This window comes from Hemicordylus capensis, chromosome 6, assembly GCF_027244095.1.
Source record: "Hemicordylus capensis ecotype Gifberg chromosome 6, rHemCap1.1.pri, whole genome shotgun sequence".
Classification (NCBI taxonomy): Eukaryota; Metazoa; Chordata; class Lepidosauria; order Squamata; family Cordylidae; genus Hemicordylus; species Hemicordylus capensis.
This window is the reverse complement of record NC_069662.1, coordinates 4,754,720-5,022,539: the sequence shown is the minus strand read 5'-3', so window position 1 is coordinate 5,022,539 and position 267,820 is coordinate 4,754,720. Positions and strand designations below refer to the sequence as shown.

At 50.3% G+C, this 267,820-nt stretch overlaps 8 protein-coding genes, 1 long non-coding RNA gene and 2 other non-coding genes across 34 annotated transcripts; 5 read left to right on the top strand and 6 right to left on the bottom strand.

The window, feature by feature from the left end:
- Positions 1 to 2,943: 2,943 nt before the first annotated feature.
- On the top strand, positions 2,944 to 3,013 carry TRNAT-UGU (transfer RNA threonine (anticodon UGU)). Its single transcript has one exon. It is a non-coding gene; the product is annotated as a tRNA-Thr (tRNA).
- A 1,042-nt stretch (positions 3,014 to 4,055) lies between these two features.
- NGDN (neuroguidin) lies at positions 4,056 to 69,326 on the top strand. Of its 7 annotated transcripts, none has more exons than XR_008310149.1 (14): positions 4,056 to 4,302; positions 6,689 to 6,748; positions 7,147 to 7,218; positions 8,566 to 8,703; positions 9,243 to 9,327; positions 9,426 to 9,478; positions 11,171 to 11,291; positions 11,464 to 11,632; positions 13,640 to 13,796; positions 17,655 to 17,715; positions 37,607 to 37,675; positions 61,777 to 61,927; positions 67,053 to 67,120; positions 69,060 to 69,326. XR_008310149.1 is itself a non-coding variant. In XM_053263651.1 (11 exons), the coding sequence occupies exons 1-11, from the start codon at positions 4,255 to 4,257 to the stop codon at positions 18,270 to 18,272; spliced, it is 984 nt and encodes a 327-aa protein (XP_053119626.1). In that variant the 5' UTR covers positions 4,060 to 4,254; the 3' UTR covers positions 18,273 to 18,404. The 7 variants fall into 7 exon arrangements, 1 of the variants encoding a protein (XP_053119626.1); XR_008310148.1 differs by having other exon boundaries at positions 67,566 to 69,326; XR_008310152.1 differs by lacking the exon at positions 61,777 to 61,927.
- Positions 43,864 to 75,593, bottom strand: ZFHX2 (zinc finger homeobox 2). Of its 5 annotated transcripts, none has more exons than XM_053263634.1 (10): positions 75,215 to 75,593; positions 58,955 to 61,398; positions 57,441 to 57,910; positions 56,919 to 57,141; positions 55,328 to 55,393; positions 54,019 to 54,065; positions 53,083 to 53,283; positions 52,385 to 52,517; positions 47,980 to 51,423; positions 43,864 to 47,336 (listed from the first exon to the last, which is right to left on the bottom strand). In XM_053263634.1, exons 2-10 carry the CDS (start codon positions 61,341 to 61,343, stop codon positions 46,501 to 46,503), a joined length of 7,809 nt encoding a protein of 2,602 aa, XP_053119609.1. In that variant the 5' UTR covers positions 61,344 to 61,398; positions 75,215 to 75,593; the 3' UTR covers positions 43,864 to 46,500. The 5 variants fall into 5 exon arrangements, with proteins under 5 accessions (XP_053119609.1, XP_053119610.1, XP_053119614.1 ...); XM_053263635.1 differs by lacking the exon at positions 75,215 to 75,593 and adding an exon at positions 74,165 to 74,453; XM_053263639.1 differs by lacking the exon at positions 75,215 to 75,593 and adding an exon at positions 72,666 to 72,884.
- TRNAV-UAC (transfer RNA valine (anticodon UAC)) lies at positions 62,664 to 62,741 on the bottom strand. The gene has a single exon. It is a non-coding gene; the product is annotated as a tRNA-Val (tRNA).
- A 5,540-nt stretch (positions 75,594 to 81,133) lies between the features above and the next one.
- On the top strand, positions 81,134 to 84,916 carry THTPA (thiamine triphosphatase). 2 transcript variants are annotated; one of them, XM_053263649.1, is made up of 3 exons: positions 81,134 to 81,610; positions 83,358 to 84,035; positions 84,516 to 84,916. In XM_053263649.1, the coding sequence occupies exons 1-3, from the start codon at positions 81,538 to 81,540 to the stop codon at positions 84,758 to 84,760; spliced, it is 996 nt and encodes a 331-aa protein (XP_053119624.1). In that variant the 5' UTR covers positions 81,134 to 81,537; the 3' UTR covers positions 84,761 to 84,916. The 2 variants fall into 2 exon arrangements, with proteins under 2 accessions (XP_053119624.1, XP_053119625.1); XM_053263650.1 differs by having other exon boundaries at positions 81,136 to 81,610; positions 84,519 to 84,916.
- A 232-nt stretch (positions 84,917 to 85,148) lies between these two features.
- Positions 85,149 to 109,382, bottom strand: AP1G2 (adaptor related protein complex 1 subunit gamma 2). Of its 4 annotated transcripts, XM_053263644.1 has the most exons (24): positions 108,032 to 109,382; positions 106,140 to 106,194; positions 105,263 to 105,467; positions 104,569 to 104,693; positions 103,735 to 103,876; positions 103,130 to 103,226; positions 100,588 to 100,664; positions 100,014 to 100,109; positions 99,030 to 99,110; positions 98,058 to 98,132; positions 96,014 to 96,112; positions 95,592 to 95,647; positions 94,874 to 94,987; positions 94,641 to 94,781; positions 94,274 to 94,328; positions 93,656 to 93,778; positions 91,670 to 91,759; positions 91,415 to 91,545; positions 90,662 to 90,766; positions 90,082 to 90,232; positions 89,295 to 89,412; positions 87,686 to 87,855; positions 87,424 to 87,522; positions 85,149 to 86,349 (listed from the first exon to the last, which is right to left on the bottom strand). In XM_053263644.1, exons 3-24 carry the CDS (start codon positions 105,464 to 105,466, stop codon positions 86,245 to 86,247), a joined length of 2,454 nt encoding a protein of 817 aa, XP_053119619.1. In that variant the 5' UTR covers position 105,467; positions 106,140 to 106,194; positions 108,032 to 109,382; the 3' UTR covers positions 85,149 to 86,244. The 4 variants fall into 4 exon arrangements, with proteins under 4 accessions (XP_053119619.1, XP_053119621.1, XP_053119620.1 ...); XM_053263646.1 differs by lacking the exon at positions 98,058 to 98,132; XM_053263645.1 differs by lacking the exon at positions 106,140 to 106,194.
- A 578-nt stretch (positions 109,383 to 109,960) lies between these two features.
- Positions 109,961 to 132,538, bottom strand: JPH4 (junctophilin 4). 2 transcript variants are annotated; one of them, XM_053261824.1, is made up of 6 exons: positions 131,684 to 132,533; positions 128,939 to 130,741; positions 127,328 to 128,117; positions 122,226 to 122,344; positions 118,603 to 119,219; positions 109,961 to 114,266 (listed from the first exon to the last, which is right to left on the bottom strand). In XM_053261824.1, exons 2-6 carry the CDS (start codon positions 129,315 to 129,317, stop codon positions 114,186 to 114,188), a joined length of 1,986 nt encoding a protein of 661 aa, XP_053117799.1. In that variant the 5' UTR covers positions 129,318 to 130,741; positions 131,684 to 132,533; the 3' UTR covers positions 109,961 to 114,185. The 2 variants fall into 2 exon arrangements, 1 of the variants encoding a protein (XP_053117799.1); XR_008309847.1 differs by lacking the exon at positions 109,961 to 114,266 and having other exon boundaries at positions 119,080 to 119,219; positions 127,459 to 128,117; positions 131,684 to 132,538.
- A 326-nt stretch (positions 132,539 to 132,864) lies between these two features.
- LOC128329911 (dehydrogenase/reductase SDR family member 4-like) lies at positions 132,865 to 145,895 on the bottom strand. Its single transcript, XM_053261825.1, has 9 exons — positions 145,760 to 145,895; positions 145,304 to 145,493; positions 143,549 to 143,726; positions 141,068 to 141,169; positions 140,096 to 140,166; positions 136,844 to 136,895; positions 135,610 to 135,744; positions 135,466 to 135,521; positions 132,865 to 133,788 (listed from the first exon to the last, which is right to left on the bottom strand). Exons 2-9 carry the CDS (start codon positions 145,435 to 145,437, stop codon positions 133,674 to 133,676), a joined length of 843 nt encoding a protein of 280 aa, XP_053117800.1. The 5' UTR covers positions 145,438 to 145,493; positions 145,760 to 145,895; the 3' UTR covers positions 132,865 to 133,673.
- A 13,204-nt stretch (positions 145,896 to 159,099) lies between these two features.
- Positions 159,100 to 229,867, top strand: CARMIL3 (capping protein regulator and myosin 1 linker 3). 8 transcript variants are annotated; one of them, XM_053265200.1, is made up of 42 exons: positions 159,134 to 159,252; positions 166,706 to 166,890; positions 175,504 to 175,598; positions 178,564 to 178,614; positions 178,715 to 178,774; positions 180,324 to 180,445; positions 181,915 to 182,012; positions 188,614 to 188,684; positions 191,171 to 191,244; positions 191,760 to 191,835; positions 193,360 to 193,448; positions 193,793 to 193,887; positions 194,659 to 194,745; positions 195,859 to 195,968; positions 196,604 to 196,681; positions 196,856 to 196,932; positions 197,070 to 197,174; positions 198,095 to 198,164; positions 200,115 to 200,196; positions 200,279 to 200,375; positions 201,305 to 201,359; positions 204,025 to 204,197; positions 204,577 to 204,645; positions 205,443 to 205,536; positions 205,902 to 206,000; positions 206,272 to 206,400; positions 213,837 to 213,950; positions 214,662 to 214,837; positions 214,995 to 215,082; positions 215,262 to 215,390; positions 215,492 to 215,555; positions 218,547 to 218,761; positions 221,994 to 222,106; positions 222,785 to 223,115; positions 223,213 to 223,350; positions 223,443 to 223,509; positions 224,526 to 224,615; positions 226,248 to 226,390; positions 227,751 to 227,946; positions 228,217 to 228,327; positions 229,060 to 229,176; positions 229,284 to 229,867. In XM_053265200.1, the coding sequence occupies exons 2-42, from the start codon at positions 166,752 to 166,754 to the stop codon at positions 229,307 to 229,309; spliced, it is 4,413 nt and encodes a 1,470-aa protein (XP_053121175.1). In that variant the 5' UTR covers positions 159,134 to 159,252; positions 166,706 to 166,751; the 3' UTR covers positions 229,310 to 229,867. The 8 variants fall into 8 exon arrangements, with proteins under 8 accessions (XP_053121177.1, XP_053121179.1, XP_053121180.1 ...); XM_053265199.1 differs by having other exon boundaries at positions 227,748 to 227,946; XM_053265202.1 differs by lacking the exon at positions 166,706 to 166,890 and having other exon boundaries at positions 159,100 to 159,252; positions 227,748 to 227,946.
- On the bottom strand, positions 192,153 to 206,079 carry LOC128331605 (uncharacterized). The gene is made up of 5 exons (XR_008310366.1): positions 205,887 to 206,079; positions 205,558 to 205,607; positions 196,901 to 197,063; positions 193,290 to 193,425; positions 192,153 to 192,351 (listed from the first exon to the last, which is right to left on the bottom strand). It is a non-coding gene; the product is annotated as an uncharacterized LOC128331605 (long non-coding RNA).
- A 9,548-nt stretch (positions 229,868 to 239,415) lies between the features above and the next one.
- On the top strand, positions 239,416 to 267,218 carry CPNE6 (copine 6). Of its 2 annotated transcripts, none has more exons than XM_053264103.1 (17): positions 239,416 to 239,668; positions 251,634 to 251,794; positions 252,397 to 252,585; positions 253,820 to 253,894; positions 255,491 to 255,565; positions 256,142 to 256,225; positions 257,671 to 257,760; positions 258,545 to 258,643; positions 260,050 to 260,136; positions 260,426 to 260,485; positions 260,726 to 260,859; positions 260,955 to 261,009; positions 261,125 to 261,176; positions 262,788 to 262,921; positions 263,063 to 263,296; positions 265,321 to 265,502; positions 266,940 to 267,218. In XM_053264103.1, the coding sequence occupies exons 2-16, from the start codon at positions 251,642 to 251,644 to the stop codon at positions 265,450 to 265,452; spliced, it is 1,653 nt and encodes a 550-aa protein (XP_053120078.1). In that variant the 5' UTR covers positions 239,416 to 239,668; positions 251,634 to 251,641; the 3' UTR covers positions 265,453 to 265,502; positions 266,940 to 267,218. The 2 variants fall into 2 exon arrangements, with proteins under 2 accessions (XP_053120078.1, XP_053120077.1); XM_053264102.1 differs by having other exon boundaries at positions 251,561 to 251,794.
- Positions 267,219 to 267,820: the final 602 nt, after the last annotated feature.

Below are 267,820 nucleotides of genomic sequence, written 5' to 3'. Positions count from 1 at the left end.
CCTAGAACCCGCAAGGCCTGGTTCCCGGCATCCACCCCACCCCACTCCAACCACTAGGCATCACCCCCCAAAAAAATCTGAACCGTGACCCCCCCACCCCCACGCCACTATATAATGCAAGCCAATCCTCTGGCTCCCCCAAAACCAGCCATTCCCCTCCCTGCCTGGTGGGCACTGATGAGTTTTCAGTGCCAGATTTCCAGCTGTGAGGTTGATAAGAAAGGAGTTTGGGAAGTCCAGCTGGGAATGTAATTGGCACCACTGAATCCATAAAAAAAGAGAGGCAGCTTAAGGGAGTCCCTGGCTGAAGGGAGGGGAAGCAGCCCTGGCTGCAAAACAATAGGCAGGTGAAAACAAGGCTCCCAGAACGGAAGCTGGGCACGAGACAATGGGATTCCAGGCGGTCCCTGGCTGGCCCATCAGAATGTGCCGGGCTATTGTTCCAGACGCAGGGCAGGTGGCTGAGCAGAGCAGGGTGGAGGGAGCTGCAGGATGGGAGAGCTGCAGAAGCACAGGGTCTTTGCAGACACTGATAGGGAGCATGTCAGAAGAGCCCTGCGGGGGGGGGGGGGGTGGCGGCCAGAACAAAGGCCCATCTCGTCCAGGGCTTGACAAATTCCAGGTGCCAGGGAGCCTAGACATTTAACGTTGGCACCTGAATAAGGATCATAAGAGCTGGGGTGGTTTAATACGATCTTTATTTGTCCCAGCCAGCCCTGTTTCTGTTCTAACTCCGTGACTTGTAAAGGGGGGGGGGGCATAGACACATAGGCAGCTGCCATATACCGAGTCAGACCCTTAGTCCATCTAGCTCAATATTGTCTACACAGACTGGCAGTGGCTTCTCCAAGGTTGCAGGCAGGAGTCTCTGATCAGGGTGGGTGCATTCTCCCCGTGGCCCCAACTTTATAGTGTGTAGTGGCCAGTGTTCATCGGAACTACTGGGAAACAGCCAATGCCAGGGCAAAAGGGCTAGATCCCTCTGAAACCAGCCCAGTCTTAATTGTGGAAATGGGGTCGGGGAGAGAACAGAGATTTGGCTAGAGAGTCTGGGGCGGGGGGGTCACTGACACAAGGGGGACACACCACTGGGCAGTTAAGAGGGCAGCAAAGCTAGTCTTTGGGACAACAGCTATCCAACTTCCAGGGAGGAAGGAGGTGAGGGGAAGGGATGCCAGAAATAACATTCTCTCTCTCTCTGCCCGTTTTTCTTCTTTCCATTCTTGGCTGGAGGCAGGAGGGGGTGACATCACTTGCTCCAAATGAGCAGTGCCAGAGGCTAGGCCAGAGGCACACCCTGCCAGGCCCATTTTCAGCTGGGCTTCCTAGACCTGCCTGCTCTTCACTGGTGGGCTGGCCCTGAGAAATGGCAGCAATGCCACCCGGGGCCCAGAGTATCTGTCATGCTGACTACACAGCAGATAAAACTCCACTAAGCAGTGCAGCAGGGAAATGCTTGACTAACAAGCAGAAGGTTGCCGGTTCGAATCCCCACTGGTACTATATCGGGCAGCAGTGATGTAGGAAGATGCTGAAAGGCATCATCTCATACTGTGTGGGAGGAGCCAGCGTGGCGTAGTGGTTAGAGTGCTGGACTAGGACAGGAGAAACCCGAGTTCAAATCCCCATTCAGCCATGAAACTAGCTGGGTGACTCTGGGCCAGTCACTTCTCTCTCAGCCTAACCTACTTCATAGGGTTGTTGTGAGGAGAAACCTAAGCATGTAGTACACCACCCTGGGCTCCTTGGACGAAGAGCGGGATATAAAATGTAAAAAAATAAATAAAATAAATATAAACTAGCTGACCCTGCACAGAGCATCTGTGCGGTCATGCACTGAGCCTGTGGCATCCCACCCCCACAACACTCTCGCTGCCACACAACTCTCTTGCTCGCTCTCACCACCCCCACAATGTTCTCGCTCACTCTCGCCGCCCCCCACAACGCTCTCGCTCGCTCTTGCTGCCCCCCACAACACTCTTGCTCGTTCTCGCCGCCCCCCACAACACTTTCACTTGCTCTCGCCACCCTGTCCTCTGTCTTTCTATCTCTGTCTCGCAGTCCTTGCTTCCCCCTGCCACTGCCAGGGACTGTCGCCCACTCGCCTGACAGCCTCCGAGCTCCCTGCTGCTTCACGGCGCAGCTCAGCCAACCGCTTGCCGCCCGCAGCCCCCAGAGCCAACTGTCCAGCTCCCAAAGGCGCCCCCAGCCTCTGAGCTCCCTACTGCTTCACGGCGCCCCCCCCCCAAGCCAACTGTCAAACTGCTTTCCAGCGGCCCCGCAGAACTCCCTGCTGCTCCGGGACTCTCTCCCCCTCTGTCAGCCAATTGCCTCCTTTCTACCACATCCCCACGCATGGCCCGTCTTGGAGAATTAATAATATAGATGGTCCTGTATTCTACCAAAGACAACCTCAGGGCCGCCAGGAGTCGAAATCGACTTGACGGCACGCTTTACCTTTCAACTGTAGTTAGAACAGATGGAAGTTTCTCTGTGCAAAAGGTGTGCCCGTGCCCCACTTATCATCAAGGTCATGTTACAGGAATGATGGAAGAAAAGGAAAGGGCCTTAATGAAAGCCACACCTTAATGGAAGCTACAAGCCCTACTCCTTGCCTTAGTTTTAGTCATGGTCCCCTATAGCCATAGCCTTTAAAAAGTAGTGGCTAAGGAGGCTGGAGCCCCTCTGGCCACCCTGTAATTTGAGCCTTGCTTTTGAAAATCCTAGGTGGTTATAACACGGTAATCTTCACTGACCAAAAGGGCCAGTTTCAAAGATCCAAGCGGGGCAAGGGAGAGTGGTGAGACCCAGTTTCAAATCTCCCACAAATGTTGCTTAGGCCAATCACCAGCTCCCAGGCTAACTATCTCACCTGGTTGTTGTGAGGATAAACCGCAGGTGGCAGGCCATGGACACAGTCTTCCACTGTCTTTTTCAGGAGAGGCCAGTAGCTCAGTGGCAGAGTGTCTGCTTTGTGTGCAGAGGGTCCCAGGTTCAATCCCTGGCAGCAACTCCAGGCAGGGGAGGGCTGGGAAAGACCCACTTGAAACCTTGGTGAGCTGCTGCCAGTCAGTGGAGAAAATATTTGTTCATTCATTTACTATATTTATTTATTTAAAATATTTATAAAGTCATTAAAAAACCACAGTTATTAGGTTCAAATTAAAACTGAAAATTATAAAAAGCTAAAGACACTAAAGAACCTACCAGATATAACAAAACAATAATGGAGCATTAAAAAGCCTCCTTAAAAAGGTGCGTTTTGAGATGTTTTAATATTGAGCTAGACTAGATGGACCAAAGGTCTGACTCAGCATAAGGCAGTTACTTAGGTAAGCTACCTATGTAGCTCTTTGAAGGAAGGCTGGAATAAATGTGTGAGGCAGCTAGTGGGAGGGATGGTATCAGCCCCCAAGGTCACCCAGGGGGCCTCATAGCCGAGAGAGGATTTGAACCCAAGTCTACATCACATTGGCTCACACACACTTTGTAAATGGATTCTGAAGAACCCAGTACATGAAGAGGAAGACAACAACAATCCAGACTCAAAAACCCAGCTTCCCTTCGTCAGCTTAAACCGGAGGGTCCACGACTGTTCTCCGGCTCCAGTTTTGACGGATCTCCAGAGGTCCTTAATTGTGCAACTTGTGGACTAGATGGCTTCCGGCCAGGCATGCATCTTCCTCCAGTCCTGGCAGGAATCCCTTTGAACCTCTGTGACTGCCCAAAAACTTTTATCAGTGGAAGCTGCCAACATCTGGAAAGAGGCAAAGACGCTACTCGGATTGGGCCAAACTTTTCCCGCGGGGATAATTTCAAACTCTGATTGGCCATGAGGCTGAGAGAGAGGCGGGGATTCCCAAGGTCGGCTTGTAGCGCCTTTATGAACCTGTAGCAACTTCCCTCTATCTCATTGGCCAATGTGCCTCGAGAGAGAGCCAACTCCATGCCTCATTGGTCAAACATTCTCCGCAGGAGGGGGATTTTTAAAATCGATTGGTTGTTACCCTAGCAACGGACCCGCCTCCTTTAAAGAGGCGGAAGTCGACGAAGACCTTTCTCCCGGGCATGCCTTAGAATCCGAGCCATGGCTCTGCATGATTGTCTGAAGCGGCTTCAGCGAGGCGGAAGTCTATCAACTATTGGTTAAAGCGAGGCGGAAGCTTGCTTTTGATTGGCCAAACTTCTCGAAGGAGGCGGGATGTTTACCCAGGATCGTTGACGCGGTTTCCTTTCCACGTGGGAGTTCCAGCGATGGCGGAGAGCAAGGAGCCGGTGCCACCTGGCCCCCGGGCTCTCGAGGTGAGAAAGATGCACCAGAGCGAGAACTGCATGGTTAGGGGCGAGAGGACTCCTGAGCACGTGCAGAGTGCAGTTCCTTTGCCCGCTGGTCCAAAAGTAGGGCAGTCCCTTTCTTATAACCCGTTGAGATCACCACAAAGTGGCCAGTGAGGTCCAAGCGAAGCTTTTGTGTTCTCCAGAGTTCGCTCTCCCTTTTGGGACTGGATGCAAAGTAGAGCAACCCGGAGGGAGGAGCAGACAAAGGAGGAAGCGAGGGAGGAGGAAAGCCTTCCAGAGTCGTCCGGCTGTACAAGTCCTCGCTTGGTGGGTGGGTGTTGTAAGAGGCTGGATGGAGGCGAAATCCGATCCGCCTCCGCCCGCTGCAACGGATTTCGCTTTGCGCCAAGGGCCACTGGGACAAAGAGTCGGGAATGGCTCTGTTTTAGAATCCGATCAGATCTAGCAGCAGTTACTCGGATTTTTTGGATCGGCCTGATCTGACTCACGGGTCTCTGACGAGGCAGAGACCAGAAGTAAATATCTTAGTATTAGCAAAGTCGGAGATCCATTTTCGGTGGTGCATTAGACAAAGAGTCAGCAGAAGCCAGACCGGCTGGTCTGTAGCCAGGCCAGGCCCACAAATCGTGGGTAGGGGCCCTTCGGTCAAAAAGTCTAGCGGGGCTGCCCTATTGAATTTGCTTTTTTGGTGTGTCTTTCTCTTTCTTCATCCCCCCCCCATTTTTTTTCTCATTTGGGTTTCTTTCCCCTTTGATTATCTCTTTGTTCATGCGTACACGGATCGATACATAGTGTCTGGATGTGTAAAAAGCTAATTGTCTTTAAAAACGAATCCATCTTTTTACTATGAATTTCTGCGAAGGATCAGAAATGGCAGGGATTGTATCGAAGGGAAGGAAGAGGTGGAGGGATTAATTAAACAGGGGTGGTGGGGGAGATAAATGGCTTAAAAGAAGTATTTATTGGTTGAGAAGTACAAGCTGGTACCTCTCACTTTAGAAACTGAACAGAACAGACTGAACAGAAGAACAATGGAGGCAGAGGATGTGGGTTGGAGGGATATGTGGGGAGAGGAAAGTGGGTACTTATGGGGAAGAAAGATCTGAAGGGGAGGGGAAGAAGGTCATGGGAAAACCTGGGGAAAGGACAGGTTGTGGATGAGAAGGAAAGGGAGGAGATTGGGGTTTTTCTTTTACTTTATTAAATTTCTATACTGCCTTTCATTAAAACAGCCTCAAGGCAGTTCACCCATCTTGAGCAAAAAGATGTTCACACATGATTGGATTGGGAGGTCTGGTAGAAGTGAAAGAGTTGTGGGTAAAATAGGAAGGGGAGATGCACCTTTGAAAAGGGGAGAATTGGGGTGGGGGCTCCCTGGGAGTAGCAGCAGCTTAGGGAAGATGTAGTGAGGAGAAAGAGAAGCTCTACTAACTGGACCAAGAGGCACCTTTTAAAAGCAATAGCTTTCTCTTTATATTTGGTAGCGGGGAGATCAGCCAGCTCGCGCTCTCTCGCTCTCTCTGCATTTCAACACAACATCCCTCCCAGTGGCCATTGCTGGCATCTCCCTTGAGTTTCTTTTTTGATTGTGATCCCCTTTGGAAAAGGAAGCAATCTCCTCATTCCTTTGCTGTGTAAATTGCTTTGAAACCCTCTTTTTTAAACCTCTGAGGATAGATGAGACAAGGAAAGGGGGAATTAGGGGTGAGGTGCCAGCAAAGAGGTGTTTGGCGAGAGCAAAACCTTGGCTGGTGAGCTTTGGAGTTGTGGGGTGGGGGCTGTTGTGCACATGAGTCAGTGGAAGAGGAGAACAGTGTGCAGGAGCAGCTGCTGGGTGGTGTTAAGAACATAAGGACAGCCCGGCTAGATCCAGTTCAAAGCCCATCTAGTCTGGCATCCTGTTTCACACAGTGGCCCACCAGAAGCCCACAGGCAGGGGAGGAGGACTTGTGCCCTCTCTCCTGCCCTTCCTCCCCTGCAACTAGTATTTAGTGGCATCTTTTCTCTGAGGCTGGAGCCAGGTGGCTTATAGGCACCAGATTAGTACCATAGCCATTGATAGACCTGCCCTCCACAACTTTGTCTAAGCCCCTTTTAAAGCCACCCAAGTTGGTGGCCATCGCCCCATCCAGTGGCAGAGAATTCCACATGTTAACTATGTGTTACATGAAGAAGTACTTCCTTTTGTCAGTCCTAAATTTCCCCACCTTCCGTTTCATGGGATGACCCCTGGGGCTGCTGAGCTTGATAAATCAAAAGGCAGAGGCAGAATACACTGGAACTTTGGTTGTAAAAAGCCATATTTTCCCAGGAATTGGGGGGGGGAGAGGTCTGAAGACTAAATCTTAAGAATCTAAATCTTTCTCTCCCCCCTGCCCCCCCCCACCAGGAGAGAGTTGAAGCAGATCTGCCTGCTGCACTGGGCTTGCTGGAATCCCTCCAAGAGCAGGTGAGAGAGTACTCATTACCCCCACTACCCCCCACGCTTCTCCCCTCAGCCCTAATTGGGGTCATTTTGTAGCTGGCATCCATTTCCCCAGAGGTCCTCAAGCTTGGGTCGTGTTCCCTGTAGCAAGGATCCCCAGATGTTGACTACAACTCCCATAATCCCCATGCCAAAGGCCCTTGCAGCAGGGGATGCTGGGAGTTGTAGTTGACAACCTCTGGGAATCCCTGTTACAGGGTACACAGCTTGGGTCTCCAGATGTTTTTAGACTCTGACTCCCATCATCTCTGTGCCTGGGGAGATTAGGCATGTGGGTCCCACAACGCTGGCAATCCTAGTTTGCAAAGCCCAGCCTCATCCATTCTCCGTTTTCATTTAACTTTCTCCTTTTTGCTGGGCAGGTGGTTGCAGTGACCCAGCATGTACGGTGCCTGGCGCAGAAGGTGCAGGCGGGGGCCTACCCCACAGAAAAGGTGCGTGGCTTAGGAGGGAATGGGGGAGTGAGAAATATGGGGCTGAATGTGAACCCGGTCCCAATTCTCTGTGTGAAAGCGTGAAATGAAAAGATAAAAAGTGTGAAATGAAAAGAAGGGACTTCTGAGCATGTGCAGAGTTGCATCGCACGAGCAGACCCTCGATGCTTCTGTTGCGTAGGTGGATCCGGCTTTGGCCCTGGGAAGGTTCTGAAACAGACATGGCGAAAGCATTGCTCTTGGGTTGGATTGTAGAGCTCTCTGCCTTTGTGTTTGTTTCTCCATCCCCCGTCTCTTTCTGTCCGTTCCCAGCAGAGCTGGAGGCATTCTCTTGCCGTGCTGCATGTGCAAGTGGGCTACCAGCCCTTCTGGGTCCGTGCCGCCGGTTTCCGGGGCCTCTGAAGGGGGCTGACAAACGCCAGCATTGCCACCACCCTCCTCTTCTCCGGGGCTGCCCCTCGGAACAGCTCAGGAGATCCTCCCTCTTGTCTTGAAGCCAGCTCCCCAAGCCACACCCATTATCTGCTCTCCTCTGCCTACTCCTGAGTCGGCCTCCCTGCCGTTCCGCCCGAGGCAGGCTATATTTGTGGCTCCTGGCTGAGGGCACGTTTGGGGCCCTGGTGCCAGTAGCTCTGTGGGTCATCTGTCAGGAAAACAGGGCTGCCACGGAGGCAGCTTCCTACTTCGGCAGCTGGCCGCTACTCCCTCCAGAGTTGACCTGGGTCAGTCCCTCCCACCTCCCTCACCATCTTCCTTTGGCATGGACACTGTGGCCTTGGTGCGGTCAGGCTGACCCCGAGTTCCTGCACTCTGCAAGCCCAGAATCGGTGGCAGAACCTGGCCCCCTCAGGCCAGTCTCCCCCACCTCCCAAGCCCCCTTGCTTCCTCCCCCCCCCGCCCTCAGTGAGTTCCCCCCATGTCTCTATTTCTCCACTTTGCTTTCTTCTCTCTCACATTTCACTGCGGAGGTCCCCCCCCCCCACTTCCCTCAGGCTTCTAAGCTGAGTCTTGTGAGGAGAGCTGGTCTTGTGGTAGCAAGCTTGACTTGTCCCCATAGCTAAGCAGGGTCTGCCCTGGTTTTCATTTGGATGGGAGACTTGATGTGTGAGCACTGCAAGATATTCCCCTCAGGGGCTGGAGCTGCTCTGGGAAGAGCAGAAGGTTTCAAGCTCCCTCCCTGGCTTCTTCAAGATAGGGCTGGGAGAGACTCCTGCCTGCCACCTTGGAGAAGCTGCTGCCAGTCTGTGAGGACAATACTGAGCTAGATAGACCAAGGGTCTGACTCAGTATATGGCAGCTTTCCTGTGTTCCTAGGCTCCTTCACCTCTCTCTCTCTCCCATCCTTAGGGCCTCAGTTTCCTGGAAGTGAAGGACCAGCTCCTTCTCCAGTACCTTCAAGATCTCTCCCACCTGATCCTAGAGAAAACCTCAGGACGCTCGCTAGCCGACCACCCTGCCTTGCTGCGCTTGGTGGAGACCCGAACGGTATGGAACTTACGCAGCCTGGGGTGAGAGCTTTGTGCTGTGCAGGGGCCCCCGGATGAATCTGCTTGCTTTCCTCACGAGTATGGTCGGAAGACTAGAGCTCGTAGCTCAGTGAGTGCCTTTTTTGGTCGGAGGTCCAAGGTTCAGGCCCTGGCAGTTCCCTTTAAAGGATCTCGGGTGCCAGGGCTGCAGAGGTCCTGTTCATGAGACCATAGAGAGCATCTGCCCTTGAGGCCTAGATGGAACATCCATCTGACTGAGCAAAGAGGCACCTTTTAAAAGTGTTGATTCTCTTTCTTGAACAGGGGGAGAGCAACTGGCCCTATCCAGCCCCAGCACACTATCCATCCAGTGGCTGTTGCTGGTGTCTGTCTTAGGTTTCCTTTTTAGATTGTGAGCCCTTTGGGGACGGGGCCATTTTTATTTATATCTATATAAACTGCTTCGGGAACTTCGGTTGAAAAGGTGTATAAATATCCGTCGTATCAATCGGACTTGCTCTTGTGACTTGGTCCCCTCCCCCACTTGCCTCTTAATAGGTTTTGGAGAAGATGCGCCCCATTGATCAGAAACTGAAGTACCAGGTGGACAAGCTGGTGAAGACAGCCATGACGGGGGCTCTTGGTGAGACGTGGGTGTTCAGATCTCCTTCACAGGAGGATTTGGGGGCACCTATGAACGTGTGACTTATCTGCCTTTCTTGGTTGGCGTTCTCATTCCAGGTGAAAACGATCCGCTGAGATTCAAGCCAAACCCCCACAACCTGATGAGCAAGGTATGATAGATATATGGGTCGCGGACCGGCTTCGGCTCACTGAAATCCAGACACATGATGCTGTGTTAGGGCAGGGATTCCCAACTTTGGGTCCCCAAATGTTGTTGGACTAAAACTCCCATCATTCCCAGCCACAACAGGCACTGTGGCTGGGGATTGTGGGGATTGTAGCCCAACATCACCCGAGGACAGAAGATTGGGAACCCTCGGTCTGGTAGGAAGTGAGCCTCCATTTGAGGGGAATGCCAGGAATTGCAAGAGCAGACAGAAACTCCATCCTGGATCTCCCAGAGAGGTGCGCACTCCTGCCCGGTGGACCAGAGTCCATGACCATCGGTCAGAATGGTTTGTGAGTTCTCTCCTTTCCCCGATGCAAAGGGTGCTTTCTGGTCTCCTCAAGGTCTTGCTCTGCAGGGCGATACCCACTCTGAGAGCCCTCTAGATGGGGTGGGACACATCCCACGGGAAGCAGAGGTGTATTTTGGACTCTTTCCCACACAGCTCTCAACAGTGCAAAGCTGGGGAAACCTGGACTCTTGTGCAACGTCTTTTAAACACCCCCTTTCCCTGGATGAATAGGCGAAAAAGACATTTCGAGCAATAACTCCTTGGGGGAGGGGGGCTTGTAAACAGGACTTGCAGTGCAAACCGTATTCCTGGTCTGACTAGCCTAGGCACTGGGCTAATTTGCTCCCTGAATGAGGGGGAGAAGGGGGCAGAGTCAGCATCTGGGAAGCTCCTCTCCCCCCCCTTTCCCTCCCTCCCTCCTTCCCTCTCACTGTTCCATAGAGGCAAATGTTTACATGCCTAAAAGGACCCTGTTCGAAATTGCCCCTTGCAGTTCTTCTTTCAATTCAGGGGGTCTGCACAGTTAGGCTGCCCTTGGCAGCTGACTCAGAACTTGTGGTTGCCAGAACCCCTCTCTGTTCCCCCACCTCCATCCACCCCCAGCTCCAAGCATGGAAGGAAGCCTGAGGCATGCTGTGCTTGCTAGAGGGAGGGTCTGTGTCTCACCATCACAGCAACATAGGAAGCTGCCAGGTACTGAGTCAGACCATTGGTCCATCTCGCTGAATATTGTCTACCTAAACTGGCAGCAGCTTCTCCAAGGTTGCAGGCAGGAATCTCTCTCAGTCCTGTCTTGGAGATGCTGCCAGGGAGGGAACTTTGGACCTTCTGCATGAAAGCGTGCAGGTGCTCTTCCCAGAGTAACCCTATCCTCTAAGGCAGGGCTGCTCAACTTTGGCCCTCCTGCAGATGTTGGCCTACAACTCCAATAATCCTTGGCTATTGGCCACTGTGGCTGGGGCTTATGGGACCTGTAGTCCAAAAACAGCTGGGGGGGGCAAAGTTGAGCAGGCCTGCTCTAAGGGGAATATCTTACTGTGCTCATGCATGTAGTCTCCCTTTCAAATGCAAACCAGGGTGGACCCTGCTTAGCAAAGGGGACTCTCCATGTCCACTGCCACAAGACCAGCTCTCCTTGGGGAGTGATATTGCAGACCCCACTTTAAATAGAATTGCTGGTGGAGGTTGAACAGGGAATGGTGAGTGGAGCAAAATGTCTGTCTTGTTTTTGTATTCAGTTTGTGCTTCTCGGTGTGAAAGATTTGAGGTCCCTTGAGTCTGAGGTGGAGGGAATGTTTAATGGCTCCCACGACCGACTGATCGATCTGTCTCTCTCTCTCTCAGCTGAGCGACTCGGAGGAAGAAGAAGATAGCGAAGCTGCTGATGCAAAGAATTCTGGGAAGGAGACCTCGAAAGGAGGCAGCAGGAAATACGTCCCGCCCCGCTTGGTGCCCGTCCATTATGGTATGCAGCTACTTGGCTGAGGACTGGAAGGCCTGTTGTGCTGAAGGGAGCCAGAGCGTCCCGCTGCCGAGAAAGCACCGCTCTGTTGGAGATGGGTGGCCGGGCCTTGGTGTCAGTAGAAGCTCCCCTTGACTGCGTCAACAGCCACCGTTTTGTTGCTTCTCTGCCCCAGATGAGACGGAGGCCGAGCGCGAGAAGAAGATGCTGGAGCAGGCCAAGAGACGGGCTCTCAGCAGCTCGATCATCCGGGAGCTGAAAGAACAGTACTCAGAGGCGCCGGAGGAGGTCCGGGAGGGGCGCTACCCCCACGCCACCAGGCAGAACCGGGAGGACGAACACCGGTCAGTGGGCGGGGGGGGGAGGAGCCCTGCGGGTGGGGAACGGGAGCGCCCATCTTGCAAATTAGAGGATGCTGGGTAGGGCTGTGCTTTGGAACGCCTGGAGCCAAAATGATGCGCACCTTCCCTCCAGAGCGTTGCTGAGGGGGCCGCTCCCAACACAGCTCTCTCTGCTCAGTACTGCTGCCTTCCTGATGGGAAGCAGAGCTCCCTGTTGTCCCCACAGTAGCTGGGAGGATGCCCAGGGAGTGAGAGGAAGGCCCCCGCACACCTTCCCAGCCACCGTAGGGGAGGTACAGGACTCTGCTCCCCATAAAAGAGGCCCGCCCCCCCCTGCACTGGAAGCGCCAGTACTGCGCAGAGACAGCTGTGCTGGAAGAGGTTGCCTCTGCCTGGTTTCATAGGAACATAGGAAGCTGCCATATACTGAGTCAGACCATTGGTCCATCTCGCTCATTACTGTCTACACAGACTGGCAGCGGCTTCTCCGAGGTTGCAGGCAGGGATCTGTCTCAGCCCTATCTTGGAGAGGCTGCCAAGGAGGGAACTTGGAACCTTCTGCATGCAGATACTCTTCCCAGAGAGGTTCCATTCTAATGCAAGCCAGGGCAGACCTTTTTAGCAAAGGGGCACAAGACCAGATCTCCTCCCAGTTTTCATAGAGGTGATGTGCATTATTTAGTCTGGACATTCCAAAGTAGTGCCCTGATGCTGGGAGTCATCGGAAAGGCGTCAGATGCAAGGCTTAGGAACATAGGAAGCTGCCCTATACTGAGTCAGACCATTGGTCTATCTAGCTCAGTATTGTCTTCACAGACTGGCAGCAGCTTCTCCAAGGTTTCTGGCAGGAGTCTCTCAGCGCCCTATCTTGGAGATGCTGCCAGGGAGGGAACCTGGAACCTTCTGCTCTTCCCAGAGCAGCTCCATCCCCTGAGGGGAAGATCTTACAGTGCTGCTCACACTTCTAGTCTCCCCTTCATATGCAACCAGGGCAGACCCTGCTTAGCTAAGGGGACAAGTCACGCTTGCTACCACAAGGCCAGCTGGGAACCCTGGGCTGTCAGTTTCCAGTCTCTGATCTGGGAAGGTGGTGTTGCTTAGTGGGGGCATGTTTGCTTCTGGGCTTGTCCCCAGAACTGGGTGCAAACAGGAAATCTGGAGGCCCTTAGGCAGAGAGTTCGTGTAGTGATGTGTGTGTTCTCGAGGAAGAGTCGGCCAGTATGGTCCTTGATAGGTCTTTCAGTGGCGTCTGGTTATGATGGCTCTATGGAGCCTCCTTATTCAGAGGCAGGGTGCCTCCTGAATGCCAGCTGCCGAGGTCCAACATGCAAAGGACGGCCTCTGCCTTCCATGTCTTGCTTGTGGGCTTCTTGGGGGCACCTGATTAGCTGCCGCTGCTGGAGAAGAGTCGTCCAACAGCACTCTTCTTTGCAAACAGGGGTTCTCATTCATTTATTCATTCATTCATTCATTGGATTTCTAAACTGCCCTTCCAAAAATGGCTCAGGGCGGTTTACACAGAGTAATATAATTAAATTAATTTAAATAAGATGGATTCTTGTCCCCAAAGGGCTCACAATCTAAAAAGAAACAGAAGATAGACACCAGCAACAGTCACTGGAGGTCCTGTGCTGGGGGTGGAGAGGGCCAGTTACTCTCTCCCTGCTCAATAAAGAGAATCACCACATTAAAAAGGTGCCTCTTTGCCAAACTTGGGTCCCCAGATAATATAGTACTGCCACTCCCAACGTTCGGGCATTGTGGCTGAGGATGTTGGGAGTTGTAGTCCACCAACATCCTGGGATCCGAGGTTGAGAAACCCTGTAGGAGAAAATTATTGTGGGAGCGGGGAGTCAGGACCACTGGGCCTGACCTGGGGCAGTTTTCCGTCAAACTCACAAACATGATGCCTACTGAAAGTGCAAAATGAACTTTATGCCTGCTTAACTCGAGGCACATCTCTTGTGCTTAGCAGTAAACAGTTGTTCCCTCCATGGCTTCCCTCTGCAGGACCAACTACGAGGAAAGCATGATGGTCCGCCTCAACGTGACCCGGAAGGAGAAGGCCCGCCGGAGGCGAGAGGGCGCCCTCACCTCTCAGCTCAGCTCCCTCACCCACTTTGGGGACATCAGTGCGTTGACCGGGGCAGCACCCACAGTGGGAGAGGCAAGTCTTGCGTCTGTGAAGTATTTGGCTGGCAGCGAGGGCTGCTTGAAGTTGGGCGGGGCGGGCAGGGCAGCTCTACGCACCCGGACAGATTTTCACTGGCTCTCTGTAAGCCCCAAAATGTAGTCCCGACTGCCCTCTGCTCCATGGGGGAGCAGACCTGTCACTTTGCTTGCCTCTCCCTGGTTTGCACGTGGTTTCTCCTGATTGCTTCCCTCCATCACCTGGCTAGGTGCCACACTTAAATTCCTAGGCACCGCGATCAGCTGGCGCCTGGGAATTGTCGAGCCCTGCCCTAACCACCCCCAGATGTTAGTCACTCTGGCTGCAACAGGAAGCAGAAGGTGGGACTCGAAACACTTGCAGAGTGGTGGAAGGAAGAGGTGGGGTCACCCAGAGATCTGTATTTTGCTTAGCATATTTGTATACCACCCCAAACACAACAAAACAATAAAAACATTACAACAATTTTAAAATTTAAAACGTTAAAACTATTAGAAATCATCAAACTATTAAAACAGTATCTAGGAACATAGGAAGCTGCCATATACTGAGTCAGACCATTGGTCCATCTAGCTCAGGATTGTCTACACAGACTGGCAGCGGCTTCTCCACAGTTGCACGCAGGAGTCTCTCTCAGCCCTCACCTGGAGATGGTGCCAGGGATTGAACCCAGGACCTTCTGCATGCAAAGCAGATGATCTGTCACTGAGTTATGGCCCCATCCCCTAAAGGGAATATCTTTCAGCGCTCGCATGTAGTCACCCATACAAATGCAAACCAAGGAAGATCCTGCTTAGCAAAGTGGGCTATTTCTAAAATTTTGTGATATGTGAGTTTTACTTGTATGTAAGTGTAAAAATAGTGCATATTCTAACTTAATATAGATACTGATGGGATTGGAATCACTGTTCCCTCCAAGGCGTGCGCGCGCTCACACATTTTCTGATGTCCGCTCAGTTAATTTTAGATCTTGCTCAGATTGAATTAGGAAGGCCCCACTCTGAATGTATGTGCGCACACAATGCCTTGATACTGCCACACAGAGGTGAAAAAAATTAGAGGGACCACTGATTGGAATTTGTGATTATTAACCAGGAAGTATATTTGTTTTTAAACTTTATTTAGTGTACAGTGGTCCCTCTACTTACGAAATTAATCCGTTCCGAATGCACATTTGTAAGTCGAAAAGTTCGTAAGTCGAAAAGCGGTTTCCCATAGGAATGCATTGGGAACGGATTAATGCGTTCCGGAGCCTAGAAAAAAGACCCAGACCCCCAGTAAGGCTTGCAAACTGCACAGGAACATTTCTTTTCAAGAATAAACAGGCAGTAAACAGGCAGGCAAGTCAAGGAAACCGCATGTAAAATTCGTAAGTCGAGGAAACCCCATCTAAAAATTTGTAAGTCGAAAAAACCGCATCTAAAACCGGATCTAAAACTGCCGTTTGTAACTCGAAAAATACTTATGTCGAGTAGTTCGTAAGTCGAGGGACCACTGTATTTCCATACTGGCCCCAAATTGCATCTTTGGGTGGTTTACAATAATAAATACAGCATAATAAAGCAATTAAACCTTAAAACAATTTTAAAATCACATTAAAATCTACTGGTAATTAAAAGCTTGAGTGAATAGATGTATGTTAAGCAACTTCTTGAAAAGTGCCAGAGATGGCGAAGCTCTTCCTTCAACAGGGAGTGCATTCCAAAGCCTCGGAGTGGCAACTGAGAAGACCCGTCCCTGACCAGACGGGCTGGTGGCAACTGCACTTGAACTTCCTTGGGTGATCTCAATGGGCAGTGGGGGCTCAGAACAGAGAAGGCATTCTCTTAAGTACCCTGGGTTTAAGCTATTTAGGGCTTTATAGGTTATAATGGAGAGGAGAGCTAGTCTTGTGGTAGCAAGCATGACTTGTCCCCTTAGCTAAGCAGGGTCTGCCCTGGTTGCATCTGAATGGGAGACTTGATGTGTGAGCACTGGAAGAGATTCCCCTCAGGGGATGGAGCCGCTCTGGGAAGAACATCAGAAGGTCCCAGGTTCCCTCCCTGGCAGCATCTCCAAGAGAAGGCTGAGAGTGATTCCCGCCTGCAGCCTTGGAGAAGCCGCTGCCAGTCTCTGAAGACAATATTGAGCTAGATGGACCAATGGTCTGACTCAGTATATGGCAGTTTCCTATGTTCCTGTGTTTCCTATGTTTCCTAACCAGCCCTTTGTATTTTGCCTGGAAACATATTGGTAGCCAGTGTAGTCCTTTTTAATACAGGTGTCATATGGTCCCTTGAAGATGACTTAGAGGAAGAGCGGTATATAAATAAACCTAGCTGCCACATTTTGCACCAACTGCAGTTTCTGGACCATGTACAAAGGCAGCCCCCCATAGAGCACATTGCAATAGGTGAGTGTAGAGGTCACCAGCATATCTACTACTGTGTTGAGGTTTTTTTTATCTCAAGAAATGGAGAACAGGTCTATCAACAGCTACTAATTGGTGGCTATAGGCCACCTCCAGCCTAGATGCCTCTAACTACCCGTTGCAGGGGAGCAATAGCATGAGAGAGGGCATGCCCTCACCTCTTGCCTGTGAGCTTCTTAGAGGCATCTGGTGGGCCATTGTGTGAAACAGGATGCTGGACTAGATAAGCCTAGGACCTGAACCAGCAGGGCTGCTCTTATGTTCTTAAATGGACACAGCTGGCGTATCAGCCACAGCTGATAGAAAACTCTTCTGACCACTGCCCCAGCTTGAGACACCAGAGAGAAGTTCACATCTAGAAGTGCTCCCAGACTGCACACCGCTTCCTTCTGGGGGAATGAACTTGTCCAGAACAGGCAGATCAAAATTGTCTCTTTTGCTCCCGCACTATAAGTACCTCAGTCTTATTTGGATTCAGTTTGTTATCCCTTCCCTCATCCAGCCCATTTGCTGCCTCCAGGCAAGCTGGTCTTGTGGTAGCAAGCTTGGCTTGTCCCTTTAGCTAAGCAGGGTCTACCCTGGTTGCATATGAATGGGAGGCTTGATGTGTGAGCACTGCAAGATATTCCCCTTGGGATGGAGCCGCTCTGGGAAGAGCAGAAGGTTCCAAGTTCCCTCCCTGGCAGCATCTCCAAGATAAGGCTGAGAGAGACTCCTGTCTGCAACCTTGGAGAAGCCGCTGCCGGTCTGTAGACAATACTGAGCTAGATGGACTTATGGTCTGATTTAGTATATGGAAACTTCCTATGTTCCATTTAGGGAGGTTATGCTTTTTCCTGATGAAGCTGACATGGAGAAGTAGATTTGGGTTTCATCGGCATACTGAAAGCATCCTGCACCAGATCTACTGATGATCTCTCCCAGTGGTTTCATGTAGATATTAAAAAGCATTTGAGACAGTACGGAGCCATGGGGGATTTCATACAAAAGCTCCCGTTTTTGAAGAGCAACAGTCCAGAATCCACCCCAGAGGTAGGAGCGGAACCACTGCAAAGCAGTGCCTCCCATTCCCAACTCCATCAGATGATACAGAAAGATACCATGTTTGATGGTATCGAAAGCCACCAAGAGAGCCAAAGGGACAAACAGTCACACTCTCAATGCCTGTATCTTGGACTTTGTGGTGCGAGAGCTCAGTAAAAAATGTCTACTACATGTGGCAGCTTTTAAAAAAGCAGAGGGTGGAGAGGCAAATTCCATGCGAGGATTTGCAGGAAGGAGATTGAAAACATGACTGCCAGTATCATGATTGTGTTCTGTATATCTGCTCTATCCTTCTCAAGGAACATTCAGAGTTCAGTGTCTTTTTCATTCCCACCCACCCACCATCGTGCTTTCTCCAAGGTGTCTCTTTCTCATCTCTTTCCCCTCTTACTGCCTTTCAGGATTCAAGTCCCCAAAAGAAGAAACGGAAGATCACCACAAAACGAGGGAAGAAGAAAAAGGGTAAGTGCTGATTAAATACGCTCTTCCCCACAACTTTGACAGACCCAGCATTGAGACCTTTGCTTGCCCCACTCCACGCAGACGGCAGGCCGGGCTTGTGAAACTTGTTCCTGGACCTGAACACTTCATGCTGTGGGTAACGGGAATCTCTTGGCTGAATTCTTCCCTGTTGAGAAAGGGCTAGCCTTGAACCTTCTCCCAGGTCTCGTATGTGCAGGGAGCGCTTTCCACGAAGCTTCATTTGTTCAAACCCCCTCCCAGCCCCCTGATAAATAGTAAAGTACAGGAGTAGTGCTTACTTATCTCCATCTGCTTTTTGTCCACCCTGACTGGAAAATCTTGCAGAAAGCAGATCTGTATAGCATCTGACAGGCTCTGCCATCTTTGCTGATGACGGTTCCTCAGAGATGTCTAGCTGCATGAGATGACCTGCACAAACACGAACACCCTCTCCCTCTCCTCTGTTTCCTCTCCTACATTAGTTTATTCTCTCTCTCTCTCTCTCTCTTTCTCTTTTTGTTCCCTCCATTTTTCCAGGTTTCCACAGGAGACGGTAACCCCCCCTACTCTGGACCAATCACTGTCAATCCCCAATACTTTGGATTTACACACCTGTTAACCATAGCTGGGGCACGAGGGAGAAAGATTTTGTTAACAATAAAACTTGAGTGGTCTTTTCCTGCCTAAAATCTTTGTTGAGTGCCTCCCTCCTTGCCATTTGTGGATGTGAAGACTGATCAGGTTGAGGGTGCCCGCTTTATGCTTTCCAGTACCCTCCCTGACTGCTTTGAGTCTCTCTCCCTACTTCTAGTGGGGTGGGGTGTGGTGAAGGGCATGATTGCAGGGCTTTGCAACCTTAGGCTCCCCAGATAATGATGGACTACAACTCCCATCCTCCCTTGCCACAATGACCAGACTGCTCTGGTGTGGGATGGTGGGAATTGTAGTCCAACAGCATCCGGGGACCCAAGATTGAGAACTTCTCTCTTAATAGAGGTCAGCCTAAACCCTGTTCATGAAATTGTATTGGTGGATATGAAACGAGTTGGGAGTCGGGGTTTGCTGGGGGAGGATTGCACCTGCTGGTCCCACAGCCCCCCTCCATCAGAAGCTCCTCTGATATCTCCTCTCTCAGAAGCTGTAATAACACACACACTCTTGTGAAGGTGCTGTGCAATCCCGTGTACTCCGTGTTTTGCAGGATTCCTTACCATGGCCCTATTCCAAATGATTGTTATTAATCATTAATCATTCCCCGAGGCCAGGGAGTTCCCAAGTACCCACTCCACCCCTTGCATTTGTATCCACACATAAAGTCACATGAACAAGACTGTATATAGTTTTTTAAAAAAATTCCCTGGGGCCAGGAGCCACTGGAAACTCTCCATAGCATTTGGTTGTGAGGAGTCTTCTCCCCCTCAGATTGGGGCTGTTCCCCCTTTAGGAGCCCTCCTGGAAGAGGGCTGTGTGAGCTTGTGTTCACTTCTGTTCGTTTTTCTGAGCAAGGAAACCTCTCTCAATATGGGAATCCCCCTGTCTTTTTCTCTCCCCCCCCCGCCCCATCTGGTTTAGAGCTACTGGCAGAATCAATGCCATCGACCCGGTTTTGGGGGGGCCTAGGCAGGGGAGGGAATCCTCGGCTGCTTTAAACCCTGATCGGGCTAAGTGGAATCCGATAAACATGAGGAGGAAATCAATTGCCCGACACGCTCAAGGAATCGGGGGCGGGGGGGGGAGCAGCTTGGAGGGCAGGCTTGCCAGTGAGCGGATCAGAGGATGCCGGAGCTTTGCGGGGAGCGGGGAGGGAACTGCTGTGCCGTCGCGATTTTTCTCATTATTCTTCCCTCCCCGCCTCCCGAACTTGGGCAAAAGCTTAACCTGCTTTGGCGGCGGCCCCCCGACCCCCGTCACGGCTCCCTGAGTCAGCAGTAGCTGCCACGACCTTTAAAGGCGCGCAAAGGAGAAATAGATTAATTCATTAGCAGGTTCAGCGCGAGGGGATGGCCGTGGCCGGTTGGGGGGGGGAAATGGGCTTGGGGGGAGGGGCGCGGAAGAGCGAGGGGGTCACAGGTGCTGCAGACGTCGAGGGCCTCGCTCGGTCCGGAAGGGATGGACCTCGAGGTTTCGCTCTAGGGGTGTGCAGGGGATGAGGCCGGGAGCGGGCGAGGAGAAGCCCAGCAGCGAAGGCTGTTCAGGGCCATCTTTTCAGACGACAGTAGAGCAGGCCAGGGCGAGGAGGGGAGAGAGCTTTTGTGTGAGCAGCGTGTCGGTTGTGGGGGGGCATTGCTGGATCTCAAGGAATGGGTGGGGGGTGGAGATGCGAGCTGGGAGATGCAGCTTCTTTGATGATCCGAGAAAGGGGCTTGCTGCGGACAGGACCAGTGCCAGCCTCCGTGCAAGGCAAGTGGGCACACACCCGCTACCCCACGCTGCTGCTGCTGCTGTTTCTGGGAGCTCCCTTTCTGCTTCCCCCTGCTTTCGTTCGGCACTGCCACACTTCCTTGGCCTGGCCTCCAGGTGGCGCTGCTGGAGGGGCCCCCATCCCAGCTCCTCTCCTCCTGCCCGCCCACCCCCCGCATCCACCTCATTCTCATTCCGTCCACGCAGCCTCCTGCTCCCGTCCTGAAATTAATTTGGTGCTGTGTATTGCTGCAGTGTCTTTCTCGCTGGATCCCCTCCCCATCCCTATCTCTCCGTCTTGCTGCCTGCCTCATTCTGTCTGTCCGTCCTCTCCCTCGCTGCCTGATATTTGCTCCCTCCTCCTCCTCCTCCGCATATCCGTGTCTCTGTTGCAGTTTCTCTTTCCTTGCTGTTCTGTACGTTGAAGCCCCCAACTCCAGGAAGCGTTGGCAAATGGGGGTGCGGGGCGGGGGTGGGGTGGGGTGGGGAGAAGATCTGTGAAGGGGGCGGGGGGAGGCAGCGTGACCGAGTCATTCTATAATTTATCAACAGGGCCAGTGTGACACCAGCCAGGCTACTATGAACTGCAGAAGGATTTGCCAATCTGGTTTAAAAATGCCGCTAGCGATGTGTCCCCCCAGAACCCCCATTTCATCTCCACCTGTGATCCCAGCAACCATTTGCCTCTTGCTCAGCGGTAGAGCCTCTGCTTTGCCTGCAGAAGGCCCCAGGTTCAGACTCCGGAGAAGGCTGGGAAATCTCCCCGTCCAGAACACTGGAGAGCATACAGTACTGAGCTGGCTGAACCAAGGGCCTGTCTCGGTGTTGTCTGTGGGTCTCTATCCACCCACCAGAACTACTGCTTCTTCTTGGGGTCAGCATTCAGCACAATGGAAGGGGTCAGGCGAGCTGTCAGATGGAACGGGTCTAAATTTCTTGGCTATCAGTTTCATGGGGTGACCCCTTGTTCTAGGGAGATAAATCTCTCTCTCCCTCCCCACACCATGCATACTTTTGTAGACCTCTTATCGTGTTGCACCCTCAGGGGTCTGTTTTCTAAACTAAAAAGCCCCAGGTGTTGTAGCCTTACCTTGCTACAACAGGTGCTCTAGGCTTTTGATCATTTTGGTTGCCCTCTTCTGCCCCTTCTCTAGTTCTATAATATCCTTTTTGAGGTATGGTGACCAGAACTGTACACAGTACTCCAAATGTGGCCACACCATAGATTTGTATAAGAGCATTATGATATTAGCAGTTTTGTTTTCAATCCTAATGATTCCTTCCTAATGATGCCAAGCGTGGGACTAGACATTTTCACAGCTGCTGCACATTGAGTCGACACTTTCAAACAAGCTGTCCGCCATGATCCAAAGATCTCTCTCCTGGTCAGTCACCATCAGCTGAGATCCCATCAGCATATATGTGGGGGCAGGGGGGTTGCCCCAGTATGCATCACTTCACACTTGCTAACATTGAACCTCATTTGCCATTTTGCTGCCCTCTTCCCCTGTTTGGAGAGATCCCTTTGGAGCTCCTCACAATCTGTTTTGGATTTCACTACCCTAAATAGTTTGGTGTCATCTGCAAGTGTGGCCACCTCGCTGCTTACCCTTACTTCTAGATCATTTATGAACAAGTTGAAGAGCACTGGTCCCAGTAAAGATACCTGTGGGACCCCACTTCTTACTTCACTCCATTCAGAAAACTGTCCATTTATTCCTACCCTCTGTTTCCTGTCCTTCAACCGGGGAACTTTATCAAAAGCTTTTGGGAAGTCCAAGTATACTATGTTAACCGGATCACCTTTATCCACATGCCTGTTGACACTCTCAAAAGAACTCCAAAAGGTTAGTGAGGCAAGACTGGCCCTTGCAGAAGCAATGCTGCTTCTCCTTCAGCAAAGCCTTTTCTTCCATATGTTTAACAATTTTGTACTTAAGTATGCTTTCCGTCAATTTACCCAACGCTGGAGTTAAGCTAACCGGCCATATTTCCCGGATCCTCTTTTGAAAATTGTTGCAACCTGATTGTAGGGATAAGTTATATTTATTTATTTATATATGCATGCATGCATGCAAGGAGGTCAGCAATTTCACATTTGAGTGCTATAAGGATTCTTGGGTGAATGCCATCTGCCCTGGCAATTTGTTAATTTTAATTTTTTTCATACAGTTTAGAACATCATCTCTCATCAGCTCTATCTCACTCACTTCTTTAGCTTCTGTCCCTAAGAAGTTCGATTCAGGTACAGGTATATGTGCCGTATCCTCTGCCGTGAAGACAGATGCAAAGAACCTGTTTAGCTTCTCTGCAATCTCCATATCTTCCTTAATAATCCCATTCACTCCCTTAAAGCACCTCACTGGCAGGTTTGCTGCTTCTGATGTATTTAAAGACATGTTTTGTTATTCCCCTTGATGCTTTTAACTAAACATTCCTTCAACACTCTTTTCACCTCTCTTATTGTCTCCTTGCATTTCTCTTGCCAGAGTGTGTGTTGCCTTCAGCTCCTTATAGAGATATGACACTGCCTTCTACTGAGTCAGGCCACCTGCTCTGACTGGCAGCAGCTCTCTGGCAGGGCACCTTCTCCATCCCTAGCTGCCAGATTCAAGAGGAGAGGCCGGGCATTGAACCTAGGACCTTCTGCATGCAGAGCATGTAGCGTGCTGCTGAGCGCTAACCCTTCTTGGCAGCCTATTGATCTGTCTAGCTTCGTATTTGTCTACACCAGGGCTGCACAACTCAAATGCCCTAGTGGGTCGAAACCATCCACAACTTAGTGTGCAGGGGCCGAGGTCAATTTTTAACACCTTACATTAAAAAATTAATTTAATAATTAATATCAATTATTATTAATATATTAATAATGAATTTTATTAGTTACTTGTGGATCTATTCCCCCTGTCAATGGACCTATAGTTTCAACCAAGGATAGAGGCCAGAAAATAGGTCCTGTCCCCGCTTAATCAGTGGGGCCCCTGGAGTGCATGCCAGCCCCCCCAAAATGCCAAGTCCTCTCCCCTCCCTAAACTGTTGTTGCTTTCGGGCTGCAATCCTAAGCCTCGCTGGGAACACCATGCAACATATTTCTGAGAAAACACGCATAGGAAGGCGCTATAAGGCAGTCTCCAGCTCCTGTCTTGCTGCCGGATACCTGGGAGCCAGTAAAATAGTCCCTGCAGGCTGAATCCGGGCCTCGGGCCTCATGTTGTTCAGGCCTGGTGTACACTGACTGGCAGCAGCTTTGCAGAGTCTAAGACGTTCCTGGCCCTCCCGCTCAAGATGCTTTTTAACTAAAGGATTTTTAGGATTGCACCCAGGGCTAGTAGAGGCTGTGCCTCTGAGCTGTAGCCTTTTGTAGAGGGAGTCTCTCTTTGCATGTTTTCATCTTGCAGGACCCCTTCACACAGACAGCCTTGCCTGTCATTGCAGAGTGACTGTGGAAACGGGTGCGCTGCAGCTGAACCCTCCAATGTTTGTGTTGTTGTTGTTGTTGTTAAAGTCCGTTCAAATCTATTTTAAGCTATGCAGACATCAAGGAAAGTTATTACAACTTCTGCCAGGCTTCCTACGCACACACATTTATATTTATATCTTTATTTAAAATCATTTCGATGCCGGTTGAGAATGAGGGCAACACCATCACAGGGGTGCAGGAGAGATGGCCAGACCCTGGGTGGTAAGATCATGGCACCATACACCACAGCACCGTTAGCTTGCCTTCCATGCCATGGACGAGAGCTGGTCTTGCAGTAGCGGCCATGCGTGAGCAGGGAACACCCTGGTTTGTATTTGGATGGGTGAATACCCGTGAGTGCTGTCTGCTGGGAGATATTCCCCTTAGGGGATGAGGCCGTAGCTCAGGGGTAGAGTATCTGCTTGCCCGCAGAAGGTCTCGGGTTCAATCCCTGGCAGCATTTCCAGGTAGGGCTACGGAAGACTCCTGCCTGAAACCTTGGAGAACCACTGTCGGTCAGTGTAGTAAATCAAAATGGTGTGACCTATGCAAATGGAGCAACTGGGTGCCACTTTTTTTTTGGCTTAGATTTTTGTTGTTGTTCTGAGACATTTTCTTATCATTTTGCTCCCGCTTAATGAAAGGGAGAGTGGAAGAGCCATCACTGATGCTAAAGCCTGACCTCCTGAGAAACTGGTTTAGCAGCAAATCCTCTGGCCTGGGCTGGCCGTGGGGTTTTGAGGGGGTCTTTGCACACTGCACCTACAGTGGGCCCAGTCAAGCTGGGAGAGTCAGAGCATACAAAGAATCAATTCTGTCTTATGCTGCTGCTTCTCCTTCAGTTCTCCAGGTACAATTTAGAATAGCAGCAATCGGGGGGGGGGGCATGGGATGCTGAAAAATGCGAGCCCTCCCTGTGCCCTGGGACCTGCATTGGGTACTGGCTACATAATAATGTACATATCTCTGTTCCCACAGGGACTAGAACCTTGGTTTGTATGCGTGCCTGTTCTTGTTTTTAGAGCAGGTAGCTAAGCCCTCATAGGACAGCTCAGTTATGACTTACAATGCAGCTTTCCTGAATTAGACCAAAAGCTTCATCCAGCCCAGTATCCTGTTATCCCTGAGAGCCAACCAGTCCACAGGCAGGGCATGAAGGCAATAGCCTTTCCCACCCATTTCACCCCAGCAACTGCTCTCAAGTGCATACTGCTCCTGTACAAGGAGGCTCCATTTAGCTACCACATCTAGGACTGCCACCTACAGAGGCTGATAATAGTGAAGATAAAAATGTGTGTCTGATAACAAATTCAGCTGCTATTATTAGATCAAATAAATATCACTGTGGGTGTGGTCGCTTTTATGTTTACATACATACATATTCTCTCTCTCTCTCTGCAAACAAGTACGTTCTGAATCTCAGAAGGATACTCTCAAACACAAAACTGTAGTATAAATAAGAGAATGACAGTTCAGAAATCACATGGAAACTTCTTTAGTCAGACACCTCAACTTCCAGAATGCAGCTATACAGTGCTTCTGGGATAGGTGGTCTGTGGTTGTTAGGTTTATGGAATTTAGGTAACATATAAAATCTTCTGGGAGTTGGATTTGGGTTGTTCAGATTAGCTAATTTGTTGCTTATCAACCCAAATTCAGGGCAATTTCAACAAAGAACCTCCAAACAACATGTTGAAAAATATTTTACTTCTGAGGGCCACAACTGACCTTGAAGATAATACTTATGCTGTGTGTGTGTTTGTTTATGCAATTCTCCTGAGAATTCCCCTACCATCTCAGCGTTCTTAAACCAGGCTTGCACAACTTCAGCCCTTCTGCTAGTGCTGGACTACAGCTCCCATCATCCCTAGCCACATTGGCCACTAGTCAAGGATGATGGGGATTGTAGTCCAGCATCTGCAGGTGGGCCAGAGTTTTGCCACCCTGCTTTACCCTGTCACCTGGGATCACAGAGTTCATTGAAATCCCAACTGTGTGTTCCTGATGGAGGGAGAAGCTGAAACGCCAACTAAAATGGTTTTCAAATGATCTGTTTTGTCATATGTACAGAGAGAGATGGAGAGGGGATTGTTAAAGCTACAAACAGCACTCAGTACAAATATTATCTGGCTCCTAGAAGGTTGCAGTGGGGTTTCAACACCCATGAGTGTTCATGGGTGATTTCAATACCCATAAGTGACATAAGGCTGGCCAAAATAAATATAAATTTATTGTTAATTAACTGATCATTTGTGGTGTTAATCAACAATACATACATATATAAATACACACACATGCATGTGCACAAACAAAATTTAAATGCATACATATATATTTATTTATTATGCACAGATCATCAAGTTAAAACATGCATACTCAAGCCTCCACTTGGTGTGACATTTATTTATGTTATTATTAAAAATATTTATATGCCAAGAGTACTCAGTACAAAGCAAAACAAAGAGAAAATGGAGAAAAAGTAAAAATGGAAGAGGAGAAGCTATCATATAGTGAAATGTTCCAAAAAGCCCAGAAAAATTTCAGATTTTCTCTTAATTGTGGCATCTTGCCTTGGTTAATTAATGAAAACAGATTTCTCTTGGGCTGCCAAGATATAGATGGATTCCTTTTGGGGTAACTCTGGAAATGGACCTAGCCTACTTGCACTGTGGACAAATACCAGATTTATGAGTGTGGAATTCTGGGGCTATACAAAAAAGTCCCTGGGTGGTTCACAATATAAAACCATTAAAACATCAACACAATTAAAACAATTTAAAATACAATAAAAACTCTAAAACCAAAGCTTTAAAACTATAAACTAAAAGCCTGACTAAACAGGTATGTTTTTAGATCCTTTGTAAAAACATGCAGAGGAGAGGAAACACCCCCAAGCCTATTTTTAGTCCTGGGACTCCAATAAACTGACGAGAAAAGGCAGTGCTCTGGCTGAATATTAGTTGCTTCCAGGGGCGACCCCAGATCAACTAGTTTGGGGGAGCAAAGAACATTATTAGGGGAGTGAGCATTTTACAATACATTAAATAATTATGGAGGAAAGGTAATTAGTATTTGTAGTTTGTCAGCCTTATTGATGAAGCTGGCTTGACATTATTTATCTTAACATTCAGAATATGGGCCTGAGTTAGAAAATACTGTCTTTGGGGATCAGGCCCAACCTCCCAGCCTGCTTTCCACGCTCATGGTCTTTTCCTGTCCAAGACCATGTGGCAGAGAGGACTGGGGTGGGGAGAGAGGTCAGGGCCAGGCCAGCTGAAACCTGCAGGGGAGATGATCCTACATCCACCCCGCACACAGGGTCTCACCCAGAAGCCCAGTTCCTGGCTCGGAAGGAAGTGAAGGGGTTGGCCCGGCTCCTGGGAGGCTGGAAGAGTCTTATCCCACCTGGTCGAACTGGCTTCTGTGGCTTGTTCTAGGGTAGAGGCAGGCGTGTAGCTAGGGGAGAGTGGGCTTCGCCCCTCCCTAAGTGTGATGTCATACGCAAGGAGTGTGGCCAGCACCCGGAAGGACCCGTGTGGCCAGCCTGGAGTTCATTTCCCAGCTGGCTTTATTGCCAGTTGGGTGTTTTCTTCGTCCTCTCCCTCAGCGAGGGAAAGAATGAAGAAAACACCCAGCCAGCAACGAGGCCGGGCAAGCCTTGAGTTCTTTGCCCCCGTCTGTCCAATAATAGCTCCCCCGCTAGGTAGAGGAGTGAGTGCGGCTTCTTGAAATGACAGAGGCTTTTTAGAACAATTAATTCAGGCGAGAACATTACAGCAAAGTGTCAGACAATAGAGTCATAAGCACGTCATCGTCCTATGACTCTGTTGTCTGACACTTTGCTGTAATGTTCTAGTCTGTGGATGTGGGAGTGGGACATGTTTTTGATGGGGAGTCCACCACCCCTTGCCAACCCCCTGGTGCCATCCCTGGTTGACCCGAACTGCAGGGCGGCAGGGATGCTGTGCAAAAACAAGAATGTGAAGTTGAGGGTGACCAAATTCTGCATTACCTACAGACAGAGGTTAAGCAGAGGTCGCTTTCTTGGCTTATGCCAAGGAATTAGTGAGGTTATGCAGGATTAGTGGGGTTGGGAAACTGGGTGGCCAGAGTGGAAGGGTACTTCCTCCAGAAATCTTGCCCTCGGATATGGCTTTTGTCACGATGTGCAAGAATGTCCTGAAAGTCAAAGACTCCCAACCTCTGCAATGAGAAGGATTCTCCATGCTTCACTCCTAACAGGCTCAGAAGGTCTGTGCTGTACAGCAGGCATTCTCAAAGGCCATTGGGACTAGGGATGATGGGAGTTGTAGTCCAATGACATCTGGGGACCCAAGTTTTTGAGAACCCATCCCTGTATAGCAAGCCTCTCTTTCGTCTCTGGGGCACTTTAAAAGCAGCTGATGTGGCTGTGTATCTATGTGCACAAATGCTCTGTTGAAAGAAGGAAAGTGGGGGGGGATCCCACTCGACATTTGCAGAGGGGTGAATCTTTTTGCCTTGGGGCACACCTGAAATAGTTCTCCTAAGACCCCACCCTTTTACCTTTCATCTGCATCTTATAGGCCCTGGTCTTTGGAACTTCATCAAACTCTGCTCAGCATCTGCACATGGTTAAGCTCATATCTGCACTCATAAGAACTAGGACCCTACTTTGAAAACAAGAAAGGAGGGAGGGAGGGATTTTTTAAAAAAAATTTAATCATGAAACAGTGGGGAATAAATACTGATGATAATAAGTAAAAAGGTTTATAGTCAAGGAAGACTGAACTTCGCACCACACTCAAAGCAATGAATATCTAAATATCTCCTGGCATCACAGTGTGTCTTATTAAGGGCACGATTCAGCTGCAGTGGAGCATGTTAAGTCCTATTGGGATTCATGAGGACAGAATTCAATATGCCAGGGTTTCTTAACCTTGGGCCCCCAGATGTTGTTGGACAACAACTCCCATCATCCCAAGATATGGCCTTTGTGGTTGAGGATGATGGGAATTCTAGTCCCAAAACATCTGGGGACCCAAGGTTAAGAAACCCTGCAATATCTCTTTACCTCTCCAGTTGAAATCTGTGGCGCTTGTAAGTACTCAACATTGCAATCTTGGGCACACTTACTTGAGAGTAAGCCCCATTTAACTCAATGGAATATACTTCTAAGTAAACATGTAGGATTGTGCTACAGGTCATGCCCATAGACCATTTGAGTTTAGATCAGCAGATTAAACTAAGCATGCAAAATCCCTTTGCTTTCTTCCTGTAATGTAACTTTGGGGTGTGGTTTTTTTTTAATGATTCAGTTGCTACTTTGGGAGAAGGAATTGCATTTGGCTCTATGCTGGAAAGTGTATGTGTGTGAGAGAGATTGAGATTGAGATTTAATTATTTACTGTTTTCAATTTTGCTTAACATTTTGCCAGTTCACCAAAACATTGCCCTCATTTCCCCCTTCCCCAAAAGGAATATCTGCTTCTAAAAGTGAAGCCATGGCTAAGTTTCAAAACCATTTTTTCTTTTTTTTGCAAGATAATTTATAATTGATTTCAGTTACCTCTTTATTATAATTGCACTGCCTCCCCGAATTCTTCCTAAATTCTGCTCTTGCTGTCTCTTAACCACATAGACTCTACTTCTCTCCTAAAGCTGGAGATGCAACTCTCTGCCCCCACACTTGCCAAGAAGAACCCAGGAGTCCTGGGCGCTCGCCTTTGCCTTTTGCTTCTCATCCACTTCCTCCTGCTTCGGTGCCCAGTTGAGATTCCCTCCGACTAGCCCCTCTCCTCCCCCCCACCAGCATTGCACCGTCGGAATGTTAATTAGCATCCAGGATTTAATTAATTCAGCTGCCAATTAGTGCCGTTGTGGGGGAGGGGTGCTGCAGACGGGGGCACAGATGGTTCTCTATGGGTTGGCACAGTGCCACTTTCTACGGCGGTTGGGGTGGGCGAGACAGGAGTCGGCATGTGTGGGTGGGTGGGTGGGGAGGGTGCCTCTTCTCCGGAAGGGACGCCAGGCTTGGCTGTGCACACACACACACACACACACACACACACACACACCCTGCCTCCCCCCCCAGCCCCCACCCCCGGCCACGGTTGGCATAAAGAACAGGGCACCTGCACCAGAGGAGGTAGACGAAATGGGTGCTGGAGCGAGGTTGGCGCTGGCGGAGGGAGAGAGGAAAGGGATAGGAGGCTAGAAAGAGAGGGGAAAGGACCGGAGTGGAGAAATCATGTACAGCAAAAGGGAAACCATGAGTATAGAAGGGGCAGAGAGAGAGAGGAGATGGACAGAGCGAGAGAGCAATGCTCAGGGAGGGCTAGAAGCCCGGCAGGGGGAGGCAGGGGGAGGAAGGAGAGGAGGTGGCATATGCCAGTCCGATACCCGGAGCGATTCGGCATGGGGGAGGGGCGATGACAGCTGGCACCGAGCAGCCGCCCACCCTCCCTTCCCTCTGCGGCATTTGCTGTGCTTGCCAGCTCCAATGCCAACCAGGAGGGGTGGGGGGGCTGGAGAGGCAGAGTGTGAGATGCCAGGTTGGTGCATGATTACAGAGAGGCGATGGGGGGGGGGCAAGGAAGGGAAAGAAGCAGCAGCTGGCAGGGCTGTGCCCGCGGGGAGCTGAAGGCAGAGAGGGCCAGTGCAACTGATTGGCACCAGGGTGGAGGCTGGTGCGGCGGGTCTGTGTCTGTGCCTGCGCATCTTTCCGACGGCTGGCACAGCGCTCCTGGCCCCGGTCCCGTTGTCTGGCACCAGCCAGCGGGTGGGGAGGCACTGGGAGGCATGGAAGGGCGTGGGGAAGCCGAAAGATAAGAGGACACGGTGGACTTTGATGGCGGTGGGCATCCGAGACTGCACCCGGGCAGATCGGCGGGCACTTGGGACGAGAGACCGGGAGTGAAATCTGAATGGGGCTAGAGAGAGGGAGGAGAGGGGGGCGCAGATAAATCACCTTTGGAAAGGAGGGTTGTGGGGAGATAGGCAAACAGGGTGGCTTAATGCATGGGGGTGGGCATGGCGGAGCATCTGGGGTGTGCCTTGGGGGGCAGCAGCCTGAGGGAGTTGTGGAGAGGCGGGCATAGGCACCCCGGTCCAGCCGTCATTAAATGTCTCCTCTCCTTCCCTCCTTCCCCCCCCCCCATTCACACTTGCACACCTGTGCCCGTCTGAACTTGGCACGGAGTCAAAACTGGTTGGGGCTGGCATCGCCCGCATTGGCGCGTGAATAGAGTCCCTGATTTCGGCGCTGCGGCAAACAGTGGGAAGAAGAGGAGGACGAGAGCCGTTGCCATCTCTACTGCCCAGGCACAGCCTTCGAATGGCGGAGCCGCCAGCAGGCACAGAAAAGTATGGGCATGGAAAATTGGGTAGTCTACATGGCAGTTAGCAGGGCAGCCCTCTCTCTCTCTCTCTCTCTCTCTCTCTCTCTCTCTCTCTCTTTCCTATCTCTCTGTCCATCTTCCCCTCCCCTAGCCGTTCTTTCCTAGCAATGTCTACTTGCACATTTTCAAGATTGGAATGTGAATGTCGACGAGTCAAGATGGAAAGCTGGAAGGATCTGGAATCTTCCATCACTCTCCTTCATGGACGTTTGAGGTTAGACTCAAGTTTCTTCTAGGCCTTCAGGGCTAGATTGTGGGGGCTCAGATAGCGGTTTGGGGGAGCTAACGTGGGGAGCGTATATGAGTACTCGGGGGGGGGGGATTTAATGGGATGGGTGTGGTAGATGCCCAACCATCCTTCCTGAGAGGCAAAGGGAAGGAATTGACCTGTCGCCAAGGAAATGCTTTGTTCTGATTGGTGGAGCTGGGAGGCTGACGGGAGGCATCTCTCTTGTACTACTCAAGGTGGGTTTGAGACAATTGTGGTAGAAAGAATGGGGGACCAGGTGGGTGTGCAGGCAAAAAAGGCCCACTTAATCATCTAAAAACAATGAATAGATAGCCGGAAGTCTGAAAAAAATAAAAGACCAGCATAAATTTACATTTTTGAAGTGTTTTGTTGAGTTTGTCAGGTTTATTTTTTATATTTACAATTCCTGAATGTTTCTACAATTTCATGTCCTCACCACCCCTCCATTTGCCCATGAAAGGGGAAATCAGCTTTTCTGTTGCTTTCTTTATTGGCTCTGAAAATAGCTGAGATTAAAATTAATATGAAGAAATATTTAAACCTTCATGACTCTGTTGGTTTGAATATTTTATTTCTGTAAATGTTCCTATTCATTTTAAATGGTTTCTAATTAAATTTGCACATTAATTGTATTCTTTTTACAAATTTGAGCTGATGACCTATAACTTTCTGGGTACATTATTGTCTTAAGGGGGAAAAACATCTTGAAAAAGCAATTAAAAAGTTTTTGATGAAGATAATGGTTTATGCCATATGTGCAAATCATTAAGGGCATGATTCAAAATTTAGTTAACCGAGTCCCATTAAAATCAACGAGAAGCTCTCAGTCAAAGAACTGGCTCGTTAGTTCAAATCAATATGTGAAATTCAACCCCTCCTTGTCTATCTTCCTTGCTTTTTCTGCCTTTTTCCTCGGTTCTCCTTCCCTTGCCTTCCACAGGGTTACTGCTCCTAAATCTCCATCTTGCTTTTGAGCTCTCTGGCCCTTAGATTCCTTTATCTCCCAAGATCTCTTCCAAGTCTTCAGCCTGTCCAGAAAAATTAGTATTGCTAGGATTTGGGTGAGCTTTAAATCCTAGCCAAATTGACAACTTACCTTTTCCTTGCAGAAATTGGACTGCAACCATTCTGACAGCTTTGGTCCCTGAGCATTTGGAATGTTCATGAACATTCCATGCCATCATTGCTTCTCAGCCAATCAGTGCTATAACAACCACAACAAATACCATATAGATAGGATTTAAGCAGGCTTAGGTTTGGGTCTTTATTGGTTAGGAAGTTATCTAAAATGTACCGCCTGAGTTGAGATACAGACATAGATTACTTAGAACAAAGATGCCTGTGCGGACAGCTCTGATTAAAATCTGATTAAAACCCCACATTTTAATCTGTGATTAATAATTTACTTGATTAATCATGTCTGTTGAGTCTTCAGCTCTAATAAACTCTAAGAGACAATTTTCATCAAGGAGAATTATTTTCAATTTCCAAAAGTTTCAAAGCAAAACCCGTTATAATTGGCAGGCACAGATCCAGAACTCACACATGGACTTCCTCCATGTGGTGGGATCCATCTCTGTCCACGCCCCTGCTCTTTCAGAATGCCACATTGCCCTCCTCCTTGTGCTCATTGGTCAGTCTGCAGGATCTGTGTAAGGTAAAGTGTGCCGTCAAGTCAGTTTCAACTCCTGGCACCCACAGAGCCCTGTGGTTGTCTTTGGTAGAATACAGGAGAGGTTTATCACTGCCTCCTCCCGCGCAGTATGAGATGATGCCTTTCAGCATCTTCCTATATCACTGCTGCCCAATATAGATGTTTCCCATAGTCTGGGAAACTTACCAGCGGGGATTCGAACCAGCAACCTTCTGCTTGTTAGTCAAGCATTTCCCCGCTGCGCCACCTAAGGTGATCAGGATCTGTGTACAAGGAGGATAATAGCCCCCCACCCCCGCCAATGTATTTGTAAAGAGAAAATATCCTAACATGTTTTGCAAAAAGAACTTGCAAACCCCATTACTAGAATGTGTTTGTCTGTGTCAAATATGTGCTGTACAGATTTACATAAATGTTCATCTGAACATTGTAAGATTATGTTTAAAGTATTCAGATGCCTGTTTTATGGTTCAGATGCTTGTTTTATGAAACATGAGGTGTCTGAATTATTTGATATGTGATGAGCTGCAAGAGAGCACATTACATCTGTTCTCCAGGGAGGAGAACTGGTCTTGTGGTAGCAAGTGTGAATGGTCCCCTTGGCAAAGTAGGGTCCACCCTGGTTTGCATTTGAATGGGAGACTCCATGTGTGAGCACTGTAAGTTATTCCCCTTAGGGGATGGAGCCACTCTGGGAAGTGCACTTGCATGCAGAAGGTTCCAAGTTCCCTCCCTGGCAACTCCAGATAGGGCTGATAGAGACTCCTGCCGCCTGCAGCCTTGGAGAAGCCGCTACCAGTCTGTGTAGACAATACTGAGCTAGATGGACCAATGGTCTGACTCATAGCTTCCTAGGTTCCTATGGTGTCTTTCCATCAGTTCCTTAGCTACAGGGATTCCCAACCTTGGATCCCAAGATGTTGTTGGACTACAACTCCCATAATCCCGAAGGCCATTGTGGCCGGGGATAATGGGAGCTGTAGTCCAACAACATATGAGGACCCCAGGCTGAGAAGCCCTTAGTGAGTCCAGACACAATTCAAGTGCTGGGCCTATAATTCTTTAAGAGCTTGGATGCTACATACCCCAGAGAGGCCTTCTCTCCCATATCCCATCGCACCCTTTAAGAGCATCACACCAGTTCAAACAGGGATATAAAGATGCATATCTGGTGGCTCCCTTGCAAGAGTAGTTTCTTTCCCTTACAGTGTAATCCTAAGCATGTTTGTTCAGAAGTAAGTCCCACTGAGCTCAATGGGGCTTACTCCCTGGTGTGTGCGCACAGGAGGTCCATTAAAATCTGAGTCCGGGTGCATTCCAGGAGTACTGTAAGATTTTGGCCCTATGCAGCTGTAATGCCTAACCAGGGTTTGTGTCTCTGAACAGTGGTGGAATGGCCTCAAATCCAGGTGGTAAAATAAAGGTTTCAAGTGCATTTTCAAACTTTGGTGTGTATTAACCATGGTTACACATTACAGGTGAAACTCGGAAAATTAGAATATCATGCAAAAGTCCATTAATTTCAGTAATGCAAATTAAAAGGTGAAACTGATATATGAGACAGACGCATTACATGCAAAGCGAGATAAGTCAAGCCTTAATTTGTTATAATTGTGATGATCATGGCGTACAGCTCGTGAAAACCCCAAATCCACAATCTCAGAAAATTAGAATATTACATGGAACCAAGAAGACAAGGATTGAAGAATAGAACAATATCGGACCTCTGAAAAGTATACAGTATACTGTGCTTGATTGGCCAGAAAACTCGCCTGGCTTGACCCCATAGAGAATCTATGGGGCATTGCCAAGAGAAGGATGAGAGACATGAGACCAAACAATGCAGAATTGCTGGAGGCCCCTAATGAAGCATCCTGGTCTTCCATAACACCTCATCAGTGCCACAGGCTGATAGCATCCATGCCACGCCGCATTGAGGCAGTAATTGCTGCAAAAGGGGCCCAAACCAAGTACTGCATATGCATACTTATACTTTTCAGAGGTCCGATATTGTTCTATTCTTCAATCCTTGTCTTCTTGGTTCCATGTAATATTCTAATTTTCTGAGATTGTGGATTTGGGGTTTTCATGAGCTGTACGCCATGATCATCACAATTATAACAAATTAAGGCTTGACATATCTCGCTTTGCATGTAATGCGTCTGTCTCATATATCAGTTTCACCTTTTAATTTGCATTACTGAAATTAATGGACTTTTGCACAATATTCTAATTTTCCGAGTTTCACCTGTACATCTGCACCAAACAAACCATGGTTCAAGCAGGTGCAACTTGACAAGCAGGTCCCTATGCACATCTTCCAGGGCTAGGACTTGGTTCAACAACCTTAAACCATTATTTCACTATATTTCTTTTTTATTTATTTTTAAATTTTGTAGCCCACCTTCCTTATAAAATTCAAGGCAACTTACAAAACAAAATTGAAATTAGACTATCCAACACCAAAAAAAGGAAAGAAAAACAAAATATTTGATAGGCAAGCAGGGATTATGGCAATTGAGCATGGTTAATTCTAACCATGGTTAAGCTTTATGTCTACCCTGAACCTTTGCTGCTTGGACTGGCATTTGGTAACCCAGGTTAAGCAGCTATGGACTGATTGTAATTTTTGTTTGATTGATATGTGACTGGTTAGTTCACGCTTACCTCACTTGATTCCTCAGTGATCAATGACCAAATGTGTGAAATGACTCTGTTGCATCTGTGGATTTAAATCCGTAATGAACATGCATGTGAAACTCCGACTATTCCTTTCACAGCATTTCTGTTGCCTGTAACTGTAGTTCCCTTCCCTGAGTTTCTTGGAAATGGCAGGGCAGAAAAGGAACTGCCCAACCAACCAAAAACATAAACCGATAGCTACAGCCAAATGTAACACTTGAATAGATCCTCTTATGATGTGGACCTAAATATCTGGGATTGACGCTTTTCTTCATATGAATATATAAAGCTGCCTTCTATAGAACATTGGTCCATCTAGCTCAGTATTGTCCCCACTGACTGGCCATGGCTCTCCAGAGCTTCAGAAAGAGAGGGGTTTTCCCCAGCCCTACCTGGGGACGCTGGGAGTTGAGCCTGGGGCAAAGCAGGCAAACCAGAACCTCTTCATTTAGTCCCCAATTCTCCTCTGCCTCCTTTCTTTCCTTTCTAAGGAGCTACACAGTAGGTTTTCAACAGGACAAGTAAATTGTTTCAGAATCCTAGCAACAGGTGGTGCTTGTAGCTTAAAACAAATTTCAGCTTCGAGGGCCCTTGTGGGATCGTCACAGGCCTGATTATGGTGCAGCGTCTGCTCCCCCAGAGAGTAATTGTGGGGCAGGGGCCCACCTCACCTCACTTCCAAATAGAGCCCAGCATGCAGACAGATCAACATTCATCACCTTTACTGGCATAAATGACATACCAGCTGCTAAGCCTGTTTCAGGCCACAAACAATGGCGTTCTAGCAGCACTGCCTGTAGGTTACTCAGTACAAATGTTTCAAGAGCCCGGTGCTGGGGAATGTCTACACTACACTAAAGATTAGACCGGTTTGAAACTACGGTACTTAACTTGCAGGACTCCCAACCAAAAGATCCCAGGAATGGCCTAGGACTGGGGCTCTCAAACTTGGGTCCCCAGTTATTGTTGGACCACAACTTCCATCGTTCTCAGTCTTTGGCCATTATAGTGGAGGATGATGGGAGTTGTCCTGCAACATCTGGGGACCCAAGGTTGGGCATCCCTCGATTACAGTTCCCAGGGTTCTTTGGGGGAAGCTGCAAGACATGAGTACAGGTGAAACTCGGAAAATTAGAATATTGTGCAAAAGTCCATTAATTTCAGTAATGCAAATTAAAAGGTGAAACTGATATATGAGACAGACGCATTACATGCAAAGCGAGATATGTCAAGCCTTAATTTGTTATAATTGTGATGATCATGGCGTACAGCTCATGAAAACCCCAAATCCACAATCTCAGAAAATTAGAATATTACATGGAACCAAGAAGACAAGGATTGAAGAATAGAACAATATCGGACCTCTGAAAAGTATAAGCATGCATATGTATTCAGTACTTGGTTTGGGCCCCTTTTGCAGCAATTACTGCCTCAATGCGGTGTGGCATGGATTCTATCAGCCTGTGGCACTGATGAGGTATTATGGAAGACCAGGATGCTTCATTAGTGGCCTTCAGCAATTCTGCATTGTTTGGTCTCATGTCTCTCATCCTTCTCTTGGCAATGCCCCATAGATTCTCTATGGGGTCAAGTCAGGCGAGTTTGCTGGCCAATCAAGCACAGTACACTGTATACTTTTCAGAGGTCCGATATTGTTCTATTCTTCAATCCTTGTCTTCTTGGTTCCATGTAATATTCTAATTTTCTGAGATTGTGGATTTGGGGTTTTCATGAGCTGTACGCCATGATCATCACAATTATAACAAATTAAGGCTTGACTTATCTCGCTTTGCATGTAATGCGTCTGTCTCATATCGGTTTCACCTTTTAATTTGCATTACTGAAATTAATGGACTTTTGCACGATATTCTAATTTTCCGAGTTTCACCTGTAGGTTTTGGAATGGTTCCAATCTAGTACAGATGTGCCTTTTAGGTGACCTTTGCAATATTCTGTTGAGCATCTTAATTACATATTAATCGTGACTTGGGATAGAAATCTGATAAAAGTAACAAGCATCCTCATTTATAGGTGTGTTGAGTATGTATGATTTTTTTTTTTAACAGCTAAAGAACACTGATGAACCTTGCTTGATTTGCCAGTCACTGAATTGGGGAGGTTTTAATCAGTCCAAGGTAAGTGGCAAATATTTTACTAATCAACACTGATAACGATCTTGCAATTTCCTTGTAATCTAAGATGCTTCCAAGGAGAGAGGTCTTGGTGCAGGAGCATAAGTGAAAGAGATCCTTTTTCTTGGTAGTGACATAGATGGAAGGGTCTTAAGAACATCAGGACACCCTGCTAGATCAGGCACAAGCCCCATCTAGTCCAGCATGCTGTTTCACACTTTGGGAAGCCCATGAGCAAGAGAAGAAGGCATATCTTCTCTCTGCTGTTGCTCCCCTGCAACTGACATTCTAGCTCTGAGCCTGGAAGTAGTCTATAGCCATCAAGATGAGGAGCTGTTGATGGACCTGTCCTCTATGAAATTGTCTAAGCCCATTTTAAAGCCATCCAAGCAGGTAGCCATCACCACATCCCATGGTAGAGAGTTCCACAGTTTAATTATATGCTGTGTGAAAAAGTACTTCCTTTTGTCAATCCTAAATTTCCTGGCAATCAGTTTAATGGGATGACTCCTGGTTCTAGTGCTGTGAGAGAGGGAGAAGAATCTCCTTCTGTCCACTCTCTCCGCACCATGCATAATTTTATAGACCTATATCATGTCTCCCCTTAGTCATCTTTTTTCTAAACTAAAGAGCCCCAGATGTTGTAGCCTTGCCTCGTAAAGGTGCTCTAGGCCCCTGGTCATCTTGGTTGCCCTCTTCTGCACCTTTTCCAGTTCTAGAATATCCTTTTTGAGATATGGTGAACAGAACTGTACAAAGTACTCCAAATGTGCCCACAACATATATCTGAATAAGGTCATTATAACATTAGCAGTTTTATTTTCAATCCCCTTCCTAATGATCCCTAGCACAGAATTTGCCTTTTTCACAGCCGTCGTGCACTGAGTCAACACTTTCAACGAGGTGTCCACCACGACCCCAAGATCCCTCTCCTGGTCAGTCACTGACAGCTCAGACCCCATCAGTGTATATGTGAAGTTGGGTTTTTCCGCTTATATTGAACACATTTGCCATTTTGTCGCCCACTCAAGCAGTTTGGAGAGATCACAGTCTGTTTTGGATTTCACTACCTTAAATAGTGAAATAGCCTGGTGTCATCTGCAGATCTGGCCACCTCACTGCTTACCCCAACTTCTAGATCATTTATGAATCAATTAAAATGCACCGGTCCCAGTACAGATCCCTGGGGGACCCTGCTTCCTACTTCCCTCCAGTAGTGGCTGGTGCTGGTTCAACTTCCACCAGTGGGGTGGCAAGAGGCGCCTTTAAGCATGAATCAGAAGGTGCTGGCCTCCGTTCCGGCAGCATCTGCAAGCTGCTCGGAGCTGCAGTGCACCGCCCAGCACTCCCTGCGGCAGGGATCGGCTCCACCCCTCACCTGGCTTCCGCGGAGCTGATCCCCCGCCGGTGGCCAGGTGAGTACAGAGCCCATCCCCTGCCGCGAGGAGTGCAGGGTGGCATGCTGCAGCTTGGAGTAGCACCAGCCACTACTGCTACCAACCATTGAAACCTGCCCCTTTATTCCTACCCTCTGTTTCCTGTCCTTCAACCAGTTACCAATCCACACATGAACCTGCCCCCTTATCCCACAACTGCTAAAGTTTACCCAAGAGCCTTTGGTGAGGAACTTTGTCACTTACCTTTGCAGAAGCCATGTTGCTTCTCCTTCAGCAAGGCCTGTTCTCCTATATGTTTAAAAAGTTTATCCTTAAGTATGCTTTCCATCAGTATACCCAGAACAGACGTTAAGCTGACCAGCCTGTAATTTTCCAGATCCCCACCCCCACCCCGGATCCCTTTTTGAAAACCAGTGTTATATCCTCTGGTACAGACAGAGCCTGATTGTAGGGACAAGTTGCATTTTTTTTGCTAGGACATTAGCAGTTTCACATTTGAGTTCTTTAAGAACCCTTGGGTGGATGCCGACTTGCCATGTCAATTTGTTAATGTTTAATTTTTCCAGACAAGGGAGAACATCATCTCTTGTCACCTCTGTTTGACTCAGTTCTTCTTATAGGGCAGCTGTAAAGTAGATAAACCGTTTTTTCGTAGGTTGGTGTTGAAGGACCAAAGCAAGAGACCGCTTCTGAGAGCTGGAGTGCACCAGCTCTTAAGCCCAGGACCTGTTTTCAGGGTCCACCGGCCAGCCCTGGAAGCAAGATAAAGCAAACAGTCGTGCAAATGATACACGGCTGATGCAGAAGGGCAGAAATGGCGTGTGGTGAAATCCAGCCTGGATTCTACCTCTTCAGCCTGCTGAGGAAGCTTCACATCTTTGAATGCTTCTCCAAGTTAATAACAACTCTAAACTAGCGAGTCAAAGAGAAGAACCCGACACACCAGCTTTCTGTGAGCAAAGAGGGGTTTCCCATAAACGCAGCCCATGTCTCCTCAGCAGCAGTCTGAAATCCTGCCATTCAGGAAGAACTGGGCCACATGTAATTGTGGACTGTTTGATTCAGCCTAGAGTTTTGCAAGAAGGCAGGGGAATCAACAAGGGGAAACCTCATTCTGCCCTAAAGTCCTCATCAGGCTGTGGTTGGTTGCTATGGGAAACATTCTGGACTTGATAGACCTATTCAGATTAGCATGATGCTAGGGGTGTGCATGGAACCAGCAACTGCCAGTTCAAAGGTGGCAGGGGATAACTTTAAAGACTGGGGAGGGTGCCCTTAACCCCCCCCCGCTGCGGGCCCCCCCCCGTTTTAAAAAACGGTCTCGCCTGGGCCGCTGTCACATGAGTTTGCGCAGCAGCCACTTCTGGGCCGTGACGTGCCCAGGCGGCAAGGAGGTATGCTACCGTTTTTAAGAACAGCACCGGCAGGGGAAACGGGGGGGGGGGGGTTAAGAGCACCCTCCCCAGTCTTTAAAGTTATCCCCCCCGCACCTTCAAACCAGCCGAACCGCCAGTCTTTCGAACCAGTTTGGAGGTGCATAAAGGGCCTTCGAACCGGTTCCATGCACATCCCTGCATGGTATCACAGGGCAATTCAGGGTAGAGATCACCTCTTCTGGGACAGCAGAAAAATAGGATATTGTGTTTTCATTTTATTTTGGCAGATTGGTATCCCACCCTTCCCACAAGGAGCTCAAGAGGGAGTACATGAGGTGGTGTCCCCCCGCCCCAATTGTCTCCTCACAACAAAACTGTGAGGTAGATTAGGCTAAGAGAAAGAAACCTGTAGGGTAGATCAGGCTAAAGTCACCCAGTTGGGGTGTTCAACCTGGGTCTCCCTAGTCTAAGTCAGCCTTGTATCTCTACCACTCCACAGTAGCTTTTTGTGGCTTAGGTGTTGGCCTGTCTGGTCTAAAGGGCTTAGGATGGGGAGCTGGATCCCATGACAGGCACTCCAGGGTTGTCTGGACTTTCCCAGTGCTCAAAGTGTGCTCCCGTTTTTTTCCTGCATACATTGCAAAAGGCTTCTGGGAAATTTCCCACTGCTCGAAAATGGCACCTGTTTCCATAGCAACAGGAAGGGGAATCGGGCCCAAGTCCGCCCAGCTTGAGAAAACACAGCCACTATTGCAAGGCCAAATATTCCCTGGTACTTCCGCGCAATATTAAGAGTGGCAAAGGATAGGATGGATTGGAGGCAGAAATGGAAGCATGCATGTGATTAGGGATTATGGAAGACAGGTGAGGTGGTTATCAAACCCAGGCTCAGGAGGTGGCTCAATATAGAGATCTGGCAAAGAGGCCTCTGTGCATTCCAGTCTGGCTCTGAGAGCAAAGTGGAAACTGTGGTTGCGTCTTACAGGCCAACCCTAAACCTGGTTCAGTGGAAGAGAACTTCATTGAGGCCTTCAGCCATTGTAGCTGGGGATTATGGGAGGTGTAGTTCCAACAACATCTGGGGAGCCGAGCTTGAGAATTCCTGCATGGAGGGCTGACTGGTCCAAGTTACATAACAGTACAAATACCCTGCATGTGGTGGGTTCAGGAGCCTCACTGCCAGGGGTCACAGATTTGCTTGTGATGACAATGTGCCACTAGCCTCTGATAAGCTCCAGCCAGACTCTTGACCTTGGGGTTGCCAAGGGGAAATACGGATCGTCCCCACAGTTGTGGGGTGGCCCCTGCCTTCTCTGCAGCTAGAAGCCCAGAGCAGCTCAGGGCCAAACTGATGAGCCCTCACCATCCTTTTCAGCTCCAAGCCTGGTGTAGGAGGGGATTGTTCCCATGGAGTAACTGCAAGGTTGGGAACCGGGGGAGGGTTCTGGCAAACACCATGACTGGTTTTGCTACCAAGGCCAGCCAAAAATTGTGAGCCCGTTGCTCACGGCACAAAGTCTATTGCACATCAACCTGCTGCTGCTGTTTGGACATCAGTCTGATGTGCCGATGTTAGTGAATTCCCCATAGAATTCAGCTTCAGACATTTTTCCTGCATCCCCAGCTGCTGTGAAAAGCACAGGAGTGGTCTCTGTTTCTGGGGGCAGGTTGGCAACCCTGCCTCAATCGCTGCCAACTTGCATACATTTGTATGCAAGCGGGTCTGTCCTCATGATCTCTCTGTTTTGTTTTCTTAGGCAGAGGAGTGATCCGAGTGTCTGCTTGGTTAGGCAGACAGATCATAATGGGAGGCTGTACTTGTGCATGGGTTTATCTCAAATGTTCTAGGTGTCGTGAGGAAGGAAGAGGCATAGGGGCCTGCAGCTTGCCGTTGTGCACCATTTTGTATAAAGCATGGACACTGGGGCCCTGGGCTCAGTGGGATTTGCTTCCCAGGCTGTAGCCTTGATGTGTATGGAAGCAGCAGAGGCAATGCTTCCTTTCCGAGCCACAGAGGGGGCCTGTGGAGGCTGGGTTCCCTCGATAGTATTCCAGGCCTCCTCCTTGGAAGAAGAAGAAATCTGGTCCTTTTCAGCTTTGGTGATATAAAGAAAAGCGCAGTTCTACCCAGCTGCTCACAAAGATATAATTCAGTTAAATCACTTTAAATCTTAGACTTTATGTTCTGGCTGTTTGCACTGATTCCCTGCCTCCCTAGAAATGCCAGGGTGAAGAAGTTGGACTACGGGCCCTATCATTTCCTTTGCAGGGGCAAACCTCTCACAAATGGGGGACAAAACCAAACCAGGGATGAACGAATGGGTAAATGCAAATAGATGATGTGCATGTAAACTATGGGAGAGTGTAACTGACACATTGGGTGCCTATGTGCCCCCAATAGGATACACCAGTGGTGTATCCCAGCTAGTAAAGCTGGGCAGCTTTTGCCTTCATCACTATTTTTTCTCCAAAGAGCGATAACTATTCCCTTATATGGGCTAAAAAAAAGGTTGCCCCCGCAAAGGGAGATACCACTAGTATAGGACTAAACCTGTTTCTGCCTTTGTGGCACAGATCTGTTCCCATCTGCTTAGCTCCATTTCTTCATTCAGCTAGGCTCATCCTGGTTTCCCTTTCTTGGTCATGCTAGAGTGTGACAGAATATTGGGCACTGGCCAACAGGTTAGCTAGAAGAGCAAGGCCAGAAAGTGGTCTTGCTTGGTGCAAGGGACCAGAAGTTGGGAACACCTAGTTGAAGCTGATGGCCATCTTGGGTACCCCCCTCCCCACATCCATCTTGTTCGTTTGAGATAATCTGGATGGTCCTCCTTGAAACTGATGCAGGTTGAAAAATATTCCTTTCACTGCCTGAGTGGGATGGGGCTGTAACTCAATAGTAAAGTATTTGCTTTGCTTGGAGAAGCTCCCAGGCTCAATTACTGGCAGCCTCTCCAGGTAGAACTGAGAAAGACTCTGACCTGAAACCTTGGACAGCCACCGCCAGTCAGTGTAGACAATACTGAGCTGGACTGACCAGTGGTGTGACTTGGTATAGGCTTCCTATATACTTGTTTCTATGCATTCTAAGCAAAAGTATTGTAGGGAGCCTTTGGTTTTTACATCTCAGAATCTGAGAGAGCAGAGGAGAAGCTATTTGTTTTTGTCTTAATGAACAGTTAATAATTTAGGACTCCGCTCCAAACTTTGTCTTGGGTTTGTACTCATGGGGCTCACAAGTCTTTTAAGCTGGCTTGCAGATTCCATAGATTGTTGGCTGAACTGGAGTGAAACAGAAGCCGCCAAGAGCCCCTTGTTGTTTAGGGGCTCTGTTCCTCCCTGCTGACTCAGTTTCTTTTGCCTTCTGTAAACTAATCTAAGATCAAATCACATATACAGTAATGGAGGGACAATACAACTGTTGAGTACACATGAGCGTTTAGGATATACAGAACATGGGACTGAGAGTGAAGAAAGAAAGAAAAAGGTACAGTTGGTATTGAGGAGGTGGAGCCAAAGGAAGAATTGACTGCTGAAATGTGTGCATTTCAAAAAAAGAATCCAGATTCCTTTACACAAGTGACTCCTACCACCTGGAAAAGAACAATATTATTCTTGCTTCTTCCAACACAAATCCCATTTTTTGCTGTTTGACCACCATCTTCTGCCAAAAGCACATCTTGCATTTTTTTCACATCATCTCTTTAATATAATTTTTATTTCTTTTTATTTTTTTAATCGTTCCCCATCCCCCCCTTTAAATACACAACAGAAAGACATCCCCCCCCCGATTCTGGGGTGTAGAGTTGTGGGGTGAAGGGGGTCTGAGAAAAGCAGGGTGGTCCAGAGAGTGGACCACTGAAGAAACCCATCTCTCCTTCACACCGCATATGTAGTTTGGTTATTTGTGTGGGTTTCTAGAATATTTTTTTTTAAATCCCCTTCTTTTACCCCACAGGTTCCCACTTTCATCAACTTCTTAAAATTCACGTCCATCTTTGTTTGGGTGGGAGGGCGTCAAAAACACTTGGCAGGGAGGCAGGAATGAAAAGAACAGTAAAACAAACCCCAAAAGAATTGACACAAAGGAGGAAAAATGTGAGGGGTTAATTTTCTTCTTCATCTTATGTCTTTTTTAAATATTTTCCAGTTTGCTTTTTATTATTCCTTTTTGTTGGTGGGTGTTCTCTCTCTCACTGTTGGGTTTTCTTTTTGGTTATTGTATAGAAGTTTTTTTTTTTTTTAAGAGCTTTGGATTCATAAAGAGGGTTTGTGTTCTTTTTTTTCTTTTTTTTCTCTTTTTTTGTGAGAACGTCAGCACACAGTGCATGTGACGGGAGGTTCCTTCTTGGTTTTTTCTTTCCCCTTTTTTTTTTAAAGCCATTGGAGTAGATTTTGTGTCGTTTCCCCGCGCAGAGACGGAAGTCACGTCTATCAGGAGGAAAAAGACAGCGAGGTTGTCGGTTTTATTTGGTTCCCCGGTGGAGGTAAAGGCCCAACTGGGGACGAGGAGGAGGAGGAGAGAGAGAGAAGGGGGAAATGGGGGGAGAGAAGAGAGGCACGCCTCTTTCTTCCCCTGTTTGGTTGCTGTTCAAGTCGTTCAAATCCATCAACAGTTCGGGAGTCTGTCCGTCCTTCCTTGACGGTAATTATTATACACAATGGGGCAGCGCATGCTGTGGGAAGGTTGGAGGGCGGGGGAGACTCAGTTTCTCATCTTTGCCCCCCTCCCCCCTTAAGTTTTTGTCTCCTTGGGTTAATAATTTTCTTTCTTTCTGTCCATTCTTTTTGTTTGCTTTGCTTTTTTTTTTTTTGGCCTTTCTCAGTCGGTAACACAGTAGAAGTGTGGGAGGTGAGTGAGAGAGGGAGCTCTAACAGGTGTGCGTGTGTGCGAGAGTGAGCGAGAGCGAGAGAGGGAGGAAGAGGTGTGGGTGCTTGAGGGGCAAGATGGGTGTCGAAATTGTGCCAGCAGCTGTCAAAGGGGGTGAACAGAGAGGGGTGGCTCTAGCACGTGTGTGTGTGGTCAGGGGAGAGCTTTGGGCCACATGTGGCAATGTGCAGGGGAGACGTGTGAGGCAAGAGGAAGGAGTTTGGGGAGGCTTGCTCTGATGGGAAGAGAGAGACGGCGCAACTCTCACCTACGAAAGCTTGGGAGGGGGAAAAGAGCTCACCGGTGAAGGTGAGAAGCCCCATGTTTGAGGAACATCTGAAGATGTCAACATGGCCGGGATCATCTTGAGATGTTCCTGACAGGAAATGTGAAAAATGTCTAGCAATGGTGGGAGGGAGGACACCGAGAGTCCAGAATGTAGACATGTGGGGGAAATGACAGTCTCTCATGTCTCGCTCACAGGTGAGGTACATGTGTATGCCACAGGAGATGGAAGACTCTGGAATACACAGGTAGATAGGAGGGAATCACGAAGGATAAGCAAGGGGGAGGGTTTGGGCTGGCAGCCATGGTGGATTTGGGCAGGCGTGGATGTCCTGTTTTCCTTTGGAGAAGGGAGGAAAGGCATGGAGTCTGTATCGGCTGATATGCAGGGTAGGGGCATGTGGAAGGGATGGTTTAGCTTGCAGAGCAGCCAAGTTGGCAAGAGTCTTGGGGGGGGGCAGCAGGTCAAAAGGATTGGGTTGGGCAAAGGAAAGGGACATGCTCTAAAGAGGACAAGGCAGTTCTGAACTGAGCATTGTTCGGGAATGGGGCTCCTTGATGAGTGGTCTGCATTTGTAATTCAACTCCAGGCCAGACACTCTTCTCTTGGGAGGGGCAGTGCTGGGGCGGGGCAGTTGTATTTCGCTTGCCCACATGGCTGCCAGTAGGCTAGGATAGGGTCTTGCTTCAGGTCAGTGGGTGTTTTGGGCAGCTGGCCATCTCTCAAACGTACTGACCCTTCTTCCTTGCTGTCAGTAAGAAAGGGTAGAGGTTGGGTTGGGTTGGGTGTTGACTGATGGTTGTTGGATATGGGTAGAGGGGGCATCCAAGTAGGTGCCCATCCCTCCACTGGCTGGTTGGTTAGTCATTCTCTCTCGATTGGTGGCAGTGTGGCATCCGTCTCTATAAAGCTAGTAGTGTCGTAGAGGTAGCGTTACTTTTTGGGTTGGAGTCCGAGTGAGGTAATTTGGATTCCTCTTTGGCAAACACCGATGCGGTTGCTGCGTTGGAGCCGGCCTTGCGCCGGTGAGCGCTGGAACGTAGGTGGGCCCCCAGGGCCTCTCGCCCACTCACAAGCACCTCGCAGGCCAGGCAGTGGTAGGTGCACACAGGCACACGCAGAGGGGGTGGAGCTGCTGGCGGCTGGCGCCCAAAGTAACAGAAAGCGGCCTGGTGGGCTGCAGCCGCCCCCTCGCTCTCGAAGGCTGCCTTGCACTGGCGGCAAAGGTACTGGTGAGTCACGTCAACGGTAGAGATGCCGGGGGCCTCGGACACCTCGACGGGCGGCTCGGGCGTGGGTGTCGGGAGCAGTGGGCTGGGCAGCAGCCCCATGAGTGTCTGAGGTATGACAGGGTTCATGGGGAAGAGCCCCTTCTTCATGCCATAAAGCTGCTGGAAGTAGGCCCCGGGCAGCTGGGCTCCAAAAAGTGAGGGGGCTGCTGCTGTGGCTGCTGGCAGGGGGAAGGGCAGGAACTGGCCACCCAGGAGGGCCGGCACTGCGGCCTTCAGTGTCTTGAGGTTCTTCAGCGTGGCAGTGGAGGATAAGGAGGGTTCTTGGGTCACACTCGAAGCGGGGTCCGTCTGACCATCGCTTGGGGAGGTCTCTGGAGCAGGTGCAGGTTCTGCTGAGGAGCCATGTTGAGCCGGTTCTGGCGTGAAGCGTTGAGGTAAGGGGAGGCCCGGCTGTGTGGAGGCCAAAGGGGAGCTCAGAACCCCAGAGGAGGAGGAGGAGGAAGGGCCTGTTGGGTGGGAAAGGAAACAAGTGTCAGTTGTCCCCTCCTGCCTCCATCTCTCTTTACTCTCTTCCTCCATCTCCTCCCTCCCACACTGCTTCCATCAATTCTGTCTATTAATAATATCAGGCCAGCTTTGTTATAGTGTGGCAGGTGAACCCCTCCTCTTCCCCACTCACTGAGACAGATCTCCTCTCTTTCTCGCAACAACTTCAGGTGGCAGGCCCTTTTTGAGGGGGCTGGTGCAGATGTGGGCACAGAGAGGAGACTGCTGTTTCCCTTCAAACTCACCTCAGCGCTCTTTCTCGTGTACATAGAAGAAATCTTGGGGATGGCAAAGGAAGGGATAAGCCAAACAAGGGAAAGCCAAAACGGGATGGGAGAGAGGTTGGGCAAAAGCCAATAAGCTCAATGCAGGCAAGTGGCTGAGGAAGCCATTGGTGAAGCTTCAGCTCAAAATGCTGGAGAAGGCAAAATCGTTAGGACCAGCATGGTCAAGACAATTTGTGTAGAGTTGGTGATGCATCAGGAGAAAAGCTGAGGAGGTGGGGTTGGGAAGTTCAGCTGGTGGAAAGGACATTGTGGTGTAAGCGGGAAGCTAAAGTGTGGTTTGGATATAACATACTTTACCTTTTTACCAATCACTCACCTGGCACAAAGGGGGCCATACTCCCAAGGGAGGATGGCACAGTGGTGGGAGGCATAGAGGCACCCAGACTGGTTGGGGATGGTGTCCCTTTGTCAGGCACAAGCTCATAGCACTTGCTCTCGCTCTTGAGCTGGGCCTTGATGGCCTCCTTGAGTCGGGCGAGGTGGCCGCGGGAGAAGAGATGTCCACGGCAGGATACATAGAAATCATACTTGACCTCACAGTAGAGGCACTCAGACTGAGTCTGAGTGCTGGGAGGCCCCTCGTCACCACCACCACCGATAGCAGCCTTGGCCTTTTTCTCTTTGGCCCTAGCGTTCTGAAACCACACCTGAATCACCCGCTTGGGCAGCCCTATCTCCTCGCCCAGCACCTCACACTCCTGCATGGTGGGAGTTCGGTAGGCCTCATAACAAGCCTTCATGATCTTAAGCTGAAGGCTGGACATCTGTGTGCGATAGCGACGTTGGCCCAGAGAATCATGTAGTCCTCCAATCCCACCATCTCCAGTTGCTCGACTTCGGCGGCTGCCAGAGAAATCCAGATCGGCCAACGAAGAAGAAGAAGAAGATGACGAATCGCTCAGTTCTCCTCCTGACAGGCTCCGTTCTTCATTCTCCTTGGGCACCTCTTCTTCAGCTGGTTCTTCCTGCATTTGAGAATCGGCAGGGACTTCTGGCTTGGCTGCTGGTGGCTGCAGGCTAGTGACAGGGAGGCTGGGCGTGAAGGCAGCTCCATAATGGATGGATGGCTCTCGCGGTGGAGGGCTGAACTTTGGGAAGGTGGTGGGAAGCGCTGGTGAGGGCTTACTGGTCGAGTTGACAGTGCTGGCACTACACCGAAACTGGCCCTTTCTCTCGCGGGCTCTTGTGTTCTGGAACCAGACTTGGACGACCCTCTTTTTGAGCCCAACTTCTTCTGAGATACAGTCGAGCATCTTCCGGGTAGGGTTGGAGTCCTGCATATACCAGCGATAGAGGATCTCCAGCTGTTCTGGCAAAATGGTGGTGCGTAGGCGCTTGTCCCGCGGCGGCTCGCCATCCCCTCCTGCCACGCTGGCGCACTCGCTCCCAGTGGGCGACAAGCTCCCATCCTCGTGCTTCCGCTTCTGTGCACGAGAAGAATCGGGATGGACAACGCGTTCCCCAAAGACTAATGAAGGCAAGTCCAGGGGTGGTTGTGGCCCAGCGGAGGCCGGTGGAGGACCAGCTGCCGGCATGTGACTGACACAATGGATGCTGATGAGGTCAGTGCTTGAGAACTTGGCTGTGGACTGGTCGCAGGGATGGGCGCTTGATGTGTTTGGAGGTGCTGCTGGTGCTGTTGGCTCTTCCTCCGGGGATTTCTCTCCAGCACCATCCATCTTAACTTCTTCATCTGTCGCTGGAAGCTTCTGCTGCTCTTCCTCCTCCTCCTGCTCCTGGTCCTGCTCCTCCTCCTCTTCTTCAGGGGCCTCATTCTCTTCCTCGGCGCAATCTCCTTCCCCCTCTTCTGGCTGGTCATTGTAACACTTCTTGAGGTGGCATACAAGCTCAAAAATACAGCGGAAGGACGTCCGGCATTTCTTGCAGGAGTGCTGGGTTGCCGTGCTCCCGCTGACCACTCCGGCTTCACTTCCTCCACACTTCCGGGCCTTCTGGCGTGCATTTTGGAACCAAACCACAATGACTCGGTTTGGTAAGCTCAAGAGCACCGACAGCCGCTCGACTTCGCCATCTTTGGGGTATGCGCTGGACTCAAAGAAGGACTGTAGAGCCTGAGACTGGAACTCTGTGAATTTGGTGCGAGAGAAGCGCCGAGTGGTGGGGAAGCCCCCTCGGGCAGGGTCAAGAACCACAGATGCGCCACCTCCTTCCTCATCCTCGCCTCGAAACCACAGAGATTTCAAGCGTTCAGGAGACACCCGAGAAGTCTCGCCTTCTGGGGGTGGCACTACCACGGGCATGGGTTGCATTAAAAAAGGAGGGCAGAGGGAGGGGATCTCCAGGGGCACGGAGGCTGGTGTAACAGTGACTGTGGGGGTCTCAGTGGCGGTGGCGGCGGCTGCAGTGGCGGCGGCGGCAGTAGTAGTCGTCGTCTCAGTAGGGAGCACTGGTGGTGGGGGTGGTGGATACATGCTATCATAGCTCTTCCGGAACTGCACAGCGTAGCGATTGAGCGCCTCAAAAGGCAGGAAGCGCCGGTGCACGTGCTCCTCGTGTGTCTTCAGGATCAGCATGTTGGAGAACTGTTTGCCACACGCCCCACACTGCAGCTTGCCCGCAGGGGGGCGAGGGGGGACAGCTGGGGCTGCTGCTGCCGGCTGCTTCCCCTCGTTGTACTGGATCACGAGCTCAAAGCCAAAGTTCTCCAGAAGGGCCTTGGCCGCTGTGCGGGAGGCCTCGTTCCCTGGCTGACCCCCCTCGGTCTCCTCTGCTTCGGTCTCTTCGGCTGGCTCCGGTTTGGAGCTGCTGGCTGCAGGTGCCTGCTCTTCCTTGGCCAGTGGAGGTGGCAACAGTACGGGTGGAGTGGTCGGGAGGGTCAGTGCTGGGGCCGCTAAAGCCAGCTTGGGGGCCACCTTGAGGTCGTGGAGATAGAAGGGGAGCAGGAGCTGCTGCTGCTGCTGCTGCTGCAGTTTCAGGAGGGATTCTGGCACCAGGGGAAAGGGCGGCAGCAGCGGTGGCGTAAACAGGGGTGTGGGGAAACGCTGCAGTTCTGCTGTGGATGGGGCCAGAAACGGGAGAGCCGGCACCTGCACGCAGCCAGCCTCTAGGAGTTTAGGGGCCTCGGGTTCCAACAGCATCTCGCTCGGGGGTTCCGATTCGGCCGACGGCATCTCTGTTTTCCCGGCAGCTTCCATCTTGGCTACCCGTGAGCGGGTCTGGTGCAGGACCGACCGCATGTGGATCTCCAAGGTGGAGCTCTGGTTGTACGAGACCCGGCAGGTGGTGCACTTGTAGGGCTTGTCCGAGGACGGCTGGAGAGCCCCAGGGGTGCCTGGCTCGCCCCGGGATGGCGCTGAAGGGTCAGCCGAAGCCTTCTTCATCTTGTGTAGATGGGAGACAGAGTTGTAGTGCACCAGGAGGATGTTCTTCTGGGTGAAGGATTCCTTGCAGACCGTGCATTTGTACGGGCGAGCAGGGTCCAGGAACTTATCTAAGGCGAAATTGGTTGCCTTACGATAGGACAGGGGGTGGCGGGGGTCTTGGCTGGGCAGGGCGAGTGGCGAGACCTCCGGGAGCTCAGTCGGGGTGTGCGACGGGAGCGGCTGCTCTTCGGGAGGGGCGTTTGGACGAGGTGGCTCTTCCTCTTCGGATTCCAGAGGAGCAGCTGCAGGAGGAGTGGGAGAGGCAGGCGGTGGCTTCTCAGGAGGGTCAGCAGAGGGTGCTGGGGAGGCAGCAGAGGCGGGTGGCGTTTCGGGGCGAAGCACAGGCGCGGGAGAGGGCTTTTCCCCCATGGTTGGTGCTGAGAAAGGGAGAAGGCAAGGAGAGAGAGAGAGAGAGAGAGAGGGGGAAAGGGGTGGTTACATAACATACAAATGCTTCTCCCAAATTCTGTGTGTGTGTGTGTGTGTGTGTGTGTGTGTGTGTGTGTGTGTGTGTGTGTGTGTATGTATACGTACACATGCATGCACACACAAGCCCTGCTTAAACAAGAACCTGAAGGTGTGGTCCTTTTGGAGGGATAGGTCCGTGGAGGGCTGAGAATAGCCTCACTAGCCATGGGAGTCATCCTGTGAGTGGGCCAATTTGCTGTGAAAATGCAGCATCTGCTGTCTGGTGGAGAATTCAGAGAGTCTGTTCTTGAGTTCCCCTGGGTCACCCTCTACCTTGCAACACAGTTCCAGGCTATTGGAAAACCCCTGGCGGAGAGACATTCTGCAGACTAAAAGTACTTATGCAGATGTACATAGCATCATTTAGCTGGTTGTGGAAGAAGCACAGTCTTACTTTTACTCCTCTTCACAATTCATGACAGGTACAGGGGGCTAAAGATTTGAGGTGCTAGTGTTCCTGCTGTGTCCTACAAAGGGGAGCTTGTACTGCTATGCTACACCTTTGACATCTGCCACTGGCTTATAGTTGTATAGCATCTCTCTACTACAGGTCATTCATGGAGTGCTAGGAATGGCTGAGTCCCTTAAAGATAGTAAGCAAGTTGCTAACCCTCATGGCTCAAAAATGAAATGCTTGGGAATTAGTGGGCAGTGTCCTGGCGCTGGCAAGAAACTCCAAACAAGCTGTTGGCCAGCTGACCAGCCGCCTCCACTTCCGGCTTCCTTTTGCAAGGGCTGCTGGGCCCAAGCAAACAAACTGGTTGCCCTGAACTGAACGCCAGCAAGGCTGAACAGTGGATTAATTGCTGGTTCCTTCATGCCATTCTTAATAAAGCTGAAGCCCCTCCTACACAATTCTGTGCTGCTTACCAACAAGGGGGCTTTCGGATTCATTTCCACCCCCTTGCTCTGAGCTGGGTGTCCCTCCTGGCTTTGGTGGCTCAGGGGGCAGGCTGAGGCCAGGTACAACTTTGGTGGCAAAGGTCATTTCCACAGTGGTGGCCTAGTGAAGGACGAAAAGGAAAAGATAGAGCAGGATGACAGGAAAGGCACATGGGTTAGGGTCATTTCAAGAACACGAAGCCTTACAAAAAATGTTGCTGATCCCAGTTCATCGATGGAGGAAACTGAGGCTGGACGCACAAGCCCACCAGGCAATGGAATCACCGGGCCACCACCCCCAGGTAGCTCCAGGGGTGTGGCACTGACCTCCCCACCGGGGGTTCCTCTCTCCCCCCAGTTGCCATCTCCGTCTGGCAGGACACCCCTCCCTTTAAACAGCTGTGCAACAGGCACAGACTCAGCCAACCAAGCCCCACCCCTGCACCAGTGAATGATTCACCAGCTGAACGGCTGTTTTGCCACGCAAACCGTTAATGGCACCGGAGCAACTGCCAGAGACGGCGGCTACCTGCCCACCCTGCCTGTGCTCTCCCCAGAAGCAGCCGACCTTCCAGCCGGACCCAGCAGGGCTGCTCTCGGCCAAAGCACCCCACTCATCCTTTCCCTGCTCCAGCAGAGAGGAGGAGGTCCCCACACACAACCCCGCCGCCCTTGGCGACACTCACCACCAGCAGTAGCTTCTCCACACACTCGGGGACCACATTGTGGATGTGGCTGAGGTGGAAGTGGAGGTTGGTCCGGCCCACCAACTGCTCCTGGCACAGCGGGCAGCGGAACTTGGGCTGCACAGCATGCTGGGAGACGGTGTGAGCCCGCACGGCTTCTGCCGACTGGTCGACGAAGTTGCAGTATGGACAGCAGAAGACCTGCAGGGCGAGAGGAGGAAGAGGAGGCGTGAGAGGAGGAAGGAAGGAAGGAAGGAAGGAGGTCCAGGAAGGAGGCATGGATGAGCTGCCACCCTGCTTCTTGGCTTGAGGAGGAGATTGATATCTCAGCTGCGTGGTGGTGGGGAGAAAGAACAAAAGCTAAAGTGGGCGGATCGCAAAAGGCTGAAGAAGGCAGAGCTGACTTGCAGCAGTCCCTTGCCTCACTTTCAGCCATACTCTGCCCAAAAAGACCCACCAAGCTTCCTATTCCCTTCTGACCCACAGAATCACATTCCCTCACCTTCTCCTTCCTCTTCCTTATAAACAAACAGCCTAGCGCCCCAAGTGGCCAAAAGGGGAACCAGGGCCTGGCCAGAGACAGAGGCAGCCTTGTCAAAGTTTAGTCTCCAGGCTGACTGCTTTCCCCTGCCCTCTGTTCTGCTTGCCACCAGTTGGGAAGTCCAGAAAGTCCAGAGGCAAGCCTAGCAACGGAGCAGTTCTGGCCTTGGCAGCAACTGCCAGCTAGCATCAAACCCGGACACTCACGAGATGCAGCTGCATCATCATAACACCAGTCTACTTTGCAGAGCTGGCCATGAGGACCACACAGGTGACATGCACAGCCTAGCATGTTTTTTTTTTAAAAATTTAAAAAAGGAACAATGTACTTCCACCACCACCGTCAGCCACCCCACCCCGAGATAAACTGGATAAGTTGGCTCCAGCCCCACTCACGGTGGTGTCGCCCACACTTCCAGCTTTCGTTTCCGTCTCATCAGAGCCTGCAAGGGAAAGAGAGAGGAAAGGCGCTTGCTGCATCTCCTGTGGACGCTTTCGCAATCAATAGGGGAGAGTCTAACATTCCAAGTGGCCCCAAGGGCTGCTGAATGAATGGAAGGGTGGTGGAAAAACAGGCCTCTGGCTGTTACAGAAGAGGGGCTTTCTGGCTGATGCAGGGCAGAGAGGGCCCCTGACATGGCAGGGATGTGGAGGGAGAGGCACTGAAGCAGGCATCAGCCCTGCACCCACCCACTGAAAGGAGAGGCATGCCACTGCCAGGTCCAACCAACCAACTGCCTTCCCAGCTGAAATGAAGGGAAGCACCACCCCCCTGGCCCATATATGCCCTGATGCCTCTTTTGCAAAACTCAGAAGCATGCTAGCAGAGCGAGTGGGATTGGGATCTACATCCATATGAGACTGGCCAGTTCCAAAAAATGAGCCGGGGGGGGTTTCAACTGCTCCAGGGTCTCCCAAATCTCTGAGAAGCCCGTGCCCCGCCCCCAGTGGGAATGGGCTTCCTCGCTCAGGCTTATAGGTTCTTGCAATGCTTAAGTCAGGGCTGCACAACCTTGGCCCTCCAGCTTTTGGACTACAACACTCATCATCCCCTGCCACAGTGGCCAATAGGGATAATGGGCACTGCAATCTGACCACAGCTGGAGAGCCAAAAATAAGTGCCCCAGGTTAGGTCTTCGGATGGGTTTGTTGCTTGGCTTGGATGGGGTTTATGAGGGGGTGGGGTGTGGATGAGGAAAAAAGATGAAGACATTTGAGATGACTCTTGAGTGGCAGGAGTCATCCAAGGGAGAACATAAAAACAGCCCAGCTGGATCAGGCCCAAGGCCCATCTAGTCCAGCATCCTGTTTCGCACAGTGGCCCACCAGATGTCGCTGGAAGCCACAGGCAGGAGTTGAGGGCATGCCCTCCCTCCTGCTGTGACTCCCCTGCAACTGGTACTCAGAGGCATCCTCCCTCTGAGGCTGGAGGTGGCCTATAGCCCTCCTACTAGTTGCTGTTGATAGACCTCTCCTCCATGAAGTTGGCCAAACCCCTCTTAATAAGAACATAGGAGGAGTCAGGGGGTGTGGCTTACAATGGAACTATAGCATGGGACGGCAGTCTAGAGTAGGGGTTCCCAGCCTTAGGGGATGATGGGAGTTGTAGTCCAGCAACCGCTGGAGACCCAAGGTTAGGAACGCTGGCTCCAGAGAATGGGCATGTCCTAGGGGTGTGGCTTGTGTGGAGGGAGGAGTCACTCACCAGGCATCTGGGCTTTATTCTGCATTTCCTTTTCAGGGGATGAGGTTTCTGGCATGATTTCCTTCCCTGAAGATGGGGAGGGAACCAAACAGAGAGAGAAAATGGGAAGGCATGAAAGGGGCTGGGGTTGCGGGGTGCTTGATAGCCCCACATGGCTGGCATGTTCTCCCTTCCTTTACCACCTCCACTTTCTAGAGGCTACAGTTGTTTTTCCTTATGGCTAATACTCCTCTCGCCCCCCGCCTCGTTTAGGAGTTCAGAAAGCGGGAATCCGAAAAGTACACAGAATGCGCGTGCAAGAGAGAAACCGAAGGGGGGCGGGGGGGAGAAACAGGGAATTCCGCCATCGACGTTGTGGGGAGTCGGCATGACGCACGATCCAGGACTTTTATCCCTCGTCAGATACTAATTAAACTCTCAACCCAAGTGGGATCGTTAATATCGAGCGGGCTCGCCTCCCCGCCCGGCAGTAGCAACCTCACTGCCATTGGCAACTCAATTAACACCATTCAATACACCCGCCAAGATGTTAAGACCTCCATTTCTCACCACACAGGGTGCCCCCCCATACACACACACACACACACCACCTTTGCTACTGTGGCGCCAACCACCCCATGCCCTTCCTGCACCCCTCAGGCCTTGCCCCCAGCAACACACATGTACCTGCAGGGGTGCCTCCACATCCTTCTCTTTTCCCTGCCTCCGCCTCAACCCTTCCCTAGAGGCCCAGGGTCCCCCTTCCCCACCTCTGCCTCTTGACTGCCCTCAGTCATTGCAGTGCTCAGGGCTGTGTGTGTGTGTCTCCGTCCCCCTGCCCCGCCCGCCCCAAACACACACTTTTTAGCCTAGAAGACTGATCCTTGTTGACTTTTGTACACAGGGAGGAACCTTCCCAGGGTCAATGGTGTTTCCTTTGACACTGGGAATGAAGCCAACTGGCACCACTTGGAAAGGGTCCTCCGGGGCACAGGAGAGGAGGGGGGCAGCTCCTGAAGAGAGAGGAGAGAGAAATCTCTCTCTTTCCTCCCGACTTCCTTCTCTCCTCCCTCTTCTCTCCCCCGCCCCCTCCTCTCCCCCCCCTCAATCCGGCTGTGGTCCCCACATCTCTCTTTCTCATTTCTCCTCTCCTTCATTCTTCCTGCGGGTTGCTAGGCAACAGCCCCAGTATCTGTCATAATCCATTATGAAGCTGGGGGGGGGAGGTTGGCGGCGGCTGTGGAGGAGGGAGGGAGGGCGGAGGGGGGGACTTTCTGGCGCTTCGCGCTTCAGTATCCACGGACACAAGTGTGCATTAAACACCGAGTCAGGGGGGGGGCACAATGGAGAAATGGTGGCGTCTCCCCTCTCCTATCCCCTGCATCCAGCAACTTCACACAATTCTGCCTTCATCTTGTTCCACAGACATCCTGTGATTGCTGTCTCTTTTTCCCTGCCCGCTCCTCTGATCCAGCTGCTCCTGTCTGCCTCCCCCACAAGGACATTGCCCACCATCCATGCAAGCCTGCAAGCCACCCTCCTCCATGTCACTGCACCCCTGCCGTCCCCAAACACACACGGCCCACCATGGCCAGCCCCACAGGACAGCTACCGGAGGGGGTTGCAGGGGCGAAGCAGATGTATCTCTCGAGGCCGGGAGTGCCTTCCCCGTTCTGGAGCAGCTGGAGGCGCCACTGGCCGTGGGTGTCACGGTGCTGAGGAGAGTGGAGGTGCTGGATCATCACCAGGCGGTTGGGAGTGTCGGTGTTGCACAGGAGGCAGCGGAACTGGGCAGGGTCAGGGCCCGGTGAGGTGGCCTCCATTTCCAGGAGGAACTGGGGGGAGAGACATAAACAGCTGCAGCCAGCAAGAAGAGGGTGGGGATCTGCTGCACTTCCACCCATTCATTCTAGGGATGGCCCCACTTGGAAATTGAGCCTTCCCTACATTCTTTCCTCATCTTTTCCAACACACATTTTTTTCCTTGATTGTCCTTCCCATTCCTAAGCTCTGCCCCCTTTTCCACTTGGCTCCACCCCATGCTTTGACCCTCTTGAGGCTCCACCCATTTTTGCCCTTCACAGCCATAGGCCCCGCCCATTTACTGGACTGTAGCCCCGCCCCCGCTTGGTACCTTGTAACCTTGCAGCGCCTCCTGGTGGCCAGTGCCTGCCACATGTAACCGCATCTTCTCCTTGCTGTTGGTCTCGTATTCGCAGAGGTTGCAGTGCAGGTGAAGGGGCGGGCCAAGGGGGAGCTCCGCCCCCAGGTGGGCCCCAGCACCACCCCCTTCGCGCAGGTGGGCGGCCAGCTGGTACTTCAAGGCGTGCTTGTCGGTCTTGAGGTGCAGCTGGAAGTTGGCCTTCAGCTGGGTGCCGTAAGCACAGAGCCTGCAGCGATGCAAGTCGCCCGACACCTCCTTCCACTCGGCCTCGGGCAGCGAGCGCGGTGCCGACGCGTGCCTCACGAGCGCCTCCAGGCTGTCGGTGCTGAACACTTGGCAGACTAAGCAGCCAAACAGCCGCTGGGGGGCTCCCAGGTCTGATCTGGAGTGGGGTGGCAACGGGGAAGACGGGGCCGGCTCCGGAGAGAGGGACACGGGGGCTGCAAGAAGGGGGAGGAGAAAGTGAGTGGGTGGGTGCAAGTGGTCCATTGCACGTGGAGGAGTGAGGGGTGCCCATCACAAGTGGGAGCGTGTGAGAGCAGCAAGGCAGGGGCAGGGTTGTGCCCGCCAGGGGCGCCATCAAAGGGTGGCCCATGGGACAAGGGGCACCCCTACTGCATTGCTCAGGGCCCTGGTTCTTATCAGCCGCCTCCCTCCTCCATGGCCTCTCCCAGAAAGGACATGCAGCAATGGAGGCACCTGCACAGATCACAGGAGAAAGCTCCTGGCTTCCTCTAACTCCCTGCTGCTTCCACTTTCATAGGTGCTGCATTAGAATATCAGAGGTCTTTAAAAAAAAAAAAGAACGACGTAATTATTCTTGGGGGAGGGTATGATTATGTATCAAAGGGGGGCTGTGGGCCATCTTTTAATGCCCCTTTCAGAGCCCCTGGTGCAAGCTCAAGAACTGGGGGTGGCAGAGAGAGGGGGTGTGAAGCTGGCTTTTAAAAAACTAGAATAGTGTGGACAAGAACCAGGAGGGAAGAAAAAGTGGATGAAAGGAGAAAAACTGATATAAAAGCACATGAAGAAAGCAGAGGCTGCACACAAGAGAGGAAGAAAAGCCCGATCCACATGTTATGTTCTACACTCGTATGCATGGACACAGGTCTCGACACAGGTACAACTATCCACACATGGTGTTGAATTCAGGCACAGTGATACACTTCCTATCTGTAGCCTGCATCTGCGGGACCGTTACCAGGTTCACTTTTAGAAGGAATGCAGGTACAGTCATTCACACAAAAACATACCCATGTGAAGACATCTGTAGAGGCATACAACATAATGTCTGAATAGGGCTGACATTATGGCAGCCGAGAGAGAGCCTCTGAAGAAAGGAGAGAGAGGGAGCCTCAAGAAGCGCATTATCTGTCAGTGGAAGGTCAAGCGAGGCAGATGTTCTGCCCCACACGGCCTGGCTTGGATTAATGGTGGGGACTGGCGGGAGGGAGATAGCGGGGAGTGGAGAAAGTCTTCCTTACCTGACCCCAAAGTGGCCACCTTCCTGCTGGCGGCGCTGTGGTGTGAGAAGGCCCCATTGAGTAAGAGCTGGCTTGGCTCGATTGACTTCTCCCCTCGCAGGGCTGGGTTCCCCCCCGGATGAGCATGGTGGGAATGTGGGTGATGAGAGTGGCCAAGGGCCTGCGCCCCGTAGAACTGGAAGAGCTCTGGCTGTGGCTTGCCTCCCGCCGGGGGCTGAGGCTGCCCCAGAAGCCCAGGCAGGGCCAAGGGCAGCCCTTGGTGGAGCAGGAGCATGTTCTGCATGTGCTTCTCGGAGGTCATGTGGATCCTCAGGTTGCGCGAGATGTTGGTCTCGTAGCTGCAGACTTTGCACTGCCAAGACGACTTGCCTTTCGCCTCCTTCTCCTCGGGGGAGGAGGGGGTGGGGGCCGCCGGAGGGGGCGCCGAGGGAGCCCCGCTGCCGCCTGTGGCCTGGTAGCCCTGCAGGTTGGCCAAGTGCTTGTCGGACTGCATGTGGATGCTGAGGTTGCCCTTGGTGGTGGTGGAATAGTTGCAGGCCTCGCAGCGGTAGGGCTTGTAGCCGCAGTTGTAGCTCTCGCCTCGGGCCAGGCGGGGGTGCGGCCCGCCCGTGCTGCAGTACGCACAGTGGCTGTTGTTTTCGGGGTGTTTCTCCTTCATGTGCACGTCCAGGGTCTGCTGGTACTTATAATGCCAGTTGCACTTGGGGCATTTGAGCGTCTTGCAGGAGTTGCGCGAGTGGAGCAGGGACATGTGGCCGGAGAGCGTCAACCCAGAGTAGGCCATGGCGGTAAAATCTTCCCCGAAGGAAAGGGGAGGCGCTCCATTGTGGCTGTTGTTGCCGACTCCGTTGTTGACCTCAAACCCGATGCCGGCGATGTCACTGCCGATCCCGACGTTGCTGATGCTGTGGGCCAGCTCGGGGGCACTGGCCTCGGGGGCCAGCCCAGCACTATTGGCCGGGCCATCAGTAGTGACTTTGGTGGCCGATCCGGCATTGTCGACATCCCCAGCTGACTCTGCACGGGCGACTTCACGGGCCAATCCTACATTCGCCGCTTCATTGGCCAGCTCCGCGACTTGGTTGGCCAACTCCATGCTGATATCTTCCTTGGCCGACCCGGCGTTAACTGTGATATCACAAGCGTTTGCCTTCATCTGTGGCGTCTCTGAGAGGGAGGGGTTTGTACCTGTGGGTGGGCTTTGGCCACGTGAGCTTTGGTCTGGGAGAAACCTCCCTTCCGCTTTCTTTTTGTCTGCCTCCTCCTCCTCTCTTTCTGGTTTGTCCTTGATGCCCCCTTTCACCCAGTGCGCACCGCCGACCCTTGAATCTTTGGCATCGGGTGGCTCACGTTGTCCTTCTGGGCTCTCTTCCTCCTCCTCCTCCTCCTCCTCCTCTTTCTTCTCTTCCTTTACATTCACCCATCTGCTACACATTCTGGCATTGAGGTCTGCCTTGGTGGTGGGGTTATTTGGTTCTAGGAAGCCAACTGTGGTGCCCTGGAACGCAGCAGAAGCCCCTCTGGACAGGGCCTGGCATTGGCTGGTGCTCAGCTGCACTCCGTGGGCCACGCAGATGTGAGTCGCCAGGGAGCGGCCCCGATGGAAAGAGAGGCGGCATCTTAGGCAAAGCCAGATGGGTGGCCGTGTTCGCTCCTCCTCTTGGCCAAGGTTGGCTTCCCCTTGGGGGTCTTCCTCGTCCTCCGCATGGGCGGTGGGGGCATCTTTGGGTTTGGTGGGAGCGTTTTTGGCAGATGTGGTTCGAGCGGGGGCCCCGGCCAGTCGGTAACTGTAGAAGGCGCCGTGAGGGGACCACTCGTCTGGCGCTGAGGTATTCTGGGACATTTGGTCAGTAGACATAAAGCCTTGGTTAGGGCCTCCACCGCACTGGACGTGGAGGATGGACACCGGGGGAGTTGTGGTGCTAGGGGAGCCCTTTGGTAAGAGAACATGGCCGCCGCTGAGGAGATAGGCTGAGCCGTCCACAGAGAAGAAGAGCTGGGCCTCGTTCCCGCCATCCTCTTCCTCCTCTCCGTCTCCATCTGCTTCTTCCTTCTTCCCATCTTCCCCAGGGGGTGTTTCTTGGGGGAACAGTGACGGGTTTGGTGTCCCGAGGCCGAAGCCCGCTTGGAGTTGTGGCGTGGACAAGATGGTTGCCGGGAGCTTCGCGGAGCTGAATGCTGCCTGGGAACCAGTGCCGGGCCTCATGGTTTCGTCAGGAGAGGGGGAAGCGGGGGAGGAGGCAGGGTCCGAGAGGGGGGGTTCTTTGGTGGCTGGAGAGGCAGGAGAGTCCTGAGCGGGCCGGACCACGGCCCTGTCATCCTGCCCATCGGCCGGTGGGACAGCAGCGGAGGAGCAGAAGGAGGAGGCAGAGTTAGAGGGGGCGTCCATGGCGGTGCGGGCGCGAGGGGCACGGAGGGGTCATCTCAGCACGAGAGCCGAGACCCTACAGGGAAACAAAAAGAATACAGGCGTGCCTGGGTCATTTGGGGGGTGGCTTGTTTCCTAGGCAAGCAGCAGAGAAATACTCCTCTATGAAGCTCTCTAAGCAATATGTCCCGAATCTGTTTATTTGTTAGATTTTTATCCTCCCTTTCCTCCAAGGAGAACAGGGTAGTGACCGTAGTTGTTCCCACCCATCCACCCTTTTATCCTCACAACAACCCTGCAAGGGAGGTGGGCTGATAGATGGTGACTGGCCCAAGGTGACCGAGTGAGCTTCAGGGCTGCGTGGGGACTTCCAGCCCGACACCCCCAGGACTCTCTCAGATTGCAGAGGGATTTGTCAACATCTAAGAGAGCGAAAGTCTCTTGTTCTTCCCAGGAGCGCTCAGATGGCAACATCAAGGGACGAGTTCGAGGTGTGCGGGGCAGCCACTGCAGATCAAAGGTTCCACCCTGAGCGAGTCAGCGCCTTCCACACATTCCGCTGCGCTTCACCAAGTGAGGCACGTGCCCGTGTGGATCTGCTCCAGGTATGGGGAAAGTGGGGGAGCAAGAAGAAAGGGCTTGGGAAGGCCGCTTGGACGATGCCAGCTCCCTCTTGTGCTGGGCGACTGGAGATGGCCAAACAACTTGATCGGGGCTGAGGATCCATTTGCAAGGCAAATTAAGAGCTCAGCATGTTAGCAGCTGATAAAGCCGTGGGAGGGAGAGAGGTGGGATGGCGGGGAGAGGGGCTAGATCCATCCCTTCTGCATCCGGCACAGCACCTTGCACGACCCCCTCCGTCCCCACATGTTCTGCTTATCATGTACATGTATATCTGCACACATGCTTAGAACACACCCAGCCTCCTCCCACACCCATCCCAGCTTCTGGCTCTCTCTGCTCTGTTCCTTTCTCCATTCATGTCCACTTCACTTCAGCCTCCCTGTAGAGCTCAGTTGCAGCCGGGACTCAGAACATTTTTTCCAGGTTTGCCCCAGAATATATACCAAGTATTCCTGAGGTGCCTCTGAGGATGTGCAGAGTGTGTTTTCCTTGCAGCTGCTGAGAAGCTAGAACTAGCATCAGAGGAGCCCCGCCAGATCAGTCTGCCTAATCCAGCACCCTGCTTCCCACAGAAGCCAACCAGATTCCTCTGGGATGCCTACAATTAGGTACTTCCTACTGAGTCGGACCTTTGGTCCATCTAGCTCAGGGGCACCTGCTCTGACTGGCAGCAGCTTCCCAGGGTTTCAGACAGGGGTTTCTCCCAGCCCTACCTGGAGATGCTGCCAGGAATTGAACCTGGGGCCTTCTGCATGTAAAACAGATGCTCAACCACTGAGCTATGGGCCCAGCCCCAAGCATCAGGACTCAAAAGCAACATCCCTCCCCTGCTCTTGTGCCTCAGCAACTTATAGTCAGTGCCCTATATATCTAGGGCTTGTGGGGAGGACTTTTAAGTCTCTGAACTGGCCAATCCACCCCCTTCCAAAAGCTTGTACTGGTCCACATACAAAGGAGTACAGCTGGACCCACTGTATGTACTGGGCCCAGAGCCTGGGAGCACAGAATGGTAGCGCTACTGACTTGATACCCCATATGAACAGAGACTCCAAATTCCACCCATGAGTCTAGTCACTGGACGAGAGAGGAGAGCTGGTCTTGTGGTAACAAGCATGACTTATCCTCTTAGCTAAGCAGGGTCTGCCCTGGTTGCATATGGATGGGAGATTTGATGTGTGAGCACTGGAAGATCTTCCCCTCATCAGGGGATGGAGCCACTCTGGGAAGAGCAGAAGGTTCCAAGTTCCCTCCCTGGCAGCATCTCCAAGATACGGCTGCTGAGAGAGACTCCTGCCTGCAACCTTGGAGAAGCCGCTGCCAGTCTGTGAAGACAATACTGAGCTAGATAGACCAAAGGTCTGACTCCGTATACAGCAGCTTCCTCTGTTCACTTATGCTCATGCAATTCCACACATTCCTGGGACCATCCTCCTTCACACACCTGTCTCTTCACATCCCTGCTTTTCCCTTTTCTCCATTCCCCACACACTAGGATTGCCGTGCTGGGTTGGTCCAAAGAGACCCCTATCACAACATTCTGTCTTCCAACAACAGCAAGCTAGGGGCCTGGCAATGAAGATTCCTCACCCGACTGTTCTTGGCGGTTGGCAACAGAACTGTCTTCTGTGTTGCCATCATCCCTTGGGGAGGAAAATCTGCTAGTAGCCATTGCAACATCCCGTGACAATGAGTTCCATCAGTTAATGGTAGATTTATTACTAGAAATGCTACCTTTTGTTTGTCTTAAACCTCTTGCCTAGCAATTCCAATGCATAACTCTCAGATCAACTCCCTCAGTCCTTCCTGTCCACCCAATACCTGCCCCTTCCCATCCCCAAGAACACACAATCTGCAAAGATCCTTGTAGCTTTCTGTTATCTCCATCAACCTAACCATCACAACGTAAAGATGGATGCCCAGAGCTGGTTTTCCCTACACTGAAGCAGAGATCTCGGTAAACCTAGGTCAGGGGTCAGCCACAGTGTGGCTGGGGATGATGGGGGTTGTAGTCCAACAACTCCCAAGTTTGGGGACTCCTGACTTAGAACATAGGAACTGGGAGGGACCCTAACTCAGGAGAAGAGCACAGGTTTTGCATACAGGAAGTCCAAGGTGCTTAGGGACACCAGTTTACAGGATAAGGGAGCAGGCAATGGGAAAGAGCCTTAAAGCTGCTGCCGATCAATACTGAACTAGGTGGATCGGGCAGCCTCACGTTTTTCACTCTCAGTCTCTGCCTCGCCTTTGCCCCACCCGCCCCACACCCTAGTTCTGAGCGCCCTCTAAATTGCACATTGGAACCAGGCCCTCCCAAGCGCCCACCACTGTGGCCTCCCACAAAGGATCCTGGGAAAGGAAGATGAGAATTGGGGGGGGGGCAGGCGGGGGAGAGGCCTTACAGAGTTCCCAGCCCCAGCAGTTAGAAGAGGCTTCAAACCAGTTTCAGTGGGAAGTGAAGCCCAAGGACGGCAGTCCCTGTGGAAGTGGGGTCAACACAATCCCCTTGCTGTGCCGGTCTCCAGCGCATGGATGTCTCTCCCCAGAATCTCCCCATGCACCCAACCTCTCCTCTCCCCCAACCCCTGGCCTTTAACATTATCTTTCTGTCCCAGGAGTAAAGACACCCTGTTAACATTTAATATTTTCTGCTCATTCCTCCACTCGGTAGAGGGAAAAGAATTGGGGGGGGGTGATGTGTTCCCTTCCGCCCTTCCTCCCCCCCCTTCCCCTCTCTCTCCCTTTCTTCCCCTCCTCCCCCCTTCAGAGGGTGGTTAGTCAATGCAAATTGTCTCATTAAGGAGAAAAGGAGGCGGGAGACATAATTAGGCGGCTGCTGCATATTTATTATGAGGGAACTGGAGACACAAAGGCATTGCGGGGGGGGGGCGATGGAGGAGAGTGTAAAGGGAGGAATGAGAAAGAGAATGGATGGATGGAAGGAAGGAAAGAGGGAGAGAGGCGAGGAAGGACAAGAAATGAGACATGAAATCAAACACGGCGGGCGATGATGCAGGGAATGAAAAAGGAATTAAAAAGAGGGAGGGAGGGAGGGAGATCATGAAAGAGAAAATGGAGCAGACAACTGGAAGGATAAAAGAGAGAATCTGCCCCAATCCTACATGCAGTTATTGGGACGGGAGGGAGCCCAGTGGCAGCAGTGGGGCTTACTCTCCAGTAAATGAGGGCCTCATTCAGGCCATTGCCAAAGGAGGAGGGGAAGAGGGTGGAAAAACTGGAGGGAGGGGGGAAGGGGGTGGGGGGCAAACCCGGCATGACGGAGGAGAGGCAATGCGAAAGGACAAAGCGTGACAGATGAGGGAGAGGAGGCGAGAGAGGAGGAGAAAAGGCAGCAGCAGCAGCAGAAATGGAGGAGGAGATGAAAAGGGCCGACTGGGACAGAGAGAGAGAGAGAGAGAGAGAGAGAAGGGGGTGGGAGGGAAGAGAGGAAGGAGAGAAGGCAGGAAAGAGAGGCGGAGGGGGCATGATGGAGGGAAGGGAGCAGTCAGAAAGGAAGCACGGCTGGGAAAGGGGGAATGGGGAAGGCCCAGAGAGAGAGAGGGGCAACGGGGGATAGTGGTGAAAACAAAAGAGCAGAAAGAGAAAGGGAAAGAAACGGAGGAGGAGGAGGAGGGCGGAGTTGGACGAGAAAGGAAAGGGAGTCTTCTTCCCAAGATAGATGATGGAGTCTTAAGGAAGAGAGAATGAATGAAAGCAAAGAGAGGCCAGACAGAAAGAAAAGGAAAGAAAGGAAGGAAGGAAGGAAGGAAGGAAGGAGAAGAAAGAAAGAAAGAAAGAAAGAAAGAAAGAAAGAAAGAAAGAAAGAAAGAAAGAAAGAAAGAAAGAAGCCTCCGAGGGGGAGGCAGCCAAGGGGCTGCAGGCGCAGGGGGAGGGGAGTGGCTCCGTGCAGGGCGATTAACGGGGAGATTAATGTCGAGGGGTGACAGGGGAGGCAGCGAGAGTCAATAAAACGAGAAGCACAGTGACAGGCAGCGCTTTAAATTACCCTGCGCAGCGGGGAGGGGGAGGAGAGGAAAAGGCGCTCTCTGATCTCCCCCCACACACACGCACACCCCTCCACACAGTTTGGTTAATGCCCTTCCATCCCCAATCTATAGCAGTGCCCCCCCCACAACACACATACCTATATTCCTATATTCCAGCCCCTTCCCCCTCAGATCTGGCCTCCACATGCCCCCCCCCCCGCACCATCATCAAATATTTGCCAAACTGGCTGATCACAGAAATGTTAACAACTGGGGGGAAGAAGGCAGAGAGGGCAGGGGTGTTTTTGACAACAGATTCCCAACATGGTTGGGGGGGTGGGGGGGCGGCTTTTGTGTACGAGATCCGGCATGTGCAGGCTGCTTAGCGAAGGCCTGATCCCCAGATATTGTCTTCCCTCTGAGGGGCAATTGAGGGGTGGTGGGCGTGCAAGATTGGGCTGTGCAAAGATATGGATAATGTGTCTGCCACAGTCACCTCCCCGCCCCCCCCCCCCAGCTTTTGTTTAATCCCGCAATGCATTTAGGATTTCGTTTGTATGTGATTTGCATACAATATTTAGCAGAGCTTCTTAGTTACTGCACCCTCCAGTCTGCTTCCTGGTGGGGGCAATGAGGGGGGCAGAGAGAGAGCTGGGGGGGGCTTAAAGACCTCCCCCAAATAGCACAAATCCTTTTCACCATCAGCAACACCATTGACTGGGGTATAGGCGTGAAAGTTAGTTGGAGAGTCGGAATACAGGTCTGCGTTGGTATTGTCAAAATGGACCCTCTGGTACACAATCCAAAAACCCGGACTCCCCAAAGCACAGTAGAGCTTAAGCCTGTTTGGCGGGGGAGGGGGGACGGGACTAAGTCTCAGGCAAAATGTGCCTTTTAATCCTGGAAGTTGCAATTAATATTCTTCTGAATGGGACTCTTTTTTTAAAAAAAAATTTCCTGTGGGCATTTTACCAATTATGGATACAGCTGGGTTTAAGGAGGGCAGAAGTCAAGGTGTAGAATTACTGAATTTCCCAAGCTGAGGTTTATTGTGATGGCCTTAATCATTCATCAGGATGAAGCAACATTTGTTGTTGGCATCCTTTATTTTATTTTTTTTTAGGTATTCCTCAAAGTTGAACTTCAAAACTGAAATGGGAAAATGTTCGAAGCCGGTGGTGAATTTGAATGGTAAGATCTGACATATGGATCTGCGTGAAATTAATCGCGTGTGTGTGTGTGTGTGTGTGTGTAAGAAAGAGAGAGAGTATGTGTGTGAATGAATGAATGAATGAATGGATATGTGCTTGTGTTAAGCTAGTGTGCATTTGTGCACTGCTGTAATAATATGAAGCCACGTCCTCTCCAAGGGCATCTATGTCTTAAACACAAATTGTAGGGCACTGTAAGTAAACAGGGGTGGGATACCAGCACCCATTGTGAGCAGTAGAGAAGTGTGAGAGGGAGAAACATGGAGAGGCTGATTTCTCCCTCCCCACCACCACTACTACCACCACCTATTCAAGAACTGGGGTCTGGAATGGAGCACTTTCAGATGGGCAGCGGTTTCAATTGCAAGCTCTTTGGGACAGGGACCTCTCCATTTTCCCCGTCTTATCCCCCTTGTCTTATTCAGGTCCATTGCTGCCAGGTACATTGATGTACCTTGTCTGCCAGGTACAGTGACAGCGCAGGGGAAAGAACTAACTGCAACAACAAAGGAGTCGTGTAAATAGCAATAAATGAAGGCTTTTACATGTAGACCCTTGGAGGGCCAGGCTATCCCAGCATGCCCCTGGGGGAACAGCCAAAGGTCTGGGTGTGATCCAACCAGGTCACCCTCCATGCCTGTCCCTGTGTGAACACTCCCTTAAAATAGCACCCTGCTAAATGGCTTTACATTGTTTTAAACCAGTATCGTTTTAAAGAGCTTTTCACAGACACTGAAAAGACAGTGGAGGCCCTCAAGTTCCATGCTGGTGCATGCTGCTTGTCCCAGGCTGGCAGGCACAGGCAGGAAAAGTCTGACCACAGAAGCGGACTAGGCAGTTGCCTAGAACGGTACAATTCCAGGGGCATTCCCAGTGCCAGGACCCAGTGCACAGTTGTCCAGACTTCCCTACTGCTTCGAACTTGGTCAGCTCCCTGCAGAAATTGGGGACATGACCCAGAATCCTTTGCAACGCCCCAGAAAATTCTGGGGCACACTCTCTCTTCATGCAGAGACACCATCCCCTACATACAGATTTGCCTTCTCTCCTGTAGTCAACTACTAGGGAAATTGACAGAAATATGTGGTCTTTTTCATCACTAGAAGGGCATAAATAGGAACAGGTTATGCTTCTAATGTGCCTTAAAACAAGAGATCTAAATTTTGTACCAAGAGCAGCTGGATTCTGTGCTCTAACCATATAAATCACACATATTTGCATAGAATTGCATATATTTGCATAACAAACAGAGAGGGCCAAGGAGCTATGCTCCACACATGAAAACTTGACACTAGAAATCTACCTCAGCTTCTCCATCGAGCTTCTGCTCCATCTCATCAGAAAGCACCCACACACTTTCAAATCTAACTTCACATCCATTAAGACTGGAAATATGTTTTTAATTTGTTTAAAGATGCTGCATTATGTTGTAATCACTATACATGTTGAACCCAGGGGCGTAGTAAGGTTGGGGGTGGGCCCAGAGACAAGATTTTAAAATGGAACCCCCCTCACTGAAGCTCAGCTCATGAAGTAAAGAAAACTTAAATGAGGCTGAATAGTGGTAACAATTTTGTTAATTGTGGACGATGCCAGTCATTTAATGGTACTAGAGAAAGACATGCTGTTCCGGTAGCTCCAGGTCTTCACATCAATTTGGAGGGTGAATACAACTGAAGGAAGCCCGGGTGGGGAGTCAGTCATGTGACTTGCCTCTGGGGGGGCCCCAAGGCAGTGGGCCCCCAGACAACTGTCTCCCCTTGCCCTATTATAGTTAGGCCCCTGGTTGAACCATTCCCAAGACGGCTTTGACACAAGAAATCCAACTTGATTTTTCTTCAGCACAAGTGGGGGGAAGGTCATGTGAATTGTTTATTTTATTTTTTATTTTACATTTTATATCCTGCTCTTCCTCCAAGGAGCCCAGAGCGGTGTCCTACATACTTGAGTTTCTCCTCACAACAACCCTGTGAAGTAGGTTAGGCCGAGAGAGAAGTGACTGGCCCAGAGTCACCCAGCGAGTTTCATGGGGATTTGAACTCGGGTCTCCCCGGTCCTAGTCCGGCACTCTAACCACTACACCAAAACTTGTAGTTAGATTTGTATTTTTGTATTTCAATTTATTAATTAAACAAATCGTATTAATAAATATGTATTAAACAGTAATAAACTGTTTATTAAACAGTTATTGTGTCACTGTTTTATATTGTTTAAACATTTTGTAAACTGCCCTGAGATTGTTTTGATGGAAGACGGTATAAAAATCTAGCAATAAATAAATAAATAAATAAATAAAATTTGCAGTTGAAGACAGATGTGCATTATCAGAATGCATGTGTGAGAGAAGCAATCCTGTGTGTGAGAGAGAGAGAGTTGAAAGCAGCAAGTCTGTGGCAGACAGAGCTTGCCTCCTGGACCACACTGTCTCTCCCACCCTCAGTCTGTGTTGGCAGCCTTCTTATGACACCGTAAATGTGGGTTCAGTTGCAGGTTAAGCTCGTGAAGAACCAATCCCACAACACCTGGGTCACCAGATGAACTCTGGGCCTCTCCACCGAGCACCAGCTGGGTTGTGTGAACTGGTCTGGCAGACAGAATGGTGTTTTGAAGTGTTGAGTCACAGGAAGGGAACGGAGGAGTTTGGTTGTAGGGCCAAACATCAGGAATCGGCAGCATTGGTGAGCTGCTGAGGGCCCCAGTCCCACAGAACAGCTGCCTGGAGACCCCGGAGACCACCTCTGTGCCAACATGCTCAGTAGTGGTTAGTGACTCTCTCAGGGCCCACCAGGAAGGAGAGGGTCCCTGGAGGGAGGGCAGACTAGAGCCAGTCCTGGTTGATTGTGTAGTGCTGTCAGACATGTATTGGCTGAAGGGGGCATTACAAGGGGCAGGTAGGTTGTGGTGGCAAAGAGCCAGAGGTGCGGGGATACAGTTGCGTGTGTGCGGAGTAGGTGTGTGCATTCGTGTTGTATTTATCCTGTGCCTGGGTCTGATAATTACACCCAAGGCATCCCTTCTGTCCCAACATGCACGCAGAAGCCTTGTGAGGCTGAGTGTTTTGGACTACAACTCCCATCATCCCCAGTCACAATGGCCAAAGGCCATCGTCCATCAACATCTGGGGACACAAGGTTGGAAACCTGAATTTGGTGGAACTCAGCCCTGCAGAATATCATCCCTAGAAGCTTGGAACGAAAATCCATCAAGGCCAGGATTGTTTGCCACAATGGCCAGTCAGGTGCCTCTGGGCACTCACAGGAACATAGGAAGCCACCTTATACCAAGTCATTGGCTTATCTAGCGCAGTGTGTCTACACTGGCTGCTTACAGGAGGTTTACAGGGAGGAGTGTCTCCTACCTGGAGATGCCTAGGAAAGAACCTGGGACCTCAGATGCGCTTCCACAGAGCTATGGCCATGTAGTCTCCCATCCAAATGCAAACCAAGGTGGACCCTGCTTAACAAAGGGGACGATTCATGCTTGCTACCTCAAGGCTAGCTCTCCTCCATGGGGCCGCTCTGGGAAGAGCACCTGCATGCCAGCAGGCAGAAGGTTCCAAGTTCCCTCCTGGCAGCATCTCCAAGATAGGGCTGAGAGAGACTCCTGCCTGCAAGCTTGGAGAAGCCACTGCCAGTCCGTGTAGACAATACTGAGCTAGATGGACCAATGGTCTGACTCAGTATATGGCAACTCCCTATGTTCCTAAAAGCAAGGTATGCAGGCAACAGCTTCCTCCTCTGGATTTGTCCTCAGCAAATGATAATCGGAGGTAGACGAAAGTCTCTCCACCTTTTGCCAGTCAGCTCTTGTGACCAATCGCTTTCGAAAGACCTCTCCTCCTGCTCCTGCTCCTGCTCCTCTTGGATGTCTAATCCCCTTTTCAGCCATCACATCTTGTGCTACTGAATTCCATAATTGCACACTGTGTGAAGGAGCTGGCCAGGTTCTGCGATAATTGTTTACGCAGCCTCTGCATGGGGCCCTGTCTCTTTGAATGATTGACTGGGGTGGGATTCTACTGTTCCTGGGGCTTCATTTGAGTCAGTCTCAGAACCAACCTTCAATGCCAGGCAATGCCCTAGAACATGCCGCAGTGGAAAGAATGCCTCTGACCATCTACAGAGTGCCTTCTCTCCTCTAGGCAGCCATAGCCACACACCTTTTGGATGGGAGGCGGGGCTTCAAAAGGGAGGAGGCAGGGCATTGAGGGTGAGCACCTTCACAAGGACCAGTCTGAACGGCATCCTCATTCAAGCCTCAGCTTTCTGTTCCCCAAATGGGGGGTGGGCTGCCCCCTTGCTGTACAAAAGACTAGAAGGCATGCTGCAAAGTGGGGGGGGGCGTGTCATAGATTAGAAATAGCAGCCGGCCTGAACTCAGTGAGACCCGATTCTGCCCTGGGCTGTGTGCTGAAGCCTTGAGCAGTGCTGGTCAGGGCACTTCTGTCTGGTGTGCAGCTCGTGTGCTGTGCCACTTGCAGCAGCTCCTCGACCTTTGTGTGCACACCTCTTCCCACTCCTCACAGCTGTATTTCGGAAGGTACACAAAGGAAACTCCTAGAAACAGACAGCCAAGCAGGCCTCTGTTGCCCCACCTCTCTGGCCGAGAGCAGGAGCAGCTCCACAGTTCAAAGGCAACATCAGATTCAAAAGCAAGAGCCCTCTGCAGGGCAAGAGGCCACCGAGACCTGGGCAGTGCGAGGGAAGCCGCTTTGAACGCCAACCCGGCCCCCCAGCCCACCGCGTCCTTTCCAAAGCACGATCTCATGGCGCCCTGCCTATCTGTCACACTCTCACGCCTCTCTCTTCTGCTGGCCCGCCACAGCTGGAGCCCCTGACCCAACTTCAGGGACACAGAGCTTCACAACACACACACCCCCCGAGAGGAAAGAGTCTCAGCCACAGAATCCAACAAAATCTCACACCGTTTCCGAATTCAGTCTTTTGGCATGTCAAATATCCTCAAATGTCACTGAAATGCAACCATGAAAATAACTTACTGATTTAACTCTGTGTTCTGTATCACCCTGACAAATTTTTACACTTCCTCCCCCCGCCCAGCTTACAGTCAGCAGAGGATCTTAGCAAGCAAGTTGGCGGGGGGGGGGGGAGGAGAGAACTAGAATCGAAAACCTCGCTAGCCATTTCAGTTCAGGAGACTGCTTGAGAGCATGACCCGCTCCTGAATTCACTGCGGTTGAACTTGGGGTCTCAGAGACCCGGGTTTGAGCCCCAGTTCTGGGCAAGTCATTCACTCTGTGTGCTCAGGTGCATGATGGAAATAAAAGTGACCCATTGTCGCACAGAGATGTCGGGAGGGCAAACGCTGTTAAGGATCATAAAATGCTATTGACAGTTGGAAAGCACTAGATAAAAACAGCAATGAAAACCTATGTACAGCTACACACAGACAATCAGGACTTGATCAATGCCAGAACCATAATATATGAAAATTATTATTATTATTATTATTATTATTAAAAGATCAGAATGCTTCTGAGCATGTGCAAAGTGTATTTTGCTCACCACTGAGTACCATGGAGCAGACCCCTCTCTTTTGGGGGTGGGGGGAGGAGAAGGCAGGTAGACCAAAGGGGCGGGTCTCAGGCACAGCATTAAGCCCAATAACAACCCAAATGCACCTAAGTCGAATCAGGGGGAGGCCTGCACACACACAAGTCAGAGAGGGGGTGGGAGGGGCCTTGGTCCCCTCCTCCTGCTTGAACCCATCAGAGGTAGAGACCCGGCAACCTCCCCTCCCGGCTCTTCCCAATCCCCCCTCTGTTTCTGGGGGACCCAGGTGTCCTGGCCCAATGCCACCCGTCTGGATCTCTTTCCTGCTACCTTTCCATTCCATTCGCCGCCCCCCGCCCCCGCCAAACCAAGACACATTCAGGGACGGGGAGAAAAGAAGGTAAAGGCAGGTAGGTGAGCGAGCGAGCAGGCAAGAGGCGAGCGAGGGAGGGCGGGCGGGCGAGCGGGCAGGAAGAAAGATTGTAAAATCAATTAAATGAGTTGCTAACGGAGCGGCGTGTCGACAATCTGTCGCGGAGTGGAAAATATGAGCTGCCCAAATACACTCCTGGCTCCTCCACCTCTGCCAGGCGGCCTTCCCGGGTCCTTCCATCATGCCGTCTGCCGTCTGTCAGAGGTCTGGCGAGGGGAGGGGAGACCCGGGCGAGGGTCAGAAGGCCGGAGAAGGAAGCAGGCGAGGAGGAGAGAGCCGGGGGGCTGCTTTATGGGGCGGAACTGGCCGCGCGGGGGGGGGGGACGGGGGGACAGAGGCACTCGCCGCCGGCAAGAAAGATGGCCAGGGAGGGATGGCATCATCCATCGAGGCATGGCGAAAGGCGAGGGCGGCAGAGAGACGGATGGCTGCGAGGAAGCGAGAGCAGGAGCCGGAGATCGCCGAGCGCCATCGCGGGATAAACGGACAGGCTGCCAGCCCAAGAAGATTGGGGCGGGGAGATGGGAAGCAGAGAGGTGCCATTGCCTCCTTGGAGGAGGGAGGGGGGGTGGAGAGAGAAAGAGAGGATGGCAAGTGAGAGCCGGCTGTGCATGAAGGGAGTGGGGGGGAGATGGGGGCGTGTTGAGCAGGTGAGTGGGCTGGTCTGGGTGGGGGGAGACTTCTGGATGGGGCTGGTGCCCCCACAAGAGACGGTGGGCTGGGGGTTAGGCGAGGGTGGTGAGGGCCAGTGAGGGCCAATGGGGGGATGGAGGGCCAGGCAGGTGCGCGGCCGCGGTGGGGGCTGGGGGGGAGGGTTGTACAAGGGAAGCGACAAATCTGAAGCACGGGGGGGGGGCTAGAAATGAAGCCCGGGGGTCTCCCCTCCCCACGCTACCCCCTTGCCTTTCTTTGAGCCCCACAGCCCAGATGCCACACTTCTGGGATGTCCACAATTCCACAGTGCCCCGACCTCCCCCCCCCACGCGCCCCGCATCTCCTCGTTGGCTCCCTCCCGCCCTCAGTCTCCCCTCCCTTCTTGATGATGCCCGAGGAGGGGCAGGCAGGATTAAAGACTTGCCTGAGAGCAAGATGGGGAAGGGGGGCGGGAATGCGGGAGCGCGGCGAGGCGCCTCACCTCTCCCCAACCTCGCGACCCTCCCCTCCGCTGTCACATCCACCAGCCCCTGCCGACGTCGCAAGGAGCCCGCTCGCCTAGCCCTCCCTCTGTCCCGCTCGCCTTCACCCGGGCACGGCTCTCTCGGGCCGCTCTCGCCTCTCCGCCCTCACTTGCCCCTTCCAGCCCTCACTTGCCTGCCTCTCAGCCCGCTTCCTTCTCCCTTTCCGCCATCGATCCGCGCCTCCCCCCGCGCCCCCCAGACACCGTCTCTGAGCCCAGCGCGCTCCCCCGCCCGCCCCGCGCAGAGCCTCTCTCGCCCTCCGCCGGCTCCCTTTCTTCCTTCTCTCCATCTCCGGCACACTGAGCCGCCCCGCAACCTCCCCGGCTCGCTCGCTCGCTCGCTCCTGCGCCTGCCTTGCGCCCTAGTCTCCAGCCTTCCGACAGCCACCTCTCCCTCGGCTTCTCTCTCCTCCCGCATTCATTCATCCCGGGGTCAGCCCGCCTGTCTTCGCCTCTCTCCATCCGCGCCCCAACTCTCCGCTCCACGCGCCCTCCTCCGCTGCCCTGGGCTGCCTGCCTGCCTGCCTCTCCTTCGCCATCCTCCCCCCCTCCCTCCCTCCGGCCGGGCCAGCGCGATCCCTCCTGCCCGCCCTTCCTCCTTCTGCTCCTCTCCGTCCATCCTCCTTCCCTGCCGGCTGGCTCTGCCCTTCCGCGTTCCGAGCGCATCCTCCGGCTGGCCAAGCGCGCCTCGCCTCGCCTCGCCCGCCGCTGCCTTCCTTCCCTTCCGCCCAGCCTCCTCCATCCCCGCCTCCGGCTGCTGCTTCCCCCTCTGGCGCTGCGCTGCGCTCCGCCGGCCGCCGCCGCTCTCCATGCTCGTCCTCGCCGCCGCCGCCGCCTCCTTCGCCCCGCCTGCCTGCCTGCCTGCCTGCCTTCTCTCCCTCCTCGCTCGCACTCTCCGCTTTTACGCGCTCGCTGGCTCGAAGCGAGGGATAGGAAATCGATGCCACTTACACCTCCGCGGGAAGAGCGAGGGGGACCAGCAGGCGCTGACGCTCCTGGCCGCCGGGGTGGGTGGTGGTGGTGGGTGGATGGGTGAGAGGGTGGGGGCGGCGGGCGGGCGGGCAGGCAGGCAGGCAGGCTCAGTGCTCAGCGCTCCTCCGTCTGGCGGCTGCTGCTGCTGCTGCTCCGCGCCGCGCCTCGCTCAGCTCAGGCAGGCAAAAATCGATGGGGTTCGCCGCGCCGGGGCTTCCCCATTGATTTACACTCGTCCGCCTCCCAGCCTGCCTCGTTCCCTCGCTCTCCGGACCTGGCGGCTGCCTTCCAACACAATGGAATAATCAATTCAGCCCTCCTCGCCGCCCCCTCCCTTCCCCTTCCCTTCCTTCCTCCTCTCGAGCCACACACGCATTCATACACACACACACACGAGGAGGGAGGCAGGCAGAGCAAAGGGGGAGGAGCGCCTCGGCAGGTGCAGCCGAGCACCATGGGAAATGTAGTTCCCGGCCTCAGGGAGGGGCTGCGGGGCTCCCCAGCGGAGAGAGCGGGCTGGTCCCTTGGTGCCGCCGCGACGGCGCTTTGGAGCCTTCCCTACGCTGCTGCCCGCGCGCCCCCGGGTTGCTTGCCATTCCGAACGACGGCCCGGCGAGATAGGCCAACCGGCCGCTGGTGCACGTGGGATCACTCCCACGTTACAACAGGCAGGGCCCAAACCTCGAACTTGCTCAGCATCACTCAGACCTGGATTTGAGGCGCGGGGAGTATGGGGTGGCCTGCAAGGTCCCTACGTGCAGACAAAGTTGCCTGCTTCGAAGTCAGACCCCTGGTCCGGGTAGCCCAGGCTCGTCTGCTCTGACCGGCAGCAGCCCTCCAAGGTCTCCGGTAGAGAGGGGACTGGATCAGGGGCCTTCTGCAGGCAAAGGAGCAGGCGCTGCGCCACGGAGGTCCTGCTCCCGCCTCCCCCCAGGGAACTTGTACTGCTTTTGAGCATTTGAATCAATGCCTTCTTCTGAATCAGACCTTTAGAACGGCCCTGTAGCCCAGCATTGCCTGCTCTGACTGGCAGCGGCAAAAGTCAATATTTCCCAGCCATGCCACCTCTGAAGATGACCAGAGGGCCTTCTGTGCCCTGCCACTGGCCCATGGCTCCTCTCCAAGGAATGAGCTTTCGAATTCATGATCCATCTAGTGAGTTGATATCACAGGCAACATTCGAACCTGGGACTTCCCATTTCATGACCTCAATCCTTTACCACTGAGCTCCCAAACTTTGACTCAACATGGCAGGACCTAATTTTCAGTGCCAGGGCCCAGCCCTAAGGACTAAAGAACAGCCGCCCTGCTGGATCAGGCCCAAGGCAGCCCATCTAGTCCAGCAACCTGTTTCCCACAGTGCCTCACCAGATGTCTCTGGGAATCCTACAGGCAAAAGCTGAGGTCATGCCCTCTCTCCTGCCCTTGCTCCCCTGCAACTGGTATTTAGCAGCATCTTGCCTCTGAGGCTAGAGGTGGCCTATAGCCACCAGACTATTAGCCATTGTGAATTGTGTCTAAGCCCCTTTTAAAGCCATCCAAGCTAGTGGACATCACCACATCCCATGGCAGAGAATTCCATAGATTAATTATCTGCTGTGTCAAAAAGTAATTCCTTTTGTTGTCAGCCCTAAATTTCCTGGCCTTAAGTTTCATGGGATGACCCTTGGTTCTAGTGCTGTGAGAGAGGGAGAAAATTTTCTCTCTGTCCACTCTCTACTCCATGCATCATTTTATAAACCTCCCAACCCTGGGACATGTCAAATAAGACTAGATGAAAGGATGGATCCAGGGCAGATCAAAGCCAGGGCGGAGAACCTTCATGCAGTGCACACTAAATTAATGGAAAACTCTGCCACAAGTTGTCATGAGCACTAGCTTAGATGGCTTTAAAGGGGAATTTGGGCAAATTGGTGGAAGAGAAAAGGTCTATCAGCAGTAGCTAGCCCTTGCAATCCAATAGAAACGCCACGTGCAAAGATACTGTACCTCTATATACCAGTTGCTTGGGGGTGTGTGGCAACAGCAGGGGAGGGTTGCTACTGCCTATATATATATATATCAGACCCTGCTTACCTGTGATCTGATCCAGAAGGGCTCTTATGATCATAAGTGCTCCTGAGCACATGCGGAGTATACATTATCCTCACCACTGAGTAAACAGAGAGTGCCTCCACACACGCCAGTGAGGGAGGGGCCAAGGATGTGGTTCCCAGACAGATTCAAGCTTTGCCATTTTTTGGTGTGTGGGAGGGGATTGAGTTCTAGAACTGGGGTTCTCAGCCAACATCTGGAGACCCAAAGCTTAGAACCCCTGCTCCTAGAGGATTACAAAATATACTTAAATTAAAAATAAGGGGCTTCCTTGTACCATAACCAGCTCCGCCTGTCCATCCACTGAAACAAATCTATTTAAAACTAGAGAGCCCACTTCATCTTTAACACCACTCTTTAAAAACCCCGCCCAGAAATTAAAAGTAGAAATAATTAAAATATGAGAATCACCACTAGTGACAACAGGCTGAGCCAGAGAAGCCAGCTGCTCTCCGAATTCTCAGAAAGGGGTCTTTCCTAGCTGGGTTACCTTTTCACTCATAGACGCTTAACATCTATGGTCCCAACAATAGGATGATTAACGTCCTATTGTTGGACGATAATTCCCATCATCTGCTCTCTGCCATTGTGGCAGGGGGTTATGGGAGCTGTAGTCCATCAACATCTGGGGACTCAAGGTTAAGAACTCCTGATTTAACTGGAAGTGCCTGCGAGGGAGTAAGTCTATACCCACCTCCTTCGTTGTACCTTACCTCATATTAATCCTCAAGGGAGCTCATTTCATAAGAAAAACCATGACAAAAATGTTTGACACGTTTAAATAAAAACACCCAGAAATAAAAAAATAATGTAAGTACCACCAAGAGAATAAAAGAACAGCAAGACACACACTCATCTACATTTGACATCTAACTCAGGCGCTGCTCTCCAAGGCCCAGGGCAGGAATCTTCCCTAGCATTACCACCTGAGTGGAGACGCGATGATTTGAACCCAGGACTGTCCGCATTCCAGTCATGTGCTCTCTCTCAGATTCTTTAAGAGAACATCTCTGTTGAGACTCTCTCAAAGGGGGGAGGGTTACAAAAAGGTTTGCCCCATCCCTGCCACAATTTCAATACTTCCTCCCCCACTCCACACACAAAAAATGTTGAGGACTAACACCTTGACTCTCTTAAGTAGTTGATTTCAAGAGAACTTTCACACAAGTGTGTTCCTTTTCCGTTTGGTCATTGACCGTAAATAAAAATAACTAACTGTGTTCCTTTTCCTTGTTCCTCCATGTGTATGATGGTTACTCTGTGATGAAGAAAAGGCATTCTGCACATGCTCAGAGTTCTTTTGGTACATCACACTCTGAGCTTAGCCCCAGCATCGCAGAAGATTTGGAGGATAAACTGTGGTGGCCTCGAACTGAAAATTCCACCTCTCAGCTTCCTCCTCACAGGCAGCCCCGGGTAAGGTGGATAACAGGGTACCATTAACTACAGAAGATGGATCTGATCTATGGCACGCAATCCATGGGGTGGTTCTGCCTGAGCCCCACTGAAACGAACGAGAGCTGTGGCTCAGGTTGGTGGGGGCACACAATGCCTTTTCAACAGAAGTTATTTATATAGGTATGTATGAATGAATAAATAAAATGTCTCCCTGTCCCCAAGGGGCTCACAATCTAATAAGAAACATAAGATAGACACTAGCAGCAGACACTGGAGGGATGCTGTGCTGGGGATGGATAGGGCCCCAGCTTCCTATATTCCTAAAACCAGAGGGTTTATTCACTCAGCCCAATGGCCTGCTATTCATGGCTTTGATTGATTGATAGATTGATTAAGTGCCCTCAAGTTGGTGTTGATCTTAGCAAACGCATAGATAGATTCTCTCCAGGATGATCAGTCTTCCACTTGGCCTTGAAGGTCTCTCAGTGGTGCATTCATTGCTGTCGTAATTGAGTCTGTCCACTTTGCTGCTGGTTGTCCTCTTCTTCTCTTGCCTTCAACTTTCCCCAGCATTATAGACTTCTCAAGGGAGCTGGGTCTTTGCATAATGTGTTCAAAGTATGATAGTTTGAGCCTGGTCATTTGTGCCTCGAGTGAAAATTCTGGACTGATTTGTTCTATGATCCATGTGTTTGTTTCCCTGGCTGTCCGTGGTATCCTCAAAAGTTGTCTCCAGCACCAAAGTTCAAAAGCGTCAATGCTTTTTCTATCTTGCTTCTTCCAAGTCCAGCTTTCACATCCATAGAATGTCATGGGGAAAACCATTGTCTGAATGATTCTAATCTTTGTAGGTGTAGACACATCACGGCATCTAAATATCCTTTCCAAGGCCTTCATTGCAACCCTACCAAGTGCTAGTCTGTGGTGTATTTCTTGACTGTTGGATCCGTTACTGTTGACGGCCGATCCTAAAAGGCAGAAGCTATCCACCACTTCAGTGTCTTCATTGTCAGTTCTGAGGCTGGTTTCTGTAAAGGTAAAGTGTGCTGTCAAGTCGATTTTGACTCTTGGCGCCCACAGAGCCCTGTGGTTTTCTTTGGTAGAATACAGGAGGGGTTTACCATTGCCTTCTCCCACGCAGTATGAGATGATGTCTTTCAGCATCTTCCTAGATTGCTGCTGCCCGATAGAGGTGTTTCCTATAGTCTGGGAAACATACCAGCAGGGATGCGAACCGGCAACCTCTGGCTTGATCAATCAAGCCATTTCCCCTCTGCGCCATTAGGTGGTTGCTGTACCCATTGTCATTAGTTTAGTCCTCTTTAGTCATAGTCCCATTTTTTCACTGTGCTCCTTGACTCATGGCTTAGACGAGGGTTACAACTTCTGTAGGCCTGGAGGGACCATGCCAGAAAAGGTTTGCTGGCAAGCTCACATGCAGGGCCGGTGCCAGACTGTTTTGCGCCCCAGGCAAACACATTGACACTCTGCACCCCTCTGAGCTCTGCGCCCTAAGCAGCTGCCTAGTTGGCTTTATGGTAGCACCGGCCCTGTCCACCGCGGAGGGGGAATGTAGTCCCGCAGCATCTTGGGACCCAAGATGGAGAGGCTTATCTCTGAAAGGCCCAGGACAGTGTAGGGTCAGGAAGAAAGGCTGCCCACCCTCCTCCCACTAGCACCACTCTGTCTACCAGGCCGGACTTCTACCAGCATGGTGTAGTGGTTAGAGTGCTGGACTAGGACCAGGGAGACCCGAGTTCAAATCCCCATTCAGCCATAAGGCTTGCTGGGTGTCTCTGGGCCAGTCACTTCTCTCTCAGCCTAGCCTACTTCACAGGGTTGTTGTGAGGAGAAACTTAAGTATGTAGTACACCGCTCTGGGCTCCTTGGAGGAAGAGCGGGATATAAAATGTGATGATGATGATGATGATGATGCTAGGGGAGCAGACTGACTCTTTCTGCCTCAGCCCATATTACCCCTGCAGTTCCTGCCCTGCCCCTAAAGTGATCGATCTCGACTCCAGAAGAGACTTTGGCAATTGGTGTTGGACATTCTCCTGCTGTGTTTTGTCCTTGCAGTTTCCTTATTACTATTGCAATTCAATTATTAATGACTGTATAAATAGATAGATGAGGATGAGGATTTCTGAGTTATTCAGATCAGCTGAGCCCAAACTTGGACCGCACCACCACCGTATTTAAAAAAAAAAACAGGCACCAGGAAACTCTGCTAGCGTTTGAAGAGTCCCTGCTGGAAGCATTCTCTTATTATTCCAGCCGCCGCTGCCTGGAACCCGGCACAGTCCTGGATCCTGGCTAGGAAGGGGTTAAGGGCCCCCCCCCCGCCTTTGCAGCGCGCGCTCCCTCCCTCCTTCCCCCCTCCCTCCCCCTGCTGCTCTTAATTGCAGCTTCCCGGTTGCCCTGGCAACGGTGATCGAGGGAGCGAGACAGTCGCAGGGGGAGAGGAATAAAAAATAGAACAGGGAGAAGAGGGAATAAAAGGCGAAGAAGTCGGGAAGGGAGCGGATGACAAACGGCGGAGGCGCGCGCGCTGGCGGGGGGGGGACCACAACTCCCAGGTGCCTTTGCGGCTCCCCCCCCCCCGTGCGTTCATTTCTTCACGGAAACGCCCTCCTCATGCTGTCGGTGATGCAAAGCGGGGCACACGCAGAAAGGGATGACAACAGCAGCCTGTTTAATATAAAATAAAAATACATGGTGGGACGTAGAGCCTCTCTTCCCTCTCGGTCCTGGCCAAAGTTGCAAAGGCCTCTGGGAGGTGTAGTTCTCGAGGCCCGGCGGGAGACAACATGGCGGCTTCTTCTTGCAGCAGCGGCGGGCCCGCAGCAGCTTCTCCGGGTTCCCTCCAGCAGCTGGGGACAGGTCAGTGCGCAGGCTGGGCAAAAGGCCCCTCTTGGCCCCGCGCAGTGCCGGGGGGGGGGCGCGGTTGCAGGCCCCGGGGTGCTGCTCACATGCCAGCCAAAGGGAGCCAAGAGTGAATTGGGGGGTCGTCAGTGGGGCCCTGCTGCTGAGACCCCCGCAGGCTGCGAGGAGGCCCACATGCTCGGGGCTGAGTGGCCTTTCCCGGGCCCACATGCTCGGGGCTGAGTGGCCTTTCCCGTCGCGAACCGCTGCAAGGAGCGGCACTTTTGCTGCAGCAGCAGCTCAGCAGCCCGGAGGGAGTTCCTCTCCTCAGCTCCACCTTCCTGGGGGCGGGGGTTTGTGGAAGGCACAGGCCGGGTTCCCCAACCTTGTCCCCCACCCCCACCGCCGAGATGTGGTTGGACTTGGACTACAACTCCCATCACCCCAACGGCAACCATGGGGATGATGGGAATTGTAGTCCAACCCCCATGGGTGGGGGACCCAAGCCCAGTTTTATCACAGAGGCGGAGTCACTCACTCCTGAGCAACAGAAGCAGCGGGACAGGGGTCATAAGCGGAGGAATCAGGGAGCAATTACCTAACAGAGTAAAGGCTGTACACATCTGGGGTTAGGAATGATATTTACAGTTAGAGGCATCAGGGTTGTCCCCCCCCACACACACACAAGCTTTATTCTGGAATTTCTCTCTCTCTCTCTCCCTCTCTAACCATGTTTAACAGCAGCATGGGGTCAATGCAACAGAGCCGCGGAGAATCCCTGCAGCAACGTCAGGATGAGGGGAATTAGCTCTGGCCAAAAGCGATCATTTTTTCCTTGCCTGGAAGTCTAAGGCGCTGCATTCAGGTCGCAGTCTCCCCTGGAGGCATGGGTTCAAATCCCACTTTTGACAGCATCCTTTTTTAGGGAGAGGAGAGCTGATCTTGTGGTAGTAAGCATGATTTATCCCCATAGATAAGCAGGGTCCGCCCTGGTTGCATATGTTCATTGCAACAGTAAAGGTGTGTAACATCTCCTTGGGCTGCTGCTGGGGCTTTTGCTGCTGCTATATAGGGAAGGCCCGGGGTATTTGAGGGACCGCCTGCTCCCAAGGGTTGCTGCCCGCTTGACGAGGACATCTGAGGGGGCCCTGCTCTGGGTGCCGACAATGAGGGAGGCCCGGCTGTTGTGCACTCGGGACAGGGCCTTCTCTGTTGCTGCTCCTAGACTCTGGAATGCTCTCCCAGTGGCCATTCGTTCTTCGGACTCCATCACGGCTTTTAGAAAGCTTGTAAAGACTTGGCTTTTTACCCAGGCTTTTACATAATCGTTTTTACTGCTGCTTTGGTGTGTTTTTATCTGTTGTATTGTTTTTATGCCTGTTTTTATATGTTTTTAGCTTGATGTTTTTACTGTTTTAATTGTATGTTTTAATTTTTGTAAACCGCCTTGGGGTTGTTTTTAACGAAAGGCGGTATAGAAATGTAAAAATAAATAAATAAATAAATAAAAATGAAGGGGAGACTAGAAGGGTGAGCAGCACTGCAAGATTTTCCCCTCAGGGGATGGAGCCTCTCTGGGAAGAGCAGGTCCCAAGTTCCCTCCCTGGCAGCATCTCCAAGATTGGGCTGAGAGAGACTCCTGCCTGCAACCTTGGAGAAGCCGCTGCCAGTCTGTGAAGACAGTACTGAGCTAGATAGACCAATGGTCAGACTCGGTAGATGGCAGTTTCCTATGTTCCTATGTTTTCCTCCATAAATGCTGCAGGCCCAGCCTCGGGCTCCATTGAAGTGGAGCAGAAGTTCCTTTACGGACCAGACACCGAGGAGAAGTTGGTGGCACTGGGGGCCTCCCTGGGAGGCCGCGTCTCCTTCAGAGACCGCTACTACGACGTCCCGGACTGGCGCCTCACCCTAGCCGACCACTGGCTCCGGGAGCGGGAGGGGGCTGGCTGGGAGCTGAAGTGTCCCCCCCAGCCACTAGAGGGCACCAGGGTTTCAGGCAACCCCGCTAGCCCAGCCACAGAGAGCCAGCCGCCCCAGCACCCACCGCAGGCACCAACTGGAGCCCGGGGCCTCTTGCCCAGGGGCCTCCAGCCGCAGCCCTCGCCACAGCCACTGGAGGGAGCCGGCAAGCCAGGCGCCGCCACGCAATACCAAGAACTGACATGCCCGCAGGAGATTGTGGCCCGCGTCTCCGGGCTTCTGGGCACAGAGCCGTTGGCAGGTTGGCACAACGACGTGTCCAGAGCCGTGGAGGGACTTGGCCTGGAGGAGTTTGCCAGCTTTGTGACCTGTCGGCGCAAGTATCGCCTGGGCAACCTGAGTGTGGATCTTGACGAGGCGGATTTTGGCTACGCCGTGGGAGAAGTCGAGGTTGTGGTCGGGCAGCTGGCGGACGTGCCGGAGGCCCTGGAGAGGATACAGAAGCTGGGATGTCAGCTGGGTGAGGCCCTCAGCAGCCACCTTTTTCTCAGGCAGTGGCAGGCTTTTAGTAGTAGCCAGAGTGGCGTGGACTAGAATGGGGGAGACGTGGGTTCCAGTCCCGCCACAGCCATGAAATGCACTGGTTGACCTTGAGCCAGTCAGTCTCTCTCAGCCTACCTCACAGAGTGGTTGTGAGGATAAAGCAGGCCGGGGAAGAGCCACCTATCCTGCTGAGGAAGAGCAGGCTAAAAATTATAACAGACCAATTAAGTTGCGCCCAGGTCTCAAAATGAGGCACAGGCATCATTAAAAATCGGTTTTAAAAGCCAGTCAGCAAGATGTTTAAAGAAGCGCCTTTCAACTTATATATTTTTTTAGAATTGAAATGTTTGAAATTCAGAATTTCGGGTGTGCGCGTCTGAGAATGTTGGATTTGTGCAACATGCCATTCTGGTTCAAGTGGTAGGATTAAAGTGCTCCTTCCTTTCTATCTCCCCAGCAGGTTTTGATGTGGAAACCCGAATTCTCGGAAAGATGTCTGTTTACCTGCACAAGTTCAGACCTGCACACTACCAGGCCCTGGTGCAAGCTGGACGACTGCAGAAAGTCGGGGGCGTGACAGATGCACAAGGCGGGGAAGGCCTGACGAGGGCTTGGGGCTGTGCTGGGGTGGGAGACCCCCTGCCTCCAGGTCACTTGCACCTCGCCCCCACATCATCTGCAGAGGAAGAGAGGCCTAGTTAATCTGAATTAAACCTTTTTCACTGTAGATTTGGCCAAAGAAAAGGGAGAACTGAAACTGCCAGAGGTGATGATGGACTGTTCTGTTGTTTTTGCATCAAAATCAGAAGTGCGCCTGCACTGTTTTTGTCTTCCAGCAACATAGAATATTATCAGGAACCAGTGTGTGGCCTTCTCTCTCTCTCCCCCCCCCCCGCCCCCACCATCCTGATTTTCCAAATCCACTAAAGAATCCACGTTCATTTTCAGCACTCAGTGGCTGACCCTCCGCCTGTGTGATGTCACAGCAGCTCAGCCAATAGCTGGAAGTGAGGAGAGGGTGGTGCTCACTGATGGGCAACAGCCAATTCTTGGTCTTTTAAGTGAAAGGAAAGAATGTGTAGGGAAAACGTACAGGAAGATATATTTAATTCACATTCCAAAATTAAGGCCATTGGACAAGTGACAGGGAGCAAATCTAAGAGAGAGTTGGGGGGGGGGAACCCAAAGGAAGTGCAACTTACTGATCTAAGGCAGTGTGAACCTGTGGAACTTATTGCCACATGATGTTTTAAACAATGGCTGTTAACCCAAATGGCCTTTACATGGGATTAGAGGAATGCATGGAGGCTAGTGCTGATCTGTTGGCAGGTCATAAGCCTCAATTGCTGCCTCAGTTATTGTGGCTAACAGAACTCTGACAACCAGAACGTATCATAGGGGATGGATATTACCATAACTTAGGATTTCACCTTCCTCAGTAGCCCTCGTTGGGTCCTGGGTCCCCAGATGCCGTTGGATTACAACTCCCATCATCCCCTGCCACAATGGGCTCTATTGTGGCAGTGGATGACAGAAATTGTAGTCCAACAGCATCTGGGGACCCAGGCTTGGGGACCACTGAGACAGGCCAGGCGGGTGCAAAGGGTGGCATCACAGCCACTGGCTCCTGCCTCGTGTCAGGGCAGGAAAAACTGAACCAGGCAATGAAGAAGGACAGCTGAAGGGGAAACAGCCTTGTTTGTTTTTATTTGAGGGTTCTTTCCTCCCCCTGACTCTTTATCTCCATTGATTTCCATTTAGTCTCGCTCGCTCGGTTGTTGTGGAATTTCCCTGCCTAACTGATCAATTGAATTGATTTCCCAGCAGCTGGGAGTGAGAACAAGGGCAGGTGAGCAGAGAAAGGGGATTCCCCCTCTCTCCCTGCCCCCCTCTTGCCTTGCCCTTTTTTCTTGGGATCTTTCCTAAAAAGTTCTTTGCACCACTACCTGCCCCACACTGCCTCCTGTCCAGTGATCAGTGGACACCCCTGCCCCCTCCAATAACACACCCAGACTTCCAGAATTTGTGTGTGTTGATTATCAGGGACCTCCAAATGGGACCAAGGTGCCACCTGGTGGTTAGCTGCTGTAATTGCACCTTTTTGCAAGAGTTTCCTTAAAAGGTTTCCTTAATATAATGCTTCAGGGGAAATGGACCAGAGGTGTGCTTAGCGGCAAACTTGCAGTTCACTTCCAGGCAGCCTCTGGGAAGGAGCTGATTTCCTCAATCCGTTGTACCAGAGACCCAGAGGGGAGAGAGTAGGCAAGCCGTAGCCGCATCCGGAGCGGGACCTGGGATCAGAAAGGAAGGCGTAAAATACATGTAATGCCGAGAAGACTTTGCACTGACAAGAAAGAAGGGTTGCCCCCTTTTATTTGCAGAGTTTAACCACTGAGAATTCCAGGTAAGAAGAGCTAAGTCCCTAGTCCTTAAGGTTGCTAGGAGCAGGCAGCTTGTTAATTTATGTCATCAAGGAAGTAAAAGGTGATGGATTGGGGCAGCCAGTAGCAAGATCTTTGCTGCTACTACTACTACTGCAACTAATATTTATATATCGCTTTTCAGTAAAGAGTTTCCAAAGCAGTAGAAAAATAAATAAAGATAAATAAGGAACAGCGACTTGAACTTATGTTTATCTCATTGCTAACTGCCCTAGGGTCTTAGGACAAAAATTGCAGTATAAAAATATAAACAAACGAACAAACTAGGGATGGCAGCTGCAGCACTGCAGATATGGGAAGTAGCATCACTCTAATGCTGGTTATGCTGCCAGGAAGGATGAAGTCATCCTGGGGGGCCAAAAGGGAAGTGTCATCACTGGAGGAGAGCTGGTCTGGTGGCAGCAAGCATGAATGGTCCCCTTTGCTAAGCAGGGTCCAGCCTGGTTTGAAGTTGGATGGGAGACTACATGTGTGAGCACTGTAAGGTATTCCCCCTTAGGGATGGGGCTGTTGTGGGAAGAGCACCTGCATGGTTGCATGCAGAAGGCTCCAAGTTCCTTCCCTGGCAGCATCTCCAGATGGGGCAGAGAGAAACTCCTGCCTGAAACCTCAGAGAAGCCGCTGCCTGTCTGTGTAGACAATACTGAGCTAGATGGAGCAATGCTCCGACTCTGTAGAAGGCAGCTCCCTATGTCCCTATGCTAGCTATGTGATGTGTAGTACGACTTCTGAAGTGAGGGGTGCCTTTGGCGCCATCCCTGTGATGCCGGCTGTAAGGTAGCCCACAGGAAGTCTTCTCCCTTCACTTTCCAGAGGGGGTACTGAGGAAGCAACGTCACATGCTTTGGAATGAAGGCCCAGGGCTCCACTGATGTCAGGAGCGAATACAGTTTCCTGGCCTTGTATCCCTCCCGCCCCTCTTACCTTCTTTGGGTTCAAAACACGAATGAGTTGGGTGATGGGGGACCCACCCTGGCCTGAGACCGTAGAACCACTGGGGGCCAAAAGCTCCACCTGGAAGGACTGTTGGAAAGAGAAAAAACAAGGACATTCAAACAAGGGATGCGTGTGTGTGTCTCCATCTCCTTTTCTACCACAGGCCCCCTTTTCCCCAGCCTTGGTAATACAATGGCAGTGTATTGCAGGACCCTCCTTCGGGGCAGGACCAGCCGCGACCCAGCCTCACCTTGGGGACAGCCACTTGCAGAGAAAAGCCAGTGATGTCGTCAGGGGTTGTGTTGGATACCGTGGCTGTGATGAGCAGCAGGGTGGGTTCCAGCGGGGGCCGCTCCATGGAGAATTCAACCAGCAGCCCATCTTGCTCATAAATGGTCAGGCGGGGAAGTGCGGCGGTGGCTGGAAGGTGGACAAGGACAAGGTGGTCATCTGAATCCAGTCCCAGTTCATTGCAAGGCCCGGGAGACAGTGCTGACCCCCATCCACCCCAAGCGTGGCTGAACCACTTATGAGCATGAAGCTTCGGCCGGAGCGGAATATTCCGCACAGCTCTCCTGGCACCACAGTGAGCCAGCTGTTCCCCCTGTACGTTGCTGCCCTTTGCCCAGTGCCAGCAAGTTTCTCCTTTCGAGGAAACAGAGCCTTTTCAAGTCCCAGCGCCATCTTGGAAGGTGTGCCCCAGGTGCTGGGAAATGTAGTTCTTCCCAGCACTTTCCTCACAGATCTCTATGGGGCAAGTGTTGGGAAGGACTCCAGTTCCAGTGCTCCGGACACGCCTTCCAAGATGGCGCTGGGACTTGACCGGCTCTCCCAGGCCCTCAATGCTGGGGAAAGTGTAGCACTGCCCAGAATTCAGTGCGGTGGGAAGTGACTCTCACATTGAAGGCTTGTTGCCGAAGTGGGCCTCACTTGAAAAATAGTGGACGATTGCTGATCTAGGGTGTCTCTCCCAGGCGGGGTCATTTCAGTTCAGCCCAGGGTTGCGGGCTCTGTCCGGAAAGAAGCAGCAACACAGTGCATCTGAGTGCCTATGGAAGGTCTTGTGCCCAGTACTGAGTAATCAAAGCCAGCCCCCACATACCTGGGACTGGGGCCAAGACCTTCCAGATCAGAGGGTTGGGCTTCTGGGGAAACATTTGAGCTTGGGCTATTCCCCTTTTTAGGAGCAGCCAATCTCTTCGGTGCATGCAGGCCACCAGGATATTTTAGCTTACATCCCAAACTTGGGTCCCTAGATGATTATGGACTACAACTCCCATCAGTGACCAACAGGCCATTGTGGGTGGGGGTGATGGGAGCTGTAGTCCAACATCAGGGGGGCTATGTGATCTATATGGTCCATCGGGCTGACAGGGCCAATGCAGGCTCTAATGCAGGTGAGGAAAGGATACTTTTGCATAACTTCAAAATGCCATAAACATTATTAATCATAGAAGTAGTTTTGTCAGCAAAGTCCACTCTTGCTTTTTCTTAATTTTTTTTTAAAGAACAGCTTTCTAGTCCTCATGGTTATGCAGAAACGGCCATCTGTGCTGCTGCATCCAGCTGGGAAACAGTTGTCCAGACATGCCCCTAGAGGGTCAAAAGAGCCCCCTTGCTGTGGCTGGGAAAGCGTCTTCAAGACTCACTGGAGGGCAGGGCTAGGATGCATGGGGGCAGGACCTCGAGACAGACTTTTGGAGGAGGACGGGATGCAAAGAGAGGAGGGTCGTTTGCCATGGGCTTGAAAGGGCCTTGGGAGGAACCTGGAGGCGCTGGGACATTTGGAAGCTGTGGAGAGAAGCGAGTTGCCTTTTCTTGGTCAGTCGGCCCCACCCACATCTCTTCCATCCACATACCTGGAGAACTTAGCTCCCCAAGCAAATCGAGGAAGGAGCTCGCGACAGGCGTGTCTGTGCTAGGCTGAGGTGGAGAGGAATCTATGGGTCCCCCAAGAAGATCCAAGAGATCGGAGACCTAGAGGGAAGCAGAGGAGATGGAGCAGGGGGACCCGCCCGGTATGGAGAGGCCAAATTAGGGAGACAAAAGGGATAGCAAGTGGCAAAGGACAAAAAGGTCCCCACCAGCCCCCTGCAGACGAGGGCATTCTGGGGCAAGCCAGGTTTGGCAACGTTTGGTCCAGTTCTAGAGTCCTTTATAGTACTCTAGAGTGTTTATAGTACAGTAAGCAGCTAAACATTCCCTGGACTGATGCATGTCGGGAAAGAGAACCCATTAAGATAATACTGACTTGCAAAAACAGTTGAACCAATTTCTCTATGCTGGCAATTTACTAATCTAGATTTAAAAACAAAAAACCAGCTCAGCTGTTGTTCTTAATGTATTTGGGCTGTTTCGATGGCGGTGCAGGCAATCTAGTGGCAACGTAGGTTGAGACCAATGGCCCTTCCGCTTTTAACTGAGCCCTTATTTGGAACTGGTAACTTGAATTACGGCTTTCCCAGTTCCAGTTCAGCAAAGAGTTTCACATCAGTCTGGCTCCAATTTTCTTTGGTTCAGATTTGGCTCAACTCCCTGATACCTCCTAATTTAGGGGTGGCTGATCTGAGGCTTTCCAGATGTTGTTGGACTACAACTCCCATCATCCCCAGCCCTAGTGCCTCCATTTGGGAGACACAATCCCACCTGGTTCGACTCCTGTTCTTTGGAATTGCTGGACAGCGCCACCTCCAGGACACAAGGGGTAAGGTCCTCTCTTTCATTCTGCTCTTTTCTGTTTCCTTCCTCGCCGTAACTAGTTTTGTCCAGTAGGGGCATCTTCTCCAAAAGCGATCCCCTGCAGGAAAAGGATAAAATGAGGGCTGTGGGCCTTGTGGGGGAGCTTCCTTGGAGTAGAATGGAGGAGGGAGAGATCCAAAGCCGATTCAGCACATAAAATGTGACATCCTGGTGCAAAATTGATGGCATGGCTGCGTTTAGAATTCTAAGTGCAACTTTGGTCTCCCCATCCCAAAGAGTAGATACTAACTCTGAGACAAAGTGCAGAAATGGGCAACCAAAAATGATCAGGGGGCTAAAACACCTTCGTGAGGAAATTATGCAACATGTTATGCAGCCCTGAATAGAGAACCCAGGAGTCCTGGTGGCTCACCCCCCCCGCCCAACAATGGTCCTCCTGTAATAAAGAAGGCATTCCCATCTCTCCCCAATCTGAATTCAAACCCGCTGCCCCCCATGGAACCCAGGTAACCGAGCGCATGAGTACCTGAGGTGGTCGTATTTCCGGAAGAGGGCATTGTACTCCACAGCTCGCTGCTGCAGTTCGATGTCATGGCAGCTACAATAAATGGAAACCAAACTCCGGATCCAGCTTTGCAGGGGGCAGCGGTTGGAGAGAAAAACAGTTGAGAGGGAAAGGTTGTGGGTGCCTCATTTTCAAGCAGAGCAGTGGGGAAAGAATCAGGAACTACAGGGTGAAAGGAGTGAGGTCTCGTTGGAGGGTGCGTTGACACAAGACTTTAAAGCCCATTTCAAACCCATTTTAACTGGCATCACTCCTGAAACAAGGACCTCTGGGACAGCAGTACTATGAAAAAGAGCTTGGGAAGTCTCTGGGAAGAATTCCCAGCGCCCTTGAGACTGAAGTTCTCGGGATCCTTTGCAGTGGGAAGCTGTGATAGTTCCAATTGGTTTTAATGGGTAGTCTAGACAGGCCTGAAGAAACTGCCTCCCGGTCTGAATGGGGGTCTCCACCCTCCCTGAAACTTCATCACCACCTCCTCCTCCTCCAAGTATCTTATATGCCCCCCGGGGAGCCCTTTGAGAACCACCGAGACAGAGGGGAAATGGTTGTCCTTAAATGTTCTGGCCTTTTCAATGTGTGCTTCAGTAGGGCTAAATGACAGAGCTGGACCCTGGTGAGTAGCGCTTGGAAGTGCATAGCCAGGGTGGGGTAATTCTTTGCTCTGCCATTATCAACCCGGCCCCGATTCTGAGGAGGCGGCCCGCATGAGCTCACTTGATGGGGCTGCCCTGGAGACGGGTCCCGAGCTTCATGAGGGCGGTGAGCGCGTAGCCCCTGGTAGCCGGCAGGGAGAGATGCGACTGGAGCACCCTCTCCAGAAGGGAGAGAATCTCCTCCGGGTCCACCTGCAAGGGCCAAGGAGGAAAGAAGGATCTAGGCAGGGTTTTTTTTTCTTTCTTTCTTAGAGTGGGCGAGCAAATCCCCCCTACTCTGTCGCAGTCTGCACACCTCAGATCTCCCACTGCTCACCTGCTTAGGCACCACTTCATCACACTTTTCATCCAACAGGAAGCTGCCGTATTCGCCAATACACCAAGTGGCCACTTGAACCAAGGATTGCTGGGAAAGCAAGATGGAAGGGGAAACCCCCAGGATTAAGGCCTACATTAAGGCCACATTAAGGCCACATTAAGGCCTACATTAAGGCCTACATTAAGGCCACATTAAGGCCACATTAAGGCCACATTAAGGCCTACATTTCACTCCAAAGCCCTTGGTACATTAGAAGTACTTTCCTTCTTACCCACTTTGCTGCCGCAAGATCGCTGTAATCTACTCAGACTATCTTCCCCAAATCCCCAAATAGTACCTTCCAGATTGCATGGCATTCACAAACAGCAAGCAATTTCTAGACATCTCTCTGCAGCCTTGAAAAAGAACATGAGCTTTGCAAGAGCTAGTTTGCTAGATCCACGCAACCTTGCAAGTCCAAGTTCTACTGGGAAGGAATTGATTTCGCCTTTGCCGGATCTGAGCTGCTAACCAAAGTCTAATCCTTTGCAATTCTTGTTTTTTATTTCATTTTTACCCTAATGGTGTACATGAGATAAACCATTTGACCTTCACAACAGCCCTGTTAAGCAGGTTAGGTTGAGAGATGGTGACTGGCCCAAGATGTCATCTAGAGGGCTTTGTGGCTGAGTGGAGACCTTAGCTTATTGGTTCACACATGCTAAAGAAGGCATGGATTTGCAAGAGGTCAGCTGCATCCCAGTTAAGTATAAGAATTTGCAGGCAGAATTGAACAACAGAGATTCAGACAAAACATTGCCATGTTAGTGCTTTTAAGATTAGTATGAATTAGCAATGAAGCTGGATTAAAGATTTATAGGTTAGTGGGGATTTCTAGGTCAACGGGAAAGTTCTTGGGGCCTCTGGCAAGTTTGATGACCTAGGTACCTTATTCTCTGTGCCAGTGTGGCAGCTTGCCAGAAGAGGGAGCTGCTGAGCTACTCTCTGCTGTGCTTGAGCACCACCAGCTGGCTACAGGGCAGTACTGCAGCTTCTAATTCCACAGTCCTCAGGTGATATGCGAAGACTAATCCAGGTTCTATGACAGCTCAGTCTCCGGCATGGCTTCCCAGTTTGAACAGCCCCTTGTTGATGAAAAGCTGCTCTATGGATTGCCTAGCCCAGGGGTCCCCAAGCTTGGGTCTCTAGATTGCTGGACTACAACTTCCATCATTACCACTGTGAACAGCCAAAGGCACTGTGAGCGTGGATGATAGGAGTTTTAGTTCAACAACAACATCTGGGGACCCAAATCTGAGAACCCCTCAAGGTGGTCCAGGCCCTGCCTGCAGATTATCCTAAGCTTCATCCCCTATTCAGACATTATGTTGTACATGCATAATGGTGTCTCCACGCATGCACATGTGCATCATTTAAAAAATGAACCTGGCTATAGGTCCCCTTGAATGCAGGGAACAGACAGGAAGTGTACAGCTGTGCATACATTGAACAGAACATGCAAATAATCACATGTGCTTGCAGATCTGTCTGTACACAGGAACACAGGAAGCTGCCTTATTCCGAGTCAGACCCTTGGTCCATCTAGCTCACTATTGTCTACACTGACTGGCAGTGGCTTCGCCAAAGTCTTATGTTTCTTTTAGATTGTGAGCCCTTTGGGGACAGGGATCCATCTTATTTATTATTTCTCTGTGTAAACTGCCCTGAGCCATTTTTGGAAGGGCGGTCTAGAAATCGAATCAAACAAACAAACAAAGTTTCAGGCAGGAGCCTTTCCCAGCCCTACCTGGAGATGCTGCCAGGGAATGAACCTGGGACCTCCTGCATGCAAAGCAGATGCTCTACCACTATGTCCTGTACACAGATTGTACACGTGTTGAACATAACGTGTGAACAGGGCTGCTCTCCGCTTTCTGGTTCTCCAGAATGTGACAGATAAGCACCCCCAGAGGCCAGAGATCCACCCCCACCCCGCCGCTGCACCTGAGAGATATCGTGGGCCAGTGCATCGTACAGCTGCTGCACAGCATAAGAGTGGAGTTCATTTGCACCTCCAATGAGGTGGATGAGGTTGGGCACTGCATCGTCACGGACGTAGGAGCCAGCCTGCAAAGGAGAGAAGGAGCAAAGAAAATGACATTTCTGTTTCTGTGCTTGGTCCTTCCTTCTCCTGCAAGTGTTAAAAGAGATTTCTCTTCCCCCCACCCCCTCCACTCCCAAAGTAAAAAGGAATTAACTCTTTCATTCTAAGGACAGTCAAGGCACCGGATTGCTATTTGGGGGGATCTGCAAGAAAGATGCCGTTCAGCCGCCCCGAGCAGTATTGCACTGGAGGGGCGGAGTATCAATATTTTAAAATAAATGAATAATGTAATAAATAAACCAGGCCTTGACACTCACTTTTTTCACACATCTAGAATGGGATTTTCAGTATCTTGCCTTTCAATTTTTTTTTTAAAAGGTTTCTAGTCCACAAGATCTTGCCGAAATGTCTTTAAAACATGTGAGGTGAGCAGAAAACATGAAGAGGAAAATTCTTTCAAGAGCAACACAGCTCTTTGTGGTTTGCCACAGCCCCTTGCCACTTCTCCTCCATCTTACCATGGTGAGAACTTGGAGAATGGTGTCTATGTGCCAACGTTTGCTGGGTGCGAACCTGAGAGGAGGAAAATGAGAAGAGGCAGGAACGTCTCAGACCTATCCCCTCACAAGGACATGTTCCTTATCTTTCTCACCCAGCAACCCATAATGCACCCCTGCGGGCAAACATAAGAACAGCCCTGCTGGATCAGGCCCATGGAAGCCCATCTCGTCCAGCATCCTGTTTCGCACAGTGGCCCACCAGATGCCCCTGGAAGCCTACAGGCAGGAGTTGAAAGGGACATGCCCTCCCTCCTGCTGTGACTCCCCTGCCACTGGTACTCAGAGGCATCCTGCCTTGGAAGCAGGATCAAGTGAGCCGACTCACTTCTCGGCAGCCAGGAATATTCCGGAAGCACAGTCTGACTTCAGGTCCGGGGCACAGGTCTCAAGGAAATTCAGGAGCTCTTTCATGGTCGCTCTTATGTTGCTGCTGTTCACCAGGGCGAGGCTCAGCTGTAAGGCTCGCCTGAGGAGAGGAGAGAGATGGGTTATCCTTGCGCCTGAGAAACTGCCTCCGCTTCTCCTTGCCGGGGTCTCTCCCCTCCTTCCCCATCTCACCTCTTCACAGTTGAGTCAGGGTCAGTCAGGCACTCCAGAACGGTGGCTCGGTGCCTCTGGACAGCGCTGTTCTCTGCTTGCAACAATTTCTGAAGCGCGATTAGAGCCACGTACCTTTAAAAAAGAGAGAGAGAGGAGATTAAAAAACCCCAAATATAATATTTGGTGGGCGAAGAGTTGTGAACTGGGCCTCGGAAATGAGACTGCCCTCAACAAGAGTTTCCCAACCTTGGGTCCCAGATGTTGTTGGACTACAACTCCCATCATCCCACGCTACAATGGCCTTGCGGCTGGGGATTATGGGAGTTGTAGTCCAACAACTGGTTGACCCAACAACTGGGAAACCCTGGTTGACCCAAGGTTGGGAAACCCTGGTGTACACCGGCTGGCAGTGGCTCTATGAGGTTTCAGATTAAGTCGTTCCCAGCACTACCTGTCAGAGATTGAACCCAGGACTCTCTGCATGCAGAGCAGAGGCTCAACCTCTGAGCCATGGCCCCACTGTTTGTGAAACCTTGTTCCCATGCCTGCTGGACAGCTCACTAGTAAGACGTAAATCTGAGCCAGACAACAGCAGAAACTAAGTCCAACATTTTAAGAAACTAGTCCTCAAGGCTCAAAAATTGAATTCAAAATTCCCAGGATCCACAAGCAAATTTCAAGTGATCAGTGGCCAGACCACCTCCTCCAAGCCTAGGAGGGCCATCCTTTTCTTTACCTGATATTCCGATCCTTGTTAAGAAGAAATCGCCCGAGGATATTTATAGCAAGAACCTGTGCACAGAAAACAGTTTTTACTTCTCAAAATGTACCACATGCAAAAACAGGGACCAAAGGATGAATGGAGAAAGAACAAATGGATGCAGACTACCAATGGCATTAGTTGGTGGAACTACTCAAGTAGTTTCCAGATTGATTCCAGATTGACATAATGGTGTATGAGTAACTGAAAAAGTCTCTGACAGCAGGTGGAATTTGGAGGTCCATCTGTCAATTACACCAAGCAAAAGCCAAAAGCATTGCCTTACACCTACAGGAACGAGTTGTCCCCAAACAGTGCTAGGAGCAGCAGAGTCAAGTTAGGCGCTGGATTATCCCAGACAAACACAGCTCTGTTTGTGATGTGAAATGTCGCCCTACCCGGAGCCCGCTAGCCGAGTGCACTCCCATGATGGTCAGAACCGTCTCGTACAAGATGGCATTGCCCACGTTCCGGGTTGTCTCTGTGTTGGTGGCCACCTGGGAAGAAGCAACGAAACAGCAGGTGTCACTGCCAAGGCTGTAGGAGATGTAAGAACCTCAGAACAGCCCTGCTGGATCAGGCCCAAGGAGGCCCATCCAATCCCGCATCTTGTTTCACACAGTGGCCCACCAGATGCCTCTGGGAAGCCCACAGGCAAGAGGTGAGGGAATGCCCTCTCTTCTGCTATTTAGAGCCATCCTGCCTATGAGGTTGGAGGTGGCCTTTAGCCCTCAGACCAGTATCCATTCACAGACTTGTCCTCCACGAATTTATCTAAGCCCTTCTTAAAGCCATCCAGGAACCACAACTTGTAGCACAGAATTCCATAGTTACATAAGAACAGCCCTGCTGGATCAGGCCCAAGGAAGCCCATCTAGTCCAGCAGCCTGTTTCACACACTGGCCCACCAGATGCCGCTGGGAAGCCCACAGGCAGGAGCTGAGGGCATGTCGTCTCTCCTGCTGTGACTCCTCTGCAACTGGTACTCAGAGGCATCCTGCCTACAGGAGGTGGCCTGTAGCCTTCCGACTAGTAGTCACTGATAGAGCTCTCCTCCATGAAGTCATCCAAACCCCTCTTGAAGCCATCCAGGTTGTTGGCTGTCACCACACCTTGTGGCAGAGAATTCCACAAGTTGATTATGCGTTGTGTGAAAAAGTACTTCCATTTGTTGGTCCTAGACCTCCTGGCTATCAATTTCATGGGATGACCCCTGGTTCTAGTGTTGTGAGAAGGAGAAGAATTTCTCTCTATCCACTTTCTCCACACCATGCATGATTTTATAGACCTCTATCATGTCAGCCCACAGTCGTCTTTTTTCTAAACTAAAAAGCCTCAAGTGTTGTAGCCTTGCCTCGTAAGAAAGGTGCTGTAGGCCCCTGATCATCTTGGTTGTCCTCTTCTGCACTTTCTCCAGTTCTATAATGTCCTTTTTGAGATATGCTGACCAGAACTGTACACAGTACTCCAAATGTGGCCACAGCACAAATTTCTATAAGGGCATTATAATATTAGCAGTTTTATTTTCAATCCTCTTCCTAATTATTCCCAGCATGGAATTGGCCTTTTTCATAGCTGCTGCATGTCTACCACCACAACCCCAAGATCTCTCTCCTGGACAGTCACAGACAGCTCAGACTCCGTCAGCATAGATGTGAAGTTGGGTTTTTTTGCTCCAATATGCATCACTAAACTTGCTAACACTGAACTGCATTTTCCATTTTGTCTCACTACCCTAAACAGAGGGTAGGAGTAAATGGTCTGCAAATCGGTCTGCAAATCGGGCCACCTCACTGCTTACATTGGACCCAATTCAGATCCTTGGGGGACCCCACTTCTTACTTCCCTCCATTATGAAAACTGTCCATTTATTCCCACCCTGTTTCCTGTCCTTCAACCAGTTACAAATCCACAAGAAAATCTGTCCCCTTATCCCATGACTACTAATTTTTCTCAAGAGTCTTTGATGAGGAACTTTGTCAAAGGCTTTTTGAAAGTCCATGTATACTATGTTGACAGGACCACGCTTGTGCACACGGCTGTTGGCACGCTCAAAGAATCCAAAAGGTTAGTGAGGCAAGATTGACCTTTGCAGAAGCCATGCTGGTTCTCCTTCAGCAGGGCCTGTTCTATTATACATGCTTAACAATTTTATCCTTGAGAATGCTTTCCATCAATTTGCCTAGAACAGACATTCAGCTAACCGGTCTGCAATTTCTTGGATCCTCCCTAGATCCCTTTCTGGAAATCGGAGTTACACTGGCTATTTTCCAGTCCGCTGGTACAGAGCCTGATTGTAGGGATAAGTTACATATTTTTTGCAAGGAGGTTGGCAATTTCACGTTTAAGTTCTTTAAGGACTCTTGGACGGATGCCATTTGGTCCTGGCGAGATGCTAATTTTTAATTTTTCCAGACAGTTTAGAGCATCCTCTCTCGTCACCTCTATCTGACTCAGTTCTTTAGCCTGTCCCCGAGAAGCTCGATTCTGGCACAGGTATATGTGCTGTATCCTCTGCTGTGAAGACAGATGCAAAGAACTTATTTAGCTTCTCTGCAATCTCCATATCCCGCTTAATAACCCCTTCACTCCCTCATCATCTAACAGACCAACCGCTTCCCTGTCAAGTTTCCTGCTTCTGATGTATTTAAAGAACTTTTTGTTATTCCCCTTGATGATTTTAGCTAAATGTTCCTCAAACTCTCTTTTTTGCCTCCCTTATTGTCACCTTACATTTCTCCTCTCAGAGTTTGTATTCCTTTCTGTTCTCTTCATTTGAGCAGGCCTTCCAATTTCTGAAAGAAGTCTTCTTCCCCTTTACAACTTCCTTGACGTTACTTGTTAGCCATACTGGCATCCTCCTGGATTTGGTGGTACCTTTCCTCCCTAATGGCGCAGCAGGGAAATGACTTGATTACAAGTCGGAAGTTGCCAGTTTGAATCCCCAGTGGTATGTCTCCCAGACTATGGGAAACACCTACTATATATTGGGCAGCAGCGATATAGGAAGATGCTGAAAGGCATCATCTCATACTGCACGGGAGGAGGCAATGGTAAACCCCTCCTGTATTCTACTAAAGAAAAACCACAGGGCTCTGTGGGCACCAGGAGTCGATACCGACTCGACGGCACACTTTACACTTTCCTCCTTTTTGGTATGCATTCTAACTAGGCTTCTAGTATTGTGGTTTTAAATACACTCCATGGATTCTGGAGTGAAGTGACTCTCCTTATTTCCCTTTTCAGTTAATGGTCCTAAATTTCCTGGCCACATCAGTTTCGGATGTCAAGGAAGAATGACAAATGCAGATGGAAGGGCTCGAGTGGAAGCCACCCAAGTCGAAAAGTGCTCTCTCCCCACCCCCAGCCACCCCATGCCAGGAATACCCTGTCCCTGCCCCCTCTGGCTTTCACCTGGGCCAATGTGTCATTCATGGCATCACTGGTCTCCTCATCGTCTTGTCCCAGAATCCTCAGGAGCCGTAGGATCTGCACCTGTGAGGGGGGCGGCAAGGGAAGGCGGTGGGGTTGGCTTACAGGGGCAAGGTGACAGCGGCCTTCTCCGCTGCTGCCCCGAAGCTTTGGAATGCACTCCCTGCTGAAATAAGAGCCTCCCCATCTCTGACAACCTCTAAAAAGTCTTTTAAGACACATCTCTTCACCCAGGCTTTTAATTAAATAGCGTTTTAATAGTTTTAACATTGTTTTAAAATAATGTGTCAATCTTTTCTGCTATCACTTATTTTGTTTTAATTCATATTTTAACTTTTCAGTCATTTATTCTCTTTTAATTAATGTTGTAAACTGCCCAGAGACGTGAGTTTGGGCAGTATAGAAATATGTTAAATAAATAATAAATAAATAAGATTAGGTCAGGAGAGAGGAGGAGGAAAGGAGGACATGACTTGAAGAGGTGACGAGAGGAAAAAATCAAGTGACTGTTGCTCAGCTCAGCTGTGGAGTGGGCCACCTTACCCCTAGATTCTGTCCCAGGGACGATGACATGTGCTTACAGTAGCTGCCTGTATCCTAATCCTGACCTGGCCACTGTCATATACAGCCTTATATAGAGCCAGGCTGTTTCTCCATCATCTAGCACAGGTCTCTGACTGGCAGTGTGCCTCCAAGCTCTTAGAACTCTGACTGGCAGCATCTCTCCAAGCTAGAGGCCTTCTCCAGTCATGATACAGGAGGTCTTTTGAAGTGAGGATTGAACTAGTGGAACACATCCCTCCCACTATGGTTCCTTGGGGTTCTTCATGTGCTCATGTCTGCTTCAGGAAGAAAGAGGAACTTCTGCCTTGGGGATAGGGGACCAACGTTCTCTTGCTTCAAAGTGTGGCAGGAGAGAGAAGACCGAAGTGAGAATAGGGGCGACCAGGGAAGACGATCCGCTACCTGCAGAAAAGGGTCACTGATTCCCGAAATACTGTTATCTGGAGAGTACCCAGCCACCACCAGGTTACGCAGCAGCCCGGCTAACTGTGGAACACACTGGGAGGAAAGAGAAAGAGAAAAATAGCTGGTCATTAGAGCAGAAGAACCCCCAGGAGCCACCCACAAAGCTAGGCCTCCTGCCATGGGTTTGTCTCCCCTTCAGTTACCCACAATTCCCTCCGCACAAACCTCAGGGCAACTCCTTGGCCTCCAGATTTCCGAGTTATGTACTTACTGCTTTGATCAAGAGAGCTTTTTCTGCGCTGGAGAGGGAGGCAAAGAGGGATGGAGACCGGGATGCCCGCAGGCCTGCCTCAGCCCCCCTGGCGCCCAAGGCGGTGTGGCAAGCCACCGGCCCCACGGCGCACAGAGTGCGCCAGTCAACTCCATCTCCCCTTTCCGCTTATCCCATTCCCTGCCTTTTGAAAAAGCAGGGGGCGGGGAACAGAGACGGGCGGCGCACGGAGGCCCCACGCCACGCCACTTCCCCGGGGGGGGGGGTTTGACAGCAGAGGTCCGAGTCGCAGCTCCCCACCTTGCGGAAGTGGACCAGGGACAAGGGGTTCCGTTCGCACATCTCTGCAGTCAGCATGACAGCACCGTGCAGGATGCCTGGTGAGAGATGGACAGGTGTCGGTCCCCGTTTCCCTGGGCCACCTTGACACGATTCCTACCCGAGCCAGAGGAGCGGGTGGGGGCAGTTCACGGAATCCTTGGCTTAAGGGGTTCAAAGTAGGCTGCCGCCATCCACTTTATTTTGATGTGGGGAAACCCACTCCATATAAGGGGGAGGGGAGTGGTAAATCCCTCCCCAAAGGGGCTGAGCAGTCCTAGGCCTTCAGAGGTGTGTGACTAAGGCAGACTCAAATGAAAAACAGCACACTTAAACAACAAGGTTTTTTTAAAAAAATAAGATTTAAAGAAAAGGTATGCCATGTGAGCAATTACTGCATAAGAGAGAGAGCTAGCGTGGTGTCGTGGTTAGAATGCTGGACTGGGACCGGGGAGACCCGAGTTCAAATCCCTATTCAGCCATGAGACTTGTTGGGTGACTCTGGGCTGGTCACTTCTCTCTCCGCCTAACCTACTTCACAGGGTTGTTGTGAAAGAGAAACTCAAGTATGTAGTACACCGCTCTGGGCTCCTTGGAGGAAGAGCGGGATATAAATGTAATAATAATAATAATAATAATAATAGAGAGTTTTTATTAACTGAGGCAACACAGATCCCAAGTAATACAGAAGAGAAAAATAACTCTTACTCTCCTAACGCACCTAGCAATACTGGTCCTTACTACTCACAGGAGGCAGCCTTCCCAACCGCCAGGAGCTCAGCCTGCTGCTTCCTCAGGGCCCTCCGGGGACAGACTGACTACAGAACAAAAGCATCTTCCCCTCCGGTAGGTGGCTGTGTGTCTAGTTCCCACCCAGCCCTCTGGATTGGTCCTTCTGTAGGCCTGATCCTCCCTCAAAGCCTTCCCATCACTACACACCTCGACATGTCGGGAGACGGAGGGTTCAGATCCTCTCTGGAGGCTCTCCTTGAGTCTCCACTTCTTAGCAGAGCCGATCCGGGATGACTCCTTACCACCTCTGTGGCTCCCTGACTTTCCCCTAATCTGCCCCCCCTCCGCATTTCTCATTCACCAACCCCCACCTGTGACACCTTTGCTGGTCCGGCTCCTCTGAGCCAGTGCGGGCAATGTCTGACGTAGGCTGCCAGCCACTTGTCCTACTGGATACCTGCCACTCCAGGTGGGAAAGAGAGATGGAGGAAAGGCTGCATGTTTCTCCCCTTCGGCACTGATAACTCTGGGGTAGGAAAATGCCAGGGCCAACCTCAGGCAAAGGATGGAGGATCTGGAGCATCAAATTGAGCAGGGCTCTGTTCCTGTTGGTGTCCATTTGGGCAACCAGGCTCTGAGCTTTAACCCTGCTAGGTATCAAAACTTGATAACTACCAAAATATCTCATAGCATTGACACCGGCACGATGCAATGCCTTGCAAACAGTAATCTTGGAAGGGAGATACCAAAAAATCCCCTACAAAGAACGTACTTGTCCCTGCAACTCGAGAGATTGAAACAATGGCACACGTGCTTTTTTACTGCCAATTTTACCAAGATATACGGCATAAATATATAACTCCTTTTATTAGCTGTCATCCAGGTTGTACAGATTCTTTTTATCTTGATTATCTTTTAACTGACCAGAATGGCCTGGCCTTCCAGGGTTTTTAAATGACTGACAAACTGTTTTAAATTGTTTTAAATTGCTGCCCTGATTTCCAGGGTGTTTTTTTTAGCTGTTTGAATGGTTTAATCGGTTTTATTCTGTTTGTATAGTTTGGTTTTAACTGTTAACTTGTTTTAATTGTTTTTATCATGCTGTAAACCACCCTGAGCCATTTTGGAAGGGTGGTATATAAATCTAACTAACAAACAAACAAACAAACAAACAATGATTCGAAATCTTTAATGTGGCTAAATCTTGTTTAATGGCCAGTAAAATTCACCAGGTGCTCATTAAGAATCATATCTAGTCGAATCATAACCTTGTCGGTTTATTTTGTTGGGCTTCTGTTTGTAAACTGTACTAGTCTGTGACTGAAATGAAGGATTGATTGATTGATTGATTGATTGGCTGGCTTAGGCTGTGAAAACACCAGTTCAAATCCCCCCTCGACCCTGAAGTTCACGAGGCAACCTTGGCCAGTCAATGCCCCTCGTGCTGCACTACCTTATAGGGATGTTGTTAAGATAAAATAGGAGAAAAACTCTATGTGCAGCCCTGAGCTCCTTAGAGAAAGGATGGGATGTACACATCATCACAATACCACAGATTGCAAGTGTTAAGGAGTTCTCTGGTGTTCACACATGCGCATTCGCTACTAGATAATTGTAACCTAGAATGTGAAAGGGCTACAGAGGGTTTCCTATAATTCTCAAACCTGCCTTTCAGTGGAATCAGTTCACACACTGAGTTGTGAGTCAAGAGTCTGGGTGATCAAGTGATATACATGCATGGATTGACCAGCCCCCATTACTGATGGCTTTTGGATACGCAGAAGGTACTTACTGTGACTTCGTTCGGTCAACAGGTGCTCACCAAGTGGAGTGAATGCATCTGTGAGATCCGGCACCTTCCGGATAATGTGTACCGCACAGACCACAGCCTACAATGATTGTTAGAGAGCAAGTGTGTAAAGAGGAGAAGGTTACAGGACAGGGCTGTGTGTATTTTGCATTTTTCTGAGGTTGCCAGCACACATGGAATTTGGTGGGATCTTTAGCATCTCAGCTTTGGATGAAGCATATTAGTGTTTCTGAACATGAGCAGAGGGCTCTCCGTTGCCGAATGACTCCACATAGTTCTACACCCCTCTGGAATGAACAGAGAAAGTTTCCAGGCCAGAGGGTATAGCTTCTGGACAGGCCAAAGCCTGAGGCTAAATTTGTAGCCAGCCTTCCAATATGTGACGTAATGAGTGCTTCTGAGCATGTAAATAAATGTAAAATAATGCACGTTGGGGCAAAAAGCTTCCATTGGTGCCAACAGAACAGGACTGAGGGCTTCACAGAAGCAGTGGAGAATTGTAGTATTCAAAGTGGGGACTTTACAAGAGGACTCCAAAGCAAGAGGGGGTGCTTTGAGGATTTCAGGGCGCTCTTGTAGCGTCTCACCTTCCTCCGCACCGAGGGCTGCCCTGCCCTGCCCAGCTTCTCCACCTCCCTGGCCAAGTCCCGCAACATGGCCGCTGATCCCAGAGAGCCCAAGGTGCTCAGGGCCAGGCCTTGCACCCAGGCACTGGGGTGGAGGAGGTCGCTGGCGAGAGAGAGAGAGGGAAGGCCGTGAGAATGGAGGAAGAGACCCTCCCCCTCCCCACTCCCTCCCAGAAGGGCTGCCTCACTCTGTATTCCTCTGCCCTCAACCCCCAGGCCATCTGGATGCCACCACCTAGAATGTCACAAAAGGCCGCCATCTTTATCCACACTGAAGGTTGGAACTTTCCCACTGCCCGAGAGCTGAAAGGCATTAAGACAGATTCCCAACCTTGGGTCCCCAGATGTTGCTGGATTATGACTCCCATCATCCCCTGCAACAAATGGCCATGGTCCACTGGGGGTTGTAGTCCAACAACATCAAGGGACCCAAGGTTGAGGACCCCTGCCAAGGTTGAGGACCCCAGCCCTGTTCTAGGGAATTGCTAGCTGAAATTTGAAAACTTTGGCCAACTGTATCCCCAAGTCCCACCCGCTACAACCTGACTCACGTGACTTTAAATTCCAGCCTCCAGCCCACATCACAGCACCCCTCCCTTTAGAATCCTCAGATCTCCCAGCATCCTCTCTGGAAGTACTCCTCGGTCCTCCCTTCCAAAGTTTATCTACATTTCTTGCAGCCAACCACCACCCAAAGGGAAAGATTCTGTTTCCTAGACCTGGACTTGCCCTCTTGGGGGTGTGGCCTCTCCCCCACCCCGCCCCCGCCAGCCCCTTTGAATGCTCCTCCCTTACTTCTTGATGCTATTGGTCAGCAGAAGGTGGGTGTCCTGCTTCTCATCCAATAGGAGGGCAGCGCCAAGGTAGCCAATCCGTTTTTCATGGAATTGGTGGGAAGCGATTAACTTCAGGCACTCCATCTGGATTGGGGCAGGAAGGCAGAACAAAATGGGGAAACTCCAATACAACATGAATTCTATGAAAACATAACACTCCGTCCCCACCCCATAAGTAGGCTCCAACCCACAAAAGTGGGAGAGGCGAGTGAGTATGAGAGGAGGCCAAAAGGTCCACAGGATTGAATTGGCCTCCTCTCATACTTGCATTTTGTAGGGTCTTGCATTTGGGGGTATTAGCTCAGAGGTCCCTAAACCTGGATCCCCAGACGTTGTTGGACTACAAGTCCCATCATTCCCAGCCCCAATGGCCACATGCCATAGTGTCTGGGGGCTATGGGACGTAGTCCAACAACATTTGAGGTCCCAAGCAGTGTTCCCTCTAACAGGGATTCCCAGATGTTGTCGACTACAACTCCCATAATGCCCAAACAAAAGCCATTGCAGCTGGGGATTCTGGGAGTTGTAGTCAGCAATGTCTGGGAATCCCTGTTAGAGGGAACACTGGTCCTCAATCCGGGAGACTCAGTATCAGCAGAAACATCTGTGTCTGTGACTCAGCTCCAATTAGAGGGACTAATTCAGCTGTGTACCTGTCCAAAGTGGGCAGGATATCCCAGCATGTGGATGTAGAGCAGCTTGGCAAAATTGGAGGCCCGAGTGTCCGGTTCATCATCCCGGAAGGCCCCCCGGATCTTGGCGCTCTCTCGCTGGACCAGCTCGCGCTCCTCAGCCTGGGTCCGCGCACTCCGTATAGACCGGATGAGGGTCGGTAACGTGAGCGGTGCTTCTGGCATCCTAGAGAGGGAAAGTAGGACGAAGCAGTGGAGGAAAATTTTGCAAAGAGCACCCGTGGAGACAGACCCCAAACCCTAATCTGCGCGTTTTGGGAAGAGGGTCTGATTTGAATCTGAAGTCACAGGCGGTCAGCTCCCAAACCCAGGGATCAAGCATAGAACCCAGAAAAGACTAGAAGGCTGCTCACATAGGAACGTAGGGCACTGCCTTATACCGAGTCGGACCATTGGCCCATTTAGCTCAGTGATGTCTATATAGACTGGCTTCTGGGCAGGTGCAGAGTGCCTGTTGTCTCCCCATCCGCATACATCTGGAATCAGGGTTCACGGTTGCCTTGCCAGGGTGCGTGGTGTGGCGCCTCCAGTTAGGGTTGGACCCCAGCCTGTCTCTAGTTAAGGCGCAAATTCCAGAATGCAGCCTTGGATCTCCAAATGACGTTGGATGACAGCTTCCATCAACCTCAATGGCTGGGGATGATGGGGCTTGTAGTCCTCTGGGGACCCAAGGTTGAGAACCTCTGATCTAACGCCTTCACATACTTCCTTCCCAATTCTTCCCTCCCCTCCCCATTCAAACATTCCCTTAAAGCCAGGTCTTCAAACTGCTGACCTGAAACTGAGAAGCCATTTGGGCTTCTGAGTCAAACTGACCAGGTTTTTTTCTGCCACCCACCTGTTTTTCTGTTTGTTTGTTCCAACTTGATGGACAGCTCTCTCTCTTTCTCTCTCTGTTGCAAGTAACCATTTACGAAAAATTTAGTAAATAAAAATAAGTAAATTCCAAAATGAAAAACCTGCCACAATCCAGAATGAAACTTAAATACATTGAGTATTTACTATAATTTACCTCTATAAAATTAAAAACCTTCTTGACGGTTACAGCAAACAGAGCCACTTGGTGACACAAGGATCTGAATCCGAAAGTAAACTACAGTTTACTGTGCATGTTTTGAATGAATCAGCATAAGCAAATAAGAGAGGGAGGGAGAGAGGGAGCGAGAGTGGTGGTTCTCCTACCACCACCACTGTACACATGTTCCTAATCTCCTTTCCCATGCAAGCACCCCTTCTTTTGGGCTTACTGCCCTCTCGTCTTAACTCTCAGCAACACTCAATTCATTCTCCCTTCAATCTCCTCTGCCCCACCCCCACTCCTCCTCCTTCTCTTCACCTGTTCAGAGGTCCAGTTTTCACTCTCTCACAAGCAAGATCAGTTTCTGGGGCACAAGGCGGGGGCGGGGGGCAACTGGCACCTCTTCTCTGCCCTCCCCTTCTGCTTGGTTAACTTTATGTGCTTCCGGACAACAGTCGGTCTACCGGCCAGGTAAGCTCACCTGAGCTTCGGCAGGTAGCTTGACCCAGGGAGGCCCTCTGCTGGCCAGATCTGGGAAAGGGATATTTTTCTTTTGAAGGAGGAGTAATCAAAGGAAAGGTGGGGGCAACTGGGGGTTATTATAGCTAGGTTAGTTCTGCTGTGGGAGCATCACTTTCCCTTTGGAACTCAAAGCGACTGAGGGAGGGAAAGGATCTGCTTGACAAATGGCTGGATATTATTTTCTTTATGTTACATACAATTAAGCAGGTACAAATATATTAGATAATATGATGCATTGCCAGTTTATCATGCATAGACAGACAGACAGAGCAACAGATCCATCATTAGGCACAATTTTGGAGCATACTGGAGTGGAAAGGGTTAATTTGTCCGGTAAAGCTGCATGAGCTGATCAGGAGGGGACAAACCTGTTTGGGAACTACTTGTAACAGAGCCCTTGGGAAATGTATCAGCTCTTTTAATAAATGCAGCTATAGCGATTCTCAGCTTTTAGGCATAACTAAATAGAACTTCCTTGTCCAAAGACAGTATACCTCCGAATATTGGATGCTGGGGATGGTGGTGGGGTACTAAGGGAGGCAACCATTACTTTTATGCCCTGTCTGTGGGTTTTACAGAGGCATGTGGCTTGCAGTGTGAGAAAATGAATGGACATTTGTTCTGATCTAGCAAGGCCATCTTTACATTTTCCCCCAAAGGGCTTGAAGGTTCAAGTCTGAAAGCTCAGCCTATTTCTGATCTGCTGCCCCCATTTTCCTAGAAGAAGCACTGTCCCTTTAGCTACTCAGTCGGCAGAAATACAGGTAGCTCAGCTCTCCCCACTGCTGTATCAAGGAGATATTTCCTCCTGTTGAACTTCTGCCTGTCATGCAGTTAAAGGCCACAAGAGTCTTGCTAGGAAAATGGTGTGACTCTTTGAAGTGTAAATTGGCACTTCTTTGTTGTGGTTCTTTATGCTGGATTCTGGCAAACACAAACCGTGCTGCTGCTTCTAAACTTCCTGTACATAACACTCTTGCACCTTCCAAGTTAGCAGGCAATTCTTTTGATTTGGATGGTAAATACTGGGATACACTCGACATGGACCTGCCCTTAAAGGCTTTTCAAAAAGTGCAACCAAAGCCAGATTAATTTCCAGTGTAAGCTGCGGACAGCATATCACACCTCTTTTATATGAACTCTAGTAGTTGCCAGTTTGTTTCTGGATCAAATTAGGTCCTGGTTTTTACCTTTCAAATCCTTTATAATCTGGTCCCAGGATACTTGAGGAAGCACCTTCTTCTGTATTTCCTTTGGTCCTCTTTAAGACGTGCTGATGAGAGAAGCTTTTGCTGGCCCCCCTGCTAAAAGGACTCGGTTGGTTGTGGGCCCTCAGCTCGAGAACCAGCCCCCGACTAGAGTATGACACACCCCTTTAGGCAGGCATTTAGGACGGTTCTTCCTGGGCAAGCGTTTCATGCTGAGTTATTGCCTGTTTTATATTAGTTCGCTCCTATGGCATTTCAGCTGTTCCTCTGTTCTGTTGCTTGTTATGATTTCGTAATGCATTTTTAAATATTGCACTCTGCTTTGAGAATCGTAATGGGTCAGCAAATTATAAATTGTCTAAATAAATAAAAGCTTAGCAGTGTCTGTGTTAAAAAGCAATTCAGGTGCACAGGCAACTCTGCATTTTATTTTACTATGTATGCATGTCTGCATTTTAGTCTGAATGCATGTGTGTGCACATAGATACTTGATGTCTCTGTGGGGCAACCAAGTAGCTAGGTTTGTGCAGAGTCAGAAATAAACCACAACAAGTGTGCTAGACAGAGACCTGTGGCATTCTCTAACCACTAACTACCATTCTCCAAAATGTTTGCAAAAGGAAGCAACCTGCCAGATGAAGGGAAGCCTGCTTGTAGGGTTGCTGACCCTATGCTGGAACAGGAATAAGACCTCACCCTGTGTGCCTAGGGGAGAAGCTACTGGGCATCTCCGTGCAGTGAAGCTGCACCTGATTAATTTCTGCTTCTCGAGCAGCTGTTACAAGAGCACACATGCCTCCTCCAGGGTGGGGGAGAATGGGTGGCGATTTCTCCTGCAGGGAAAGCACACGACTAACTGCCAACTGGACTGTGGTCTCTATTTAGGGTTGCCAACTGTCTCTCATTACGCAGGATGTCCCTCATTCCAGGGATGAAATGTTGGTCCCTAGAGGGACAGCATTTGTCCCTCAATAGCACATGATTCGATTCCATAGATGTAAAGGATACTCAGGCCCTTGATTACCGCTGCATACACCTCCTGCCCCACCCCCGGCCGGCCAGCCCCCGCAAACTCGTGTCCCTCATTCTGGCAATGAACTGTTGGCAACCCTCTCTCTATTCTATGACTCTGGGAAGGATGTTCCATGCACTTAGAGGAGCTGCGACTCAGGACTCCTGAGTTCCTTTTTTGCACCCGCTTAAGGAAAGCACAGCTGGTTAAAGCTGAGAAGGACCCCCGACTGTTGTCTGTGCTGAGTTCTATCCTCCACGGTGGCCCATAGAGAGAGAAACCAGAAGGACCCAAAGATGCGAAGAGTACAGGAAGCGCTGGAGCCACGTGAGCCCGAAAGAGGCGGCTAGAGCGCCACGACCTGAAGGTGTACGCTCTATTACGAGACCGCGCCCCTTCTTCCGTTATGGAGGCTACAGGACAGTTTCTCACTCTATGGTTTGTCACTAGACCAACCAGTGAGATGAAGCTGCCCAGACCGTCTCTTCCACTTCCTAATCAGAGATAAAAAAGGTTAGAATGCCCATTCTCTCGCCTCTGTAGCCAAGAGGAGGTAGGGCTAGACGGGGAACTTGCGGGGTTTAGGCAACCCTTCCAGATCTGGGAACGCAGAGTAGAAAATATTTTATGCAAAATGCGTGCGCCCTGCACACTGGTGTAATTTAGGAAGGCATTTTGTGCAAATTGTATGTGTGTGTATATGTGTGTGTGTGTGTACACACACGCGCGCACACATATAAACTAATTACAGTTTTAAAATACATGAGCTTGAATGTGAAAACTTTTAACAACCCGTGTCCTGAAAGCAATACTGGGGGAGTCTATTAGTTCCACTTCATAGCTGAATGAATATCTTGAGTATCTTACATGTGGAGAGCGAGCTACTTGAGGCATTCTTGTAATGAGGATATTTTTATTTATTTTATTTATTGTTAAATTTATATACCGCCTTTCATTCAAACAATCCCAAGGCGGTTTACAGCAAAATTTAAAAACAAGATTGTAAAAAAGACACAAAGTATTAAGCTAAAAATATAAAACAAATCTGATTAAAAAATTTAAAACAAAAGCATAAAAGCAATACAGAGTACAAAGAGCAGCAGCAGAGACAATCAAATAAAAGCCTGGGCAAAAAGCCAAGATTTTACACTCTTTCTAAAAGCTGTGATGGAGACAGAGGAGCGAATAGCCACCGGGAGAGCATTCCAGAGTCTGGGGGCAGCAACAGAGAAGGCCCTGTCCCGCATGCACGACAACCAAGCCTCACTCATTGTCGGCACCCAGAGCAGAGCCCCCTCAGATGACCTCGTCAAGCGGGCAGCAACCCTTGGGAGCAGGCGGTCCCCCAGGTATCCCGGGCCCAAACCGTTAAGTTTGTAATTAGTTTCATTACTGTATATGAATAAATCACAAGTACATGTGCTCTGTCTTACTCTGGTTGTAAGCCACCATGAATTCATTTATGAAGAAGGGTGGCATGTAAGTCTTTTGAATGAGTGGATGAAAGAATACTGTGTTTACCTGAATCCAGGACTGGATTTTCCCATTATGTTTGTTTGTTTTTAATGTTAGTAGCTAAGTTGGATAGCTTTAAAATGGGCTTAGACAAATTCATGGACACAGGTTTATCAAAGGCTACTAGTCTGGTGGCTATAGGCCACCTCCAGCTTCAGGGGCAAGATGCCTCCAAATGCTAGTTGCAGGGGAGCAACAGCAGGAGAGACTTCTAAGCAGCATCTGGTGGGCTACTGTGTGGAACAGGACAGAGGCTGGACTAGAGGGGCCTTGGGCCTGATCCAACAGGGCTTTTCTTATGTTCTTATTAGAAATCAGGAGGTTGTTCCTTTCCAGGAAATGCAAGTATAACCTGTATTTAACCTCTACTTTTTAAGGAGGCCGTCTTAAATTCAGAGTCATCTTTGATTCAGGTAAATACGATATGACTCACTGCACCAGAGGCCACACACTGACTCCATGAGAGAGGCAGGAATTGAACTCATGTCTCCCAGAAACCCAAGACTTTGGGTTGTTTTAGCTCACTTGCAAGATACATCAATAGGAGGTGAAGCATCAAGGGCACTGAGCCTACTACTTATGAATTCCCCAGATGTCATGAGGGGGAGAATGCAGGAGTCCTGCATGTTGAGAATCCCACTCCATCCAAGAAGGACATGACCTGCATGGTGGTGGCACCCAGGGTGTAGAACTCCATGAGATCAAGCTAAACCCATTTCTGGATGTATTCATGTGGCAAGGGCAGACAGCTCACTCTAGACACACTTTCCTCCCCAGGGCTCTCTGATATACTCAGAATTAGGTTTGGCTGCCACTTGGGACTTGGTTGTTGCTTCTACTGTGTCTTTAGCTGTTTTTCCTGTTTTGTGATGTTGATGGTTGGGAGCAATTCTGAGAATCTGATTGGGCTCAGCAAGGCAAGATATTAACATTTAAATACTTAATACATTTTAATCTGAAGTTAAATAGTTGGTTAATCACACAAATGGATTGATTAGCAGCACAATTTCTGATACATGTTTGTTTAGAAGTATGCCGTGCTGGGACTTAAGCCCGTGGGACTTACTTCCAAGGAAACATGCATAGGACTGAAAAACAAAATGCAAAAACCACTGTTTCACTTGTCTTCCATATGCAGAAACAAATACATACATGTCTAAATGTACATACAATATACCTCTGCACACAGACTAATTTCCAGATGTGCATGATACTCTGCACATGCTCAGGCAGTCTTCTTATTAGTACTTCAAACATTACGAGCCCTCCGACCTCGTGGATACCATCAGCTGAAGGAATTAGTGGGGTTGGTTCCCAGGCTCCAAAAGTAAAACATTCTCAAACAGTTTTTATTAATATATTTTTATTAAATTATTTTTCCTGCAAGACTTAATGTTTTTTTTTTCTTCAATTCCAAAGACACAAAATAAGAAATATCCAGTCAAAAAGGCAAACCAGGAATAAGAGGGGGATACGGTAGGAGGGGAAATCTTCGGATCAAGGCCAGAATAAAGCATCAAAGGAGACGGGGGCAGGCGGTAGAAAACTGTAGGGAAGGGTGGGGTTTTTTTCTGTTTTTGTCGGCTATACAGACATTCTCAGTATACACAGCACGCAGCAAAGGATCAGTCATTTCCTCATGCAGAATCCAGGGAGGGGCTGAGCGGGAGATTCCTCGTGGAGACACCCCATAATATACTAGGGGACTCCACCATCATCCTCTGTCTATCAATTCGCCACTCTGGTTCCCAGTCACTCACAACATGAAAGGATATATAAGGGGCCGCAAAGCCCCCTCCCTTTTAAAGCCCTCTTTTAGCTTCTTTTGCCCTTAAAATGCCTCTCCTTGCCATCTGGAAGGCAGGACTTTCTGTATTGCACTCTGAGCACCCTGAAAAAGGCGGGACTTCCTCTTTTGCCCCTCTCATGCAGGGTCTCTCCTATTGCACTTTTCCTTTCCAAAGGCACAACTACTTTTTTCCCCCATAGGGGTCAACTCTTTTACCCTCTAGAAGGCAAAGTTATCTCCTTTTCCATTGTCGGGTCTTTTCTTCTTCAAAGCTTCTCTGAGGCGGGATTTCCTTCTTTTGTCCTTTTGGCTTTCCCCATATATATATATATATATATATTTTTTTTCCCCCCATTTTTGGCATCCCAAGGAGGAACTTTCTCCAGCCACATACAATACATAGGAGGCCATCCTACCTTTTGCCCGTAAGGAATTCTACTGCCAGAAGAGGCATTTTCTAGTTTGGCCCAGCAACGCCCCACTTTCCCCCCCATTATACTTCCTGTTTGTGGGAACTGCAAAGTCCCCTGTGTGAAATCACTTTCTCTTAAGCAACAGGAATCTCCCTTTCACCCTCTCGTTAGTTTATAATGTATTTTCTTTTATTATTCAAACGCTGCGAGAAAAATGTTTATAAAAGCGTAAATAAAAAGTTAACTTTTTGTTTGTTTCTTCATTTGTTTTTTGTTTGAAAAGAAGGTTCCGGTTCCCTCAGGGAAAAGGAGGTGGCAGAGAGAGAGAGAGAGAGAGAGAGAGAGAGAGAAGGATTGTGGGGAAAAGAGAGCAAGATAGAGCCTTTCCCTCCAATGCTCTTGAAATTTCACTGACTAACTGAGGTTTCCTTTTGGGGGGTTGGTGGTGCCCTGCTTCTCTCCTGTCCCCGTGCTGCATAGCACCATCTTCTAGCAGAAAAGGGGAGAGAGAATATTTGGGAACTTGATACCTTTTCCCTAAAGGAAATAAGTTAGCCCAGGATGGGCAATCAGAGGCACTGCAGCTGCTGCCCGACTACAACTCCCATCATCCCCACACACAACTGCAGCTAAGGATGATGGGATATGTAGTCTAGCAGTTGGAGAGCCTCGAGTTGTCCCTGCCTCGGTTAGCCCCTTCTCTCTGTTTCAAAATTCCAGAGGAGCACCTGTTGGGGGTGATACAGAATTAATGCTCATGGGCTGGGTTAGAGAGGAAGGCTTCGTGGAGACGTCTCTCGTCCCCTCCTGAAAAAAAATGTAATCTTCTAAGGTTGGAAGGGAGAGAGGTTTGAATTGACCCCGTAGGGATGATGTGGAGTGAGGCAACTTCATGGCAGGCTTACAGATTGGGAGTCCCTACAGTCAGTGGCCCTAACAAAATTTAAAAACCCCACAAGGCTAAAGCTATCCCTAGATCTCGGTCCAGTTGTATGACCTCCCCCTCCGAAACAAAAAAACCAAACCCAAATGCCCCCAAGATTCATGGTGTGAATAAGAAAGATGGATGTCGCTGGGCAAAAAGACCAGGAAACGTGAGGCGGGAAGGGAGGGAAGTGGTTGCAGTTTCGGAGAGACAGCAAGAAAAACAGAGAAATCTCTGGTAGAAAGAGAGCCCTTCGTATGTAAACAATCTAGAAAGGTCAAGGGTCGGAGGCAGCAAGTGGGGAGAGGGTGGGGTGGGGGATAAAGACGTGGAAAAAGAGAAAGGGGGCAGGGAGAAAGGCATAGGATGGAGAGAAGTCTGTTACCAAACCGTTGTTGTGGGGTGGGCAGGTGGGCGGGGTGGGGAGGAGGGGGAGGAGGAGGAAACAGGGTCAAAAGTAGCCCCCCCTGCCCCCACCCAGCTCAAGTGAGGAGCAGCGAGAACAGGTAGGCCAGACTCACGTCAACCAACAGGATGGCGGCCACGACCATTGGGTGGGCTCCCTGCAAGGGAAAAGGACGAGAGTCAGGCAAACTCTGAGTGGAAACAAAGAAACTTGTTTCACAAACATTTCACACAAATTCTAAATATTCAACAAAATTGTAGGATTCGACCACTGAAGCTTTTTATACATGTTCAGATTCCCTCTTTCAAGGTACAAACTTTGTCTTAATGAGGAATTCAAAGCCTTGTTCAGTCCTTATGTTGTGTCTATACACTGTAAACCATATGGTTTCTTCCAGTTTTGGCACATCAGTAGATGCCAGCATTTTCTAGGTGGGTTACATCTTTGGTCTGTACACTCGTACCTGTTTTTGTGTGAATGACTGTGCCTGCCTTCATGTTACACATGAACTTGGATACAGCCCCCCCCCCCCTGAAATGCAGGATAAAGATAGGAAGTGTACTGCTGTCCTTGCATGCAATGTAACAGGTGGATAACTGTCCCTGCATAGAGATCTGTACCTATATGCACTGTACATGGATTGTACATGTGTTGAACATAACATGGGAATAGGGCTTGATTGAGCTAAGAATCAACTACTAGCCAAATTCTGTATGCTTTTTTGCCATTTCTGGAAACAAAAGCCGAAATCTAAGAAGATCTATAACCAGGGATGTTGCAAATAAATCTGAGGAGAACAGAAGTTAAGGGTAGCAAACACGGTTCTCCCTTCCCATTTTGTCCTCACAACAACCCTGTGAGGTAGGTTAGGCAGAGAGAAAGTAACTCACCCAAAGTCATCCAGTGAGCTTCATGAGTCAAAATCTGAGCCTGTGTCTCTGTGTTCCTAGTCTGACTCTGACACTCTAACCGCTACACCCAACTCCTTCTCTGTACTGTTGTCTGTGTAGGCTGAATAGTGTAGGTAGATCTATGGAACGGCTGGCAGATGGCTTCATTTGCCTTTTTGCAGGGTGTTGGGGGTGGTGGGAAGAACTGGGCCACAGGTGGCTCCATTAATCCTCCTTCCATCATGTCAGTGGTTCTCAAATGTGGATCCCTCATCATCCCTAGCCACAAGGGTTGCAAGATGGCTGAAACACAGAATCTGTGGCTAGCTGCAGGAAGGTTGCCAGTCCCCGATGTAGGATCCATACCTCAACAGTGCTTTTAAAGCGGGGTGGGTTACACAAATCCATGGAGGACAGGCCCTATCAGTGGCACCTAGTTAGTTAAATGGAAATTCCATGTTCAGATGCAGTATATCTGAGCACAAGTTCCAGGGGCAAACAGCAAAGGTGGGTCATCATGTTCGGTTGTGAGTTTCTAAGAATATTCTCTCTGGAATCAGAATGCTGGACCAGAAATGGAATTGACAATCCAGCAAGATAATTCTTATGTTCTAAAGCCCAACTACTCTAGTGTTAAGATAACTTTCTTCCCACTGTCCTCCTTGCTGGAGTGAGGTGGGTCAGGGGTGCTGGTGTGCGCACACACGCACACACACACACACACCCCAGAGCTCCTTTCTGGGTGAAGGAGGGACAAGCTATCCCTCAGGAATATGGGGGTAAGAATCCTCTGGCAGGAATGTTTTTCTCCTGTTCGTTCACACCATTAAAAAGAAGCAGGAGAATTACTCAAGAGTAAGCACTCCAGATGGCCGCGTGAAACCATGCCGACTCCAGCATGCTGAAAAAATTCTCAGGGGTGGCAATTCCTCAGGAGTAACATCCATTACTCTGGGGTGAAAAAACAAGGATCTCTGGGGTGGCAATTCACACACACAAGTGGCTAAGAAATGCCTGCATGACTTGGCAGTGACAGTGCTGGGATAACAGGTCAATCCAGGCACGCACAGCCCACCAGTTATCCTTCACCCCACCCTATTCCCCTCTTTCCTCTTAGCTATCAGAAAAGGGATACGACCCGGGAGACGTGGTTCGCAGACTGGCGTCTCGCTGTTCCGACCAGGACCTCTGGATTATTTATGACCTGCAGTCCTGCCTTCCAGCTACTCCCAGCATCCCCCACTGCGGCTCTCTGGATGGGCGGGATCGCGATGCTGCAGTGGGGAAGGAGGGACCGAGAAGGATGCTGCTGAGCCAGGGATGCTGGTTGCTATGAGACGGAAGGAAGAATGCCAGCCAATCCCCTTTGGAGCTGGCTGGTTATGCTCCACCCTGGCTCCTCCCACATCTTTTTTCCAGCATCACTTCTTGGAAGGAGGGGTGGGACCCACCAACAAAATGTGCAGCTCAGTTAATGGAGAAGGGAGGGCAGTACTGGAAGCCCACAGCACAGTTCTGTGGGGCAGTGGGGTCCAGGAAGCATTTCAAGAAGGGGACTGGGATCTTGTGGGATGGAGATGGGAATCAGGATTCCTCTACTGGAAAGGAAGTATGGTCTTGGTCAAAGTGCGGGGGTCCCATCCCTAGTTTTTGGCAGGAACGGAGGGTGGAGGGACTCTAGTGGGTTTAAATAGGGGATGTTGGAAACCCTGATTTTTGGATTCTTCCATCCTCTGCTAAATAAAGGGGATCTTAACTCAGAACTGGGGCTACCTCCAGGAATATTATTTTCCTTTGTCGTTCACAGCCTGGTGGTGTCATTCACTATTGTGCATGACATTGAAAACCATGGCACATCCCTCTGCTCTGCAGGGCTGCGTGTGCCCTCTTGGGATTCCTCCCTTGGAGATGCTCAGACGCAGGAGCGAGTTCTACTGCCCCAATTTCTCTCTTCAGTTATGTTGGTTTTCAGCTGGTGGGGCGGGGGGGCCCTCCAGCAACAACGTGCGAGAGACCCAGAGTCCTAGAGCGCCTGCAGGTCGCCCAGGCCACAGACAGCAGATGGAGCAGAGTGGGAAGGGGGCTCTGAAGATGGTGGCCATGGCAGCTGGGCAAAGAGCTGAGGGCCCTTTAACATACACTATAAACATTTTTAAAAGCTGAAGAAATTGGTCTGTCACCTTTTGAGGGAGGTTCTGTGCTTTGAAGCACCATGTGCCAGGCAGAAATCCAACCGGTTCCATTTTCCCCACAACATGGAGCTGCAGTGCTGGGGAAAGCTTGACCTGTTGATTTCTGCCTGTGGTGCCGAGCTTCTGTCCATAAATATCAAAGAGGAAAACCGTAATGACAACATAGAGGTAATGTTTGTGTGTATATAGTGCAACAGAGCAGGAATGATGTCTTCTCTGGGACTCAAACATCCCTTCTCAAGAGGTTCACTAGCCCCACTCCCTTGAGGACAGAACTCAAGAGGTGTAGCTTCTGTTTGCTTCCAACATGCAAGATCCTTCTTGGTCTCATCCCTCCTCTTAGAAGGAGAGTTGAGCCCAGTGCCTTTTAAATTGTTTTAAGGTGTTAATTTCTGTTTTAATTTGCTGTAAACCGCCCAGAGTCAGAAGTTTGGGGCGGCGTACAAATACAACCAACCCATCACTAAGTATAAACAAAAACTCAAAACATGGGTCCCCAAATGTCGGAGAACTACGACTCCCATCATCCCCTGCCACAATGACTGAAGTGATGATGGGAGCTGTCGTCCAACAAGATCTCAGGACACCTTCAAAAACCCCTGGCCAAATGGGCTTGGAGTGGGGGGGGGTCTCAAACGGCAGCCCTCCTGCAGATGTTGACCTACAACTCCCATCATCCCTGGCTATGGCTATTGTGACTGGGAATGATGGGAGTTGTAGTCCAACAACATTTAAGAACCCCTGGTTTCGAGGGGAAAGGAAGCTATAGGACAGGTCTCCTGGCACCTCACTCAAATTCTACCCAGCCTAGGGGCAAATCTGCCTTGCACGCAAAAGGTCCGAGGTCAATCCCTGGCAGCATCTCCAGGTACTCCTGAGCCTGAAACCTTGGAGAGCCTCGGGCAGTCAGTGTAGACCCATGTTCTTCGTCATAAAGCCCGGGATGGGGGGGGGCAGTGCCAGCCCCCATCAACCCTAGGTGAGGCCCCCTGACTAATTGTTTATTGGGCATGTGTGAAGTTTCAGCTAAAGCTGAATATGGAGTCTATCAAGATACACACACACACACCTCCGGCACTTTATGGGGGTGGGGGGCTGCTTTAAGGGAAACGAAGCCCTCTTGATTCTCCAGCCCCACCCTGAAAGGCCTTCAGGGAGGGCTTTCCCCACGGAGCTCTTGCAAAGGGCCCTCCGAGCTCAGAGGAAAGCACAGGACTGTGTGGAGGCCAGCCCAATGGCGCTCACATAGAAGGCTGTTCTGGCCCAAGCTGGCCCAGCTTCAGCAGCAGTGAAGATCACACTGGTAGAGACAATCCTCGGCACTCGATGGACCAAGGGTCCGACTGGGCACAAGGCAGCTTCCCAGCGTCTTAGGACCCCCTCCCCTTTCCATGCCAGGCTGCAGCCTTACCTGTCTCTCCCTTCTCCGCACAGCTCCTGGGGCCTCCTCTCTGTCTGCCGCGGAGGCTGCTGCACCCCCAAGGATCTCCTCGTTCTCCAGTCCGGGGGGGTCCCTGTGGGCTGCCACAGCTGCTGTTTCTACCTGGGTCTCCCCAGCATAAGGCCTGGACGTTGCCTCTTCCTCCTCCTCCTCCTCCTCCTCTTCCTCCCGGAGGCTGCCCGAGCTGCCGCTGGCCGGGCTGGCCAGCTGGGGGTGACGGGGGACCCCCTCGTAATCTTCCTCCTCCGCCTCGTAGCTGCTGAGCGGCTCCTGCTCCTCGTCCCCCTCCCACCGCCCCTTGGGGGCAAACCCAGGTGTCCGGGAAGGGAAGCTGCTCCGGCAGCCCCACTCATCCTCGGGGTCAGAGGCCTCCGGGAGGTGCTGGCGAGGGCCCCCGTTCTCCAAGGGGGGCCAAGTCCGCCGAGGGTCCCCACGCCAGGGCTGCAGGGGCGTAGGAGGGTAGCTGGGCGGGAGGCTGGGGTCTGGGGTGACGTCCGAAGGGGTGATCCCGTTTTCGTAGACCCGGGGGCTGTCGTACTCCTGGAAGTCTGTGTCGGTGCCTTCCGAATCCAACCGGCCACGCGGCTCTGGGAATGGAGGATTGTTGAGGACAGGAGTTGTTCAAGGAGGGCTGTTTCTCTCTTTTACAAACACTAGAAGCAGGGGTCATCCCATGAAACTGGTGGCCGGGAGATTTAGGGACAACAAAAGGAAGTCCTTTTCCACACAGCCCATAATTGATCTATGGAATTCTCTGCCACTGGATGTGGCTATGGCCACCAGCTTGGATGGCTTTAAAAGGGGCTTGGACAAATTCATGGAGGACAGGTCTATCCGTGGCTACTAGTCTGAGGGCTATGGGCCCCCTCCAGCCTTAGAGGCAAGATGCCTCTAAATACTAGTTGCAGGGGAGCAACAGCAAGAGAGAGCTGCCTCTGGGCTTCTCAGGGGTGTCTGGTGTGAAACAAGATGCTGGACTAGATGGGCTTCCTTGGGCCTGACCCAACAGGGCTGTCCTTCTGTTAGAGCAGGTGTTATCAAGCCTGGGAACCCAGGTGATGGACTATGACATCTGTCTGCCTAGGACATGACTGCCCAACTTCTGTCCTCCCGCAGTTGTTGGCCTACAACTCCCACAATCCTTCACTATTGGCCACTGTGGCTGGGGATTATGGGGATTAAGAACATAAGCACAGCCCTGCTGGATCAGGCCCAAGGAAGCCCATCTAGTCCAGCATCCTGTTTCACACAGTGGCCCACCAGATGCCACTGGAAGCCTACAGGCAGGAGCTGAGGGCATGCCCTCTCTCCTGCTGTTGCTCCCCTGCAACTAGTACTCCAAAAACAGTGAGAGAGCTGAAGTTGTACAACCCTAGCCTACGAACATAGGAAGCTGCCTTAGACCAAGTCAGGGCATCGGTCCAACTAGCTCAGGATTGTGTACACTGACTGGCAGCAGCTTCTCCAAGGTTTCAGGCAGGAGTCTCTACCAGCCCTACCTGGAGATGCTGCCAGGGAGGGAACCTGGAACCTTCTGCATGCCAAGCAGAAGCTCTGCGACTGAGCTATGGCCCTGTCTCCTAAGGGGAATATCTTACAGCAGACAGTCACCTATCCAAATGCAAACCAATGCAAACCTTGCTTAGCAAAGGCGACAATACATGCTCACATTCTGGCTGAGGATGATGGGAGTTGTAGTCCAACAACCTCTGGGGACAGAAGGTTGAGAAGCCCTGGTTTAGAGGCTGGCAATGTCATCTTGCTTAATTAGTCACACAGCACCATCAGTGTCCAGGGTACTTACAGAGCCCTCAAGCAAAAGAAATAGCTAAAATCGCAAGAACTCTGTTGGACCAGGGAGAAGTCTCATCCAGTCCAGCACCCAACCAGATGCCTCGGGGAAGTCGACAAGCAGGACATAAAGGCGATAGCTCTCTCACTCTCCCCCCCCCATTACTCCCCAGCAAGTTGGCATTGACCGATACACTGTTGCTGAACCTGGAGGTTCTATTTAGCCACCATGCATAATAGCTTTTGATAGAATGCTGTCCTGTGAGTTTGTCTAATCCTTTGCTAATGCCATCCAAGCGAGTGGCCATCAGCACATCTTGTGGCAGCAAATTCCAGCTGCCCCTAGAAGCTTACACAGGGGGAGCCCAAGCAGTGATGGCACCGAGGTGAGGCCTCTCTCTACGCCCCTGGTGGGGGCCAGCCTCCTTTCAAAACGGACCCTTGCATGGTTCGAAAGTGGCATGGGGGGCGGGGAGGAGGGGAGGTCGCCAGAAGCGTCCTCTTCTGCTTCTTGCAAGCTTTGCAAGGAGAGGAAAGCAGCCTTGCAACATTCAGAAAGGTGGGTCCGACTTGTCCCAGGCAGGCAGCAGCTGCTCCAATGGTGGTGGGCAAAACAGGCAGGTGGGACAGCGGGAGGTTTCTTGCCTCTCTGCGGCTGCCCCCAAATCCCCTACTGGAGGCAACCATCTCACTTTGCTTCAGGACAGGATGGCCCCTGAGCTTAACAATAGCATGAAGGATGGAAATCAGGACCCCGGAGGTCCTTTTCAGAGGGGAGAAGGTTGGTATGTATTTGGGCGAGGGAGGGAGGGGGATTCGTTATAGCAGGGGGTCTCACGCTCCGGTCTCCGGGTGTTGTGGGATTACAACTCCCATCATCCCATCTTTGGCCATTGTGGCAAGGGATAATGGAAGCTGTAGTCCAACAAAACCTGGGGAGTCAAAGGCTTGAGAATCTCTGTGTTATGGGTGGCAGATATAAGGTGAGGTGGGGGGTGAAATGTGGATTGGAGGGCATTTTAGTTATGAAACATTGATCTTCACCATGGCTACTAACTCCACCAAGATGCTAGAGCCTAGATGGATCATACCAAAGGCCCACAGTGGCCAACCAGACACTTCTCGGAAGTCCATAACAGGCAATAGCCTGGCCCTGCTGTTTTTCTTCCTAAGCACCTGATATTCAGAAGCCTCATGGCAAGCAGTGGTTGATTGACCTTTCCTCCTGCACACATTTGTTTAAGTCCCGTTACAGCCTTCTAAGCCAGCGGTAATCACCACATCTTGTGGCAGTGAATTCCACAGGCTAATAATGCATTGTGTGAAGAAGCTAGCTGATGAGTGACTAGAGGGACAGTTACAAATTGGATGTGATGCATAGAAAGATGTTTGGGAGGCACAGTTGGACCAAATAATGCAGGGATCCCACAAACACTTCAGTTCACCCTAAGATGCAGAATACAAAAGGACTCCATACCAACAAACATTCTCCATGAAACAAACAGTTGCTTTGAGGGGCGATGGTGGGGATAAATAAAAAATGTAAACTGATTCGAGAAGGATGCACAACACCGGCCCTGCAGCGGCTGCTGTTGGAATACAACTCCCATAATCCCCAGCAACAGCAGCCAATAGGCAAGCATGATGGGAGTTGTAGTCCAACAACAGTTGGAGGACCTGGATTAGAGCCACTATATCAGCTTCTGCACAACTTAGTTCTGTTCCCAATAGTGGAAACTCCACCCACTTTTCCCAGGAGGGCATTTATTTCTGAGGTACCCTAGCTATGCGAAGCATCTCACCAGGTTCGGCTAGGATGGGCTGCAGTTCCTGGGCCAGAATTTTGGCCAGGCGGGCGGCTTCAAGGGCCTTCTCAGCAGCACCGAGGGCAGTGGCAGCCTTCAGACGAGCATCCGCGGCCCTGTGAGGGAGAGAAGGATTTACTGCCTGGCAGATTCATTGAGGAGAGTTGGCCATCTTCCTTGGACAACCTCAGCCATCTTGCCTTCTTGGCCACCGTTTCCAGTCCTAAATATTTCAATTTCTGTATCTGCTCTGTATCATGACTACAGTTACTTCCCTTGTCTGCTCATCTGCCTTTGGAGAGAGAGGAACATAGGAGGAAGCTGCCATATGCTGAGTCAGACTCTTGGTCCATCTAGCTCAGTATTGTCTACACAGACTGGCAGCGGCTTCTCCAAGGTTGCAGGCAGGAGTCTCTCTCCTAGCCCTACCTGGAGACGCCAGGCAGGGGATTTGGAACCTTCTGCTTGCAAGCATCTCTGCATGCAAGATCTCTGCAGATCAAACTGTGCTAAACACACAGGCGTGTGTGGCTAACATTCTTTATATTTCCAGAATAAACTAGTATTGTATGAAAGGGGAAGGGAGAACTGTTGCTGAAAATCTGAATGCCTGTGTCTAAGAACCCCCAAACCTCAGTCACTGTGTCTGTTTCAGGAGACAGGAAGCCCCAACTGAGAAGCAGGTTCCCACCCTATATACACACACAACAAGACCGATGTTTGTGTTAATTGCATGCATATACAAATGTGGTATGCACACAGAAACGACACTTGCGGGGGTAGACCAAGGGACTGTGACGCTTGAGGTGAAGTGCCTTGGCCCCTGATCCTGGGGTGGGGGTCACCCCCTTTCAAAGCTGACCCTTGCAAACTTTGAAAATGGCGCAGGGGTCAAGAAGGAGGGAAGTTTGCCAGCAGCTTCCTCTCCTCTCCTCTTGCAAGCTTTGCAAAGAGTGGGAGGAGAGGCACTCCTGGGTCAGATCAGACCCAAAGAGCTGCTCTGATGGCAGCAGTGAGAGGCATCTTGCAGTCGTGCTCCCATAATCTGCTGCCTGTGGCAACCACCTCACCTTCCTCATGAAAGGGCCGCCCTGGACTTTTGTATAGGGCGCCACGTGTGAAGCAGCCCACAATTCCCAGTTCTTCCAGAAACAAGCTCCCATTGCATAGACTGGAACACAGGAAACTACCTTATACTGAGCCAGGCCATTGGCCCAACTAGCTCAGTATGTCCTACGTACCTGCCAACATGTCCCATTTTCCCATTCAGGTGGATAGGAAACAGGGACCTGTTGGCAGCAGAGGTGTGCCTAGGTAATTTTGGAGCCTGGACCTAAAGGCCTTTGGGTGCCAACCCCTCTGCAAAATAAGCAACATCATGCTTGGCTGGGTGATCACACTACCTAGGACAGACTAAAGAGGCTTTGGCGGGGGGGCAGGAGCTGTGGAGGCCCTGGACTTTGGCCCGGAAGTCCAGGGGTAAGAGGACCTCCGGTTGGCAGGTACAGATCTACACTGACTGGCAGCGGTTTCTCTAACCTTTCTGGCAAGAGTCTTTCCCAGAACTCTGTACCTAGCAATGTTTCATCTAGAAAACTGCAATGCATTGCTAGTGGGGCAACCTTTAAAGACTTTTTGGAAATTTCAGTTAGTACCAGGTGAAGTCACTAGTTTACTGACTAGAACCAGCTATAAAGAACCCACCCATCCTACCAGTCCAGAGACAACCACACTTATTATTGATAGCGAGGAACCGAAAGATCGCTGCCTACTGCATGAGCTTGTCTGAACCCTTCTTCCTTCATCAAATGCCCCCTTCTGGGTCTCCCCATCATTGGCCAAGAGGCTATAACTTGGGGGAGGGCCTTTTTGATCACAGCACCTCAAATATGGACTGTCCTTTACAGAGAAGAGTACCTGGCACTGACTTTGCTCTCTTTCCAGTGCCAGGCAAATACATTTTTATTTGCCTAGGCCTTCCACCATATTGTATAACGGGTTTAAATATAGTATTACAGCTTGTGTTGGATTTTAATGTTTCTGACTGCTGCTTCTGTGGTGTTGATGGTTCTGGGGCTTTATTATCTTTGGCTTTATTGCTTTTATTATTGCATTTAATTTTGAATAGCACGCTGCCCCGGGAGCGTGTGCTGAAGGGCAACTTGCAGATCACTTAAATAAATAAGGCCTACAATTATCTCAAAAGTTTCTTCACCACAAGAGCCAACATGGTGTGTTAGAGTGCTGGATTAGGACTGCGGAGACCCGAGTTCAAATCCCCATTCAGCCATGGGTGACTGTGGGCCAGTCACTTCTCTCTTGGCCTAACCTACTTCATAGGGTTGTTGTGAGGAGGAACAAGTAGGTAGCACACTGCTCTGGGCTCCGTGGAGGAAGAGCGGGATATAAAAATGTAAATAAATAAATTTTGTTTATTATTTAAAGTTTGACATCCCGTGTTGTATTTATCTTCAAAGGAGGGGGAAACATTTTGCAGTGGGTGTTTTTGCCCGCATTTTAAATTCACAGGGTTCAGAAAGAGGACAAATATCAGAACATTCTAGAAGGGGACAGGCACATCTGAACCCACCCTCACCCTACCTCAGCACGCAGGCCTGAAAACAAATTCACCAGCCAGTGTGGCTTACTTCCTTGTAAATGTGTTTAGGGCTGGCATTTCAGCTTGGTGTTTTAATATTCACACGAGTCCCCGGTGTATTCCTAAACCTTTGTTCAAAGCTAAACATGCGGATATTGGTGTCATATTTTGTTAACATTGCTTCGTTTGGCTGCAAGCACCTCCCACCCCCCTGGGTGCTTTTGCTCCTTCCATCCACCCACTCTGCACTCTCGTCTCTGTTCCCACCCGCACAACACCTTGTTTCTGATCACCCATGCAGCAACCTGCAAACCACCTACTCATCAGCCTGTTTATGTGCAGCATAACAATCAGCAGCCCCCACTTCTCCTCCTAGCCCATCTCTTCCCATCATCAGGCCTCCAGGTCGACCTACCCGCACCCCTCCCCCCCATCCCACTTCCATAACTGCCCCATTGCTCTGGCAGCAGACTTTATGTCCTTCCCCCATATAGGTAAAAACGCAGATGCCTGCCCAGCTCTCTCTGCCACCGCCCCCCCCCCATCCCATCCCTTGGTCCATGCCCAGCGGATGCTGCTGCTCAGCTGTTTCCATAGCAGCCACTAGCCAATCACCTTGCCATTGCCCAGTTGCCTAGGAGACTAGGCAGCCTACACCAGGCGGTGGCTAGGCCTTGGTGGAACCTACTTCCCTCTTCTCTTCCCTGCCAAAACACACACACACACACACACCTGATGGGGGTGAAAAACAGAAAGACAAGCTAAGGGAGAGTAGATATGAAAGTTAGGGGAGAGGGAAAGGGAAAGTACGGCAGAGAAAGGAAGGCGGAGAAAAGGGGCAGTGAAAAATCAGAATGGAAAAGTGGAAAAGGGGTTTGAATGAGGAAACAGTAGAAAGACGGGAGGGAGGGAGGGAGGAACAAGTGGAAGCAAAAGGAATAAAGTATGAGTGGGAAATTTTTTTAAAAAGAAGAAAACCAAATAAGCATCAGACAAAAAGAGACGTCATGTCCTCGTCTTGGTGGCTGGAGCCAGTGTCTGATTTTCGATCCATATGGGCATCTGTCCAAGGCCTGGCGCTCCAAACACCTTCCAGTCTGAACTGGAAAAAGCCTACACATATAGGCTTTTGGGTCCCTTCCCACCCCGATTAATTACTTTAATAATAAGTTTTCCCTTTAAGGGCTGCACTGAGATGGGTTTAAATGTCGCCATCCAGCTGGGGCAGGGATGCTGAAAGGGCTGGACGCTCAGTCAGTTGTAAAATGGCTGCCTCAATTTTGTGAGGGGGACGAATGATCTTGAGCAAACGCGATTCAGACACAGCTAGTGGTACCCCAGTTTCAACTAAGCTATCTAGTATTGCTCTCATTTCCCCCCATAGGTTGAAAACATGCAGGCTGTGCAGGCAGGCAGAGGGATGAACAAGAGACACGGAGGAAATTAATACTATCCAGGACTAGGAAGGAGGAGGCCTATATTCTGAAGAGAACCCAGCTATCATCTAGACACATCTGCCAGGAAAACAGGCAACATCTAGACCCTGATGTTCCTAAGGCCTGAACGTTAAGATCCAACAGGGACTGAGAAAAGAGGATTTCTTTGGTCTCTAAAGCCCAAGCAAATATGAAGAGTGGTGGGCCTCAGGCCTAGCTCAGCCCCCTCGGGCTGGAACTTGTGAAAGCACCTGGAAGCATGAACATAAACAATCCTCCTCCTATCCCAATATCCTCTTACATAGGAACATAGGAAGCTGCCTCCAACTGAGTCAGACCCTTGGTCCATCTAGCTCAGTATTGTCTACACAGACTGGCAGCGGCTTCTCCAAGGTTCCAGGCAGGAGCCTCTCTCAGCCCTATCTTGGAGATGCTGCTAGGGAGGGAACTTGGAACCTTCTGCTCTTCCCAGAATGGCTCCATCCCCGGAGGGGAATATCTTCCAGTGCTCACACTTAAATCTAGTCTCCCATTCATATGCAACCAGGGCAGACCCTGCTTAGCTAAGGGGACAAGCCATGCTTGCTACCACAAGGCCAACTCTCCAACTCTTCCCCTAAGCGCACTATTGGCATAAGTTCATTTTCAACACTGGCCATTTCAAATATGCATATTATATTTGCATACATTAATAGGCGGCACCAACTTCCTTCCATTTCCACAAGTTCTTCCGTCTTCTTAGATCCTCCCACCCCACTCCATCCCAAGTAATCTTTGTCCCATTGTGATGACAAACTGCCTCAGCAAAGAGGTCTGTCTGGAGTGATCTGTCTGTTGCCTGCGTCCCCATGACATTAAACTTACCCATTGCAACTTTTGCCATAGCCTCCCCATGCTTTATACCAAGGGTTCCCAACCTTGGGTCCCCAGATGTTGTTGGACTACAAGTCCCATCACCTCCTGCCAAATGCCATTGTGGCAGGGGGTGATGGGAATTGCGGTTCAGCAGCGTCTGGGAACCCAACACTTCTCTTCTTACGCCCAAACTGCCTCTTGCCTCTCACCTGGCAATGGCCACCTCCTGCTTCTGCCGTGCCATACTGACTGCCCTTCTGGCCACTTCCACGGCCCGGTCAACTTTCTCCTTGACCTTGCTCCGACGGAGGGGTATCAAGTTCTTCACTTTGCCACTCACCAGACGGTTGAGCTTGTATTTGCCCTCTTCCTTGGAGCCATCAGGGTAGGTGGTGCGCCCGTAGCCGTGACGCCGATTGCCCAGCCACTCGCCCTCATACCGGAGCCCATTGGAACGCCGACTCACCCCATAGCCACTTCGTCGGTCTGCCCTCCACTCTCCCGCATAGACCTCAGTGGAAGAGCCCTCAATGGTCAGAGTTGAAGGCAGCTCGGGGGGTTCTGTTTCAGCATAGCTGAGTGTGGTGGCCTCACTCCCAGCTGAACTGACCCCTGCCTCGCTCTTGAGGGACCCCCGCTTGCTCCCCAGGGAGGCCTTAGACTCAGCCCTCCGTACCCGCAGCCCACTCAGGAGCAGGGAACGCCGGAAAAAGCCCCCTGTTTTCTTCTTGGCTCCCTTGGGGAAATCTGGGTCGCCAGGGAAGGCCAAAACAAAACCACCCCTGGATCCTGAGGCCGGGCTGTCCCCTGGGAGTGGTGGAGGCGGGAGAGGAGGAGGAGGGAGAGGTGGCGCAGGGGCATTCGGATCAGTCTCGCTGTGGAGCGACTCCAAAGAGGTACGGCGTGGAGAGCGCACCAGCGCTGCTTGACGGTAGGGGACACTCTGGCGCACGCCGTATCCGTGACGCTTGCCCGATTGCCACTGGCCCTGGTAGGTACCTGCAAGGGAGGGGAAAGAGAAGGGATTAACCAGAAGAACTGAGGAGGAGCAGGGAAGACACCCACAGAATTCACAGGTGTGAAACAGGGATGGCAACAAAGATGGGGAGAGTAGGCCCAGAAAAACCATTTCAGAGGCCTCCCGGCAACAAGCAGCTTCTGGGATCCAGCGTCTTTTGGGTGCATGGAAAATGGGTTGGAGAACTACGATGAGCGAGAAGCAGCCAGGAGCCAAAGGGAAGGCCTTATCTAGGACCTCAGCCTTTCTTCAGCTGAAAGATAACGGAGTGATGATAGGTGGGGACTGAGAAAAGAAAGGAGTTGGATGAGCAGGTATATAAGGGGCTGGATATTCCTTGCCATTATGCCCTATCTTTCCTTCCTTGCAAGAGCTCGTGGGCGTGTACAGAGGATTACCCTAATTTATTCTCACACGTGAAATAGTAGGTAAGGTTGAGACACAGCCTGGTTCAAGGGAGGCCTCTCCAAGAGTTCCATGAGCAGGGCTTTGAACTCAGCCCTCCCTGGTTGACATCCAACCCACTTGCCCACTACTCTGCCCCTATGCTCAGGACTGGATGGACAGAGCAGCAGAGAGACAACCAGATGGAGGAGTGTCGCAAAGTGCATGGAAAGAGTGATGGAGAAGCAGAGGAACCAGGAGAAATGGCTGGAAGGCCATGCAACGAACCCCACGAACAAGCAGGGGAGTGGAGAGAAGTCACAGCAATGGAAGGGATGGAAGTGGAGAGCAGGGTTGTGCCGATGACCAGGCGGAGCCGTGCACCCCTGTCCCTGCTTGCCGTGCCCTGCCCGCTTACCTCCATCAGCATAGGTCTCCATGCCGTAGCCATCCTGCAGGCCCTCGCGCCACATGCCTTCATAGATGACTCCCGAGTGGCTCTCCCAGACGCCCGAGCGCCCCTTCAGCCCGTGGCTCCATTCCCCCTTGTAGCTCCACTTGCTCTTCCGCTCCACTCCCAGGCCGCTGCGCTTCCCTTGGCTCCAGTGCCCTTGGTAGGTGTTGCCGCTGGGCCAGGTGTAGACGCCCAAGGCCTCAAAGCCTCGGCTCCAGCGCCCGCTGTACTCCCCCTGGGCTCCCGGGCCGGTGCAGACGCCGTAGCCATGTGCCCGGCCCTCCTCCCAGTCACCCACATAGCAGCCGCCATCGTCAAACTCGAACCTGCCTCCGTTGGACATTCATGTAACGTTGCTCCCCGGCCAATCGGGCTCCAGTTACCCACGAGTCACTGCACACATCTCCTCTCCCCCCCTCTAGGGGCGCCTCTACATGGCGCTGCCCCACACTGAGAAACTGTTGCCCTTCACACCTCCTTCCCCACAGCCAGGCATCCGGCAGTCTTCCCACTTCTCCTGGGCCTAGGGGTCTCCCGCTGCACTGCTACGGGTACCGTTTTGCCACTGCTGGTTTTTTGTGTGTGACAGGCATGTACAGAACTACAGGCAGACCAAGGCCTTGATTACAGGTTCACCGAGCTTTCTTGGTTACTGGAACAGAGTAAGACTATGAGTGGAGCAAGGCCAACGTTGTTGTTACAGGCATGCAGTAGAGTTACACCTAGAGCAAAGTTTACACTTCTCGTACTACAGGCATACAAGTGTTCAGAAATCTCCCTGATACTCTGTGAACAGCCTTGTGGGTTATCTGTAGCAACAGGAGATATTGACGTTCCTGCCTACAGCTGCACCGTGGCTTGGGGTTTGCTGGCTACAGGCATATCCATGCTCCAGGGCGGTCTCTGGCTGTAGATATACACAGGAATGACCAATGATCCAAGACCCAAGTTATCTGGCTAGCAGCCCACAGTGCTTTGGGAGTTGTCTGGCTAAAGGTATACAGAACAGCCTGACTGTGTGTGGGGGGGTGTAGCTACAGGCGCTTCAAGATGCGGGCAGGACCTGTCTGTTGACTGCAGTCATATGACAGCACTAGAGAAAAAGGGAAAGTTGAATTTCTTTGGCTAGCACCAAACATTCTAGAGTTCTTAGAGGTCCCTCGTTATCGGAGTACAGCTTTCCTAGAGTTCTCCAGCAACAGGTATCGTTCTCCAGTGACAAGCATTCAGTCGTCTGTATTTAGGTTTGTATGGTATTCAACAGCTGGAATTGCTGGTTACAGAGAGGGCTGAAAACACCTTCTTGTTGTTAAGAGGCATGGGAGGGCCAGACGGCCTTTGGTTTATAGGCATACGGTGGTCTCAAATCAGAGAGTTACCAGAGTGTAACTCCTTGGTGTCTTATAGACAGAAGACAGCCTGGGTGCTCACAGGCAGCTGCGTGGTGGTCTCCAGTTAGTACTGAACAAGCCAGGGCAGTGGTGCTGGCATTGGTTGGTCGGTATCCTCAGCTCCTCAGCATCACTTCTCTGGCTGGTCTCGGGGTTGTCAGGCCACAAGTGAATGAAGGATCGGAAATTCCCTGGCTACAGGCATCCACAACATCGTAGGCCTTGTCTTCTCCCTAGCAGTGCCCAGCTGGGCTCATCAGGTGCAGTTCAGAGGAACTGTAGGTGTTCACAAGAACTGGGCAACTTCCTCAGACGGCAGAGGAGAGGCAGCCAGGCTGCCAAAGGAGACCACATGGTACAGGGGGTAGAAAACGACCTGCACCAAGGAGACACATAGTTTAGAAAAAAACCCTAAACTTTTCAGGCGGGGGGCAGATAGACAGACAAGCAATGTTAGGAATACACCATCTAGGACTTCAGAGACTCATATGCCGAAAGGCTCCAATTCTCAGCATCTGGACCCAATTCAGAAGTTACACACACGTACAAGCATGTCTTCTCCCACAGGGAGTATCTTAGTCGCACAAGCTGAGGTGCACGCATGTACACACAAGCAGCAAACCATCCACACATGTATGCACATTTTTGGTAAACATGGCTCTGAAAACTGTTCATAACAGAAGCCAGCTTGACACTGCTCTAGAAAAACAACACACACACACACACAGGTGCTAAAATAAATTGGTGGGTGGGGGAAAGCAGGACAAATCATATCTACAAGCGTGCAAGACACAGAAGGAAGCACCAATGCATGCTAAGTCAGCACTCCACATACACACACCCCTCAGATATACAGAAAGGTGTAACACAAAACATGGTTACAGCAGAGATGTAGAAGGGGACCAGAGTACACGCATCCTTACACTTATGATGAGCCGACCTTTCACACACACAACCTGCAGATACACACAACCTGCAGATACACAAAAATGTATCTGCTTGTACATACAAACAGCATAACGCCCCCCCACCCGAAGGATTTTAAAAATAGTGCACCCCATATCTGCACACATGCATGAATGACCAATCTGTACAGCTATAAAACGTCAAAGACATATAGAAAATAGCCAGGCATGCAAATTAACCACTTGAAGAGAAGCTGTCTTTGGGGATAGATGTAGCAGCACTCTGAACATTATATGGAAGGGAAAACAAATCTGTTTTCATGACAGCTGCATGCAGAGGGATATTAAAAGAGATAGCTTAGAGATATACCGGCAAGACACAGAGAACATAGAAGAAATAGATCCAGACTTACCATGTGTTTGTTCTTGAAGCAGCAGCAGAAAATAAAAAGGCACACGCTTCTAGAAAAGCGAGATAAGAAGATAACAGACACACCCAAGCCTGGAGTGAGCGCATAGACGGGGAGAAATCTCAGCTGGGAATAGCACTGGTCGTGTTCTGGATGAAACACAATCCAATGGAGCAAGCTGAAAATGGTTTGTGTAGAAAAATAGCCACTGGAAACATGAGTCGGAGGATGAAGGAAAAGTCAAAATATGTCAGCATCAAAGGCGGTGGGGGGGGGAGGGGGGTTGTAGGGGGGAAAGAAAAAAACCGGCCAGAGGCAAATGAATAGAGGTAGATTCCAAATGGAGGGATCAGGTGGGAATAGTATGAAACATAGCTGGGGGTGGGGGGGATGTGGGGGGGGGAAGAGTCGAGAGCAAGTGGAAATCCAGGAACAGAAGAGCTGCAGATGTCAGCTGGAAGATGAAATGGAAGAGGAGCTGAAGGTAGAAAAAAAAGGAGCGAGAATAATGGGGAAAGCAGACAACCGAGGACCTCAGGTGGCAGCAGAGTGGAGCGTGGAGCAGCAGGGAAATATCAGAGAAGGAACAAATCCAAGACAAGATGTATATGTATGAGTGTGGGTGGACTGGGGGAAAACCCTCAGCCAAACACAAGGGGCAAAATGGAGAGGATAGATGGTGGAGATCTTCCCCCAGATATGGAGGAACAGATTAGGATATTTATAAAAAACAGAACACTTGCTAGAAGGGAGGGGGCGGACTGGAAGGCCGAGCTAACAGTGGGGCGGGAAACACCATTTCTTTTCCCAGCGGAGAGCTGAATTGTCAGTTGGGAAGAGAACAGATCAGCCACGCTCGGGAGGAAAGCAAGGAAGCAACACAAGATCCAGATGGAGGGATGGGAATCTTACAAGGAAATGCAGGCAGATGCCCCTGAAGGTTCCTCCGTGGATGATGGGGGCCGTGAAGCGTGCGGGCGGAAGCGTGGGAGGGGGCGCCGTGTTATTAGAGGGGGAGTCCCTGCGCCCAGAGGCTGTCCTCCACCCTGGCGACGTGAGGGGTGGCGTCGCAGCATTGGCACGGGGTGTGGGAGGCGAGACCATGCTCAAGACAGGCTGTGCCCCTTTATAATAAGACGGGCATTCCTTCCCTCCCCCCCGCAAAAGGAAAGAGACACAGAGGATTCAGTGATACATACTTGTTTTATTGGTGACATGTTAAAAATTTAAGGCACTGAGCAATGGGGACGCCACACAGACATGTTGGAGCCACGGGATCTGCCCCACCACCGTAAACATTTTCTGTACTCTCTTCTGTGCAAAAGCACCCCACAAAGTCACACCCTTCCCATTCCTGTCCCGTTAACTGTCTAATGGATGCTCTTCCAGAACAGGCCCCAAACCATCCCCACAGGGTCCCCCAAACAGTGTAGCTGCCAACTGCAGCTCTAGCCATGTGGAGGATTCAGGTCATCCCTCATTCCAGGGGGAGCACCACTAGCTGGGTAGCTTCATTTTGCCACCCACATGACACTCAGTTCCTTCCAGTGTGCCTAGACGCCGTGAAGAGACTCTCTCCCGCCCCAAGTGTACGTGTAATGGGTTCCTAACACCAGCTCAGCGCACAGTTTTCGACATCTTTCTATATTTTTATCCCCTCCCATATACGCATGGCGATATTCCAGTCCAAAATGAGACTGAGATCTGTGCTTCCTCCCCACCTGCCACCATCTTGTATTTATTTTTTTTTTGGAAGAGTTGCCTCTCCTCTACCAATCTGTCTGACCTCCATCACCTCTTGCCCCTCCTCTTAGGGGGAGACAGCTCTCATGAGCCCTCCCTCCCTCCACACTACATACATGTCTGTTGGTCACCATGTCACCTGTCCCACCAATGTCCCCACCTATTTTTTTCCTGGGGTGAGGGAAGGGCATGATGGAGCCATCCTTTGGTTCATCCATGTACTTGGGAAGGAAGGAAGGCCAAACCCCCTTCAGAGACGGGACGGGGCACCCCCAGCCACCACCACAGTCTCCCCTGTGATATAGTCAGCATCCGGGGAACAGAGGAAGGAAACGATGCCAGAACAGTCAGATGGCTCTCCAATCCTAGGGGAGGAAAAGAGGAATTGTCTGGTTAACGAGCAGAGTGATGGGAACGGCTTCACTGGGACTTTTAAGGGCAGCCCTTCAATGAGGCAAGGTGAGGTGGTCACCTCAGGCGGTAAATTATTGGAACCCCAAGCAAGATGGCAAAATGCCCTTTTGCTCCCCACTCTAAAAAAAGAGAGAGAGAGAGAGAGAGAGAGAGAGAGAGAGAGAGAGAGGGCAGAGGATTTAGGCAAGTGGGCCAACATTTGGTGCTACAGGGGTCTTGAGCCACCACTGGTGAGAGCAGATTAGAGGAAGGAAGAGGGCAGAAGGATGGGAGGGGCCAAGCCAGAATGGGGAAGTGGGTGGGGCTAAGGAAAAGGAGGGCGGAGTCAGAAGCAGAAGAGGACTTTGGGGCTTCAGCAAAGCTGTCTGAGTTTTGGATGGCCCCGTCCAGACCTAGAGAGTGCTAGTCAGCCCAGGGTGACTGAAGGGCCACAACATCTGGGGGCCCAAGTTTGAGAACCCCTGGTTGAAGTCATTCTGTGTCAAGCTACTATCCTGGTTATGCTTCAGATGACCTGCCAGGAGTCAACTTGCACCCTGTGATGTCAGCAGTGTGATGTTTAGACAGCTGCAGAATGAAAGACAGGGGTCATGGTGCTCTACGGACTCCCAGTTCTAGTCCCAGCAGCTCTATAGCCCCATTCAGACGTAACGAAGTGCAGCAGCGCTCGCAGTTACAGCAGCTCTGGAAGTGGAGAGGAAGTCCCGCCCTGGCGCGGTCCCTCACCCTCTCCAGCTGAACACACACGGTTACAGAGCTGTTTGTGTGAAGCGCTGTAACCATGACGACTGACGCTTCCTCCTCCTCACATACAGCACCATTTAACTGTGAGTGGCCAGCCGGAGGTGGTGAGTGACAGCTCTGGGGCGGGACTTCCTCCCCACTTCTGGAGCTGTAACTATGAGTGCCACTGTGCTCTACTAATGTCTGAATGGGGCTTACGAGAGAAGCAGAATTTGAACTCGTGTCTCCCAGAAAACCAAGGCACTGTGAATTAATGTCGCCCAGAAAACCAAGGCACTCACTTGCAAGAGACAGCGATAGGGCAGGGGTTCTCAAATGTCGGTCCCCAGATGTGGTTGGACTACAACTCCCCTCATCCCTAGTCACAATAGTTGAAAGAGCATGATGGGAGTTGCAGTCCGTCAACATCTAGGGACCCAAGTTTGAAAACTCTGGACTTAACCTATGAGGCTGCCTTATTCTCCAAGTCAAGCATTGGTCCATCTACCTTATACTGTCTATTCTGACTGGCAGCCGCACTCTGAGCCCCAAGCACAGGTCTGTATCCTTTAAATGGAGCTGCCAGGGAGTGAACCAGGAACCTTCTGCCTGCAAAGCAAGTGCTCGCCTCGCCTTGTGCTGCTAGAACAACTCAGGGGAAAGCTTGCCCAGTTAATGGCTGGGGCGGTAGGTATTGTGAGTTGTGTCCAAGGCCATTGCTTTTGCAATGAAGGGTGGATGAGGAGTTTGTGTCACATCATGCTCAAGGCCTGAAAGTCAATTTCCAATGTGGTACAGTCTTCTCAGGCTTTGTGTGTATGTGGGGGGGGGGGAGGCGCTACAGTAAGCCCCCAGACCACCCACTGCTGGCTCCCTTTTCACGCTTGGATGTGTGAAAACGTTACCTTCGTATCCGCATGGCCTCCATCAGCTTGTCCCCTGTGGCTGGATCCTGCCAGAGCTGGAGGGGAGGGGGAAAAAAAACACCCATCAGGTCACCTGCTCCATCACCCCCATCCCCACACCCCTTCCCAATCTCCAGGACTCACAGCTGAGCTGAACTTGGTGCGGATCAGGCCCGGAGCCAGGCTGTTGATTCGGACGTTCCTGGAAGCCAGTTCGGGAGCCAGGTTGTGGGTGAGGCCCAGAAGAGCTGTCTTGCTGACGTTGTAGGGACCCAGGCCCTAGAGGAGAGAGCAGGGAGAGAGCAGAAAGAGAGCTTAGGTTAAGGGTTCTTGATGTCGGGTTGTTAGACTACAATTCCCATCAACCACTGCAACCATGGCTGAACAATAGTTCTCAGTAGTAGGTCTCCAGATGTCACTGGGCTACAACTCCCATCATTCCCCGCAACAATGGCCTTTGCTGATGGGAGTTGTAGTCCAATGAGATCTGGGGACCCACCATCGAGAACCCGTAGCTTAAGTAAAGAGTAGTCCATCTAGGGAGCACCAAAGTTCAGCGTAGAACTGCATTATCCCAGCAAACATGGGCTTCCAAACCCATGTCATAAGAAGCGCCCTACTGGATCAGATGAAGAGGGTCATGCATTCTGCTCCTAATAGTGGCTGGACAGATGCTTTCAGGAAATCCATAAACAGGGCATGGAAGCAACAGCCGTCCTCACTGTTGCTCCCCCAGCAACTGGCATTCAGAGGTATACTGCCTCTGAACATGGAGGCTCTTCTTAGCCAATACGACCAATGGTCACGGAGGGCCAGTTCTCCCAGTCACAGCGATCCTTAGTGAAATGTTAAATCCCAGATCGCTGACCCATGTGCATTCCTGGGATCGGGAGTTTTTTTGCTTTACACACAACATACTCCATGGGACTGCGTGGAGCTCGGCGATCTGAGAATTAACATTTTACTGGGGATCACTGTAATACTGAGGATCAGCCTGGACAAACCTGTCCTCCTTCATGCATTTCTCTAATTCCATTCCAAAGCCATCAAAGCCAATGGCCATCACCGCATCTTGTGGCAGTGAGTTCCACCTATTAATTCTGCATTGTGTGAAGGACTCTCTTTTGCCTGTCCTGATTCTATTGCCTGTCAACTTTGCTGGGACGACCCCAACTTCTGGCACGATGGCAGAAGAAACACTCTCTGTACCAGCTTTCTCCACACAACACATCATTTTATAAGCCTTTTATTACGCGTCTGTCCCCCGCCCACAGCCATCCCTTGGTGCTCTCTTCAGGCACTACAGGAGAGTCTGAGGAAGCCTCAGTCCCAAAAGGAGGGACACAGGATTGGTGAGGAAAGGAGACCGCCGACTCACTGGAAACGGCGAATATGCAGCGATGGATGAGACAATAACGATGGAGCCGCCCCTAAGAGATCAGGGAGGGAAAAGAGAAAGTAATTCTTCCTTGGTTCTCTTTCCTCTCATCCCTCTATTTCTTCGCCTCTTTCCACATCAATGACATTAATTTAGTACCAATGTGCCAGATACCCACGTGACAAGGTCTCTGCCCCACAGGACTTACATTAAACAAAAGAGGTTAGAGACTGACAAAGAGCAATAAGGATGGATTATTTTGGGATGGCACAGTCATGTGGCTGTTTGCGGAGCATGTGGATGTGGAGCAAGCTCAGGTGGATCAGAACACATTTTGCTGAAGAGGTTAGTCTCAAGTGCATCAACTGAGTCTGATCTGGGGGGGTGTATGAGTCCACCTCAGAAAGAATGTGTGGCATAGAAGTTAAGGTGTTGGACTTGTAGCAGGGAGACCTGAATTCAAATCCCTGCTCACTGTGCTAAAGCTCCTTTGGGACAATCACTATCTCAGCCTAACTTACCTCACAGGCTTGTTATGAGCATAAAATAGGAATACACCCACATTTGGAAGCTACCTTCTATGGAGTCGGAGCCTTGGTCCATCTAGCTCAGGATTGTCTACACAGACTGGCAGTGGCTTCTCCAAGGCTGCAGGCAGGAGTCTCTCTCAGCCCTATCTTGGAGATGCTGCCAGGGAGGGAACTTGGAACCTAGATGCTCTTCCCAGAGCGGCTCCATCCCCTGAGGGGAATATCTGACAGTGCTCACATGTAGTCTCCCATTCAAATGCAACCAGGGTGGACCCTGCTTAGCAAAGGGGACAATTCATGCTTGCTACCACAAGACCAGCTCTCCTCCTTCACGCTGTCACTGATCCCCTTGCAGGGGGATGGGGGTGGGGGGAGATAGTGCATAGAAGTTGGACTCTAGGGGCGGATGTTCCTAGAGCTCAGATGGGGCCAGTTCAGCGGATACTTTTAAATGTGCAAGTATTTATTTATTTGTCTGCTTGTTTGTTTAGGATATTTGATTTTAACTGGATTTTAAAATGGATTTTAATTCCCTTCTAACTGGGCAAAGAGGAACCTTTTACCGTGGTGATTCTCTTTATTGAGCAGGGGGAGAGTAACTGGCGCTATCCTCCCCCAGCACAGGACTTCCACTGTTGCTGGTGTCTATCTTATGTCTCGTTTTAGGATGTGAGCCCTTTGGGGACAGGGAGCCATCTTATTTATTTATTGTTTCTCTTTGTAAACCGCCTTGAGCTATTTTTGGAAGGGCGGTGTAGAAATCAAAATAATAATAATAATAATAATAATAATAATAATAATAACAACAACAACAACAACAACAACAGCAGCAGCTTTTATTTTGATGTAAACCGCCCTGAGCCATTTTTGGAAGGGTGGTATATAAATCAAATGAATAAATGCATGAACGAACGAACTGAAATGTGACTCTGGAAAATAAAAGGTAGTGACTGTCGCTCAAGCACACAAGAGGCCAAGAAGTTGTCAGTTCCCAATATGCGTTCTCAACTAGGAACTAGGCCCTAGTTTTGCACCAGACGAGCTGTCCCCTAGTTCCCCAGTATGTCACCGTCAACACTCAGATCAGAAGTGGCTTAGGTTCTTTCTCAAATTTAAACCCTCCAGTGGGCACCTGAAGTCACTGGCCCACACCAGCTTCTAGGCTTCTTTTTGAAGCACTTATGTTTGCCACTCTGAAGTCATTCACAGAATCAAAAACTGTGAGCTGTGTGTGCTCCTCATTTTCAGTTGTGTGGAAGCAAGGTGGGAGGAAAACCTGGGTAGAAGTGATTGTGTGGAAGTAAGGTAGGAGGAAACACTACCCAGGTTTTCCACCTACCTTTAGTAGTGTGCATGGTTTTGGTTCGGGGCCATTGGGGTGACCTCCGGACTGGCTCGGAAGTCTTGCGGTCCGGAGGGGCGGGGGACTGTAACTTTAAGCGGGGGTGGTGGTTGTACTTACCCCCCCCCGCCGCTCTTCCCCCTCTGGCACTGGTCCGTTAAAATATCTTCTGGGGGCGGCAGAGTTCCTCCCTGCCCCCGTCGTTGTTAGTTTAGGTGCCAAAGACTCTTGAACGGTGCAGAAAACTGTAAAAGAGACGAGCGCTGAAGAGACTTTTAAAAAGAGACTTAAGGTGGAAAAAACTTTGGAAAAGAGATGAGCGGCTTGTTGAGCGCTAGCGGAGCGCATGCGCCCTGCGCGGCGCGCTCGTCTCTGATGCTGCCGCGCCGCATACATATGCGTGATGTATGTGGCACACGCGCAGCAGCGTCAGAGACGAGCGCGCGCACCGCGCAGGGCGCATGCACGCCGCTAGCACTCAACGAGCCGCTCGTCTCTTTTCCAAAGTTTATTCCACCTTAAGTCTCTTTTTAAAAGTCTCTTCAGCGCTCGTCTCTTTTCCAGTCTTCTGCACCGTTCAAGAGTCTTTGGCACCTAAACTAACAATGACGGGGGCAGGGACGGCAGGGAGGAATTCTGCCGCCCCCAGAAGATATTTAAACGGACCAGCGCCGGAGGGGGAAGAGCGGCGCGCAGGGGGGGGGTAAGTACAACCACCACCCCGCTTAAAGTTACAGTCCCCCCCGTGCCGGTCCGGGGGGACTCCGGACCATGCACACCCCTACCTACCTTGCTTCCACACAACCGAAAATTGAGAGCACACACAGCTCCCAAAGCTGGTTAGAACACAGTTTTTGATTCGGTGAATGACCTCTCTATTTCCTAGAACTGCTCACCCAGAAAAGCTCACTGGATTGGACTTCAGACCAGCACTTCTGTGGCATTCAGACCATGACAGAGAGCAGGTTCTGGCCTGAGCCCTGGTGGATTGGTATAGCAAGAGCTGAACGACAAAGGGAAAGGAATCAGGGGGAGCACAGAGGGGGCTGATGATGCGAACTTGTAGGGATTAGATTGGGCAACGAGGCCATGAGGGGAGATAGATGGAAAACCTCTAAAGCTGGTGATGGGAGGGAATCTCAGGAATGAGGACTAGAAACTTTAAATGGCTGGGCATAGAGGGCTCAGGTGAGGAGCAACAGATCATAGCAATGGGAGAGAGAAAGGCTGTGGCTGTCTGGATTGGGTAGATATGCCAGAAAAGACCTGCAAAGGTGGCATCATGGCTGTTCAGGTGAGAGGTGACCAGAGGGTGGTTTTTACACAGCCAACCCCACCGCCTGCAGCTGTCTCTTCTGGGACACGTGCTGTGCAACTCACCCTCTCTTCTCCATGTGAGGTACGACCAGCTTGACCAGCAGGGCAGTGGCTTTTACATTGATATCCAGGATCTAAAACGGAGGGAGAGAAAAGCTCTCTCGAGTGAGAAGCAGACAGTGGTCTCTCACCCCTCCTTGAACTTAGGTCCTTGTTCCCCACGAAGTCCCCCTTCTCTCTGAAATGCGGGCAGCAGAGGGAATGAGCGAGAGGCCTCCTTCTTCATTGGCAAGGACTTTTAGTTCTTTCCGATGAAGTAGACTGGGCATACACCCTGCAACCACCCAGCAAATGTGGGGTAACATGAGAGGTCTGGAGAAGGGCAGTGGGGCTGGGAGAGAGACTGACCCTCAAGGTTCCCTTCCCAGAATCCAGTTTCTGTGTCACGGGTTGTCATGAGTCCTGCCCTTCCCCCTGGCCTCTCCTAAAATTAGATTTGCGATTTTAAAAGTTGCCAACTGTTTTTAATCAGCCTCTGCTCCCATGCCTTTAACAGCAGCTGGATCTGCAGGCACTGGCCAGCTTCTCTCCATGCTGTGCATTCACCTGGAGCACCCCCAGATTGGGTATTTAGCTCACATCGGAATGGAGGGTGTGCGTTCACATATCAGCCAGATTTACCCCAAAGTCCGTGAAACATAACAGAGGGCACTCCATACATGATTTGGGTTTTCCACTGTGTACTGGAGCCCAGCCCAATTTACGTCCGTGTTTTAAAAATCCACTTTTTGCGTCTGAGTATCCAATATGCCCCGAACTCTTTCAGTAAAGCCTCACAGTAATCCTATGGTAAAACCTGCTGTCTGGGAAAGCTCCTTCTGACTGTAGGACACCAACCTGTTCTTAAAGGCACAAGAGTCAGTTGGCAGCCCCAGCCTTTCCCCAAGTCGTCCTATCTCAACCACAAACCCAGGCCCACTTGCATAACTGCATTCCTCTTTGCTCTTCACCACAACCCTCCAATAAGATCCTCACCTTGTCCCAGACTTCCTCGGTGGCATCCAAGGTGCTCCCGAAAAAGGGGTTCACAGCTGCATTGGACACCAAGATGTCAATCCCTCCATGGTGCTTGAGGGCCTAGAGCAAGAGGCTAGGATTAAAACATTTAAGGAACAACAAAAAAAAAAACCCCACACTTCCCTTCAAAAGCCAGCCCAATGCAGAATGCACACGTCCCCCATTAAGAGTGCCATGATTCCACGGGATGCACATCTCCTCTCAGGGCTGCGACGCAGCTGCCCCGTCCCTGATGTAACAATTAATGTTGACTCCATGAACTCAACTGCAGGCACGAAAAACAGGTCTAGTGAACGGGCGTCAGGTGGAGACCAACAGCTCCACTTGTTCACACACGCAATTTCCCTCCCAGTTTTGAAACCAAAGCCTCTCTATTGGCACGGGATGGCACATTAAGATTGTTTTAATTGTTTTAATGTCGTTTTAGAATATTGTTTTAAATTTTTTAAAATTGTTGTGTTTTAAGTTTCTTGTTTGTGTTTTTAACTAATGTTTTACTTTCTGTTTTTATTTTGTTGTAAGCCGCCCAGAGATGTGAGTTTTGGGCAGTATAAAAATATGTTGATTGTTAATTAATTAATTAATTAATTAATTAATTCCAGGTATGGACAAGTCCTAAAGGTGAGAACGAACGGCCCTCACACAGGTTTCCATACCCTAAGCTTCCATAGCAGACTCTCCGATTCCCTCCCTCCCTCCCCAAGCGGAGAATCTAACCCAGGAATCCTGGGTTCCAGCTTGCCACCAACACTCCTCTTGATCACACAAGCCATGGGCGTGTCAGTCATAACTAAGTCACTGGCTCATTGATTTCAGTGGGGCTTAGTCATGAACAACTGGTCTGGATGTTGTTGCCCAGTGAAGCTTCCCCTTTTTAACCTTGCGTCCCCTTTCACGGAAAGAGGAGAGAGCAGACGATTTCCTCTTCCAGAGAAACACATAGCCCAGAGGTTCTCAAACTGGCCCCAAAGGCCTTTGTGGCTGGAGGTTATGGGAGCTGAGGTCCAACAACATCTGGGGACCCAAGTTGAGAACCCCTGGCGTAGCCCGACTCCTGAACTGTGAGTGTTAGCAAAACAAAAAAAAGCTGTATCCCTAGAGTGTCTCCATCCACCATAGAGGAAGGTGCCATTTTCTCTCCTGTAATTAGGGCAGGGAAGAATTCTGGGATAGCATGACATGATTCTGTTAAACATGATTCTCTTTGTGAGGGGTGGGGGGAAGGAAGGGATTTATTGGGTCAACCCAATAAATCTTAGCACCCAAAACAAACAAAAAATCCCACGCAGTGCACGCCGCCCACATGGTAGTGCAATCTTCCAGAATGTTCTCCCGTGCAAGACCCACTGAAATGAATTCGGTTCTCGTTACATTCACTCCTTCACTTCAGTGAGAAGTACATCCCTGCGGAGACTGCCACATGGGAGAGATCCGCCTGTCTCTCACTGTGCCTCTTTTAACGGCAAAAGGCAGCGCTCTCTCTTTGCCTCACCACAGGCCCTGTGAACGAGGAGGCCCTGCCAGCCCTGTTCCCTCTAACAGGGATTCCCAGGTGTCATTGACTACAACTCCCAGAATCCCCAGCCAGAGGCCACTGCCGCTGGGAGTTGTAGTCAACAACATCTGGGAATCCCTGTTAGAGGGAACTGTGCCTGCCAGTCACACAACTTTTGTGTGTTGCAAAGGATTTGGAGGAGTTCGACAGGAAGCACGCTCTGTTTATGCGCAGTTCTGGCCGCTCCTGTCAGATTTCGCCATCGCTCTGTGCAAACGGAGTACACCTCAGGATGCACACGCAACTCTCTTGTAGCTGCATATTGTAGGAAAAGAAGAATGGCAGGCAAGTTATCCTTCAGGAAAGATGATCTGTAATTCCTGATCTTTTTGCGAGGACCTCCTGACAAGCTTCAAAAGCATCACAGGGGACACAGCATGAAACCCCCAAAGCTAGGCTCTCCCTCACATTCGCCTCAGCATGCCCCCTGTATTTGTCTTGCTTTTGTAGATACTTCCTATCTGTATCATGCATTTGAATGGCCTGTATCGGGGTTCACTTTTAAGATGAACAAAGGTATTTTATTTATTTATTATTTTTATTTTCCACATTTTTATATCCCACTCTTCCTTGAGAGGAGCCCAGAGCGGTGTACTACATACTTAAGTTTTCTCCTCACAACAACCCTGTGAAGTAGGTTAGGCTGAGAGAGAAGTGACTGGCCCAGAGTCACCCAGCCAGTCTCATTGCTGAATGGGGATTTGAACTCTGCTCTCCCCGGTCCTAGTCCAGCACTCTAACCACTACACCACGCTGGCTCTAAGTCATTCACACAAGGTACAGTCATTCACACAAACACGTGTATGAGTTTACAGACATCTGTATGCCCGTACAGTGTAATGTCTGAATCAGGCTCGTGTGAACGCAAATAACCCTGTTCTCACCACATCAATGAGACGCTGCCTGTCCTCGGCCTTCCCCACATGACACACCACTCCTGACACACTCAGGTTCTCCGTCTGTAACTCAGCTACAGCCCGGTCAACATTGGCTTGCTTTCGGCTGCTCAGGACCACATGGGCTCCATCTTGGGCCAGGCGACGGGCAATCGCAAAGCCAATTCTGGCAAGAAAAAGTGAGGGGGTTTAAGGAAGATTATGGCAAAGGAAGTAAAAAAGCTGCACTCTCCCTGGAACAAGCAATGGGAACCTCACTCATGCCAAGGCAGAGCTGGACAGGTTTATCAAGGGTAGGATATGATTTTTTAAATTCTAATCCCCCTTATTACATTTTAATTTTTGCGATCGGGTGTCATGTCATGGCTAAGGGAACAAGTCAGAACATCTTTGGTTCAAGGCTAGCCTCAGCTGTGAACTCCCACGAGGTGGTCCCAAGCAAGTCATTACACATATTTTCCTGAATACAAGACAACTCAATTCAGTCTATACCTATATTTATCTCAAGGGGAAAGGACTCTGAATTTAAGGACTCTGACCCTCTGATTTCTAACATCAAAGAACCTGGAAGAAACATACTCTTGGATTCAGGCAAATACAGTATTCTCTCAGTTCCAGCTGCCACAACTGGGATTATAAAATTAGTCTGCTTTATAAGACTGTTGTAAAGATTGCAAAGATTCAGTGTGTGAAACACTCTGAATACTGAAATGCACTATAAACATTCCCAGTATTGTTATTTATATAAGCACAAGGAAAGCTGGATAAAGTTTACAATGCTGATGTTAAAATTTTTAATCGGGTGTCTTGGAGAGTTTCTTAATCTGTTGTCTCAGCTAAAGCTCAGGAGCTCCCATTCAGGAACACAAAACCTCTTTCTCAAGCCAGGCTGCAAGAATAGGCTTTTGTCTCCTCTGAAAACTTATCCCAAAGGCTTAACGTGAGCCAAAGATTACTCTGAAACCAGGGTGTTTGTTTTTTTAGGAACATAGGAAGCTGTGTTCTCCCGAGTCAGACCATCGGTCCATCTAGCTCAGTATTGTCTACACAGACTGGCAGCAGCTTCTCCAAGGTTGCAGGCAGGAGTCTCTCTCAGCCCTATCTGGAGATGCTGCCAGGGAGGGAACTTACTTACTTACTCATTAATTACATTTTATATCCTGCTCTTCCTCCAAAGAGCCCAGAGTGGTGTACTACATACTTAAGTTCCTCCTCACAACAACCCTGTGAAGTAGGTTAGTCCGAGAGAGAAGTGACTGGCCCAGAGTCACCCAGCAAGTTTCATGGCTGAATAGGGATTTGAACTCGGGTCTCCCCGGTCCTAGTCCAGCACTCTAACCACTACACCATGCTGGCTCGTGGAAACTTGGAACCTTCTGCATGCATGCGTGCAGATGCTCTTCCCAGAGCAGCCCCATCCCCTCAGGGGAATATCTTACAGTGTTCACATGTAGTCTCACATTCAAATGCAAACCAGGGCAGACCCTGCTTAGCAAAGGGGACAATCCATGCCTGCCGCTGCCGCTGCCACCAGACCAGCCCTTCCTCTGTGACCATGCTTCTCTATCCTGTTGACTGGACGGTCAAGCTAAGAGTGCCCCTGAGAGAGTGCAGAGGGCTCCTCCATCACTGGCAGGCGGCCCCCAAACACCAGGGACTGCAAACGGCGACATCGCCACCTCTGCACAGCTCTCCGAGCCCGGGCACCTCTTCTTGGAGGCAGGGAGCAGGGCTGCTGCTTACCCCTCAGTGGAAGCGGTCACCAGGGCCACCTTGTCGGCGAGTCTCCCGCGTGTCGCGCTGCCTGTGCTGGCCATCCTCAGGAAGCGCCTCAGAGCCTGCCTGGGCTGGGTGGAGGCAGCCAGGGCTGGGAACATCGCGGTCCACTCACGCCTCCTTTGGACTCTGCCCCAGTCCAGGAGTCCAGGAGCGTCTGCAATTCACAGGTCACTTGTGACAGCAGCGGGCCAGGCCAAAGGCAGCCTCCCCGCCCCCCTGGCCTGCCCACTTCCCCGCCCCACGACAGTTATGTCTCCCCCTAACTTTGCTTGGCATTGCAATGGATTGCACTGGGCATAACACCCCCCTCCCTGCTTATTTGCAGGGGCTTCCTCCAAACCTGGGTTCCCCTCCGCCCCCACTTCTTCCTTGCTGTGCAGGGGGGGGCAATGGGGGACCCCCACCCCTCCAATGCCTGACCTTAGAGCTGATTCTGCTGCTGCACCCCGTGGAGTGAAACAGGAAGCAAAGGAGAAAGGGGAGTGTTTGAGTTGGGAAGAACCGTGACTGGCTGGCTGGCTGCAGGAGAGAGGAGTTTTCAAAAAAGCGGGGGGGGGGGGACGCGACCGCCCTCTGGTGGGCACGATGCGCGTGACGCGGGAGGGCCGCGCCTGGCCCCAGTGAAATCAGTGAATGAATGAAACCCTCCGATCATGTAGCTGGCAATCTGACAGCCCACAGAGGAGGCTGCTCGTCGCGTCTCTGCATGAGTCACCTCCACGCTGGGCTTGTCGTCAGCCAATCCGCCTTCGCTTGGGGGGACGGGGGTGGTGCCGTTTTCTGCTGCATCACATGGATTGGAGGAGCGTTCTTCCACTCCTGGTGCCGCGGAGACCCAGCAGAGTGTCTTGTCCTCGGAAGAGGCTGCCGTCATGTCTCTGCACGAGTCACTGCTCTGGCCTTCCTGATTTCTGGTCAAGTGGTGGCACAACTAGATCAAAGGCACATTCAGGAAAAACAGGAGGTGTGAGTTGCTCTGGGAGGAGTCGTGTGTTATGCTGTAGTTCATAAGTAGTTCTTATGCTGGCCCTACGGATCTTGTTCCGCATTCTGATTCCTGCCTTCCGTACCAGGAGCCCCCAGGAAGCGCACAAGTAGGACATTATCTATCTATCTATCTATTTAACACATTTCTATACCGCCCCAAACTCACGTCTCTGGGCAGACAAACAAACAAACAAAACAAACAAAATGTTAAACATGCAAATGTTAAACATGCAAACAAACAAAATGTTAAAACATTAGTTAAAATAAATGACAACACAAAACTTAAAACAGTAGTCAAAGCAAAATAAAAGATATCGTCAAAGTTAAAACATTACAACAATTTAAATTTCAAAACAACATCTTAAAATGATGTTAAAACTGTTAAAACAGTATTTAATGAAAAGCCTGGGTGAATAGGTGCGTTTTTAAAGGCTGTTTAAAAGTGGTCAGAGATGGGGAGGCTCTTATTTCAGCAGGGAGCGTGTTCCAAAGCTCTGGGGCAGCAGTGGAGAAGGTCTGTCCCCGAGTAGCCACCAGAGGAGCTGGGGGCAACTGCAGACGGATCTCTCCTGATGATCTCAAAGGGCGATGGGATTCATAACGAAGAAGACATTCTCTTAAATACCCAGGGCCCAAGCCATTCAGGACTTTATAGGTTAGAACCAGCACCATGTATTTTGCCTGGAAACTTATCGGCCGCCAGTGTAGATCAGTGTAGAGAGCCAGCGTGGTGAAGTGGTTAGAGTGCTGGACTAGGACCGGGAGACCCGAGTTCAAATCCCCATTCAGCCATGAAACTAGCTGGGTGACTCTGGGCCAGTCACTTCTCTCTCAGCCTAACCTACTTCACAGGGTTGTTGCGAAAGAGAAACTAAAGTACGTAGTCCACCGCTCCGGGCTCCTTGGAGGAACAGCGAGATATAAATGTAAAAATAATAATAAATAATAATAATATTTCAATACAGGAGTAATATGGTCTCTTGAAAGCAATAGTCCTGCACTGTTGCTCTGCAGCAACTGGTACTGACAGGTATACTGCCTCTGGATGGGGAGGGTCCAGTTAGCCATTATGACTCATAGCTGGTCTCATTCTCTCCTCATCCATGAATGTCTCTAACCCCCTTTACAGCCATCTACGCCCGTGGGACCATCAGCACATCTTCTGGGAGTGCGTTCGGTAAGTTAATTTTATCCACTTCAAAATGGGATCAGGTTTGACTGATACACCAGCTGCGACCTTACCTGGGTGGAATTAGCTTGGCCACAGTTACCCATGCTCTGGTCATCTCCTGTGTCGTGCATTGTACGTGGGGCTGCTTTTGGAAACGGCAGCTGATCAAAAATAAGGTCGCAAGAATATTAACTAGGGACGATAATGTTTTGATCATACGCCAGTGCTGGTTTTACGAATACAGATACAATGAATATTTATATACCACTTTTCAACTAACAGTTCCCAAAGCAGTTTATATAGATATAAATGAATGAATGAATAACATGGATCCCTGTCCCCAAAGGGCTGACAATCTAAAAAGAAACATAAGGCAGACACCAGCCACTGGAGGGATGCTGTGCTGGGGATGGATAGGGCCAGTTGCTCTCCCCCTGCTAAATTCAAGAGAATCACCTCTTTAAAAATGTGCATCTTTGCTCAGTTAGGTTATGTTTTAACCTTTAAAGCCCTGAGCAGCTTGGGAGTAGGTTACCTGAGAGAGGGCCTTGCCCCATATGTCCTGACTGGAGAGAAGAGCTGGTCTTATGGTTGCAAGCATGACTTGTCCCCTTAGCTAAGCAGGGTCTGCCCTCCCTAATTGCATATGAAAGGGAGACTAGAAATGTGAGCACCGGAAGATCTTCCCCTCAGGGGATGGAGCCTCTCTGGGAAGAGCAGAAGGTTCCAAGTTCCCTCCCTGGCAGCATCTCCAAGATCGGGCTGAGAGAGATTCCTGCCTGGAACTTTGGAGAAGCCGCTGCCAGTCTGTGAAGACAATACTGAGCTAGATAGACCAATGGTCTGACTCAGTATATGGCGGCTTCCTATATTCCTATGACTTGGATCTTAAGATCTTAGTCGGAGGCCCTGCTCCAAGGGGCCCCACCAAATGAGGTGAGGTGGGTGGCTACTAGGGGGAGGGCCTTTTTGGTGGTAAGACCCCGTCTACGGAATAGCTTCCACAGTTAAACATGCCTGGCCCATCACTTTGTTCTTGTAGATACCAGATGAAGACCTTTCTGTTCACTCAAGCTTTTTAAAATAAGTTTTTAAGTGTCTTAAATATTTGTGTATTGTATTTTATAATTTATTGTTATTTCTTATTTGTGTTAATTGTATATTTTAGTCTATTGTTTTATTGTGAGCTGCTCAGAGAACAATTGGGCAGCTAACAAGTAAAGTTAATAACAATAACAACAATTATTATTATTATTTTAAAATAACCTCTTCTAGTTGGACTAGATTTGTAATAGCAAATCATTATTTTCTTGTTGGCGTTTTTCGTATATTTTTTCCAGTTAAGTGGTTACTGGTTCTTCCAGTAACCTTGCTGTCTCCAGCCCTGGTTGCTCAACTGAAGATCCTGAGTCCTGTAGCCCACTTGCCACCAGATGTCCAGGGACTCCAGCACCTGATGCGGTCCTTGTTGATCCAGGTGACGACCGATCCAGTATAGATTTATTAAAGTTACGTCTCACCATATTGTTAATGGGAGTGGCACTCTTCATCTGGCTCCTCTGATGAGACCTGTCCAGTATGGTTGGACCTCTGGCATAGCTCTCACCTTCTTCAGAGCACGCAAGCCCCACAACATTGGACATTGGACATTGCAATGGAGTTTGGACTAGACAAGTGTGCTGCATTAAAAATGAACAGAGGGAAAATAACAAAAACATAACAAAAACAGAAACAGAAACAAAAACAAACAAAACATAACAATAACAAAAACATAACAAAAACAAAAACAGAAGGAAAAGAACTGCCCAGTGGAAGCCTCATCAAGAACCTGGAAGAGAAAGAACATTACAAATACTTGGGCATTCTCCAGGCTGATAACATCGCACACACTGAAGTAAAATGTAGACTGTTCTCAGTAAAGCTGGTTTTTGTAGTTGGCTGGTGGTGATTTCTGTGGCCCCTGTGGTGTTGAGGTGCTCTTCAAGGTGTTTTGGAATTGCACCTAGGGCGCAATTTTGCGATGATACCTATAACAAGATTTCGCAATGATACGTATAACAACAATATTGATAACAAAATCCTGGCATCCCAGGTCCTTGGGAAGGACTCGATGTCTGGATAAAACAAACCAGTCAATAACACCTGTTTGACTGTGCAAACAAGAAATAATAATAATAATAATTTTTGTTTACACAGTCAGACAGGAGTTATTGATTGGTTTGTTTTATCCAGACAGTGGGGCTATTCTTACGATCACAAATATCGGGCTAGGAAAATCCTAGCCCGATTTTTGTGATCGTCAGAACCACCGGGCTCGCAGCTGAGCTCGGTGGTTCTGGAGTGGCTAACCCGCTCCTGTAGCCCGCCCCTTAGCCCGGGTTTGCGGAGCGAGCGCTCCGCAAACCCGGGCTATCTGCTCGTGAGTAGCTGCAGTGTGGCTCCGCGCCGCGGCTACATGTGAGTAGACCCCCGGCCAGGAGGCTTAAAAGCAGCCTCCCGGCATGGGGGTCTCCCCAGTATGCCTTGCGCGCTTGCACAGGGCATACTGGGGCTTCCAGAGGCCGCACGATCTCCCAGCTTCGCAGCCCCCGCCGGCTCCGTCTCAGAGCCAGCCATCGTGTGGGCGGCCGATCCAGCCGCCCAGGGCTCCCTGCCTGCTCGTGAGCGGGGAGAGCGGGCTTAGCCCGCTCTTCCCACTCACCGCTAGGAACTGGGTCTCACTGATCGTGAGACCCGGTCCAATGAGTCCTTCCCAAGGACCTGGGGTGGCTGAATGTTATTATCAGTGTTGTTGCTGTTATTATTATAGATGTCGTCGCAGAATATAGGCTGTTCCCAGTAAAGTTGCTTTTTGTAATTGGCTGATGGTAATTTCTGTGGCCCCGATGGTGTTGAGGTGCTGTTCAAGTTGTTTGGGAACTGCACCCAGGGCGCCAATGACCAGTGGGATTGTTTTGGTCTTTTTCTGCCACAGCCTTTCAATTTCAATTTGTAGATCTTTGTATTTGGTGATTTTTTCTATTTCTTTTTCTTCTATTCTGCTATCCCCTGGTATTGCTATGTCGATTATTTTAACTTGTTTTTTCTTCTTCTTGACTACAGTTATATCTGGTGTGTTGTGTGGCAGATGTTTGTCTGTTTGTAGTCGGAAGTCCCATAATATTTTTGCATCTTCATTTTCTACAACTTTTTCAGTTTTATGGTCCCACCAGTTTTTGGCTACAGGTAGCTTGTATTTTTTGCAGATGTTCCAGTGTCTCATCCCTGCTACCTTGTCATGCCTTTGTTTGTAGTCAGTCTGTGTGATCTTCTTACAACAGCTGATTAGGCGGTCCACTGTTTCATCTGCTTCTTTACAAAGGCAGCACTTGCTGTTTGTTGTTGATTTTTTTACTTTTGCTCTTATTGCATTTGTTCTTAGTGCTTGTTCTTGTGCAGCCAGTTTTAAACCCTCTGTTTCTTTCTTCAGGTTGCCTGTCTTGAGCCACTGCCAGGTCTTGGTGATGTCTGATTTTCCAGTTATATTGTGCAAATATTGACCATGCAGGGGCTTATTTTTCCATTTTTCTGCTCGGGTCTTGACTTGTTCTTTCTTGTAGGCCTGCTTTGTTTCATTGGTGTTTAATAATAGTTTCGTGTTATTGACCATCTGAAGTGCATCTTCTTCACTGTCCTTGATATATTCTTCAAGGCCTCTTTTCTCCTCCTCTACTGTTTGATGGACTTGCAGCATTCCTCTTCCACCTGAGCTGCGAGGGAGGTAGAGCCTATCTACATCACTGCGGGGGTGCAGAGCATGATTGATGGTCATTATTTTCCTGGTCTTATGATCTAGCGTCTCTAGATCTGCCTGGGTCCAGTCTATTATTCCTGCAGTGTATCTAATTATAGGTAGGTATAGTCCAGGTGTTTATGGCTTGTATGGTGTTCCCACCATTGAGTTTGGACCTTAGGATTTTTCTAACTCTCCTGGTGTATTCACTTCCAATTTTTCTTTTAACTTCAGTGTGTTTGATGCTATCAGCCTCAAGAATGCCCAAGTATTTGTAATGTTGTTTCTCTTCCAAGTTCTTGATGTTGTTTCCATTGGGCAGTTCTATTCCTTCTGTTTTTGTTATTTTTCCTCTGTTCATTACTAATACGGCACACTTATCTAGTCCAAACTCCATTGCTAAATCGCTACTGAATATGCGAACAATGTTTAGCAGTGATTCGATTTCTGACTGGGACTTTCCATACAACTTCAGATCGTCCATGTAGAGCAGATGGTTTACTCTACTTGATGTTTTAGACGTTTGGTATCCGAGGCCTGTTTTGTTTAGTATTTGTGAAAGTGGAGTCATGGTGATTACAAACAACAGAGGGGATAGTGAGTATTATTATTGTTGTTGTTGTTGTACCTTGTGTGAAGAAGCCCTTTCTCTCTCTGTCCTGAATCGCCTGTCAATTTCATAGGAAGATCACCATCAGTTCTTGAATTATGAGAGGGTGAAAAAGTTATCTGTGTCTACTTTCTCCACCCCATGCACAAAAGTCTTCTATCTTGTCCCTCAGTGGTGGCTCAAGACCTCCGTGCTCCTGAGGCAAGGTGCTAAATGACAGCCCCTTGCATGCTCCCTCCTCCCTCTCTTTCCCCCTTTTTAAAGCCAGGGTAGGGTGTGGGGACAGGAGAGCATCTTCCAGCCTTGCTGGAACCCCGCTAGTCTGCTTCTGGAGGCAAACACCTCACTTCACCTCATGGAAGGGCTGTCCATGATGTCTGTCCTCACTTCAGCCCGATGCAGACATTACTCTGTACATGTGTTTGTGTGAATGACTGTACCTGTGTTCATTTTAAAAGTGAACCTGAATACAGGCCCTTCAAATGCATGGTACAGATAAGTCGTGTACTTCTGTGCCTGAATTCAACATGACATATGAATGACTGTACCCACCTAGGGATCTGCACCTGTGTACACTGTACACTCGTTGTACAAGTGTTGAACATAACGTGTGAATGGACCTTTAGTAATCTCTTTTTCTAAACTAAAGGGCCCCAAACACTGTAGCCTTTCCTCATAGGGAAGATACTCAACCTTCTAATAATAATTTTAGTTGTCTCCTTTCTTGTGTCTTTCAAGGTGGAACAATGAAGAGTGCCAGCAATTTTAATAACAAGTGTTCCCCAGTTCAGCCCCACCCACCCTGAAAATTTGGAAACATGGGGCAAGAAGGTTCATTCCAAGATGAAAGCTTGGGGCAGTGTACAAATTTTTACAGTGGTGATGGTGACGGGGCCATTGCTAGGTGAGAGAGCACCCACCGCATACAGAAGGCCCCAGGTTAATTTCCAAGTTAGGCTGGGAAAGACTCCTGCCTGAAATCACAGGAACATAGGAAGCTGCCATATACTGAGTCAGACCATTGGCCTATCTAGCTCAGTATTGTCTACACAGACTGGCAGCAGCTTCTCCAAGAGTACAAGCAGGAATCTCTCTCAGCCCTATCTTGGAGAAGCTAGGGAAGGAACTTGGAACCTTCTGCTCTTCCCAGAGCGGCTCCATCCCCTGAGGGGAATATCTTCCAGTGCTCACACTTCTTGTCTCCCATTCATATGCAACCAGGGCAGACCCTGCTTAGCTAAGGGGACAAGTCATGCTTGCTACTGCAAGACCAGCTCTTCTCTCTGAGTGCTGCTGCCAGTCTGTGCAGGCAATAATGAGCGAGATTGGCCAATTCTTGACTCAGTACAAGCCAGCTACCTATTTATTTTATTATTTTATTTAAAATATTTCTATACCACCGAAAACTTGCATCTCTGGGCAGTTAGCTATGTAAATGGCTCTTTGATTACTCATTTCCTCTTTGCTGACAGAGCAATCCCACCATTTGGTCTTTAAAAAAAAATAAAAATCTGTGCAGTTGAGCATTAGTCAGCATGTATGCTTGTGCTTTGGTGCCCAAATAAAACGAGGTGATTCATTTTAAAAGAGAAAGGCCAGACTCTAGTGGTTGGGGGGGGGCAGCACAGAGAGCCCGGATCACAGGGCATGGTAACGCCCGGGCAAGCAGGAAATGCAGGCAGAGGCGCCCTTACCCCTGGACTTTGGGGCCGAAATCCAGGGCCTCCACACCCCCTGGGGCCCCCCAAATCCTCTTTAGTCTGTCCCGGGTGGTGTGGTTTGTGCCCTCAAGAACCTATGTGTTAAAAAATGACGCTTAACTTGCAGCGGGGGTGGGTGGGAGGGTGGGCTCCAAAGGACTTTAGGTCCAGGCTCCAAAATTACCTAGGTGCATCTCTGAAAATCGGCGACATCAGCCAGGTTACCAAGCGACTGGTCTAAGGACTACGCCTCTTGCCAGGGGCCTCCATGACGCTTTATTGGTCTGTACTGAACAAGCAGGTGCTGCAATAGCATTCAAAGCTGGAGAAATCAAACAAGAGGGCCGTTCACACGATCATCAGGGTAGGAGAAGCCTCCTCCCCTGATTCGGGAGATGGGCGAACTCCCGGTGCTCGATTGTGTGTTAGATAAAAGCAAGGTCAAGGCGGGGAGCTTGATGGTCAGCCAAACCCCTGTGGGGTAGGACAAGCCCCAGGGACGTAACTGTAATAGGGCAAGGGGAGACAGTTGTCTGGGAGTCCACTGCCTTGGGGGCCCCCCCGCAGAGGCAAGTCACATGACTGACTCCCCCAGCCGCGCACCCGCCCGGGCTTCCTTCAGTTGTATGCATCCTCCGAAATGGATGTGAGTGTTAAGACCTGGAGCTACCAGAACAACATGTCTTTCTCTAGTACCATGAAATGACTGGCATCGTCCACAATTTACAAAACTTAAAAAAAAAATTAGGATGATGTTCTGTTGTGGCACAGAGGAGATATAGATAGATAGATAGATAGATAGATAGATAGATAGATAGATAGATAGATAGACAGACAAATTTTACTCTGCTTTTTGTTACCACTATTCAGCCTCATTTAAGATTTCTTTACTTCATGAGCTGAGCTTCGGTGTGGGGGGGGGGGCATTTAAAAATCTTGTTTCTGGGACCACTCCAACTTTTCTACGCTCCTGACCAGATTCTGTCCCCACACTCGAAAATCAGGCATGCGCTCAGCTTCTGAATTAGGATAGGAGGTTTCTCCTGCCTAAAGGATAATCGTATGAACGGCCTCAAGGTTTGTTAAAGGTCTGTTAAAGAGACAGGAATGTGAAGGTTCAGCAGTGCTACACTAGCTTGATTCTGTGTAACAGCTAAGTTATGTTCTTTGCTGGTTTTTTTCTGTGTAAACCACTTTGATGACTTTTGCTGAAAAGTAGTACCATAATGAAACCCATCTGAAGATGACTCTGAATTTGAGACGACCCCTTAAAAAGTAGGGGTTAAATACAGGTGATATTTGCATTTGATTGAAAGGAACAGGATTCTAAATTTAAGACGGCCCCCTCATTTTGAATATTAAAAAACTGGCGGGGGGGGGACTAGGATTCAGATAAATACAGTATATAAGTAAAAATGAGATGATGAGATGATGGTGTCCATTTTAGAGAAGATGGCTTAGTGCTGAAGCAGTAGGAGATTGCAAGGATTTTTAACAAATAAGCATTTATAATGTCTGCATACTATAATCCTCACAATTGAGAGGTGGTCTAGGAGGAGAGTTGGTCTTGTGGTAGCAAGCAGGACTTGTCCCCTTAGCTAAGCAGGGTCCACCCTGGCTGCATATGAAGGGGAGACTTGATGCATGAGCACTGTAAGAGATTCCCCTTAAGGGATGGAGCCGCTCTGGGAAGAGCAGAAGGTTCCAAGTTCCCTCCCTGGCAGCATCTCCAAGAAAGGGCTGAGAGAGAGATTCCTGCCTGCAACCTTAGAGAAGCCGCTGCCAGTCTGTGTAGACAATACTGAGCTAGATAGACCAATGGTCTGACTCAGTATATGGCAGCTTCCTATTTTCCTATGGGTTGGCTTTATCTGTTGCTGCCCAGGCCTTCTCCTGTGCCCCCTGCTTCAACTGTTAAAGTGCCCAGTTACATAGGAAGCTGCTTCTTCCTACTGAGTCAGACCCTTGGTCCACCCAACTCTGTATTGTTTGCACTGACTGGCAGCAGCCCTCCAGAGTTTCAGACAGGTATTTCCCAGCCTAGAGATGTCAAGAATTGAACCTGGAACCTTGTACATGCCAAGTAGATGTTCTACCCCCAGGCTACGGCCTCAACTCTGTTCAGCTACCTTCTCCTCGATGCCATCCATTGCAAATAATAATAATAATAATAATTATTATTATTATTAACATTTATATCCCACATTTACATTTACATTTATACATTTACATATATAGGAAGATACATTTATATCTTCCTCCAAGGAGCCCAGAGCGGTATACTACATACTTGAGTTTCTCTTTCACAACAACCCTGTGAAGTAGGTTAGGCTGAGAGAGAAATGACTGGCCCAGAGTCACCCAGCTAGTATCATGGCTGAATGGGGATTTGAACTCGGGTCTCCCTGGTCCTAGTCCAGCACTCTAACCACTACCACGCTGGCTCTCAAATGCGGCTGTAGGGAATCACTAGCCCCTTAAAAACATATATTTTCACATTTGCATGTAGCCCTTCACCCAAGGAGCTCTTTTGATGGGTTTAATGTTCACAACAACCTTGTGAGGTAGGTTGGGTTGCGAGTGAGAACCAAGACCTCGGTCGCGCTGTGGGCTCCAGGGATTTGAACTCGGTTTGCCCTGATGACATTCCGAGAGTGGAGCCACTGAGCCAAAATGGCTTTCATGAGCAATGGGCAGATGCTGAAGGGACAATGAGACATTCCAGCGGCAATATAAGGACGGGGCATAACAGAAGCCTTGCCCTGCCCTCAAATCGCTCCATTCCATTGCAGGCTTGAGACCAGGATTTTTAAAGAAGTGTCCACTAGGGGTCATCCCAATACACGCCGTCTCTCTCTTTCTCTCCCCACTTGAAATGTTCATTACAAATTGGTATGGCTGTGTCTGGTGGTGAAATATTTACTTGAATTACTCACTGCCCCCCCCCCCCCGGTTTCTTTTAGCAGAGTCCAGAACTAGAAAGTGAATGTTCTGATTTAGGTGGCAGAGGTGCACCTAGGTAAGTTTGGAGCCCACCCACCACCCCCTGCTGCATTCAGCCTCATTTTTTTTAACACACAGGCTCTTGAGGGCACAAACCATACCACCCAAGACAGACTAAAGACTATTGGGGGGCCCCAGGTGGAGTGGAAGCCCTGGATTTCGCCCCCCCAAATCCAGGGGTAAGAGCGCCTCTGTTAGGTGGATTAGGGTTTTTTTTAAAATCCAGAATGCAAGCTTCCAAGTCACACAGAACTCCTCCTCAGGTTTAATTTTCCAGCTATAGTCCAGCTAAATGTACAGTCTCATTGTGCTCTATATTATTTCCTCTTCCTCTTCTTGAACTCATCTCTCTCTTGCTCTCTCAAACTTACGAAAAGCGCACCCATATCCTGGAGGTACTGCTGCTGGGGTTGGTGACTTCTCTGCTGGCCCACTGAAGCTTGCTGGGTTTCCTTTCATGGGCACGATTATGGTACAGGAAGTGGCTTTGGTTGCAGAGAAAGAGAGGCAGGGTGGGGAGAGACAGAGGAGGAAGAAGGCCGGTGGGTAGCTTGAACTAGCTTGCAGGTGGCCATAGCCCCGCCCCTTCCCCTTTGGCCACACCCACTTGCCTCCCCACCCCTTCCCACGTTGGAGTCCGGCCTTCCTTGGAGGGATGTCCATGGTGGTGCCATTCCTACTGAAAGGTTGCAGCCTGCCCCTGGATTAAAGTAGGGGTTCTCCAGCTTGGGCCCCTAGATGTTGTTGGACTACAACTCCCATCACCCCAGCTATGTCTGGGGATGATGGGAGCTGTAGTCCACCCGCACCTTGGAGGGCCCCCCCCATTTGAGAACCTTTAGATTAAGGAGCAAGGTTTCCTTCGTCGCCTGAACGCTGGAGACAAACCACACAATGCCCGTCTCTTCTTCTTAGGATGTTGTGAGGACACGCGGAGAGCGGAGAGCAGGCCTTCGGCCCCACGGAGGCCTAACGTTTATTTTAATTTTTAATTTATTTTACATTTTATATCCTGCTCTTCCTCCAAGGAGCCCAGAGCAGTGTACTACATACTTAAGTTTCTCCTCACAACAACAACCCTGTGAAGTAGGTAGGCTGAGAGAGAAGTGACTGGCCCAGAGTCACCCAGCAAATATCATGGCTGAATGGGGATTTGAACTCGGGTCTCCCCAGTCCTAGTCCAGCACTCTAACAATTACACCACACTGGCTCACATAACATGCCAGTGTTATGTGCTCTGGACCCCTATGTGCCTTTAGCTCAGGGTTGGAGAGCAATTAGGAACATCATCCATACCAGCAGGATAGCAAAGGAGGCTGTAGATGGGGTCTGAGGGGTGTCCACAGAAGTTGAAGCCTGGGACACAGTGCGAATTTGTTGCTCCGCATAACTCACTTAAACCCAGTTTGGGCCTCTTGGTTCCACCGGATGTCAAGTGTCATCTCACTTAGGAACTCCTATTGGCTGCAGCTCCCAACCGTGGGTCCCCAGCTGTTGTTGGGCTACAACTCCCATCACCCCCCCCCGGTGGCAGGGGATGATGGAGACTGTAGTACAACACCACCAGGGGACCTGAGATTGGGAGCCCCTGTCCCAGGGGGACAGCTAACCGGCTCTCCTTTCCAGTGTCTGCCAAACTAGTAATGCGGACGGCAGCAATGATCCCTTGATTAACTAATTAAATTAAGCAAGTTAAAATATTTCTGGTCCACTAAAAAAAGGTGCTCAGATTTATAGGGCATCAGGCTTAAAAATATATCGTTAAAAAAAGAGAAGGAAAGAAATGGTAAATATTCCAGATGGCAAAGACAGACAGACAGATAGATATTGATTGACTGATTGCATTTACTGTCCAGCCTGCTCTTTCTCCCAGGAGCCCAGAGCGCTGTACAATGGCTATGCTTATATCCCCACAACAACATCCCTGTGAGACAGGTGGAGGTGATGCCTGTTACATCACTTCCACCTTGGACTTAACTCCTCCGAAAACTGAGGGGTTTGTTTTGTTTCTGCGGGTATGCAAATATGATATGCAAATGTATCCATCCACTAATTGACCCAAACTCATACGATGAACCAGCTAAGATTTCTCGATTACTGGGGCAGATGCCCCAATAAAATGCCCTCAATGCATGCGCGTGCTCCGTCGAGCCAAAACAGAAAGGAAGAAAGGGACAGCTCCCTGCCCCGAGGACCCTCCCATCTAAATGGTAGAGAGCGGGATAGCGAGGGCTGGATGTGAGTAAATTCAGACAGCTTGACTTCCTTTCAGCTGGGGAGGCCGCGGCACAGAGGCGGCGAGACTAGGGGAGAGCCTAGGAAATGCCCGCGCCCCGCGGATTATTTTTGGGGTGCCAAAAGGAGACCTCCTGGTTTGGGAAGAGGCCGCTTGACAAGCGGAGGGTGTGTGTGTGTGTGTGTGTGTGTGAGGGAGGGAGGGAGGGAGGGACCCAGGCGTCCGGGGAGAAGGGAGGGACCCAGGCGTCCGGGGAGAAGGGGCGGGAGGCTGTCTGGAGCCCGCCCAGCTCTGGCCCCCCGCGGGAGAGAGCGAGGGAGGAAGCGGCTGCGCAGCCTCGGTCGCCGCCACCGCCGCCCCAGCCGGGCATGTGCCGGCTCCTGCCGCAGCTGCCATGGCCCAGGCCGGAGGGGAGGTCGCCCGGGAGCTGCAAGGTAGGGACCAGCTGCTGGAGGAGGCCGCCGTCCACCCCCCCCCGCCGTGGAGACCCCCCCGCCGCCCAGGGCTGCTCCTCTCCGGCATCTCCACCAGGCAGCAGCATCCTTGCTGCATCCCCCTCCCGGCCCCATCCCCGGGCAAAGGGGCTCGCCTTCTCTTTCGCCCCCCAGCCACGCGGGCGTTGCTCATCCCCGCCGTGTGGGTGGGCAGCAGCTCCCTCCTCCCCTTAAAAAAAATAATAAAAAGAACCCACCCCAAACGCCCTTCTCATCTTTGCTTCCCAGCCCCCACCTCCAGATCTCGGGGCATATTCAGCCCTGGGGAATGCCTCTTTCCCAGGGCACCCCTTCTGTTGCCCCCCCCCCACAATAACATCTCCCCCGCCTCCCCCCCAAAAAACACCCAACCCCATTTCTTAAAGAGTGGGAATAGCTCTGCCCTGCACCCCCCCCCTCAGGTGAATTGACCCTTCCCAAGGTAGCTAACCCCCCCCCCCCGCACAATTCCCAGGGTAATCATGATTTCTCTGCCCCTGATCCCTGCCTGCTCTCCACCCCCACCCCAGCATAGGGAATGGTCTGCCTTGGGTCAAAGCCTGCTCCCTTTCTCCTCCCCACGTGGGGAAGGGCACCCTCCTCGCTCTCTAACCAATAGGTGCTGTTCCCCCCACCCCATTTCCAGCCACCCTCCCTTCCGACAGCAGGAGAGTGCTGCTTGCCTCTCCCCTCACTCACCCCCTCCCTCCAACTTCAGCTCCAAGGTGTGGGTCTCCTCATGCACCCCACTTGCAGTCCCCCCCATCCCCAGAACCTGGAGATGTGTCTACCTTTCCCACCCAACCATAGCATTATCCCCAGTTCCACTGCAGACTTATTAATCGCTTGACGCCCCCCCATCGTTCCTGCCCCCCATTCCATCTCCAGGGATATAGCCCCCCCCCCCCCGTCCTGACTTCCCCAGAGCCACAGGGAGGAAAGTATCCTGCCTTCCCTTGCCCTGTCCACCCCCACCCCACCGTCCCTGCCCAGGACGCAGAAAACAGCCTTTCCTAAAACCTTGCCCCTCTGCCCCCCTCTCCTGTTATCTCTGCCCCACTCCGGAGGAAAAGGTGTATCCGCCCCCCCCCCAACAAGTGCTACACTCACCCTCTGTGGAACTGTTTTCCTCTCCCCATGGCTCTCCTCCCCCCCCATCTTCTTCCCCCTCCCCCAGCAACAGGGTCTTCTTGGCTTCTGCCCTCCATCTCTGTCCATGGTACTTCAGCCCCTCCCTCGCTGCCTCCCCCATTCCAGCCGCCCAGCTTTGAGCACTTAATGGCTCTTCAGGATTCCTGGGCTCCCTGGGGGAGGAGGTGGTGGTGGGAACGGAGATGCCGGGCTTGAATGGGAGCGGCCGGGATCCCTGGGTCCTTCCTTCCTCTCCTCTGGGTGGATGTGGGGTGCAGGGCGCCCAAGAGGGCCTAGTGGGTGCTGGGAGAGGCGGATTGGGGGCTGGTTTCCCATCTGTGGCTTGGAAGGGAAACGGTTGATCTCTGAAAACCCCACCTTGGGCTGCCGGTGGATTATTGCTGAGCGCTCAGAGCTGCCTGCCGGTTAATGGGTGGTCTCCTGAGGCCGGGGATGATGTGCAAGTGTGTGTGAGTCGGAGGAGCTGGAGGCTCTGCTGTGTCGTCCCCCACTCCCCCCCTGCCTCTGCCATCCTGCTGCTATCCCTCTTGGTGTGTCCCTACCTGGATGCCAGGGTCCCTCTTTTCCCTGGCAGCTGCCGGGGTTGGCTGTTTTTATCTCCAGGGTAGGCACAGGGAGGAAGAGAAGGTGTTGAGACACCACTGAAAGAGAGAGAGCGTGAGTCTGTCTGTCTGTCTGTCTGTCTGTTGCAACATCCTTTTGCAGAGAAACACACAATGGCCCAGTGAGCCAGACAGACACGCACAGGGTTGCACACACAAAAGATGATCCACACAAATGTTTTCTGACACTGGAAGTTGCCTGCGTCCTGATCACGCAGCAAAAGCAGCCGGATAAACTTGGCACACCCAAAGTGTAAACCAGGGTTACTTAAACTTGGATCCCCAGATGTTATTGGACTACAACTCCCGTTGTTAATTGAATGGTGGGAGTTCTGGCCCAACAACATCTGGGGACCTAAGTTTGAGGATCCCTGATTTAAGTAATTGCTTGCCTGTCTATCTATCTATCTGTCTATTCACCTGTTTGTCCCCAATTTACTTATCAGTTGAAAGGGAGCAGAGAAAATCTACCCACACACACTCCGGAGGAAATGGTGTATCCGCCCCCCCAACAAGTGCTACACTCACCCTCTGTGGAACTGTTTCCCCCTCCCCATGGCTCTCCCCCCCCCCGGTGAAGACCATGGGGTCTCCACCAACCCACATTTGAACCCAGTTCCCATCCCTATCTTTGCCCTACACAAGTAACCACCGATTAATCAGTTTCCCCTTGCCTAGCCTACCGTATTTACCCAAATGCAAGACAACTCTGAATGTAAGTCGAGCCCCTTAAAAAAGAAAGAAAGAAAGAAACGTTATTTACCCCAAAGGAAGGGGGCTCTGAATTTAGGATGACCCTCTGGTTTCTAACATGAAAGAACCTGGGGAAAAACCTAGTCTTGGATTCAAGTAAATACAGAACCCTCTGCATTCATTCACAGATATTTAGAAGAAACGCACAACCGAGATGGCTCATGCCAAATTCAGCCTGTTCCCTTAGTGTGTACCAATTAATGTAGGCAGGGGGATTCTCAACCTTGCCTCCCAGATGTTGCTGGGTTACAACTCCACCCTCCCAGGTTGTAATCCAACATCTGGGAATCCCAGGCTGAGAACTGCTTCACTAAGGTTCACTATTTTGCAGAGTGACTTTGAGCATGTGCAAGAGCAGCCTACGAGCATTCAATCAGAATCCACCCCCACCCATGTCCCCACACACAATTGCAACAAAGACACACACAGCACAACCATAACAAAAGACCTCGTGGCCTCTGGCAGATAACTTTCCTCTCTCTATACTTCCCAACAGCTACCTGACAGAATGAAAGGTGCTAGGATTTCCATGCTGACTAGCCCCTTAATTCAGCCCTTTGGGAATGGCTGGTTAGAATCCCCGAATGTTAGAGCTGGAGGAGACCCTGGAGGTCCAACCTTCTTCTCCACGCAGGAAACTGCTATAGCATCCTTAACAGACAGCCATCCAGTCTCTGTGTGAAAACCTCCGGGGGAGGAGAGCCTGCCGTTTCATGAGGCAGACTGTTCCACTGTCAGCTCTTGCAGTTAGACCATTCTCCCCAGTGTTCAGCCTAAATCTCCTTACAGTTTGCCTTCAGAAGCAACAGAGAACAGGTCAGTTCCTCCTTCTGAGTAACAGGTGTTCCTCCGTGGCAAGGAGGGAAGCACTCTGCACGGACTCAGAGACCTCGTTGCCCTCGTGCACAAATTTCCACAGCACATATTAAGCTGGGGTTCCTAAGCATGGGTCCCCAGATGTTGGACTACAGCTCCCATCACCCCCTGCCACAGTGTGACAGGATGATGGGAGCTGTAGTCCAACAACATCTGGAACCCCTGTGTTAAGTCACAGGGGCATCTGGAACCCCTGTGTTGAGTCACTGCATGCTTCTGAGCATCTGTGCATTCATAAAACAGGTTGGATCACTGTGGACTGTGTTAGGTTTTACACCAAACACACATGTGGAAGGTGTGACAAGAGTGTTGCACCGTTTCCCTCTGGCTCTCTCTTTCTGACACACACACACATGCCTGGTAGTAAATAAAAGAGATGGGGAGTCTGTTGACTGTTGAGTCTCCGCTCAAAAGAGGTGGGTGTGCACAGAGCACGACTCTGAGAAGAGAGGAATCCTTCCTGGCAGCTTCCATCACTCCATCTCAGGCTTAGCCGGAGACTGTGCCACGTCAGGTTGTGTGGGTGCCATTTTCTAAGCGCCCCCCCCCCCAATGAGCACAGTGGGGAGAAAAGGTTTTAGCCCAGTCCGCTTTCCCCTGTGGGAGTTTTTTCCCCATTTTGTAAACGGAATTTAAATCCTCATCCTGTCGAGAAGTGTGATCCACCACTGTACCAAGTGGTACAGAGTCAATGCTGCCCCCTTGGGACTCTCCCAAGGGGAAGGGGATTGAAAATAAAATGGCTAATACTATAATGCCTTTATACAAAACGATGGTGCGGCCACACCTGGAGTACTGTGCACAGTTCTGGTCACCACATCTAAAGAAGGCCATTGTCGAACTGGAAAGGTGCAGAAGAGGGCAACCAAGATGATCAGGGACCTAGAGCAGCTTTCTTATGAGGCAAGACTATTTGACTATTTAGTTGAGAAAAAAGACGACTGCGGGGAGACATGATAGAGGTCTATAAAACTATGCACAGTGTGGAGAAAGTGGATAGAGAAAAATTCTTCTCCTTCTCACATAACACTAGAACCAGGGGTCATCCCATGAAATTGATGGCCAGGAAATCTAGGACCAACGAACGGAAGTACTTTTTCACACAAGGCATAATCAGCTTTTGGAATTCTCTGCCACAAGATGTGGTGACAGCCAACAACCTGGATGGCTTTAAGAGGGGTTTGGATAACATCATGGAGGAGAGGTCTATCATTGGCTACTAGTTGGAGGGCTAAAGGCCACCTCCAGCCTCAAAGGCAGGATGCCTCCAAGTACCAGTTGCAGGAGAGTATCAGCAGGAGAGAAGGCATGCCCTCAACTCCTGCCTGTGACTTCCAGCGGCATTTGGTGGACCTTGGTCCGTGCAGTTCTTAAATGCATATCAATGAGTTGTGGTGGTTGACTCCTTTTATAAGGAGTCATTTTATAAGGAGTTTATTGCATTTAAATAAAAGATAGGTGGGGGAAAGAGATCTTCTGTGGGTGAAGAGAGAAAGGCAAAGGAGAGATTATGGAGGAGCAATAGGTGGGTGACTGTGAGGAGGAGCAGGAGGAGGAAAGAGAGAAGCAAAGAAGCAGGAAAAATGATATATTTCACTGGACCAGTTAGGTCCATGTTAAGGGGTGTGCAAGCTTCAGAGAGACACAGAACTCTTACTCTGTGCAAAATGTCTGTAACCACTGGAAGCTTGCATAAACCTACATTGATTTGATAAGAGATCATATTTTGGGGCCAACACAGTAATCATCTATGGAACTAGGAAGGAAGAAAAGAAGAATCTGTAATTGTTGCTAATTTTTTGTATGACCGTTCAGTATACAATCTTATACTTAGAGGTTCCCAACTGGTGGTGCTCCAGATGTTGCTGAACTACAACTCCCATCATCCCTAGCCACAATAAATTGTAGCTGAGAATGACGGGAACTGTAGTTCAGCAACATCTGGAGTACTACATTTTGGGAGCCCCTGTTTTTGTTCATTGATCACATTTGCCTCTTGGCATGAGCCTATGTATTCCAGAAAGGCACAATCTTGAGTACGCAGTAATAGGATTTTACTGTTAAAGCAAGCCTGATCAATTTGTCAGCAGCCCAATGGAATGCAGATTCTTGGCTCCTATCCCCCGTTCACATATGAGTTCCCATTGTTTTAGTGCAGGGATTCTCAATGTTGGGTCCCCAGATGTTATTGGACTTCAACTCTCATAATCCCCAGCCCTAGTGGCCTTTGGCTGGGGATTATGGGAGTTGAAGTTCAATAACATCTGGGGACCCAAACGTTGAGAATCCCTGTTTTAGTGTAACTTGGGGGTTCTCAACCTTGGAATCCAAGATGTTGGACTCCCAACATCTCCACCCATTGCAACTGCATTCCACTGTGGCAAGGAATGAGGGGAATTGTAGCCCAACAGCTTCTGGGAACCTCAGGTTGGGAACCTAGTGTAACTACGTCATAGCAATGCAGGGTGCCTTTGTATCCCTGAGCGTGCGTTTCCAGTCATGTGAACTTTAGAAAAACTGTGTCCATCCAACCACTCTGTGATTTAACAGCGATCCTGGGAAAGGAGAATGACAACTTGTGCAATTCGCACTACAAATCTTGACAAAGCATGGCCGAGACAGGAATAAACTGGGACAAAATAGGCACTGTGATTGGGAAGACATAGGGACTAGGAACTTGTTGGATCATATGACAGGTTAGGGCTAGCCAGGGTTGCCTAAAGCCACAGTTTGCAAACCACTTGAATCTGTAGTTTCAAGGCCCTCCTATGGTTAGCCCCAATGTGGATGCAATACTAAATTAGAAGAGAGATGGTCTTGTGGTAGTAAGCAGGAATTGTCCCCTTTGCTGAGCAGGGTCCACCCTGGTTTGCTTTTGGATGGGAGACTACATGTGTGAACACTGCAAGATATTCCCCTTAAGGGATGGGGCCGCTCTGGGAAGCATTGCATGCAGAAGGCTACAAGTTCCCTCCCTGGCAGCATCTCCAGATAGGGCTGAGAGAGACTGTTGCCCGCCTGTAACCTCGGAGAAGCTGCTGCCAGACTGGGTAGACAATCCTGAGCTAGATGGACTGGTGGTCTGATTCAGTAGAAGGCAGTTTCCTATTATCCTATAGGAAGCCGTGGGAGGGAGGGAGGGGTTTCACCCACTAGGCCAGTGGTTCCCAACCAGGGTTCTGCCAGATGTTGCTGCACTACAACTCCCATCATTCCCAGCTACAAATCATTGTGGCTGGGGATGATGGGAGTTGTAGTTCAGCAACCTATGGAGGAACCCTGGTTGGAAACCACTGCATTAAGCAGGAGGAGGGAAGAGGGAATACACACCTCCACACCACCTTCCTGTTCTCCAGCTCCTGCTTTGCAGTGTAGGGAATGTCTTTTGGTTGGAGAAATAGTACCCCTGCGCTGGATTGTGACCCTAATTGTAAGGAGGCGAACACTCACTTTTGAAACACAGAGTCCTGCAAGACGTCTCGGCACTCACTCCCACGCTTCTCGGCGTGCCAATATGAACGAATAATTTATAAAGATACTGTACCATCAGTAATCCAAAGCACAGACCGTTACTGAGGCCGGCTGTGTGAGTGTTCAGAAAATGCAGATGTGCAAATAGGATGAATAAAAATCAATCTCCTCTCCTCTCCACACATGTATACTCCACACACATCCATGCACAAATGTGTGCGTGCGTGCATACACACACACACACACACACACACAGTGTTATTGCTGCTTTTAACCAAAGCAAACCAGCATTAAGTACACATCTAAATCCTCTAATCCGGCTCAAAATGAATTTGCAAAGGTGACCCCACCAAAATGGTAAAGTAAGTGGTGTGTGTGTGTGTGTGTGTGTGTGTGTGTGTGTGCATGCGCAAGAGAGAGTCTGCAGGCAGCTGATGGGTCTTTCACTGTGAGGCAAGGAAGCCTTCTGCCTCAGCCTTGTGATGTGTGCTGGCAAAACTTCCTCAATCTGGAGGTTTGTTGCCCAACGGCTACTTTTTCTCTCCTTTTTTAACATCTAGGCAGAGAGCAGACAGGAAAAGCCAGCCCATGGTGCTCTAAAAATGAATGTTGGTTCCCCTTTCCCTGTGGGCAGAGTTTATTCTAACAACATTGAATCAGCACCTCGAACCCAGACACGTCTGCTCTCTGAAAGCCCTGGATACCCGGAGACTCGTATCGAGCAGCGGCAGTCAGTCTCCTGGGGGTGGGTGATGTTGGCTCTGCTTCTGTGTTAGGAGGGATGGAATGGGCCGGTCAGACCTGAGGCACAGATAGGGCAGAATAAACGGCTCCCCGAGAGGCCGGCTGGAAGGAGGCAAAGCCAGAGCAAGAGATCAGGCATAAGATGATGCATACGGACAGCATCGGATGCCTAAGAAGGAGCCCTGCTGGACCAGGCCCAAGGCCTATCTAGTCCAGCATCCTGTTTCCCACAGTGGTCCACAGAGATGGAGGCACAGCACTGGCCAGTGGGAATGGGCGCCTCTTTGTGGTGCCCAGGAGACCGTGCAGAGCATTCAGCTGTGGCCGAATCTTCACACAGGCCCAGTTAACGACCAGCCAGGGAACCACATATAGGGGGTTGATGGGGGTCACACACACACACACACACACACGCACACACACACACCCAGGCCTTACAATGAATGTGCTCATTTCCCCATTCTTCAGGGGTCTCTCCCTCCTCAGGGTCTCTGGAAGTTAAATCTCAAAGTGGGGAGCAGATGTCTCCAGTGTCAATGCGTGCGCACAAATTTTGTGCACCGCCTAGAGGTGTGTACATATCAGGCGGGATTGATTGACTGATTGATGAAGTGCCGTCAAGTTGGTGGCGACTCTTAGCGGCCACATAGATGTGGTTTTCTTGGTGAAATACAGGAGTGGTTTGCCATTGCCTCCTCCCGTGCAGTATGAAATGATGCCTCTGTCGTTGTCGCTGAAGTGATTGCCCGCTTCCAGCACCTTCCTATATCACTGCTGCCCACTATAGGTGCCTGCTTGCTTTAGCTGGGCAGCTGGGATGACCTGCGTGCTTTGGGTGACCCTACTGGGAGTGTACCTCCCGGCGTACTTCGCTCATCCCTCCCAGGAACAACCCCCCCCCCCGCCATGATGAGGCAGCATAGCAGGACCCGGTGGGGGGTGGGGGGAGATCCGGCAGTATAAAAGTATGAAAAACCAAATTAATAAAATACAAATATAAAATGAACACTGATGCAGCCTGCTGTATGCAGTCTGCCCATTCGCACAGCTGCAGTCGGATACGTTGGATGGCTGCTAATATATTGTAGGGCAACGGTGTTTTTAATTAAAGCAAATCCTCCTGGCTTTTACACCGGCAGAAGGCAGGTGATTACATGGGAAATGAATAAATGAACCAAGAGCACACCAAAAGTGTGCCTGTGAGATGCTGGAGGGTGTGGGCGTGGGGGGTTCTGATCCAAATGAAATATTGTGAGTGTGGCACTAGGTGCTTGTCTGGTTCCCCAGGTTCATTAATGGAACATAGGAAGCTGCCAGGTACTGAGTCAGACCCTTGGTCCCTCTAACTCAGTATTGTCTACCCAGGCTGGCAGCGGCTTCTCCAAGGTTGCAGGCAGGACTCTCTCTCAGCCCTATCTTGGCAACGTACTGTATGCTTTGGTAGTTTGTTGGTTCAATAAAAAAATCTTGTCCTATTAAAAAAAAATCTTGTCCTATAAAAAAAAATCTTGTCCTATCTTGGAGATGCTGCCAGGGAGGGAACTTGGAACTAGGGATGTGCACAGAACCGGTTCGAACGACTGCTGGTTCTGCCGGTTCGAGGACAGGGGGTTGTCTTTAAGGGCGGGGGAGGGTGCACTTATGCCTCCCTCCGCTTTCCCCCCACCGGCACTAGGTTTTTTGAAGGTCCATCGAGACAGCAGTGTACCTCCCTGCTGCCCCCTTGACCGGAAGTACCCGACGTGCCTGCGTGTGTTGTGTGCACATGCGTGTCAGGCATGTTGGACTTGCCAAAAACCGAACGCCAGCAGGGGAAAACCGGAAGGAGGGGTAAGTGCACCCTCCCCCCCCTTAAAGACAACCCCCCCACACCTTTGAACATTCCCTGCCCAGTTCCATGCACATCCCTACTTGGAACCTAGACGCTCTGCCCATAGAGGCTCCATCCCCTAAGGGGAATATCTTACAGTGTTCACACTTGTAGTCTCCCATCCATATTAGCTAAGGGGACAAGTCATGCTTGCTACCACAAGGCCAGCTCTCTGTTCTGTACAAGAGGCAATCAGGTGGTATATATATCTATAGATCTATATCTGTATCTCAAAATTCTTAATTCTTTATAAGTGAGCCAATGTTTAATTAGAGCTGGAGCTTACCAGGATTTGGCTTGAAATATGCAATGTAGGAAGGGTAAGAGAGCCTCTTTAGATCTATTTCCAAAAGAGCTGAAAAATGTTATGATGCTTATGAACCCATAACCAGAACACTTGAGGCTGAGAGGGAGGTGCTAGAAGACTCGGAGTAACCCGCAGAATATTCTGTTTCACAAAAATCTGAAGGGAAAAACCTAAAGGGGAAAGAAAAGAAAAAAACCCCTAACCCCACCCTAAATTGCCCCAATGTAACTCAATGGAATGAAATGTTCGCAGATTCAGAGGGCAGTTAACAGACAATTAGGTGGAGAGAGCTAATGGAACTCAGTGGCGAAGGGGGCAGCAAGGCGGGCTTGAACAAAAAGTGTGGGAAATGTATCGCTTTGAAGAATACTCCCTCAAGACAGTCACAACCCATTCTGCTTCTGAGGAGGAAAGGTGCCTAAATCTTTCATCATGCTCAGGCAATCCCCCCGCCCCCGGGATCTACTGCAATGTTTTGTTGCAGGTCTATATTTATTAAACAAATACAGCCCACCCTTCAGTATCTGGGGTTGGGTGGGAAGGAGAACACTCTTCTAGTTCCCAGAGTATAGCTGGACCTCAGCACCTTTCATTTGGAAACTGAGTTGTGGGAATGAGTTGCGGGCGAGAGGTTACAGTGTGTGCAAGCTAGCTTAAACGTTGGCATTGGGAAGAGTTTTAAGGGTTGAAATGTGCCTCAGGATCATGGAATCCTGATTATGCAGCCTTAAGATCCCATAATGCTCTTCATCCCAATTCAATTTCCCATCTTTTATCACGTCAGCAATTGTGGCCATATTGGTTTCTCTCTCTCTGCCAATCTCCCTAAGATGGGAAAATTGGCTGGGGGAAGAACAGGTATTAAATTGCTGAGGTGCAAGTAGCTGTCTCTGATAACGTTGGCTTAACCACAGCGGCCTGGATTTTTTCCCAAAAGAACGAGTTAACGAAGGGGGCTGAAAAAATACACTGGGTAATTTATCGGAAGAAAGATGCTGGCTCTGAACATAGCCGCAGACCCAGAAGTTCTTAAAACCCTGACGTGGGATAGCAATCTGTAGTTGTTCCATGGGGGAAGGAAAGCACTCTGTACTTGCTCAGAGACTACTTATTCATTTAAGGATGCAGCATGCAATGGATTCACCGGTTAGATTAACTCCTGATACACTGGCAAAAATGGTCACAATGACTTGGGCAGCAAATTTCTTTTTAAAAACCCCTTATTTTTTCACTACAAAAACTGACAAAAATGGTGGTTGGGGAGAGATGCCATCTTTCCCTGGTCTCCTACACCCATGATGATGGGGTTGAGGCTCAGTGGCAGAGCATTGTGGAAGCTCCAAGTTTCAATAACTGGCATCTTCCGATAGTGCAAAGCACCCCTGCATGAACATCTGAAGAGCTGCTGCCAGTCAGTGTAGACTAGGGATTCTCAGTGTCGGGTCCCCAGATGTTATTGGACTTCAACTCCCATAATCCCCAGCCCCAGTGGCCTTTGATTGGGGATTATGGGAGCTGAAGTCCAACAACATCTGCAGACCCAAGGTTGAGAATCCCTTGTGTAGAGTCAGACCAGGCTTGCTGAACCTTGGCCCTCCTGCAAATGTTGGCCTACAACTCCCATCATCTCTGGTAATTGGACACTATGCCCGGGAATTATGGGAATTGTAGTCCAAAAACAGCTGGAGGGGCCAAAGTTGAGCTGGCCTGGTGTAGACAAGCCAGAACCAGATGGACCAAGAGTCCTGACTCAGTAGACAGCAGCTTCATGTGTGCCCATGAGGGAATGCCTTTCCAAATATTTTGCCTGCCATGACACATCCCCACCTGGGAGTATTTTTTTATATATGTGCAGATTTGCAGCACAGCCCTGCACTGTAGACGTTTACTCAGAGGTAAATACCATTGAAACCACCTAATGCTGCAGTGGGAAATGACTTGACTAGCAAGCCAGAGGCTGCCGGTTCGAATCCCCGCTGGTATGTTTCCCAGGCTATATTGATACAGGAAGCAGCAGCGATATAGGAAGAGGCTGAAAGGCATCATCTCCTACTGCTCGGGAGATGGCAGTGTTAAACCCCTCCTGCATTTTGCCAGAGACAACCACAGGGCTCTGTGGGCGCCAGGAGTCGACACCAACTCAAAGGCACACTTTGCCTTTACCTTTGAATACCACTGTGTTAATCCATCACTTAATGGATTAATCAGCTAAAGTCATTCAATTAATCAACTCAGGCTTCTTTAATTGGATGACAGCCTAATTAGTTAATAAATTGCTCTCGTCCAAGGCTCAGCAGTGGCATTTTTAAACCAGAAGCATAAATGCAGCCCTAATTTCACTAGTGTGGAAGTGCTTTGATGGCAGTTTCGCCTGCCGAATTTCTGGGGGAAGTTTCACCTGGAGCTTTCCCAGACAGCAAGCTTTACCTTGGGTTTACTCTGCGAGGCTTTACTGCAAGGGTCTAGGGCATATTGGATACCCCAATGCAAAAAGTTGTTGTTTTTTAAACCCCAGACACAAAAAGGGGTAGACTCCAATACGCAGGGGAAACCCCGAAGCGTGTATGGAGTTCCTTCTGACATGTCACACGGACTTCGGGGTAAACCAGGCCAATGTGGGAATGAACACCCTCCATTCCGGTGGAGATGTGAGCTAAAAGCCTGCATCTTGAAAGCCTCCAGTGAAGGAGAGAACCTTCCGCTGCATGAAGCAAACTGTTCCGCTGTCAAACAAGCAATTCTGCCATTCTTACAAATAGGAAATTCTAAATAGGCTTCCTCGTAATTTCAGCCCTTTGGTTCTAGTCCTCCCCTCGGGAGCAGAAGAGAACAAGCCCGCGACCTCTTCCACGTAAAGGCCCCGCAGATATTGGAAGACGGCCCTTGTGTCTCCCCTGAGCCTTGACTTCTCCAAGCTAAACAGATTCCGCTCCTTCAGCCATCTCCTCCTCATCTGGGTTGCCCTCCTCTGAACCCAGTCTATTTATAATCAGACACGGTGTACCTCCTTTATTTTCCTTGAATTTTAATTATACCTTCCCTGGTAATTAGACTGTTGATACTGGCAGCTGGAGGGGGTTTAATGAGATGTAAGATTAAAGAAGTAATGTTTGTAGAGCAGTTGCAACCCAATATTAATGTAAAGGAAGAGATGAAAGAAGCTGTGAGATATCTTGGCCACTGAAAGGGTTAAAAGGTTGGCTCCTTTTCTTCTCTCCCTTCTCATTTGTTTCTATTGGGGCTTGGCTACTGCATCTAAGGCTTGGTGTGTTACCAGCTGGTATGTCAAAAAGAGCGTAGATGATGGTGTTTCACTTCACACTGCAACATTTGCTTTGTTTACGTGTCTGTAAGTTTATTTTAACACCCTGGTTTTTTGCGCATTTAAAAGGTCGTTTTTTAAGCTTTTGTGAAGTATTGTCATGCACATTTCATTGCCGTTTTGCCTTCACTGTTGACAAGACGCTCCTGAGTGTGACAGCCTCTACTCTTCCCAGCCTGTTGCTCAGGCCTTCTGCTCCAGAATTTGCAGCCTTCCTGCCTGCACTCTCCTGCTTCGGTTCTGGGATCCCACTGAAGTCTCCCCAGCCTTCCACAGCTGCGTCTTCAGTCTTCTTCCCTCTGTCCCAGGAGTTCCCAACTTTGGGTCTGCAGATGTTGTTGGACTACAACTCCCATCATCCCAAGCCACAGTGGCCAAAGTGGCTGAGGATGATGAGGGAAGTTGTAGTCCAAAAACATCTGCAGACTCAAGGCTGGAAACTCCTATTCTAGGGGTTCCCAGATTTGGGTCCCCAGATGTTGTTAGACTACAACTCCCATCATCTTTGGCCACCATGGTTGAATGGTGGTTGAATGGTTGAATTCACCATGAATTCACCATGGTTGAATTATGCACACTTGAATGTGTGCATAAAAACTCCGGGAAGGTCAGGCACTAGGTTGGGAAAAGGACCGAACAGGACAGGGGTTCTCAAACCTGGATCCCCTGATGTTGTTTTAATACACTTCACATCATCTCCAGCCACCATGGCCGGTGGCTGGAGATGATGTGAAGTATATTAAAACAACATCAGGGGATCCAGGTTTGAGAACCCCTGTCCTGTTCGGTCCTTTTCCCAACCTAGTGCCTGACCTTCCCGGAGTTTTTATGCACACATTCAAGTGCAAATTCTTTGGTGCACTGAATTTAATTTGCTTCCTGGTGAACTAGGATAAAGTTCTTGAAAATAACTATTCTGAGCAGTATTTCCCCCTCTCATTGTTCCTGGAGCCTTATGAAAGCATATTATATAAATGGTGGAGTGGGGGAGAGGGGTCCATGGGTAATACTTCAGGATCTGGATGGTGCATAGGTGCAAAAGGGTGAAGAACCACTGGCTTAAAGGCAGAGACCTGGCCATGGCCCTCCTGTCTTGGGCAGCTGGTTTTAGGAGAGGAGAGCTGGTCTTGTGGTAGCAAGCATGACTTGTCCCCTTAACTAAGCAGGGTCTGCCCTGGTTGCACATGAATGGGAGACTAGAAGTGTGAGCCCTGTAAGAGATTGCCCTCTGGGGATGGAGCCACTTTGGGAAGGGCAGATGGTTCCAAGTTCCCTCCCTGGCTTCTCCAAGATAGGACAAGATTTTTTTTTTTTAATAGGACAAGATTTTTTTATTGAACCAACAAACTACCAAAGCATACAGTACGTTGCTGTATGATAGGGCTGAGAGAGACTCCTGCCTGCCTCCTTGGAGAAGCCGCTGCCAGTCTGTGGAGACAATACTGAGCTGGATAGACCAAGGGTCTGACTCAGTATATGGCAGCTTCCTACGTTCCTATGACATGCCCGGAAGGATGGAGGAGGCATGAGAGACAAAGAGATCTCCCAGATGGACCAGGAAGGCTTTCCCTTGAGTGAATCCTAGGGGGAGAAGTGGGTTTGCTGTTTGGTTGCTGCTGTGTTGCGGGGATCTCAGAGCTGGGATGTTGATGGCTGTGAGTCAGTCTTGACATCCATTTGAGGACAAGTCAGTGATGAGTGAGGATCTGGAGTGTGCTTTGCTTTCCTCGCAGAAACGGGCTTGCCCAGCCTTGGCTGTCAGGGCTGATCCATCTCCTCCGCTGAGCCTGTCGCCTCCAATACTTCACCCCACTTCCCAGTAGACCCAGCCAGGAAGAGCCCCCCCCCCCTGCTCACACCAGGCAGAGAAGACCGGTGGCCTCAGTTTACCTCCAGGCATCATGACTAAAAAAACCCCATGTACTACGGACTCTTTCCTCCTGCTTGGCTGAAGCAAGCAGAATTACTCAGAGCAAGAGCATGGACTGGCTTATTTGTGATCAGTCTGTCCTTGCCTGCAGGGCTTGCCTCCCATAATTTAATGCATCATAAAGATAATTCCATTGGGCATGTGCAGAGTTCCCGCCTTCTGGGCTCCCCTCCTGACCCACCTGAAATTTCAGATCAGAAAATATAATTTTTATGAAGGCTTGACTCTCAAGGGCCCCTGTTTTTGGAACTGTAGATATATGTGTAGACTGGGTTTAAAATTATCAAGGATTCAGTCCTGGATAGTGTTTGAACCCACAGGTCATGGGGGTTCTTCATTTCCAAAATGGGATTCCCCATGTATCCCTGAGAAATGTGCCCTTGGACCTAGAAGTTCACCTGACCCTTTATGTGGGGAGGCTGAAAGGAAACTTTGCATGAACTGGAAATCTGGAGGAATCTGACTTTCATGTGATTTTGATTTAAGAGCTGATCTTTGGGGGGCTCGTTTCAAAAGCTTAAACCTTAAGTCTTGTCACTCAGTTTTACGGCAATAAATGTTCAGCATCCACACAGACGTTTTACAGAATCCATCACGGGGAACACAGCAAAGTCTAAGTTGGGAGCCCATATTGCAAATAAATTCCATGTAGGACAATATGCTTGAGATCTCCGTCTCCCCTCACTCCCATTTGCTTGAGACTGTTTTCGTTTCAGCTCCACTGTGATATTTATTTAATCATTTAGCAAGCACATTTATATACCGCCAAAAACGTATGTCTCTGGGCGGTTTGCAGTAGAATACAAATCAAAACAAAATTAAAGCATTAAAACATTCAAATAACTTGAAATTTCACACAATATTAAAAAAAACTGTAAATCTAATTAAAAGCCTGGGTGAACAAATGTGTCTCAACTGCCTTTTTAAAAGTTGCCAGAGATGGGGAAGCATAGCCCTGGTAGTGAGGAAAAGGCACTCTGCACATGCCCAAAGGCACTTTCTTCATCTGTTTTCTATTGTTTGCATGTATTTTGCATATTCTGGGGCTGAAGTAAATCCCACATGCTGGGGAAGAGCCCTGCTTTTGGAGTGGAAGCTGCTCCAAAGCTCCCCGTGGGCAGGTGGAAGGGAGATGGCTTCCAGCAGCAGTCCTTCCTGCTTTGACCCCCTAATCCTTCTCCACAGACAGCATCCGGAAGTTCCTGAACCGGCCTCCCATCCACCTCCTGGTGAAGGTGAAGCTAGAAACCAAACCCAAGAAGAATGAAGACAGGGCGCTGGTAAGAACTCCTTCGGGCTATCAGAGCGGATCGGAGGGTGATTCTGGCGATACGGTGATGTGGTTCGATTGCTTATGCCCCGTTTCATCGATACACACACAGACCTACCCCACCCTGAAATGGCAGGCGGCCACCTGCAGAGAAGTAACTCCAAACATCTCCACAGCCCCATCATGCTCCCAGGAAAAACTCCCTATCCTGGAACAGCTGGATGGCAGGCAGAAATTCAGCAGGCGAACATCCTAGAAGAGGTTTACCAGTTGGTTATCTGCCCTTTAGATGGCCTCTCAAGGCTACTGTTTGACCTTCTGCTTCATAATGTGACTAGGGCAGGGGTTCTCGGTCCCGGATGTTGTTGGGCTACAGCTCCCATCATCCTCTGCCTCAGTGGTGGCAGGTGGTGATGAGAGTTGTAGTCCAGCAACATCGGGGGAACCAAGGCTGAGAACCCCTGGAATCAAACATTGTGAAGTCAGTTTCGGTTCCCTGGCTGTATGCAGGGTTGTAGTGAGTCATCAAGAGTTTTGCCAGTTAAAAGTACCGGCGTTGGGATGTAATCTGGCATCTTCTGGTTTTATGCCCCAGTTCTCTCTAGGGATTTCCCACCCCAAGGAGACATTTCACCTCCACGTTTAAGGGGAACACACAACCTGCTTTTCTCCCAAATAGTTTGATACTTCCTCTCCTTTTCCTGTCCTTCCTCCAATGAGCTCATTCATAGTGCTCCCATGTTTCTCCTCACAATAACCCTGTAGGGTAGGCTGGGCTCAGAAAGAGTGACCTAAGGCCACCCAGTGAGCAACCTGGCTGGGTGGGGATTTGAACCGGGGCCTCCCCAGCCCTATTCTGACACTCCCCACCATCACCCAGACTCTGATATTGGTTCCTGCTTTTCAGTCCCTTCCTCCAGCACAGAGGTGCAAAACCAATGTCCAGATAACTGAGTTTGCTGTGACTGATGGATATTTAAAAAATAAAAAAGGAGGGGGATTTCTGGCCCTGTCCCCTCTTATAATTTTGCCCCTGCGAGGGTTTGGTCCTTCTCCACCCCCTTCTCCTTCTCCCCCTTCCTCCAGCTCCCAGTTCCTATTCTCTCAAATTAGGTCAGAGAGTTTGCAATTTGCTACTGGCAGCAAAACAGAGGTCGCAGGGCGGGAGCAGGCCAGGGGTGGCTGGGCTGGGGAGGGGTGGGGGTCGTGCTGGCCGTCTGGCCACAAAAGGGCCCCTGTGTGTGGTGCTTTGCTTTGGGAAGCAGGGGGGCCGTGGCGGCAGCCGTGGGGTGTGGGCGGTAAATAGAATTTGCTGCTGTGGGGGGCAGGATTGGAGGGCATCGGGCAGGCAGGGGGAGGGAACTGAGCCAGAGGTATTTGGGGAGGTGGGCTGAAGGCGTGTGGTGGGGCTGGGCTGGGATTTGCCCCGGGGCTGAACTGTCCCCAGCCCCTGTCATCAGAACTGTTGGGGCAAGCGAGAGGGAAATCCTTGCAGGAGGAGGGTTTACAGAACCAGAATTACCAGCGTCCCGGCGTGTTCCAAATGGTTTAATTGCATCCATTGTTAAATGGCTACAAGAACCATTCATTTTCTCAATTAAATAAAGGCCTAGTGCTTCTCAGAGCTCAGCAGGGCCTTGTGCACTGGGCCAGAAGGGCGGAAAGGGAAAGCAAAGTTTATTTCTTGGTGAGCAATCGGGAGAATGCCACCTGCGTGCTTTCCCTTCTCCACAAGTCAGAGGGAGTAGAAATTTACTTTTAAAAGACAGCAAGCGGCATATTCAAGGCCAGGCTCCTGTAGGCCCCACTGTGGTTACAGCCCATATAGAGCATCTGCTTTGCATGCATGAGGTCCCAGGTTCAGTCCCTGGTAGCATCTCCAGGTAGGGCTGGGAGAGACTCCTGCCTGAAACCTTGGAGAAGCTGCTGCCAGTCAGTGTAGACAGTCCTGAGCTAGATGGACCAAGGGTCTGACTCGGTATAAGGCAGCTTCCTATGTTCTTATGTTCTTTTGTTTTTCACAAGGGTGTGACAGGCAAAGATCCAACAGGTGCAGCCTCTCTTTGCTGAATCGCTGCAGACTGGTGTTCAGGGCACAGGAGCACGGCCAGAAATGAAACCTGGCAGCCCTGTTTATGGGTCTGGTCAGGGAATAGTGCAGTGTGGCTTTGCTAGTGACGTTCCCTTCACCCCACCCATGCTGTTTTCTCATTTGCACTAAATAATGGCTTTGCTCCGTCTCTGGAAGTGATCTTAGCAGGATGGGTTAGAGGGCAAGCTGGAGACAGAGAAACAGAGAGAGGTGTCGGTCTGAAAATCAATAATTCATCTCTCTCCATTGCAAATGGGCAGCTCCTCCCTGCCCCCCATGGTGGATCGCTTTCTCCCCTTCCGGAGAGGATGTGGTTCCTTTAGTCTCCATCTTCATTTCCTTTTCGATGCATCTTGGGCCCTTTCCCTCTCCATCCCTCCCTCCCTGCTCATTAAGGGCCCTCCACACATCTACCCCTTCCCCAGGGTTGCCAGAGAACCTTTAAGCCATTATGCCTGACCATCTTTTGACCTCACTCCCTGCCCCACTCCCCCACGAGGAGGAGGGGGGGAACCACCCTAGAAGCACTCAGTAGGGATGAGTTCCCTCCCCCTCCCCTTTTAACCTCCATTTGTGGAGTAATGGAAAAGAAAACCATTCTGTGCAGACCTGTGAATGCATCCTTCTCTGCAAAGCATTCATTTGTTTTGCACCCGTACAATACGTAACTGAGGCACTTGTCTTCCTGCCTCAGTTTCCCATCTGTTATTGAGAGCACTCCCTTGCAAGGCTGTTCAGTTCAATTACGCCTGCAGACAGTTGCCAACATACCCCCCCCACACACACACCGCTTTTTAAAAAACACACAATCGGTTTTCTAGCTCAGGGGTTCTCCGACTTGTGCATAATTAAACAATTCTTTGTCTTCGCTTTCCTTGGGCAGGTTCTCACCACCTGGCGTATCTATCTCTTTGGACTCAAAGTGCCCGCCAAGGTGAGTGGAAGGGGTGTGTGTGGGGGGGTGATCCCGGGTGCCCACCACCACAGAGATCCATTTTGAGTCTCCCTTCTCTCTCTTCCACATCACTCCGCAGGTCGAGTGCTCTTTCAATGTTCTGGAGATCCGAGCACTGAATGCCCTGAATCACAACCAGGTAAGAGGGCGTTTGGGGACAGGTTTGAAATGTCCTATTGCCAGTATCCTAAAGCCCCCATTTGAATCAAGGCTGCAGCCACACTTGGAAAACTGTGTGCAATTCTGGTCTTCCCATCTCAAAAACGATATGACTGTGTATTTACCCGAATTGGAGACGATTCGGAATTTAAGACGACCCCCTTAAAAAGTAGAGGTTCAATACAGGTTATACCTGAATTTACTCGAAAAGAACAGGACTCTGGATTTAAGACGACCTTCTGATTTATCATATATCAAAAAACTTGGGGGGGAAACCCAGCCCTGGATTCAGGTATGTATCTAGGTATATTGATAAATACCTGAATATAGAGCTGAGAAAGGTGCAGAAAAGTGCAACCAAAATGACTGCCTGGAGCACCTGGCCTGTGAGAAAAGGGTAAAGCATTTGGGGTTCTTTAGAAAAAAAGGCAACTTAGGGATGAGGGACATGACAGAGGCATATGAAAATGGGGTTTCCATATGGCAATAAAGTGCAGGATATTCACAGCTTTTGCGCAAGTTTCAAGCATGATCTTACTTGCCCTACAGACACTCCTGCAGGCTTCTGCGGATCTTCCTAGCATGATCTTATCCTCGGCACACACCCCGAGCAAGGATCTCGCCCAGACAATTTTAACAGCTCCACCTGCAAGCCAGCTCCTGCTTTTTGAAGAAGACCCACCCTTTCCTCCAGTGGCCACAAAAGTGGTAATGAAAAAGGGCAGTGTCTTCTCGGAATGCCAGCAGGTGGCGCTGTGAAAATTGCACAAGGTCCCTGCTCACTGAGAGTAAAAATGTGCTAAGGAGGAGTGTGGAAGCATAGGAACGTAGCAATCTGCCTTCTACTGAGTCAGACCCTTGGTCCATCTAGCTCAGTATCATCTACACAGACTGGCAGCAGTTTCTCCAAGGTTATAGGTAGGAGTCTCTCTGAGCCCTATCTGGAGATGCCAGGGAAGGAGCTTGCATTCAAGCAAGCAAGGAGATGCTCTTTGCAGAGCGGCCCCATCGCCTAAAGGGAATATCTTAGTCCTCACATGTAGCTTCCCATTCAAATGCAAACCAGGTCAGACCCTGCTTTGCAAAGGGGGACAATTCATGCTTGCTACCACAAGACCAGTTCTGCAGCAATAAGATTGCGTTTGGAACTTGCATGGAAACTTTGCTGATCACACGCTTTATTGCTGTCTGGAAACCCTCTAAGCAAGCATGATGGATAAAGAGTTTTTCTCCAGGTCTCATAATACTAGAGCTTAGGGTCACCCAGTGAAACTGATTAGCTGATCAGATAGCGGAAAGTTACTCCTTCACACAATGCATAATTAAGGTGTGGAACTCACTGCCACAAGATGCGATGGCCACTGCCTTTCATGGCTCTAAAAACAGATCAGACCAGGAGTTCTCAGCCTTGGATCCTCCTGATCTTAGAGAACTGCTCTTATGTGTATCTCCTACAATGATACCTCCTACGATTCTGTTGGAGTGAAGAGTGGCATTCATAGACTGTTCCCTCTCCCTTCCCCATTCAGATCCTAGTGGAGACCGAGAAAGCCAACTACAGCTTGAAATTTCCCACCCCTGAGAGTGTCGACCAGGTCACGAGACATGTCAACACCGCCTTAGCCAAAATATTTCCCAGCCCAGCCTCCGTGTGAGTATGTGGCAAGATGAAGGGGCACTGGACATGGGCAGTGGGGTTGCCAACTTTTCAGTTGTTCATGGTAGCTGTGCCTTTAACAGCAGTTGGGTGTGCAGGCATTAACAGGTGTAGTGATGATCTCCAGGCTGTGGAACTTGTCTTCTGCTGATGTCTGCATGCCAAGGCACAAGAGCTGGTTAGGTGTGTTGTTTCCTGGTCAGTTGGCAGTCTTGGATAACAACAGAAAATGGGGTTAAGTTTCATTAGATGTGGTGGGTGGTGGCTCTGAATGGCTGAGTAATCCTAAAGATAGAAAGAGACTAGATTCATACTCCAAGTCCTTCTGGGCACTTGTGGTCCAATATTGAACTGGTTTTCCACCAGAGTGAGGCCAGAGTGAGGCTAATCTATACCCACAGAGAATCATGGCCAATCATAGCTTTTGATCTTTACTGGAAGTTTGGGCTGTGTGCCACTCTTTTAATTTCATTCTGTATCTCTGTGTTAACAACGGTCCTGCAGTGTTGGCCACCACCTTTCCACCTTCTGACGTTCTCCAGCTCTGCCTTTAATTCAACCATGCCCCACCTCCAAGTTGCATGGGTTTCTCTAATCCCCGTCACTGAGGATCCCATTGAGTTCCCATGAAGAACTTGGGGTGGGCATTTACATTATTTTGAATGAATGGAAGAAAGAATCCAGCAAAGACAGACAGGGAGCAATTAGAGAAAGGGCAACCCCCAAATGTGTAGAGGGTGTATGCCTGCCTTCCTGTTCTCGAACATAGGAAGTGGCCATATATTGAGTCCGAACCTTGGTCTATCTTGATAAGTATTGTCTGCACAGACTGGCAGCGGCTTCTCCAAGGCTGCAGGCAGGAATCTCTCTCAGCCCTCTCTTGGAGATGCTGCCAGGGAGGGAACTTGAAACCTTCTGCTCTTCCCAGAGTGGCTCCATTCCCTAAGGGGAAGATCTTCCAGTGCTCACACATCAAGTCTCCCATTCATATGCAACCAGGGCAGACCAGGGGCGTAGCTAGGGGAGAGGGGGCCGTATTCATCCCTCTGGGGGTGGGGCAGAGTGAGGGAGACAATGAAGAAAATAGGGAGGGATGGAACTGGAGGGCCCTCAGGAGCTTCTTTGAACCCTTTTGTTCAATTATAGCTACGCCCCTGGGGCAGACCCTGCTTAGCTAAGGGGACAAGTCATGCTTGCTACCACAAGACCAGCTCTCCTCCTTTTCGCATTGCACCCTTGAGCGTGATCTAAAGAGCAGAGGATAGAGGACAGGGGTGGCCAAGCTGAGGTTCTCCAGCTGTTGTTGGACTACAACTCCCATCACCCCTGTTGCAGTAAATTGTGGCGGGGGTGATGGGAGTTGTAGTCCAACCGCAGCCCGAGAACCTTAGCTTGGCCACTCCTGATATCAGAATTTGGGGACCCTTGATTGTTTAAATCAACTGCTGTGTTTTCCCCCCCAGCTGCCTAATTCGCCATGGGAATGTGGAGGCTCCAGAAACACCACGGGACATGTCCCCCAACTCTGAAAGCTCCAGCTCCACCACTCACAGCATCTGTGGTGAGAATATGGGGCTTGATTGGTGGTGGGTAGGGGGAGGTGGTGGTGGGGAGAACATTCCAGACCTTTTGAGATCTCCAATTTTCCAATGCTGCGCTGGTCCCGTTCTGTAGAGGCAGGTGCTGAGCGATACGTTCATAGGAAATTACATGAAACTTTAATTACAACTGCTGCATTCCCCATTTAACCCACTGACCTGAATCCCAGAAGGGTTCTCATAAGAATTTTAAGAATTCCCTTGCTGGGTCAAGATGAAAGGTCCATTTAGCTCAGGGTTCCATCTCCGTGAACTCTTTCGGGTAGTGAAATCCGGAACAGATTGTGAGGAGCTCCAAAAGGCACTCTCCAAACTGGGTGAGTGGGCGAAAAAATGCCAAATGCAGTTCAGTGTGAGCAAGTGTAAAATGATGCATTTTCAGGCAAAACCCGCCCCCACCCCACAACTTGCTTATGGGGTCTGAGCTGTCAGTGACTGACCAGGAGAGAGATCTTGGGGTCGTGGTGTACAGTTCATTGAAAGTGTCGGCTCAATGTGCGTCAGTGAAAAGGCCAATTCCATGCTAGGGATCATTAGGAAGGGGATTGAAAACAAAAATTTTAATATTATAATACCCTTATACAAATCTATGGTGTGGCCCCAATTGGAGTACTGCGTGCAGTTCAGGTCACTATATCTAAAGAAGGACATTGTAGAACTGGAAAAGGCTGTGGAAGAGGGCAGCCAAGATGATCAGGGGCCTGGAGCACCTTCCTTATGAGGCAAGGCTACAGCATCTGGGGCTTTTTAGTTTGGAAAAGAGGGGGACATTGGGAACATGATAGAGGTGTATAAAATGATGCATGGAGTAAAGAGAGTGGACAGAGAGGAATTTTCCTCCCTCTCTCAGGACACTAGATTCAAGGGTCATCTCATGAAATTGAAGGCCGGGAAATTTAGGATGGACACAAGGAAGTACTTTTTCACACAGCCCATAATTTAATCTATGGAATTTTCTGCCACAGGATATGGCGATCGCCACTAGCTTGGATGGCTTAAAATGGGATTTGGACAAATTCATGGAGGACAAGTCTATCAATGGCTACTAGCTGGGTGGCTATAGGCCACCTCCAGACTCAGAGGCAAGAATCCTCTGAATATCAGTTGCAGGGGAGCAGAAGCATGAGAGAGGGCATGCCCACAGCTCTTGCCTGTGGGCTTCTCAGAGGCATCTGGTGGGCCACTGTGTGAAGCAGGATGGTGGACTAGATGGACCTTGAGCCTGATCCAGCAGGGCTGTTCTGATGTTCTTCTGATGTTCTCCTACACTAGCAGCCAGATTGGGAAGAGAGCTGGCCTTGTGGTAGCAAGCATGACTTGTCCCCTTAAGCTAAGTAGGGTCCACCCTGGTTGCATACGAAAGGGAAACTAGAAGTGTGAGCTCTGTAAGATATTCCCCTTAGGGGATGGAGCCACTCTGGGAAGAGCATCTAGGCTCCAAGTTCCCTCCCTAGCAGCATCTCCAAGATAGGGCTGAGAGAGATTCCTGCCTGTAACCGTGGAGAAGCCGCTACCAGTCTGTCTAGACAATACTGAGCGAGATGGACCTATAGTCTGACTCAGTATATGGCAGCTTCCTATGTCCCTATGTCCTTAGAGTAGGAATTCTCAACTGTGGGTCCTCAGATGTTGTTGGACTACAACTCCCATCACTCCCAGCCACAGTGTTGAATCTATGTCCAGCACTAAAAAACAAAAAACCCAGAGTTCTTTCAAGGCAAACACCCCCCACCCCAAACTTGACTTAGGCCCTATCAGTCTTAACCTCCTGTACGCCATCTCAGACACCAGGATTTGGGGCTTGTCCTTGTTTCTCTTTAACTGCTAAAATCTAGCAGTTAGTTGAATCTATGTCCAGCACTAAAAAACAAAAAACCCAGAGTTCTTTCAAGGCAGACACCCCCCACCCCCCACCGCACACACTTGACTTAAACCCTGACGCTTGTCCTTGTCTCTCTTTAACATTCAGCCTGAAAAAGATAACTTCAGCGTTTGCTTGTGATATTTTAGTTGGTCCCAATAAAGGCATTACCTTACTTACCTTACTTTGGATGTTTTCCCTTCATAGACCAATGGCTACCTTCTGGTCAAGTTCTGGCCACCCAGAATTTCAGGGGCCCTCTCCCAACCCTATCTGACGATGCCATGGATTGAACCTGGGACCCCCCTTCTCCGTGCAAAACGTGGTCTTTTACAGAACTGGAGCCCCGTGATCTCTAACAGACAAATGTACACCACAGTTAACACAGATTAGGGATTCTAACATAAAACACAAAACCCTGGAAAGCAGAACTGCACGGACACCTAGTCAAAGGGGAACATGCTGGTTATCTGTCTGTCTGTCTATCTATCTTTTTAAAATATTTCTATACCGCCCAAAACTGTGTCTCTTGGTAATGAACACCAAGACTGAAAGCTGTGCAATTAGCACAAGGCCAGCCGTGGTAGAGATGTTGTTGTTTTTAACATGTTCTTATTAAATTAGTGGGGATCATCAGCTTTCTGATGCCATTCTACCCAATGCCTGCTTCTGCTTTAACAGGCCACACACAGGGCTCTTTGTCTGTTCCTCTGCTCTGATTCTCACCCTCTCTCACCCTGTGCTGCTGCTCTTCTGCTTTGGATGTCAGCCAGCCCTCAGCACCAGTGGTGCTACACCAGCCCCAGCCCTCCACCTATCTTCTTTCATCCATGTGCAGAATGAGTTTTGTTTTGGGCAGCAGTATCAAGGCAATGTGTGCAAATTTTGTCTGCCATTATAGATACAAGTGTACACACACACATCCACAAATATGGGAGAGAAAATGGATTTCACAGTTTTTTCCTTTCTTCCACTTCACATTTGCAAGTATATCTCAACCAACTGATAGGGAACAGATTCAGTCCTGAACAAAAAAATATCTCGAGTTCATCCCAGTGAACACAGGTTTACCATGGAGTAAATGTGTGTGTGTGTGTGTGTTTAGTTTTTGCCAGCCAACCTTAATAATGTTTAGCCACTCCAGTACTTGTTTCATAGCTAAAATAAGGAGTTTAGTCTCCTTTGTCTCCTGCACTCAGTACCCCACTTAGTTAAAAGCCTGGTTAGAGTGTTGGAGGAGAACTGGGTTCAAATCCTTCCATACTCAGCCAGGAAGCTCAGCGGATAACCTTAAACTAGATATTCTCTCTCATCCTAACCCACCTCACAGGATTGTTGTAAAAATGGAAGTAGGAAGAAAGAATCATACTTCTCAAAAATGAAAGTAGGAAGAAAGAAACACTACCCTGAGCTGTGCCAACTGAAAGAGAGGTCACCCACCAGCAATCAGTAATCAGTTTAGACAATCTCTCTCTCTCCCCCTCCCTCCCTCCCTCCCTCCCTCTCTCTCTCTCTCTCTCTCCTTATTTGATTTCAAACCAGACAACAGAATGGAATACATGGAGTCATCCCAGTTTCTTGGGATTTAAGTAGTAAGCATTTCAGGGACAGGAGAGAAAGGCAGCTTAAAAAAACCAAAAACCCATCATCAACTGATTTGCAAAATCTTATTTTGATGCAAGTCTTTTTTTAAGCATTTATTCAGCAGCTCTTTAGCCCCTTATCAAATGGATGGCTCAGCCTGCAAGATCCCAACACTGAACACCAACTGTCCTCTCTACCTCCATCATGCTTACTGTTAAAAATACAAGTTTCTTTTACCTTCCTCCCCTTCTAGTGAGACAGCAGTACCAAGGCAGCCCCCACCCCTTTCTCATAACCTCGCCCTCTTTTTTCACTGGTTTTCTTCACATCCCACTTGTTCTCTGGACCCTATGGTTACTTTTAAAAACAAAAGTTTTGTATACCATCCTGCCCCTGCCTTGCCTTCTTGAGGGTCAGTCAGCACCCAGGCAGTTTCTTTTCCTTTGCATTCTACCTCCCTTCCCGCTGCCTAATACAACGTGCATTTCCTTCACCTCTGCCTTCTTGTGAGTCAGTCTGTCAGCAACAACAATGAGACAAGGCTTTTATGCAGCCCCCAGGCAGGCTCCAGACAGCAGCTCCGCTTCAAACCTCCAGCACTCCTTCTCGCGGCTGCTGCTGCCGCCTGACTCTTGCCTGCATGACGGTCACACCCTCGGCATGCTCTCCGTTTCCGTGAGTGAGTCTGCGCAGAGCATGGCCAGCCAGGAGCAGCCAAGCTGAGAGGCAGGCAGGAGGCAAAAAGAAGAAGAAGCAGAAGTGGGTATTGGACCGCTCTTCTGCCGCCGCAGCAACAGAAAAAAGGAAAGAGCAAGGCACAGGAAAAAGAGAAAGGGCTGGCCTTGCGGGGAGGGGGGCTCAGAGGCTGCGGTCCAGGAGACATGTGTCTCCCTTGGCCTAATTAATGGTACGCCCCTGAATCAAATTAAGCTAGTGCGGGGCCTGTAGCATATGTTGCATATGTTACATAGGGAGAGGAGAGCTGGTCTTGTGGTAGCAAGCATGACTTGTCCCCATAGCTAAGCAGGGTCTGCTCTGGTTGCATCTGAATGGGAGACTTGATGTGTGAGCACTGCAAGATATTCCCCTCAGGGGATGGAGCCGCTCTGGGAAGAGCAGAAGGTTCTAAGTTTGCTCCCTGGCAGCATCTCCAAGACAGGGCTGAGAGAGATTCCTGCCTGCAACCTTGGAGAAGCTGCTGCCAGTCTGTGAAGCTCAGTAACTGAGCTAGATAGACCAATGGTCTGACTCAGTATATGGCAGTTTCCTATGTTCCTAATCCGGACTGCCTGGAGATGCCAGACACTCAACCTGGGACCTCACACACGCCAAATAAGAGCTGATGGCTGCCTTCTGGTGCTGCAACCTTGGAGAAGCTGCTGCCAGTCTGTGAAGACAATACTGAGCTAGATAGACGAGTGGTCTGACTCAGTATATGGCAGTTTCCTATGTTCCTATGTTATAAAGGGGCCCTAAATTTTAAAAATGCACATAAATATTAAAACATAAATTATTTACATGCATAGTAAAGTAATTCAATTTGAACGAAATCATTTATTCATATCATGTTATTAATAACGTCCGTAATGATTACGTACTACTACAGTCATGCTTGAGGAAGAACACCACGACAAGTTCGCACGTGTATTTTCTCTTCCCCCTTCCTCCCTCAAAGCGGGCATTTATGCATGGCACACAATCACACTCGCAGGTCACAAAGTGACAGTAATTAATTGACAGCCACTGCTATCTGACTGCGTCCAGCCCTGGAGTCGCACATCCCTTGTCACAGGCTCACCGCGGTGTCACACCCTCCAGCGGCATAACAGTGCATGCTACAATGGCTTGGGAGAGTGGGAGACAGCACAAAGGATGCCATGCCTGTACACGACGCAGCAAGGAGCCAACCAGCACACGGCGCCTGCACACACACAAAAGCCACAACACGTACCATTTAGCATGCAGCTCCCCCGGCATGTAAACAACAGCGTTGCCAGATCGTGAGAATATGGTGAGATGCCAATTTCACCAAAACAGCTTGCAAACATTTAGTGCGAGGCCCTCGAAAATGCCGGGCCCGTCGCATAGGCTACGTTTGCTACTTGGTTAATCCAGCACTGCCCTGAATCCTGTCTTTCTTGCCTTTCTTCTTGCCTTTTTTAACAGCAGCAAATCCCACGTCTGTGATCCGTCCTCCTCCCGTCTAGTGCTTGGCTGAGCAAGCCATATTCTCCTTCCCCGCTCTGTCATGGTTAGCCCTTTGCTTTCTAAATGGGAATAACACGCCTCTCTTGCTATCTAACAAGTTTGTTACATAACTGAACATCAGACTGGTGTTGATTTTAGTACCGTAAGGAGGGTCCTTGGGACAGGGCCTTCTCTGTTGCTGCCCCCAGACTCTGCAATGCTCTCCCGGTGGCTATTCGCTTCTCAGTCTCCATCACAGTTTTTAGAAAGCGTGTTAAATCTTGGCTTTTTACCCAGGCTTTTATATGATTGTCTCTACTGCTACTTTTATTAAAAATAATCTCATAAATAAAATGGCTCCCTGTCCCCAAACGGCTCACAGTCTAAAAGGGAACACAAGATAGACACCAACAACAGCCACTGGAGGGATGCTGTGCTGGGGTTGGATAGGGCCAGGTGCTCTCCCCCTGCTAAATATATAAGAATCGCCACTTTGAAAGGTGCCTCTTTGCTCAGCAACAAAAGAGGCTAAACTCCTGAATTTGCGACTACATCCCTGCTTTTTACCACCTCGTGATGTTTGTGAGAACGAAGCCTTTTAAAAAGGCTTCTCTCGCCAAGGAGACCAAGCAATGTTATAACTAGTCCCCTGTTAACTGAGCAAAGAGGCACCTTAAAAGTGACAATTCTCTTCATTGGGCATGGGGAGAGCAACTGGCCCTATCCGTCCCCGGCACAGCACACCTCCGGTGGCTGTTGCTGGTGTCTATCTTATGTTTCTTTTTTTAGATTGTGAGCCCTTTGGGGAGAGGGAGCCCTTTTATTGATTTATTTAGATCTGTGTAAACTGCTTTGGGAACCTTTGTTGAAAAGCGGTATATCTAAATATTGGCCGTATTCGTATCCGTATAACTCTGTTCGCTGCTCCTCAGGAGGATTTTCCGAGACCTACGCGGCCCTTTGCGACTACAACGGCCACTGTTGCCGTGAGGAGGTGCAATGGGTAAGTCCCCCAGCTGGAGGGAGCGAGGGGCGATTTGCATGGGGTGGGGAAAAGTCGCTTTGCCGGACAGACCGTTTCCTGCTCAGTTTGCCTGTGGTGAAATGGTCTTGTGGCGACAGCCCTCAGCACGGCGAGTTACCACATCCTGCGAGACCGCTGCAAAAAGCCATTTTTCACCATGTGACTCCTGTGGGAGAGCGCTCTCAGCCCTCGCTGCCCGTGTCTACAAGCGCAGGAGCCTGTGGACCTGGAGTAGGGGTGTCATTATTTATTGTCTTATTTTTACATTTTATCTCCCGCTCTCCCACCAAGGAGCCCAGAGCGGTGTACTACATACTTAGGTTTCTCCTCACAACAACCCTGTGAAGTAGGTTAGGCTGAGAGAGAAGTGACTGGCCCAGAGTCACCCAGCAAGTCTCATGGCTGGATGGGGATTTGAACTCGGGTCTCCCCGGTCCTAGTCCGGCACTCTAGCCACTACACCATGGGCTCCCAGTGAATGGCTCAGAGCCCCCAATCTTATCAGCCGCCTCCCTCCTCCGCGTCCTCTTCCAGAAAGAAAGTGCAGCAGTGGAGGCAGCTGCACAGAGCAGGGGAGAGAGCTCCTAGCCCAAGCGGGGGGAGCAAACCTGGCCCTCCAGCTGTGGCTGAACTGTGACTCCCTTCATTCCCAGCCATAGTTTATTGTAGCTGGGAGTGATGGGTATTGTAGTTCAGCCATAGATGGAGGACTAAATTGGCCCACCCCTGTCCTAGCCTCACCTCGCTCTCTGTTGCTACCACCTTCGGAAGTGTTGTATGGTAATATTAGAGATATTATAATCTACCTATATATATATAATTATCCTAAACGTACCCGCCACTAATCCCATGTATGGCAGCTCTCATGAGAGCAATTGCCTGGGGGATAGCGTCGGGGACGGGGAGAAGGAGGTGGTGGCCGCAGGGTGGGCTGGGTCTGGCCTGGCTGCCAGGAGGAGGAGGTGGGCTGGCTTTCTGGCCGGCCCACAAGCCAGAAAACGCGGTGTGGGGAGGAAGCTGGGGGGCGGGGGAGTGGCTGGTCGTCTAGAAAGTCGGGCATGCCGGCATGAGGCGGGGGACAGTGGTGGTGGGTGGACCAGCCGGAGGCACAGATGCTCTGCACCCCGCCCAACTAGTATTAATAAAATGTGTAATTATTCTTGCGGGGGTCATGGTTGAGTTGAATTATCAAGAGGAGGGCGGTGGGCCTGGGGCCTGGGTCTTTTAAGTACCTAGCAACACTCCTGGCCTGGAGTCAAGGATTTGCAAGGGAGATGGGGGGAGCGATTCGCTCTCCCCATTTCTGAGGGGAGCCAAGGTGCTGACCTAAACAAGCTGAGTGGGAGAGAGGTTGCCCTAGAATCAGCCAGGCAGCAGCGGAGGTCTTTATAATGCCCCCCCACACACACACCTGATCCCCGATTGCAGCCTTAGCCTACGTGAGGGGAAACTCTGATCTTGAACACCCTTAACTCCGGTTTCGTCTTGAAGAGCGGAGCTTGGGGAAGGGAGGCTTTGAGCTCCTTGGTGAGCCCTCATAGTGGCTCTCCCCCAAATTCACTGCCATCTTTGTTCCTGAGCTCCAGAGAGTGGTCTTGGGTGGAGGTCCTGTGGCATAAAGGGAGCTCAGGCAGGTAGCCAAATGGATCTGGCCAAGTCCCAAGGCCCATTCGGCACGATCCGAGGGTGGTGTGTCTTTTAGAGTGGGTGCCCTGGGCTTTCCCTTAATGGGGACCCTAGTCTTCCTGTCCCTAGCATATATCGGGGTTTGTTGGGGCCTCCTTTCCTCTTTGGAGGGGTTCCCATCGGGCTCTGGGTGCTGGCAGACATGCAGGGGTTATTTTATTTTATTTTATTTATTTGTTTGCATTTATATCCCACTCTTCTTCCATGGAGCCCAGAGTGGTATACATGGTTGTGTTTATCCTCACAACCCTGTGAGGCAGAGAGAGAAGTGACTGGCTCAGAGCCACGCAGTGGATTTCATGGCCAAGTGGGGATTTGAACCCGGGTCTCCCCAGCCCTAGTCCAACGCTCTAACCACTGCCCCACACTGTCTCTCCTTGGGTCCCCAGATGTTGTTGGACTGCAACGTCCATCATCCCCAGCCCCAATGGCCTTAAGCAGTCTCAGCGCCTTTTCGAAACATAGAGCATTTCGGGGGGAACTCGCTGTGCAGTAATTTTCCACCCATCCATGAGGGTTGTGCCAATGGGCTCTGACAGGAAGCAGAGCCTTCTGGGCTAAAGCACTCCAGATCCCACTCAGTGATGGGAAGCTTGGAAGAGAATGCAGAGTGGAGGGAGTTTGTCTTCTGGTGATCCTGGCGGGGCAGGGGATCTGATTTTGGAGGCAGGGGTCCTGTTGAAGAACTGGAGAGGGACCTGTTCTCTTTGTTTTCCAGGGGAGGGGAATCAAAGTCTATTTTCTCCTCTTTCCATCACTTTTCACTTCTCCCACTCCAGGATGTCGACACGATTTATCATTCCGAAGACAACCGGGAATTCAATCTACTCGACTTCTGTCATCTGGAAAGCAGGTGACAATCACCCTGACGTTATTGTTGCAGTCCGATCCTCAGATGCCCCCCTCCTGGCCCCATATCCTCAACCCCATAGCTCACAGACCTCGGATCAATCCCCAAGCCAACATGAAGTGAGCCACATCGGCTCCGCTGCCATTCACAGCTGGTGTCCTCCCATGTGCAATCTGGGTATCACAATACAGCCCTACCTTGCAGGGTGATTGGAAGGCACACTAGTATGTTTGCAACACCTACAGTGTTGCTGCTCCGTTATCTGCTCTTAGGCCTTTGGAGACCAAAAAAACCCCTCGCATACTTTCATACTTTCGCCACCTTTGGTACTCCAGCCACCTATCTCTCCTCTGCACTTCTTCTTGATTCCAAATTTGCCCAATTTCCTTCCAGACTGCTATGCCCTAGAGTTTTAGGACAAGCTGTTAAAGGGGTCAGGGGAAGGACATGGTTTGGACAGGCTGTTCATACCCTTTTATCTCCCCATTCTAACTCATTTTTTCTCCTCCCCCCTCCAGGGACCTGGCGCTAATAGTGGCTGCATTGGCTTATAACCAGTGGTTTACCAAACTCTACTGTAAGGACTTGCGGCTGGTATGTCCCTAACCCCACCTCCCGTTTCTCTTTGTGTGGTCCCCTGCTGGCCATGACCATGGACAGATGATCCTTTTCTGCACTGATGGGGCCCAGCACCCTCCCATGGGTTGGCCAACCCATCAAGCCTTCCATAAATGCTTCTGAATCCTCCTGGCCCTCTGTAGGTCCTGGCATTGCTCTTCAGGTGGTGTGTCAAGACCCACAACTGGGTCATGCCTGCTGAGGAAAAACGTTAAAGTCCTCACAGAGTAGAGTGTGCTCTGGTGGTAAAGAGGTTCAGCCCAAGAGACATTAGCTGGAGAGCTTATCTTGAGTTCAAAAAACAAACAAAGCTTTATTAAGAAACTAAAACATATATGAGAGAGGCAGAACTACACACAAAAAACAGGCACTAGCCTTCAACAACAACCAGGGAGGCGCACAAACCCAGCACTTCCGTCCACAATTCATGATGGCTGGGGATACTGGGAGTTGCAGTCCAGCAATATCTGGAGTGCTGAAAGTTGCCTGTCCCTGAAACAGAGGGAGAAAGTGGCTTTCTAAGTCCCTTCCCAAAGGTTCGTGCACAGGTTGGGCATCGAACTGGTTTGGGGAAGGCACCATGTGTGTGCCAGCGCTGTGCACGGTTCTTGTGGAGAGCGCCGTCACAGCAGGAAGCTACATGGTGGAGAGCAGGAAGAACCTGCTCTCCTCCTTTTTAAAGATCCTGCTCACTGTTCCCTCCACCACATGGTGCTGAACCAGTTTGGATCTCGCCCGAACCGGTTCGACGCTGAACCTTGGTTCGTGCACATCGCTAACGACAACCAAAACAGTTCTGAAAGACTCTTAACTGACCAAGACAGACCTATTAACATCTCATCATGCCCCCAGTGGCCAGAAGAGGTTACTGCGGTGCTAAGAGCCATGCTTTAGAGTTCTCGGGTCTAATAATGCCCCTCCCCACCGTCTAAGGTGCCTCCTTTGCATTTGTTCTGTTCTTTGCAGGGGGTGGGTAGGAGGAGGTTGTTTTCTTTTAAGAGAAGAAAGAAGGAGAGAAGGAGAAAGAGAAAGGTGGCTGTGTATGGTCTAGCAAGTAAAAATGGGTCCCCATGTTGTAGCTGAGGCTAAGCGTGGGCTTTAGGTCTGAGAAAATTGAAGGCTCCCGGTTTCTGGCATGGTTACCATTCCTGAACAGGACACAGAGGCTGGCTGGCTGCCTGTTTCTGACTTGAGATTGCCAAGTCCTGACCTTGGGACGGCTCCTGTACCTTTAAGGGTGGCAGAGAACGGAGCCTTTCACCCAGTGCAGTTTTTCTCATCATGGAGCAGTGGTACCTGGAAAAGCCACAACCACCATGGGGTTTCCCCTTCTGTGTGACTCTCAAAGGTGCAGGGAGCTGGCCGTCCCTTGAGTCTGGCTGGTCTTGAACACCTCTATGCTCAGTCCAGCGTTTCAACTTTAGCCTCACCTCACATTTATCTTTCTGCCTCCGTCTGGCCTCCGTTTCCCTCCCATCCTTCTGTTCCTTCTTTTCTCAGGGCTCTGAAGTCGCTGAGCAGGTCCTGCACACGGTTAGCAAGTCTCATCACCTGGAGGAGCTGGTCCTGGACAACGCAGGGTTAAAAACGTGAGCCTCCGTTAGGATTTGAAAATCCTAGCGCCATTTGCCAGGTTTGGTGCTGTGGCAAGATTTGTGGAGAATTTTTCCATTTCCTTCCTATTAACCCGTTTCACTCCCAGTTTGGGTAGCAAACCTCAGAGTTGTGAACTGTGGGCCCCAAGAAAACAACCGGTGGCCTTTTTCATCTTTGGCAGCCCATTCTGGAACTTTCAGACTCCTTTAGTTTTAACGCTCCGGAAGCTGAGCTATATCTGAACTTACCCGAGATTCCCTGGCCGTGTGAATACTGCTAGTCCCCAATGGTGACTCTCTCTGTGGGTCTGCCTAACTGCCCTTCTCTCTCCCTGCAGAGACTTTGCTCTGAAGCTGGCCTGCGTTTTAGCGGAGAACCCAAACACCGCCCTCCATGCCCTCACGCTCTCCCACAACCCACTGGAGGACAAAGGTGCGGATTGGTTGGCTGGCACTGTCAGCTGGGGAAAGAAGCCCTCTGCTGCTGGGCCTCAGTGGTGGGTCACCTGCTTTGCATGACGAAGGTCCCAGGTTCCGTCCCTGGCAGCATCTCCAGGTAGAGGGGGTTGTGGCCTTGATCATGATCGGCTGTAGCCCAGGTAGTGATCCCAGGTTCAATCCCTGTTAGCATCTTCAGACAAGACAGCTGTCTGAAACCCTGGAGAACCTCTTCCAATCCATGCAGATCCTGGGTTCCCATCCTGTGGCCCTCCCACAGTTGCTGAACTCCAACTCCCATCATCCCCAGGGAGCTGGGGATGATGGGAGTTGTAGTTCAGCAACCACTGGAGGATCCACAGATTGGGGACCCCTGGTGTCGACCACACAGACACAGACTGACTGAAGGTCTGACTCTATGGCTGACATCCCGGCTACAGAAGTGCAACGAGCAAGGTTGCATTAGCGCCAGAAGGTGACGTGTCTGCAGTAAAATGGGGGATTTTCGGAAACCTGCTCTTGTGCAGAAGCTCCCTTTTTAAAATCGGAGGCGTGCCAGAGGGTGTGCCACTTTTGTGCAAGTGGAAGCACGCTTGCGGTGGTGCAACACTAGTTGGTCCAGCTCTGGACGTGGTGCAGGTTGCTAACGGGCTTGCACTGGCACAGCGTCCTTCCGCAAGGGCTTCGTTAGGGCGTCGGCCAGCAGCAGGCGGCTTCCTCTGCTCTTGTTACTGCTCACCCATCTGGCCTCTCTGCTCCTCCACAGGCCTCAGTGCCCTGAGCCAGCAGCTGCTGTGTTTCCCTAAAGGCCTCAGCAAACTTTGCCTTTCCAAGACCAGCATCACTGCTAAAGGTATGTTTATACCTCCCTGACTACAGGGAGCTGTGCGTTGCATACACACTGCTCCCTTTTTGTCCTCACAACACCCCTCTGAGGTAGGTTCATCTGAGAGAGTGTCTGACCTCGGGGGCAAATGGGCAGGACACAGAGGTTGTAGCAGGGAGAATTAGTGGGTGGCTGTTTCCACAGAACTATCCCAGAATCTCATAATCTCAGACTGGCCTGTGTTGTGCTAACATTCTGTTCCAAGCAGAGTGGAGTTCTCCCACTGGAATAAAGTATGCAAATCAACCAATTTGCACATATTTGATCTCCCCCCTCCTGACCCAAGTGCTTGTTTTGCTTCTGCTAGCCATGGGGAGGGGCAAAGAGCTTCAAGAGAAGCTCATGCTTTTTGAAACATATCCTCGTCCTCACATGTAAGAATTATTTCTTCTTTACACAAATGTTGGGATTCTGAGGAGGCTTGATCTTGTATCAGATAAAGTGTTTTGAGTCCTACACATCTGCCTGCTTGTAGCCCAAACATCAGTGTACTTAATTTCACTAACAAAATTTCAGTGAAATTTCACTGATGAAAGTTCAGGACAAAATTTCTAGTAGACTGGACTTTGTTTCAGGAGGATTTTTTTTTTTTAAATGTGAAATACTTTTGCGCTATTTTACATAAGAAAACATTGTCCTTATCTTTGTCATAGGCTCCCCTTGGCTCTCTCTCTATTTCTCAGCCTCCATTCCCTGTTCTATAAAAAGTATGTACATTTATACCCTGCCCTGATGAAAACCACAGGGGACTTACAACATGAAAGCACAACGTCAAAGGGATGGAATAAAGGCCAGGCTGTGGTCCCTTTAATAATAATATAGTACAGAGAATTTTGCCGTGTGCAGCTTCTCAGGTTACAGTGCAGCCGGGGTGTGAAAAGTAGCTCCGGCCCAAGCGCTCTCTTCTACACAGCGGCTAATGGCACAGAAGCCACGTCCTTCTTTGCATCTCTGCCACCCTTAAAAATAAGCAGGACTTTTCTTCACAGAGGTGTTGTAAATGAAGAAAAGAAGGCCAAACATTTAGAGAGCTGCATAAAAGATTGGTGGGTGCTGATGGGCGTCTCTTCCTTTCCCCAGGACTTGCCATTCTGTGCCAGACCTTCAGTGCCAACCCGGCCTTCACCAGTTCCCTCCGCCATCTTGACTTAAGCAAGAATCCCGGCCTGCTGGGGTCTGATGAGGCCAACGTGAGTGCTTCCACTTCATGAAGATGCCTTCTTCAGCTGAGAAGTGTACCTTGGGGCCTGGTTGCACAGTTGTTAAAGACACCAGAGCCCTGACAAGAAAAGAAAATGGCCTCCATACACACTGGCTGCTGAGTCAAATGGGCCATTGGCTTCAGGGGTGGCGCGAAGTATCGTGGCCCCTCAGGCAAGGAGCCAAAGGGCGCCTTGCCCCGTGACCCTGACTGGGGCCTGCCTCCTTTCAAATCTGGCCCTTGCAAGCTTTGAGAAAGGCGCGGGAGGCAGGGAGGAGGGAAGGTTGCCAGCTGCCTCTTCTTCTTCCCTTGTGCTTCTTGCCGGCTTTGCAAGGAGTGTGAGGAGAGTCACTCCTCGCAGAGCTTGCCAGGGTCAGATCAGTCCTGAAGAACTACTTTGATGGCGGTGGCAGGGGGTGCCCGAATAATCTGCCACCTGAGGTGACCATCTCACCTCGCCTCATGGAAAGGCCTCATGGAGATACTTGTGAACAGAGGCCTCTCTGCTACAGAGAGAGCAGCCAACGGCCCATGCATCAGTGCCCTCTCCGGGCCTAGGGCGGTTATTCCCATTCCCTGTAAGGCCTCTTTGTTGACCGCTTTCCTTCTCCTTTCTCCCAACAGGGTTTCTATTCATTCCTGGCCCAGCCAAATGCACTGGTTCACCTGGACCTGTCCTCCGCAGACTGTGCAGTGGATGCAGTAAGGTTTTAAGAGAGCCACACTCCACTCTGGGGCGGTGGGTGGGGAGCGCTGTGGGCAACATACCACGTCACAGGGATAAATGTGGCGACGCTGGTTGTGGCCTGAGCTTTAGCGGGTGGGTCAGTCGTTCACTCGTTTGCTATGGGTCTGTCTGTCTATCTGTCCCTATAGTTGTTCGGGGCACTGTTGCACGGCTGTTGCCCACGGCTTAGCTACCTCAACCTTGCACGAAACACCTTCTCCAACCGGTAAGGGACTGGCTTCTCTCTTGCTCGTATCTCCACCTCAGCACCTCCTTCTGAGAGGCCTTGCTGCTGGTCAATCTTCTCGATGCTCAAGAAAAATGGTGGTGATGGTATTTTTCTTACGTTGTCTCCCTCTGCAGGAAAGGAAAGGGATTACAACCCTCCCTCAAACAATTCTTCTGTAGCGCCTATTCCCTCAGCTATGTAAACCTGTCGGGCATCAAAATGCCTGTGGAGGCATTAAGGTACATGTATGTGTATCCTGTGGTGCTGGTGGGGATAATCTTGGTGATGAAATAGAGAGATTCCAAGTGGGTCCCTGTTTTAATTTCTGAAATGTTTGAGGATATCCAATTTGTTTGCCATTTATTCTCCCAACGTCTGTCACAGCCCCCTCCCCAGTAATATTGGTAAAATTTTGTTTAGCTTGTGGATATTCTGGCAAAATACGGTGAGAAAAAGACCAACTGGGTGGACTTCACTAGCCTTGTGTTTTACAAGTGTACAGATGTCTGTACACACGAACATATTTTTTGTGTGAATGACTGTACCCGCTCTCATTTAAAAAGTGAACCTGGGTGCATGCCCTTCAAATGCATGGTGCAGATAGCTGTGCCTGAGTTCAACGTAATGTATCAATAACTCTACCTGTGTGCACTGTAAGAGTGTTGAACATAATGCTCGAACAGGGCTATTGTGTTAAGAGAATGGTTGCTTGAACTGCCCCAGTGGCCATGCTGACTTCCTCTCTGCTAAGCCTGGGAGTTGTCGTTCTGTAGGATAGTGGGCTAGTGATATTTTAAGGCAGAACTTTCAGCACACACCTTGCAAAATGACAATTTCCAGAGTTCTTTGAGGGTGGTCAGGGCCACCATGGCTGGAATGAAACGGATCGAAGTTTTGCATTTCTGCACTGTGGTGCCCAGGGGGAGAGGGCACCATCAGGCACCAGTTTCTGAGGTACTGGTGTGTGAAGAAGGACATGTTATATTTTGTGTGAAGGAGTCCGTTCCAGAAATATCACGGCCATTTCAAGAACAGGGGCAGGCTTCTTTGGGAATAAGGTCCAGCCGTGACATTTAGGGGAAATAAAATGGTGGACAAGGCCTAAGGAGATTTCATTCTCTTTCTAATCAGATTCCCTTTTCTTATTTTCCTCACTCAGGTCTCTTTTCCAGGGTCTGTCAGCCAATACCCACCTCAGCGAACTCCACATGGACTTGAGTGGATGTGAGGTAATGGGATAGGGGCGGTGATGTCACAACCCTATTGTGTAGATTAGCCTTCCATCTGTCTGTCCACCTGCATATCTGTTTGGGTGTTGGCCAGGCGATTCATCTATCCTGCCATCCATTTTCTAGCAGGATCATTGTTGAGACCAACCAGAGGCCCCCTAAAACAGCCTCTGCATAGTGGCAACTCTGTGTGGCGGCCATTTTGTGTACACGTGCCCAGGTGAAGCAATGTTAGATACTCAACAGAGTTCAAATCTCTGGTCACTGGGTGGGGTGGGGTCAATCTTCCTTTTGCTCTTGGTTCCTCAACTCTGAAATGGGGACAATAATAAGCCATTTGCACCTTTAAGAGTGCTTTAAAAATAATTCAAACTGGAGTGCCATGAGAGTTGCGCAAAGGTTAAAGCAGGTGACATTGAACTCTACTGTGGCTCCCACTTAATGTTTTTTGGCCGCGGTTGGTGCCCTCTATGTCCTTATATATTGCTTAGGTATTAGTGAGATAAGAAAGGCAACTGTTGCGAGGAACTTAGACTGACAGAAGGATATCTATAGATGTGGCCTGTAGGGTCAGTTCGAAGTTAACTGCTGAGGAAGAGCCTGGCAGAAAAGAACTTGGACAGAAATTGTAACTGGTTGTGTTTTGAACTGTGTGTTTCTTTGAAAGGACCATCATTTGTTTTGCTTGTGTTTGTTCTGAAACAACAAATCCTCTTTATTCTAAAAATATTTGGACTTTCCCTGTTGGTGCCACCAGAGGCATAGCAAGGTTGGAGTGGGCTCAGAGACAAGATTTTAAAATGCCCCCCCACCCCCACTGAAGCTCCGCTCATGAAGTAAAAAAATCTTAAAGGAGGCTGAATAGTGGTAACAAAAAGCATAGTAATATATGCTTTTTATATATATAACCTATGTGCCACAATAGAACATCTTCCTAAATTATTTTTTTAAAGGTTTTGTAAATTCTGGACGATGCAAGTCATTTAATGGTACTAGAGAAAGACCTGCTGTGCTGGTAGCTCCAGGCCTTAACACCCACATCAATTTCGGAGAATGAATACAACTGAAGGAAGCCCGGGCGGGGAGTCAGTCATGTGACTTGCCTCTGGGGGGCCCCTCAAGGCAGTGGGCCCCCAGACAACTGTCTCCCCTTGCCCTATTATAGTTAGGCCCCTGGGTGCCACACCCCATGTCTAAAGAATCCCTCCACTATCAAGGGCAATAGCTATTAAATGAGAGCACAACTGGAGATCAATGTTGGCAGTGGGTACAGGAACCATCACACCCTCCAAGTGGTCTTCAGCTATTTGAAGCAGGATATAAGACCTGGCTGGGGACTTAGACCCCTATCCTCCTTCCCCTCTGCCTATCCTGATTTTTCCCAGAGAGAGGCCCAGGAGGAGGAAGGGACTGAGCCTCCACTATCTGGCAGGATGAGGCCTTCCCTCTCCCAACACCTTGGGAGCAGTTGATACTGAGCTATTTATGAAGTAGTTGCTCCAAAGTTTCCAGCATGGCTCTGTGGTCGCCAGGAGTCAACACCAACTCAACGGCACAACTTTACCTTTACTTTAGAGCCACCTAATGGTGCAGTGGAGAAACAACCTGCCTAGAGAGCAGGAGGTTGCTGGTTCAAATTCCAGCTGGTGTGTTTCCCAGAATATGGGAAACTCCTATATCGGGCAGCAGCGATATAGGAAGGTGCTGAAAGGCATCATCTCATACTGAGCGGGAGATGGCAATGGTACACCCCTCCTGTATTCTACCAAGAAAACCACAGGGCTCTGTGGTCGCCAGGAGTCGACACCAACCGGACGGCACAACCTTTCCTTTTCTAGTAGTAGTAATAAAAAAATAAATTAATAAGCCTCTTCCCATTATCTTTCACCCATTCCTTCTTGCTTAGTATTCAATCTCCTTCTCTCTCTCTCGCTCTTTCCTCCCCCTCAGCTGCGCTCTCCCGGGGCTCAGGTACTTCAGGAGCAGTTGTCTGGAATAAGCGCCTTGAGTAGTCTAGACCTTTCCGACAACGGTGAGTCTGCGTGTTTTCCGTCCACCCTTTAGACTTGGTGGCTGCATTTCATTATTCTTCCACTGTCTTCTCCTTGCTGCAGGCTTTGACGTAGACCTGTTGAGCCTAGTCCCAGCCCTGGGCAAGAACAAGTCCCTGAAGCACCTCTGGTTGGGCAAGAACTTCAACGTCAAATCTCGGTGGGTGCCTCCCCCCCTCCAATCCCTCTGTTGTGCCATCTTGAGCCACCATTCATGGCTAAGGCCTCCAACTCACACTCCAAAGAGGGTATAGCTGGAAAACAATATGTGGGCCAGAATACCAATAACTAAAATGAATGTTAACCAAGTCCAATTAAACGATCACACCTCTGCTTCCTGTACGTCATCCCTGTATCTGAGGAAAGCAGTAGAGTTGGCAGTGGATAGAGGTCTAAGAAGGTCATCTTATCCACAAACTAGTTTAATGGTCATGGCTTCCCTGAGGGAATCCTGGGAATTGTAATTTGAAGGATGATTCGTGGAGGATAGGTCTGTTGAATCATGGAGGACAGGTCTGTTAATGGCTATTACTCATGGAGCCCCCCTATTCAGTGGCAGCAAGTCTCTGGTTACCAGTTGCCAGAGAATAGCAGTTGGGGAAGACTCTTGCCTTTGTCCCCTGTTTGTGGGTGTCTTGGAGGCATCAGGTTGGCTTCTGTGCAGAGCAGAATGCTGGACTCACTGGGCCTCCGCTCTGATCCAGCAGGGCTTTTCTTGTGTCCTTCGGGCACTTGGATGGTTAGAGAACACTGACATCTCCTGAGCTAGACTTCCCAAGGTGACACAAAGGGGCCGATAGGGTTCCGCCTGGGCCTATAAATCTTCAGACCCTGGCCTGGCTCCTTACTCTGAACAACCCATCACTTGAAGAACAAAGCTGGTCTCAGAAAGGTCATACTCTCCTGCTCAGATCACAAGGCCATATTCATCTCCAGATTGCAAGCCCTGGAACTGGAATAGCCATTTGAAATGTGCATGTCTAAATCTAACATATTAGAATTTAAGGACCGGCTTTAAAGTACCCATAATGTTGTTCTTCTGTTCCCCTTGATCCTCAACATGATCTATTCCTTGCTATCCCTTTCCAGAACTTTGGAGGAAATCCTTCAAAAGATGGTGCAGCTCATTCAAGAGGAAGAGTGTGTAAGTCCTGTGTCGCGTGAGACAAACTATATTGGGAACATGTCTGTGTGTCTGTGTGTGAGAGGGAGGGAGCGAGCGAGAGGATGGATGTATTTTTTCTCGTAGGACTAATGGCAAATCCCTCCTGTGGGGGGAGATTTAGAAAGGGAAATAATAATAATAATAGTAATAATGGGAACAGCCTATATTCTGCGATGATATCTATAACAACAGCAACAACATTGACAATAAAATTCAGCCATCCCAGGTCCTTGGGAAGGACTCGATGTCTGGATAAAACAAACCAGTCAATAACATCTGTCTGACTGTGTTAATAAATAATAATAATTTCTTGTTTGCACAGACTGGTGTTATTGACTGGTTTGTTTTATCCAGACATCGAGTCCTTCCCAAGGACCTGGGATGCCAGGATTTTGTTATCAATATTGTTGCTGTTGTTATTATTATAGATATCATCTCAGAATATAGGCTGTTCCCAGTAAAGTTGCTTTTTGTAATTGGCTGGTGGTGATTTCTGTGGCCCCATGGTGTTGAGGTGCTCTTCAAGGTGTTTTGGAATTGCACCTAGGGCGCCAATTACCACTGGGATTATTTTGGTCTTCTTCTGCCACAGCCTTTCAATTTCAGTTTGTAGATCTTTGCATTTGGTGATTTTTTTCTATTTCTTTTTCTTCTATTCTGATGTCACTTGGTTGCTATGTTGCTATGACATATGCTAACTTGGCAAAGAGGCACCTTTTTAACGTGGTGATTCTCTTTATTTAGCAGGGGGAGAGTAACTGGCCCTATCCACCCCCACCCTAAACTAAAAAGCCCCAGGTGTTGTAGTCTTGCCTCATAAGAATGGTGCTCTAGGCTCCTGATCATCTTGGTTGTCCTCTTCTGCACCTTTTCCAGTTCTACAATGTCCTTTTTAAGATGTGGTGACCAGAATTGTATGCAGTACTCCAAGTGTGGTCGCACCATAGTTTTGTATAAGGGCATTATAATATTAGTCGTTTTATTTTCAGTCCCCTTCCTAGTGATCCCTAGCATGGAATTGGCCTTTTTCACAGCTGCCGCGCATTGAGTCGACACTTTCAACGACCCCAAGATCCCTCTCCTGGTCAGTCACCGACAGCTCAGATCCCATCAGCGTATACTTGAAGTTGGGGTTTTTTGTCCCAATGTGCATCACCTTACACTTGCTAACATTGAACCGCATTTGCCACTTTGTCACCCACTCCCTCAGTCTGGAGAGATCCTTTTGGAGCTCCTCACAATCCATTTTGGATTTCACTACCCGGAAGAGTTTGTTGTCATCTGCAAATTTGGCCACCTCGCTGCTTACCCTTGCTTCTAGATCATTTATGAATAAATTAAAAAGCACCGGTCCCAGTACAGATCCCTGGGGGACCCCACTTCTTACTTTCCTCCATTGTGAAAACTCTCCGTTTATACCTACCCTCTGTTTCCTGTCTTTCAACCAGTTAGCAATCCACACATGTACTTTTCCCCTTATCCCATTACCGCTAAGTTTCCTCAGGAGTCTTTGATGAGGAACTTTGTCAAAAGCTTTTTGGAAGTCCAGGTATACTATGTCAAGTGGATCACCTTGATCCACACACTTGTTGACTCTCTCGCATAACTCCAGAAGGTTGGTGAGGCAAGATTTACCTTTGCGGAAGCCATGCTGGCTCACTCCCAGCAGGACCTGTTCTTCTAGGTGCTTTACAATTTTATCCTTGAGGATGCTTTCCATCAATTTGCCTGGAACGGACGTCAGGCTAACCGGCCTGTAATTTCCTGGATCGCCTCTGGACCCCTTTTGAAAATCAGTGTAACATTTGCTACTCTCCAGTCCTCTGGTACAGAGCCCGATTTCAGGGATAAGTTATACAGTATATATCATTTTCTGCTTGGTTCTTTACTTGTTCTTTCTGGTAGGCCTGCTTTGTTTCATTGGTGTTTAATAGTTTCTCATTATTGGCATTTAAAATGCATTATTATTATTATTATTAATTCAATTTTATACCGCCCTTCCAAAGATGGCTCAGGGCAGTTTACACAGAGAAATAACAAATAAATATGTTGGATCCTTGTTCCCAAAGGACTCACAATCTAAAAAGAAACACAAGATAGACACCAGCAACAGCCACTGGAGGGATGCTGTGCTGGGGGTGGAGAGGGCCAGTTACTCTCCCCTTGCTAAATAAAGAGACTCACTACGTCAAAAGGTGCCTCTTTGCCCAGTTAGCAGGGGTTGCGGGAAAGAGTTCCATTGGAACACAGGAAGCTGCCTTTTACTGAGTCATACCCTTGGTCTGTCTAGCTCAGCATTGTCTGCACTGACTGGCAGTGGCTGGCCAGGGTCTAAGACAGGAGTCTTTCCCGTTCCTACCTGGAAATACTGCCAGGAACGGAACCTGGAATTTTCTGCCAGCAAAGCTCCTGCTCTACCATTAAGCTGTGCCCGCACCCCCTCAAGTTTATGAAGCTGCCTTATCCAGTGCGGGGCCACTGATCTCTCCAGCTCGGTCTTGCCTAGGGCTAGTGCATGGCTGGTCTAGGAACTGCACAAGAAGCAAGTGTGCGAAAGGGCCAGGACCGAGCCGGTGACTGAGAGAGGGGACTGTGCTTTGTTGAGCCTGAAGAGCGAACCTCTTTTCCTGTCTCCTGCCCGAAGTCCCTGCAGTCTTTCTCTGTAGCCGATTCCCGGCTGAAAACCCGCACCAGCATCCTCATCAATGCGCTGGGCAGCAACACGTGCTTGACTAAGGTGGACCTGAGTGGGAACTGCATGGAAGACATCGGAGCCAAGATGCTGTCCAAAGCCTTGCAGATCAACAGCACACTGCGGTAGGAGAGCTACTGCTGGTGGGATATCCCTTCCTGGTTGTTTAGCGCAGGGGTCCCCAGATGGTGTTGGACTACAACTCCCATATCATACCCAGCCACAGTGGCCTTTGCATAGGGATGATGGGAGTTGTAGTCCAAAAAAATATATATATCTGGGGACCCAAGATCGGGAACTCCTGGTTTTGTCTGTATTATGCAGCAGTGTACCTGTTCCTGAATGTGGAGGTTCAGTTTCAAGGAGCGTTACGGTAAGGCCTGCCCTGTCTAGAAGAAGATTAACTCTCCTTAATGTCACAGAAGCTACTTCTGATGCGAGGTACGGATTTTATAGGCAGCGTTTGCAAAGGGGTGACCTCAGCTGCCTCTCTTTGCTTCGCAGGAGTATATCCTGGGACAGGAACAATACGACGGCCCAGGGCTTCCAGGACATTGCCCGAGCTTTGGAGAAGTGAGTGACCTGGGTGGCTGTGGGCTGCCATGGAGAAGGGCCTCTCTAGGGATATGATCACCACCAACGGTGCTTCTTAGGCTAGTTTGGGCTGGCAAAAAAGCCATATTTTTGTTTCGTGTTTTTTTTTTTTAAATCAGTCATGAGGCTGACTGGCTACTTGGGCTGATGAACTGTTGGGCAGAAAAATAGGAAGAGTCCTGACCAAAGCTCTATCTAGTCCGGGCCTGCTCAACTTTGGCCCCCCTGCCCTCCCATAATCCCTGGCTATTGGCCATTGTGGCTGGGGATTGTGGGGATTGTAGTCCCAAAACAGCAGCCACCTAATGGCGCAGCAGGGAAATGACTTGGCTAGTGAGCAAGAGGTTGCCGGTTCGAATCCCTGTGGGTATGTTTCCAGAAACACCTAGATCGGGCAGCAGCAATACAGGAAGGAACTGAAAGGCATCATCTCACACTGCGCAGGAGGCGGCAATTGTAAACCCCTCCTGTATTCTACCAAAGACAACCACAGGGCTCTGTGGGTGCCAGGAGACGACACCGACCCGAGGGCACAACATAAAGAGGTCCCAAAACAGCTGGGGGGCCAATGTTGAGCAGGCCTGATCTCGTCCAGCCTCCTCTTCCCCACAGTGGCCAGCTCCCAAGCAGGACTTGATAGCTTCCCCATCTGCCACTGCACATTTGTGCACATAAGACGTCATCTGGGCCTTCAGTTTCGCTGGCAAAAGCCTTAGCCGTGGGAGTGCTCTGTGGGTCTCCTACAGGGCCTCTCCGTTCCATGTCTTCTTCTGCAGCAACTACACCCTCAAGTTCATGTCCTTCCCCATGAGCGACATCACCGCGGCCTACCGCAACGCCCCCGAGAGAACGGATGAGGTGTGGCAAAAGGTGAGTCTTGCCCATACATACCTGCTCCTCTGCTGGCACCGAGAAGTGATGCGAATTCAATGCATAATAATCTGAAAATGAATATTATTAATTACTTCAGGGGGGCTCGCAGACTTGGGCCCCCAGAGGTTGCTGGACTGCAACTACCGCTGAAGGCCATGGGGGCTGGAGATGACGGGGCATTGTACTCCAGCAACCTCTGGGGACCCACACTTGAGAACCCCTGGTTTATTTATCTAATACCCCACCCTTCCGCCAAGGAACTTAGGGTAGTGCCCGTGAGTCCTTCTCCCTTTGCATTCTCACAACAACCCTGTGAGGTAGGTCCGGCTGACTCTTTTCTCCCCCACCTTTCTTCACCGCAGATCCAGTGGTGCCTTCTCAGAAACAACCACTCGCAAAAGTATCCGCAGGAGCAGGCCTTCCGCCTCCACCAAGGAATCGTCACCAATAGCGCCGAGCAAGTAAACGTTCCCATCTCCCTGTACAACCCACCCCCTCCGTCCACATGCATCTCCGGCTGCCCGAACTCTGGTGGCTCTGCCAGGCCCCTCTCCTCTCCTCTCACTGGTGGAAAGAATGTGGGGCGGCACAGAATTCCAGATGGGAGGTGTGGTTTTCTGCCACTGCTTTGGCTGTGATTGGTTGACCGGTGGCAGAGGGGAGGGGACTCCAGGACTTGCACTCCGCTTCATGGGGCAGGGGTTAATGGCTCTGTGTCCTGCCTCTCCCTAGATGATGAGCCGCCTGTGTGTGAGAGTCCAAGAAGAAGTGCGGGTGCTGAGAACCTGTTCAGCAGACACCGTCCAGGAGGAGGTGCTGTATGCCCGGGAACTTATGAAAGAAGCCAAGAATTCACGAGCGGTAAGAGAGAACTTCCTTTTTGCTTCTCACACATTCTCCATCTCCTAACATCATCATCATCATCATCATCATCATCCTTTACAGTCATAGACCAGCATTAAAAAAAACACACCAAAAACGTGTTAAAGAATATGAGTAAATAAAAGTGGAAATAGAAGGTGGTTGCATATATGATGATGCATATTAACATTAAAATAACTAATAATACTAAGAATGTATGAAGGTGATTACATGTTAAAAAATACGAGTACTAAAAAAGCTAAAAGCACTAAAATACTAAAAATGAAAATGAATGAAATAATAATAATACTATTACTATTATATTTAAAAATCATAAAATGCATAAAATATATTATTATTATTATTACATTTATATCCCACTCTTCCTCCAAGGAGCCCAGAGCGGTGTACTACATACTTGAGTTTCTCTTTCAAAACAACCCTGTGAAGTAGGTTAGGCTGAGAGAGACGTGACTGGCCCAGAGTCACCCAGCTAGTTTCATGGCTGAATGGGGATTTGAACTCAGGTCTCCCTGGTCCTAGTCCAGCACTCTAACCACTACACCACGCTGGCTCTCTATTAAAAAGGGGATCTCCTAATATGCCTTTCTCTGCCCCCATTATGTGTGGCCAGACATGTATTTTATTTATTTATTTTAACATGTATGTCTTGCTCTTCCTCCAAGAAGCCCAGAGCAGTGTACATGGTCATACTTATCCTCACAACAACCCGGTGAAGTAGGTTAGGTTGAGGGATAATTGACTGGCCCAGAGTCACCCAGTGAGTTTCATGGCTGTTCTAGGATTTGAACTCGGGTCTCCCCAGTCCTAGTCCAACACTCTAACCACTACACCACCCTGGCTGGCTGTTGTCTTCTATATTGTCTTCTGCACATCAGCACGTTTTCCAGATTCGCTCCTCAAAGGTAGCAAAGTGCTTCCGTTCAGGCAAGTCGCATTTGAAACATAAACAGCAGGGGGAGCAGTCTCGCGGAAATGAACAACCCGAAAAAACAGCAACCTTTATACACTGGATACATGATGTCATGGCACTATATCGCAGCGATTAAATTGGAAACAAGGCATCGGAAATGTGAACGGCACCCTGCTGTCAGCGTAGGGACTGTGGTGTCACAGCACAGGAAGTGTGGAAGCACACTTCCGACATCTGCCGTGAGCCCGTTGCAGGGTGTAATCTGGAAAGCGCCCTCTGCAGCTTGTCACCCAACTTGATTTGAGATGATACAGAGATGGACATAGGAATTTGCCTGATACTGAGGCTGGCCATTTAGCTCAGAGTTGTCATTCATTCATTTGTCACATGTATATATACTGCCCTATACAAAATCTCAGGGCAGTTTACAATCCAATCAAACCAGAACCTAAAGATCATATAAACAGATTAAAATTACCATAAATAAAGCCTAAACTAAAAGCCTGATAAAACAGATGTGTTTTCAAACGTCGTTTAAAAACAACTGGAGATGGGGAGATTCTGATTTCATGTGGGAGTGTGTTCCAGGGACTCAGGGTAATCCTAAGGAAGGCCTGGTTTTGGGTCGCCACCAAGCGAGCCGGTGGCAACTGCAACTGGACCTCCCCTGATGATCTTAAGGGCGACGGGGTTCATGAAGAAGAAGGCGCTCTCTGAGGGGCCTCAGGCAGAGAGAGATCTTTCCCAGCTGTGCTGCCTGCGATATTTTTAACTGGAGATGCTACCAAGGACTGAACCCAGGACATTCTGCATGCCATGCAAGTGGACTTCCTATTGAGCGATGTCCCTTTAGGCAAATGGGCAGTCTTTTTAGCCCAGTATTAGCCCTGTGGCTGTCAGTAACTCCCAATGCTCTCAGGCAAGAATCTTTCCCCACCCTGATATTGAGATACTTCTAACTCGAGGTGCTTGGGACTGAATCTGGGGCCTTCTGCATATCAAGCATACATTCTGCCACTACAGCACAGTCCCCTTCCCAAGGCAGAGGCTAAACCCTGGCAAGATGTCAACAACAGTGAAGAGTGCTTCTCCCTCAGAAGAGGGTTGTAACCGTCAGTCGTATGGGTTGTCTCGACCTCCTGATCTAGACAGGGATAGGAGGGAGGCGCAATCCCTTCAACCCCCATTTTTGGCCCTGTCTCGCTCCTACAGGTTGCTGAAAATGTTTGCTCCATGCAGTTTTCCTTTTATCAAAGGTCTTTGGCCTTATTGTCTCCCTTCCCCGCGCCTCTCTCTGTGTTGGCTTGTGATAGTCAGGGGGAACCAGGGAGACAGCTGCACGATCGAGAATCTGCAGACGGCTTCCACTGCAGCACTTCACGGCTCTTCCGACATGGCCGCTAGTGCCCCACGCAGTGAAAGAGAGGTTCCCCCTCTCTTTCAGAGGATTTGACTTCTCAATCTGTCTGTCAGGCCGAATGGGTATCGGCGACCTCTCCCACCACCGACATTCGAAAAAAGAAAGCCACGAAAACAAAGGACGCAGCGAGGAAGAAGGCGGGAAGCCACAAAAGGAAGACCCCAGGCCGGGGGACTTGCTGGCAAAAGGGGGGGTGGGTGTCTCAGCTGTAGATGAGGGCCAGAGCTCACGAGGGGCCACACTGAGAGGTCAGATGGACAGCCATGGGGCCAGGGAGCAATAGCGCCCCAGCGAAGGTCCGGCTGCCAAACATCCTCACCCTTCAAGGGCAGTCCAGCATGAAGGAGGTGACTGGGGTGGGGGATGATATTCACCCCAATTTTGTGGCCTTATTCTGTCGAGTTATGGCTGAGGAGCTCCAAAACTACCCTGGCCTCAGGTTCTTGCTCTTGCCCTGATTCCTGCCATTTCCCCTGCAGTGCTCACAATGGGTGCAGGGAATATCTTGGAGGATAGGGGGAACAACGAGGACGGCAGGGCCCCATTCCTACGCAGTTCTGATGATATTATTATTTTATTAATTCGATTTCTATACCACCCTTCCAAAAATGGTACCTCCTCCAGTGGGGATAATCGTGACCCACCCGTTCTCTCTCCACACAGGTCCCCAGTTCCAGCACTTCCTGCAGTGCCCCCATTGCCGGCCAAGCCCGACTCTGATTCTTTGGCAGAGCCGGACTCCAGCCGGGCCCTTCCTAGCCTGCATCCTATCGGCTGTTTAATCACACTGATTTCCTGGTCCTTCTCCATAAGGCTCGCAAAAGCCTCCACTTAGAAGGAGCTATTCAGCCAGTGCCTGAACAACCGGAGGGGGATCCTGACGTCCTCCCATCCCTGCAGGCACCAGAAGTGTCAGTTCCATGCCCAAGGCTGTTTTTAAATGTTATTCAGGCGGAGTGGGACAGACCTGCAGAAAGTAAGGGGCCTCCCCCTACGCTTAGGCGATTCTACACTTCAACCAAGCCAATGATGGAAAAGCGAAAGGTGCCCCCCATAGATGCAGAGGTGGCTGCCTTAGTGACGGGGGCCGTGCTCCCCAGGGATGAGGATGAGATCCTTAGAAATCAGGAGGATAAGAAATGCGACACTGCCTTGCACAGGCCACATGAGGCTACAGCCCTTTCGATGGGAGCCTCTATGACCAACTCCATATTCGCCAGGGCATCTATTTTGTGAGTGAAGGAATTATTGCCACTTGTTCCACCTGAGCTCCCTAAGTTATGCCAGGGGTTAAGCAAGTTGGGCAAGGCGGTGGCCTTTATGGCTGATTCTTCATTGGACGCCACCCAGCTGTCTGCTAGGACGCTAGCCTCGGACATTTACCATTCATAGGATGCTATGGTTAAAGAACTGGAAGGTCGATCAAAAGTCTAGGAGCAAACTATAGCCAACTCGGCCTTTCAAGGTCGGAAATTGTTTGGTGAGGCTTTAGAGCCCATTTTAATAGAGACAAAGGATAAAAAGAAGGCTATGCCCACTGCTACCCAGAAGGAAAAGCGCACTCCAGGGGGTTCCAGCCAACTTTTCGGCCCTGGCAAAGTAGGCAGGACGGGTTTGCCTGGTCCAAACCAAAAATTTCCTTTCAAGACAATGCGTCTCACAAGCCCCAGCAGGCCGGCTAGTCCAGCAAGCCGGGCTTCAAGCGAAACTCCAACCAATGACTCTCCTCAGGTGCGGTCTCCACACCCTACACAGGTGGGGGGCAGGTTGCAGGCATCGGCGCATGTTTGGCGGTTGACGTGCAAGGATGCCTGAGTCCTCCAGACTGTCTCTCAGGGTTACTCCTTGGAACTCACTTCCCAGCCCCCAAATCAATTCCTTCCCTCTCTGAGGTCACACAGGAGAGCCAAGCATTCGCTGATGCCGGGGGCCATATGCCACTTGCTGCAGATTCAAGCCATTGAACCTGTGGCTATGGAAGAAAAGGGGCTGAGGGTTTACTCAATCCTGTTTCTAGTTTCCAAAAAGAACGGGGAATGGAGGGCCGTCCTGGATCTCAAATTGGTCAACAAGTTCCTGAGAAAAAAAGGGATTCAGGATGGATACCCTCTGATCTATCTTGATGGCCATTCAAGAGGGAGATTTCCTGTCCTTGGTAGACTTACCTCCATGTGCCTATCCACCCCCAGGACAGGCGTTTTCTTCGCTTTTCCTACTGCAGTGTCCACTACCAGTATCGGGTGTTCCCTTTCACTCTGCTGGCTGCACCATGAGTGTTGACCAAGACCATGGTGGCACATGTGGTGCACTTGAGGACCAAGGGGGTTCACCTTAACCCTTGCTAGACGATCTGTTGATCAGGTCTCAGTCGGTCCAGAAGAGCCTATGGAGTTTGTTTGTTTGTTTATTGGATTTATATACAGCCCTTCCAAAATGGCTCAGGGCGGTTTACAAATTAAAACAAACCACTAAAACAATAAAGATATTCAGATCACTCTCTCGGTGATCAGGTCCCACAGCTCTGTAGTCAATGTCCAGAAGAGCTCCCTGCAGCCCAGCACCAGGATCCTGTATCTGGGGGTGGTTATCGACACAATTCGGTGGGGGGGAGTTCCCTTCCTCCCAACTGCAGGAAGAAACAAATGCCAGGCGCTGATTCAGCAGCCCAGGGCCAACATTTTTTACCTCAGCCAACTACAGGGGATAATGATCTCTGCCATAAGGATAGTTCCATGGGGACGCATCCACACATGGCAACTCCAGTGGTTCCTTCTACCATGGCAGGATCAGGCCAGGGAACGGTCCAGACTCAAAGTCACCCTGCCAGGACGCGTACTGCTTTCATTCAGGTGGTGGACATCATCGGCCATGCTCAGGGGTGTCATGTTCATCCTAGTCACTCATGTCCAGGTCACAACCAATGCCAGCCTGCAGGGCTAGGGGGCCCCATTGTCATCACCTGCTAGTGCAGGGGCTCTGGACCGAAGCCGAAGAGGCAAATTCCATAAACTGGCTAGAGCTATGGGCAATAAGGTATGCCCTCCAAGAATTCCTGCCGGTTCTCCAAAACCATCGTGTTCTGGTCCGAACCGACAATGTGACTGCAAAGGCCCACATCAACCGCCAGGGGGGCACAAGGTCCCAAGCTCTGTTGAGGGAGGCAGACAGGCTACTGTCCTGGGCAGAGCTCCATCTTTTGTCACTGGAGGCAGACTGGCTAAGCCAGTCCCCGTTAAGCCAGGCGGAATGGGCTCTGAGCGACTAGTCATTCGAAAAGATCGTTCAGAGGTTCGGTTGCCCAGTGATCGCCTTGTCGCCACTCTGGCCAACACCAAGCTGCCTCGGTTCCTGTCGAGATACTGGTCCTCAGAGTCTCCTTTGTTTCCTTTAGGGATTGTACACAGGGTAAGAAGGTATCTAAGTCCACTCTCTCTAGGGGCATCTGCCAAGGTATAGAGCTGGCTTACCTGGCGAAAAGGGTGCCTTCTCCAGAAGTGTAATGGCCCACTCTTCCAGGAGTGTGGCTGCTTTGGCTGCCTTGTCCACCTCGGCCCCACTGGTGGGTATGTGGTGGGCCGCCACCTGGTTGTGTTTACCTTCGTGAAATATTATGAAATACAGAACTGGGCCTCGGCTAATGCCACTTTTGGTAGGAGGGTTCTGCAGCAGGTGGTTCCATCCTAGGGACCAGACAAAATCAAAAAAGAACAAGGCAGAATATTCTTACAGCTCTTGAAATGTAAGACAAGTAGAAACTATTAAAGCAAATTAAAGGGAAAAATAATACAAAGGCCGCCTTGGGGTTTTCTTAATGGAAGGCAGGGTATAAATTTAACAATTTTTAAAAAGAGGAGAATTTACATCATCTGCAAGCCTGGGTACAAAAATAATAGCCATAGGTTGTTATTTAAGAAAACAACCTACAAATCAAACCCTGATCTTGGAAATAAATGACAACCTTGTCCGGTGTTAAAATGACCACCCTGTATATTTCAAGGGGCTCTTGTAGGTCCCATACTATTGGTGGATACAATCCTCTTCTGAGGGAGAATGAATCGCTGGCACTTACCTGAAAGGTCATTCTCCTCAGATGTATGGGTTATATCCGCCCTGCCCAGGTTCATCTGGGTCCTTTTCTTCTGTCCTTTTGTCCATGGGTAGCGTTCTTTTCTGGGTGGGCTGTTCTCCCTGCAGGGTGTTGTGCTATTGTTAAGAATTATTCCATGGGATTTTCCCCTCCCCTGGCATTATTGTGGTTGATTTTCAGTTTGTTAAGTTCCTCTAGTGTTTTCTGGATACGGAGTGTCAGAGTGCTGGCTACATACTGAGGTTGAGGGAATTGCTTCTCCCTCCTGTCCATGTGAAAATTCTGTCATTGGCTCTGTCTGGAGCAGGAGGTTGAGAAAACCCATATTATTAGCAGATACAACCCATACTTCTGAGAATGACCTTTCAAGTAAGTGCCAATGATTAATTCAGGGCATATGCAGAGTTCTTTTCCTCTCTGCTGACTCACCACAGCTATCCTTCTTCCCCTGGTGCCCATGCTTATCTCAGGGGTTCCCAACCATGGTTGCCGCAGTGTTGTTAGACTACAACTCTCATCATCCCATGGGGTGATAGGAGTTGTAGTTTAACAACATCTGGGGACCAGTGTTCCATCTAACAGGGAATCCCAGATGTTGTTGACTACAACTCCCAGAATCCCCAGCTGCAATGCCTTTTGCTTGGGGGTTATGGGAGTTGTAGTCAACAACATCTGGGAATCCCTGTGAGAGGGAACACTGCTGGGGACCCAAAGCTGAGAACCCCACCTTAGCACCTCTTCTGTCAGAAGTGAAGTTTATATCAATCATTCTGGCCTGAATCAACTTCCAATTATTCACTCTCCATCACACACATCTATAATAACCACTTTCACATTTCCCTCCCAGATCTTCCGCATCCGAGCACATCTGGATCCAGTATTCGGCCCCCAAACAGCACTGGAGACTGGATCCATATGGGAGGGAAATGTAAAAAAGCTCTACAAACTTTGAACCGTCTTCCAGTGAGTCACACTTTCTCCTCTTCCTCCTCCAGCTCTTTCCCAGCCTCTATGAACTTGGGCACATACTGGCCAGCGATGGGCCGGTCCGACACAGACTGGAGTCAGTAGCCAACGAGGTGTCCAAAGCAGTGGACAAGGAACTGCAGGTACCGTTGAGGAGAGGGTGGGGACATCCTGGTCTTCTTTGCATCCAGGAGACAGGTCTGGCCTGCATACTTTGATCCTGTTTTTGTAATCCTGGTGAGAGAATAATTTTGCGTCTGTCCTCAGCATGGATGGAAATTGTTTTTCAAAACTGGGGGTCGTATCTTGCCGAGGTGGAATCAGGCCTCTTAATTCATGGCGTACCACAGAGATCCAATGGAAGCCTCTCTTCCCATGAGTCTCAGGGCCCTGGTTGCTTTTGGAGGCTGTTTCCAGCTGAGCAGAAGGCCTCTTCTGCCTTCCACAGCTGGGCGGCACAGTGGACGGATATTTGTTTGTTTGCATTTATATCCCACTCTTCCTCCAAGGACCCCAGTGCAGTGTACATAGTTATATTCATCTGCACTCAACCTATGTGGTAGGTTAGGCTGAGAGAGAGGTGACTGGCCCAGAGTCACCCAGTGAGTTTCATGGCTAAGCAGGGATGCAAACTCAAGTCTCCCTGGTCCTACTCCAACACTCTAGCCACAACACCACGCTGCTGGCTCTCAGGAGGAGCTTAGAACGTGTGTTGCATCCTGAGAGCAGAGATGCTAAACCAGTTGGTTGGATTCCCCAGAAAAGTTGTCGTGGGGACCCACCGTGTGTGAGTTTGGACTGGTGTCAGGATGCCTGTATCCCCATGATGCTCTTGTTGCTGCTCTCCTCGCCAGGTGATCTTGGAGTCCATGCTGGCCCTGACGCAGGAGCTGTGCCCGCACGCTGTGCAGGCAGCCGAAGAGCACAACAAGATGTTAGCAGCCGTTTCAGAGCGTGTGACCGTCTCCCGGAACTTCATCCGGGGGGCCCTGCTGGAGCAGGCGGGCCAGGACATTCAGAACAAGCTCAAGTGAGAATTGGCATAGGCAGGGGGGAATGAACTGTGGGAGTGCCGTTAGCATATGAGAGTGCAGATGGGGGGTGGAAGAGATATGACCTCTGATCACAAGCGTGTATATATTTGTGTGTTCTTGGGCGTGTCTGCCTGACCTCTGACCGCTGTCCAGTGAGGTGAAACTGTCCGTGGTGACGTATCTCACGAACACGATTGTGGAAGAACTGCTGCAGGAGCTGTACCATGCCCACAAGAACCTGGTGAGAACCACCCCCCAGCTCCATTTCCCAACCAGGGATATTCTGAATTCCACACATCTGGGGCTGAAGGGCGTGACCTTCGGGCGCACTGGAACGATGACTCTTTCCCCTTCCTTCCTTCCTTGTGGCCAGCAGAGTCTCTCTCCTTTAGAAATGCCTCTTCTCCTTCCAAACTGCAGGCCCAACACATCACCCACCTCCGCCACCTTTCCGAGGGACAAGACACCGCTGCCCTCCCGGAACAGCTAGGGAAACCCCGGCTCCGGGATCACGAGGAGCCCATGGATGACGAGCTTGGCTCCAGCATCGTAAGCACGGGAGGGCTGGCTCTGGGGAGGTGCTGAGCCCGTCAGCCCCAGCAACGCACTACCCTGGGGAGGGGTCCCCTGACCTCTCGCTTTCCCCACAGGACACCATGGCCATCAAGAGGCAGAAGAACTGCCGGAGAATCCGGCCCGCTTCTGCCTTCATCAGTGAGTGCCAAGTCCCCTCTGACCAGACTATCCTCCTACCTGTCATTCCTTCCCTCTCTCCTCTCTCTCTCTCTCTGCAGGTTTTTTGTGCTTCAGTCCACATTTTACACTCTTAAGTGTAAAATTAAGGACGTAAAACCTCCAGACGCAAAACCTATCCATGCAGCAAGGGCAGGAAGGTTCAGTGCCTGCCGGCATCCTCCTCACAGGAGTATCCTCACAGTTCCCATCACCCCCAGCTGCAATTGCCTTAGCAACATAGGAAGCTGCCAGATACTGAGTCAGCCCATTGGTCCGTCTAGCTCAGGATTGTCTTCCCAGACTGGCAGCAGCTTCTCCAAGGTTTCAGGCAGGAGCCCCTCCCAGCCTGACCTGGAGATGTTGCCAGGGATTGAAGCTGGGATCTTCTGCATGCAAGCAGGCAGATGCTCCTCCTCTGAGCTGCAGCCCCAGCCTCTGTTGTATTTCTGGAGCCTCGCGTTCTGAGTGCTCCCTGGATCAGCAAATGCTGTGGCCTGACTCTGCTCACCTGCACTTGCTCACACATCCCAGCCATCCTGAGCAGTATTGCACTGGAGGGGTGGGATAGAAGTTAAATATGTAAACAGTAAATAGGTAGGTGTCGGGCCTCAGCAAGGGTCAGGCTTCAGGGAGTTAAGTTCAGGGTCCGGGGGTAGGTGCCTGTCTGTCTAAGGCTGGGTTAAAAAGTTAATCAGGATTAGTGTGCCCTGGGGAGCTGATTCTGAGAACCCGGAATTTCCTGGCAATCCTGTTTGAACCGCTCCAGTTAACCAGTAGGGATGTGCCCGAAACGTTTCGGAGGCCATTGTAAAGGCCTCCGAAACGTTTCGGCGCTGGGGTGGGATTCGGTGCTTCGGCACCGGCGGGGGTAGCTCTTTAAGGGCGGGGGAGAGTGTACTCACACCCACCCCGCCGCGTTTCCCCCGCCGGCGCTCTTCAAGTCCAAGCCCCTCGGGGTGGCAGCGTTCCTCCCTGCCGCCCCGTTCCCCCCGTCGGCCGGAAGTGGCGACTGCGTGTGCGCCCGTTGTGCACGTACGGCAGACGGGCGGGCACGCGCGTGCACGATGGGCGCACACGCGATCGCAGCTTTCGGCCACTTCCAGCCGATGGGGGGAACGGGGCAGCAGGGTGGAACGCTGCCGCCCCGAGGGGCTTGGACTTTGAAGAGCGCCGGCGGGGGAAACGCGGCGGGGGGGGGTGAGTACACTCTCCCCCGCCCTTAAAGAGCTACCCCCGCCGGTGCCGAAGAGTCTTCGGGCACATCCCTATTAACCAGCATTTAAGCAGGATGGATAACCAGGAAAGAATCCTGGTTATCTGTGCTGGTTAATTGGAGTGGTTTGATCAGACACTGTTATTGAACAGAGACGCTGTACTCAAGTGCAGCATCTCAAAAAAGGTCTGGAAGTCCACTCCAGGAGAGCTGGCCTTGTGGTAGCGAGCATGACTTGTCCCCTTAGCTAAGCAGGGTCCACCCTGGTTACATATGGATGCGAGACTAGAAGTATGAGCACTGCAAGATATTCCCCTCAGGGGATGGAGTCGCTCTGGGAAGAGCAGAAGGTTCCAAGTTCCCTCCTTGGTGGCATCTCCAAGATAGGGCTGAGAGAGATTCCTGCATGCAACCTTGGAGAAGCTGCTGCCAGTCTGTGAAGACAATACTGAGCTAGATAGACCAATGGTCTGACTCAGTATATGGTCGCTTCCTATGTCCCTATGTCCCACCCACCTGTCAATCAGCGCTGCCTGCCTGTCAATCAATCCAGGCAGTGCTCCGCTCACGGTGATAGTGGTGGTCCTCCGCAGAGAACCATGCCATAACCATGGTGGGGCTGTCGTGATAGTCAGCCTTCAGCGCCTGCCACTGTAATCATGAACAGTGTGCTACCTGGATAGATGGGCAGGCAGGCGGGATTGATTGACAAGTGGGCAGGACTTCCAGACCCACTTTGAGAGGCTGTACTCAAGTACAGCGTCTCTGCTTAATAATGTCCGAATGAGGCTCAGGATTGACCTGAAACTCCATGTTCACGCAGTCAGCTCCACAGGGCTCACTAGTCCCTGAATAACTTTTCAAACAGGATCGTGCGAACTCAGCCGATGTGGGCCAGGGGCAGGTGAGTCGGCACAATCAGGCCAAGGTCAAGATGCAAGGCTTCAATCAGGAGAAGGGCCCAGGAGCTTAGGCACTTAGGTAGTAGCCTCTGTCCGAGACCAGGTGTTTGGACAGAGGATAAGGTTTGGAGGCCAAGGTTCTATAGGGCCTGTGGGCTGGTGATGGCGATTGGGGTCAGCTCATTAGATGCTTAGGTGGGCTGGTACTGCAGCCTAGAGGGCGCCCTTCCAGCCCAGAGTTCAATCTTTTTCACACTTGTTAACTTGTTAACATTAACTTGTGGAATTCTCTGCCACAAGATGTGGTGACAGCCCACAACCTGGATGGCTTTAAGAGGGGTTTGGATAACTTCATGGAGGAGAGGTCAATCAATGGCTACTAGTCGGAGAGCTATAGGCCACCTCCAGGCTCAAAGGCAGGATGCCTCTGAGTACCAGTTGCAGGAGAGTCACAGCAGGAGGGAGGGCATGCCCCTTTCAACTCCCACCTGTGGCTTCCAGCGGCATCTGGTGGGCCACTGTGTGAAACAGGATGCTGGACTAGATGGGCTTCCTTGGGCCTGATCCAGCAGGGCTGTTCTTATGTTCTTAATTTTCCAGTTTTGCAGTGGAAACCAGACAGGGGCTGGGAGAACTCCCCACCAGCTTCCAGCAGACTCATCACCCTTAGCATCGATTACACCCATCATGTTCACCCTGAGACACACCATCTTTCTGCCCACCCAACCGTCTCTCTCTCTCTCTCTCTCCCCCAGATCCACCCACTAGTCATTCCTCCCTCCCTCTGTTCCCATGAGTACTCAATCTAGGGCCTGCCTGTCCATCCGTCCCCAACAAACAGACTCCTTCTTCCAGGTGGCTCAGAACAAGATGGCGACCTGCTCGCCCCCCGGATGGGCTCGCCGCTGGGCTGGATATCCTTGGCCAACAGCAGCCAGTACTCCCGTTCCTGCAGCACTTCCTTCGAGGCCCTCTCTGACCTGCCAACGGAGGGCACCCGGCTGGAGCACCGCACCCGCAGCAGGCCCCGGCCCCCCCGCAGCGTCCCTCATGGCAGCTTCCATTCCAGCGTGAGTCCCGTGCCCGTTCTTCTCAGCTGGGTCCTCGCTGCTCCTCTCATCTACATAGGGACCCAGGAATTGAACCTGGGACCTTCTGCAGGCAGAGCAGTCAGTCATTTATTGTTACAGTCACAGACCAGTACAATATGAACAGTACATTAAATAAAAGATTAAAAGAACTTAAAATAGAGAGGAGAGGAGAGCTGCTCTTGTGGTAGCAAGCATGACTTGTCCCCTTAGCTAAGCAGGGTCTACCCTGGTTGCATTTGAAAGGGAGACTAGAAGTGTGAGCACTGGAAGAGATTCCCCTCTGAATCTCTCTGGCAGCAGACTGAGAGAGATTCCTGCCTGCTGCCAGTCTGTGAAGCTAGATAGACCAATGGTCTGACTCAGTATATGCAGGGGCGTATCTAGGGTGGGGCAGGCAGGGCACGTGCCCCGGGCACCACTTGAAGGGGGCGCCATTTTAAAAAATTAAATATTTTGAAAAAATGGCCACCAAAAACAAAATGGCCACCGTACATGCTCAAATGGCCCCTGCAAGGCCCTAGAGGCCAGCGGGGGGAGGGGGAACCTTTGCAGACCTCCCCCCCATGTCCTTTAGGAAGCCCCCCAAAGGGGCTACAGGTATTTTTTTTAAAAAAATATAATATAATATAAGTCACTGTACACATATTCAGTTTGGCACTATGTACAGAGAATCAGGGCTTGTGAATACTGAGCTGAAGCTTATGAGCTAGGATTGTATTCATTTGCTCTTACTTTACTTTTTTTGATAAGTGAGTTAAATGTGAGGTCTTAATAATATGGCTATTAATGGTGAGTTTGTCTTTGAATCAGTGTGAAATCCTTAATACTAAGGCCCACTGGGAGTTTCTTGGTCTCTTTCTCTCATTTTAACTGTCTTTCTGAAATACTAGAAAATATTCCAAGCAGTGACACAGTTTACTCTACATATCTTTAATTATTTTCAGAGTATCTGGGAAAAGTCAAATTCTCCATTTATTTTTAAAACTTATGTAAAAGTGATGCTACAATGCATAGTAGAGAATTAGACAGGCACTTCTGTTTAGTTTTCCAAGTGCACCTCCACATAGTATTTGGGTATTTCATGAGCCCCAGCATACTGAAATTTGTAGTTTACCAGCATTTTTTGGTCTGGAAATAGTTTTTGAAATATTAAAAGATTAACGAGCTTGACTTGTATTTTTGAGCTGATATTATGGTAAAGTTATCTGAAAGATGGGTGTCAGATGTTTGGACAGGGGGCACAATTTCAGTGCTTACGCTAGGCGCTATTTTGCCTAGATACGCCTCTGAGTATATGGCAGCTTCCTATGTTCCTATTTATATCTAAAATTGAAAAAGCTAAGACAATGATAATTTCTTATTAACCAATCGCCGACAAGTATTAATAGCAGCAGCACTGTATCTAGCAACTCTGTTTGTAACTGTCATTGGTCAGTTCAGGTTTCCACTTTGTCTCTTTCCCCCTGCTTACTGGGCAAAGAGGCACCTTTTACAGTGGTGGCTCGCTGATATCTTAGCAGGGGGAGAACAGTTGTCCCTCCCAGTGGCTGCTGCTGCTGTCTCAGAGAACATAGGAAGCTGCCATATACTGAGTCAGACCATTGGTCTATCCAGCTCAGTATTGTCTTCACAGACTGGCAGTGGCTTCTCCAAGGTTGCAGGCAGGAGTCTCTCTCAGCCCTGTCTTGGAGATACTGCCAGGGAGGGAACTGGGAACCTAGATGCTCTTCCCAGAGCAACTCCATCCCCTAAGGGGAATATCTTACAGTGCTCACATGTAGTCTTCCATTCAAATGCAACCAGGATGGACCCTGCTTAGCTAAGGGGACAAGTCATGCTTGCTACCACAAGACCAGCTCTCCTCTCCAGACCAGCTTTCCTCTCCCTTGTGTTTCTTTTTAGACCATGAGCCCTTTTGGGACAGGGAACCATTTTCTTATTCCTTTCACAAGGTAAACTGCTTTAAGAATCTTTTGGGTTGAAAAGCAGTTTATAAACACCTTTCATAATATTAATTTCACAAGAATGCTTCTCTTTGCTCATCCTTTTGTGTGCAAACCTGGCTTTATGGAGGATTCATCAAGATTTTTTGCAAGCTTTACAATTTTACAAGGTTTTTACAAATCCACTTTTTACATCACCTCCTTCACTAACTACATCAGACACTTTCCTCTCATCTGCTGCTGTTCTCGTTCACTTAATGTTACACCAGAGGGGTTGCTGAGATTTGTATTACCTGGCTCAGAAAGGCAGGGCCTGAGGACTCATAATGCGCAGTTCACATATGAAATTCCTGAAATATGCCTTCTCCCTTCCCACCTACCAAACCAACTAACCAGGGGTAAGTAGACCTGGGAAATATAATTTCCCCAAGGGCAACTGTGGATGTCAGCAGCAACCACATACGTGGCTGGGTGGGTGGGCAATCTGAAAGCTCCTTGGTGGTGTGTGTCAGAATAGGAGGCTTGTGATGGGGGATAAAGGTGGAGGGGGCTGGCAGGCTCACAGAGGAGGGGGCTGGGGTGGGAACTGGACCCTGTTACACCTTCAGTTGCTACAGGGTCTGAATCAGTTTGGGAGTGGCTCAGAGGAAGTGAACCTCTTTCCTGATTTTGGGAGGAAATAGCAACACTAAATCCAAGCCAACGTAGTAGGAAAGCTTGCCCATTTTGCTATTATTTCCCTTCTTATTCACATGGTGTATTCATTGCCTCATCTGCCCACCTCATCTGCAGCTTACTAATCTAACTGCTCTTTCATTCCTCCCGCCCCCCATTTTCCTTGTTTACTTGTTTCTGCTTCAGTATCTTTCTTCCTCCTCATTCATTCATTCATTCCATCTTTTGTCCTCATGCCTACATTCTTTCTCTCTGTGTTCGCGTCCACCCTCTGCCTGCCAACCCCGAACAAAACTCCTTCACTCTCTCTCCAATCCTGAGATAGGTCAAACTTTCTCAAACCCAAAAGGTCTCACCCACTTGTGGGGAGGCACTTCCTGTTCAGCCAGAACAATAAACCAAAACAGAAGGTAGCTAATCAGATCATCTTATTTTCAATGCTCCTAGACAGGAAGTCTCTCTCTCTCTCTCTCTCTCTCTCTCACACACACACACACACACACACCTGCCCCGTTGGAAGTGGGATACTCTCTTTTCCTTGGAGGCTCCCTGTAAAATATGTGAGTTAACAGGGCAATCTCTTTCCCCCTCAGAACCGAATACTGGCATCTCTTGAGTCCCGAGAACAAGAGAACGGGTCGGTGCCACAGCTGGACGAGGGTCTGGATGAATTTTTTAACAGGAGGGTTCTTGCCGACAACACTAGGTGAGCCTAGCACGTTACGCCATCTCTGAATTCCCTAGTGCAGTCAGTTCCTTTGAAACCTATTGACATAGGAAGCTGCTTTATGCGGAGTCAGACCTTTGGTCCGTCTAGCTTAGCCTTGTCCACACTGACTGGCAGCGGTTCTTCAAGGTTTCAGGCAGGAGTGTCTCCCAGCCCTCCCTGGAGATGCTGCCAGGGAATGCAACTCCAACTTTCTACATTCAAAACTCTTCCACTGAGCGATGGCCCCATCCCCAAATCTTGCAGCAGAAAGTGTTTGCTTGTAGTCACCCGTCCACATGCAAACCAAGGTGAACCCTGTTTAGTAAAGGGGACCATTCATGCTCGCTTGCACAAGTCTGGCTCTCCACCCAATCCTGTGGGTCTCCCCCTCCTCCTTAGCCACAGTAGCACCCAAACAGTGCATTCAGATCCCCCACATGAACATCTGGGGCTGCTTTTTCTGGAGTTAGACTCGTGGTTCCTCTAGCGCAGTCCTGGCTGCAGTCTCTAGGTTTCAGACGGGTTTTCCTCACCCCTCCATGGAGATGCTGCCAGGGATTGAACCTGGGGCCTTCTGCATGCAGAGCAAGTGGCCAGCCAGTGAGTTTACGGCCCCTTCTCCATGTCGGTGGAGACTGAGGCCTATGTCGTTCCTCCACCTCTTTCCTCGCACAGCTATCCCCGGACGCCCAAGAGCTGCGGGGTGAGGCCGGGCCCTTCTGACCCGCTGCCAGCCCTGCCGAAGAAGAGGAGAAGAGGCCTCTTCCATTTCCGGAGGCATCGCAGCATCAAGGGCGAGCGGGACCCCGAGGATCTGCCTCCGAGTCCTCCCCCCCCACCACCGATGGGCAGGGACGAGCAGACGCCTCCACTGCGCCCCACCAGCAGCCAAGAGGAAGAGAAGAAGCCGGCTCAGGACATCCTGGGGATGACAGTCCCTCTTCCAGGAATGGGGGCCACGGCCCCGGGAGGTGGGGTGAAGGGTCTGCCGAGCCGGGCGAAACAGGTAGGCAAGGCTTTGCTCCAGGGAAGAGGGTGGTGGAGCATGCAGAAGAGGGCTGCTCTTTATTTCGTTTGTTTTCTGCTCCTCCCCAAATATCAAGGGTTCGAATCCTGACGTACAGAGGGCAGTGGAGCCAGACGCCAGAGGGGTGGAACTCTTGCAGCCTTCGCGGGTCCAAGGCGTGGCGTTGCCTGGAATGGGCCGTGCGAAGGGGTGGAGCCTGGATGCCAAGTTGGAGGTGATTGGTGGGGTTCTGAGAGACCAGCTGGGTAGGGCTCAAGGCGACCCTTTCCTTGCCGGTGATTCTCATGTTTTGTTGGCCTGTCCTAGAGCGTCGACCTGGAGCGAGGCGGGAGCATGCGGGAGCGGCAGAGAAGGCGCTCCTCAGATGACTCAGGTGTATATAGCACCCCTCAAACCCTCATTGTAGGTCTTGGCTTTTTTGCTGCCTCTCCCCACAAACAAAACCTGGCCACTTCAAATCCACTTTAGTTAACTGGGCTTGGCTTAAAGGACCTTAAAGTAAAGGTAAAGTGTGCCTTTGAGTCGGTGTTGACTCCTGGCGCCCACAGAGCCCTGTGGTTGTCTTTGGTAGAATACAGGAGGTGTTGACCATTGCCTCCTCCCACGCAGTATGAGTTGATGATGCCTTTCAGCATCTTCCTAGATCGCTGCTGCCCGATATAGGCGTTCCCCATAGTCTGGGAAACATACCAGCGGGGATTCAAACTGGCAACCTCTGGCTTGCTAGTCAAGTCATTTCCCCGCTGCGCCATTAGGTGGTCAAGAGACCTTAGTACATGCTAATCATGAAACCGTGTTTAGCACACATGCTGACATTATCCTGCATATCCGAAACTAGCATGTGAAATTTTGAATTTGGAAAATTTAAAGTTAAGTGTCAAGGGCACGTCAAACTCTAAGGGCACAATCCAGCCAAAGATAACATTTGGAAATCCTGTTGATTTAAATGGGAGAATTCACCATATACTTTAATTATTGAAATCAGTGGGACTTTGCTGAACTTTGACTGGATTATGACCGGAGACTTCTAAAGCCATGTTCATAAAACATGTGAAACCAATCAAGCTAAGCATTAGTGTGCCGTGGTCCACAGTTTACAGCCTGTTTTCCACCTTCAACCCTAAGAACATCTATAATTGAGAATATGAGAATTAGGAAGAAGGGATTCATGCAAAGGTTCTCAAGCTGGGGTCCCCAGATGTTATTGGACTACAACTCCCATCATCCCCAGCCACAGTGGCCTTGAGCCAATGAAATGCTGTGTGGATTTGATCTCTCTCCCTCCCATCTGTAAAACTGACATAATGTTGATTGGGAGGGTCAAAGTAATTGCATATTTGGTGCAGTAAATTTTTTATAGAAATGTTGACTTCTTTTTTAAACACCCAGGGCAAGCGGGATGGAGACCCCAACCCCCGCTGCAGAGCACTAAGCCAACTTTTGCCACCATCCGGCGAGCGGAAGCCAGCTGGGACATCGGTGAGTCTGGGCAAGACGCTTTCCCCATAAGAGCCCCACTGACTAAGGAGACACATGTGGTAGCATTCTCCAGTGTGGTGCTGATGACTAGTCTGGAAGCCTTTTAAAAAGGTTTAGAGAAGTCCAGGGAAGATGATAGATCTATCAGCGGTGGGCGTCCATACTTAAAGATGATTTATTATTATTATTATTATTATTATTATTATTATTATTATTATTAAAGATGCCACTGAGACTCCTATTTCTGGGCTCAGAAATACGACTCTTGGGGGACTCATAATGCTCGCCTCAAGACAAGCAGTCCAACCCCCAAATTCTTTTCTGGCTCAGATTTTAATCTGAGCCGGAGAGTAATTCCTCCCTCTTTCTCTCCCTCCCTCCACTCACAATCCTCTAAGCATTCTTCCCACCCACTCTTATCCCTGGACCTTCTTCCATCGCTGATTGGGGGTGTGGCAAGAGCCCTATTCAGACATTATGTTGTACAAATGTCAGTTTTCTCAGACATTTTTGTTCTGTGAATGACTGCACCTGCGTTTGTTTTAAAAGTGGGCCTGGCTACAGGTCCCTCCAATGCATGGGAGTTCCTGCTGGGAGTTCAATTTAGCAAGTGAATAGTTTTACCTGCCACTTGTAGGGGTGTTGAATGTGATGTCTGTAGGCTCAAGTGTCCGGTGTGCACAGGTATAGATCTGTAAACAGGTACATTCACACGATATGTTGAACACAGGTACAGTAGTACACTTCCTGTCTGTACCATGCATTTGAGGGGCCTGTATCCAGGTTCACTTTTAAGATGAACACAGGTACAGTCAATCACACAAAAAGATACATGAGCCTACAGACCTCTGTAGACTCATATAACAGAATCTTTGAATAGGGCTACAGTTTGAATCCATTCAGGTTCGCTCAGTTGAAGACAAGCCATTTCCCAGTTTCTTTTGGAGGGAGGCAGAATAGCCCAGCATACTCCAAGGCAGTCCAATTTGAGTCTGTGGGAAGGCCTGCCCTTTTCTAGTCGTGATACCTAGACAGAGCCTGGGTTGCTTCTGGACGTGGACCTCCGAGTAGCAGGTGCAACGCAGGGTGGCAAACCAATCGGGTTACCTCCATCAGACTTGTCAGCTTCTCAGAGACATCTGCCTAGTGGTTCTGGGAGGAGGAGGACAGACCAGGTGAATTCTTGCTCTGATCCTTCTTTTCCTGTGTTAACCACGCTGACTGGTGAGGGAGGGAGGGAGCGCCAAAGGGTGTTAATGCAAGTTTTCTCAACCGTGGGTCCCCAGATGTTGTCGGACTACAACTCCCATCATCTCCAGTCACAATGGTGGCCATTTTTGCGGCATCTGGGGACCAGTGTTACCTCTGACAGGGAGTCCCAGATGTTGTTGACTACAACTCCCAGAATCCCCAGCTGTAATGGCTTTTCCTTGGGGGTTATGGGAGTTGCAGTCAACAACATCTGGGAATCTCTGTTAGATGGAATTCTGCTGGGGACCCACGGCTGAGAACACCTTCTTTAGCTTATCACTAATCTGCACCAAGTCACCTTCTGCTTCTTACGGCGGGGGGTAGTTTTGAGCATTGGCTGTAGTCATCGATTCCTCTGTTCCTGCTCCCCAACCCATGCAGCTGAAGAGAGCTCCCCACGGGAGAGCTGGGGCAAGGAGCCCCACAAAGACCCTCCCCAAGAAGAAACACAGAGTCGGTCAGACGAGAGGGGGGCCGTGGCTACAGTGAACTCCGAGAAGGACCGTCTGGCGGCAGCTGCTAAGGTAAGCACATGTGGCTCCCGTGGAATTTGAGGGGTGGGAGAACAGCAGGGGTGGCGTGGGGAGGCAGGGGCTGCGGTTCGTTTGGTTGCTGAACTTTGGAGCGCAGCAGAGAAGAACTCATTTGGCAGGCAGGAGCTTCTTTGGTGGGGACTAGCAGGAAATGACTTGCCTAGCAAGCCAGAGGTTGCTGGTTCGAATCCCTGCTAGTATGTTCCCCAGACTATGGGAAAGACCTATATCGGGCAGCAGCCAGCTAGGAAGATGCTGAAAGGCATCATCTCATACTGTGCAGGAGATGGCAATGGTCAACCCCTCCTGTATTCTACCAAAGACAACCACAAAGTTCTCTGTGGGTGCCAGGAGTTGACACTGACTCAATGGCACACTTTACCTTTATGAAAGGGAATTGGATGATGTGGCTGAAAGACACAGCTCTTCCTGTGGCTGGGCCTGGCCTGGCCGTTGACAAGAATGGGGATGGGGCCGTGACCCACTGGCAGAGCATCTGCTCGGCATGCAGGAAGGCCCCAAGTTCAATCCCCGGCAGCATCTCCAGGTAGGGCTGGGAAGGACTTCTTGCCTGCAATCTTGGAGAAGCTGCTGCCAGTCAGTGAAGACAATACTGAGTTAGTTGGACCAAGGGTCTGGCTCAGTATATGGCTGCTTCCTATGAACCAGGGGAGCACGGGCATTAATTTGCAGTTTGGTTGCAAAGCAAGATGGCAATGATGCCCTTCAATCATGCCCACCTGACAGGGCAAGGGGGTAGTGGTGGTTGTAGCCCACAGGGTGCACCACAGCATCCCCTGGAAACAGGTTTCTTGCCTGATGTGGTGACGTTGCTCAAAAGGAGGAGATATTTGATTTATTTCCCCTCCTCCTCCAGAGTTCCAGGACTGGCCTTTCTGCCTGTGTGCCTGGTTCTTCTGTGTCCCTTGTACTGCCTGCTTTTCTAGTCCAGGGGTTCTCGACTTTAGGGTCCCCAGATGACGTTGGACTCCCATCATCCCCCACTGACTGGGGGGTGATGGAAGTTGTAGTCCAATTGCATCTGAGGGACCCCACGGTTGGGAACCTCAATCTTGTCTGTTGGGAAATAAACACATTATTCGTGCGTCCACGTAAGTCTCTCCTCCAAAGGCAACTGACCCTGTGACGTCTCAGGGGGATGGAAGTAGCCGATGTAAGTTGGGGTAGGGATATGCAAGCTTTTGATCTGCATAGAACCCTTCTTCATCAGACAGAGGAGGCGGCCGTCATGACGGGGAGCCTTCCTGTTAGCTGTGGAGGACTCTGGTGAGATTCCCTGCTGTGCTCCTCTCCCTCTCCCCACACCTGCGCGCTCTCTCTCTTGCAGCAGTTCAGGGAGCCCTTGTCTTTCCCACGGCCCCCCAAGCCCGTGGCCCTCCCCCGAGGCCGGAAACCCCCCAGCCAACCTGAGAGAAGCCGCAGCAACGAGGAAGCAGGCCTAGCCGGAGGGATCACCCCGGAGGAAACACGAACGTCCCCCCCAATAGTCCCCCCCCAACGCAGACCCGCGGAACAGGAACGTAAAGGTGAAGTGGGACCGGGGCTGGGCATCTCTCGCTGGGGTGTGCTGGCTCGCATTCGGGGCTGGCAGAGGTGGTGGCTGAAAAGGCCAGGGTGGGGTGGCCGCTTTCTCTCCTGGGGGGGGGGGAACCCACACTTCTAAATTCTTTGAGGCGCGGAGTGCCGATGCCATCGTGGGGCGCCTCCTGCCCTGATCTTCCCAAAGGAGCGGCTCATTCTGAAGGGAAGGGAGTGGTGGGGCACAGAGCCCCTTAACTCTCCCCTTCTTCTTCCAGGGGAGCCGGAGGCAGGGAGGAAGACAGCCCCCCTCAAGCCAAAGAGGACGAGGCGAGCACAGTCATGCGACAAGCTGGACTCGGATCGGGGCCGGAATGTGGGCTCTGGAGGTGAAGCATGCATGCGTGCACATACACACCCCTCCCTGTCCCCGCTCCCACCATGGGACCCTAAAAAAGGAACAGGGGTGGCAGTCTCTGCCCAGGGCCTGAGCCCAGCACAGTTTCCAAGACTGGCCCGTCAGATGCCTCCCGAAAACCCCACAACAGAGTCTGCTCAACTTTGACCCTCCTGCAGACGTTGGCCTACAACTCCCATAATCCCTGGCTACTGGCCTCTGTGGCTGGGGTTGATGGGCACTGTAGTCCCCAAACCGCTGGCAGGGCCGGAGTGGTGCAGCCTGGCAGCAGCCCCTTCCTCTGCCTACCTGTTCCCTAAGAACGGGTAATTCAGAGGGGCACTGCCTCTGTCCATGGAGGCTCCATCTCGGGACCAGAAGCCCTTTGGGTATGCCTCTCCTCCTTCATGGATATGCCTCGCCCTCTTTTCAAGCTGTTGGGTGAGCCAGAGGGGCACACAGTCTGTAAGGAACGCCATGACCAAGACCGGGGGAGTGGAGAAAAGGGCCAGGATGAATGTGGGCAGCGTTGGTGGGGTGTGTTGGAGGGTATTGCTGGGAAAGGCCTCTGGGGCTGATTTCTGCCTGCTTGGCTGCCTCCATCCTCCCTCAAGGACACTTTAAATGGTGTTTTAAAGTGTTGGGACCCGCCTTCCCCCTTGGCCTCCATTGCTAACCTCCTCTCGTTTCTCCCCTCCTCCCTCACACCACCTCCCCACCCCAGGTGCCAGTGACACCCCCCTGCCTGACCCCCCTCCCCCTCCCCCGGAGTGCCACCCGCCCGGCTGGAAACCTCGCCTTGCCGCTCCCCACCCTCTCCCGCCAGCGGACTGGACCATGGGTAGGTATGGATGCCCTCCTGTGCCCCACCGCAGGAGCGCAGGAGATTCACTCTGGCTTTTCCCTCTCCGCCTCCCCTCCCCTCCTTACAGCTCCTTCTTTCTTCAGGGACTCCCGAATCTGGGACAGAATGATGGACAGGCGTTCCCTCGACGTTGCGGCTGTCAGGAGCTGCGAGGCCCTTTCATCTTCTGGCGGAAAAAAGGGGGGAATGTGAAAGCTACAAAAGAGAGAGCGAGAGAACAAGAAGCGCGCGGGGAATCCGCCCCCCTCCCTGCAAGCTCTGCCCTGACCTCCCACCCTACAGAAACCGTCCGGGACCAGCGAGGTCTCCCGTGCTGCTGACCCTTCCTTCTCCCCCACGCCTCCGTTTGTGCCTGTTTCTTCCCTCGCTTCTGGGTCGTCACCCACCCTGTGCCCCAGAGGGACCTGACCCTCCCTTGATGACGGGGTGGTGAGAAAAAGCCACAATTAATGCCCCCCTCCCTTGGCCCACGTCAAGATAAGTTGGGGCATGGAGACTGAACCAAACTCCCTGGGAGAGGAATGCCACGAGAGGCCGCCTTTTCCTGCCCTCCGTTTCTTTCTCATCTCATCTCTCCCACCCCTGCCCTGCTCTTCCTCCATCCTCACTCTTCTATTTTCAGCTTGTACAAAAGAAAGAGAATCATAATAAATTATATATGGAAATCTAAAAAGCCGTCCGGGGTCTTCCTTGATGTGGTGGCATCCCTCCTCCTCCAGAGGACTGCCAGGAAGGGAAAGGGAAAGGGGAAAGCTCATAAGCCTGGAATCGCAGCCCCCACACGCTCAGTAGTGTCTGGATTTTAAACCCACAGAGAGAGAGAGAGAAATCCAATTCATGAGGTCAGTACAAGTTGAGTGAGTTGAGCCTCCTCCTGGCCACAGAGGAAATTGCCATTAGCCTGCATTGTGGCCAGTTGTTGTTGTTATTATTATTACTACATTTCTATCTTGCTCTTCCTCCAAGGAGCCCAGAGCGGTGTACTACATGCTTAGGTTTCTCCTCACAACAACCCTGTGAAGTAGGCTAGGCGGAGAGAGAAGTGACTGGCCCAGAGTCACCCAGCAAGTCTCATGGCTGGATGGGGATTTGAACTCAGGTCTCCCCGGTCCTAGTCCGGCACTCTAGCCACTACACCACGCTGGCTCACTTAGGTTGGCATCACTTAGGTAGGCATTTCCAACCTTGGGCTACCAGATGTCGGTGAGTTCACCGACATCTGGGAACCTTTGGCCACTGTGGCAGGGGATGATGGGAGTTGTAGTCCAGGGACAGCTGGAGACCCAAGGCTGAGAACCTCTGAGGTAGAGGCTTCAAGGAACTTTGTGGGCTTCAAGCAGGACAGGAAGCAGCAGCCCCGCCCCTGTACTCTGTCCTCAGCATCTGGTATTCGGAGATACACTGCCTCTGAACATGGAGGCTCTGTTTTGCCAACATGGCCAATAGCTCCTGCTAGCCCTGCCTCAGAAGTGTTGGGCCAGACCAAGGTTGCACCCAGTCCAGTGTCCCATTCCGACAGTGGCCAGCTAGACACTTTTGGGAAGCCCACCAGTCAGATGTCAAGGCCCGCCCCTTTTTCTCTCTTTGGAGGCAGGAGTTTTCAAGCCGTTCTGGGCAACCTCAGAACTGTAGTGAGCTCCTCCTTGAAGAACGGCCAATAATCTCCCTTCCTGCCCCAGATGCCTGGAGCCACCTCCCAGTTCTGTGCCACGGCGCCTCTCTCTCTCTCTTCCTTCACAGCCCTCTTCAAAGCCCACCCTCTCTGCAGTAACCTTTGACACAGACCCCTCGGCCGTCATCCCCTATTGCAGGGTTTCTCAAACGTGGGTCCCCAGGTGATGCAAATCCCATCATCCATTGTGACTGGAAAAGATGGGAGTTGTAGTCCAACAGCATCTGGGGACCCAAGTGTGAGAACCCTTTGGAACACTCTTCTCCCCCCTCCAGATTTGTTCAGCCCCTTCCTTCGTTGCTTTTAAGGCCCTTCTTAAGACCTACCTGTTTCGCCACACTCCCCCGCCACCCCACCCCCTGCTTTTCAAAAAATTGGTACTGGTGTTGCTGTTGTTCTCTGCCTAGAGTCTTTGGAGGAGGCTGTATACACGAATTTTTAAATAAAAAAATTAAAAATTATTTATTAATAATAAATTACTACGTATTATTGCCCTGCCCTACTGAAACAAAAACGAAGTGATTGAAATGAACGCACACCCCTCCCCAGTTTACCCTTGTAGCCTCCTCCAGGCAGAGACCTGCCCCCTAATACTCTGCGAAGGGCCATGCTTTTTCATGAGGCTGTACTCACAGCAAAGCAAATGGAACTTCCTGGAAAGTGTCCCCCGTGACATTTCTTCCGTCACACCTTTGGGAAGGCGCCTGTGCTGGCTACCCCAATGATGTGGTTTCTTCCCAGGCCCCCAGAAAGGGGAAACCCAGGCTTGGGAAGGCCCCACGTCACGAAATTCACACTCTGGAACTCGGCGGTATGGAAGGGCCTCCTAACCCGCTCCAGCGAGGTCTAAATGCCAACGGGACCCTGGCAGGCAAAGCAAGCGAAGCCCGGACGATCGGTGCCTAGGCTCTGCTGCGGTTCTGTTTGTGTTTAAAGCAGCCGGAAGGAGCCACCAAGTTCTGGGCCCAAGATTTTGAATCTGAGTCACTAGGGCAGGGATTCCCAATTGAGGGTCCCCAGATGTCGCCTTGGGCCATTATGGGCGGGGATGATGGGAGTTGTAGTCCAACAACATCTGGGGAGGGGAACCTTGCTCTGGAGTGGAGAGCTGGATAAACGTGCCTGCAGTATTTTCAAGGAGTCAGCAGGTGGCAGAAGTGATAACGGCAACTCGAAGACACAGGACTGAGAGGAGACCCATCAAGCACAGTGCGTGTGTGTGTGTGTGTGGGGGGAGACTAGTGATCTAGAGAGGTCATTCCCCCAATCAAAAAACTGGTCTCCCTGGGTTTGGGAGCTGTGTGTTCTCCCAGTTTTTGGCTGGGTGGAAGCAAGGTAAGGAAAACTTGGGTAGAAGTGATTGTGGGGAAGCAAGATAGATGCAAACCTGTGTAGCTTTTCTTCCTACCTTGCTTCCACTCAACCAAAAATTGGGAGCACACACTGCTCCCAAGCCTGGGGAGAACACACAGTTTTTGATTGGGTGGATGACCTCAGTATGTGTCAATTTATCCTTTCTCTCTTGTCTTTCTCATCTTCCCTCCTTCTGTTCATTGATCCTCCTTTCTGAAACGCACCTTCTTTTCTGACCTTGTGGAGGCTGCAGTTGGTCCCTACATCCCGGTTTCTTAACACAAAACTTCACCTGAAAAAGGAAGTAAGGTTTCTGTAGAATTGCACCCCACATTAAGCTCTGAGTTACCACATAATGCACTCTCCCATCTTCAGAAGACTCTTCAAGCCGCAAAAGCATTCAGTCTGGCCCCAAATGTGGTGTTTTTGCACACAATACTCTAACTAATACATGAGGAGAGTTGGCCTTGTGGTAGCAAGCCTGACTTGTCCCCTTAGCTAAGCAGGGTTCACCCTGGTTGCATCTGAATGGGAGACTTGATGTGTGAGCACTGTCAGATCTTCCTCTCAGGGGATGGAGCTGATCTGGGAAGAGCATTTAGGTTCCAAGTTCCCTCCCTGGCAACATCTCCAAGATAGGACAACAAGATTTTTTTTTTTTTTAATAGGACAACAAGATCTTTTTATTGAACCTACAAACTACCAAAGCACAATTATATACAAAGTGGTTGTTTGCATATCATATATACAAAGATTTACACACAAGGCTTTGGAAACCCACAAGGTTATAAAGTATATGCAGGCAGTACTGTAACTCGGGGGTGGGGGATTTCAAGGCACATCAGGTAATCGGTGGTGGGGGGTTACGTCCATCATCCATTTCCACAATTTGTCCCATTGCTGTTTAGAAGACACACACTTGTCTTTCTGCACACAACCATACAGACTTTTCCAGAAGAAATTTACTGTCTTATCCACATGAACCTCTTGGTCACGTCTTCCCTCCCTGTTCCTATGCAAGATAGAGCTGAGAGAGAGATTCCTGCCTGCAACCTTGGAGAAGCTGCTGCCAGTCTGTGTAGACAATACTGAACTAGATAGACCAATGGTCTGACTCAGTATATGGCAGCTGCCTATGTTCCTATGATGCCTTCAGGGGACACTGGGGATCTGAGTTCTTTTACACACCAAAATAAAGACTGGGTCACCCCATATCACCCACCCACCACATATCACCCACCCACCCACCACACCAGAGACTGTCTCCCAGATGTGTGTGGGTGTCGGTGTGGGCGGGGGGAGACAGTTATGGAGATGTATGATATGTGGTAGTCCAGCACTTATTTTAGGGTAAAAGGAGACATATTATTATTAGTTATGCTTTTCAATGAAAAGATTGCAGTTTACATAGAAAAAGAAGAAGATGGATCGTTGTCCCCAAAGGGCTCACAGTCTTAAGGTAGAGAGCAACGACAGCCACTAGAGGGAGCTAGTTGCTCCCTGCAATATAAAGCCAGGTACTCCCTGCTCCCCCACCCCCCTGCAAACAGGCTACCTCCAGCCTCGGAAGCAAGATGCCTCTGAATGCCAGTTGCAGGGGAGGAAAGCAGGAGAGAGGGCATGCCTTCACCTCTTGCCGGTGGGCTTCTCAGGGGCATCTGGTGGGCCACTGTGTGAAACAGGATGCTGGACTAGAGGGGCCTTGGGCCTGATCCAGCAGGGCTGTTCTGATGTGCTTATGTAAAGAGAGTCACCATTTTAAAAAGTATCTCTTTAAGCCCGGTGGTTCTCAAACTAGAGTCACCAGAGATTGCTGGACTACAACTCCCATAATCCCCAGCTACGATGGCCATGGCCACTGTAGCTGGGGATGATGGAATTTGTAGTCCAGCAAGATCTGGGACCTGCTATAGTCAGTCAGAAGGGTTAAGTACACTTATGTAAACTTACGTATTCTATTCTGTTCTGTTCTGTTCTATTCTATTCTGTTTGTTCATTTCATTTATATACTGCCGATCTAAAAATGGCTCAGGGCAGCTCGCAACAAAAATAAGAGCATTTAATATATTAACATAAAACTCATTAAAAACCATTTAAATGGTATCAAAGCCAAGCTAAAAAAAAAAAAGTGGGTCATGTGTTTTCATTCTTGACTGAGGATGCTTCTGTGGCCCGGTCTTGAATTTGAACTGGGAATCAGCAACTGGTTTCCAGGAACCCCTTGCTTCAGCCTCATGGACGAGTGTGATTTGTGGTGGTCTGAAGCTCATTCCAGAGTAAATCCCTCCAGTTCCTTACTGGGTGATAGATTTTATTGGACTTCCCTGGGTTTGTGACATGCACTCAAAACGCCCTGCATGTAAGCAACGTCTTGGCCTGGACAGGCTGCTGCGAGGGCGTTTCGTGGGGAGGAGGCAGCTCTGCCCTGAAGACCGCCAGCGAGAGAGGCTCACCCCAGACACGGGACCAGTGGTGTGGTGCGGCAGGGACAGGCATCCCGGTAGCAGGGACACAAAGCCCTTGGCTTGGTACAGGGGAATAATGGGATGCTCTGGCGATTCCAGCCATTTCTTACCCTGCTCCGTCTTAGGAACATAGGACGCTGCCTTCTGCGGAGTCAGACCCTTGGTCCAGCTAGCTCGGCTACACGGACTGGCAGCGTGGCTCTCCAGGGTTTCAGGTAGGTGTCTGTCCCAGCCCTACCTGGAGATGCTGCCAGGGAGTCAACCTGGCACAGTCAGCATGCAAGTCGTATGGTAGAGGCAGAGTTGGGACCCCTCTAACAGGGATTCCCAGATATTGTTGACTACAACTCCCATCATCCCCACACAAAAGCCACTGCATCTGTGGATTCTGGGAGCTGTAGTCAACAACCTCTGGGAATCCCTGTTAGAGGGAACACGGGTCAGGAAATTCCATGCATCCCTATGGCTATTTGAAGGAACCCGTGCATTTCAGTGGGCACTCCCTGTCATTCACTCCCTCATTCATTCATTCTAGTACATCCCCTGGAGTCCACATGATCCTTGTCTTCTTGTCACTGAACTGCCCAAATTACTACATCTGTCTAAGTAGGGGCTGGGGGTGGCCATGGGGTGTGGCTGGTAGGGTGGGTGAGGCTATGGGGGCTCTCGTGCAGAGTGCCTGCACTTCTGGATTTGTGACTACATCACTGCACAGGACAGAAGAGTTTTAGTTTTAGTTCCATATGATGCTTTAGAGGCACAGACCCAGAAGATAAGCTATTCAGCTAATATGGATATGTATAACATCTGGCTGTGGGGGTGGCATATATCAATACTGTAGATTCTAAAGCTTTCTGAATCAATACCAGTTTTAGGAGGGAGGGAGGGATTGTCCCTGGCTAAGAGGGGCAAATGGATCATAATTTGACCTTGACCTCTTCAGAGTGGGAAGGAACAGATCCATAAGACTGGGATGAGCCTCAAGGCCAACAAGTCTGACCCTTTTCTGCAAGGCACTATGTTGTGCTTCCAGCCTTTCCTCGGGACAGCAACTGGCCCTGCTTTCCTATGAAATAAGGATCTGGAAAAGGGAGGTCCTTGGTTAGGCCTGCTCTCTGGAGGGATCTGCCCACCTCTCTTGCCTTCTTGGGGGTCTCCCTCCTCCAGCTGCTGCAAAGCCCACTTGGAATCTCAGAAGTTTATAATAAGGTCAGGAAAACTGCCCAGGTCACTTCAGATGTTCCCATCTCTTCATGAGGTCTAGAAACAAGGTGTCTTTTAAACCAGTCTCAGAATCCTGGGTGCTTGGGGGAGAGGAATGCTATGCACTTGCGGAGTTGATGTTTCTGTGTGATGCTTATTTTGTAGTTCTGTGTGGCTGTCAGCATGTGGTAAACTCAGCTGAGCACATTCTGCCTTTGTGCCTTGTACGTTCTGCACCCCTATGCACAGCTGCCCCCCTGTGCCCTATGCCCCACTGTATTCAGGTAAGTTGTGCGTTGGCTGTCTCCGTATGTAGCGGATGGGGAAGAAATGCTGAATCATCCCTGCTGAGCTGCCTGGCTAGGCTTCTCCTAAAACTATTCTGTATTATCGGTAGGTTCTAAATGCTGCCAGCACCACCCCTTTTGTCTACAGAAACTCTTTGGGATAACCAGGAAAAAACTTATCTTAATTTAGCTCTTGGACAAGAACAAAAATCTTCAACGTGCAAGCCTACACGTGGTGAGAAAAATGAGAGCTGATGAACGTGTGAGGACGTGTTTGTGCCAGAGAAATCCCCCCTTGGCCTCCCGTTTTCCTGAGTTAAAAACCAAATTGGAAAGGCTTGTAAAAAGAAAAGAACTAAAAAAGCAGTTTTGTTCAATTACTACAGACTGCTTCCGTCTGAGGCTTTCTCAGCTTTTAGATACAGTTAAGAATACTTAGTAGGATTACAAAAATAGGTTGTCTTAATGCACACTTAAGTGTTTATAGAGGCTTTTACAACACCCTAGGTGTATTGAGCATAGGCTAGTGTGTCTTATTTCAATTACGTTGCAGGTAAACTATAATAGAATAGTATTCAGAATATGCAGAGCACACACACAAAGAAATATAAGTTTCTAATGCCGTCTGACTAAACAAACGTTTCCCTAACTTAATCTTCCTGAAGCCAAAGCCCAGGCTTCCTTTCACTGAACTCACCAAGCTCCTCTTGAGAATCAAGCCCCTGAAGTTTTATCTTCCAAGGCCTGCAGTCATCCTGCTGCAGCAAACTACATTGCCACATGTTCCCTTGTGCACCTCCAACCCAGAACTTCCTCCAACAAAGAACTTCCTGGCAACAGCTCTCTAGGTCCCACCCACCTGGTGTGCTGATTGGCTGAGCCCTGGAGTTCATCAGTCAAGGCAGGGTTCACTTCTGGTTAACTCTTTAGAGCAGGGATTCTCAACGTTGGGTCCCCAGCTGTTATTGGACTTTAACTCCCATAATCCCCAGTCCCAGTGGCCTTTGGTTGGGGACTATGGGTGTTGAAGTCCAATAACATCTGGGGACCCAACGTTGAGAATCCCTGCTTTAGAGGGAGGGGAGCCTGGTCACTACACCGTGCAAAAAGCAATGCATCCTTGTTGTGCTGTATTGCATGCTACATACCTTGTGGGTCTTTCATGAACAGTGCAAATTGTAGAGTCATAAGTCCCATGTCTCTTAGTGATGTGTTCTTCCTTGATTGTGTTGTGTGCATTGTGAGCCAATGTTGCCAATGCTCCGGCTGTGTTTTGTGTGTCCTTTTTTGCATGGGTGCTTCATGGGTACATGAAGTGTGTACAATGAGGCTACACATTTTGCAGTTCTTGGTTGCATAATCCTGCAGGTTATGTTTTCCGATTTCACAGAGGGCTTTTACAGGTAGTCACTGAGTTGTGTGTCTACAAGCTTGCCCCCTGCGAATCCATATATCTTTCTAGGTTTTTCCTTGTGTGGTATTTTCCTTGGCCCATGCTCGCATTCCTGAAACTTTCATAGGAACCTAGGAAGCTGCCTTATACTGATTCAGACCATTGGTCCATCTAGCTTAGAACTGTCTAAACACAGACCGGCAGCGGCTTCTCCAAGGTTGCAGGCAGGAGTCTCTCGTCTCAGTCCTGTCTTGGAGATGCCAGCGAGGGAACTTGGAACCTTCTTGCATGCAAGAATGCAGGTGCTAATCCCAGAGCTGGGGGGCGGCATCCCCTCAGGGGAATATCTTACAGGGCTCACACATGTAGTCTCCCATTCAAATGCAAACCAGGGCAGACCCTGCTTAGCAAAGGGGGCAATTAATGCTTGCTACGACAAGACCAGCTCTCCTCTTCCCTTTTCTTCTTCTTCTGTGTTTGCCTGAGCAAACATTACCCGGTTTGGAACATAAAGAGAACCATACTAAGTCCATAAGCGAAGCCTCACTGCTGGGGATTCTCAACCTTGGTTCCCCAGATATTGCTGGACTACAATTCCCATCATCCTCATCCACAATGGCCTTGCAAACATAGAGAACATAAGAAGCTGCCTTGTACAGAGTCAGACAGACCCTTGGTCCATCTAGCTCATTATTGTCTACACTGACTGGCAGTGGCTTCTCCAAGGTTACAGGCAGGAATCTCTCTCAGCCCTAACTGGATAAACTGCCAGAGATGCTGCATGGGTTTTTTGCACTGAGCCTCCAAGATTGTGTCTGGAGTGGAGGATGATAGTCCAACATCTGGGGACCTAAAGTTGATAACCCCCACTTTACTAGATTAGACAGAAGGTCCAGCATGCTGCTTCCAAAAGTGACAAGCCATATGCTTCCAGAAAACAGATAAGCAGTATGTGAATGAAACAGTCTCTTCTGTCCCCAGCAACTGGCATTCAGGGGTAGGCTGCCTCTGAACATGGAGGCTTCATACAGCTGCTATGGCAAATGGCCACTGCTCTCCTCCATACATTGGCCTAACCTTTTAAAGTCATTTGAGCCATCACCACATCCTGTGGCAGTGAGTTCAGCTTGCCCTGAATCTCCCATCAATTTCACTGGATGGCCCCGACTTCTAGGAATAAGGAAAAGGAAGAAAAACTCCCCTGCTTGGTGTACTTCCTCCACTCTGTGCAGAACTGCAAAAATCCCGATCCTGTTACCTTATTCAAAAATCTCCTCCGTTACCTTATTCCTGAACTAAAAGAGCCCCGAGCTTCTGAGCCTTTCTTCGCAGGGAAGATGCTCCAGGCCCCTGATCCTGCCGGTTGCCCGCTTCTTCTGCACCTTTGCCAGCAATAGGAGATCCTTTTGGAGATGGGGAGGCGGCCCAAGAGCGGTTGGGGGTGGGGGTTGGGGAGGCAAGCCCCCCCCCCCAGAAAAGAGGCTCCCCCCGCCCAGCCCCATTTCTGCTTCTGCTTTTAACTGTTTTATGTTAACCGCCCAGAGACGAAAGTATATAAATATAAATAGTATATAAATAGTTTAAAAATAAAAAAAATCAAATATGTGGGACGCAGCTAAAATGCACCCGCCCGCCCCTCCCACACCCTTTCCCCTCTTCTTTTCTGGGGCCGCCACCGGGGAGTCCAGACCGGCACTCACTGACGATTCCAAAGGTGGCGGGACGAGCAGGGCGGGGCGGCCCGCTGCCACTGCGCGCGTATTGCTGGGGTGTGTCCCGCCACGCGTGGCCCCGCACGTGTGTGTGTGGGGGGTGGCCTCCCCCCTCCCCTCCACTGCGGAGTCTCGGAAGGGGGAGGAGCCAGAGAGAGCCCGCCGGGGATGGAAGGAACGTGACCGCCGCAGCAAAAGGGAGAAGAGCGAGAGAGAGCGAGGGGCAGGGCGCGCGCGCGGACGGGCCAGCAGCCAGCCGGGGGCAGCGGGCAGGCAGCAGAAGCAGCGGCAGCAGCAAGGCGTGGCAGCAGCAGCAGCAGCAGGAGCCGCCCGGAGGAGAGCCCCTTCCTCCTCCGCCGAGAGGAGCTCCATCCTCCGCCCAGGTACCTGCCCTCCTCCGCCTCCCTCGCCAGCCCCGCAGTGGCTCCAGCGCGGAGTCGCAGCTTGCCTCCGCCCCGCGGGGCTGCCGCTGTCCCTGGTGGCGGCGGGCATTTCCCTTCCGAGCAGCAGTGAGTTGTGTAACCCGGGTGGCGTGCGCTCGCTGGCGGGCTGGGCTGCCCCCCTGCAGCTGCAGCACGCTGTGCCCGGCGGCGGCCCCGGTGGGGTGGGTCCCCCTTTGGTGTCGGTCTGCCTGGGAGTCTCGGGAGCCCGCTCGCTGCCTCGGGCGGCTGCTGGGCTGCAGGTCCTCCGGGCATGCGTGGGGGGGGGGGGGTGCGTGGCTGCCCGTGCGGCTGCGCTGCCCTGCGCGCGGGTGTCGGGGCGGCGCGTCCGTAAATTGGGGGGCGCCGCCTGGTCCCAAGAAGCCCTCGCTGCAGGGGGCCGGTTGCATGCTGAAGGGGGGGGGGCGTCGCTAGGAAGGGGCTTCTTGCCCGTGGAGAGGCTCCTGTCGGCATCAGGCCCTTCTGCACAACCCTCCGGCGGCGGCGGCCACATTTGGAGGACTGCGTCCCGTTCTGGGCACCGTCTCTTAAGAAGGACACGGGAGACCTGGAGACGGTGCAGGAGAGGGCCGCCCAGAGATGTCCAGGAGCCCGATGAGGCAAGGCGACGGCATCGGGGGCTCTTCAGTCTGGAAAAGAGGCTACTACGACAGGGAGACATGATCGAGGTGTCTGGAATGAGGCACGGAGTAGCGAGCGTGGACACAGAGGAATTTTGCGCCCTCTCTCCCCACCCTAGAGGCGGAGCTCATCCCGTGAAACTGACGGTCAAGAAACTGAGGGCCGACAAAAGGAAGTCCTTTTTTTACACAGGGCACATAATGAGTCTATGGAACTCTGTGCCACAGGATGTGGTGATGATGGCCACGAGCTTGGATGGCTTTAAAAGGGGCTTAGAAAATTTCATGGAGGACAGGTCTATCGATGGCTACTAGTCTGGTGGCTTTTGGCCACCTCAGAGGCAAGAGCCATTTTGGAAAGGCAGTATAGAAATGGAATAAATAAATAAATACTGTAATAAGATGCCTCTGAATACCAGTTGCAGTGCAGCAATAGCAAGGAGAGGGCATGCCTTCACCTCTTTCCTGTGGGCTTCTCAGAGGCATCTGGTGGGCCACTGTGTGAAACAGGATGCTGGACTATTTATTTTATTTTAGTACATTTGTATTCTGCCCCAAACTGACGTTTCTGGACTAGGTGGGCGTTGGGCCTGATCCAGCAGGGCTCTTCTTACGCTTTCTGCGCTGCCGGCACCTGCGGTGGTTCAGCATTCTGCCCCACCTCCTGTTGTGGTGTGTGGTGTCGGTCCCCATGTGTTGCACAATTGTGTTGCAGGAAGCTGCACACTGTGTTGTGTCTTTCCTGGGTGTCGCTGTTTCTTGGGGTGTGTGGGTCTGTTCTTCCCTGGAGTTGGGTATTCCTGTGGAGTCTCCCTGCCTCTCCTCACTGGTGTCTCAACTCAGCGTCGTTAGCCATGGCTCACTCAACTCTCATTCACTTCAGTGGGACTTAGGGCTGACTTCAGTCTCGTTCCTCTCGATGGGGCGTAGTCAGGACTCACTTAGCCTTTACTTTCCCCGTGAGGGTTTGGTGTGCTTCTCTTTCGTGCTTCCCCATGGTAGCATCCAGCTGGGGGGCTTGGTTGGGTGCTGTGCAATCCGAGCCTTGATTGTGCTGCTTCCGTGGTGAGTTTGTGTGCACCCTGGACCCTTGCCCACTCTGGCTGACTGCAAGATTACAGATTCCCCTCTTTTTATGTCCCTTCCCTCTCCCTTGGTGCTGCATCGAACTTACTGCACTTTCTGAGGCTCGGGACTGACAGCAAATCTGTATGGCTTTGCATGATGCATAATTTGCTTTTGGAATTCTCTGCCACTAGATGTGGTGGCGGCCACTGGCTTGGACAGGTCCAAAAAAGGGATCCAACAAATGCAGGAGGAGAAGCTGTCTATCAGCAGCTATTAGATAGGATGGCAACATAGACCCTCCATGTCTAAAGGCAGTATACCTTTGAGTACAGTATACTAGGGGCATACAGCAGTGGGTGGGCACCATTTTCAGGGCTTGCTTGGGAGTGCCCATACACATCTGACCAGCCCCCAGATGGATCATTTGTTTGTTCTTGCACGGCAATTTGTATGTGTTTATGTTCTGTGAAGCACACTCACACATTGCTGAGCTGCTGTGTTGTGTATCCAAACAACCTTGTGCAATTTGGGGAGGAGGCTGTGGAGCTCCCTTCTTGTTTTTTTAATCTATTGCGTTTGTATCCTACCCTTTCTCCATGGGCACCTGAGTCATGGGTTTCTTCTGGTACTCGCAGATCTACTGCCTTTGAATATGGAGGTTCCATCTGGCCGTAGTGGCTAGTAGATCAATCCTCCATGTATTTGTCTAAGGAACCAGTGTGGTGTTAAGAGTGTTGGACTAGGACTGGGGAGACCCAAGTTCAAATCCCCATTCAGCCATGATACTCGCTGGGTGACTATGGGCCAGTCACTGATTTCTCAGCCTAACCTACCTCACAGGGTTGTTGTGAGGATAACTATGTACACTGCTCTGGCCTCCTTGGAGGAATGTAAAAAAAAAATCCTTTAAAAAAAATCCTCACAACAACCTTGTAAGGTGTGTGAAGCAGAGGAGACAATGCCTGGCCCAAAATCTCCCAGTGAGTTTCACAACTGAGTAGAGATTCTGAATGTTGGTTTTCTCAAGGCCAACACAGGATCTGCTGAATCACAGTGGTCTTCTTATGGTATCCATGTTTGTGTCATGTATTGTTTATCTCTGTACTGTCGGTTCAAATGAGTGTTTTCCTCCTGTGTGTGTGCGAGGGTTTGCTCTCTGCATCTATATTCTGGGGTGCCTCCTTTTTCAGTAGCGTCCTGTGCCACCAAGTCAACTTTCTGTCTCCTGCTTCATTCCCCAGTTATTATAACCAAGCATCATTCTAGTCCATTGTGTGTCTTGCACAGGGTGTGCCTTTTTGTCGACTTTTGTGGCTGTGCCTCAGCCTTCTGCTGCATATGCCAGCAGCTTACATATCATATCCACCAGATCACTGAGCATTGCATTCCTTGTCCGTCCCCCCATAGCACTGAGCAGGGTTTGCGTATCCTCCCAACTAGCACATGGATCTGTGTGATCTTGATGCGCCTCTTGTGCCTCATGGGGCTCTGCTTTCTCCCTCTTGCTCTTAGTGTGTCACTGGTCCTAGGTACACAATAAATAAAATCATGTATCAATCAACATAGATTTAGTGCGGGTGCATGCAGGCTTTGGGGTTTCACAGAACTCTTTGTCAGGGAGAATGTGGTGTGAAAAGGAAGTATTTTCATACAGTGCAAAATGGACAGGAGGAATTGATTTGCTGCAGTTTGTCATGGTGGCTGCTGCTTTAGCTGTCTTTTAAAACGAATTAGACAATTGAGTGGAGGATAGAGGTATTGGAGGCTGTTAGCCAGGAGAGCTAAAAGAAGCCTCTGCATTGAGAGCATCCAGATGCTGGGGATAAACAACAGGGGAGGCTCTTTCCATTGTGCCTTGCTGAGGAACTTCCCTGTTGCTTGGTCAGGTTGCTTTTAGAAGCAGAGAGTGCTGGATTGAGCCAGCAAGCCAATTTAGCAATAGCAATATCAATAGCACTTACATTTATATACCGCTCTATAGCTGGAGCTCTCTAAGCGGTTTACAATGATTTAGCATATTGCCCCCAACATTCTGGGTACTCATTTTACCGACCTCGGAAGGATGGAAGGCTGAGTCAACCTTGAGCCCCTGGTCAGGATCGAACTTGCAACCTTCTGGTTACAGGGCGGCAGTTTTACCACTGCACCACCAGGGGCTTCATTCTTGCCTTCTTATGATGAAGAATTCTGTGAATCTCAAAAGCTTGCATGCCACACACAAAGCAGTGGAAGATGCAATGAACCCAGGGGTATTCTTTGTGGACGGTCTACTGATTCGTTTTCCATTAGCCTTTCAAATGCCTCTGTTGATGGTGTTTGGCTAGTTGGAATATGAGCCCCCAAAGCAGAAAGCAGTTCCAATTTCACTAGCAGCAAAACACATTTCGCATCCAAGGATGAGAATGTCTAGTCTTGCTTGTGTCCATGGAGTGGAGTTGAGATTCATCTAATTACTGCTGAATCCCCTAAGAAAAATACGCCCTTTTGTTCCAGATTTATCTGTGCTAGGGAACTGATATCTTTTCATTCCCTACTCGTAATGCCGAGGAGACTCTCTGTTGGGCCTCCTGAGCCCCTGTTCTTGGACCGGGTCCTCTTTCAAACTGGTCTCCATCAAGGGGAGACCTCCTGTCCGCCAAGGCCATCCTGTCTTTGTATCTGAGTCTTTCCATCAATCCTAATATAGAAACACAGCGGAATCCTCTTCTCTCCAAGGAGTCATCCTGAGCACAGAGACTCATGCAGAATCACAGCAGGTTGGCTCCTTGGCAGAATGACATTCTTGTTGGTGAGGCTGAAATGTGCCTACCTCTATTTTATTAATTTTAGTGTGTTTTTATTCCACCCTTTCTCCAAGGAGCTCAGGGTGAAAAACATGGTTCTCTTCCCCTCCCTTCCAACCCCTGCATTTTTTTCTCACAACACCGCCCCCCCCATGAGGTAGGCTGTCCCAAGGTCACCCAGGGAGGATTCGCACCTTGTTTTCCCTGGCCCTACCCTAGCATCCTAAGCCTTCTACCCTGGCACCCTAATTCCACACTGCATCTCACCCACTTCATGACTGTACTTTGTGGCTCATATCTCCACACATTACCACCCCCCAACAACAACCCTAACCTGAGGCCAAAAGGAAGAAGAGAAAGCCAGTTTATGGACCAGCAGGATATAGACCAAAGACAGCAGCTTTGGAAAGGATAGATCCCTCTCTCCGGGCCAGGTCAAGTGCTTGGTCAACATAGGAACACAGGAAGCTGCCATATACTGAGTCAGACCATAGGTCCATCTTGCTCAGTATTGTCTACACAGACTGGCAGCGGCTTCTCCAAGGTTGCAGGCAGGAGTCTCTCTCAGCCCTATCTTGGAGATGCTGCCAGGGAAGGAACTCGGAACCTCAGATGCTCTTCCCAGAGTGGCTCCATCCTCTAAGGGGAAGATCTTCCAGTGCTCACACATCAAGTCTCCCCTTTCATAAGCAACCAGGGCAGACCCTGCTTAGCTAAGGGGATAAGTCATGCTTGCTACCACAAGACCAGCCGTCCCTCAGGATGTGCATGTAGCAGGTGCTCTCTCTCTTTTTTTTAATCATGCTCGTGCATCAAACTCTTCTTGCATGTGAAAAAGCTGCATATGGTAGAATCAGAAGCAGCAGGGATAGCAGTGAGCTGGGCGGGCAGGCGGGGAGAAGCGTGGCTTTGGGCTTTTCACACTTTTCATGTGGCTGAATCGTGGCTTGATGTGTCCCAGCGACTAAGCTGCAGCATTAGAAGCGAGTTCCGAGACGAAGCGTGCTGGTGCACACCCAGAGATTTGCCACCTTTCCCTTTATATCAGGGGGTTCCCAAGCTTAGGTCCTGCAGTTGTGGCTGGACTACAACTCCCATCATCCCCTGACACAATGGCCATTGGTGGGGGGGGAATGGGAGTTGTAGCCCAGTCAAATCTGGGGACCCTGGCTTCATGTGCAAAAAGCATTTGCTGAGGTCATCTGCACAGATGCAAATTAACCAACTTAACATAAAGTAGAATTGTGCCAAACGGAAGGTTTTAGCGTTCACCATCCTCTTTCCAGCCGTGAGCAGCTTGAGGCTTTGAGCAAGTCCAGAAGCAGGAGCCAAAGGCAACAGTGCTCCACTGCTTTTTGCTCCAACAGTTGTTGTTAAAAGGTAGACTGCCTCTGAAGCTGCAGCTGTGGTCTCGCTATAATAGCTGTTGACAGACTTCATCTCTGTAAGCCAAGCCCAGCTGGGTCAGACCCCAAAACCCCATCTCATCCAGCCTCCTGCTTCCAGCAGTGATCAGACAGATGCCTCTGGGAAGCCCAGAGGCAGGACTTGATGCCAATAGTCCTCGCCTGTTGTTACTCTGTGAGTGGTATTCAGCGGTATACTCCCTCTGTACATGGAGGCTCCATCTCATCATCATGAACAGCCTTTAACAGACCTTGGACAGATTTTGGATTGTGTTTCTTTTATGCAAAGGCCTGCTGGTGGTGGAACATAGGAAGCTGCCTTATACTGAGTCAGACCCTTGGTCCATTCATTTCAGTATTGTCTGCACTGACTTGCAGCAGCTCTAAGGTTTCAAGCAGGAGTTTCTCCCAGCTCTGCTCAATCCACAGGCATGTGGATAAGGGTGATCTGGTTGACACAGGATACTTGGACTTCCCAAAAGCTTTTGACAAAGTTCCTCACCAACAAAGTCTCTTGAGTAAACTTAGCAGTCATGGGATAAGGGGGCAGGTTCATGTGTGGATCCATAACTGGTTGAAGGACAGGAAATAGAGGGTAGGAATAAATTGACAGTTTTCACAAGGGAGGGAAGTTAGAAGTGGGGTCCCCCAGGGATCTGGACTGGGACCAGTGCTCTTTAACTTGTTCATAAATGATCTAGAAGTTGGGATAACCAGTGAAGTGTCATCTGCAAATCTGCAGATGACACTAAACTATTTAGGGAAGTGAAATACACAACAGATGTTGAGATGCTCCAAAAGGATCTCTCCAGACTGGGTGAGCGGGTGACAAAATGGCAAATGTGGTTCCATGTAAGCAAGTGTGAAGTGATGCATATTGGGGCAAAGAACCCCTCAACTTCACATATATACTGATGGGGTCTGAGCTGTCGGTGACTGACTAGGAGAGGGATCTTGCAGTCGTGGTGGGCGCAGCTTTTTGAAAGTGTCGACAGTGCATGGCAGCTGTGGGAAAAGGCCAATTCCATGCTTGGGAGCATTAGGAGGAGGACTGAGAGTAACACTGCTAATATACAAATCTATGGTGCGGCCACATTCGGAGTACTGTGTACTGACCGGCCTCAGCTGGTCCAGTTCGACCCCGAACCTGTCAAGCCCACTCACACACCATACCCCAAAAAGGACGTTATAGAACTGGAGAAGGGGCAGAAGAGGGCAACCACGATGGTCAGGGGTCTCGAGCACCTTCCTTACGAGGTAGGGCTACAACTCCTGGGGCTTTTTAGTTTGGGGGAAAAGAGGACTGTTAGGAGTCATGAGAGAGGTTTATAACACCATGCATGGTGTGGAGAAAGCTGATAGAGAGAAAAATGTCTCCCTCTCTCAGAATACAAGTAGAGCCAGGGATCTTCCCATGAAACTGATTGCCCAGAAATTTAAGATCAACAAAAGAGAATTGAGGACCAACTTCTTCACACAGTACCTAATTAACCTATGGAATTCTTTGCCACAAGATGTGGTGACAGCTAACAGCCTGGATGGCTTTAGGAACATAGGCATCTAGAACATCTGCCTTCTACTGAGTCAGACCCTTGGGCCATCTAGCTCATATTGTCTCTACACAGACTGGCAGCGGCTTCTTCAAGGTTACAGGCAGGAATCTCTCTCAGCCCTATCCTGGAGATGCTGCCGGGGAGGGAACTTGGAACCTTCTGCATGCAAACATGCAGGTGCTCTTCCCAGAGCGGCCCCATCCCCTAAGGGGAATATCTTCCAGTGCTCACATGTAGTATCCCAATCAAATGCAAACCAGGGCAGACCCTGCTTAGCAAAGGGGACAGTTCATGCTTGCTATCAATGTCAAAAGCCATGGAGAGGATGCCTAGAGCAGGAGTTCTCAACCTTGGGTCTCCTGATGTTGCTGGACCTTTAAAAGGGGCTTGGCCAAATTCAAGGAGGACAAGTATATCGCCAGTGGTTGCTCGTCTGGTGGCTGTAGGCCACCTCCAGCCTCAGAGGCAAGATGCTTCTGACTCCCAGTTACCGGGGAGCAGCAGCAGGAGGAGAGAGGGCATGCCCTGAGCTCTTGGCTATGGGCTCCTCAGAGGCATCTGGTGGGCCGCTGTGGGAAACAGGAGGCTGGACTAGATGGGCTTCCTTGGGCCTGATCCAGCAGGGCTGTGCTTACGTTCTCATTACCTGGAGATTCTGCCCGGGATTGAACCGGGGACCTTCTGCCTGCAAAGCAGATGAGCTTCCACTGAGCTGTGGCCCCATCCCCAGAACTCTGCCTCTCCCTGGTCGTCTCCTCCATGACGGGTGAGGATGCTCACCACTATACTACGAGGAGGGAGGGAGCTCCCCCCCCCGCTTGAAACCAGGCCCTTGGCATCTTCTCGGATCCCCACCCCACCCCCAGTTCCAGGTTTCCTCTCTCCCCAGAGCTTCCCTCTGCCAGCAGCCTTTTCCCGCTGCCTGAGCATCCCGGATTTGACCTGACTCAGATGATCCCAGTGGGAGCCAAAGCCGTCGTCCAGGCCGCAGTGTAATAAATCATAGGGCGAAAGCTGACTCAGCGCCACTGGGGCCCAAAGGCTCCCGTGCCAGTTCAGATGTGTGCGTATCCAACCCAGCCTCTGCATCCGGCGCTGGAGAGAACAGCATTTCCCAGTCCGTACACGTCTGGAAGCAGGACCTAGCCCTGCTTTCGGTGTCATTCTTTTGCCTTGCAGCGTGGGTGCCTCTGAGCATGCACAGAGTGCCTTTCCCAAAGCACCCACCGATCCAGCACTCCTGGGATTCCAGGCCGGGACTGCCAGGCTGGCTTTTTTAAGGCCAGATGAAATGATCCAGATGGCGTGACTGGGACCTGCCTGTTTGATTTTTAAAATATCAGTAGCAGCTTCATGAGGCCCTGATCTGGATTGGGACCGGAGGGAGGGAGGGGTTTCAGCCCCATAATGTGCCCCCCCCCATGATCCTGATCTGATCAGGCCCCCGTTTGGCCCATGAGGAAAACTCTCATTGGTATCAAATATGATTCCCTCTCAAGTTACCTCAGGGGTTCTCCAATTCAGATCCCCAGATACTTTTGGACTATGCCACGGTGGCCAAAGGTTATTCCCAGCTCAAAATATTGGTCAAGGCCTGCCTTCTTAGCCTTGCAGATTTCCTCATTCTCTGGGATCTAAATTTGTGTGGGAGCTCACAAAGGGTTAGCCCCACGCCTGTTTTCCAAGCCAAATCTTAAACATGGGAAAACACAGACAAGGGCCCACTGAGCATGTGCAGAGTGCATTTCTCTCACCACTGAGTAACTAGTGTCTTTTTCACACACACACACACCCCGGGAATTGGGTAAGGAGACTTTCCTAACAGTTTTTAGAAATTGAGCATGGCGGTTCTCACTATACTTTATATATTTTACAAGTCCTTATCACCCACTTTTCAGTCCAAAGACTTTCACAGTGGTATTAATGACTGTAAGGATAAACATCTCATCATAAAGCCACCCATCCAAAACCGGATCCAGAGAATGAAACCAGACTAAAAAACCATAAAACAGAGAGTGTAGAAGAGAGATTCGTCTGAAAGGACTCTGTGTTCTTGTTTGTCCTCTCTCTTTCCTAGCCTTGGGTTTTTGGTACCCTCCTAGGTGAAGTTTGACGTTGGTGCTCTGCCCACCATCCAAGCGGTTCAGAGGCCCGGCTTTAACTTGAGCCATGCAGGCTGTGTTGGGGTTATAGGGCTATTATTTCTCTTTCCTTTTGGGAAAAGTACAAAGTATTGTAGCAGAGTGCCAAGGAAAGCTACCCCTCCAGTTACAGAGTGTGGAGTTTAGTAAAATGGTTGTTGTTTTTTACGTTTATATCCCGCTCTTCCTCCAAGGAGCCCAGAGCGCTGTACTACGTACTTGAGTTTCTCCTCACAACAACCCTGTGAAGTAGGTTAGGCTGAGAGAGAAGTGACTGGCCCAGAGTCACCCAGCAAGTCTCATGGCTGGATGAGGATTTGAACTCGGCTCTCCCCGGTCCTAGTCCGGCACTCTAACCACTGCACCGCGCTGGGTCTCAGTCCTCTTCCTTTCCTCCTAGAGAGATGATGATTTAAAATATTTCTACCCCGCCCCTCCAGGACACTACTGCTCGGGGAGGCTCACAACAATAACATAGATACAATATGCGATAAAAGCAATACAATGAACCAAGATGAAAAGATCTCTCTCTCAAAACCCCAACCCCCATTCATTATGTAGCTAGTGGATAGGATTAGGTCTTTCCTATCCGAATATACTGCCTTCCTTCAGGCTGCTCATACACCAGGGCAATTGACCGGCCTTCGTGGGTGACTAGTGAGTGGCCAGCCCGTGCTGGTTTGAGGGTCTAGTGGCAGGGAGTGAGTTCCCAGTCTGTGTGTGTGTGTGGGGGGGACTCTTAGCACTTCAGAGGTGAAGAGATGCTTCTGTGAGTTCAGGAATCCAGTCCGAGCCCATTTCTTTTTTGGAAAGGAGTGCTGAGGCAAGGAATTCGTATTCTGGAGAGGGAGTGCTGCTTAGGAGACCGAGCTGATTATTGGAGGCTGAGGTGCAGTGAGCCAAGATGACAGTGTGTTTTGGGGTGCAGGGTCCCATCTTGCAGTCTTACAACACTGGGCAGGACTTCAGGGGGCAACCCAAGAGGGAGAGGAAGGGCGCTCCCCAAGCTTGGTGTGCTCACCCAAGAATTGGGGCCAGCGTGGTGTAGTGGTTAGAGTGCTCGACTAGGACTGGGGAGACCCAAGTTCAAATCCCCATTCAGCCATGAGACTAGTTGGGTGACTCTGGGCCAGTCACTTCTCTCTCAGCCTAACCTACTTCGCAGGGTTGTTGCGAGGAGAAACTTAAGGATGTAGTACACCGCTCTGGGCTCCTTGGAGGAAGAGCGGGATATAAAATGAAATAACAACAACAACAACAACAAATTGAAATTTAAATTGAAAGGCTGTGGCAGAAAAAGACCAAAATAATCCCAGGGGTCATTGGCACCCTGGGTGCAGTTCCAAAAGACCTTGAAGAGCACCTCAACACCATCGGGGCCACAGAAATCACCATCAGCCAATTACAAAAAGCAGCTTTACTGGGAACAGCCTATATTCTGCGACGATATCTATAACAACTGACAATAAAATTCAGCCATCCCAGGTCCTTGGGAAGGACTCGATGTCTGGATAAAACAAACCAGTCAATAACACCTGTCTGACTGTGTAAACAAGAAATAATAATAGCAGCTTTACTGGGAACAGTCTCTATTCTGCGATGATATTTATAATAATAACAATGATATTGATAATAAAATTGAGCCATCTCAGGTCCTTGGGAAGGACTCGATGTCTGGATAAAAACAAACCAGTCAATAACACCTGTCTGACTGTGTGAACAAGAAATAATAATAAAAATAATAATAATTAATAATAATAAATGATGATGATGCCTGGTGGATTGGCAGGCCAGCTGGGCATATCCATGTCTCCTTTCTCTTCCTTTTTTCTTTTCTTTTGCTTCCCTATCCATCCATCCATCCATTCATCTGCCCGGAGCCTCTCCACTATATTCCATCCACTGGTTTTTCTGCCTGCCTTCTTCCCCTTTTCCTCCCCCTCCCCACCTTTCCCCTTTCCTTCGTCTTTACCTTTGGGGTTGTGTCTCTGTTGAGCAGTTTCCTTCTTTTGTCACTTCTCCTCCTTCCTGTTGTTGTCAAATATTTATTAGGGTTTTTTCTGTACAAGTTTGCAAACGATAAACAAGCGGGCATCTCATGTGTCCATAGTACAAAATACACTCCCTCTTTCCATCCGTTCCCTCTCTCACAAGCAAAACCCCACAAACTCTTCCCACCAGTAATACTGTATTTGCAACGTTAGTGGTGAAAGAGACCTTCTCGATCCTAATCACCAACATCAGACCTGATCCCAACCACGCAGGCGCCTTCAGAGTGCAAAGGGGTCCCGGAATTCGGCCCGTCCGTCTAAATGCAGGCTGTCACGCCTTCCTCAGGCGACGCCATGTCCGAGGGGGTCGACTCCCAGCCCGTGGCCCTCGGGGCTTGCCGCGTGGAGCTCCGCGTTTCCTGCTGGAGCCTGCTGGAGCGCGAAGAAGGCGTCAAGCCCGACCCCTGCGTGGTGCTCCAGCTGTTCAGCGAAGACCAGTGGAACGAGGTATTTTTCTTTATTTATCAACTTTGTATGCTGCCCCAAACTTCTGTCTCTGATGCAGGGGACTTCTCCGAATGCAGGGGAGGCCAAGATACTGCCCGGCCAAATGCAACCTTGCCCCATAGGCAAGGTGGGGGGCCAGCCCCCTTTCAAAACGGACCCCTGCCAGCTTGGAAAGTGGCACGGGCAGGTGGGCAGGTGGCCAGCAGCCCCCTCAGCTCCCATAGGAATATAGGAAGCTGCCCTATACTGAGTCAGACCCTTGGTCCATCTAGCTCAGTATTGTGTACCCAGACTGGCAGCGGCTTCTCCAAGGTTGCAGGCAGGAATCTCTCTCAGCCTGTCTTGGAGATGCTGCCAGGGAGAGGACTGGGAAGGAACCTTCAGCATGCAAGCAGGCAGGGGCTCTTCCCAGAGCGGGCCCCATCCTTGCGGGGGTGTGTGGTTGTCTTACTGTGCTCACACATGTGGTCTCCCATTCAAATGCAAGCCAGGGCACACCCTGCTTAGCAAAGGGGACAATTCATTCACAAATCAATGCTGCTCTGATGGTAGGGGCAGCATCTCACCCCTCTGCCAGTGCCCACCTCTCCCTCCCCCCCCAGGTGGGGCGCTCTGAGGCCCTCCGAGGCTCCCGGAACCCCGTCTTCGCCCGCGTCTTCTCCCTGGACTATTTCTTCGAGGAGATGCAGACTCTGCGCTTCGATGTGTACGACGCCGATGGAGACGATGCCGAGAGCTTGCAGTGCGATGCGAGTGTCGTCCTGGGGTCGATCGAGTGCACCCTGGGCCAGGTGAGGCTGCTTCAAAGCCCAGCATAAATGATCCTCATGTTCCATCTATATTCTTGTGTGCCTGTGGAGGAGCAGGACATGGGAATGACAGGAGGATCACCTTGCTGGATCAGGTTATAGGTCCACCCAACCCAGTATTCTGTTTCCAGCGGGGGTCAGCCAACCTCCTCCAGGAAGAAGTGAGACAGAAGGGGCTGCTGCGTGTGCCCAGCTTCTGGTCCTCGGAGGCACACTGCGCCATCCGAAACATGCTTGCATGACACTCTCACGAACCCGGTCCCAATACTCTGGTTGCAAATTGCACCATGTAATTTCCTCAGGATGGGTTTCCAGCTGTTGTTGTACTACAACCCCCATCATCCACAGCCACAGTGGCCAATAGTGAGGAATGATGGTAGTTGTAGTTCAACAGCAGCTGGAAGGCAAAGGTTTGCCCCTCCCAAGCCTAGGGCAAGTATCTTTAGGATGCTTCCCAGAATGTCGTCACGCTTGCAGAGTTGCCGTGGGATATTCTGGTGGTTATTCTCCAAGCACACAAAAATAAATTAGAAAGCACTTAAAAGCCACAGTCTGCTAATAGCTTTATTAAAGGGGTTCTCAAACTTGGGTCCCCAGGTGTTGTTGGACTGCAACTCCCATCATCCACAGCCCCAAAGGCCATTGTGGCTGGGGATGATGGGAGTTGTTGTCCAACAACATCTGGGGACCTAAGTTGTATGAGCAGCAAACCTGTGGGAAGAGTTTCGGAGAACTCAAAAACTTGCTGCCCATGGCTGTGTGTCATTTTACCTCTTAATAAAGGTAACACCTGTGGTGCCTTTCGAATTTGTTGCTAGTATTGATTTTAACCTCATCTTTCCTCCCAGGACCTCAGCATGGTGTATATGTTGCCCTCCAGGGGTTTTGCCCTCACAACAATCCTGCAAGGTAGAATAGGCAGAGAAATCATGATTGGCACAAGGTCAACCAGTATTGGAACCTGTATCTGTCAGTCTGAAGTCTGATACTGTGGCTGCCCATGAGGGCTAGAAACTTGGCTGGCTTTTCTTTTGTAGATGAAGGTGGAGATTTCCAGGAAGCCAAATGGAAAATTGAATCCTACACAGCTCTCTTGTTATGTATGTTCGACATGCAAAGCTCTAGCTGTCTCTCTCTCTCCCTCCCTCCCTCCCTCCCTGGTATACAATTAATTCTGCCCTCTCCTTTCTCTCTGACTCAACCACCAATTCCACAGATCGTCTCCCAGACCAAGGTCACAAAGCATCTGGTGCTGACAAACGGAGAGATTGCAGAGAAGTCGACAATCACGGTACAAGAATCCCCAGGAGGGGGAGTAGAGAAGGAGATTAAGCCTGTTGAGAGACAGGAGAGGACAAGGAGAACCAGAAGGCAGGCCTGGGTGGGATGGGAAGGAGAAGAGACAAGGAGGTCTTCATGGGAGCAAGAGGCAGGAGTGGGATAGGGGGGCTTTTCATCCCAGCTGTGTGTCAGTGGACTCTGGCTGGTCATTAGCACTCTGTGCATGCTCAAAATCACCATTGTGGCTCAAAGTTTCGAAGGCTGAGTTCAGAAAAAAAAGTGGTTGTTTTTTAAGTTATAATCCGCCTTTCTTTCAAAAGAAACTTAAGAAAGGTTAGAACAATGATAGTTTTATTTTAATTCAGTGTAACGATAAAACAGGCTGACCTATTGAGCAAGGGTACGTCAGCCCAGTATGTATGTTGTGCAAATGACATTACACAAGAGTAAGTCCATTGGAAATAATGGGTCTTCAAGTATAGCCCCACCTAGAGTGTGTTGCAGTAATCCAGCTGAGGTGTGAAAATGACATAGATAACTCTGTCCAGAACCAGGTGACTCCTCAGGAATGTGTCTCCACCCTCAAAATCTGGCCTCAGAACCTGTGAACCTCAAGGGTGCTTCTGAGCATGTGCAGAGTGCTATTGACTAACCAGGTACCCCGGCATTCAGCTGAGATTTGGGACTAAACCTTATGTTATGTGTGGCTTTTGTAGAAAACTGGCCAACCATTCTGGGTTGTTGTGGTAGTCCAGTTACAATGTAAAGAGGGCATGGATAACCATGGCCAGATACCATTGGCCTCTATAGAAGTGTGTGCGTGTGTGTGTGAGAAAGTGTCTGAATTCAGCCTCTGGCCCTGATTAATGTGCCAACTTTGGAGTCAGGAAGATTTTTTTGCCTCCAAACTTTATTTAGTAGACCTTCCCCCCCCTCCCCAGTTCTGTTACTTACTCACTTACTTACTTGTTACTTACTCACTTACTTGAGCCCTTTGGAGCTGCTTTCTCGAATTGCTGGAGAACCAGACAGCAGATTGTTTTATCAAAACTTTTGACCACTTGGAAATTTGGGGAGGGGGAATCTTTGGACAAGGTCCTTATTCTGAGTGCTGGGTGAGGAGTAGAATTCAGTGGTGGTTATTTCATTTCATGTTATTTTATTTGATTTCTATACCACCCTTCTAAAAATGGCTCAGGGTGGTTTACACAGAGAAATAACAAACAAATAAGATGGCTCCCTGTCCCCAAAGGTCTCACAATCTAAAAAGAAACACAAGATAGACACCAGCAACAGTCACTGGAGGTCCTGTGCTGGGGGTGGAGAGGGCCAATTACTCTCCCCCTTCTAAATAAAGAGAATCACCACGTTAAAAAGGTGCCTCTTTGCCCAGTTAGCAGGGGTGAAGGTCTGCTGTCTAAAACCATGGTTTCCTTGATCAAAGGCCATTGTGGCTGGGGATAATGGAAGTTGTAGTCTAAAAACTTCTGAGCAACCAAGACTGGGAATCCCTGGCTTAAAAGACCGTGGGAGAAAACAGCAAACCTTCTCTGTAGTCGTCTTGTATTTCTGTACAAATGTTTGGATGTGGTGTTTCTGCCACCAGATTGAAGCCGAAGAAGTTTCCAGAACTAACGAGTTCGTGCAACTGGAATTTCACGGCCAAGAGCTGGACGACAAGGTAGGCAAAGTTTAGAGCGCTGATTCTAAACAGAAATAGAGATGGTTTTTTTTTTTAACCTTTCTGTGTGCACCCCCTGGTCCTAATCCCCCCCCCCCCACCTTCCAGGACAGTCTCAATAAGCTGTTAGGGACTGGAACAGACCCATCTCCTCTCACTCCCTGCTGCCCTTTCTTCCTTGCAACCACAAGGGTGCTTCTGAGCATGTGCAGAGTGCTATTGACGAACCAAAGTCCAAAGCCAAAAAGGTCGTGCAGTAGCAAGCATGAATTGTCTTCCTTGCTAAGCAGGGGCTGCCTGGGGGAGCATTTGGATGGGAGGCTCCATGCGAGTGTTGTGAGATGTTCCCCTTAGGGGATGGGGCCGTACCTCAGGGGGAGAGCATCGAGGTGGTCCCAGGTTCACTTGCTGGCCTCTCCAGGTGGGGCTGGGAGAGAGTCCCCTGCCTGAAGCCTTGGGAGAACCACTGCCGGTCCGTGTAGACAATACTGAGTTAGACGGCCCAATGGCCTGACTCAGTATAAGGCCGCTTTCTGTCTTCCTCGGCTTAAACCCGTTTATTCTTGCTCTGTGTAGGATTTCTTCAGCAAATCTGACCCATTCCTGGAGATCTATAAGGTCAACAGCAATGAGACAGAGCAACTGGTTTGGAGGACAGAGGTAAGGAGGCTGTTGTGGACTGTCTGGCGTGTGTGTCTGGGGTTCTCTGTATGGGAGGGCGGTGTGATGAGGCTGGACTGGGATAAACTGGAGGAAAGGAAGGCTTAAAGGCATGCGGAGCAGAACCAGTGGCAGGGTGGGCGGGAGCACAACTATTAGGGCTGATGCAATTATCCCTTATTGTTTGGTGTTGTTAACCGATTAACTCAGAAGTTCCCAACCTTGGGTCTCCAGATGTTGTTGGACGACAACTCCCATAATTCCCAGCCACAATGGCCGAAGGCATCAACCTGGTTTGTTCCCAATCTCCTGCCAGGCTTCTGTCCTTGAATTTGAACTAATTAGCCAGAGATTCAGAATAGATAGGGGAAATGCTGCCTTCTTCACATGGCTATTATTTAATTAACACAGGGATTTGATTAACAGAGGGATTTTATTTAATTTATTTATTTTACTTACTTATATTTATTTTTGCATTTATATCCCACTCTTCCTCTGAGAATCCTCACAACAACCCTGTGAGGTAGGTTAGACTGAGAGATATGTGATGGGCCCAGAGTAACTCAGTGAGTTTCAGGGCTGAAAGGGGATTTGAACTCAGGTCTTCCCGGTCCTAGTCCAACACTCTAACCACAACACTCTAACCACCTCCTTAGAATGGAGGTGCCCAGCCAAGTTGTTGGACTACAACTCCCATTATCTCTTCAGACATTGTGGCTGGGGATAAAGGGAGTTGTAGTCCAGCAACATCTGCAGACCCAAGGACTGGGGGACCCTGCCTTGGAAGGCTTCGAAAGGAGATTTGGCAGGTTCACAGAGGATGCAGAGGAGAAGTCTATCACTTATTTTTAGTCTTCATGGCTACATGGAACCTCCATGAACAGGGGCACTCTAACCTGGAATCCCAGTTATTGGCATGGGTGAGAGAAGACCCTTGCTTTCATATGCTGCTTGTGGGCTTCCCAGAGACATCTGGTGGGCTACTATAGGAAGCGGGATATTGGCCTAGATCAGGCCTGCTCAACTTCATCCCGCGGCAGACGTTGGCCTACAACTCCCATAATCCCTGGCTGTTGGCCAATGTTGCTGGGAGTTGCAGTCCAACATCTGCAGAGGGGTGTGTGTGTGTGTGTGAGAGAGAGAGAGAGAGAAATTGAGCAGGCTTGACCTAGATGGACCTTTTGACCTGATCCAGCATTTTTGTGATCCACCTGGAGCCTCTGGAGCCAGGCGGTATATAAAATAAATAAACGAAGCTTTCGTGTCCTTCAGCTTTCCCCTTTTTCTTAACCAGGCGCAGGGTTTTATCAGGCTAGAATAGTAGAGCGTGAGGGCGGTGTGGGTGGTCAGAGGAAGTGTTCGCCCTGGAGAAAACTGACGGTGGAGAAACACCTTGGCCTCCTCCCTGGTTCTGTGTGCACGTTTCTCTCCCCATTTTGCACCAGGTCGTGAAGAACAACCTGAGCCCCAGGTGGCGGCCGTTCCGGGTCTCCCTGCAGTCCCTGTGCAGCTGCGATTCTGACAAGCCCATCCGGGTGAGTTTCTGCCCCGGAGTAGCAACTTGGGGTGCTCTGGGGTGGGGGTCAAGGAGGGAGAGAGCCAAGGGGGGGGCTAAAGAGAGGACGGGGACATTTGGTTTAAGTAATTCCCAGCTGCAACCCTTTGCACGCTTACCTGGGAGTAAACCCATTGAACACCATAGGATTCATGCATAGGGTTGCATTGTAAACTGAATACATAAGTCTGACTTGCGCAAGGATTCTCTAAAAATAATATAATATAATATAATATAATATAATATAATATAATATATAGATGCGAGTTTTGGGTGGTATAGAAATATCTTAAATAAAAATAATATATAATATAATGTATAATACAAACAAGTTCAAGTCTCATCAGTATTTGTGGAATTGTTTACTTCTCACAATAAGAACCTCAGGCAGCTGGCATAGATACCATATTTACCCACATTGAAGATGACTATGAATTTAAGATGACCCCCTTTAAAAGTAGAGGTTAAATACAAGTTATAACTGCATGTACTCAAAAGGAACAGGAGTTTAAGATGACCTCCTGATTTCTAATATCAAAAAACTTGGGTCTTGGATTCAGATAACTAGTTTTAGATTCAGGTAAATACAGTAGTGCTCTCTCTGTACATCGATACATCTTTTAAACCAGGATCTTTTGCAATACTGATGGCACATGAACTCATTTATATTTCTGAAAGCTCCCGGTGAACTGTAGGAACAGGCAGACTCCGAACGAGGACTCCAGGGTCCCATTTCTCACCTGCTTTCTCTTTTTCTTTTCCAGTGCATCATTTATGATCATGACTCCAGCGGGAAGCATGACTACATTGGCGAGTTCAGCACCACTTTCCAGGAAATGCTACAGGCTGCTTCAGGAGAGGAGGTAGTTAAATGGAAAGGTGGAAGGCCTAGGCTGAGGGGGCAGAGAGCAGCGTCCTGTTTTGAGTAGCAAATCAGAGCAAAAACAGGTGGGAGCTCACAAGGAACCCCCAGGTGTGAGGAGAGTCAGGCCTTGCATATCAGCAAATCAGACACCAACTTACCTGTCAGCCTTACCCCTATCCCACTCTTCAGAAGAACTGTCTGCCTTTTAACATTTTTTGAAGTGTTGTATGAATATTCATCTCCACTTTGTTCAGTGGTTTCGAATCGATTCAGATTTGAATAGATTCGATTCGAATCGATTCGTGTGGATTTCATGCACATCCCTAATTCATGCCTTTATCCATTTATTCATGTAAAACAGAAAACAAGACAGACATTTTGGTTGTGTTAGAAATGGAAGCCAGGATCTTTTGCAGGTTCTCTCCTGTTGAGGCTAGAGGGTTGGATTAGAACAGCGCCACACACTGCAACTCCCATCATCCCTGAGTATAGGCCGCTGTGGCTGGGAATGATGGGAGTTGTAGTCCAACAGTTGAAGGACCAAAGTTGTGCAGCCCTGGATTAGCGGTGTGTGTGTGTGGGGTTGGGGAGAGTGTTAAAAGCTGGAACTCCTGGATTCTAAGAATCCTGACTTTGCATCTTCTTGCACCAAGCGCTCCAGCCTCCCCGTCTTGGCTTGGAGACTTTTAGTTAAGGTGGGGGAGGTATGATAGAAGTTTAAAAAATTATGCATGGTGCAGAGAAAGTGAGAGGAAAGGAATTTCTCTCTCATCATACTAGAACTCAGGGTCATTTGGCAGGAGAGATTTGGGACTGACAACAAGAAGCACTCCTGCCTTCACACAATGTATTAATCAATAGAACTCACTGCCACAAGATGTGCTGATGGCTTAGGTCAAGGCTGCACAACTTTGGCCCTCCAACTGTTATTGGCTTACAACTCCCATCATCCCCAGCCATAGTGATCAACAGCCAGGGATTTGGGGAGTTGTAGTCCAACGTTGCAGGAGGGTCAAAGTTGTGTAGCTGTGGCTTAGATCAAGGGTTCTCAAACTTGGCCTTTTGTTCCTGGGGTTGATGGGAAGCCAAGTTTGAGAGCCCCTGGCTTAGATGGTTTTGGGGAGGATGGGGTCTATCAGTGGCTACTAGCCATGTATCTAAGTGGACCCTCCATTTTCAGAGGCAGTCTACCTCTGAATAGTAGCGGCTGGGTGAGCAATGGCACAGGAGAAGGCTATTGCCTTAGCCCTGCTTGTGGGCTTCCCAGAGGTGTGTCTTTCTGGCCATTTCGGGAAGCCAGATGCTGACCAGCTGAGCCTTTGGACTGATCTGGCACGACTCTTCTGTTCTGAGCCGTGCGGCAGCTTGATGAATTGGCGATCCCATGCTGTGCTTTCTTGGCAGGTGAAATGGGAATGTATTAACCACAAATACCAAGAGAAGAAGAAGCACTACAAGAACTCCGGGTACATTGTTCTCAGTCAGTGCAAGGTGAGTGGCAGGTGGGGGGAGACGTGTGTCGGCTCTTTCACGTGCATCATTCGTGCACAGCCCAGGTAATCTTGAACATCAAAGGAGCTGGCCGTGGTCTTTGAGGTTCTAGGCAGCTGCCTGGCTGACCTGTCTGGACCCATGGCCAGGAGAGAGCCAAGATGGAAAGATTATCTCCCCCTTGGTGGAGACTGTAATACATTTAGTGACTGGCTTCTGAGGAGGGAGGGAAGTGGGGCTCATGGTTTCAGCTGGAAATGCGTAAAATTCTCTCTTTGTTCATTGGCAGATGGAAAAAGTCCACACCTTCCTGGATTACATTATGGGCGGCTTGCAAATCTCCTTCACGGTAATCTTCCTCCCCAGGTGTTGGACTGCAACTCCGTCATCCGTGGCGATGTGGCTGGGGATGATGGGAGTTGTAGTACAGCGTCAGTTGGGGTCCCAAGGCTGGGAATCCCTGGCATAAGCCACTGGGAATAGCTAGAGAGAGACCAAAGGGAACTCTACCTACAAAAACGGGATCTTGGCAGGCGTGGGGTGGAAGCAGAGAACCTTGGCTTGACCTTGCACTCTCTTGCGTACCCAGGTGGCCATCGACTTCACAGCCTCCAACGGAGACCCGCGGAGCGAGCACTCGCTTCATTTCATCAACCCCAAGGAACCCAACGAGTATCTGAAGACCTTGTCCTCAGTGGGCGAGATCTGCCAGGACTACGACAGGTAAACACTTGCTCTTTCGGACCACTGGGATGCTTGCCTTCCTGACAACCGGTGAAGTGAGCGGCTTTGATCGTGACCCAGATTTTCTCTTCTAGCGACAAGCGGTTCCCGGCCTTTGGTTTCGGCGCACGGATTCCTCCCGACTTTGAGGTAAACGCTGGGGTTTCTGGAATCGGATTAGCCAGGGTGGTGACTCACCCCTCACAGGCTCGTGCTGTTCTTTCCCATCCAAGGTCCTTCCCCCCACTTTTCTTTCTTTTTATAGGTGTCTCACGATTTCGCTATCAACTTCGACCCAGAAAACCCAGAATGTGAAAGTAAGAAAAGTGTGTGTGTGTGTGTCTTTTTAAGGTTGCTAATGAATGTATTAACCCTTTTTTTGATGTGGACGAATGTTTAGATTGAGACTTTGGATGATATTTGGGGTCTGCAATAAGGACAGAGAGGCAGTGTGATTCAAGGACCTAAAGAAATGGCTAAGGTAGTATGTGGCCTGGATAAAGCAGATACGGGATAATATGTTTACTTCGCTAATATTCATTCCTCTCAGTGTAGTGGAAAGAGAACCCAAGAGTCTCTAGGCCTGCTCAGCTTAGGCCCCCCAGCTGTTCTTGAACTACAACTCCCATAATCCTCAGCCACAGTGGCCAGTAACCAGGGAGTATGGGCATTTTCGGCCAACATCTGCAGGAGGGCCAAAGCTGAGCAGCCTTCTCCAGGCTAACATTCCCCCAACCTGTACTCTTCGTCCATCATAAAACTTCCGGGTCAGAAAATACCCTATTTATTTTGTAATGGATAAAGTTAACCCAGCACCACCTTAAGTGGTGCAGCGGGAAAATACTTGACTAACAAGCAGAAGGTTGCCGGTTCGAATTCCCACTGGTACTATGTTGGACAGTAGCGATATAGGAAGGTGCTGAAAGGCATCATCTCATACTGCACAGGAGGAGGCAATGGTAAACCTCTCCTGTATTCTACCAAAGAAAACCACAGGGGGCTCTGTGGGCGCCCGGAGTCGAAATTGACTTGACGGCACACTTTACTTTAAAGTTAACCTACCTGGAGTTGCCTTAAAAAATAATAATAATAATAATAATAACGGAGACCCTAGCTGACATGATGAGGGAAAATTACTCAGTGTAGCCCCATTGAAATCAAAAGGAACAAGTTAGGCATTGCCTAACTCAGGGCTGTTCAGCTGCAGCCCTCCTGCAGATGCTGGCCTACAACTCCCACCCTTCCTGACTGTTGGCCACTGTCACTGGGGATGCTGGGAGCTGTAGTCCAGAAACAGCTGGCGGGCTGAAGTTGAGCAGCCTCTCACAGGGATTCCCAGATGTTCACTACAACTTCCAGCATCCCCAGCTGCAGTGGCCGTTGGCTGGGGATTATGGGAGTTGTAGTCAACAGGGTCTGGGAATTCCTGTTACACTGGCCCTGACTGTTTGGTTTGTCCTTTTTAATTCCAATGGGACTACCTTGAGTGATTGTCCTCGCCATGCCAGCCTCTGTTTTTAATAACAGGCCTTTGGCCATTGTGGCTGGGAACGATGGGGCTTATATTTCAACAGCATCTGGGGACCCAAGGTGGGGAAAGCCTGCTGTGGAGAGCAGAGAGCTTCATTTGCTGAATTTCCTCTGTCATGCAGCTGTTAAAGGGACCGAAATCCTGCCCCCAAACCCCAAGTCTTGGCAACCCTAAGCGTGCCTTTCCCAGGGCAGGGGTTCCCAACCTGGGTTCCTCCCAGATGTTGCCGGACTACAACTCCCATCATCCCCAGCCACAAGAAGTTGTAGCTGGGAATGATGGGAGTTGTAGTTCGGCAACATCTGGAGGAACCCAGGTTGGGAACCCCTGCCCCAGAGATTCAAGGCAGGTAGCAACACAAGGGCATGTCTCCTCCTCCTCCTCCTTCTTTCCCCAGGAATCGCTGGGGTAATCGAGGCCTACAAGCGCTGCCTGCCCCAGATCCAACTCTATGGCCCCACCAATGTTGCTCCCATCATCAACAAGGTGGCGGCTCCTGCAGCCGAGGAAGAGGAAACAGGGCTACCCACGGTATGGCGGGACGCCTGCTGCTGGGGGGGGGGTGCATATTAGGGGCATGAGCTCTGCACCTCAGCAGCAGGGGGCAGAGGGAGGCCGCCAAGACTGCATCTGTGCTCTGTGATGAACTCCAGCATGTCTTCTGCCCCACAGAAGTACCGCGTGCTGCTGATTCTCACGGACGGTGTGGTGAGTGATATGCCCGAGGCCTGCGACGCCGTGGTCCGAGCCTCCCACCTGCCTCTCTCCATCATCATTGTGGGCATCGGGAACGCCGACTTCTCTGACATGCGGGAGCTGAATGGTGACCGTGGGATGCTGGAGTCGGAGGAGGGCAGAGCCATTCGCGACATCGTCCAGTTTATACCTCTCCGTGAATTCAAGAAGGTGAGAGGACCTCGCTCTCTCCCCCTCTCTCCGCCCCCTCTCTGCCCTCTCTCCGCCCCCTCTCTCCGCCCCCTCTCTGCCCTCTCTCTCCCTCTCCCTCTCCCCGCCCTCTCTCTCTCTCTCCCCGCCCTCTCTCTCTCTCTCTCCCTCTCCCCGCCCTCTCTCTCTCTCTCTCCCTCTCCCCGCCCTCTCTCTCTCTCTCCCTCTCCCCGCCCTCTCTCTCTCTCCCTCTCCCCGCCCTCTCTCTCTCTCTCCCTCTCTCTCTCTCTCCCTCTCTCTCTCTCTCTCTCTCTCTCCCTCTCCCCGCCCTCTCTCTCTCTCTCTCCCTCTCCCCGCCCTCTCTCTCCCTCTCCCCGCCCTCTCTCTCCCTCTCCCCGCCCTCTCTCTCTCTCTCCCTCTCTCTCCGCCCTCTCTCCCTCTCTCCGCTCTCTCCCTCCCTCCCTCACACACACACACACACACTCCCTTCCTTCCTTCCTTCCTTCCTTCCTTCCTTCCTTCCTTCGGCCATACCTCATCTTCTGCCTTCCACACTCATTCCATCTCCACACTCCTCCACTGGTGCCTGCATCCTTCTCTCTGTTCTTCTCTGTCTTGGCTCTCGTTCATTTTCTCCCTCTTAGCTGCTTTTCCTCCCTTTTAAGTCCCCCCACCCCATCCCTTGGCATTCTGCCTGTGCCTCTTCTTTCATGTTCCTCACATCCCCAGGCATTAGGAAGTTCTCGGGCAGCCTTTTACTGTATTGATGATTCCCCTGTGAGGACTGGAGATGCGTGTTTTTGTAATATGGTAGTGAGGATGATCATGCCATCACAGTGCATGGCACTTTCAGAATGCATAGATCCCTGCCTTGAGGGGCTTACAATCTATCATTCTATCATTCACCCCATGAAGGGCAACCAACAGAGGAAGGGCAGGGAAGCAGAAGCTGGGATAAACGAGAATAATATATGCCTGTTTACTTACAATCATCTAAGCTCAGGGGGGAACCATCACTCAGGAACACCATGTTAGCCTCGTAGGAGCATTTCTTTCCCCAAATGCAGCAGCATGCCTTTGGAGCACAACCATCCCCAGCTGCCAAAATCCAAATTTCTGTCTCCTTCACTGGCTTCATTCAAGCTATCTCCTTCAGCCTCTGCCCATGCCGCTGACATGGGCTTGTAAAAGGTAGTGTGGCGTAGGGGTTAGAGTGCTGGACTAGGACCGGGGAGACCCGAGTTCCAATCCCCATTCAGCTATGAGACTTGCTGGGTGACTCTGGGCCAGTCATGTATCTCTCAGCCTAACCTACTTCACAGGGTTGTTGTGAAGAGAAACTCAAGTATGTAGTACACTGCTCTGGGCTCCTTGGAGGAAGAGCGGGATATAAAATGTAAAATAATAATAATAGCACCCTAGGTGCAATTCCAAAACAACTTGAAGAGCACCTCAACACCATGGGGGCCACAGAAATCACCACCAGCCAATTACAAAAAGCAACTTTACTGGGAACAGTCTATATTCTGCAACGATATCTATAACAACAGCAACAACATTGATGATAAAATTCAGCCATCCCAGGTCCTTGGGAAGGACCCGATGTCGGGATAAAACAAACCAGTCAATAACACCTGTCTGACTGTGTAAATAAATAATAATAATAATAATAAAAATAGCCACCAGAGATCAAAAGCAATTAAACAATCACCTTCTGCTTGCAAACTACACAGAAACCTTGAGAAAAGGTCACATTCAAAAAGGGTGCTTGTGCCAGTACCTGTATGGATTTATCTATCCATCCACCCCATGTGCGTTGTCTGCTTTCTTTCCTCCTTTTATCGCTTTCATTCCTTTCTCCAGACATTCAAAAAATTAAAAAAACAGAAGGGAGCTTAGGAGAGGCACTAACCAAATCTGTGGGACCTCTCTAGTGTTCTCTTTTTTGCGGGAGGTGCTCTGAGGGGCCTGGGGTACCCGTGCGTCCTCTCCGACACCAGCATTCACCTCCACTCCCCTCCCCTTCACCTCCTTCTCTCCGCCAGGCTCCAGCCAACGCTCTGGCCAAGTACGTTCTGGCTGAAGTTCCCAAGCAAGTGGTGGAATACTATGGCAGCAAAGGCATCGCCCCCACCCCACAGAAGCCCTCTTCCTCCTCCTCCTCGCTGCCCCAGTGAGACCCACGTGCACCTCTCCCCCATGGGCATGGCCTGTCCAGCACCTTAATGTGAGTTTCAGGACTGGGAGGGGAAGACCAATAGATATGCCGATGGATGGATGGATGGATGGATGGATGTTGATGAGACCAGAAAGAGGGATGCTTTTATTGGCAGCGTGATGGCTGGTTGAACAGATTAGACCAGACTAGATAAAACAATGAGATGAGACTGACGAGAGCCAAGATCTGGACTTCGGAGACCGGGGTTCAAATCCCCACTCGGCCATGAAACTCACCAAGTATCATAAAAACAAGCCTGCTGGGTCGACCAAAGGTCGGTCTACTCCAGGGGTTCTTAACCTCGGGTTCCCAGTTGTTGGACCACAACTCCCATCATCCATATTGACACAGCTATGGATTATGGGAGTTGTAGTCCAGCAGCATCAGGGGACCCAAGGTTAAGATCACTTGGTCTAATTCAACATCTTTTCTCCCGTAGTGGCCAGCCACATGCCTCTGGGAAGGACACAAGCAAGGAATGAAGATAGTGCCCCCCCCCACTGTTCTCCCCAACAATTGTGATTATTAGGGGCAAACTGCCGCCGTACATGGAAGTTTGATCTAGGCTGCATGGCTAATGGCCACTGATAGATCTCTCCTTCTCCATGAATTTATCTAACTCCCTTTAAAAGCTATCGAAGGTATTAGTTGTCAACACAGCCTGAGACAAACTAACCAGTACAAATTAGAAGGCATTTGGGAAGGCAAGCATCAGAATAGTGGATATGCCCCAAGATGGCTGCTAGTTTAAAAATGATGCCACTTTCTGATCCGTAAAGGAATATAATTAGATTACCTTAAAAAGATATGGGCCCATAAGGTTTACAGAGATGTCCATGCAGGTACAGTTAAATTGGATGGTTTTGAATGGACTGTATGGACCTGTGAGAATGACAACGTATGAGAAATATGCTGATTCAGTTGATTACAGGTTTTCTATTGTTTTTGTTTTTTAAAATTATACTTTTGTTTGTTTCTACTTTTTGTTGATGGCTTGTTTTTCCTTAGTGTTGATGTGTTATTTCGTACACTTCTTTTTGTAATTTAAGAGAAAAGGTTGGTGCCACGTTCTATTGAAGATGGGTAGACAGACGAAATACAAGGTTGACTCTGGAGATGCGTAAACTAGATACGTGTGTATCGGAAACACAACCCTCAAAAGCTGGGAGTGTCCAACCTGAGGCTCCCTAGCTGTTATTGGACTACAAATCCCATCATCCCCGGCCTCAATAAATTGCTGCTGGGAATGATGGGAGTCGAACCACCGCTGGAGAGCCTCAGGTGGGCCACCTGCCACAAAGGGGAAAGAGGGAGGAGGTGGGGAGGGGTTTGAATGACTGGAGAAGGTCGCCATTTGGAACTGCCTGTGGTGGGTATGCACATGTGCAAAGACATACAGATTCTCTCTCTCCCTCCCTCTCTCTTTTTCTCTCTCTCTTTGCTCAGGTGCCTGTTTTCTCTTTCCCTTCACCTCTGCCTGTCTTCCAGCCCCTGGTCCCTTAGGTACACCCTCCCCACCTGGCCTCTTCTGGTAGGGAAGAGAGAGAGAGAGCTAGAGCACTTTGCCTCTTGCCCCAGGCCTTCACCCACGACTCAGGACGTCAGCTGGAACCGTACCCCACCCAGATGTTCCCAGCTGTTCCCCCTTCTCCCCCCACTCACGGATCCTCAACCCAGATAGCCTGCAGCGGTGACTCCTTTAATAAACAAGCTCTCTTGAACACAGTTCATCCCCAACAGCTTGTCTTTTTCTCTGTCTGTCACCTACGTTACTGTGATTATCAGAAACTGGAGATTCTCTTGGTGGTTTGTTTGCTTTTTAATTGTCCACCCACCCACCCCAAGCCCCAAAATCTGGTGAATGTTGACATTTGCCAAAGAAGACTATCCTGGTGAATGTTGACAATCTCCGGTTGCTGGCAGGAATGTATCTATTCATGCTGGAGACGGGGTGACCTCAAATAAGGTTTGCTAAGCAAGCAGTAAGTGGCAGGATTGGGACCCAGATGGAAGAGGCTGGGAGTCCTGGCAAGGAGTGGCACAGTCTGAGTGTGCGGATAGGCACTTCTAGGCTGGCGGAGGACACTTTCAGGGAGCATAACTGAGAAAAATAAGCCTCCCAGGTGATAGTTGCTCTGGATTAGTTGAACTGGGGCAGGAATGGGGTGGTTTTTTGTGTATGTGCTCAAACTGGGAGAGAAGAGGCAGAGACCCAGTTTCTGAATTGACCCTAAACTGATACAAATATCATATGAATTGACCCTAATCTGATGAATTTGACCCTAAACCCATACAAATATCGTATGACTTTTCTGAAGCTAACTCAG

Bases quoted from the DNA above. Each gene is read 5' to 3' on its own strand.
- CARMIL3 (XM_053265199.1), top strand. From the start codon at position 166,752: ATGTTGGTTCCCCTTTCCCTGTGGGCAGAGTTTATTCTAACAACATTG. The intron at 195,969-196,603 runs GTGAGTGCTTCC...TTCTCCCAACAG, and splicing joins TGGGGTCTGATGAGGCCAAC to GGTTTCTATTCATTCCTGGC. The intron at 204,646-205,442 runs GTGAGTGACCTG...CTTCTTCTGCAG, and splicing joins ATTGCCCGAGCTTTGGAGAA to CAACTACACCCTCAAGTTCA.
- AP1G2 (XM_053263644.1), bottom strand. From the start codon at position 105,466: ATGCCAGAAGCACCGCTCACGTTACCGACCCTCATCCGGTCTATACGG. The intron at 103,877-104,568 runs GTAAGGGAGGAG...CTCTCTCGCCAG, and splicing joins CTGACCAATAGCATCAAGAA to CGACCTCCTCCACCCCAGTG. The intron at 87,523-87,685 runs GTGAGGCTGGGT...TCTTTCCAACAG, and splicing joins TGCAAGTGGCTGTCCCCAAG to TCCTTCCAGGTGGAGCTTTT.
- CPNE6 (XM_053264102.1), top strand. From the start codon at position 251,609: ATGCAGGCTGTCACGCCTTCCTCAGGCGACGCCATGTCCGAGGGGGTC. The intron at 255,566-256,141 runs GTAGGCAAAGTT...TGCTCTGTGTAG, and splicing joins GCCAAGAGCTGGACGACAAG to GATTTCTTCAGCAAATCTGA. The intron at 258,644-260,049 runs GTAGTTAAATGG...CTTTCTTGGCAG, and splicing joins AGGCTGCTTCAGGAGAGGAG to GTGAAATGGGAATGTATTAA.
- LOC128329911 (XM_053261825.1), bottom strand. From the start codon at position 145,437: ATGTTCCCAGCCCTGGCTGCCTCCACCCAGCCCAGGCAGGCTCTGAGG. The intron at 136,896-140,095 runs GTGAGTTGCACA...CTGATCTCTTAG, and splicing joins CCTCACATGGAGAAGAGAGG to GGGCGGCTCCATCGTTATTG. The intron at 135,522-135,609 runs GTGAGTCCTGGA...CCTCCCCTCCAG, and splicing joins GCACCAAGTTCAGCTCAGCT to CTCTGGCAGGATCCAGCCAC.
- JPH4 (XM_053261824.1), bottom strand. From the start codon at position 129,317: ATGTCCAACGGAGGCAGGTTCGAGTTTGACGATGGCGGCTGCTATGTG. The intron at 128,118-128,938 runs GTAAGCGGGCAG...CCTCCCTTGCAG, and splicing joins GGAGACCTATGCTGATGGAG to GTACCTACCAGGGCCAGTGG. The intron at 114,267-118,602 runs GTAAGGCTGCAG...TTTCCCTTGCAG, and splicing joins TGCGGAGAAGGGAGAGACAG to GGAGCCCACCCAATGGTCGT.
- NGDN (XM_053263651.1), top strand. From the start codon at position 4,255: ATGGCGGAGAGCAAGGAGCCGGTGCCACCTGGCCCCCGGGCTCTCGAG. The intron at 9,328-9,425 runs GTGAGACGTGGG...TTCTCATTCCAG, and splicing joins AGCCATGACGGGGGCTCTTG to GTGAAAACGATCCGCTGAGA. The intron at 9,479-11,170 runs GTATGATAGATA...TCTCTCTCTCAG, and splicing joins CCCACAACCTGATGAGCAAG to CTGAGCGACTCGGAGGAAGA.
- ZFHX2 (XM_053263634.1), bottom strand. From the start codon at position 61,343: ATGGACGCCCCCTCTAACTCTGCCTCCTCCTTCTGCTCCTCCGCTGCT. The intron at 52,518-53,082 runs GTGAGTGTCGCC...GTCCTTCACTAG, and splicing joins TGGAGAAGCTACTGCTGGTG to GCCACCACTGTGGAAATGAC. The intron at 47,337-47,979 runs GTGAGTGATTGG...CCCACCCAACAG, and splicing joins TATGGCCCCCTTTGTGCCAG to GCCCTTCCTCCTCCTCCTCC.
- THTPA (XM_053263649.1), top strand. From the start codon at position 81,538: ATGGCGGCTTCTTCTTGCAGCAGCGGCGGGCCCGCAGCAGCTTCTCCG. The intron at 81,611-83,357 runs GTCAGTGCGCAG...TAAATGCTGCAG, and splicing joins CCTCCAGCAGCTGGGGACAG to GCCCAGCCTCGGGCTCCATT. The intron at 84,036-84,515 runs GTGAGGCCCTCA...CTATCTCCCCAG, and splicing joins GAAGCTGGGATGTCAGCTGG to CAGGTTTTGATGTGGAAACC.